Source organism: Podarcis liolepis (assembly GCF_965112155.1).
Source record: "Podarcis liolepis genome assembly, chromosome: 7".
In the NCBI taxonomy this organism is placed as follows: domain Eukaryota; kingdom Metazoa; phylum Chordata; class Lepidosauria; order Squamata; family Lacertidae; genus Podarcis; species Podarcis liolepis.
In genome coordinates, this window is record NC_139561.1 from 24,136,703 (window position 1) to 24,377,304 (window position 240,602).

The following is a 240,602-nucleotide window of genomic DNA, read 5'->3' on the forward strand; positions in this document are numbered from 1 at the left end:
ATCCACGAAGAAGTTGCTTTGTACCAGCCTGTGTCATTACTTAACAAAGACTGTAGGCTCTTCACGTTGGTCCTGGCCTGTAGATTAAACTCCTTAATTTCTATTGATTTGGACTAGGTGGAATAGGTACGTATTAGGTGCCATCCATCACCTGTTAAGTGTAATCAAAAGCAGTCAGGATACGAACCAGTCACCAGGATTCTTTGTCATGCCTTCAGGGTGCTGGCTGCCTGGAATAGTTTTTTTTTTTTTAATTACAAAAGTTGGGAAATTATCAGTTTAGCTCATTATTTTATCCAGTTTTAACTAAATTGTACTATCCATCACAAGCTGTTATTACAACCCAACAGCTGCAATTCCCTTCACATCACAATTACTTGGTGTCTCCATTTCCCTTGCCTTTCATCATGTTGCTAGGGCATAGGTACAGAGCCTCAGAAGCAGCGTAGACCTGTTACAATCAGTGGATTTAGCATTATTTGGGTCCATTGATCTCAATGGATCTAATCTGAGTATGACTAACAGCTATCGCCCACTGTTGCCAAGGGTGTTGTTAAGATTCATGTTTGCAGTGGGGAGAGTAACAATTACAGAGAAGGCCCCCTCGAGACACACTTTTTTATTGCACATTCATGGTTATTTCTGTGTTCAGCGTCTGAATAGTGCCCAACAAGGGACAATGGGTTGCATCCAACATTAGTAGACCCACTGAAACTAATAGCCCTGTGTTGGTCATGTTCATTTACTTCAGTGAGTTTACTCTAAGTAGCACTATCATTCGCTACAACCCTATAATTTATCACCCAACAGAATACTAAAAACACAATAAAACATCAAGCAATAAAAACTTCCCTATACAGTGGTACCTCTGGTTAAGAACTTAATTCGTTCCGGAGGTCCGTTCTTAACCTGAAACTGTTCTTAACCTGAGGTACCACTTTAGCTAATGGGGCCTCCCGCTGCTGCTGCGCCACCACCACACAATTTCTGTTCTCATCCTGAAGTAAAGTTCTTAACTCAAGGTACGACTTCCGGGTTAGCGGAGTCTGTAACCCAAAGTGTTTGTAACCCGAAGCGTTTGTAACCCAACGTACCACTGTATGGTATTTGTCCAAGGTTCCACACCCTATTTTTTTTTTTAAATTAATACCTCCTCTTTTATGGACTGCTGATATTTTGTCCCAGCTGAAGAGAATGGCATTTCTCAGGCCTGTGTACTCCAGAAACAGTCAGGAAGGTGACAAGAAGTTATTATTATCTTCTGTGTATTTGCAATTGCTGATACCTCTGTATTACTGGTTTTTCCTTCATGTTTAATTCCTCTTGTATCTTCGTTTTCTGTTAGGATTGTAACACATAGATATAAAGTAAAGTTTTAAAAAGAGCAGAGCTGATACAAAAGTGGTACTTAATTTATTTGCTGATAGGTGCTATTTTGTCCATTGCACATAATGTATGATTGTGAAATAAGTTGTGTACAAGCCTACACACACAAACACAGCTCCGTTGTTGAACCCTCATGGTTAAGGTACAGAGCTTTCATTCCTGATATCTTTTCAGTCAGAACCAAGGAACCTTGAAATGAATTCCTCTGCTGCAGGTAGTGGTGACTTTCAACACAGTAGTCAGTCTTGAGAAATCTTGAGCAGCAGAAGGTGGAATATCTTGCTTAGCTGTCCCTATCTAAGGCTGAATAATGATTTCAGCCGGGCTCTACGACTAAATCCAAAGGCAGTGGATTATCTGAGTGCTTTGTTTCCCCCAGAGGATGGGCCAAAACCTGCAGTGCACCTAATCTGCACAAATCGACTATAGCTATGATGTGCATCTTTGCCGTAGGGGGGAAAAGCAGATCACTTGTGAAGATGTCTTAGTGACAGCAGTGGCTTATCTGTCAACTTACTCTTTGCTCTCCCCCTACCACGCTATTTGGTTATTATACTTTTTTTATCCAGGACTCAGGGCAGCTTTTCTCAGAGCTCCTTGAGTCAGTCACCCATTCAGGCACTGACCTGGCAGAGATCTGCATAGCTTTAATGATGTGGCAGCAGAACATATCCTCGGTGCATAGTAATTGTAGGGCGGGAATTGTCCAAACTCTGCTCCTAAGCCCAAGATAATATTTTCCAGACATGACAAAAATGCATCTATTCCTATGTTTTGAGGAGAGATAGAAGCCTGTGCAAGGCTTGTGCTGATTGCAATTTGATGCCAGGTTTTACACTTCAAGGTTCTTTTGATGCTCCCAATGAGAACTTTTTGGATAGCATGAGAACTTTGGGGGTAAATTGAGCCAAACACATTGGGTTGTATCCTACCCAAGAGCAGACCCATTGACGTTCATGGATATCACTAACTCAGGTTCATTAACTTCAGTGGGTCTGCTCTGATTAAAACTTAGCTGGATGCAACCCACTATCAACAGAAGTTTCCACCTACCCATTTTGACTCTCTGCATAACCTAGCAATTTTAAAATATAGACGTGCTTTTACTCTTGCAAGATGGAATGTATTGCCCTCGGCTGTACTTGAGGGACGATTCCAACAGATTCCACATGAAAAATGCTTATGTCCCTGTGGAGATGGCAGTACCGAATCGGTGGCGTGTGCCCTTTTGGCTTGCACTCTTTATAAAGACTTGAGGAATGAGATTATCACCCCTCTTTTATTGTCCATTCCCAGCCACTGCCACAGTGTCCTTTCTCTTGGCAGATCAAGATGAACAGGTGACAGCAAAGGTTTTTAGCTGGGGCAATTAGAATAAGATCCACTGTTTGACTATTGATTCAAAAGCTAAAATGTATTGACTTTTTATTTTTATTTTTTTTGTATATTGTATTGTGGCTGGTGCAAATAAAGATTCATTCATACCATATCAACAGAGGTCCGGATTGGGTGAAAATTGCCACAACTGCCTAGAGGTCATCCTGGTGGCTGGTACCTACTATTTCCCTTTTCAAAAAGTGCTCAGTAGTGATGTGATAATGTCGCAGCACCACCACCATGGACTTTTGCAAAAGTAAATGGGGATGACTACTTGCTTCTGGGATGAGCTACAGGCATAGGTGCTGAGCATGTGCATTGGGAGAAAATCCTCCATTGACACTAATTGGGGTATTTTCTCCCAATGCAAATACTTTCCTGAAAAGGGATGTTCCTGAGGATTGCAGCAGGGGAGGAAAGAGTTATGCTTCCCTCTAGTACCAGCTGAGACCCCAAGCATTTCATCTCCTGTGTCACAAAGATGCGAAGGCTTCAACTAGAAGTTGGGCATTTAGTGCCGCTAGTCCTGTACTTTGGGATGCTCTTCCAGTAGAGATTTGGCAGGCACTCTCACTTTTGACTTTCAAGTGTCTCTCGAATATCTTTTTTATGCTGGCAGATCTTTGCAGCTCTTTAAAAAAAAATAAAAATCTTCGATTAGCCAGTCTTCTTAATGATCATATGCATTTTTTTTTATTTTTTAAAAAGTCAAAGCTGTACACCATCCTGACAAATGGTGGTATAGAAATAAGTTTACAAATAAATAAATAAAAATAACTGTGATGTCTCCAGCAAATGCTATTTGCATTAAAAAACAAACTTGTCTGTAAACCCCAAAGACACAATTAAAGACACTGGTAGTTTGGCCCTACATGACTGAAGTTGAGTGTTCTTGGTTCACAGATTTCTCCTTGTTGTTAGGATACACATAGAGACAGTTTTCTCAAAGGCATGCACCAATTTTTGGTTCAACAAGACTGTTACACTGCTCTTGACATGCAAAGCTGCAATGTGATACAGTGGCGCCCCCTGAGAAAACTCCAAAAGGCCTGAGCATCATCGGCATGCCATGTGGGAACCCGTAGCACTGTGAATCAGTGTTCGCACACCCCCAGCTTAACCGTAAGCAGCATAAACTCTGGCTCAACATCTCTCTTGCCGTGTTGGAAACATTTCCAGTGATCTGTTTATCGTCTCAGTGCCATCGTTCAAGAGAGCCACCCGCCGCTTAAAGCAGCAGTAAGTGACAGGCAAATAGACTGCAGCAATGTTTTCTTCCTTTCCCTGCCTCCATTTACCCCATCAGAGGTACTGAGTGATGTTTACCTTGCTGGTATGTATTTACTTTGTCAGATGCTCCTGCAGAGCCAGGTCTGCGGGAGCTCATGGAGCTTTGTGAGAGGTCAGCTTGTTGAAGGGAGAAACTGTGTGTCCCTTGACTGCCACTGCTCTGCTTCTGCAAGGAGGGTAAGAAGTTGGGACAAGCACATCTGTCCAGTTTGGCTCCTCTCAGTATCTCATTCTTCCAACCTTATGTCCAGTTCTCCACATTTCTAGAATATATATTTTTTTAAAGTCCTCCTGTAAACACATCAGCGTTTTTGTGCAAATTCCTCCCCCACAGTGGCATAGCATGGGGGGTGCAGGGGGGGGCAGCCGCACCGGGCGCAACATCTGGGAGTTAGGGTTAGGGGGCGCAAATCCATGGGTTAGGGGGCGCAAATCCACGGGTTAGGGAGCACAAATTACTTGCCTTGCCCCGGGTGCTGACAACCCACGCTACGCCACTGCTCCCCCACAAAATATACAGAGGTACCTCAGGTTACATATGCTTCAGGTTACATGCGCTTCAGGCTACAGACTCCGCTAACCCAGAAATAGTGCTTCAGGTTAAGAACTTTGCTTCAGGATGAGATCAGAAATCGTGCTCTGGCGGCGCAGCGGCAGCAGGAGGCCCCATTAGCTAAAGTGGTGCTTCAGGTTAAGAACAGTTTCAGGTTAAGTACGGACCTCCAGAATGAATTAAGTACTTAACCTGAGGTACCACTGTATATGCATTTTTATTTTATTTTATTTTATTTTGCAATTCATTTTTGTGCAATAGAATGCGTTTTTCATTTGTCACTTTCATGAATATATGCATTCTATTGCACACTTTATATTCCAGTATATATATTTTTCCTACACATTGCCGGAGCAGAGAGCAGTATTGCAAAATTTGGAGAAGTGTGAATTTTGCAAGATGATTGTGATTCTGTTTGTATATTATTTTGGAAAGCTCATATTGGGTAGGTTCCACCTTTAAATCTGGACGGAATCAAATTTCTCCGCAATCACAAGGAACATTGTACTTTATAAAGGAATGTGACTGAGTATGGCAGCCATACTCAAATCCAGACCAGAAGTGTTCTCCAGCCATGGAGGTCATTGGCTGCAGGCTGGAGGTCTAGCATGCAGAAGGTACCACTTAGGACAGAGCTAAAATCGCCTCTGCAGATCCTCCACGTGACTTGTTGCCATTTTGCTGAATATACGGTATACTTTGGAGTGTGGAGTGAAATTCTCATGAAACTCTCTTCTGCGTAGGACCTTCTGCACAGTACACAGTCCTCAGGGACTCTTCTTAGGGCAACATATACTCCAGATATATGTTTTCTTGTTGAATAAACCTGCGTATAACTATTCAGTAAAAATATTGACTTTATCAGCCTCCTGTAGTTGACAGTTCTAGAGCTTAGAGTAGTCACTGGTCTTCTTAAGTCTCAATAGGAAATATTCTGCTCAGAACAAGGGAGCAGAGGAAAAATGCCCCCACAAGCAGACCATTGGCTGAGAAGAAGAAATCCATATTGTGACCAGCAATGTACATCAAGCAGATGACATGTTTGGATAGCCCCCCCAGACCATTGGGCCATCTGCTTTTGTATTGACTACATGTACTGCAAGGCTTTCAGGCAGGAGTCTTTCCTGGACGTACCTGGAAATACCTGGGGTTGAACCTAAGACCTTTCCCATGCAAACCATGTCCTCTGCCACTGAGCTATGCTGAAATCCTGAACCACTGCGGATTTTGCATATGGCTCCCTTGGCTTGGGCCCCGTAACCAGCTCAGCACGTGATAGGTGTCATTGGGAGCCTATAGCTGAAATTAACCCCTTGCAGCATGAGCCCCAGGACAAATTATGGGCTCCATAGGAGCCCTTCTGTGGCTGCTTCTCCTCCTTAGCACAGGATACCGGAGGCCTTTGATCACTGTGCGACTTCTCCAGCTCTCTCCTTTCCTCAGGTATCATTTTTTCACCTCCCTCTGTCTGTTCTTGTTAGGTTTTCTGAGGCAGCTGCCATCCTACTGAGCTCCTGCTGCCTTGCCATTAAGCCCCACGAAAGGTTAACTCCAGCTCCAGCTTTTCATTGTGGTTTTATCCCCCCCCCTTCCCGGTTCTGCCCCACCCCAGAGGAAACCAGCTGGGGTCAGGCCTGGTGGCAGAGCTTTGATCTCAGCCCCTGTAGCAACGGCACAAAGTTCAGCCCTTCGCAGATACTGGAGCCTTTGTTTATTCATATATTATTTAGGCTGAGACTTGAGTAGAAGGCGCAGGGTGGGAGAGGGAGGAACATTCATAATTCATTCCCGAGGAGGAAGCTCAGGGTTCTGTAACCAGCGAGGAAGGACGGAATTGGCTTGGGAAGTTGGATTTAGCCATTTTAGATTGGCTAGCTTTATTGGTAGACATGCAAGTCTACCACTGCTATAAGATTATCTTAGAAATAAGTAGGATTCACACTGATTTCTAATATTTTATATTTTCCCCTGCAGTGCTGTGGGACAGCCCTCAGCTAGGAGGGACAGCAAACGAGTTCTCATTTTTGACCAGAAAAAAGAGCATTATATTAACATAATGATTTGCAGAAAAATAATTAATTTAATTAATGCCAGAAAAAACCCTGAAACCTACTCAGTGTGAGGCGATAACTGTGGTGGCAGCTCAGGTGACAGGAAATCATGTTGATATTACAGTAGGAAGCAGCTGAGGCCACTTGGAGAGCCCATGATTATTAAACTTCTTGATTGATTGTGCGAATGTTAATTGATTGATTCTTTCTGCATACATTGAAATATGAATAGGATATGCATACACCTGGAGGCTGGAATATGTACTTGGGGAGTATACAAAACACAGTGTACAAAGCACATTCCCTGTTGGGGATTATGTGTATTGACCAGAAAACGTGCACATTTCCCTCTTCATGAAATAATTTTGTGTGCATTTTCCATGAGGCCTGCTGAATGTGCACAATGACCACTTGCTATGCACACTGACCCCCCCCATAGCCTCTGCAAGTGTCCCTATTTTCCAGGGACAGTCCCAGATTTACAGTAGCCGTACCAGTTTCTGATTTGATCCCGGAATATGACTGCTGTATTCTGGCTATGTCTGGGAAATTCTGAACATACGGCAACCCTAAATAACTCTGCAACCTTTAGAAGACACCTGAAAATAGCCCTGTATAGGGAAGTGTTTTTTAAAAAAATGTTTAATGTTTTATTATGCTTTTATATATGTTGGAAGCTGCCCAGAATGGCTGGGACAACCCAGTCAGATGGGTAGGGTACTACTACTACTGCTATGGAATAAGATGTCGCTATTTGCATCAGAGAAGTGTTGGAGGGTATGCCTTAATACAAACACTAATATAGTATTCATATACCACTAATACAGAATTCATATTCACAAAATGCCAATGGGGTGTACAGCTATATAGATTTAGAATTAAAAGCAGTACAGCACAATCATTGAAATGCTACTCTAGAAAATTCTAAACAACTGCATAGACCTCTCAGAATAAAAACTATTCATGAGATGCCTGAAAGTCACAAGCTATTCCTCTAGCATCTGCTGCTGAAATTGGCCTTGGCCTCATTTTTATCTTCACAAATCACCAAGTTTAAATTAAAATGAAAGCATAACTGTAATTACCGATAACTCTATAAATGTTAAGTTGACAAGTTTGATACTGCTTGGTTAATGCAGGCGATATCAGAAACTGGGGAGAAAAAATGCTGGCAGTGGTGTAGCCACAAACCTCTTCAGGTTCAAGTTAAATTATACAGTGGTACCTCAGGTTAAGTACTTAATTCGTTCCTGAGGTCCATACTTAACCTGAAACTGTTCTTAACCTGAAGCACCACTTTAGCTAATGGGGCCTCCCGCTGCTGTCGCACCACCAGAGCACAATTTCTGTTCTCATCCTGAAGCAAAATTCTTAACCCGAGGTAGTGGAGTCTGTAACCAGAAGCGTATGTAACCTGAAACGTATCTAACCCGAGGAACCACTGTACTTGATTTTGTCCTGTTGCTTTAAATCTCTCACAGTCCCATTTTGCATGAACGTTGGTGGGTGGCAGGTGAGTGTTAATATGCCTGTATGTATGTGAGAAACATGTTTTCTGATGGCGTGGAAAAGAGTTCTGTGTATGTCCCGGTACCACTGGGAAGAAACAGTTGCTATTGCAGTTTATTGCTTTTGACGTTTCCTGTGCTTCTAAGTTACGAAAATCCACCCAGATAGGTCAGGCTTTACGCAGCAAGTTTTCAAAACAAGTCTCCCAGAAGAAATGCAGATTAGCTGCTTCTCGAATTTCGCTCCGAAGCCGAAAAGGTAAACACAAACCTTTGAAAAAGGGATGCATTATTTCATTAGTGCTTTCTTATTGTTTATAAACAGTTTCCACGAGCTGGATCCTTTTGTCATTGTGGAGCGGGAGAAGAGGCAGGAAGGGGCAGCCAAAACAATTGCCTTATTTTAAATCAATTCCTCCTCCTTATCATCATCATCATCATCATCACCATCATTATCATCATCATCATTATTGCAAGCTTTGCATCTTACTTTGCTTTTGGTTGATTGGTTCTATTTAAATTCTACTTTAAGCCTCTATGGGCAGCTCATATGAGCTGGAAAAGCAGAATACAAATGTCTAAAATAAATTTGCAAACAACAGTGAGGGAGGCACAGTTTGAGGGGTGGGATAGGAAATGCAAAGGTTGCAGGTTGCCTAGGGCTGCTGAGGACTAGAACCAGGAACCTTTACCTCTGCATTCTGGTGCCCCATGGGGCCATTTAGCCAGGGGAGCATGTCAAGAAGTCCCCTTGTTGTGCTGTGCTGCCAAGCATTGCAAGGATTCCACCCACCAAGGCAGCCAATCAGCTTCTGAAAGGGCTATCCATATTTCCAGGTCAGGCTGGGTAACAAGCACTTGAATCTGAATTCATCTAGCCAAGATGCCCAGACTGCATTCTGCATATAATTGCGTATCCTACAAATTGTGTATGGTATTCTAGGAATCTGTGTGCCTGCCAATACCTCCTCCTGTGCCTATAAAAGCTCCCAGTAATTATTTCCTCCCAAATGCACAATGCCTGGGAGGCTGCTTGCTGTTCCTGTTCAGCTCCAGGTCACATCCCAACCACACATTTTAAAGCAGTATTATGCCACGTTAACAGCCATGGGTTCCTCCAAAGAACCCAGGGAACTGTAGCTTGTTCAGGTGCTGAGACTTGCTAGGAGACCCTTTACAGGGGTTACAGTTCCCAGCATCTTTAACAAACCATAGTTGTGAGGATTCTATGAGGGAGGCCATGGCTGCTGAAGTGGTTTAAGGCTGCTTTAAATATGTGGTGTCGATGGGACAGCCAATATGCACTGACTTGGCCTCTTCACATTATTGAACATGCCCCCTTAAAACATGCATATCCTCCAACATTTCTCGGATGGAAATATGAGAGCTGGACCATAAAGAAGGCTGATCACCGAAGAATTGATGCTTTTGAATTATGGTGCTGGAGGAGACTCTTGAGAGTCCCATGGACTGCAAGAAGATCAAACCTATCCATTCTTAAGGAAATCAGCTCTGAGTGCTCACTGGAAGGACAGATCCTGAAGCTGAGGCTCCAGTACTTTGGCCACCTCATGAGAAGAGAAGACTCCCTGGAAAAGACCCTGATGTTGGGAAAGATGGAGGGCAGAAGGAGAAGGGGACGACAGAGGATGAGATGGTTGACAGTGTTCTCGAAGCTACTAGCATAAGTTTGACCAGGAGGCAGTGGAAGACAGGAGTGCCTGGCGTGCTCTGGTCCATGGGGTCACGAAGAGTCGGACACAACTAAACGACAACAACAAAGGAAAGGTGGGGCATTCCGGGATCAAGTCAGAAACTGGGACTGCTTCTGTAAATCTGGGGCTGTCCCTGAAAAATTAGGGACACTTGGAGGGTCTGCACATGCCCACATTTAACTGGATGCCAGGATGGGATACCCACCCTCCCATCCCTTCTCAGCAGAAGAGAGGTGCAAAAGAGCTTTTGTCTAAGTGTGCATGGAGCTGGTTGAACAAGTGGCTGATGGAGAGGGGCACATCTGCACCACTTTGTGGTCCTGTTTCTTTTCCCGCTCTTTTTTTTAATACATGGTGACCCTTTTGTGTTATGTCATGCTCCCATTGGTAGGCTGATCTACTGCAGAATTTTTGTGACGGGTGCACATGGCGCATTCTCAAAATTTCAAATGTGTTCGCTGGCCAAAAAATGTGCACCACAGGCACAGCCCAAAGTTGGATTTGCCATTGGGCTCCAAGTAATTCAATGACTTTAAGGACTGTGTGCTCATTTCTTCAATCTTGCACTCTGTCTATTCTGGGCACACATTGCGTTGCTAACATCCTCTGACTGGTATGTTAAAAGGGAAACTTGTCTTGTCCCGGTTCTGAGAACCGCACTGGAGAATTTTGGCTTTCTTGACTTTATCTCCCCAGCAAGAGGACTCAATGCCTTCATCGGGTGCTTCAGTGTTCAATTTGCAGCCTGAGAGCCGTTTGCTAAATTAAAATTTTTAAAAATCGAAGAGACTGTGCAATTGCATTAGTACAAATCTTCCCCAAACAATGGCAGATAATAGCACCTGGGTTATCACACTTCAAAGCAGATTAGTATAATTTCTAAGCATTTCAGCTGAGCTGTTTTGCGCTGAACAATGCATAATCTCTTTTAATACCTGGAGGTATGCCTCAGTCTTTAATTGAAATAGTAATTTCCACTATCAGGTTTTATTATTAAAAAGAAACGATGCCGCCTTGTTTTTGTGAATAGGTGGGTACCAGGGTGTGCAGCTCAATTCCTGGAATGTTTCTCAGCTGAAAGCCGCACAGCTCCAGTGACTGTATTAAAGGGGACAACACAATTATAGGTTCATATTATAGTATTTAAACTGTACTCTGCAGTGCATAGAGAAAGAGAAGGAATGTGAGGGTTGTTGAGTTTTCTTTCATTGGAATTTCCTCGGAGTTGGCTTTGGAGCAGCCTAGCAATTGGTTTTAGGATGGAGTCAGCTTGTGATGGAACAGTACTGCCCGGCAAACAACAGCAACCTTGGTGTTTGGGTGAAGAGCAGAGGCTTGTTTCTTTGTTGGCATTTGTCACCATGGATGTGTGATGCCTGTAGCTGATGTGAGAAGACCGAGGAAATGGACACAGGCTTGAATCAGGCCACAACTTTCTTGACTACAGGTCAGAGTAGGACAGAGTTGCCCCTCCTAGACCCCTTTAACGGGGTACCCACATGACTAAGGATCTGGCCCAATGCCTTATCCACCAAAGTTATGTCACTTGCTATGAGTAGGCAAAAACCAATTTGCTTGCTTCCTGGCCCCGAATACGGCAACTGATTAACCATGACAAGGTCCTCATGCTAACTTGACCACTTCCCCACTAAACAGGCCCCTAACAGTCTGGGTGGGAGGGAGGTAAATCCTGCGTTGGTCAGCCAAGATGGCGGGTGGCTCCAAGTCGTCCTCCCAAATTACCCAGGGGTGGTCAGGCCCAGGCCCCAGGCCCATGTCCAGATAGGCTTGCTGTCAAGGCCTGCCCAAACAGAGGGTCCAGCAAGGCCAAGGGAGAGTAGCATCAAGCTGTCACCCTCTCCCTCAGCTATGCAGGACAAAGGTGACCATCTCTGGCTCTGGCCGTGACTGCACCATGCAGCAAATGACCCCCCTGTAGCCCCAGGTGAATGGATATTCTCCCACACTTTTCAGCCTTCAAAGTGCTTTACAGAAGTTTCCTTTCCTTTGAAGATCCACTTCTTGAGAGAAGCTACTGCTGTTCCTGTCTGACAGATATGCGTGTAAGTTTGAGACTGATTTACCACAGGCCATTCAGAACGGTTGTGGCTCTGCAGACTTTTGAATCCAGCTCTGTGGCATCAAAGCTCGCATGTCTCTCTTCATTAACTTATCAATGGGTTCTCTGTGGAAAAGGGTTCTCTGGACCATCAAATTCTGGCTGCTTTTCATCTTTTCGCCTTTAACCGCCTTGTCATTTCTACTTTGGATGTTGTTGCAGTTCAGATCTCCCTATTCAGCCATGAAGCTTATTGGGTGACCTTGGACCACTCACTGCTTCTCGGCAAAACCTACCTCGCAGGGTTGTTGTTGCAAAGGGTTAAATGAGGAACGGGTGAACCTTATGCACCACCTTGGGCTCCTTGGATGAAAAGGTGTGCTATACAGTGGTACCTCGGGTTACAGACGCTTCAGGTTACAGACGCTTCAGGTTACAGACTCCGCTAACCCAGAAATAGTACCTCGGGTTAAGAACTTTGCTTCAGGATGAGAACAGAAATCGTGCGGTGGCGGCGCAACGGCAGCAGCGGGAGGCCCCATTAGCTAAAGTGGTACCTCAGGTTAAGAACAATTTCAGGTTAGGAATGGACCTCCAGAACGAATTAAGTTCTTAACCCAAGGTACCACTGTACATGCAATAAATAACAAAAATAAAAGTGCAGTCCCAAGACTCACCTTTGCACATCACAAAGTGTCCTTGTACCTTTTAACAACAACAGTCCTTGAATCAGCTTTGTTACTCTCTTAGATTTATTGTGGCATAAATTTTTGAAGAACCCACTTTATTGAAAGTCTTAGAAATAGGTTCTGCTCCACGAAAGCTTATGCCATAATACGTTTGTTAGTCTTTAAGGTGTCATAAAATTCATTGTTCCTGCTACAGCGGTATCATACAGTTAGCCTTCTGGAATCTCTCTTTAGTGTCAGAATAGCCAATTTGGTGTGTGAGAAAGCAACTTTTGGAAAGAGATTCTGGAAGGGGGAAATGATGGCAGGAGGTGAGCTTCTCAAAGCTTTTGGGTGCAGTTGCTCCAATTCTAGATAAATCCACACATAAGAGCGTTAGTTTACTGCGTGTCAGAATCCAAGGTTATACCAGCAAGGAAGTGAAAATAACTGTGCATATTTATGACGAACAAAATATATTACTCATGTTATGCACATTATGGAAGCATAATTTGGTTGTTTTCCTGAATAAATCAACTATCTTTAATTTATTAGATGCAGGCTGTGTTCAAACATCAGTGAAAGTGCTAACAGCTTAATCAAAGTCAATGAGTTTTATTAATTGCCTTACCACAGACCATAGCAATGCCAACAGCCAAGCAGTAATAAATGGCACAAAAATTAATAGTGTAAGATAAATGCAATAATCCTACCCACTTAGAATATTTGCATGGAGGCAATTCTGCCTATGCTTAAAACGATGAAAAACCAAAAGCACCTTCCATTAATAATGCAAGAAGCATTTCATGCTTACGGCTGCAATCCCAACCCACTTATCTGAGAGTAAGCCCCTCTGAATTTAATTGCTTCTGAGTCGACATGGTTAGGACTGTGCTGTGAATTATATGTCTTTAGGGACTGTGACCTTCGTTTAGGTGTAGCTTGAACAAAGGAGGGTACCACAAACAGTTTGTACCTGGTGTTGGGCAAGTGGGAGAGATTGGGGAGGGGCCTTGGCTCAGTAACTGGAGCATCTGCTTTGCATGCAGAAGGTCCCGGGTTCAAACCCTGACACCTCCATGCAGGGTTGGGAGAGACCTTGGACTCAAACCCAGGAGAACTGCTGTCGGTCAGTGTAGACAATACAGACCTAGATGGACACAGTGGTTTGACTCAGTAAAAGGTGGCTTCCCATGTTCCTATTGAACCTTTTATTTATTAGTTTGTTTATTATTTTACTAGCAGTCTCGTATCTGGTGCAGCTTGGAAATTCTAAGAAGCAAAAAGAAAACTAGTGGTGTTTTGAAATCAATGATTAAAATCAGTGCTGTTTTGAAAGGGCCAGTCCACCTTGTTGATTCAAAATGGCATCCAGTTGTATGTAGGGCTGTGCGATTTATCACTATATCGTCCAAAATTGGTTTGAAGTCCATATCGTGATATTGGTTTCATAATTTGTGACCTGGCAGTATATCGTGAATTATGATGTGTATGTGTGCTATGCAGAAATCAATATGTGGAGGAAAATGTGAAGCCAAACAATGCTTCTCTCGATTCCTGCAACCCTTGCTAACATCTCCTGGCTCAGTTGTCTTTTGGCTCCTGTCATCACGAGAGCAGGCGCCAGCAAACATCACGATGCAGGAAAAACCATCAAGCCAGCCAATACCCCTACATAGCTCCATCCTTATTTTAGGCATAGTGATACATGGTGATATATTATGATGTTTAGCTGGTGATGTATTGCAGTGCTGAAAACCAGATATCACCCAGCTCCTAGCTGTATTCAAACAAGAACCTGCTCATTGATCTCAGGAACCACCGTGCAGAGTTTGCCAACAATATCTTAAGAGGTATCTGGATGCATGGCGGAGCACACAGCTTCCCAATTTTTTTTGATAGAGGAGTCACATTCACCATGTAAAATAATTTCTCTAGTCTAGGCAATATGCTGCACATCATTTAGGTTGGTGTACTAACCTTGCTAGGGACGCGGGTGGCGCTGTGGGTTAAACCACAGAGCCTAGGGTTTGCCGATCAGAAGGTTGGTGGTTCGAATCCCTGCGACGGGGTGAGCTCCTGTTGCTTGGTCCCTACTCCTGCCAACCTAGCAGTTTGAAAGCACATCAAAGTGCAAGTAGATAAATAGGTACCACTCCAGCGGGAAGGTAAACGGCGTTGCCGTGTACTGCTCTGGTTCGCCAGAAATGGCTTAGTCATGCTGGCCAAATGACCTGGAAGCTCCCTTGGCCAATAAAGCGAGATGTGTGCCGCAACCCCAGAGTCGTCCGCGACTGGACCTAATGGCCAGGGGTCCCTTTACCTTTACTAACCTTGCTGCTGACCTACAGATGGCCCAGCAACTGGTATTCAGAAGCATACAGACTCTGACACAGGAGATGAAAGATAGCCATGATATTTTGTAGCCACTGGTCCTCCAAGAATTTGCCTAAAGATCTGGAAAAGCGCCTTACAAATTAAATTATGAATGAATTTGTCTTAAGCTCTTTTGTAGCCACTCGAATTGGTGATCGCCTTTTCACCTTCTGACAGCAAATTCATAGTTGCACTGTGCGCTGTGCGAAGAAGTGCTTTGTTTTGTCTGTCCTTCCAGCTTCCAGCTTTGTTAGATGAAACCGGGTTCTAGTATTATGAGAGATGAAGAAAACCTCTCTCTCTCTCTCTCTCTCTCTCTCTCTCTTCTCCACACCATGCCTGATTTCACGTATCTCTGTCATGTTCCCGCCTTTTCCTCATCTCCCCCCCCCCCGTTATAGAGCCCTAGCTACCGTTATGCTTTCGTCACAGGAGAGTTGATCTGGCCCTGGGATCATTTATGGTTCTCCAGGTCTACAATATTCTTTCTGAAATGTGGCAAATAGTATCGTGCAGGAGATCCCAAGGGGGATCCCGTCATAGACATACTATAATGCCAGTATGATATGGGCGGTGTTATTTCCATTCCCTTTCCTAACGATCCCTAACATTGCATTAACTCTCCCCACTCCCCGGGCCAACATTTTCATTGAGTTTTCTGCTGCACAAACCCAACATCTCTTTCTGGTCAGTCTCTATTTTCTAGCTTTAACGATTTCCATATCAAAACCTGCTCTGGAAAAAAAAATAATGAAGCTCTTGTGTGTTCCAACCAGGTCTGTCATCTGGAAAATTCAAGCTGTGCTGTCTCCAGCTTTTGTGTCTGCAGTTGGGGGAGGGCAGGAGGAAGATTGCCGGCAAAACTCTCTGTGCTTACCTCACTGCAAGCGCTTCTCCTCAAACAGTGAGAAGGCTACGCAGAGATTATTTTGAGAGACCAATGGGGCAGAATGGGGCTGCCCTAAGAGGGAAGGAAGGAGAATCAGAATATGTAGGATAAGACATTTCACTGATATTGTTTTTTAAAATTATTATCTAGGGTTTGACTTGCAAAAATAAATAAATAAATCTAGGGTTTGTCTTGCAAACATATATATAAAGGTAAAGGTAAAGGGACCCCTGACCATTAGGTCCAGTCGTGGCTGACTCTGGGGTTGCACTTTATTGACCGAGGGAGCCAGCGTACAGCTTCCTGGTCATGTGGCTAGCATGACTATGCCGCTTCTGGTGAACCAGAGCAGTGCATGGAAACACCATTTACCTTCCCGCCGGAGCGGTACCTATTTATCTACTTGCACTTTGACGTGCTTTCGAACTGCTAGGTTGGCAGGAGCAGGGACCAAGCAACGGGAGCTCACCCCATCACGGGGATTTGAACCGCCAACCTTCTCATCGGCAAGTCCTAGGCTCTGTGGTTTAACCCACAGCGCCACCCACGTAAAAAACAGGCTGCAATATTATTATGCATTTTGTTGTTTGTTTATTAAGTTGATTGCCTGCCTTTTAGAAAACTTCTCACCTAAGGCCAACTCCCTGCAATGCTGGAATCACAGCTAAAGAATTACTTACTTACATGTAAGATATGCATAGCATTATGCTAAGGGGCTTATGCTAAGAAGTACTGTTGGACCTGGTAGACAGAAAGGCGGGGAGACAAACAGTAGGTGGAGCCAGAGCCAACGACAGGCAACTCATTTTGGGCTGCATTCACATAGCAGTTTATCCTGTTTCCCCAGTGCACCTCTAACGGTTAACTTCTGCAGCATAGTTGAGCTTTCACTCGATGTAAAAACCACTTCCAGGAAACTAATGGAATGTAGCTAACGTTTAGTGATTATTTCCATGTTATCTTTTCCCAGAAAACTCTGTTTGCAAATAGACCCAGAAGTGAATGCTAGATGTGAGCTACATTCTGCAACGTTTCTGGAAGCGGCTTTCGTGTCAAGTGTAAGCCCAGATATAATGCAGAAATTCACAATTGGGGGGATGTTGGGGAAAGGGAATAAACCAACGTGTGAACGCAGCCCTAGTTTTTGTCTTCCCTAATGAGTTTTATTAGGGCAGCACTGAGGCTGCGGAAGAAGAAGAAGAAGCTGACCGTCAGGGGCATCTACCTGTACTGGTTGCAAGTGAGAAGGCAGACAAGTGGAGGCAGATTGAGGTTGGTGGAACAGTCCCCCATGCACTATAATGGATCAGCTTCCACAGTAGAACCACTATCTATTGTGCTAGAATACCATCTTTACTCTGGGTAATACTGGCTTCGTAGTAGTTAGATGACATGAGAGGCCAGTGGGGTTTCCTGTGGCCCTACAAAACCTTGGACTCTGGCCTTGCTCCTTGATCTGAGCAGTATACGTAGGAGTACTAGTTTACCCCTGGTCTATTTGGTTGACTCATTTGCTGCAGTGGCCTTGATGGCTTCAGTCAGCCAAACAGTCAGCCAAGTTTATTCGGAAGACGAGATGGAGACTGAAATGGCATTCTGCTAGCTCTTTCCTGGTAGCTCTGCTGGTGAAAGGAGAATGCTGTGACGCTGGTGTTCAGTGAGAGAAGGAACATGCCTCGTTAGCTGCGTCGATCACATGAGACCTTCTCCTGCACATGGGGCCTGTTTGTTCCATCCATCCCACACTGATTGCCTGTCACATAGTGGTTCATTCCAGCCGCTTAATTTTCTTTCGGCCCAAGGAGCTGATGCGGAGGTGATGGAAAGTGCGACATGTCATTCTCATCCCTTGCCCACTGTTAAAAACACCTACAGACTCATTGCTACCTATTTCTAAAGGCCAGCAAGTCACTCCTGGGGCTAGACAGGTTGCAACAGTTCAGAGAAGGAGCTCACATTGCCCAAAAGGGAGATCTAGAAATGTGCATTTATTTGTTGAATTTTCCACCCCACCCTTTCTCTAAATTCTCCCCCTTCCCATTTTATCCTCAAAACAACCATATGAGATTGCTAAACCTGAGAGATAGTGACCAGACCAAGGTCACCCAGCTGAGTGGTTGTTTGAACCCAGTTTCCTCTGCTCCTTGTCTCCAACACTGTAACCACTATGCTGTGCTAGCTGTCATGTCACGAACTGCATAATTTGGAAATCCTAGACCACACAGTCTTCTTCTTCTTCTATTTTTTTGAAAGTGTGTGTGTGTTGGAGTTGCAATATTGGAACTGAAGGGGAGTTTTTCTCATACCACCTCCTTTCTCTTACACTGAGGATCCTAAGTGTATAAAATCTCAAGTGTGTTCAGAATGCCAGCGCCACTTATCTTTCAGGGTTCCTCTCATCACCACACCTTCCTGTTCCAGCTAAACGTCTAGCTGCCACATTCTGTAGTAGCTAGTTTCCCAAGCTGCCTTGAAATGCAGCCCCCCAAAAAAAAACATATTTCAGTAGTTTAACCTGGAGGTCACCAGAGCATAACAAGCAAGCAACACGAAGCAGGTGCAAATCAAAAGGCCAGTCAGTGTCCTGACCCTGACACCAGGCACTTCACAATCCAAAGGCAAGGTGTGTGACTCTAAGGAGGAGGCAGATTAGGGGAAGGCATTCCCCTCAGCATGAACATCCCCCTTCACCAGAAGATCCGGTATCAGGAGAGCCCCTGCAGTCAGTGTGCCACCGCCTTTATAGAGTGAGGAGGTCACTCAATCTTCTGGCAAGGCATCTGAGGGCTCTTTTTTGGAATGTTCAAAAGAACCAAGGTTATCCCTGTCAGGAGCTCGTCCTACACTCGAGTAGGACCCTGGCAGAGACACATGCCCGACTGGCATGTTCTCTCCCTTCTGGTCGATCGTTTGTGAGCTTCAAAAGCTTCCTTCAGCCCGAACATCACAGTGACTGATGCCAACAGACATCGGCACACTTGGGGATCCACAGAGTCTTCACAGCTTGCGTAACAGACCTCAGCAACTCAGCATTTTGGCTAATCTACTTTATTTACATATAAACACACATGGAGCACTGCAACATGGCTCCCTCTCTCTCTAGCATCAGACAGCAAAGAGAAAGAACAAAGGACAATAGTCCCACATTACGGAGCACAGTAACACAAATATCTGTCTCCATCACTTCCTACCCTGTGGAGTCAAAACATACACCGTCATGTGGTAGACAAAAATCCCATGACTGCAATCATGGAGCAGGAATTCTAACACTCCCAACACTGCTGGAGCCAACATCTTAAAATCAGGTGTGGCTCCTTTAAACCACAGAAGACTGTCTTGAGCAGCGGGGTGGGGAAAGGTGCCATGGAGCAAACTCCTGGCTGTGCAGCCATCTTTATAAACCTTCAACGAGCTCCAGAACTTTGTAAGTGCAACATATGAATCACTCTGCATAGATGCTCAGATCCACGTGGAATACCTGCCTAGCTCCACTTGGCTTGCTGCTTGCAAAAGTTTTTCTGCATGCTTGGTTCTTCTGGACACCCTCCCAGTGGGGATACCCCTTGACTTGCATTTCTGCTATTCTATGCAGAGTTTGTGGGCAGGACCAGAACTGAATAATCCTCTTGAAGGAAGCAATTTTCAAATGAAAATCTCATGAAGTTCCTCTTCCTCTTCTTCATCCTGCAGTAGCTCAGAGTGGACGGGATGACTGCAGTGTCCACTGACATTTATCTGCTGAATTTAATACTACTTTTCTCTCTTCATAATTGGGATATAATCTCTGAACCTACTCTGTAGATAATTACAATTTGCATATTTAATGGAACTTTTATAGTCTGCTGTGTGTTCATTAAACCAATTTTGAAAAGAAACAGGATTAAAACAAAGCCTCAGGCTGTTTTCCCAAGTGGAATTAAGATTGCCTTTTTGCAGTGCAACCACAAACGTGTTTACTCAGAAGTCAAACCCACTGAGCTCAATGAGTAAGTGGTGCATAGGATTGCTGCCCTGGTCTGCAAACACCTCTGAATGTTCTCCCAAAGTGAGTGCAATGGTGAGTGGGATTGCCAACCCCTTTTTCCTCGATGCCCACCCCCTTTTAATTTTTTTTTAATTGACCAATCTTGCAAAGCTGAATTCGCACAAGTTAAATGCCCATAAATTGTGATTTGATTGTATTAGTTTTATTGAAATTTTGTACTGAGTAAAATAACAATGAGACCTTTAATGCAGAATGGAGGGAGCAATATGTGCATACTGTCAATTCTACATAGTAGACAAACAACAGGGCATGTTGTAGGTGTGGGGAGTTACTGAACCACAGGGAAATCTTGCCTTCCCCTGGCCATATCCCACCCCCAACACTCTAATCTGTCAGTTAGCTGATTCAGAAGGTCGGCAGTTCAAATCCCTGTGATGGGGTGAGCTCCTGTTGCTCTGTCCCAGCTCCTGCCAACCTAGCAGTTCGAAAGCACGCCAGTGCAAGTAGATAAATAGGTACCGCTGCAGCAGGAAGGTAAACAGCGTTTCCATGTGCTCTGGCTTCCGTCACGGTGTCCCGTTGTGCCAGAAGCAGTTTAGTCATCTTGCCACATGACTCAGAAAGCTGTCTGTGGACAAATGCCGGCTCCCTCGGCCTGAAAGCGAGATGAGCACCGCAACCCCATAGTCGCCTTTGACTGGACTTAACCATCCAGGGATCATTTACCTTTTTACCTTATCACTGGGTGTAGTGAACCCTGGAAGCAGGCCCTTGCAAAGGACAGGATTGAACCCTCTGCTGTTGCATCTGTCTGTTTGCTGTGGGGAATGAGCTGCTGAAGAAGACCCTCTATCCCATTCCTGTGGTTCAACTTTAACAGGTAGGCGGGACTGCCCACCTGTCAATCATCTGACATCATCATTATGTCTTTTTACTGACATGTGGGTGGCTCTGCCCACCTAGCAAGGTTGGCCTTTCTGGCATGTGGGAAGACAAAGATCTGGTCTTCTGGGCCAAAAAGGTTTCCCATCCCTGATATAGAGGAACCACAAGCATGCAAATGTATATTGCCAAAATGATTGCTGAGAGATCAGGGAGTTGTATCGTCCCTCTTTTTTTGAGATATTGTAAGCCATTAAGCCATCCCCCCCCCCCCCGAATTTTGGCCCTTGACAACCATTGAGTTAGTTTTCCATCCAGGACTAATTGTTGCCAAATATTGGAGCAACACCTTTGAACAAAGAAACAGTCAGTCCCTTTCGATTCTGTGCAGCTTTTATATGTGCCACAACAATAGTTCATGGGTTAAGGGTGTCATCCAGTGCGAGTCTACTCAGAGTAGACTTAATGAATATAATGGAGCTTAGTTGGATACAACTTTAAATCCTTATGTAAAATAAAAATAAAAATAAACCTTCCACTAACCTGCAGAAATGGAGAGCAGGGCAAAGTCTGGGTCCAGTTGAACAGACTGTCACACTATTCCTCCAACTAGGGTGAAAATCACCACCCCAAAGTCCCACACCAAAGCACATTTCCATGCTAGGTGGATCAGTGGGCCATTTTCTTGATTCTCCAGCACACTGGAGATGTGTGTCAGTTGCAGCATAGCCTTCCTGATTTTTTGCTGATGAGGTTTTCAGGTGAGATTTGGCCCTCAACACTTTCACATTCACTCGCCTCAAACTGTGTGTCCAAAGCCAGTTTCTGAGGTTAATTTCAGACCTCCCCCGCCCCAAGCAAATTAAAAAGTCAGCATCAGGCCATACAACATAGATATTGCTCACTTTCCATAGATTTTCCAAAACAGGAAGAAATTGAGTGTCTTAGCGAAAGATCCTTCTGGCATTTTTGGGGGGAACTAATTTGCTTTTTAATAACTGGGGCTTCTCTCACTAGGAAAGATCTGGTACCCTATAAAGTCTCTTCTCTTCTTAATTTGCAAACTACCTATACTTTTTGCAGTCTCTGAACTTGGGATGATCTAAACATGGGAGCAGTGGAGATAGCTGGGTTGCCAACAATTTTACCCATATTTGGCATACTTTCGCTGTGTTGTCTGGAGGAAGAAGGAGCTATCCCATTTTCTCAGCCCTAAGGGTTTGGAAGTGGTGAGAAGGATTGAGTTCTGATTGACGGGTAGGTCAGAAGCAGCTCCATTGAGGCAGATTGGATTTCACTGTCATTCCTAATTTCACATTCATTTTTTTATTCAGCAGGCATCATAGAGCTTTAATTCTGGCAAACGAAAGCTTCGCTTATTACTGTTCTGATACAAGCTTGCCCTATTGAGACAGAGTCTTTCCCCCTCCTCCACTTAAGCTTTCAATCATTTTCTGTCATTTCTTTTTCTTTTAAAAGAAAATTAGGCTGGGATAGAAACAGGGAAGGTTTGGAATAAAAACATAATTTTCAGGGAATCATTGTGATCACTGCTGCATTTCTGACAAAACCAGGACAATATTAATAGTGCTCCAGCTGTATATTTCTTTCTTTAAAGCTTTTAACAGGAGAGTGACATTCCTCTGTCTCAGTTTCATTTAAGTCCTTTGTTATGGGGACACCAAAGTAACGAAAGCCAATGTCAAAATCTGAGATATCTTGCAGACATTTTCTTTTTTTTGTATTGGAGCTGGTATACAGAGACACAGAAGTTCTATCTTCACGTAATTAATTTCAAAACCAGCCACTTTACAAAAACTATCTAACTGATGTTTGAGTGTGGGAGCTGCTTGCAAAGCATTCACGGCACACTTGTCTACAAAAAAAATAATAAGCTGTACCCTACTATTTACAGTTGCACCTTGAATTTCTGAGTCTGCTCTGATTTTGACCACCGATGCCTCTTTTGATATTGCAAAGAGAACTGGGGGTGGGGTGGGGAGAATACAGCCTTGTTTGGTGCGCATATATATATATATAGTCTGATATATGATCCTAATAGTAGCATCAGAGCTCAGGGGCAGCTATTTGATGACATTCATAACATACAGTGCAAAGTTTAACTTGCCTAACTGGCAAATCGTGAGTGGGCATGGGCCACTAGGGGGCAGGCTGAGCTCACCCCCTCCTGTATGTATCAAAGGGTCATGACTTGCACTGCAGCCACTTCCCGTTGGATCTCCCTCCATTTATATATTGCTGTCGCATGTTGATCTGCTCAGTCTTGCTATGCCATAGTCCATTGCCGTATTCAAGGCCAGTTTGGAATTTTCCCAGTTGGCAAATTGGCTTCAGCCCTCTAGTTTTCGCCATCCTCACAGCAGTCGTCACAACTTTGGCGGCTTAGGCACTGGATAGGCATAGTCTTGGTCGGAGGGGAGACAGCAGCCTCCCCCTGGCCCCTCCAAAGTGGGATATCTTGTTAAAGAGATCCAGAGGTGCCTGTGCGAGGGTGAGGGGGCAACAGCACTCCCCCAGGTGCAATCCAGTGGGGGAGTTACCCCTTGATGTTGGCCAGGGACTCCCTCATTTCCGGTGCAAACCATGTCCCCTGCGGAGAACAAGTTTTAAAACCAATGAGTTGCAACAAGTGCAATTTTCCATTGTAAAGATACGGTACAGTCAATGCAAAAATAGAGTCCAGAGTGAAAACCCACCAATTGTCCCCTCCATATGAAAGTAAGAACTCAACTTTTCATGGGCAAACAGCATTTCTGATCAAGTATTGAGAATGACGGATGGCACCTAGAAAGATGGCCACTGAGAGGTTGGAACACCTGAGGTTGCACCTGAGGCAAGTTACTTATAACCAATTTTTAGTGTCTCTTTTAAATTTTTTTGTTTTACTGTGTTAAATTAAATTCTCTTAGTGCTCCGGTTAATTGTTTTAATTTATTGTTTTATGTCCTTGTATGTTGTTGCCCTCCCTTAAAATTGTGGGCTGCATGAAGTGGGGTTGGGCTAAGTACTAAACGCCAAACGCAAGATCGTTTATGAGCTACAAACTACAAACAATTCATTTCTCATAATCGCTAATCTCCTCTCACCAAACCGACCTTGCCTTCGATTGATGATAGTTGGATTACCTTGTTCTCTCTTGAATACTTGCCTTTGCTTTATCTTGTGCCTTTCCGAGTGTGTATTTTGTCCATTGCTGTTTTATTTACCACTCTTCCTCCTCTCCCCCTTTGATGTTGCTACAGATTTTGGTTTTATTATGTGTATTTTATTTTAAAACTTTTTCTTCTAAATTTTTTTTAAAAATGTTGCAGCCCATCAATAGCTGGAAGATTATGAATGCTAGTTTGGACACAGAGGAATTGAGAATTATCATCTGTTTTTTTCCAATTCATAAGAGAGTTCCAGTGCCTAGGTGATAAATCAAGCTAGCTCTTGCTGAAAAGCTGTTATTCTGAATCAGATTGAAGCAGTGGGATGCAAGAGCGTTAATAAGCGTCAGACGCAGAAGTTTTATTGAAACATTCTAATTATGCCCCGAAGCAGAGATCCAGTGCGGCCAAATTTTATCAAGATGAATTTCATAGTGCCTTGTAATGACATTTCTTGTGTGTGTGTTTGGAGTTCTAATTTGTGTGTGAAATGAAGACCCAGAAATTTTAGATCTTCAGTTCATACGTTGAGTAATTCCAAGGCCCACCATGGAAATGGCATTGCTGGGGGCCTTTAACACGGGAGAAAGGAACCTCTATCCAGTGAATGGAAAATTAGTCAGTGGCATAGAAGCTGCATCTGTGGCTGTCTGCGAGATTAATGTGCAGCAGAGGATGCTTAATGACTAATTATGGGCTAAGCAAAAAAATATTTGCCATTTCTCTCTCCTTCATCCCCGTCAGTTTTCCAGTTTCATCTGACTTGGTGAACGCTGCAGGTAATAGATTACTGTTTTTGATGCATATGATTGATCTTCGCTGTACGTTGTCATTTCTCTTTTCTACTCACTAACTTTGTCCCAGGGCTGACATCTACGTTGGCCTCACTGACTTCTCCCAAGCACCAGCTTTGGGAGATGGTGACCTATAGTGCATCAAACCATTGTATTCCTGCCACCTTCCCCAATGAAACTCTGACATATCTGTCAGCTAGTGTCATTGGTGACTGGTGCCCACCAGGACTGGTGGGGTGAAACCGTAGGTGAAGCCAGAGCCAGAGGAATACCTGATCTTCATGAGGTTCAAGTTTGAATTTTCTCTTTGTCTCCTTCTTAGGTGTGCCAGGAGTCTCATCCTTTTTGCTGCCTTCTTTCTCACCATCCTTCTTCTTTTCCTTCTCTTTCTCCTTCTTAGCTTTTTCTTCCTTTCCTCCATCTTATTTGCTCTTTTTCTCATCTTCTTTTCCACTTTCAATCTTTCCTTTCTCTTTTTCCTTTTCTTTCTTTGCATCCTTGTCTGGCTTCATCTTCATCACTTTTAGAGCTCGATGGAAAAACTGCTTCTTTAAAAGTCTGTTGCAAGCCAGAGCCAGAGGAATGGCAGAGTCAACTGACCCCCCCCCCCCGGTCTTTTAAGTGGCATGAGTAGGACTTGCCACTTTCAAAAATATTGTGAGTGAGCCTTTTAGTTTTTGGGTATTGCTGTTTTTATCTGGGAATCTGGTCTTTTAGTTTACTATGTAAATCACTTTGAGGCACATGTGTTCAAAAATGTGACAACAACAACAACAACAACATTGTCATCCCCCTCCCTGCTGAATGCTATAAGTGGAAGATTGAGACTAAAGAGGAGGAGGAAGCTGTCTGATTTTAAGTAAGAAGGCAGGAAGATGGGGGCTGTCTGAAGGCGGACTGAGTTTGATGGGACACTGCCCCATTAATCCTGATATCAGGGACTGGCTTGATGATGAGGAATGGTGGGAGGCTCCAGCCAGAACCCCCTAGGGAAGCCTCAGAAAAGGAAGTCAGGGGAGTGGTGGTGGGACACAGAAGACAGGTCAGAGGATGAATGGGGGGGCACAGAATGTTTGGATGCTGAGCAAGCAAAAGGCTTGAGTGGGAGAGAGGGAAAAAAGTCAGAAAGCATGGCAGATGCAGGACAGGCAGCTGAGGAGGAGGTGAGCATTGAGGCTGCTACGGATTCACAGGAGCCTGCCGGTCCTATTGTATTCAGCTCTCCTCCTCCCTTGTCTCCAAGGGCACAGAGAGCTTTGTGCCAAGAGTGCTGTGGGGGCCCTCACCAGTGGAGTTTAAGATGGTTGAGAAGACAAGCAGCCGGAAAGAAGACTTAGGTGGAAGTGGGAGGCACTGATAGTCCATTTTGGTAACTGCTTTATCAGGAGCCGGTCTTGCCAATAGGTTTGTCTGTTTGTATTCTGTTTTCTTGAATAAAGAATCAGCTTTACCACTCATCTCTGAGTCTCCGTGCTGACCTTCGACTGAACCAGCCCCGACACCTTGCAGACAAACCTTTACTGCTTGGACTGCGGACAAAACTGTGTCCCTTTCATTGGAGTGACAAGAATAGCTTTTTAACCTGAGTAGGTGGAAATGGCTCTCACTTGGTCTCCCATCCAGGCAGCTAGTAGGGCCAGTCCTGCTTAGCTTCAGCAGAGGGAGAGGGAGGACATCTGCTTTGAATACAGAGGGCCCAAGGTTCATTCCTCAGCATTGCCAGTTAAGAAAGTATCAAGTAGCAGCTGACGGGAAAGTCCTTTATCTGACTGTAAAGCATTGTCATGACCAGGGCTAGATATACAAACTGATGTTGTTTAAGGTGGCTTCCTACACTCCTGCAATGTGATCCTCACTGTCTATCCCTCTCCAGGATCACAGCTCAGTGGCACAGCACTTAGCAAGCAGAAAGTCCCAGGTTCCTGGTATCTGGTTCCTGGTATCTCCAGCTAAAAGGGTCAGGTGATAGGAAACACCTCTCTCCACCTGAAACCCTAGAGAGCAACATAAGAGTCAGAGTGCATAGTACTGTGTGGGCAGATAAATGTTCTGACTCAGTATAAGGCAGATTCTTATGTTCCATGATGATGAACCTCTGGGTCAGTCCATTCTGGGTCAATAAAGAGAGCTGTCCTGTAGTTGCGAATCCATCTGTAAGTGGTTTGATCTCCCTGATAGCTTTTTCTTCCCACTCTCATAGGCAGTAGGGGCTGAGTTGCTGCTAAAGCTGGGCTGAATATACTCTCCTCCCTCCCCATTCCGTAGGTCCATTTGTCTCCTCAAAAAGTTAGGGGAGGCAAATTGATTCAAAAAGCTAATTTTGCCAGTGGGCTTCTTCTTCAAAGACAAGGTGGCTGAGGCCTTCTCCTTTTTGTTTTTTGCACATGAAAACAGCTTTGCCACCTGTCAGAAACTCCTGAGTTCCATCATGGTCCCAATGGAGCTTTGTATTCCAAATTTCAGAGGAACCCTGCTGAGCTTCTGTGGACAGCTAAGCCGTGGCTTTAAGCAGTGGTACGGATGGGTGAATCTGTCAATTTTTCAGTTCCTCTCAGTTTCCCATTTTTCCAATCAAGTTCAGCTCTCCACATCACCTGCCACAGTTTGGGGTTTTTTTGGTCAATCCCTCCCCATGAAAAATTATCAGCATGGATGAAATATTCCTGTATTGCAGGGGATTGGACTAAATGATCCATGTGGCCCTTACAATTCTATAATTCTGTGATTCTTGGTGATTCTATGATTCTCCTCATATGCACACATATTTGTATGCAATTTGTATGCCTAATCTCCATATTAAGGCAAGTTTTTCCTAATTAAGTTTTCCCCTGATAGAATGCATCTTGTACATTCTTCTCACTAATAAAGGCATTTATATGCACATTTTACCCTATGCATTTTTGTATACATCTCTTGGCTGGAGAACTGCATTGCAAAATTCAGAGAAGTGTGAATTTCACAGGGGTGGCTGCTCTCCAGTTCTCATATTGTTTTGAAAAGTGTGAATCAGGTAGATTCACCGTTAAATGTGAAATGAATCACATTTCCTAGTCAGGGGCAATGCGGTTGTTGTTGCGGTAACAACAACAGCAACAGTGGGACAGACATTGAAGGCAAATCATCCCCACCACCTGAGAATTTTCAAATTTGCTCTCAGCCGCTGGAAGAGTAATCCAGTCTTCTCTGGGCCTGTTCGCTCTTCCACCTGAAACTGCTGAAAAAGTCCAGGCCAAACTGTTTAGACTGAATGCATGGAGGAAGGATCAGGATCAGGCCCAGTACCCTTTCCCCAGTCCCCTATGAACATAGGAGGCTACTTTATCACAACATTGGTCTATCTTCCTCTGTATTATCTACACTCACTGGCAGCATGTTTCCAGGGCTTCAGACAGGGGATAGATACTAGGGATTGAACCTGGGACCGTCTGCTTGCAAGGCAGATGCTCTACCACTCATCTCCAACCCCCCCAAAAGTAAGATCCTAGTCCTCATGATTCTAAATGAAGAAGAGTATGATGGGAACAAAGGAAGCTGCCCTGAAGTGAGCCAGACCATTGGTGCATTTAGATAAGTATTGACTGGCAGTGACTCAGACAGGGAAGAAGAAGAAGAAGAGTTTGGATTTGATATCCCGCCTTTCACTCCCCTTCAGGAGTCTCAAAGCAGCTAACATTCTCCTTTCCCTTCCTCCCCCACAACAAACACTCTGTGAGGTGAGTGGGGCTGAGAGACTTCAAAGAAGTGTGACTAGCCCAAGGTCACCCAGCAGCTGCATGTGGAGGAGCGGAGACGCGAACCCGGTTCCCCAGATTACGAGATTACCGCTCTTAACCACTACACCACACTGGCTCTCTCCCTGAGTCTTTCCCAGCCCTACCTGAAGATGCTGGGGATTGAACCAGAGAACGACTGTATGCAGGACAGTTGCTCTGCCCCTGAGCTACAGCCCTTGCAGAAAACTAGCACAGAACTGCTTGGCAGGATGAGACAGCCCTGCAGACAGATATCGGCCAGCAGATGAGTACTTGCAAACCCCAGTTTTTAGTCACATTGTAGTAGTGTGTGTCAGGTGTAGCTTTGCACGGTGTTCCTTTGCTCCTGGCAAAGCATCCCCTCCCAGGAGGCTGTGGCAGCTGCTGCCTTTTCAGCTGACTGCAGGTTTGTGTTCCAGGGGTGGTTACGTAAGAGCTGTTCTTCCCAGCATAACACCTGGGTGTCGGATCACAGAAGCCTGCACGTCTCAGACCACGCTGTGCCGCTGTAATCGGAAGTCCGTCACCCCAAATGATTGGTCTTGCATGGGGTCATTGGGCACACTTGTTAATTTTTACCGTTTGATACTTTGCAATTTAAGCTTTCTTTCCCTTATTCTGTGCTGAGCTGCTGCTTGGGGCAAGATTTCTCTCTGTTCTCTGAACCAGCTCATTTTATCCCCCTACTAACTATCTCTTTGCCATATCCTTGCTTTCTCTTCTCTCTGTGGGACTCATAAGGTAGCCCCCAGCATTTTAAACATTAGTTGGCCCAATAAATAGGATGCCTCATTTGCTTTCGGTTTTCCATCGCAGAAGAGTAGGGCCATGTATAAAAATATAATTGCCACACACTAGGAATGGAGGAAACTGTCAGTTTCGGTTTCCCTCAGTTTCCTCATTTTTCCATCCTTAAATCCACTTCTACACATTTCCACATAACTTTGCAATATTTTTAAAAGAAAAAGTGCTTATGAGACTTCATTAGTATTTCATCTACTGTATGCATTTTCTATGCAATTTTGCCTATTACATGAATTTCTGAGAACCAATTTTCCCTAATGCAATTTGTATGTTATTTTTACTAATATATTCATTTTAATGTATATTTTACCCTAGTGTACATGTATTTGTAGGCATTAAAGGTAACAGTAAAGGGGACCCTGACCATTAGGTCCAGTCGTGGCCGATTCTGGGGTTGCGGCGCTCATCTCGCTTTATTGGGAGCCGGCGTACAGCTTCTGGGTCATGTGGCCAGCATGACTAAGCTGCTTCTGGCAAACCAGAGCAGCGCACGGAAATTCTGTTTACCTTCCTGCCAGAGCACTACCTATTTATCTACTTGCACTTTGATGTGCTTTCGAACTGCTAGGTTGGCAGGAGTAGGGACCGAGAAATGGGAGCTCACCCCGTCGCAGGGATTCGAACTGCTGACCTTCTGATTGGCAAATCCTAGGCTCTGTGGTTTAACCCACAGTGCCACCCGCGTCCCTTTGTAGGCATTACCTGACTGGAAAACTGCATTGCAAAATTGGAAGGATGGCTGTGTTTTGGTTCACATATTGTTTTTTGAAAGTGTGGATTAGGTAGGATTGCCTTTAAAAGTGGAATGAATTAAATTTCTTCCCGATCCCTGCCAAACACCAAGGATCCATTTGGAGACACCATGCCTTCAAATGATTCCAGAGTTGGAGAGAGAGTCCAGCTGGGACATAATGAGTCTTCCAATTCCGGGGTATGATTCCAAGAGTACCTTCCATGTGGCCTGTCTCCTTCTGCTCCTGATTCATGTTGGGCTCAAGATGGACTTCTCTTCTAACAACAAAGTTTCATCCAATTCCAGCTCTGGGAGCTGTCAAATCCTTTGCAGAAGAAAGTGGCAAACACCATTTGGGAAGAAGTTAGCAACCGACCAGAGATTCACATCATAAAGCCTTTTTTTTTTTTTTTGGAAAGAGTTCTGTTTTTGGTGCCCGAAGGGATACAGTCTGGAGACTCTACTCTGCCATTATTCAATTCAAGACAAAGCTCCAGAAAATTTTTTTCTGCTGGCCTTTGCAGACTCCACAAGGCTTTGCAGTAGCTGAGGATGCTAATTTTAGAATCACGTGGCTGAGGGTTTGTGACAGTTCCCCCCCGCCATGCCTGCCCCATGTGCTGCTGTGTGTAGCCAGACAAATGGAATAAGGGGGGGGGGAGGATGCAAGAGCTTGCAAATGGAGAGCGGTACATTTGTTTACGCTCCGTCTCCTGAAGACCGAAAAAATAGAATCCTGTGCCCAAGTAGCCGTGTTGATGATTAAAAAACCAAGTTACAAAGACAATTCTATTCTCTCATTTTTTCTGAAAACTTACCATTCTCTGATTTGAATAATGTGTGCATAGATGCCTACTTACCCTGTATTTGGTTCTTTTGTATAACTTATGGTACTGGCCAGGAGGAATGCTAGACTTATAGAGAACCCTGTCCCCTAACTACTGTTGAATCTGCAGCTGACATCTTTGATTTCCACTGCCACTGCCTGTGTGTTTTTGAGTAGTGAGATCCAGAAACATATTTAGCTTCACAGATCTTGCACTAATAAGGGATATTAATTCACCAGCCGTCTTTGCTTTTATCTTGCTTTTCAGTGGCTGGGGCAACCCAGCCAGATGGGTGGAGTATCATCATCATCATCATCATCACCACCATCATTATAGCTCAAGGTGGGGCATAGAGTTCTCCCCAACTTCATTTTATCCTTGCAACAACATCAGATTAGGCTGCGAGATCATGGTGACTGGCCCCAGGTCACACAGTGAGTTTCATTGGCTGAGGGTGTCTTCCCACCCCCAATCCTTGCCTGACATTCTGAAAACTATACCAAGTGACCGGATTTTGAATGCCAGAGTAGAATTTTAGAAGGACTGTCTCTCAGCGATAGAGGACCAGCTTTGCACAAGGAGGGTCCCAGGTACAATGATTGGCACCTCCAGGTAAGGCTAAGAGAGACTCCCTGGAATGCTGCTGCTGGTCAGTGTAGACCAGTGTTTCCCAAACTTGGGTCTCCAGCTGGTTTTGGATTGCAGTTCCCATCATCCCTGACCACTGGTCTTGCTAGCTTGGGATGATGGGAGCTGTAGTCCAAAAACAGCTGGAGACCCAAGTTTGGGAAACACTGGTGTAGACAGATTGGAGGTAGATGGATCGATGGCTTAAGGCAGCTTATTATGTCCCTAAGCATCCTTAGATAAACAGGAGTGAGCCACGGAGGTGAGACTAGGAGACAGGAATATTTCTCTAGCCCTCCCTGTAAGAATTCTAGTGATGTTTCTTAGCTGAATACTCTGGGAGGTGAATGGCAGGGAGCACATGAAGGGCACAAGGCACAGAAACCCCTGTTCATCCCTGCCTGTTGGATATGCAGAGAATCAAACTCTGTATTTTGCTGAACACCAGGGACTTGCCACGGGACCGTCAGCACCAAGGTCAGCTCTCAGGTACAAAGGTGTGACTTCTAGGCTAGTTACAGATTCATGCTGGCATAAGCTGGCTCTTGAATTTAATTCTTTGCAATGCAGGAGAGAATATGAAACAGGCCAAATTTCCCCAGTACCGTCTCCCTTGGACAAGGTAGGAGAAAAGTTGTGGGATGCTACAGGGAGGCAAATGGTTGGGTGCCCAGGAGCTCCCCTCATTGTTTTTGCCTTAAAATAAAATGAATGACCCCCCCCTGCCCCCGCCACTGACTTTTATACATGATTATGACATAACTGGATTAAAAACAAAACAAAACAAAAAACCAGACAGGTTTGTCTTTGACTGTGTGGCATTTGAGAAGGTTTCATCTCCTCTCTGGCAGGAATTGTTATATAAAAGCTGTCTTTAAGAAACAGAACTCTGCCAGAAGAAACCCCTCATTATAGGCTAGCTGCCATCTGTGAGATGCGCACGTCTTTGATAAAAAAAACTGTTTCCTAGAGAACTGCATTTAAGAAAAAAATATTGCACAAACCTGATCAAGCTACTTCTAATCGTGAGTCCTCTTTGTACTGTTCTTTTTACACCCTACCACCTCTGTCATTTTGATAACTGCCCCTTGGGGACATTCACTTACGTTGAAAATACAGGATATAAATTATGTAAGCAAACAAATATATCTTTAAGCAAATTTTATTCCACCCTTCAGCACAAAGGCCCACGGGGTGGCAAACAAATCAAATAGCTCTTCTCCACTGCCTTTTATAATTGCAACAGACCTGTGACATAGGTTAGCTGAGAGACAGAGAGTGACTGGTCCATGCCCTTCATGACTGGGTTGGGATTTGAATCTGGACCCCCCCAAGCCTTAGGACTTATCCAGACTTACCTTTTGTCCTGCTCTTTCCAGGCACAGGTTTGCGCTGAAAAGCTTTGTATCCGAGCAGGGGTGTTTTTTTTTTTGGGGGGGGAGTGGGTCCATAGATTGCTGTTTGTTCCAAATATGCATTAAAGAACAGGGTTTTTTTTAAAAAAGGAAAGCTCCAGTTTGGGGGGGGGGGAGGCACTTGGGCATCATTGAGATACTTGGGAGTTACTGCATAAACCATTGGTCTATTTAGCTACATTGGGAAGTGTTGTAGCTCAGCGGCAGCGCATCTGCTTTGCATGCAGAAATTCCCAGGTTCATCATGTGGGAATTTGCAGTCAAAATAACAAATGCATGTTTGCCTAAATAAGGAGATGAAGGGGTTAAGACTCACAGAGTTTCTGATTGCTAGAGAGGGCAGTGTGTGATGTCACTTCCCTTGAGTTCTCTGGCAGGAAAAAGACAAAAGGATTTACCGGGAATGTAATCTATGCTATGTAATCTGCAATCTAGAAGTAGAATTTGCCTCTCTTGTTTTCATTACTGATACTGCTGGAATCAAGTGCAAGACTTTATGTAAGTAAAGACTATTTTTATTCTTAATCTACAGTCTGTTGCGTGATTCTCTTAATTAAGAAAGGAAAGGGCTAACAGACTGGATAAATTGCAATAAGTCTACACAGCCTAGTCCCAGAGCTTCCACTTCAATGCTTCAAGGGTTGGTGTTTTAAACTCTGCCAACTAATTGTTTTACTTTTAAATGTTCTGCTCACACATGTGAGTAACAGGGAGGATAAATGGTAATATATATCCCATCCTGCCTATAGAATCCACCCAACACGTTACCTGGTAGGGCTGGAAGAGAGCCACTTCCAGCCAGAGAATACTGAGCTACCTGGACCAATGGTCTGATTCAATAAAAGGTAGTTTCCCCCATCAGCTTAGCACTGTCTCTTCCTGCCGACATCTGTGTGGGTCTTTCTCAGCTCTGTTGTTGGAGAAAATGTGAAGAGGACCCAGGATTTTCTGCCTGCAATCCCCAGCTTTATTCCCCAGCATCTCCAGGGAAAGACCCCTGCCTGAGACCCCAGAGAGCTGGTGCCGGTCATTGTAAAGATAGATGGACCAAGGGTGTGACCTGGTATAAAGCAGATTCTTATGCAATTTAGATGTATTAGTTTCTGGAAACTTTGGTTCCCCAACACCCCAACTTTCAGCCCTGGAATGGGCCAACTAATCAGCATGATTTACCATGCTTGAATTCATGGAATCATTGAACTGCTGAATTGGAAGGGAGCCTGAGGGTGATCTGGTTCAACCCCTGCAACTCAGGAATCTCAACTAAGGTATCCTTGACAGAGGGCCATCTACCCTCTGCTTAAAAACCCCCAGTGAAGCGAGGAGTCCACTAGGGAGACACGTTTTATTCTAGAAATGGAAGTTAAGTGCTAGAAAACACCCCGGTCTGTACTTTTCACCTGGTAGGAAGAACATGAATGCAACCCGCCCCCCTTGGTTTTGCAGGGGGATTCTTAGATACTAGCAGGCTCCCCCACCCACATTTGTGCAATCTGAAGTGGCACTGGCAAACCCTCTCTGCTTCTCCTCAGCTTCAGCAAGCATGGCCCATGGCCAAGGATGATTGAGAGTTGTTGTGGTTCAGTAACATGCAGAAGGCCAAAGGTTCCCCATCCTGGTACAGTTGTACCTTGGGTTAAGAACTTAATTCATTCTGGTGGTCTGTTCTTAACCTGAAACTGTTCTTAACCTGAGGTACCACTTTAGCTAATGGGGCCTCCTGCTGCCGCTGTGCGATTTCTGTTCTCATCATGAAGCAAAGTTCTTAACCCAAGGTACTATTTCTGGGTTAGTGGAGTCTGTAACCTGAAGCATCTGTAACCTGAAGTACCACTGTACACAGAAACTCCAAAAATGCAAAAATGTTAATTGGGGTGTGTGTGTGTGTGTGTGTGTAAAAAGAAGACAAAATCTACCGGCACGGCATTTGAACACTTTGAGAAATGCAGTACATCTCTGGGGATCTGCTGACCTAGGACCTGATATTTTTTTTTTTTTGCTTAAATGGCCATCGGTGATGCACGCAGTGTACTCCTCCGTGTTACCTCTGCTGCTTAATGTGCTCCAGTTGGCAGTGGCTGGGGACATCCTGCAGTCGAAACTAATAGCTGGGGAAGAGGCTGTTGCTGCCTCAGCAGCCCATTGCAGGCAGAAACTTGGTTAGGAGTAAGAAAAATGCAATTGGATTGGACATTAGTGGTTGTGCGAGGCCTCCCTCAGGCCATAGAAGGAAAGGGAGAAGGTGTGTAAAGTAGCTTGAAAGGCTCAGCAGGACTTTGCAGAGAAGAGATGGATTTGCGGCAGTAAATGAGAACCGGTATGCATTAGGGATGAGTGGATTTATCAACCTAGGTTTCTCCTTTTCTCAGTCTTTTCAGCTCTCCACATTCCTGCATCAGTTTACAAAAGTATTAAATAAAATAAATTCAAAAGCGAATTTATCTTAATGCAACCATTTAGTATGCAATTTTGCCATATATATACATTTTAGTAAACCCATCCCAATATAACACATTTTTTGTATGTTACTTCCACCAGCATTCGCCACAATTTCCCCCTAGTAAATGCATTTTCCCTATGGCTTACTTGGCTAGAGCACTGCACTACAAAAGTGTGAATTTTGAAGGATGGCAGTGACCCAATTTCCACATTGTTTCAGGAAGTGCAAATTAAATAGGTTCATCTTTATTTTATTTTTTTGAACGGAACTGAACCTTTCCTCCCTTCCTAGTATAGATGGAGGTGATTGGATAAAGTGATAAAACAATACCAATAAACTAAAATGAAGATATATTTTAAACAACATGTAGGACCCCAAGATTGGCTAAGACACCAAGGGATAATCAGAGAAAAAAAGGGGAGGAATGCTTTTGCAGGCAAGGCTAACAGAGAAAATGAAAGAGGTGTAGCCCATTTCCCAGGAGCTAGAAATGGACTCCACCCTATTCTTGCTGGGGAGGGAGGGGCTAAGATGAGCTGGAAGATAATGTTTGGGGGAAAGGGAGGTAGATAGACAAAGTTGAGGTTAAGAGTGGAGAGGCTCAGCACCAAGTGGTGAACATCCAGTCTTTCTGTCATTCAATAATCATAATGAGCTGTGGCATTTTTCAGTGCAGTTGTGATCCCTTTTGCATTTAATTTTTAATCTGCTGTTGGACCCCATTGAGTCTGCCTGCCCCTCTTTAACACACTTCCAGGGCTTCTGCCTGCAGGAAGTGGTGGCATGGAGATTTCCGGTTTGGCTGCTTCATGGCTGATGCACCCTGTGCAACAAATCAGGAAAACAACCCCAGGGCTTCCTCTCAACTTTGGAGCTTGAGAGGGGCAGGGATGGCTGTGTACCTTCTGGGGTGATCCCTTCCCACCTCACTTGGGAGGAGGGCTGACCATGTATCACACTCACCCAAAATTGTATGTCATCACCACAACCACGCAAGAAAATAAGAAAGCCTGCTTATCCCGGTCTGCAAACTCTCGTTGCAAAGCTTTACTTAAGAAAGAAAGAAAAGCCAACTTTGAAATTAAAAAAGCACACCGCCAAAGGCTTAAATATAATCCTGTTAGATATGATGCCTATTGCGATCACAGTAGGCAATTTAGAAGGAAGATAATTTCAAAGAAATGTGCATTTGATGACTTTATTTTTTTTTAAAAAAACCTTCATTGGCCTGTGTGTTTGCCATCTTAATTTCCTTCTGTAGCTTTCTTCCTGGCAGGGTTTATTTTGTGACTGTTTCTGGATTCCAAGGCCAGTTCTGATCTGGAATAGAGAATAAATAATAGAGCAGGAATGATGAGGCTGCTTCTAATCTAGTTGACTTTGGAATTACTGACTTTGCTGTGGGATTGGCCCTCCAGGTGTTGATGTAATCCAACTTCCTGGATGTGAAGCAGAGGCCCCACCTGCACTATGCATTGAAAGCAGTATCATACCACTTTAAACAGTCATGGTTTCCCCCTCAGAGAATTCTGGAAGCTGTAGTTTGTTTTGGGTGCTGAGAGATGCTAGGAGATGGCTGTTCCCCTTCACAGAGCTACAATTCCCAGAGTTCCTTGGGAAGAGAGATTGACTGCTAAACCACTCTGAGAATTGTAGCTCCTTGAAGGGATTGGAGGTCTTCTAGCAGCTCTCAGCATCCTTAACAAACTACATTTCCCAGGATTCTTTGGGTGAAAGACATGACTTCTTAAAGTGGTATGATACTGCTTTACATGTATAGTGCTGATGGAGCCAGAGACAGCCATAGAAACAGGAGACATGTTGGGGTTGTTCGAGCTCCATATCACTTTCCATTGAGAAGGTGTGGTAGACTAAATCCCCTCTGCATCAATGATTCTTGGTTGCATACATATCTGTATTTATAGACTGCGCTGTAACAAAGCTCTTGTGTGGCTTAAAGTTTTCACACTGCAGGAAATAACGTTTAGGCAGCCTGACCCTCTGATACTTTCCTTCCTAGAAACTGGCAGCTGCTTTGAGAGTCTGTGGTTAGATCTGGTAGGCTGCCTTTGCTCTTGTTGCTTCTGGTACGGCACGGCAAACATACAACTCCTGGTTCTCTAGTGCATCTTCGCAGATGGTGATGCTCTAGGAAATACGTACACAGTGTGCATTAGAGCAAGAATTGGGCTCCCACCAACAGTACTCAAAACTGAGAATGTTGGTTGGGGGAATCTTTTGAGACTGCTAATCTCCAATTCTATGAAGACAACAACAGCTAGGCCAGACCTTCAGTCTGAGGCAGCTACTCCCAAGAAGCCTACCGGCAATTTAAATGAATACTCCACACATTCCCAAAGTATTCAGAGGTGTACTTGCAATGTTCTCTGCAAGTTTAAGTGTATCAGAATACGCCCACCCATACTAACAGTATATGGGAGAAAGATTTTTAAAAATAAAAAAAATGAAGATTAAATGTGGGAACAGAACACAAGTATGAATGGAAGCATAGGAAAATCACATTGACTTTTTCTGAAAATGGAGGTTCTGTTTAGGTTTCCTGGCCATTGATAGACTGTCAGTAATATTTTGGGTGAGATGAAGCATTCTCTCTCTCTCCCCCACCCCACCACAGAGACTTGGAACATATACTCCTACCAATATTTTATTAGCTCATCAGGAAAGTGCTTTTCCGTGTTTTCTGTCCAAGGTTTTTGTGAATCCAGCAGCGAGAATCCTACAAACAAGAAGCTTCCTTTTGCAAGCCCAGCAGCTTAATAGGCTTTGTAGAGGGTGCCTTCCTTCCATGTCTAATGACTTTAATATGGCAAAGTAGCATTTAACAGTAGTTTGATATCCATCACCAAAGCATTCACAGTTCAGCTCAGTCCTGTCTTGGCAGAGTTCCGTAAACAGCGTGAATGCCTCGACATCTTTCTTTTGTTTAATCTCCAGGGTTTCTTTGCAATTAGTTTCTGTATGGCATGGAAAGAAATTACTAAATTTTTAAATGCCCAGAATGTTTTGTAATCTGTATAATTTTGCTGTCTTTTTCAAAAAAAGATCCCTGCTGCTGTTTGATCCTTTCCAGGCTTCCTGCTGCCAAGGAATCCACAGCCCAGGGATGTTTAAAAACCTTCAGCATTATTTTCTCTAGAAAATTCTGACAAAGGACACCATGTATTTGGGATACCTATCTTTAAAAGTGGATCTGCATTTATTCAGGGTATTTATCTGAAAAAAGTTGTACTTTTCCTTTTCCTTTTGCTGTGGCATTGAGGATAGGCTTAGAGTTTCCAACTGGTTCACTCTCATGTTTACTTTGCACCTGTGCTGCCCCCAGGTTTTGGATCTTGCTTTGGGCACAATGCCATCAATGCCCCTCTTCTAGTGGGCTGATCTCTTCACTTCTGTTACTACCGGACATTTGCTTGTGATTTACTCTTCCAGGCCCTAATCCACAGCCTTTCTCAGAAGGTGAGGACAAGGCAAGTGGAGACCTCTGCTCCTTCTCCTTGATGACACCAGTTCTTGCATTTTGAAGAGGGCCAGTGAACTGGTAGCAACTGCAAGGAGGAAGAGAGAATGAAGGGACTCATGTGGGGGACAGCAAAGTTCCCTGCAGTTCTAACCTTTGATGCTTGCAGCCTGCTTTGCATTCCAGTGTTAAGTGCCTTTTCCAATGGTGTTTATTTACCAAAAATTATTTACTAAAAATATTGCACACCACCCACTTATATAAAATGTCAAGTCTGTGCATGGCAGTGGATACGATTAAATATATGCTACCATAAATGATATCAAAAAGGACCGGCTCACCTTCAAGAAAAAATTCAAAATGAATAGGCCAGTTGGCATGAAAAGTTATTTAAGAGACGTCTGAAGGTTATAGCACAAAGCATGCTGCCTGAATCTCTGCTAGAAGAGTATTTCACAGCATGGAACCGATGACACTAAACGTGCCCAGCTTCTAGTTGAAGCTAACTGGACTTTTTAAATGCAGGGTGCAGCTAACAGCACCGCACTGGGTGATCTAGACATGGGGTTGAGTAGAGATATAAGGACTCAGACAGTCCTTAAGGTATCCAGGGCCCAAATTGTTGAGGGCTTTGTTTATTTTCATGGCACACCTTATTCCTGTGACTGAGATTTGCTTTAACTTTTTATATACTGAATTTAAAATTGTTGTAACCTGCCCTGGGGCCTGTTGGTTGTCAGGGCAGTAACTAGGCACCCACCAAGACAAATAGCAAACTTGTGCAGCGCTCTACACTTAGGTCGCTATGAAGGTATTCTAGTACTCTCAGCATCTGAAGACCCAGTGAATGAATAGCACCTATGGAAGTGGACCCTCAATATCCCCCCCCATGCACAACCTGTTGTTTTTGCTTCTCTTTCCTTACCACTTTCTGCCTCCTCTTCCAACTAAACTACCGAACTGCTTGCAGTATTGCTTAGACGGTTTTTTTTATAAAAAAAATCCCCCACTGAGGCTGCATTTCAAGATGATTGATCTTTGAATGAAATGTTGGGATGGTTTCAAGGAACTCTCTTTTCATCCAAAATAAGAACTGGACAGATGGGCTCTGCATCCGTTTTCCAACGGCATCACCTCTGTGAATCTTGCTCTGCCTCCAGGCCTGCTCTTCTCATTGCTCTGGCTTGCACCTGGACCCTCTTCTACACCCCCCCCCCGCTTGAACATACAAGATTCCTCTGTGAAATGCAGCTCGCCTTTTCCTTTGCCAGCTCAGTGGTGGAAACTGCCAGCCGGCTGACAGCTCACCGCTTATTTACCATAAAGGCGCCTTCTCCCTTGTTGAAAGTGGTTGATGAGCTAAGATGTTACCAGCTGCCTAGGAGTCCACAGCAGCCAGCAAAAGCATCCTGCCATTTTGACGAGAGATTGAGCTTTAATTATGTTTGTTGTTGTTTCAAGAAAGCAGAACTACAATTATTTACATACATCAAACACAGACACTGCTAAGCAAACGAAACTTTGGACCAGGAAAAAATCCCAGCAACCACAATGGCATAATATGATTTGCCCAGGCATTTTAGATGTTGCTGACAAATGGTTTTTATCCTAGTGGCATTCTGCGGTTGATTGATTGAATGAACACATTCTAAATACCCACAAAATAATAAAATAAATGAAGAACTCCAGTGGCAACAGTAAATGTAGACTTAGCTTCCTATGCGCTATACATTTACCGTATTTTTCGCTCTATAAGACACACTTTCCCCCTCCTAAAAAGTAAGGGGAAATGTGTGTGCATCTTATGGAGTGAATGCAGGCTGTGCGGCTATCCCAGAAGCCAGAACAGCTAGAGGGAGCGCTGCACAACACTCCCTCTAGCTGTTATAGCTTCGCGCGAAGCCTCCGCAGGGCATGGGGAGCCTTCATCCCTGTGCCCTGCAAAGGCTTCGTGGAGCTATCCCTTGATTTTGCGGGAGGTGGGGAAGGGACAGAGTGCACAGCTCTGTCCCTTCCCCCACCTCCCAGAAAAGTCCCCAAGAGCCGCACTCCCTTTAAAGAACTGCGTGGAGTGTCCTCTTGGGGGTTTTTCCCCGAGGAGGGAGAAAGGCAGCCGTTCAGTGATGGGCTGCCCTTCTCCCTCCTTCGGGAAAAGCCTGCAAGTGCCGCACACACGCTCCTCGCGGATCGTGAAAGGGAGAGCTGAGCAGAGCTTGGGATGCATGCAGGCTCAGCGCTCCCTTTAAAGATTTCCCCCCCTTGCATTCCCCCTCTAAAAACTTGGTGTGTCTTATGGTCAGGTGCGTCTTATGGAGTGAAAAATACGGTAAACCGGTATCATACCAGTTTAAACAGCCACGGCTTCTCCCAAAGTATCATGGGAACTGTAACATGTTAAGAGTGCTGGGAGTCATTAGGAGACCCCCTGCCTGTCTTATGGAGCTACAATTCCCAGAGCTCCCCAGGAAGAGAAATTGACTGTTAAAGCATTCAGGGAATTGTAGCTCTGCTGAAGGGCACATAGATCTCCTAGCAGCTGTCATTGCCTTTAGCAAACTATGCTTTCCCATGATTCGTTGGGGGAAGCCAATATGGTTTAAAGTGGTACAATACTGCTTTGAATGTGTAGTGCAGATGCAGCTCTATAATCTGTGGTGCTATCATCAGTCATCATACAAAAGTAAGGGGCCTATACTGTAGTGCAGTTATACAAACTAGCATCCAAACTAATTATAAGGAAAAAGGGGGATTTAGAGTACACATTAAGAAGAACTTCCTGCGTGCATGTTTCCCACTTGCCTCTGGTTGGCCATTGTGAGAACAGCAAGTTGGATTACATGGGCCATTGGCCTGATCCAGCAGGGCTCATTTTATGTTCTTTTTTTTTTATTATAATTTTTTTTATTGCTTTTTTCCAGGGTAAAAAATACATCATCAATGGCACAACAAAAGCAGTTTTACAGAAAAGAAAAGAAATTATAGAAAGAAAAAAGAAGTTCACTTTTTCACATCAATTTTCATAATCAACCAGACTTCCCCACGTCCTCCATCCCCTGTTTTCTTTACAATAAAAATAAACAGCAAATTAATACCTTATTTCAAATGTTTTTGTGTTTTCATTTAGTTATATAGTCCACAATTTATACATTTCTAAATCTTAACTTAATTTCCAACGTTTACCAATTTCAATACTGAAGCATGTTTTTCCAGAACACTTAGCAAATTCTCAACATTCATATAACTTATAATGTTTTTGTAAATAGTCCTTAAATTTTTTCCAGTCCTCTTCCACTGCGTCTTCTCCCAGATCTCGGATTCTGCCTGTCATTTCAGCTAATTCCATGTAGTCGATCAGCTGCGAATGCCATTCTTCCAGCGTGGGTAGCTCCTGTGCCTTCCAGTATTTGGCTATAAGAATTCTTGCTGCTGTAGTTGCATATAGAAAGAAGGTTCTATCTTTTTTTAACACTCTCTGGCCCACAATGCCCAGGAGGAAGGCCTCTGGTTTCTTGTAAAAGGTGTATTTAAACACCTTTTTCAACTCGTTATAGATCATTTCCCAAAAAGCCTTCACCCTCGGGCATGTCCACCAGAGGTGAAAAAAAGTTCCTTCAGCCTCCTTACATTTCCAACATTTATTGTCAGACAAATGATATATCTTTGCAAGTTTGACTGGGGTCATGTACCACCTGTATACCATTTTCATAATGTTTTCCTTTAAGGCACTACATGCCGTGAATTTCATACCGGTGGTCCACAACCTTTCCCAGTCTTCAGACATAATGTTGTGCCCAATGTCTTGTGCCCATTTTATCATAGCTGATTTAACTATCTCATCTTGAGTGTTCCACTTAAGCAGCAAGTTATACATTCTTGAAAGCACTTTCGTCTTAGGTTCAAGTAATTCTGTCTCTAATTTTGATTTTTCCACCTGGAAACCAATTTTTTTGTCTTTTTTAAAAGTCTCTAAAATTTGGGCATAGTGAAACCAGTCTCGCACCTTTCCTTTCAGTTTTTCAAAACTCTGCAACCTCCAAGTATCACCATCTCTTTCAATTATCTCACAATATTTCAACCAGCCACTCTCCATATTACGTAATTTTATAGCCTTAGCCTCCACCGGTGATAACCACCTCGGGGTCTTACTTTCAAATAAGTCCTTGTATTTAGTCCAGACAATGAATAGAGCTTTCCTGACAATATGGTTTTTAAACAGTTTATGAGACTTTGCCTTGTCGTACCAAAGATATGCATGCCACCCAAAAGCATTACTATGCCCTTCCAGATCTAGGACATCAGTGTTTTCTAACAGAAACCAATCTTTCATCCAGCAGAGAGATGCAGCTTCATAATACAATCTTAGGTCCGGCAGGGCAAACCCCCCTCTTTCCTTTGCATCTGTTAATATTTTAAATTTTATTCGGGGCTTTTTGCCCTGCCAGACAAACTTCGCAATGTCCCTCTGCCACTTTCCAAAACATTCCACTCTGTCCACGATCTGAAGGGTTTGAAACAAAAACAACATTCTTGGCAATACATTCATCTTAACTGCTGCAATTCTACCCGACAAGGAAAGTTTCAATCTTGACCATGTTTCTCGGTCCTTTTTAATTTCCGACCAACATTTTTCATAATTGTCTTTAAACAAATTCAAATTTCTCCCAGTCAGATTAACCCCCAGGTATTTCACTTTTGTAACGACATTTAATTCTGTTTCCTTCTGAAACCCATCTATTTCTGAAGGTGTCAAATTTTTTGCCAAAACCTTGGTTTTTTGTTTGTTTAGCTTGAATCCCGCCACCCGACCAAACTCAGAAATTAGTTCTAAAGCTCTTTTTGTACTAACTTCTGGCTCCTGTAATGTCAAAACCAAATCGTCTGCAAAGGCCTTCAGTTTATATTGTTTTTCTCCGACCTGTATTCCTTCCACCCGCTGGTCCTTCCTAATCATGTTCAGCAACACCTCCAGGACAGAAATAAATAACAAGGGTGATAAGGGGCACCCCTGTCGTGTCCCTTTTTCAATTTTAAACTCCTCTGTCACCACATTGTTAACTATCAATTTAGCTTTTTGCTCTGAATAAATTGCTTCAATACCATTTTGAAACGCCCTTCCCACTCCCATCCCTTCCAAATTTTTCTTCATAAATTTCCAAGATATATTATCAAAGGCTTTCTCGGCGTCTATAAAGATCAAAGCTGCCTTCGTGTTCAAATTTGGCTGTAATAACTCCAAAACATCAATGATATTCCTAGTGTTGTCAGACAAGTGCCTGCCAGGGAGAAAGCCTGCTTGGTCTTTATGAATTACTTCATTTAAGACTTTTTTCAATCTGTTTGCCAAAATGTCAGCAAAAATTTTGTAATCCACATTTAGGAGTGAGATAGGGCGATAGTTCCTAAGTTGAGTCTTTTCAGATTCCAATTTTGGGATCAAGGTGATGAAAGCCTCTTTCCACGATTCGGGTGCCCCCTTCCCTTCCATAATTTGGTTACATACCTCCATTAATGGCTGGACCAGATATTCCTTCAATGTCTTATAGTATTTGGAGGTAAGTCCATCTGGGCCTGGAGATTTGCCTAATTGCATGTTCTGAATGGCACTTTCAATCTCCTGTTGTGTTATTTTGTAATTCAGGGCTGTTTGCTTGTCTTGTGTTAGTTTTTGCAGGCCATAGCTTCTTAGAAAATTATTTATCTCAGTCTCAACTTGGGGTCCTTGAGTAAACAGTTTTTTAAAATATCTCTGGAAACACTTTCTAATATCTTCTGGTTTCTGAATAAATTCTCCTTCAACCTCCAGATTGGTAACAAAGTTCAATTTTTGTCTCTTTTTCAACTGCCATGCCAGCAGCTTCCCACATTTATTTGCAGATTTGAATGATCTTTGTTTCATCTGTTTAATTTTCCATTCAACTTCTTGATTTATCAATTTCGCATATTGTGCTTGATGGAATTTTATTTCTCTTAAAACTTCTTTTGATTTTGGGTTTAATCTCAGCTTTTTCTCTCCGTCTCTTATCTTCTCCAAAATCTTGTCCTTTTTACCATTCCAGAGTTTTTTCTTAATAGAGTTCTGCTGTATCAGGAACCCTCTCATAACAGCTTTGCTTGCGTCCCAGATTGTTTTCTTTTCCACCAAAGTATTCAAATTTATTTCGAAATAATCTTTCAGCGTTTTTTGGGCCTTCTTCACAATCTCCTGATCTCTAAACAAATAGTCATTCATTCTCCATCTGAAGGATCCAGCTGGTGTAAGTCTTAAGTCTATTTTCAAGGCGTTGTGGTCGGAGCAGGTTTTAGGGCAAATCTCTACTTTTTTTGTCTTAGGTGCCAGTCCTCTAGATGTCCAAATTTGGTCGATTCTTGTCCACGAAAGATGGGCCTCAGAAAAGAATGTTCCTTCTTTACCTAGAGGGTTCTTTGTTCTCCAGATATCAATCAAATCCATATTGTCTGTAAGTTCAAAGAAAGTCTTTGGGAGTCTGCCATCTTTGGTCAAGTTCTGATTTTGTGACTTATCCATGTATGTGGAGACAACTCCATTCATATCACCCATCAAAATGATGTTAGTATAGTCAATGTGGTCCAACATTGTCTCATGCAGCTTCTTATAAAATTCCGATTTTCCATCGTTTGGTGCATAGATTCCTACAATCAAAAATTTCTCTCCTTGTGCTTGAATTTCAATCGCCAGAATTCTTCCTTGTTCATCTTTAAAAATCAATTTTGGTACTAGGGTCTCCTTTGCATAAATCACTACTCCTCTTTTTTTAACCTTATCTGATGAGATAAATTCTTGGCCTAGTCTCTTGTTGGTTAACACTCTCCTATGGAGCCTAGTCACATGTGTTTCTTGAAGGCAAATAATGTCTAATTGTTCTTTTCTCAAAATATGAAAAATCTTTTTCCTTTTTTCGGGAGAATTTGTGCCATTAATGTTCCAACTGAGAAGCTGTAGAGACATCTCGGACTAGTTATTGGCCTGCTGGGGTGTCTCCTTTGTCGTTTTTGTCTGGAGGTGGAACCGGATTCAATCCAAACGAAGGAGGTGGCCAGACGCCTGCTATTCCTTTCCGAAGGTCTTCCCCGTGGTCGTTTAGGAACTTTTCTTGCTCCTCTGCTGTTCTGATTCTTACCTTCACCCCTTTCAAAGTAAAAGATAGTCCTTGAGGGAATTCCCACCTGTATGGGATTGTGTTGTTTCTCAGTAAGCTTGCTAGGTCTTTATATGTGGCTCTTAAATCCAGAAGCTGTTTTGGTATATCTCTAAAGATTTCTGCCTTTTTTCCCTGAATCACCAATGAATTTTTAAAATGCAAGCCGAGTATATTTTCTTTTTCTTGCCTAGATCTCAAAATGATCAGGCAATCTCTTGGTTTATCCTTCTTAGCCACTCTTCCTAGTCTAAAAGCGGTGACAATTTTAAAGTCTTTCTCTTCTGCCAGACCCCAGAATTTGGATATTTCTGTTGTCAAAAATCCAATCAGGTCCTCTTTTTCTGATTCTGGGATGTTTCTAATTCTGAGGTTATTTTCCCTGTTTTTCAGTTCTGCAAGGGACAGGTACACTTGTTGTTCAGTAACCTGTCTACTCAGTGGTCTAACTTCGCCTCTTAATTCCTCTATCCTCTTTTTATTTTCGTCTGCTTTTGTGTTTACTTCCTGAACTAATTTTCGATTTTCTGTTGTAGTCTTTTCAATGTTACCTATCGCCTGTGTATTTTTAGTGACTTGGTCTGTCAATTTATTAATTGAGGCTGTTACCTGGTCAAATTTAGCAGCTTGTTCATCAAACCTGGCTGCTTGTTCATCAGCTTTCTTATTCAGTGCTGCCAACTGCTCCAATATTTCTTTAGAGACAGGGTCTATCCCTCCAGCAGCCATCTCTCCAAGAGCAGGCTGTATAGATTGTCCTTCCTGCAGACCTGTCAAAATTGGGACAGATGATCTGCGTAGCTGCACAGGCAGAGTTGATTGCAAAAGTTCAGTTTGTTTTGCTTTCTTTGCAGCCCTTGTTTTTGCTGTACCACTCATTCCACAGCTGTCCCAGTGTCAAGGTCAAATTGTAAATCCCATGGGAAAAGTAATTCCAAAAAAAGTAAACATCCAGACAGGAAAATTCCAAGACCAGTAGCAGTTCTCAGAGACTAATAATTCCACAATCCAGCAGGGGGAGCTCCCTGAAAATTAGGGAGAAGGATAGGAAATTTCCACCATTAAGTTCCCACAAACAAAAGATATTTTCCAAAGCAGGGGGGGAACCCCTCACCTTCAGTTTAAACTGCAGAGAATAAAAGTTCTTTGCCAAGGTGCTTGCAACAGTTCCTTTTTCCAACTTACAAAGTAGCCCAATGTAACTTATAACTTTGTCTACAGTTACCGCAGTCCGATGTTACTTGTATCCGGTCAGACCGAGAGCAGGGTTTCAAAACTTTGTAATCCACAGGGGAAAAGAAAGAGGGTCATAAACTTAGCTCACTTATAAAACTGTTATGTCCTTTCTTTAACTTTTAGTCAATCAAAGCCGGATTTGCAGAGTAAATTCCAACTCCTTTTAAGTCCTTTCAGCGCTTCAGCTTTAAAGGGACTTTGCTCAATACTTTAAACAGAGCCGGAAGACTGACTTCCTTTTTAGCGTCTCCCGCTTTCAGCCAAATTTCTCCAAATTTAGTTCATATAAAGCTTCAAATTTCTTACTCACGAGTAAGTTGTTTCAGTTCAGTTGTTGAAGGAAGAAAGGTCAGCGCTGATCAGCAGCAGCCGCGCGGCTTCACTTCCGCGGAAAGAGCGATGGATTCACAGCACCGCTACCCCCTCCACGTTCCGATACCCCTTACGGGGTCTCTTCTGCGTTTCCGAGGTCGCTTCTGGTGCCCGCCGAACCCCACGGCCACGGGCTCACTCTACTCGTGGTTTCTCTAACTGGGTCGTCGCTGTGCCGCAGCGCACGACCCTTTTCCGCGGAGCCCCTCTTCAGCAGCTGAAGAGGACCGCCATTGCTGAGCGCGCCGCCTCCGGAAGTCCTCATTTTATGTTCTTATGTGCCTGATAGTATGAGCTTTTGACAGTGGAATAGACTTCTTCAGGATGCTTGGAGACTGTCCATCAATATAGTTTTTTTAGGCAGAGGGTGTATGGTCACCTTTCAGGGGTGGCATGGCAATGTATTTCCTGTTATCAGCAGATTATTGAAGTTCCTTCCAGTGATGCTACAAGTGGTGCAAACTTAATGGTACTGGTCACGTTGTCCATTTCATTTGTTTTCAACCACATGCATAGAAATCTTTCTTTTTTGGTGGGGTGGCAGTATTGGTATATTTGCTGTATGAATGAATTGATGTCTCTAATAATATATGTTGGTCTCTGAGATTAGACCACTAGCACTGAGATACTATAAAATGCCCATGGGTAGGGAATTCACAGTTGGAGCTCAATGGTGTATGACTCCCAAAGAAGATAATGATCCATTTTAGAAGTGTGCCATATCACATAAATCACTCCCAGGCTGATTCTCACAGTGAAAGAGAGGTGGCACTTCAGTCTGAGATCGGTCAACCTCTTTACTAGGAATCATCAATGCTTCTTAAGCATCCTTTATTCCCTAGCAGGTGTGTGATTGTGATTTACTGTCTAAGCAGGTATGGCTATAACCTTGCTTTGGTCTGAGAGCCAACCTTCTTCTTAAAAGTAAGAGCTGTTTAACCATAGAGCAGGTTGCCTTGTGAAGTGGTAGGTTGCCCTTTCTTAGATAGAGAAATTTAATCAGAGGTTGGAGGGTTGATCCATCAGGGACTGATGTTGTTCCACCCTGCCATGGGACAGGGCATTGGATGATATGACCTTCAAAGTGAGATAAAGGAACATAGCTCTGTGGTAGAGAATCTGCTTTGTATGCAGAAGGTCCCATGTAGGGCTGGAAGAGATTCCTGCCTGAATCCTTGGAGAGCCATTGCCAGTTGGTAGAGAGCTCGAGGGGCCAATGGCCTGGCTTGATGTAAGACAGATTTAACAAAACTCATTCTATAAGCTGTGCTGGAGGTGGAATAACCAATTTCTCCCCTACAAACCGGACCATCTGACGAGATAAACATCTGGGGTCCTGTTTTGTGTCCCCCTTTCCCTTCAAACAGTGGGCAGCAGGCAAGGCCTTCATCATGGTGGCATCCTGATTGCAGAGTCCTATCCCCAGACACCATCATCCAATCACATTGCCACTACCTTTCAGGGGCCAGGTGAAATCCCCAGTCTCCCAGATCTCTGGTAGCAAATAATACGGGTCTACTCACCTCTGCTGCCTGACATCCTTTGGTGCTTAAGCAGTATTATTTTCAGCTTGTTTGCTGTGGCATTTTAGAAATTGTTTATAAATTGAGTTGTCAGCTGCCTCTAAGGCCCAGTGGTGTGGAACGCCAGGATGGACATTTTTAAAAACGCACAAATAAATAAATTAGAAATAAAGTTCACATCAGGGGAAGCCGCTATCTTTTTGCATTAGCAAGTTGCATTTCGCTTTTCTAGTTTTCTGGGGCTGCGATTCTAATAATACGTCTATGGAGTAAGTCTTAATTGAACTCTCTCTGGGACTTGCTTTTGAGTAAATGCACTTAGGATGACACTGTGAGTTCACAGCGAGTTTCTTTTCTTCTAACTTCTAGATGAGAATTTAGACTTCCTGCCCTCCCCATGAAAGTTTGTTTAATCGTCTTTAAAATCATCAGGCCCACAGATCTGTTAGGATTTGTTTAACCATGGGCCCCTCAGACATCCTTTTTAATGTGCATCCATGACAATGAGTGCTTATTGTGGTGTAGGGGCAGTTATGCATGATCTAGCTTTCAATACTGTTTGCACCTGCAAAAGTTTGAGACGGGCATCGTGTTTCATCTCCACTCAGTGCATGTCCTGTAACTTCCTGCAAAACTATCGCAACTTTTATACCAGTTGTTCTGGGTTTAGGTTTCTCTCTCTTGCTTTAATAGCACTGTAGCACAAGAGTGCCCCTCCAGAAGGCAATAATGTGCTAACTTTGGGGAAGGGTTGAAGAAAAACTAATAAAGCAAAATGTCATTTGGATGGTTTTGTATAAACCTAGCACTCATACACTATTATTGCATCAATTGCACCCAGTTCAAAGGAACCCTGTAAGGCTATAGATTACTGACAGTGTGATTTGTGTGCCATTCACTTGCACACTGGATATACAAGATATTACAGAATGAATCGGCACATATAAATACAGCTGGGAGATGATTGCATACACTCCAATATTTTCATCCCCAAAATCGGGACACCAGGAGGGGCATGCCTTCTGGACCGGTACTGTAGTGCGAATGTGCTAGAGTGCTAGACCAAGAAATGGGACATTCTGGGATGCAAACAGAAGCGAGGATTGGCTTCTGTGATTCCAGATGCCCCACTTAAAATGGGACATTTGGGGAAGTATGCGACTGAGTTGTGCCTTTCGATAGCTAAACTCTCGATGAGAGCAGCTGCAGGTAGGTTGTGCCGTTCTGAATTTGTGCTGGGTGATTTCCATTTTAATTTCCTAGAATTTTGCCTAGGGGCATTGTGGGAACATAAAAATGGCAGCTGCCAGATCCAGCTTAACGTACACATGTTTGTATGAAATCTTCCCTGTCATACTCATTTCTGCATGTTGTTTTCACCAATATATGCATTTTTGTACACATTATTTGGCTGGAGAACTGCACTGCAAAATTTGAAGAGGTGCAAATCTGGAAGGGTTGTTTCTGTTCACATATTGTTTCAGAAGGTGTGAATTAGGTAGGTTGGCCTTTCATTGTGAACCGAATCTAATTTCTCCCCCATCCCTGGGTGTGAGAATGTGCCAATTGCAGGAGATCACATTCCTACTACAGGTAGATTTCTCTGGAGCCTCAAGTGTAGCGTTGAGCCATCTCTGAGCCTGACAACCTGGAGGATTGGAAGCCTTTGAGTCTTGGGAGGTGTGCATCTCCCTGCTTATCTCTTCCAAACTAAACATTTCCCCCTCTTCTTGCTACCCCCGCTCACGTTGCTGACAGCACGAAGACAACCTGTCTTCATGTAATCAACAAACAGCAAATTACTTCTGGGTGCATTTGTCAGCCCCGTTGAGGCCACCCGTTTGCTTCAGTCTAAATTGTGAACGGCAGAAGAAGGGAAGCTTTCACTTAGCATTTACCACAAGCATGGCAACCCTATTACGCCTGAGTTAAAAGGAATCGGATCACTTGGGCTGCTTCTATTAGCACTTTGCACAAATGGCAGCCAGCCAGTGAGCCAGAGTGGCAGAGGAAGCTGTAGGAGTGATTGCAATCGTGGCGTTCTTTAGCTTCATGTCTTGGCAGTGGGAATAGGTTTCTAAATCTTGCTTTTAGTTTTGTTTCCGCCATTAAAAATGAAGTAAATGCAGTGGGCGGTATCAAACTAGTGACTGGGAATAGCCGCCAAGACCATATAACACCAGCCCTCAAAGACCTACATTGGGCTCTCAGTACGTTTCCGAGCACAATTCAAGTGTTGGTGCTGACCTTTAAAGCCCTAAACGGCCTCGGCCCAGTATACCTGAAGGAGCATCTCCACCCCCCATCATCGGGCACAGACACTGAGGTCCAGCTCTGAGGGCCTTCTGGCGGTTCCCTCATTGCAAGAAGCGAGGTTCTAGGGAACCAGGCAGAGGGCCTTCTCGGTGGCTGCACCCACCTTCCCATCAGATGTCAAGGAAATAAACAACTATCTGACTTTTAGAAGACATCTGAAGGCAGCCCTGTTTAGGGAAGTTTTTAAAGTTTAATGTTTTATTCTGTTGTTGGGAACCACCCAGATGGGTGGGGTATATATAATTTTATTATTATCATCGTCATCATCATCATCATCATCATCACCACCACCACCACCACCATCATCTTGCCAGTACTAGTTCAACAAGACTTTCCCTATTCTCTCATGTGCACAATCCCCATATTTGCTTCAGAGGTGTTGGGAGAACCCTGGAGCAGATTTAGAGGGTGTAAGGTGAGGAGGAAAGGGGGAAACGTCCCACAGCACTAGTGGTGATCCTTGTGCTAACAGAACCCGGACTTAGCACTTAGCTTTGAACAGAACACAGCATATTTTTTTCAAAGCCCCGAGTGGCTCTTGTGCCATTTTGTAATTGGCTTGGCTGATGGGTGGCTCAAGAAAATAAGACCATGATGGCCAGCTTACATCAGGGGTGGACAACATGAGTCCCTCCAGATGTCACTGTGCCAAAACCTACAGCAGGGGTATGGTTTGTGTGGCCTGCCAGATGTTTTTGGAACATGCCTGCCATCCATGAGCATTTTCCATGCTGGCTGAGACTGATTGGAATTGTAGTCCAAAACACCTGGAGAGCACCATGTTAACCACCCCTGGCTTACTTGGATCAGACCCAGGTCTATCCATCTGGTTTCTCTCTCTCTCTTTTTTCAATTTTAAGTTTAGGTTTCCGCATTTCCATGTCAATTTGTGAATATATATATATATTTAATATTCACAGTATCTTCTGAAAATTCTGCAACGTTTTTGTGCAATTTTCCTTAATATAGTTTCCTTAATATATTGCAATGCAGTTTCCCTGAACATAATGAATTTTTGCAAGTTATTTTCACAAATGTAGGCATTTTTTACGTACATTTTACCCAGTGTTCGATTTTTTGTACATGTACCTGGTAAAAACCAATACCTCAATCTGGGCTCAGAAGTAAATTGGCAGATCCAGGTCTCTCACAATCAGTGAAATATATTTCCATTTGGCTGGATGAGTTAAAATTCTGACAGCCACATTCTGCACCAATTGAAGCTTCTGGCTAATCTTCAAGGGCAGCCCCAAGTGCAAAACAATATTGTTACACGAAGGTACAGCAATCCAGTTCATCCCCACTCTCTTTAGATAGCCATGTGCATTAGTACATTCTTTTGAAAATGTGTTAAGCCAACCCTCCTGTGTTTGGGGACCCTCGTTCTCATTCTGCTGAGTGGGGCCCTGGACTTTTGCCCTGAAGTCCTGCTCTGAGAGCCCCTCTGGGTCTATATTTCATCCAAGATTCTGTGTCACCAGCTACCCAGATGCTGCCGATTGATCACGAGAAGTGGGGTGTGGTTTTACACGGAGGCTCTACTTACCTGTCACAGCTAATTGCCATTGGCAGATGTATCATCCATGGTTTTCTCTTTTTTTAGAATGCCATCTAAGCTAACAGCTGTCACTGCCGTGTGGGGCAATGAATTCTAAGATAATTATGTGCCGTGTGAAGTACTTCTTACCACCAATCACCTTGACTGAGGGGTCCTCTGTATTATGAGAGGAGGAAAAAAATTGCTTCCCCTCTTTCTCCTCTCTGTGCATCATTTTATAAAGTCCCTTTCACACCCTCCCTTTGCAATACTCTCCTCCTATCCTTAAGCTAAAAGGTCCTGATGCCTGGGCTCAGTGGCAGAGCATCCCTCTTTGCATGCAGAGGTCCCTTGCTTCAATCCCTGGCATCGTCAGGTAGGGCTGGGAATGAACTCTGTCTCAGCCCCCTGAAGAGCTGCTGTTCGTTGACCAGTGGTCTGACTCTGTGTAAAGTAGCTTCCTACGCTCCCTCAAAATACTGACAGTCTGGGAGCAAACCACAGTATCTTCTCCGAGAGCCAGTGTGGTGTAGTGGTTAAGAGCGATAGACTCATAATCTGGTGAACCGGGTTCGCGTCTCCGCTCCTCCACATGCAGCCCCTGGGTGACCTTGGGCTAGTCACACTTCTCTGAAGTCTCTCAGCCCCACTCACCTCACAGAGTGTTTGTTGTGGGGGAGGAAGGGAAAGGAGAATGTTAGCCGTTTTGAGACTCCTTCGGGTAGTGATAAAGTGGGATATCAAATCCAAGCTCTTCTTCTTCTTCCAGGAAGGGAGTACAATCTGTGACCATGGCCATGTGCAATTTCCAGCTGCCCCCTCAGGTCAATCTTGTGGGATACAGCCTTTGTGCTGCAACTCTTCACAAGCCTGTTGCTCCACCTCTGCCCACCCTCTTGGCTGTCGCCGAATGATCTAATAAAGAAAATGTCTGTGAAGGCTGATGGGGTCAGCTCTCTCTCTCTCTCTCTCTCTCTCTCTCTCTCTCTCTCTCTGACACAACCCTCCAGCTTCCTTGGGGTGAGAAGCACGGTGTTTGTTTTGAAACAAGGACCAGAGCAAGACAGCAAATCAGAGAGAGAGAGAGATATGTAGCAGGGATCAATCAACTCACAGTGGCAGTAGCAGCGGGTGCAAGATGTGCATCTGTCTTTTGGCATCCCATCTGTTTCTCTTGCTCTTCCACTGGGAGGCCAACGTTTTGACAGGCATCCCTTCTCCCTTCAGTTGTTTTCGTTTATCCAGCCTGCCAGCTGATGTGGAATTGTGTGTGCTTTTAAATGAATGAATGAACGACTTGGATCATTGCCCCCACCAACATTCACATAGCCCAGAAATCTCATACTTGTCAGAATGCACCTCCCCTGAGTCAAGGAAACAGTGGTGTGAGCCTCCCCAACTGGGGTAAAACACTCCTGGCAAGACTATTTCTCTAGGTCCCTTGGGAAAAGCCGTTGCTCAGCAGCAGAGCAAATGATCTGCATGCAGACCCCGCACTCCTGGTTCAGTTCCAATCACCTTCACTTTAGAAGCTATGATGCTTGCTTCAGATCCTAGGGAACTGCTACCAGTCTGAATAGATAATACTGGTCCAGGCAGATAGCCCGACATAGACAGAGGTTGCTTCCTATGTAGTAGTTATTTGTGTATGTGGTGGAATCGGTGTGCCTGACCTTATTACAAGAGGGCAGGTCCCTGTCTTGAAGGACTTACAATCTAAAAGTGGACACTGGGGAAACAGAGAAAATGGAGACAGTGGTAAATCATAGGAGGCAGGGAAGTGTTGTATACCAGTCAGATCTAGCCCAGTAAAGAGTATTCATTGACTGGCACTGGCACTGGAGAATTTCAGGCAGAGGTCTTTCAAAATATCTGCTCCCTGATCCTTTTAACTGGAGATACCTGGGGTGGAACCAGAGACCTCTTGCTGAGGATGGATCTGTCAAAATTAGGTTTCACACATGCCTGATACAAAGACCATTCTGCCTCATTCTCACTTGCAAAATACTTGCAAAAAAAGAGAGTGAATACTTTTGAGATGGACTTAAGGCTGTGTTCTAAATTATTTCTTTTCTTTCTTTTTTAAAAAGCAAAAGCTAACTTTCTGGAGCAGGTAGAAGGTGGCATTGCATGGGTTGGAATGTGTCCAGATAAAGCCCCTTCTGGTGGATGGAATGTGATGACACACTGTCACTCATGGTGACATTGCACGGAGAAAAATATCAGTGCTATGTTTGGCAGGAGTGCAGATTCTGGAGCTTGCCATGTTCCAATCTCATTCAGAAAGCTGCCGTCCAGGTGAGTTTGCTTTGAAATGGGGACATTTCACTGGCATTCCCCATGCAGACTTACCTTCTGCACATGAAGCATGTGCTCTGCCACTGAATTATCCTGCAAAGAATGCCAGTAATTAAGAATAGGAGACTATACCGTTTCAAAGTGTTCTGTATTTTGTCTCCCTTTCCTATATTGTGAGCAAGCGTTGCCCTTTTTATGATTCTTTTCTCTCTCTTCACAACCCAAGATTATGCCATTCTATTAAATGGGGCTTCATTAGACCTGTTCCACTTCCTGGCTTCCAAAGTCACCACAGCTGCTAAGAGATCCCAGCTCAATTCCAATAGTGCTTGATTTGACGTGTTACTTGAATGCCCTAATGAAACGCAAATAGGATTGTTAGGAATATGAATAGGAAGAATAAGTTAATCTCTTAGCACAGCTTCCAGAAGAGCTTTATTTTTGACAGTGCCACCATATATGAGCCAAATCAGCTTTATGATAACCACACATCCCAGAACCTACCTTTGGTATTCTTATAAGGTTTTGCTTCATTTGTGCAGGATTAAAGTAACAATAATAGATTTTTAAATTATTATTTCTCCTTAAAGTGATGCATGGATTTGTGGCAGGACCCTTTCTAGAAGACCTCCAGTCCTGTTTGTTGAATTACTGGGATTCCTGCACTCCATTAGTAGTCTCAAATACTCTTAACCCACTCTTAAATAACACCGCTATAATAAATTAAACCTAATAAATGCTGCAATGTCTTAGCCAAAAACCTCTTAGCACATTCTGGTGCTTTAAATTTCCTTTTCAAGTGGATTGAGTGGAGGTTTATAAATGAGATTCTTTAGCTGATGGAACTGTCCGTGGTCCTGTAAGTTTAATTCTGTCATCTCTTAACTGTCTGAAAACCTCTCAGCTGGGAAGACGGGAGAGGCTAGCTAGGAATGATTAGGAGTGAGCAATGGACAAATCAGTATATTTCAGTATATCTCAGTTCTGTCGCTTTCACATGTGTTCACTAATAAGAATGATTCATTTTATATGCCAACCCCTCCCCCCCCCCAATGAAGACAGAATTCAGGAAATGGGATAAAGGGTCACTTTACTATAACTTAGGCTCTGCAACATGCAAAGGAACAACTTAACATAATAGCAGCAAGTGTGGGCAGTCTTATCATAATAAGGCTTTTAAGGGCAAATCATCCCTGGCTCTTTGCAGTTGATCAATGAAGTCATTTTGTCTATTGAAGGAAGTGCTCACCTTCTGGCATGCAAAGACTTGCTGGCCCATCAATTCTTGAAGTTGCTGCAGAGTCCTGCTGGAAGGTGTCCTTTAACTGTGATATTGCCTGGGAGAGAGGGGTGTGTGGAGACCTCAGACTTTTCCATGGCTGGAATATAACCTGTTGTACAAAGGTAAGCTGTTGCTCTGCCCACGTGTGTGCATTGGGCCCCATCAAGCACCGGCATGCGGTCCTTGGATGGTTAGTCACCAAGGGGATGCAGCCCTCAAGAAGAAGAAAATGAAGTTCCACATGCAGGGTTTCCAACACTATTAAATCACTGCTGTGCTCAGGCTCCTTAGCAGAGCTGCACCTGATTATATACCAGGCCCTTTTGTCTTGACTATACAACAAGGAAACCAGGCAAAGCCATCCATTCCCTTCTCAGTGTCTCTACTGTTTCCTTAAAAGCCACGCTCCGCAAACATTGCTGGCATTTAGAAGAGCTGAATCAATGCAAGTATTGGAAAACTGCTTTGTCTCTTACAAACTAGCCCTTGTCCCAGGGGAGAGAAAAGCTACAAACAGCTGGACGAGACATGCATTGAGGAGGTGTCTCCATTGCCAGCCTTTTATTTCCGCCTACAGGATGTTAATAGGGATGATTTATGCCCTTGAGATCCTAACAGGTGAGAACTGTTTCCCTTGATCTAAAAGGGCAATTCGAAAGCTTTGAGTGCAATTTAGTGTTTGAGCATTCACCCAGAATAAGAAGTCCCCCTTTGCACCCCGCTCGGACAGAAATAACACCCATGCAGGAAAAATAATACCCTTGTGCACTATCACATCTCAATTAAGAGCTACCTCTATCCTGACTATTGGTCCGTCTAGCTCAGCACTCATTTCACAGCAGCTCTCCAGGTTTTCTGGCTTGTCTTTCGTTTGTTAACTGTCATCCAGGGGAGCCAAGATCCCCAATAACTCAGAGCTCATTTAAAAAATAATAATATTGCTTTAGAAGGGTCTTGCTATGTTATCCCTTTTCTATATATAGTATGGCATGTGGAAAATATAATACTTACAAATTTATGTAATGTGGTTTAGTTCCGTGAGGAATTACTGTATATTCTTTGTTGCTGCTGGTGGTGGTTGCTTTCGTCCAGTTGATTTATTACATTTGAGTTGGCAATTTTTGAAAAGTAATTAAAAAAAGAAAAGGACGCAGGTGTTACTCAGCCCTACCTGGAGATGCTGGAGATTGAGAGATTGAACTGAGGACCTTTTGCATGCAGAACATGTGCCTTCCACTGAGCTATGGCCCTTCTCACACAGGCACAACAGGGGACTTACTATGGGTGAATACACTCAGATGCTGTTTTTCACATTTAAATCAAGACAAAAATGGTTATCGGCTTCAGGATAGCCAAAGTTGTTTTGCTGGGGATATACATGGGTTAGAAAGCTGCCACAAACTCCTGCTTTCTGGTCTATGCTTAGTTTGTGCTTAAGTAAACAATGGTGCAGTACTCTGCAAGATTTCAGTTGCCCATTGGAAACAAAAACTTGCAGGTTGTTGTTATTGTTGTTGTTATTATTATTTGAGTTTATATACTGCCCCATACTCGGAGGTCTCAAAGCGGTTCACAGAAAAGATCACAACATATATAATCAGAATAAAAACAACAACCCAATAACACCCCCTCCAAAAAGAGCCACATTTTAAAAGGGCATTTTAATTCAAAATGCCCACAACGGTGTGCCGTTTTTGCCAATGACAAGCACTTATTGTTTGTTGAAAACAATTGAGCCAATAGCCCGGTTAACAAATAACAAAAGCCAAGTGAGCATGTGCAGAATGCTTTCTCCACCAGCACTGAGCACCCCTCTTCCTCACGCACTGTGGTTTTTCAAATTCAGAGGAGAGGGGAAAACAAATGTGGTTGCTTTCTGCAAGTTGGGAGGGGAGAGTAGCTTTTTCACTGGGACAAGGCTCTGGGGGAAAACAAACGAACAAACTTGCCTTTCCAGGCTGAAATGGGGACGTTGGATGGCAAGCTGCACATACTTGTTCATTTGTGCCTGTTCTCTGGACCTTGCTGTGTTGCAGCAGAGAAGAGGGCAACACTCCCTTGAAACCGAGAAGGTTGAAAAAAACAAACCCAAAAGCTCACAGCAGGTCTGTTGTGGGAGGGGCTTGTCCCGAGGAGGCGAGTAAGTTGCATTGCCTACAAGGTAGGAGAGAGAAGGATGAATGTGACCTACTTCTGCAAAGGCAGACTGAAGCATATGCCGGAGACAGGAAGGCACAGGAGGCTCGGTGCTTGGATGCGTCTGAGGTCAGCAGCATCCATAGGCGCTGTGGATAATAGCGCGCTAGAAACACTGGAAATGGGCAGCGGAAGCTGATCCCGGAACAGACACACGCGCCCCTCTCTGCTGAGAAAAGTGCTCAGGGGAGAGCTTTCAAAACAAGGGTTTGTTTTCTCCAGATAGATAATCTCTGCAGCGAAGGTCCAATTTGGCAGCAGGTGTTTGTTTTCTATTAAACTGACAACGGAGAGGAGAGGGAGAAGGACATTAAGTAACAGTCGGCGTCTCAAACAATAAGAAGAAAGGAGCGTAGCGCCGGGGATGAGACCATATCGAAGGTGGCTTCATCTATCTCAGAAGCCAGACCACTAATGCGTACAGACAGGCAGCTCTCACCCAGTTGTATGGGGAGAGCGCTCTGCGCAAGCCCCAAGGCACTTTTCACACATTTCCAAAGTGTTTCTCGAGGATATTTGTTCCCTGCCTCAAGTACATGCGTCTTAATTTTGGTGAAGTTAATTGCACAACGGAATAAACAGGATTTCCTTCAGAGAGAATATGTTTAGGATGGGAGCATTAGAGGTGAAATATACTGTTGGTTGTCTTTCAGTAACCTTACAGGTGCAGCAAATCTCTACCCTGTCTCTGCTGCCATAAATGTTTCTGGCACCACCACTGTGTATGTGAGAAGTGTGGATTTGAGAGGGAGAATAAAGGAGGACTAGATGGAATGAAGGAGGAATGGATAGAGAGAGGACACTGTGAAAATCCACAAACTGACAATTTACATGGCACTCAGCTTGTACGCAGGAACACAGAAAGCTGTCTGAGGCCTCATCTGCACTATACATTTAAAGCACATAATGTTTCTTTCACATTCACAAGAAATCGATCTTTTAGTGTGGCAGCACCTGCACTTTGGAGCTCCCTTCCTATTGACATCAGGCAGGCACCTTCACGGTACTCTTTTTTAGCACTGCTAAAAACATGATTTGTTTAGGCAACCCTATACAGATATGTAGAACATTGATGAGTGGGTTTTTTTTGTTTATTGCTGATCTTAATTTTTTTAAGTTTTAAATAGCTGGTTTTTTTAACCTACAATTTTATTTGTTTACCATTGAGAGGATTTAAAAAACAACAACAATCAAGCATTGTATAAATTTTAATGTATTAAATTATGAGGACCATGGGTTGCATGCAACAAAAGTTGTAGTCAGAGCAGACCCATTGAAACGAATAGACCTCTGTTAGTTTATTAACCTCAGTGGGTCTATTCAGCTACAACCCCCATATCTGCAAAGTCTATTGGCTACAACCCCCATATCTGCAAAGCTACCAATGATGCGGCTGACATTCAACAATGGAATTCTTTGCATATGCAATAAAGTCATGGCAAATGGCAGAGAAGCTGTGCATTTCTGGCTTAAGCAGCTGATGCAGTTCCTGTGGAACGTTCCTATTCTAAGTAATGTGCCCAGATATAAAACAGAAGAGGAACCCTTGAGAAAACGTTATAAAAGCAACACCCATCTTCTAGACCCCACATTCATACATATCCTACGCAGAACCCTGGAGGAGGGGAGGAGGGCACGCACACACAGAGGGGGAAAGAAAAAGCTTGACATCACATTAATTTTCTTTACAGGAACAATGGAGGGAACAATGCACATCAGCTCCTGACATTGCATTGCCTGTGGGAGCGTGTCTCCTTTCAGCATAAGATGTCACTACATTTTTACCTCCTCCTTGGCTGAAAAGAGCAAAGACACATGGGGGCTTGTGAACTGCTGCGGAAGGCACTTTCAAGGGACTGGTAATTTTTAGCTATTGTAGTTGTGGGTTTTTTGTGTGTCTCACATCTTTTGTGCCTTAGAGGGAAGGCAGAACTACGCCTCCCACCCTGTTGCCCCAACCCTCCGATGCCACCTCAATAATGCCTTGCTAGACCAAAGGACATAAAATGACATTTTATCCAAATAACTCAGCATTCAATAAAGTTACCATTAGAGTTCAGGGTAGGGCTGTAGGGCAAGGCTCCCAGAACCACACTCAGCAGAATCAGCAGGGTGCAGCAGGTCTTGAAGTAAGTGAAGTAGTACACATTTATTCACACATTTATTGTTGGATGTTGTGTGTAGACAGTTAGAGTTGGAGACCTCCAGATTCCCAGAATATCCCTGTAACTTTCTTTCCATGCTGACTTCTCTCTATCTCTGAAGTTAAGACTGATAAGTCTTAGATTGCATCCTGCTTACAATTCCCTGCTGCTCCTCATGCACTTTCTTGGGTCCTCTAGGTGAGAGGTCATCACGAATCTGTTTTCTGAGAACAAAGGGGCAAACATGGCTTCTTTGTTTCTCCAGCCAAAAGTTAGCTAGGTCTATAGAATTCTTTCCTATCAAGAATGTGTGCCCCCCCCGCCTAGAGTCTTCTCTTCAATACTCCAAATACGAACTAGATTCTGACATTCATTAATTTCTTGGGTTTAGGGGGTCTCCCCCTTTTTTTATACAACATCATAATATTTCTGTACAAGAGAGCTATACAAGGAGGGTGCTGTGAGGGGAGGGACTTCTACAATTCAGGGGCTGCCACAGAGAAATCCCTCCTCCAGGCTGCCATTCCCCCCCCCCCATCTGAAGGTTGCAGAACTACCAGGAGAGAGTTATTTGCTGATTTCAACCCTCAGGAAGGTTGGTAGAGCTGAAGATGTTCTTTCACAGCCATTTAAATTGATTCTTCACAATGAACATTAAGTCCTGAGGAGGCACACCTGCCGCCACTAAGACCATTAAGTTTAGAGCCTAACTACCACTCAGTGGTGCTGCTGGTTGCTGTTTCAAATGGAACAAGGAACAGTCAAACTAACCCAAAGACCCCAGTAACACATCTGATGGAGATATGTATTTATGTGTATGTGTACACACACACACACATTCTCATTCATTATTAGAGTACGGTTCAGTTTTTACAGTTTCTGCATTTTCCATTTTTTCATGTTTGCTGGCGTTACTTCTTTATATTGATCAAGAGAAGGATTGTTCTTTAATTGAAGTTATCCCCTTTGTATTGCCCTTCCTTGTTGTGAAGCTCACACATCTCAATGGCCTCAAAGGAAGCTCCATGGGCCTCATGGCAGACGTCTATCAAGAGATTAGAATTCCCAGGAGAGCAGGTGCCTCACTTGCAATTACAAGGAATCAGCATCTGGTTCTCTTCGTGATCATAGAAGTTTTGGTCCATTGGACACATCATTGACTCTCCAAGTTAGCAACCAAGAGCAATTAAAGGCAAACATGTTCACTTGCCATGTAATGAATTGAGTTATCTTTCCTGGCAAGATAAATATCTTCATTAGTCTTCATTTAAGGAAGTAAACAGAGTGATCATTTCTGAAAACGTACTTTTAGACATCATTTTCAGCACCCTCAAGTACAGCAACCAGTAATAGTTTCGTTGTTGATGATGATGATGATGGCAATAATGTTTGTTGCTATTAATTAGCATTATCACTTTTGTTTGAGACTCTGCCCTGCCATGTAATGCCCGAAATATTCCTGATGTAGTGCATATAGGAGGCATTGAGGCATAGCTCCTGGCAGGTGTAAATTGCCCGTGACTAACTCCCATTCGGGTGGCGCTGTAGTCTAAACCACAGAGCCTTGGGCTTGCCTATCAGGGTCGGTGGTTCGAATCCCCACGACGGGGTGAGCTCCCTTTGCACGGTTCCTGCTCCTGCCAACCTAGCAGTTCAAAAGCACATCAAAGTGCAAGTAGATAAATAGGTACCGCTCCGATGGGAAGGTAAATGGCATTTCCATGTGCTGCTCTGGTTCACCAGAAGTGGCTTAGTCATGCTGGCCACATGACCTGGAAGCTGTCTGCGGACAAACACCATCTCCATCGGCCTATAGAGCAAGATGAGTGCTGCAACCCCAGAGTCATCCGCGACTGGACCTAATGGTCAGGGGTCCCTTTACCTTTACTAATACCCATAAAGCAGCATGCTCAGAATGGAAGCCTGATAGAACTTGCTCTTGGTATTGGTCATTAGCATAATACCTTTTTGGAGAAGCATGGCATTGCCATAGCTGCCTTACTTATCCAGCTCAGCATCAGTGAAAAGATTGCTGGTTATGGTGGAGCCCAGCTAGACAATAATCGTCTTAACACCTCAGGCCGTGTGGTCAGCAATGCTGATGCATGGAGTGCTCGCAATGTCCTGACACAGGATGTTGGTCTTCGTCAGGCTGGTGGTAAGGGTGAACCCCATGCAGGCTTGAGCAAAACTGTTGATGAGTCTCTCTAGAGTTTTCTTGGAGCGTGCAGTCAAGGCTGCACCATCTGCAAACAATATCTGATAAGAGCCTGCCACACTTTTTTCTTGGGTGTGGAGACATGCCATGTTGAACAGACCTCTGTCACTCCTTGGCTGCAAGCACACACCGTCGAACTGAAGGCATAGGAGAGCAACAAGGAGAAGAATATGCCAAGCAGAGTTGGAGCAAGAACACAGCCTTGTTTCAAATGGCTCTTTATAGGGAAGGTGTCAGACGATGGATACTAGATGGTGCTGCACAATGTTCTCATGGAAGGACACGATTGTCATGTGATGCCTAGGTGGGCATCCTATTTTATTGAGTCATTTTCGGCTGGTGAGATCAAAGGCCTTTGCTAGGTCTATGAAGGCAACGCACAAGGAGCATTTCCTCTGCTCTCAACATTTTCCCCGCAGCTGGTGCAGTGAGAAAATCAGTAAGATTCACAGGGAGATTCCACTGTCGTCGTTACAATCATGGCGGTCACTTTTGTTCTTATAGAGGGTCACAATGCTAGGGTCGTGCATGTCTTGTGGCACGGATCCTTTCCCCCCGATGTTGCAAGAGAAGATGGTGTTTCCCCGCAGCTGGTGCAGTGAGAAAATCAGTAAGATTCACAGGGAGATTCCACTGTCGTCGTTACAATCATGGCGGTCACTTTTGTTCTTATAGAGGGTCACAATGCTAGGGTCATGCATGTCTTGTGGCACGGATCCTTTCCCCCCGATGTTGCAAGAGAAGATGGTGGAAGTGCATCATGAGGGAGGAAATTGCAAGCTGGCTTCCAGCACTTCTGTTGGGATTCTGTCCTGTCCTGAGGCTTTACCCCTGGCCTGAGAATTGGTGGCATTCTGTAGCTTGTCAGGGGAGGAAGGGACATCCAGCTCTTCCAAGACAGGCAGAGTCTGGGTGCTGTCAATTGCTGTGCCAGAGACCATGTTTTCCTGCGAATGCAGTTCTTCATAGTGCCCTGCCCATTGCTTCGTCTGCTTGCTGCGGTCTGTGATGATCTCTCCAGACAAGGTTTTCAGTTTTCCTGATTGTTGGTCCAAACACCAGCATAAATCAGTGGATTCTTCCCTCCTTACATGCTTCTCTTTCCTGCCCTGCTCCACCCTGACCCATCTTCTCCCTTTAATGTGCCTCAGGATTTTCTTGCTGTTTCTTCATTCCTCCTTCTTTTTTCTTTTCTTTTTCTTAAAAAATGGAATTCTTCACGAATTTGCGTGTCATCCTTGCGCAGGGGCCATGCTAATCTCCTCTGTATCGTTCCAATTTTAGTATATGTGCTGCCGAAGCGAGCACTTCTTCATTCCCCCTTTAGCACTTTTTGCATGTTAAAAGTGGTTCAGATATACTGTATTTTCCCATCTATAAAACGCCCCCATGTATAAGACACCCCCTATTTTTGGGGACTAAATTTTAAGAAGATGAGGGGGGGGTAGCCTAAATTTGTTGAGCTTCTCCCCCCATGCAGCTGCAGGCAGGAAACACTCCCTAGATCGTTCCCCACAGGCATCAGCATCGGGGGAAGTTGTGCTCCCGCCAGCCAGGAGCGCAACTTCCCCCGATGCCGCTATGTGCGGGAAACAATCTAGGGAGTGTTTCCCACTTGCTGTGGCATCAGGAGAAGTTGTGCTCCCACCAACTGGCTGGCTGGCTGGTGCACCGCTTCTCCCCCCGCCCCCATGCCACTATCCGTGTATTGGATGATGCCAGTTTTTTGACATGATTTTTTAGTCGAAAAACCTTGTCTAATACACAGAAAAATACGGTACTTCTTTTTTGGCAGTGTGGGGAGTTGTATTACCTTCTGCTCTCCACCTATTTTTTGCCCTCTGAGAACCTCAATTTTGTTTATTTGCACACATCAGTCCCCTTTTGCTTTCTGAGTGGCAAGGGCAGCTAAGTGTAAAGCTTCCCAAATCATAATTTTTGGTTGAGGCAGCCCAATCCTATTTTTAACCTTAGCGGATCATTGGGGATAGCTTTCTCCAGTGACTTAATGCAGGTCAGAGAATTTGTAGGAAAAGTTCCCAGCCCAGAATGTTTCACTGAAATCACACACGTAACAAAAAATTATCTCTTCAGTATTTTTGAATTCAGACTATCTCTAGGGTACAGACTTTACCTGGTTTAATACCTGTTCTGTCTTTCCAGAGAAACCGTGCATACATTATTCAGCAATGGAGGCTGCTCCCATTAGGGCAGATGGAGAAGTTAATTTCATTTTCATTTCACTTTAAATTTTCATGCCGCCTTTCTATATTACTATGCACAAGGTGGTTTACAAGCTGAAGAACAACAACAAAATACAGTGGTGCCTCGCAAGACGAAATTAATTCGTTCTGCAAGTTTTTTCTTCTTGCGAGTTTTTCGTTTTGCGAAGCACGGTTTCCCATAGGAATGCATTGAAAATCAATCAATGCGTTCCTATAGAGACCGTCCGGGGACAGAGGGGAAGCGCCGTGCGCCTTCCCCTCTGTCCCCGGACCTGTTTTAAAGCAAGGGAAGGGGCAGCGGGGAGAATCGCTTCTCCCCGTTGCCGCCCCTTGGTTCAAAAGGGGTCCGGGGAGAGAGGGGAAGGCGCACTGCGCTTCCCCGCTATCCCTGGAGCTTGCGGGGAAGCTTCGCTTTGCAAAGCAAGCCCATAGGGAAATGCGTCTTGTGAAGCGGCTAAGAAAACGAAAAACTCCTTCGTCTAGCGAGTTTTTTGTCTTCCGAGGCATTTGTCTTGTGGGGTACCACTGTAGGCAAAATAGACATGCATAATAACAGTCTGATCCCATACAAAAAGTCACAATAACTTTAAAATAAACAACTTATGTCAAATAAAGCAATATTCAGTAATCCATTAGAATAGTGAACAGTAAAATTAAATATCAGCAAATATAATTAGTTTAGGCCAGGCATAGGCAAACTCGGCCCACCAGATGTTTTGAGACTACAATTCCCATCATCCCTGACCACTGGCCCTGTTAGCTAGGGATGATGGGAGTTGTAGTCCCAAAACATCTGGAGGACCGAGTTTGCCTATGCCTGGTTTATACTTATCAATTACAATAAAGAATTACTACAATTGATAAAAGTAATGTCAAGCCACAATGCGTAAAATACCACAAAGCATACAAAACCATGCATGGCCCCTTCACCCTCAGCAACCCCCCATCTTCCTGCCATCTTCCTTATAAGCAGTTCAGGGAGTGGCACTGGCTATCAGCCTTTGCCTTTGCCCCGGTGGTGCCCCTTGAATAACTCAGCAGAAAGAAGGAAGGAGGCAAAATTAGAATTTCTCGACTCTGCCGACCATTGGCTCCAGCTCAGCCCATCATTGGCTGTGGATCCACATACTGTTCATCTCTCTGCCAGTCTCAGTGGGCACCAACTGCAATCCTTGCAAAGGGACTGAGTCTCAGAAGAGATGGGCTGTAGGCAGAGACTCAAAAGGCCTTACTCCACCAACAGCCTTAGTTGGAGCAGGTTGCTATGTGTGAATGTGGCCTTTCCCTGTAGGCTCCTTGAATGGACCATTGTTCTTGTTAGGCTGTAAGGTGGGAGGGGACCTTGCATTCTGCCTTGAACTCCTTGGAGGAATGGTGGGCTCTAAATGTAATCAAATAAAACCAATTACTCCTTGCCCTGAGCCAGGGGGATTTTTGGGTGGGCAAATCTGTGTGGGTTAAGAGCAGGGTGGTAGCAATGCTTGGAGGAGGGGACACCTTGACACCACTATTTAGCCTACATTCTTTGGATACAAGCTGTCATATCACAAACACAACTGTTTCTTTGTTGTGATGAATCAATATACCAGGCAGGGCCAGGCATGGACAATCTCTCCCCCCCCCCCCCCAGTTCTTCATTTTTCCACATTAGTTCACATTCAAAAACATTTTTATTACCTAATAGAATGCCTAGTTGATATATTTTTGTACACATTACTTGGTTGGAGAACTGCATTGTATAATTAAAAGAAGAGCAAATTTTGAAGGTTGGCTGTGTTTTGCTTTGCATATTGTCTAAAGGTAAAGGGACCCCTGACCATTAGGTCCAGTCATGGCCCACTCTGGGGTTGCAGTGCTCATCTCGCTTTATTGGCCGAGGGAGCCGGCATACAGCTTCCAGATCATGTGGCCAGCATGACTAAGCCGCTTCTGGCGAACCAGAGCAGTGCACGGAAACGCCATTTACCTTCCCGCCGGAGCTGTACTTATTTATCTACTTGCAATTTGATGTGCTTTCGAACTGCTAGGTTGGCAGGAGCAGGGACCGAGCAACGGGAGCTCACCCCGTCACAGGGATTCGAACCGCTGACCTTCTGATCGGCAAGTCCTAGCCTCTGTGGTTTAACCCACAGCGCCACCCGCGTCCATTTGCATATTGTTTGGGGAAGTGCAAATTCTGTAGGTTCGCCTTTAAAGGCAAAGTGAGTCAAATTTCTCCCCCATTCCCTTTGGTAGGATAGTCTGCCCACACATTGGTCCTGCTCTTTCTTCTGCACTGGAATCCTGGGAACTGTTGCCCTGGGAGAGAGACCTAGGGCTCACTAATTTGAATTTTGAGCATCCTTACTGAACTACAATTCCCAGAAGCCTTTGGGTGGGTGGGTAGGAAGCCGTGACACTTGAACAGGTATCAAACAGATGTAATGGTTGTAACTGCAGGTATACCAGTGGGGAATTTCACATACCCTGATGCAACATATCTAGCATACAGATGGAACTGCTAGAGCATCTCTTTGCATGCAGAACATCCCAGAGACAATTGCTGGCATCCCTTGGTAGTGCTGGGAAAGACTTCTTGCTGCGCTGGAGAGCTGCTGCCAGTCAGTGTAGAACTTGATAGAGAAATAGTATGACTTGGTGCAAAGCAGCTCCCTGTGTTCCAAATATTTGGCAAATCAAATTTGGCTAGGTGTCTTCCCTTCCATCCTATCTTTTGTGTTTAATCCCTGGAACCTCTTCCGCTATAAAACCAACCAAGTTCGTGTGTGTGTGTGTGTGTGTGTGTGTGTGTGTGTGTGTAGGCATAAATATAAATAATTATCCTTTTATTTCACATCAAAGCAAGTTGCACTAGTAACTATGGGAACGAAAAACTCCATTGGGGTGTGGGGGGAGACAGTTGTGAGTGTGACACCCACAGACAGCAAAAGGAGAGAATTTATAGATGGGCTTAAAACTGTACATTGTTGGTATGAGGGGGTGGAGTGCCAGAGAAAAAAGATGCTTGCTTGTGTTATTTATTTATTTATTTATTTATTTAGCAAAACCAACATGCGCAGGAGAACTTCCTTTGTGTGGAAAAGGCCTTAGCTATAGTCCTGCCGTGAACTTGTGCCTGCTTTTGCACAGTTCCCTTAGATTTCTTTGGGCAGGGGAACAGGGATATGGATTGGTCGAAGGCAGAATTGACATTGTTCTGAGCAAAACCGGACTCCCAAAAATTTGCCAAATGTTATTGAGGGGGCGGTGGAACTTTGCGTGGAACTCTAATGTATACATTGGGAAAAACGCACGTTAGCGGTTTTTTATGCCATCTCTATTTATTTTCTTATTAAAAACTAATACGAAAATAGGGGTGAGCTGAATTTGGGATTGGAAAACGAAAAACTGGCAGAAACCAAGGGGCAATTAAAACACTCTTTTAGACTGACAGCCCAATATTCAACAGTTTGGAGAAATTAAAATGCACGTGTCAGGGGAGTTATTATCAATTAATGTTGTTGACGGTGCCTCCAATCCTTGATGTTTGACAAATATGATAATGGTGATTACCTTCTGCATTAGATCCATAACAAGGGAGAATATTATGTTAGCTCAGCTGTCATTCAACGATAGCTACTGAGCCCTTTCTTTGGCCTGTGATTTTGTTTACTTAATGGTGTTGCTGTTGGTTTTATTTCCCCCCCTCTTTCAATTAAAACTCTAAATAAATAAATTAAGTAAACAAGTAAATTTTATCCTGGTTTCCCTTCCAACAGCCAACTGAAAGTTGCTGTACACTGCTAAGGTAAAGGTAAAGGCAAAGGTAAAGGGACCCCTGACCATTAGGTCCAGTCGTGGCCGACTCTGGGGTTGCGGCGCTCATCTCTATTGGCCGAGGGAGCCGGCATATAGCTTCCAGGTCATGGGGCCAGCATGACTAGTAATTAAGCAGCATATAAATTGTTGAAATAAATACCCAAAATACTATCTCTGTGTGCATCTATCTATCATCTATCTATCTATCTATCTATCTATCTATCTATCTATCTATCTATCATCTGTCTGTCTGTCTGTCTATCTATCTATCTATCTATTTATCTGGGTGCACACACACAATACCCACAAGATTCATATTGTGTCTGTGAAACAGTACTGGAGTGGGTGTCAGTGACCATATCCACACCATAGCATGTTTCTAGCAAAATAGGAGGGAAGAGTAATAGGAACCCAGAAATCTGCTTTAGTATAGATCAGTAGTCCATCTGCTGTCTACACAGACTGGCAGCAGCCCTCCTGAGTTTCACGCAGGAGACACCCCCAGTCCTACCTGCAGACATTGGATATGGAAAAGCAGGTGTTCTTCCCACTAACAGACCTGTCTTGCCACCCCTGAGTTCATGTGAAGAAGCGACCCTGCGCCAGGTTTCTTTTGCAAACAAATTCCAGCAATAATGAAATTCTCACCAGGAGACAGTCCTGGAATTGCAAAGTTTAGAATATTCTGTCCATCTGGAGCAAGTGGAAAATAATAATGTATATATTCAGGGTTTGTTTGGATTCTCCTCCTGCTGAGTTATAGTTTCCACAAGGGGGGTAAATACTACCCTTCTTTTTATATTATGTTTCACTTAAGATGACAATGGATAACATAGAAGCCTGAATGCCTCCCTGTAAATAACAGTTAAAATGTGAGAAACCCTCTCCTGGTGAAAATGATAATAATAATAATATATATCTAATATCAACCATGCGACAGGCAGGAGAGTAATGGAGAAAACACCAGGGGAGGCAGGACAAACCATGAAACGCACACTGCAGAACTAAAATGCGACAGATCTATATACCTGTTGTTGCAGGGGGGAGGGGGGGAGGAGAAGTGCCTTGTGAAAGCAGGTGAGGCAGGTGAACTGAATCCAAGGGAGGGGGAGAGAGAAAGTTCATCATATTATTATGGTCCTCTAATAGCCATCTGTTGCTTGGCAGTAAGGGCTTCAGATTTGCATTCATGCCTCCTCTCTCCATATTCTTCAGGTCACTTCTTGCAAAAAAGACAAATTTTTCACTTCTGGCTATAATGATGAACAGATCTCTCTCTCTCTCTCTCTCTCTCTCTCTCTCTCTCACACACACACACACACACACACACACAGAGAGAGAGAGAGAGCAGTAAAAAAATAAAACATAAAAAACCATGGCAGGCCTCCTGTATCATAGGTCATAGGTAAAAGGTAAAGGACACCTGGAAGTCCAGTCAAAGGTGACTATGGGGGTTGCGGCGCTCATCTCACTTTCAGGCCGAGGGAGCTGGTGTTTGTCTACAGACAGCTTTCCAGGTCATGTGGCCAGCATGACTATACCGCTTCTGGTGCAACGTGATGGAATCCAGAGCACATGGAAACGCTGTTTACCTTCCCGCCACAACACTACCTATTTATCTACTTGCACTGGCGTGCTTTCAAACAGCTAGGTTGGCAGGAGCTGGGACAGAGCAACGGGAGCTCACTCCGTTGCGGGGATTCAAACTGCCAACCTTCCGATCAGCAAGCCCAAGAGGCTCAGTGGTTTAGACCACAGCGCCACCCGCGTCCTCTGTCATACACCACAGTTGTCCATAGTTTTAAATGGAAATGGAAATGTACTAATAGGAATAGGTGGAAGTGTCTCATTTTTTGTGGGGGGGGGGAGGGAATGAATGGCTTTCCAACTGCTTTGTCAACCAAAACAAACTCCAAGATGGATTGACTAAGGCTAGGGAGGTGGGCTCCTAGCCATTGCACCAGACCACATAAGGCAGCTTCACTATGTTCTTAAGAAACCTCACCACGTGTTGAAATCTGGCACATCTGTTCAATGCCTCCCTGATCTGCTATCTCCTTGCCCTTCAGGTGCACCCCACCTCTCCTATACACACACTTTGGGAAAGTAATCAAACAAGCAACCTCCCCATCTCCCACCTTAATGGTAAGAACTGTTTGGTATGGGAAGAGACAGGCTGGTGGCAATGGTCACTGGCTGAGACTGCCTTTAAAAAGAGAGGTTAGATAGATTCATGGTGTGCAACAATTTGAGAATAATCCTGTTGGATCAAGCCAAAGACCCATCTAGTCCAGCGTCCTGTTCTCACAGTGGCCAACAAGATACCCATGGGAAGCCTGCAAGTCGGACCTGATGTTCACAAGCATACTGCCTCCAACATGGGATGTACCTGTAGAGGATGGTCATCATGGTTCATAACCTTTGATAGCCTTAGCATCCATAAATATGTCTAATCTTTTCTACAAGCCACCACCGTCTCTTGTGGGAGCAAATTCCAACTATGCATTTGTGTGAATAAGTACTTGCTTTTTTCCTGTCCTGAATCTTCCAACATACCAACTTTATTGGATGTCCACAAATTATGGGAGAGGGAGGGGGGTAATCACCTTCTCCCTGCCATGCATAATTTCACACACATCTATCACGTTTTCCCTTACATTTTCTCTAATCTAAAAAGCCCCAAATGCTGCAAGCTTTCTTCATAAGAGAGTTTCTCCATCCCCTTCATCAGTTTGGCTGTCCTTTTCTCAACTCTGTTTAAAGGTGAGATGACCAGGACTGTAAACACTATACTGAATATGGTAATATAGTAGATTTATAGAACAGTGTTGTGATAGCAGCAGTTACTTTTCAGTTCCTTTCTAATGGACCTCCACCCCCACTCCCCGCATGGATTTTACCGTGCTCATGGCTGCTACAAACTGGGTCAACATCTTCATTGAGCTACCCACTACAAGCCCTAAGTCTCATTTCTGGTCAGTTGCTGCCAATTCAGACCCCATGAGCATAGACTCATAGAATCATAGAGTTGGAAGGGACCAACACCCCCTTGGAATCTCAACATGCAGTCCCCCATCCAATTTGAACATCCTGGAGGCCTCTTGCTGGGGGGTGGGGAGAGAAAGGAAGAGTGATGGACTTGGTAGATCTTTGCTCTGAACTGGGAAAGCAGTTCAAATGGATACAGAAGAGCCACTGATGTACGTAGATGTCTTGGGTTTCTGAGCCCAGTGCCTGCAGCAGGGTCTCTCCTTCCTCTTGAAGACTCTCCAGGTCATTTATCACGGTCTCGGGAGCACCACAAAATTGAATGACGGGGCAATGGAAATTAAAAATCCTCAAGGGCCCGGTGGGTTATCATTCCAGCTGACATGGTTTATTTCCCCATCCATTTTGTAAACTGCTCAGTCATCAGGCAAGCCAAATGATGATTAATTGATGGCATTTCAGTGTCCAAAGACAGAGCTGTGCTTCTGTTTTGTTTTTTAAAATACCCTGGAAGAACATTTACGGGATGATAATTTTTAAAAAATGAATTAATAATATAATGTGGCATGCGATCCGCAGATGACATGCCATAATCACAAGGACTGGCGCAAAATGTCTAATCTCTCGCTCTCCATCTCTTTCCCCTCTGTTATTTCAGTTCAACATCTGCTTGGCAAGCCAGCAAATGAGGAATTATTTAGTCCAGCTCTGCAGATGCTGCTTTATTTATTTACTGTGCTTTTCATTTGGGGTGAGAAAAAACAAAACAAAAAAATCAGGAGCAGAATATGATTCAGGGAGCTGAAAGGGCTTGCCCTCATCTAAGGGCTGAACATCTCTGGAGTCTATCCTTCTGTCCCTCCCCACCATTACCTTCAGAAAATAAGCAATGAAAGGCCAGCTATTGGGAGGGAAGTGCTAGGGCTCTCTTACCAGAATGCCCTAACTGTGATCCAGGTGGGGCTTACTCCCAGGTAACCAGGTATAGGAGTGCAGCTTCAGGCACTGAGCCTGGTGCATCACGTTGTGTTTTGTAATATGAGGAACACCCAGAGTTCACAGTGCAGACTGCCTCCGATTCATATTTCCCATCCTTGCGGAAAACTAGGTCACTTAAGCATTGCCAAAAGGAGGAAATAAATTGGGGGGGGGGAGGAGAGGCAGAGGAGAACAAAAGATGACATAGATTTGCATACGCTAAGGCGCAACTTTAGAAATTACTATAATTTGAAAGAGAAATACAATGTGCCTCATTAGAGAAGGGAAGACTGTTAGCAAGTGACCTGCGCTCTCGCTTGTCTGCTCAAGTCTGCTGCCCAGATGCTAACTACGGATGGGCAACTTCAAAGCCTGTCCCTTCTTGAGGTTCTTTTTAATTTAAACCAGGTTTAGACCAGACAGCCCTGGGCTATCCTTTGTGAAGCAGAAGTCACAGGCCACCCTGCAGAAAACCGAATGTACCTTCACATGTGAAGTGCTTGTGTCACTTGGTAAAACGCCTTCTGACTTCATAACATGTTATTACAGCATGCAAAGATATTGTGCCTCACTCTAGGGTTTGCGAAGCCTAGGAGCCAATGGGAGGGTGAGCAACATTTATTTGCAGGCAATGAGCCCGAGAAAGAACTCTTGCCTTATTCTTCAAAGAGAATCACTGCAACCATTAGCCGCTGAAAGCAGTTTGCATTTTCTGGGAGACTAGTACAAGAGGATTGGATACTCCTACTCATGAGTAGACTCATTGAAGTCAATAGAGTATTAACTTGCTAATTTACACCCATAAATTTCAGTAGGCCTACTCTGGGTAGGACCTAGTTGGAAAAAAACTAGTGTTTAAACCAATTCTTTTCTGAGTGGTTGGAAATGCATGGTGTTTTCTAGCATCAGATGTTACAGGCTGTGGGATAAGCCCCTTTGGATCCTTTTGGGAGAGGACTCTATGGACGCAATCAAGGTCGGCCTGATATATTCTGTAGACATCACACATTACTGGAAGCTCAGCCGTGGTTTGCATGATGTGCATGTAGTGCCATTAAGATGCGTTAAAATAAGGACGAGGAAAATGATCTAATTATTTTTCGGCGGGACAATCACTTAGTAGGCTTCTGAAGGATCTTTGGGGGTCTTGCCCCAGCAGTTTCTTTATTGTGGCGTAGATCATTTATTCGTGTCAGGCTGCCTTGTTTCTGATTGCTTTTTCAATCTCTTTTTGCTTAGCTGTCTCCCAAGGTGGTTGTTTTGGCTTCTTGTACATCCCCGATTTAATTTCACATGCATTTCCTACTTTGCAAAAGCAATTGGGCTAGGTGGGGGGTGGGGGTGGGGTGGGGGAAACGACGACCCCAGGTTACTTTTGTAAGCATAAATGAAGAAGGTAAGTTAATGACTCGGTTTTGCTCTTGCTAGTGCCTTCGGCTAATTAATATGTCTTGGCCAATGTCTGGGGAAGGAGGAGAGAAGGGAAGGAAGGAAGGAAGGAAGGAAGGAAGGAAGGAAGGAAGGAAGGAAGGAATTCCAGAATTTAATTCACAGCCATCATCATCATCATCATCATTATCATCATTATCATCATTTATTATTTATACCCCGTCCATCTGGCTGGATTTCCCCAGCCACTCTGGGCAGCTCCCAACAGAATATTAAAAATAACGATAAAATATCAAACTTGAAAAACTTCCCTAAACAGGGCTGCCTTCAGATATCTTCTAAAAGCCAGATAGTTGTTTATTTCCTTGACATCTGATGGGAGGGCATTCCACAGGGCGGGCACCACTACCGAGAAGGCCCTCTGCCTGGTTCCCAGTAACCTCACTTCTCACTGCTAGGGAACCATCAGAAGGCCCTCGGAGCTGGACCTCAGTGTCCGGGCTGAACGACGGGGATGGAGGCACTGCTTCAGGTAGTTCTGTAGTTATCTGTATTGGAATGGAAGCTGGATGAGAAAATGAAGAAATGGTAAACTCAAACTTTCTGGGTGTCCTGAGATAGCAGGACACGTTGCGTAGCAAAGCCACCCTCATATCAATGGCATCACTTGTTGTTTACCTGGATGGGGCAGCACCACTGAGCATGTTATGTACTGAAGTTCTCACCCTAGGCCCGCAGGGGGATACCGTAGTTAGTTCAGGTCCACATATGCAAATAAGGGATTGAAAGTGACATTCAGTGATTGGATAGTTACAGAAAGTTGTTACAGTTACGTTGTACTGGAGCTCTATATAAGCAGGCTGGCTGAACCCTTCAGTTCAGTTCTGTCCTGGCCTGTGAATAAACAAGAGCTGTTTGAAGAATCGCTGTGTCGTCTGATATGTTCACCCACAACTTAACAGAGCACCTTTGCACCAACAAGAGTGCTGGATCCGTGTTCTTCTTCTGCCCCTCCTCCAGTCTTTCCACAATTGTTATTCGTGGTTTATGTTGCAGAGCCTGGCATAGCAGGTAAGGTGCATTAGGCCACTGGCAAATCCCTACCCTCAAAAGAACGCTGCAGAAAAGGCTCACCAAAGGCACACTAGCCAACCAAGCAAAGGCACTGTAAGTGTATGGCTGCATGAAAGTCCCAAAGGGATCTGGGGAATGAGCATTCCTCCCAGTGACGGGTTGCTGTGGAGATTGCGTTAATGATGCCACAGGGGGAGGGCTGTGGTTGATAGGACAAAAGTAAGCAGCCATAATGGTAGCTCTGCTTTCCACATGATCATTTAAGCCCCGATGTTCTCCTGCAGGTTCTACGGAATGATCTGCACTGAATATCTAGTCCCAACAGCTTGCCTGGCCACAGGTGCACTTGCAAAGAAGAGACCCGTATGAGCATATCTGTGCTGTAGCTTTAAAGAGGTTTAGAAGTCATTTCCTCTTCCTAGGGAATTAGAACCCTGGAGAAGGCGGGCATTTTTTGAATCCTCGCCAAACCAGGATTCTTCGGAGGAACCCAAAGCAGTCTCATTGGTATAAAGGCAGCATTTGTTTATGGTGTAGGTATACCCATGGTTGCGGTCTGTGCAGGTTGTATCTAATGGGTCTGCTCTGAGCAGTGTGGGATTTCACAGTTATACCATACAAATACAGGAATTGGAACTGGCTGTAGAATTTAGCATCCTGAGAAAAAGGATGAGAGTGGACCATTGCATTGGTTTGCATTTTCACCTGTCTGTTCTACTCTACTCAACCGGGTGGGTCCCATTTAAGAAGCAAGCTGAGCATATATGTGCTATCACACACACACACACACACACACACACACACATTTCTAAAGGATGATTAGATTTTCATTTTATTTAAAAATGTTCATACTAACATTATCGGTAACACAGAGAAAATGTGTTGCAGTGTCACTACTCTTAAGACACATCACACTATACATTTAAAGCAATGCCATACCACTTTAAACGGTCATAGTTTCTTCCAAAGAATTCTGGGAACTGTAGTTTGCTTAGGGTTCTGAGAGTTGTTAGGAGACCCACATTCCCCAGAGCTAAAATTCCCAGAGTTCCTTGGGAAGACCGATTGGTAGTTAAATCGTTTTGAGAACTGTAGCTCTGTGAAAGTAATGGGGGTCTCCAAATTCAAGGTAGTAGTACTAGTATACCTAAATGGCTTGGGACCCAAGTAGCTAACAGAGTACCTTCCCCACTTTCAACCATCTCAGACCCAATGATTGGCAGGTGAGCCTTGTTGGTGGTGCCCCCACTGGGGCTGCACAGTTGGCGTTGACCCACGACAGGGCCTTCTCAGTCGTGGCTCCTCATATGTGGAATGCCCTCTTTGGTAAGGTGTGCCTGTCCCCCTAATTTCAGGAGGAATTAAAAAACACCATTCCTGTTTAACCCAGGCATTTGATGGCTAAAAGATGCTGTCCCTGGCAACCCTGAAATCATTAGCTGTTATAATTTAATGATATTGATGTGTTTGCTGCCATGAGGTCCTTTTTAATCTAGTTTTTGGTTTCCTACTGGAAAGTCCTTTGGGCATCAGCTTTGGCAGCCCAAAACTCATGCCACATAGGCCCAAATTTCTTTTGCTACTGGACAGGCCTGAATCAAATGTTTGGCTATTTCTTTTTTGCATTATTTTGGTTTGCCACACAATTCTTTGGCCCTTCAGTCTTATGCAAGCTCACCTCACCTCTGGTAACCATGGTTTCACCCCCTTGAAGATTATATACTTGATGATAAAATTTCCATTGGATGCCCCACAATCTGTGTGCAATTCTATTATCTTTTAAATATTCTATTGGGTGACTCAGTTCTTTTATACACCTAGACAATCTTTTCCTTATTTGCATTCTGCCCCCCCCCCCCCGGTTTAAAACAATTAACTTCTACAATTTCTCTACAGAAATTTATGTTAATATTCCTTAATGATCTCCAACCATTCTGCATGAATTTGCCACTTCTTTAAATATCCATACACGTCTCTGAAATTGTCAGGTCCTGCTTGTGTGAACGTACTGCTGTCACCAGTGGAAAAGCTGAAATGATCCGCACAAAAAATGTTAAAACCACTTATTCTGCTTTTTTTGTAACAGGTTCTGATGGTGGATATACCACAGCCATGTTCACTGCTCCTGGCATGTGAGCTGCATTAACGTAAACTGCTTTTTGATACTCAATAAGGGTTGTATCCAACCAAAGTCATACTCGGAGCAAAACCTTTAATATCAATGGGACTGGTTGACTTAAGTTCATTGATTTCAACGGGTCTACCTAGATTATGACTTGAATAAAACCCTTCATTTCCATTTCTGAAAACATTATCTCCCCTCCACCACCCGCATCACAAATGTCAGGTTCTCCACTTTTTGTTTTTTAACTAGAAAAATATTGGATTGTATTAAGTGGTAGTCACATGTAGAGCAGACCCATTGAAATTAATGGGTATGAACGAGTGACTAACTCAGGCCCATTAATTCCAGTGGATCTTCTCTGAATAGAATTTACTTGGGTGTCTTCACTACTTCTTTATACATACTTTTTCACATAGCTTGTGAAAGAAGGTGGAAAACCCTTTTCATACTTGAATTTCCCGGAGGAAAGGGTGGTCTGTCCAGCATGCAGTGCTTTTGTTTGATCTAACTACAAGCCTTTCCTTGCATGTAGCAATCATTACCTTGACAGCACCGGTGTGTAACCTTGAGTACCCCCTGAAAAAAAGCACTTTGGCCATTTGCCCCCACCTTTTGTGGGGTGGGGTAGTGGGGATGAACTGAACATGGCGTCGAAGATGGTGAGATGGGAGAGAAATTTGGTATTTGGGTTTAACAATAAATTCCACTTCCTCAGGAGCTCTGGGAATTGTGAACGGGGGCGGGGCGGGGGGCTCCTCCTAACCATTCTGAGCTCCCTTAACCAACTCCACTTCCCAGACTTTTTTTGGCGAAGCCACAATTACCGTATTTTTTGCACCATAACACTCACTTTTTTCCTCCTAGAAAGTAAGGGGAAATGCCTGTGCGTGTTATGGAGGAAATGCCTATGGGTGGCATGCCTATGGATTTTCCTCCTCTAAAAACTATGTGCGTGTTATGGTCGGGTGCGTGTTATAGAGCAAAAAATATGGTATTTAAAGCTGTACAGCACTGCTTTAAATGTATAGCACAAGCTTACAAAGCTTACAAAGTTTGCAATGGATTGCTCCTGGTTCTCACATGGAGGCAGTGACGACTATGAAAGGCAACAGCTGTAGTGTAGCAACTGAGACCATATTTCCAATTTGCCAGGACCAGACCTCGCCTTTAGACACAATCTAAGAGATGATACATTTATTTGCATCCAATCCATATTCCATCCCCACCTGCCACTTCAAAACAAAAACCTCCTGAATATATCTAACATGTTTGTTTGTGCACGGGTGGCGCTGTGGTCTAAACCACTGAGCCTCTTGGGCTTGCTGATCAGAAGGTTGGTGGTTCAAATCCCCGTGATGGGTTGAGCTCCTGTTTCTCTGTCCTAGCTCCTGCCAACCTAGCAGTTTGAAAGCACGCCAGTGTGAGTAGATAAATAGGTACTACTGCGGAAGGTAAATGGCATTTCCATACGCTCTGGTTTCCATCACAGTGTTCCGTTGTGCCAGAAGCGGTTTAGTCATGCTGGCCACATGACCTGGAAAGCTGTCTGTGGACAAACGCCGGCTCCCTCGGCCTGAAAGCGAGATGAGCACCGCAACCCCCATAGTCACTTTTGACTGCACTTAACTGTCCAGGGGTCCTTTACCTTTTACCTTTTTGTGCACTAGAATTTTTAACCACAGGACTGGGAATTGCTTTGCCTGCTTGTTTTTTATTATTATTTCAAAATTGTATTAAACTAGCTTTGTTATGTTATTGCAGGGCACTTTTTGAAGGGTTTGTTGTTGTTGTTGTCTTGAAAGACAAGATTTAAATACCTAAATAAATAATACAAAGTCTTTTCCTGCCTTCCCCTGCTTTTCATCTCCCTCTGCTTCTGTTGTCCCTCCTCCCCTCCCATCTATTTTTGACTGCCAGCCCCTTTGGGCAACAATCTGTCATACCTCTTCTTCGTAAAGCTTCTCTTTGTAAAGCTTTCATACACAGATTATGCTATGTACATAATCTTAATAAATATGTAATAGACAGGGAACAGTGCTAAGTACACTCTTCATATTTGGAGCCTGCCCTCCCCTCAAACTTTAGCACAGAGAAGCCCTAAGGCTGAGTTTGGAAGCCATCCACCAACTTGGAAGTCCTTAAAGGGGGGTCAGAGAACTTCATGGAGGATAGAGCTACAAATGGCTGTTAGCCACTATGACTATGCCCAGTCTCCACTGTCAGAGGCAGTAATGCTTCTGGATACCACCCGCTGGAAACCGCAGGAGGGGAGAGTGCTCTTGTGCTTGAATCCTGCTTGTGGGTTTCTGGCTGGTCACATGCTGGACTAAATGGGCTTTTGGCTTGATCCAGTAGGCCCTTCTTCATGTTCCTACTGCTATTCAGGGCATGGAAAGCAAATAACATACTGGGGATTATCCAATGTTAGTCCTACTTTGGATAGAACTGTTGAAATCATTGGCTAACAGGTCTAATAATTTCAGTTGAGTCTATTCTGAGACAGGGATGGCTGCAAATGTACCCATTTTGCACTTTTTGCAAACCAATCATACTTCTTTTGCAAACTGTGGAAATGTGTAGAATTTAAGATAGGGAAAATGAGAAAACTAGGTAACCCAACCAGTTTGTTTGTCCATCCCTGCCCTGAGTAGGACTGCCATTAAATGCAGCCCTCTGAATCCACACAAACCTGGAAAAAAATAAGACTTCCACCTGTGCCTTTGGGAAAGCATCTCTGAAGGGAGCCAGCAGATGCTTTTGCCAGTGCCAACAACCATTTCTAACATTTTCTGGCCCCTTTCCCATTCTTCTTCCAGTTACTACATCCTGGCAAGCTCGCCTATGGGGAAAAAAAAACCCCGAGCCGGCTTGCCAGATAGATATTTCCACCCCACTCTTTGAAAACCATGTTATTGAGTCAATAGTCTGAAGAGAACAGCTTGCATTTGTCTACTGATGGCTTGCTTTTGAAAAGCTGAGGCAGGAGGGCAGGATTTATGGAGTGAGAACTCTGCCCCCTCCCCATGATAAGACTTTTTGCAAGGGGGGAGGCAGACTTTTTTTCTGCCATGGCTTGCATTCCCTTAGGGTAATGTGGGGTGTGAGACTCTCTGTTTTCCCCTCCTGTGACTTGCATAATATCAGACCAAAGGCTACTTGCAGCCCTTGAGTGGCTCATTGCCCACCCCGGGGCAAGTGTAGTTGAGATTGTATCCTTGGCAGGTGCAGAAGAGAAGGGACAAATTAGAGAGTCTGGGTGGCATCCAACAATAGACCCATTGACACTAATGGGCCTATGTTAGCCCTGCCCATTTATTTAAATGGGTGTTCTCTGGGTAGGATTAATGTTGTATACCTGGAAGCATGGAAGGGTTGCCCTGTGACCTTTTAAATCTGCTATTATTTAGCTATTTCTTAGATTCTTCATACTGGAACGCGGGTGGCACTGTGGGTTAAACTACAGAGCCTAGGACTTAGAATCATAGAGTTGGAATAGACCACAAGGGCCATCAAGTCCAACCCCCTGCCAAGCAGGAAACACCATCAGAGCACTCCTGACATATGGTTGTCAAGCCTCTGCTTAAAGACCTCCAAAGAAGGAGACCCCACCACACTCCTTGGCAGCAAATTCCACGGTCGAACAGCTCTTACTGTCAGGAAGTTCTTCCTAATGTTTAGGTGGAATCTTCTTTCTTGTAGTTTGGATCCATTGCTCCGTGTCCGCTTCTCTGGAGCAGCAGAAAACAACCTTTCTCCCTCCTCTATATGACATCCTTTTATATATTTGAACATGGCTATCATATCACCCCTTAACCTCCTCTTCTCCAGGCTAAACATGCCCAGCTCCTTTAGCCGTTCCTTATAAGGCATCGTTTCCAGGCCTTTGACCATTTTGGTTGCCCTCCTCTGGACACGTCCCAGTTTGTCAGTGTCCTTCTTGAACTGTGGTGCCCAGAACTGGACACAGTACTCCAGGTGAGGTCTGACCAGAGCAGAATACAGTGGCACTATTACTTCCCTTGATCTAGATGCTATACTCCTATTGATGCAGCCCAGGATTGCATTGGCTTTTTTAGCTGCCGCGTCACACTGTTGGCTCATGTCAAGTTTGTGGTCAACCAAGACTCCTAGATCCTTTTCACATGTACTGCTCTCAAGCCAGGTGTCACCCATCTTGTATTTGTGCCTCTCATTTTTTTTGTCCAAGTGCAATACTTTACATTTCTCCCTGTTAAAGTTCATCTTGTTTGTTTTGGCCCAGTTCTCTAATCTGTCAAGGTTGTTTTGAAGTGTGATCCTGTCCTCTGGGGTGTTAGCCACCCCTCCCAGTTTGGTGTCATCTGCAAATTTGATCAGGATGCCCTTGAGTCCATCATCCAAGTCATTGATAAAGATGTTGAATAAGACCGGGCCCAAGACAGAACCCTGTGGCACCCCACTAGTCACTCTTCTCCAGGATGAAGAGGAACCATTGATGAGCACCCTTTGGGTTCGGTCAGTCAGCCAGTTACAAATCCACTGAGTGGTAGCATAGTCAAGACCGCGTTTTACCAGTTTCTTTACAAGAATATCATGGGGCACCTTGTCGAATGCTTTGCTGAAATCAAGGTAGGCTACATCCACTGCGTTCCCTTCACCTACCAGGCTTGTAATTCTGTCAAAAAACGAGATCAGGTTAGTCTGACATGACTTATTTTTCAGAAATCCATACTGACTATTGGTGATCACAGCATTCCTTTCTAGGTGCTCACAGACTGTTTGCTTAATGATCTGCTCCAGAATCTTCCCTGGTATTGATGTCAGACTGACTGGGCGATAATTATTTGGGTCCTCTCTTTTCCCCTTTTTGAAAATAGGGACAACATTTGCCCTCCTCCAGTCTGCCGGGACTTCGCCTGTTCTCCAGGAATTCTCAAAGATGACTGCCAGTGGTTCTGAGATCACATCTGCCAGTTCTTTTAATACTCTTGGATGCAGTTCATCTGGCCCTGGAGACTTGAATACATCTAAACTAGCCAAGTATTCTTGTACTATCTCCTTAGTTATTCTGGGCTGTGTTTCCTCTGCTGAATCATTTGCTCCAAATTCTTCAGGTCGGGCATTGTTTTCTTTATCGGAGAAGACTGAGGCAAAGAAGGCATTGAGGAGTTCAGCCCTTTCTGTGTCCCCTGTTTGCATTTCACCATCTTCTCCTCTGAGTGACCCCACTGTTTCTTTGTTCTTCCTTTTGCTACGGACATACCCATAAAAGCCTTTTTTGTTGCTTTTAACCTCTCTAGCAAGCCTGAGTTCATTCTGTGCTTTAGCTTTTCTGATGTTGAGTCTACATGTGCTGGCTATTTGTTTGAATTCCTCTTTGGTGGTTTCCCCCCCTTTTCCATTTTTTGTACACATCCTTTTTTAATCTTAACTCAGTTAAAAGTTCTTTAGATAGCCACCCTGGCTTCTTTAGGCACCTTCCATGTTTCCATCTCATTGGTATTGCCTGATGTTGTGCTTTTACTATCTCGCTCTTAACAAACTCCCAGCCATCATGCACTCCCTTTCCTTTTAGTATTACTGTCCATGGGATCTCACCCAGCACTTCCCTAAGTTTTATGAAGTCGGCTTTCTTAAAGTCAAGAAATTGAGTCCTAGTATGCTTGGCTGCTCCTTTCCGCTGTATAGTAAACTTCAGCATGATCACTCACGCCTAAAGATCCTTCCAGTTCTACCCCACTAACCAGGTCATCAACATTGGTTAGGACCAGATCTAAAATGGCTGTTTCTCTTGTTGCTTCTCCCACTTTCTGGACAATGAAGTTGTCTGCAAGGCCAGTGAGGAATCTGTTTGACCTTATGCTCTTGGCTGAGTTTGACATCCAACAAATATCCGGGTAATTGAAGTCCCCCTTTACTACTATCTCCCTTCCTTTTGCATGCTTGGCCATCTGTTCCAGGAAGGCATCATCTATGTCCTCCGTTTGGCTTGGGGATCTATAGTAAACTCCCACAATGAGGTCTCTGTTATTCTTCTCTCCCTTAATTTTGACCCAAATTTTTTCTTCTCTCCCTTAATTTTGACCCAAAAGGACTTGCTGATCAGAAGGTCGGCGGTTCGAATCCCCGCGACGGGGTGAGCTCCCGTTGCTCTGTCCCTGCTCCTGCCAACCTAGTAGTTTGAAAGCATGTCAAGTGCAAGTAGATAAATAGGTACCGCTCCGGTGGGAAGGTAAACGGCATTTCCGTGCACTGCTCTGGTTCGCCAGAAGCGTCTTAGTCATGCTGGCCACATGACCCGGAAGCTGTACGCCAGCTCCCTTGGCCTATAGAGCAAGATGGGCGCCGCAACCCCAGAGTCGGTCACGACTGGACCTAATGGTCAGGGGTCCCTTTACCTTTACCTTTATATTCTTCATGAGGTCACAATGAAATACCATCTTAAAATCAGTGTAAAAGAAATTACATAGAGTGCCACCTGAAATATATTGACCTCTGACACCAGAGGCCAAGAATAAAGGGGTGCATCTTCAGCCTCCCATTGAAGCTATGCAATGACAGTGCTAGGTGCACCTTTGTGTGTGTGTGATAAATTATACAGTAAGTTTTGTCCAGACTGAGGGTCACAGTAGAGCTAGGAGATATAGCAGCCAGAGCCGCAGGATTGGCTGTCTCAGGTCACCTGGTTCCCTGGAGAATTGAGAGGAGGATTCTGTTCTCGAGTGTTTTGCTGTCCAGCTGTGAACTGTCTGCAGGCCCCTCTCCAACCAGCAGCCCCCTTGATGCTTGGAGTAGCGACCTAATGTTTGACCCCTCTGGTGCTTGTCCCAACCACTGACCTTGCAGGGCACAATTCTTCCCATTTTACAGGTGAGAAAGCTGAGGCTGAGAGAAGCCACCCCGCAAATTCATGACTGAAGATCACATCTCCTCGTTCCAAATCCAGTATTCCCTTTCTTCCCCCACCGCAGTAGCTGTTGGGCAGAAAATATACATAGGTGTGAAAGAACACAGCAGAGTTGTTTTCGAGCTGACGCGCCATGTGTGGCGAAGCAAAAATTGGTAACAAATGTTTCTAGCCGAGGGAATGTGTCCCTTGGGGTGGGGGAAAGGGGGGGGCATACATCACTTGGCTAGGCACCGGTTGTCACTTCTTTTGACACCCCTCCCTGCTCTGCTGCAAATAAATCACCCTGCGATCTTTCGGGGAGAGCAGGCACTGAAGAGTTAATAACAAATTATCCCAGGTGGCTGATCACAAAAGAAGCTGGCAAAATTCATTGAAGCTTCTGTGCTGGTTGCGTTTGTGTTCGTTCTCTCCCTCTCTCCCTCATTCTTTCTCTCTCTCTGCCTACCTGTCATACTGTACGTGGACCAGTATGAACCCAGGGAGGGGAGGCAGCGTCTTAAGAGAACTTTCTGCTTTTGCATTGAGGTGCATGTCTTTGCATGCTTGGCAGTCGCCCGTATTACCCCCCAAAATGCTCTCAGAGGCTCAATGATGCGTCTTGCTTCGGGGCTCTGTTACTTCCTCTCTTCCGCCTCCTTGACTCCCTTGCTGGAATATGGATGATCTGAACACCATTAGATGCCTCAGCCCAGATCAAGGTAAGGGAGGAATGTTTGTTTATCTCCCACCCCACTTTTTTTAATCACATTTTCCCGGGGTTTGTGTTGAGATCCAGTTGCACCTTGCAGGGAAACCTTAGCCCCAGCCAGCATTCCAAGGAGACAGGTATCTATTATTTAAGGTAGCTCAGACACGTTATTGGAACAGAGGCAGCTGTTTCCCAGCTGGGAAACTTGGCTTTCTACCTGACATTTCTAACTCAATTGCTTCCCCAAACAAGTGCACTCTCCCCGGAAAAGCAGAAGCAGCCTCTTGCCCTCTGATGAGCAGCAGCAAGGCAGAGGCAAAGTTGCACCAGCAACCTGGTGCTTTTTCTTTCTTTCTTGCAGTTCTTTGACAAGAAGAATTTTTTTTTGGGGGGGGATAGGAAACAAGAACAAAACAAGAACAAAACACAGACCTTTCCTAACCCGGCAGCTGAAGGGAAGACACCAAAGAAGTAAATAATATTCCCTCCCAGCCCTTGAGCCACAAGTCTGTTTTTGCAAAAAATATGCGTGTGATTTGGTTTCCCTTACCCCCCCCTCCTCCCCAAAATAGATACAGCTTCTTTCTGAAGGTTTTTGCTTTTGACAACAGAGATGCCCCCAAACCTTCCAGGGCACAATGTCAGACCAGAAATGCGTTTAAGCTGTGTTTAACACCCACCCACCCACTTTGGATAGTTTGCATTTGCCTTAATTGATTTTGCCAACAGCAGGAACTTACGGGAGAGGAAAGGTGTTGCCTTCTTGGTAGACACCTTGGGAAGTGTGTGTAATTTAAAATGAACTTGTATGGCTTAAGGCACTGGTGTGTGTGTGTGTGTGTGTTGTATAGAAGTGGAAACTCTTGCTGTTTCACCCTTGGCCCAAATCCCGCAGCAGTGACCCTTTGCTGCTGCAACATTAAGAACAGCAGTCAAATGGCTTTAAATAATTCATGGCACTGTATTTTCATGCCTCTTAGCCATGTGGTGTTATGATACTTTTTTACAGGAAGTAAAAGAGGTGTGACTTGGAGCTGACTCCTGTGGGGAGGGAGCAGGCGGGGCGGCGGTGGGGAGTGTGGCAGCGATCTGTCTTCACATTTTTAGCACCTTCCTGATAGTTCTCCACCTCCCATGCCCAATGTGTACATGCTGTGTCTAACACAGCTATCTATACATCTATCTGTGAAGTGAGAGCTGGCTTTGTTAATCGGTGGGGTAGCAAACCGAAACCCAGAATTTGCCAAAGAGTGGTTTTGTGCATTTCTTCCTCCTCCACTCATCATATAAAGAGAAGTGGACACCCAGAGGTAAACACAAGCTGGGGCTATTGGCTGAAAAAGCTTTGGAAACCAGCCCTTCCTGGCCATTGGCTTTGTTGATGCGGCGTTAGGGAATGTTTATGAACATTTCAACTGCTCGGAAGTTGTCGTTCTGTTAAAAAAGCTCCATATACCAGGGCCCAGCGTAAATGGGCAACTGTGCAGAAGGATAAACACAAACTGCATTGCACCCAAAAATACACATGCACAAATTGATGTCGTTCTCTTCCATTCTGCACCATGTCTTGGTAAATGGTTAGCAACCACCACAGTGGGAAATTCTGAATGACTTTCCTTAAGGTAGCTGAACAAAGGGGTAAACCAACAACTCCTTTAAAGAAAAGCTTTAAAGAAAAGCAGAGTTCATTTATCTGGAGCATTGTGTGATGAGTTTTTCACTCTGGCCCAGGAAAGGCTTCTGTAGGGCTCCCATCTAATCCAAAGAGTAGGGTTTTGGGAAGCAAGAGAAATTAACAGAAATACCAAGGTGGTTCGCAAAGCAATATAAGATGGAGCAAAAACAGTATTAAGACATCAGCATCATTTATAATAACCAGGAACATCAGGAGCTGGTATTAATGTAAACACCCAGATGTATATCTTTAACTACTGGCAGGAGCAGCCCCAGAGCTGGTACTAAGCTGATCTCCAAGGGGAGATCAATCTGCACCACCACAAATGAAGCCCTTGTCTGCACCTTTGGGCGATAGACATCTGCATACTGTGGTACATTCAACAGGGATTGCTCTGTAGATCACTGCAACACTGTAATGGAGAAAGCAGTTTCAGGTCTGGTAAGCCAAGTCTAAAACTGTAAACTTGGCTTAGTAAACTGGGATCTAGGACACCTCTTTCAGCCTAGTTGTGTCATGGGCACAGCAGGAAGCCCCACTTGGCACCTAGCTGCCCCATTCTGCACAAGCTGCAGCATCCAAACCAATCTGAATGGCAGCCCTACAATAAAGCAGATGACAGCAATCCATTCTTGAAGTCACCAGTGTGTGGATCACAGTAGCCAAGCTGTCTAGGAATGGTCATAGCCAACATCCCATCTGACGATATGTCTGTTCCTTAAAAGGGACTGCAACTAGTAAATTCTCCTATTCCCACACCTGTGAGTTGCTTGCCCATAAAACCTCTGTCTTATCAGGATTCCTTTTCAGTTTATTGGTACTCATCCAGCTCGTCACTGCACTCAAACACCAGTCTAGTCATGCACAGTTATTCCTGACTCAGATGTAACAAAGAAATAGAGACAAGAGTCATCTGCATATGGATAACACTTTGCTCCAAATCTCCAAATGACTACTCCCAACAGCTTCACATAGATGCTAAATAGTCCTGTTCCTTTCTTTTTCCTGATGAAGGTCACCCATCAGGATGACCAAGGCCAGTTATTTCCCAAAACAGCATCTGAACAGAGACTGGAATGGATCTAGATAATCAGGATCTCACAAGAGTCCCAAAGCTGAGTTGCCACCACCTTCAGGTTTACCTTACCCCCAAAGAAGGTACTTGTGGGCCCACCTGGCTAACCTGAAAAGGCCATGATGGAAAAGATCAAGAGAGCATGTGGTTGGTCGAACCAGTGTGAGTGTCTTGTCCACATTTGCATTCTTCAGCAATTGAAACCAGACATGATGGCATACTTGCATCCCTTGCTTGGATCTGTCTTAACAATGACATTCAGGTTGCTATGGAGGTGAGCGATTTTACACTCAAAAGTGCCTAGAAAAATTGTGGCAGTGGGCTTTCAAGGGTTCTAATGTACTCTCCACTGGGCCAGTCATTAACAAACCCCTTACCACTTGAAAAAAGGTTTGCTCAGAACACCTCAGGGCTGTCCAAGCTCTGCAGCAGGAGAGAGCAAGCATGAGTGATGGTGTCAACGGCCCCTTGCATTACTGTTCTACAGTGAGAGCAAGGCCTTACCATGGTCACCAGCTCTAGTTACTCCACTGCGACTGGAAGATTCAGAAATCCATCATATTCCATAATTCTCTGGGGATGGACCATATGGATAGGTAGGGATGTTGGGAACAGGAAGGGGATATGTGAGAGCCAGTGTGGTGTAGTGGTTAAGAGCGGTAGTCACGTAATCTGGGGAACCGGGTTTGCGTCTCCGCTCCTCCACATGCAGCTGCTGGGTGACCTTGGGCCAGTCACACTTCTTTGAAGTCTCTCAGCCCCACTCACCTCACAGAGTGTTTGTTGTGGGGGAGGAAGGGAAAGGAGATTGTTAGCCGCTTTGAGACTCCTGAAGGGGAGTGAAAGGCGGGATATCAAATCCAAACTCTTCTTCTTCTTCTTCTAATGACAATGTGAAATAATGGAAAAGCCTCTTCCTTGGACCTTTCATACTGCACTATCTGCCTTTTGACTGAGCAGTAACCCCAACATCAAATACCTGTGTATGGGGAAAGAGAGAGAAAGACATGGAAAAAAAGCAAGTTCAGAAGTCAAAAATGAAATGTTCCAACTTTCCATGGATTGCATCTGTGGGAGGTGCTCTGAGCCCCAGAAATGGTTATGATAATGTTGGGACTTTTGTTTTGCTTCTTTTGAGCTGTACATTCTTCTATCTTCTCTCCTCAAGCTCCTGCAAAATACTATCAAATTGCAAAGAGTTGCATAACTTTGATGTGATTTCTGTAGGATTCACCTTTTCTTGGTAGAAACATGCTTTGGATGCGGAAGGTCCCAAGTTTAATCTTTGGAATATTTGGTTTAAAGGTAGCGAATAATAACCAAGACCCTTCTCTGCCTGAGAGAGCCACCTGAACCACTGCCAGTTTATGGCAGAACAAATAATTTGACATGACATGGGACAGCCTCCCTGTGTTCCTTATGTCGCCACATTGAATTGCTGCTAAAGTCGCAAGAGCTGCATATACATCAGATGCTCTTGTGCGTGTTTGTTTGTTTTTCATTCAGAGGGAAGGATGGCTCAGTGGAAGAGCACCTGATTTGCACGGAGAAGCCCTCAGGTTCATTCCCTAGCACCTCCTGTGGTTGTACCCAACTAAGGCCTTTTAATCCCGCTGAAATTAATGGACCCAAGTTAGTCAGGTTCATTCATTTCATTGAGTCTGCTCCGTGGGATACAACCTTTGCTTTAAGGAAGGACCCAAGTCCCTGAAAAGCTCCTGCTGGTCAGAATAGTCAATACTGAATTAGATGGGCAGTTAGTGTGACACAGTATAAGGCAGACTCCTTTGTCCCTGGTCTCTGAGAGTGTGGTGCGGGGCAATCCTGATCCCTGGAACCTTTCATTTTAGGACTCACACACTCTGCACGATGCTTTCTTCTCCCAGATTATTCATGCATGGAGTAATGAGGGCAGGAGAGATTTATCAAATGTGAGCGGAGCGTGTCATCCACAGCATCTGAGCTGTTCCCATTAGTTAACCATTCTGCTGCATTCCCTGTCATTCATCTTGCCGCATTTAGTCCTGGCTGTCAGTTCTGCTGGTGTCAGGCAGGAAACCTACCTGTTTTGTGGGGCCAGTTGTCCTCCCTGATCAATCCATCTTGACTGAGAAGTAGCAAAGTGGCTGCTTCGAAAATGTGGTTCTGCCGTAATTGGGGTTCTTGTGCGTTGCTTATTAACTGCTCAGTCCTCCAAGTGCAGCATTTGCCTTGGGAAGGTGCATCAATTCCAAGCAACATTCAAGGGGTGTCATGCTAGACCTGCACATCCTAAGTGTGTGTATGCACATTTGAGAAATTTAACAGTGTGTAGGAATGGGCACATCAATGGCAAATGGTGCTGGTTTCCTTGAAATTCTATTGTAGCCTTTGGATTACAACTCCTATCAACCTTAGCCAGTGTGGCCAGTGATCAGGGATGGTGGTAGCTGTAGTCTAAGGCATCATGCTTGGGAAGGCTGGTCCCCTGGATTCCAAAATGTGCTTAAATATTTGTCCCCGAAATTACATGGGACGGTGGAGTTGTGCCTAGGGACGCGGGTGGCACTGTGGTCCAAACCACTGAGCCTCTCGGGCTTGCTGATCCAAAGGTTGGCAGTTCGAATCCCCACGACAGGGTGAGCTCCCGTTGCTCTGTCCCAGCTCTTGTCAACCTAGCAGTTCGAAAGCATGCCAATGCAAGTAGATAAATAGGTACCACTGCGGCAGGAAGGTAAATGACGTTTCCGTGCGCTCTGGCACTTGTCACGGTCCTCTGTGCACCAGAAGCGGTTTAGTCCTGCTGGCCACTGTTAGGATTCATTCCCAGTGTTGCAGTCATGGGATTGGTTTTGTCACATGACCATGTATGTTTTCATTCCACATTGTGGGAAGTGATGGAGACAGGATGTTTATATTACTGTGTTTCCATGATGTAGGATTATTGTCCTTCGTTCTTTCTCTTTGCTGTCTGATGCTGAAGAGGAAGGAGCTGAGTTACGATGCTCCAAGTGTGTATATGTAAATAAATGTAGTATAGCCAAAAGCTGCTCTACTGAGTCTGTGCGCTTACTGCCTATATTCTGCTGATCCTGAAGTGTGCTAGAAAGCTTTTAAACTCCCGAATGACCAACCAGGAGGGAGAGAACATGCCATGTGTCTCTGCTGGACTCTTACTCGTGTGTAGGACCTCCTGACAGCCACATGACCTGGAAAGATGTCTGTGGACAAACGTCGGCTCCCTTAGCCTGAAAGCGAGATGAGCGCCGCAACCCCATAGTCGCCTTTGACTGGACTTAACCGTCCAGGGGTCCTTTACCTTTTTACCTTTACACACTCCAGTATATTTTGTTAGGATTTCCCTGAAACTCTCCCAACAGGTAGTGCTTGGTTCCATCAGTTAGAAAAAAAATCCATCATTGGGATAGAAACTCAGACAGGTCAGGAAGCTGTTTTACTGTATACAAAGTCAGACCATTCACCCACCAGATCAGTATTGCTTACATTGACTCGCAGCAGCCAGGGTTCCAGAAATGAGTCTCTTGACCAGGCTGGGGATTGAAGCTGGGGCTTCTGCATGCTAAACATGTGCTCTGTTTAACACTGAGCCCTTCCCTTAAGACATAGGAGCATATGAAGCTGCCTTATACTGAGTTAGACCTTTGGTTCATCTAGCTAAGTCTTGTCCACCATGACTTGTAGCAGCTCTCCAGGGTTTAAAGGGGGGGGGGGAGCATTCCCAGATTAACCTGAAGATGCCAGGGATTGATCCTGGCACCTTCTGCATGCAAAACATTTGCTTCCCCAATGCATACCCTCTTGTGCCTTTAAAGAAAGGCAGGATACAAATGGGGCAGAAGATAAATCCTTGTTTTCCAGTATTCCCGTTCCCAATGTCCACCAACCCATTTCTTCCATTAAATCCTCCCACAGACTTCGTAGTCTTCAAACTGCACTTTCCCATCACCGATGCGTTCCCTGACATTCCCTGGCAAACTATTTGCTTTGGCTGATGCATTATTAAATTAGCAGAGTTGGCTTCATCAGGGCAGTAACTGCATAGATAACGTGTTCCAAGCTGGAGAGTTGGGAGTGAATAGGGGAGCTGATGCTTTTGGATATGGAACTAGACCCCTGCAGGACTGCAAATTTCACAGACTTAGGAAATCGCCTCTCGCAAATTGCAGGCTTTGGACTTCATTCGCACAGGAAGGCATCCAGATGTTGGGAAGCAGGCCATTTTCAGTTGCATTCTCACCTGATTTTACAAGGATTTTAAGTTTTGAAATAAGTTTTTATGAGCCCCGATGTAGGCTTCCCAGCCAGCTAATACTGGCGGTCTGACAGTAAAAAACAGCATTCCTTCTGATAATGGCCAGTGTTGGAAACTCCCTGGTTCTTGGTTTTCCTTTTCCCTTTCCTTTTGCTAAATCCATCTCAGCTCTGCCACATTCTGCCGCAGCTCTTCTCCACTGAACCCACCCACTAATAATAGGTAACTAAGCCCTGATCTGTAAAACATTTATTCCCAAGTAGGCTTACAGCAGCCAACAACATTGCTCTGTCAGAGGCCACAGTTTGTATGTATAGATATTGTTATAGCAAACCCTCCAACTAGTGCTAGAAACTGAGATATGAAAGCTAGGAGCTAAATGGCACCTTAAACATAAGTTATGGGTGCAACAAGGGAATGTCTAGGTGTGCTTTTTTATAACAAGAATACAAAGCTGAAAATGGATGAACTGAAGCTAAAATATTCTGTTCATTTTTCACATGGTCTAGTCCTTCCCCTGCCAACCCCAGTCTAAAACTAAATAAACCATTATAAAACTAAAACAAAATAAATGCTAAAAACATCAACATACCACAGGGGGCGCTGTGGGTTAAACCACAGAGCCTAGGGCTTGCTGATCAGAAGGTTGGCGGTTCGAATCCCTGCGACAGGGTGAGCTCCCGTTGCTCGGTCTCAGCTCCTGCCAACCTAGCAGTTTGAAAGCACGTCAAAGTGCAAGTAGATAAATAGGGTCCGCTCCAGCGGGAAGGTAAACGGCCTTTCCGTGTGCTGCTCTGGTTCACCAGAAGCGGCTTAGTCATGCTGGCCACATGACCTGGAAGCTGTACGCCGGCTCCCTCGGCCAATAAAACGAGATGAGCACCGCAACCCCAGAGTCAGTCACGACTGGACCTAATGGTCAGGGGTCCTTTTACCCTTTACCTTTTTAAGAAACAAAGAGAGAGAAAACCACCCTCACTTAAGGGATTGCAAAGGGACATTAATCCCCTTTACTTCTCCCAACAAACTCCCTTTGACCTAATAGTAATTGGCAGGCTTAATACATGTTTGGCCAAAAGGGGGAAATTATAGTCATTTTTAGATCCCCCATTATAGTGAATGGGCAAACAGAGAGCTTCATTTGATATGTAGTTGTTTGGAACCTGGAGCTCAGATTGAAGAGGAGAGAGAGCACAGAGTGGCCTGGAAGGAGACTGGAATTTTAAAAAATATACAGACATGAGGCTTGGGCATATAAGTAATCTGAGCCTGCCAGTCTTTTGCTGTTTCCCCAATTAATTAGAAACTTTTAGCCCTTGGCCAGGGTGTGGGGTGGGGAGGATAAGTAAATCACTTGCATAGATATTGTATGGTGGGGACATTTGTCTAGCTTGAATGTTATAAATTGGGCTTCCTTGGTGGAGGAATTTGATGGCATTTGGTGTAATTCAAGAGCACTCATTATCTCTAGGAAAGGCTGAGAGAGGTCTTAGCTGGAGCAGTAAATGCTCAGCTGTCCTTCAGGGAGCTTAAATTCTCTCGCAGGTTCTTTAAAATTGTCACTTAATTAATTGGATTAATGCAACTGGGCAGCTCTTTGCATTAAAAAGGATTCTTACAAAGCCCCATAGGATTTGAGACCCCATTAGACCATGTAAGGCCTCCACGCTTTTCAGCTTTTCTGAGCTGAAGGCAAAGGTGCAAATGATCTTGTAAAGGAAACTGCCATTGTCTGCCCATAGGGACAGGGGCAGGAATGACAGGGTGAAACAAGTGTTTGCAAGGATGTGAAGAACCGGCTCTTTCCCATGCAGATCTTGGCTTGCTTTAAAAATCATTTATGCACCGGTTTAGTTACTGCGGCTTTAGGCATTAACAAAGAACCACAATCAACCACATGTGTAAGCTGCTCTTCCCTTGGATTGTGTCATATCTTGGGATGTCTTCTGGATCTCTCACTTGGCAAACAACAACAACAACAACAACAACAACATCACCCAGGCCCCTCCCCCTGCACATTCTTAATTAGTCCAAAATGGATTACCGTATTTTTCGCTCCATAAGACACACTTTTTTCCTCCTAAAAAGTAAGGGGAAATGTGAGTGCGTCTTATGGAGCGAATGGCGCTACGCAGAGAGGGAGAGCTGCGCAGCGCCCCTTCAGTGAAGCACCTCTCCGGCGAAGCGGGAGGAGGAACAGAAGGGGCTCCTTCTGTTCCTCCTCCCACTTTGCTGAAGGGGCACTGAAGGGGCTGCGCAGCAATCCCTCTTGCTGTCCTGGCTTCAGGCTTAGCCACGGGAAACCTCTTGAGGGCAGGGGGAGCCTTCATCCTGCTGCCCTGAAGAGACTTCGCGCGGCCTTCCCAGAAGCCAGAACAGCAAGAGGCTATCCCAGAAGCCAGATCCCTCTTTCTGTTCTGGCTTCTGGGATTCAGAATATTTTTTTTTCTTGTTTTCCTCCTCCAAAAAATAGGTGCACCTTATGGTCTGGTGCGCCTTATAGAGCGAAAAATACGGTATTTAAGAAACCCACAAATTAATCGATGAATTTTTCAGATTAATTTAGGACCTCTGCTTTAGGTCTGAACTGCAAAGCGGTGTCAGGGAAGACACAGCCAGGCATGGGAAGTGCTGCAGGATGTATCAAGGCCTCTGTGCCCTGTCACATATCAAAGAAATCTTGGGTGCTCATAAAAAAAATATATGAAAAGACCTCTGTGTCTTTGGTCACATACATTTAAAGCACATGCCTCTCCACAAAATAATCTGGGAACTATAGTTTGTTAAGGGTGCTGGGAATTGTAGCTCTGTGAGGCAGTAGACTACAGTTCCCAGGGTTCTTTGGGGGAAGCAATTTGCTATATGAGTATGGTGTGGGTGCACCCTGTTATGTCCCTTCTGAGCCTAAAGTGAGCCCTCCCTGCTTTTTTGACAATTCACCGACTCTCCAGGGTAGACTAGATTCTCAATCCTTTTGGGGGATTGTTGGTTACCATCGAAGATCAAACTGTTCTCCGATGGAAGCTATTTGCCTCTGTAGCTGCTCCTGAGACAGCTGGTAGCCTGTTGTAGTGTCACAAGATATGGCCACAGGCTCAGGAGATCTCCTAAGGCTGGGCACCCATCTGTCAGAGAAGCTGCAGCTGCCAATATCCTGCACTGCAGATTCTGCAATGAGTATGCGGTTGGATCTTTGATGGGAGAGATCTGAACTGCAGGTGGGGCTGGCAGGTCCGCACTGGGATGCCTGCTCAAGCTACAACATCCCTGCTGAATGGAGGATGCAAGCTGATTTAAATAACTGCTGGCTGTTATTCTTTGTTTCTCTCAGGGATGAGAGAGAGAGAGAGAGTTGGCTTCAAGCAGCCATGTTCTTGGCTTAGGAACACTCAGGATAACAATGCCTGCGAAGCCCCTGTAATAAAGTGTGCCAATAGTTGGTGCTTTTTCCTTCCCAGACACCCCCTGGAGCTGTTTGCTCCCCAGACATTTTCTACTGGTAGCTCCTTGGTGCAACCTGGACTGGAGAAACGGTGTGCTGTAGTCTTGCACTGTAAATCACAGTGGGAATTGTTTTAGTCGGCCTTTATGGACCAAAACTATAGGAAATGGGTGCTGTGCTAGAGAAGAGTGGAAGGATCCATTTTAGGCAAAGCCTGGATTCTTTTAATGGCTTTTTCAGCATATCCCATTTCAGGAAGCATGGATGATCAGGTCTTTCTCGTAGTCAAACATATCCAATTTGCACTTTCTGAATCACAAACTGAAACACATCCTTCAAAATTTGTCCATGTATGAATTCTCTCCAGCCAAATAATGTGCACTAAAGATGCACAGAGCAGGGCAAAGGGCACATAAAAATGCATCTGTTATTGAAAATAAGATACAACATTCCTGTTATATTGGGGAAATGTATCTGCAAATATATGTACATTAGGCAAAATAATACAAAACTATGTATGCTAAGAGAAATTTTTTGATGAATTTTCACGTGGACTTAAAAAAACAGTAAACCGATGTTGAAATGTGGTGAACTGAATTTAAGATTGTAAAAATGAGAAACCGAGAAAGAGAGAGAAACAGAAATTGATTCACCCTTCCCTACTCTTAGCAGATCAGCTTATTCTTAGCAGAACAGCTTTACAGAAACCTGGAAAGTTTGGTGGTTGCTGTACATGATAATCACAGTTTAGCCCTAGTGGGTTGGAATATAAACCACCATGGAATGTAGCCTGGATTATGGCATTTTTTTTTTTTATTAGAGTGAGATTCAGAGAGATGGCTGGCAGAAAGAAAGGGGAAGGCGGTAACGGTGCTAATTTACTCTTGGCTGTGGAAAGTTTTCTGCTAATTAAACAATTACTGCTGCAAAATGAACTGCAAAATCAGGGGGAATTGTTTCTTAGTGGCCTTGCATAAACGACAATTGGAAAACACTAATTGTCCACACTAAATCATAAGGTTGCAGTGCTCCAGATCAATATCTTTTTGATTCTGCAAAGAGTTATTTGACTTTTGAACCAATTATCAGAGCTACTTTGTAGCCAGCCTGTTGGAAAGGATGTGGATTTCACGCTAGGAGGTTTCAAACGCTAGGACTGAAAATCTCTGGTTTTCTCCCCTATTTTGAAGCTTCCCAGAAAGATGCCAAACATCCAAGAATTGTATTTTGCACTTCGGTGATGACAACACCTAAGGTTACACCCAGTGCAAATGCTACTCAAACTAAACTCATTGCAATTAATCGGCATGTTGACTTCAGGGGGGTCTGTTCTGAGTAAAACTTTGTTGGAGATAATCTTCAACATTTATGTTAGCATGTGCGGGCATTTGAAGGCACTAGCACATGGGTAGGCAAACTAAGGTCCAGGGGCCAGATGCAGCCCAATCGCCTTTTAAATCCGGCCCACAGGCAGTCCAGGAATAAGCGTGTTTTAACATGAGTAGACTGTGTCCTTTTATTTAAAATGCATCTCTGGGTTATTTGTGGGGCATAGGAATTCATTCATTTCCCCCCTCCAAAATATAGTCTGGCCCCCCACAAGGTCTGAGGGTCAGTGGAACGGCCCCCTGCTGAAAAAGTTTGCTGACCCCTGCACTAGCAGAACAAAATGTAATTCTGAAAGATTTCAGTAACTAGGCAGAATATATCTATGACATTATTGTTGTACATTGTCTAAAATGTTTGCTTTCCTTCTGGGATTGTACCCCCAAGTGTGTTTTATAAGCTGGTCTCCAACTGTAATAAATTATCTATCTATCTATCTATCTATCTATCTATCTAGCTATCTATCTATCATCTATCTATCTATCTATCTATCTATCTATCTATCTATATGGCATTAACGGACCATCAGTGGACAATAGTATAGAAACTGGATCACCAGTGGAACTCCTCCCTTTCCTGTCTGTCCAGGGGTGTCGTTGTTACATGGAGCATGCAGATATATTTAAAGCCCCTTTGTCATTGGTTACTCAGCGCCTGACACCTGAATGAATGTTCAAAGGATGAAAATAGGGACATCCTAAGGAAAAGCAGGACATTCCAGGGTCAAATCAAGCGGGATAGCAGTGAAATAACATGAGGCATGAGAAACCTTTGGCTCTCCGCATGTTGTTGAACTGCAATTCCAATCATCCTTGATCATTGGCCGTGCTTTCTGGTGCTTGTAGTTCAGCAGATTGAACATCCATCAACTCAGTAGTTGGAAAGAACCACAGGTTTATTCTGAGAAGCCCCAGGTACTCAAATGCAGTCTTCACAACACCTCATATTATTTCCCTCTATCTGATATTAGTAAAACATGCAGCCCTAGACATGTTTTCTCATTAAGTACAAGTAAATCTCATTAAATACAAGAGGGCTTGCTCCAAAATGAAGTGTGTGTCTGGGGGAATGCAGCTTTAGAGAAGAAAACCGGATTATTATAACGTTGAGTGGCAGCAGAAAAAAGGAGAAGCTTCAGCCATTATTTAAAAGGAGGAATAATCTTAACTTGAAACCTAAGTGTCAGTAAGACTGGTTCTAAAGATGTATCCTTAGGAAGGATCTTCCACACCTCAAGGTGCTACCTTTATTTCAAGACATGATGAGCTAGGGAGGAAAATTTTGCTTAGTCAACTTTTTTCCTAGTGAAGTGACCCAATTTGTTCATCCCAGACTAAAACATGGATTGTTACATAATTATCCTTCAGAGCTCCAAATTTTGCAACTTGGTTCTTGACTCAAAAAAAGTACTAACATTTATAAGAAATTGTGTGTTTTAAGAGAAAATGTGTACAATGAGATGAAATATGTAGTTGAATACTTGTTTAATTACACTTTTGCATTTCTACCTAACTACAGTATATCTATATCTATCATCTATATCATCTATCATCTATATCTATCTATCTATCTATCTATCTATCTATCATCTATCTATCTATCTACCGTATTTTTCGCTCTATAAGACGCACCAGACCACAAGACGCACCTAGTTTTTGGAGGAGGAAAACAAGAAAAAAAATATTCTGAATCCCAGAAGCCAGAACAGCAAGAGGGATCGCTGCGCAGAGAAAACAGCAATTCCTCTTGCTGTTCTGGCTTCTGGGATAGCTGTGCAGCCTGCACTCGCTCCAGAAGACGCACACACATTTCCCCTTACTTTTTAGGAGGGAAAAAGTGAGTCTTATAGAGCAAAAAATACGGTATCTATCTATCTATCTATCTATCTATCTATCTATCTATCTATCTATCTATATCTATCATCTGTATCAACTCTCTCTCTCTATCAATCATCTATATCATCTATCTGTTTGGTATGGAAACAGGACAGAGCTGGCTTAGGGCTGAACACATGTGAAAATTACATGGATGTGGAAATAGACTTATATCCTTATCATGAGCCCTCCTAGAACTACAGGTGGCAATAACAGTCCCCCAAGCCATGCTAGGAAAAGAACTTTTCAGAAAAGGATCATTTTTTATATGTGCAATTAATTGCTTTGTATACTTTTAAAATTGTATTGCAAAATCACTCTAAGGCACTTAATAGGAAATGATTCATAACTGTAATAATAATAATTATTGATAACATCTCGGAGGAAAGGTGAGCATTGCAAGCTCTGAATTCTTCTTTGGATGGTATCAATATGCAATCTGGAGAATGATGGCTTTCCTCCCACCTCAGTTTTATCTTGTTAAATAAAATGACGCAAAGTCACACCACTGCAATCAATATAGGAGAACTGAAATGCGGGGCAGGGGGAGTTGGGGAACCCATTCCCCACAGATGACTCGAGGGATGGTGGGCTCCCCACCTTAATTTCCCTCTATGGAATGTTGTGACTCCATGACATTCAGTGGACACGAATTATGCAGGGGAGGTAAATCTGTTCCATTAGATTGCATAGGGATGGAGACACAGATGCTGTAAGGGGGAAATATAAGGGTGTCCAGTGCCCATTCCCATGTGGAACCCCTGGGGAGGGTTGGTCACTACCCTCGCTCTTGGCTCTTGTCCCTGCATCCTCTTTCTGCCATACCGACTAATTCAGCAACTTCTCTCCATTTGTTTTTGAAAGGGCCAGGTGGGAAGGGGCTTCAATGGGTGGGTGAGTTGGAAACGTGCTCTTTCGGAAAAGTTACCAGAACTCCAGCACCTTCTGCCTTAACCCAAGGCGAGCTTCAGAGGACTCACCCACATTTGCTTGCTGCAAGCTTCTGGGATTGCGCTCCTTTGTAATTCTGAGCCTGTCTTGTTCTTCTGTTTGTCAGAATCCTTGGCAGGGCATTAATTCCACCCCCACCCCCACCAAACACACACACACAATCCTGCAGATAGAGATTATCCGATTACTGCTTCATCCTATTATATTCAGTGTCAGGAACAGCAGCCTATTATAGCTTGAAAGGAGAAAAGTGAAGCCTGGCATTGGACTAGTCTCAGCACCTTTGCCATCATTACTGATAGTACTTTAACTAGCACTGAAGCATAGTTAACATACATATGAGCTGGGGTTCTTCTCTCTGCCCACTCCCTGCTTCACTGTAAGTCCAGCGTTTTATCAGAGGATGCATGTATTATTAGGGAATGTGGAGGAGGAAGTTTGCTACTCTAAGGAAATGCTCCCATTAACGGATGAGGCCCACAGAAGAGCCTACATGACCCAGCAAGGAGAATAGGAGAGGAAGGGTGATGAGAATGATCAGAGAGGCAAAAGCGGTGAGCTCATGAGACCAGTCGAGAAAGGAAGCGATCAGGACCATGGACAGAGCACAGTGAAGTGGATGGAGGCAAGCCTAAGGTCCACAACCCTGTCTCCTATACTACTGGTCCACTGAAAAAGCGTTCTTCTCCCGATCCGAATTTCGCCCTGGCTTCAGGGTTCTAATATCTTAGTCTTGTGTACAAAGCGGGACATGCAGTAGGAATTCTCAATGGTTCCAAGTTTTTCAAAATAATTTCTGTATTGCATAGAGCAGGGGTGGGGGTGGGCATGGCTCCCCGCCTCCCACCGAGAGCCACATTCCCTCAGGGGCAATCTGCTGCAGGCCACGTGCCCCTGGTGGGCAAGGCTGAAAATGATTGGTGGGTGGTGATAGGGCCAAATGTGGGCAGGGCCATCTCTTTTTCACTGTGTGCAACCTCTTTCTTTCTGACCCCCACTTCTCTCTTCCTTTTTCCTCCGAGATAGAGGGGGGACAGATCATTCTTGAACTAATTGCTTGCTGAGGCCTTTTGAAATCAGGCCTGCAACCATAGGTGTACAGAATAGCGTGCACCCACAGATCAGCCTTTAGCATCTTCATTTATTATGAGTGCATTTGAGGGGGTGAGGAGATTCAACATGAATATGCATATAAGTGCATCAAGATTATTTTCGTGCAGTGCTGCACCAATGTGTGGGACCACACAAACAGAATTTTGATGCAATCTCACATATGCTGTCATATTAATCTGTTACATGTGTATTTATCCATATTGATAAAACACTAAAGAGAGAGAGAACTCGTGATATGAATGTATATGATGTTCTTTTCTCATTGCTTTTGGTTTTTTGCCACCACACAAACAAAATGGGGAGCATGTGTGCATGAATAACATCTTGAACACTTAGAATACTGTTGCAATTATGCATATTATATATATTGGGATTGAGTTTCCCTCCCTTTTTATTTAAATATTGTATGCTTAGCATAATAACTAGGAGCTTAAACTATGAATCAGGGAGCCCCCATTTAAAAACCTTGGTGTATGGGCTGATCTCAGTTGCTATCCTTAAGCAAGCTACTATCACAGAATCACAGAAACTGAGCTGGAAGGTACCTTGATGGTCATTTAGTTCAGACTTGCTGAGTTCTGGTAATCTTGTATCTCTATCATCGTTGGCAGGTAGTGATGGGACAATCTGTCAATTTTGGTTTTTCCTCATTTTTCCCACACCTAAGTTTTCCTAATTTCTCATGAAAATTTATTCAACGTTTTAGTTCAAAGTTTTCCTAATAGATACATTTTGTGTGTACAGATTTGCCTAAGATGCACATGGTTTTTTTCTCAAAACATTCCCCAATATAATGCATATTTGTATATGAATGAATTTCCTTTATTACGGTCAGAGACCAGCATAAGCAAAACATCTAAATAAATAGCAGAACAGTATCTCAAAGCGGATAACTATTAAATTAATTGGAATCAAGAAGCAAACGTAGATTAAAACATATACATAGAATATTTGATTAAACATAGAGAACGGATGAATAAAAACCGATAAGAAAAATTTAAAGGAGATCAGTTAAAAGAGAACAGCTGTATGGGGTGGGCTTCAGAAGTGCGGATCTAACAGTATGGGCCTTCTATTTAGGAATGATTTGTAGCATAGACCATCCTTCAATGAATATCTATCATGGCAGCGCAAAATCTGGCAACTAAATATGTGACTTCTGGGCATCCATCCTGTAGTAATAGGGAGATGTAGTGTTGTTCTGAACTTATACAGGATGGGCTGGATAAACCTAGCTCGAATGTCTATGCAATACTGGCAATGAAGAAGGGCATGCTCCGTTGTTTCCTGCTGCCCAGAGCCACAAAGACATTTCCTCTCCTCATATGGTATCTTCCTATAACGGCCTTCCTGTATTGCTGAAGGGAGGGCCTGACAACGGGTCAAGGTGAAAGCCCATATTTGTATATTATTTTCACAAATTTATTCATTCTGTAAAGTAAAGGTAAAGGGACCCCTGACCATTAGGTCCAGGCGTGGCCAACTCTGGGGTTGCGGCGCTCATCTTGCTTTACTGGCCAAGGGAGCCGGCGTACAGCTTCTGGGTCATGTGGGGAGCATGACTAAATCTGCTTCTGGTGAACCAGAGCAGTGCACGGAAACGCCGTTTACCTTCCCGCCGGAGCGGTACCTATTTATCTACTTGCACTTTGACGTGCTTTCGAACTGCTAGGTTGGCAGGAGCAGGGACCGAGCAACGGGAGCTCACCCCGTCACAGGGATTCGAACCGCGACCTTCTGATCGGCCAGTGCACGGAAACACCGTTTACCTTCCCGCCGGAGCGGTACCTATTTATCTACTTGCACTTTGACGTGCTTTCGAACTGCTAGGCTGGCAGGAGCATGGACCGAGCAACGGGAGCTCACCCCGTCACTGGGATTCGAACCGCGACCTTCTGATCGGCAAGTCCTAGGCTCTGTGGTTTAACCCACAGCGCCACCCGCACCCCTTAGCATTCTGTACTGCACTGCAAAAATTCAGAGCACGAGTTTTGAGGGATGGCTGTGTTTCAGTTCCTATAATGTTTCAGAAAGTGTGAATTAGGCAAGTTTGCCTTCGAATGAGAACCCTACTGACAAGTGTTCTTCTCACCTCTGCATATACATTCAATTACCTTCTCTAATGATAGAGAACCTGCCACCTCCTGAGTCAGTCTGTTCCACTGTCAAGAAGATCTTCACATCAGAAAGTTCCTCTTAATGTTTAGCCAAAATCTACTTCCCTGCCATTTCCACACATTGATTCTAGACCTGCTCTTTTGAGAAATGGAGAACAATCCTTCTCCATCTTCCTCTTGAGAGCTTTTCAGATAATTTGAAGACCACTATCATGTCTCTCCTTAATCTTTTCTTTTTCAGCCTGAAAAAAAATTCTTAAAAAAAACAAAAACTCATTTAAAATACGGTGCCCAGAAACTGATTCAGTGCTCCAGTGTGGTACAGTGTGGTCTGCCCTGCTGTAGTTTTGACAAAACATAGACTTCTCTTTAGAAAATAACTTGTGATGTTGTATGCATTATCTATTATTGTTCCTCCTATTAAAACACACACACCTCCTCTTTTCACTAAATAGAACTTGAAAAAAGAGAGCTTTTCTTAACCAGACATCTTTGGAATTCTTAGTTTGGTTCATGCATATATTTTGAGATGCTTGGAGGTGGAATGGCTTATATAGTCTGCAAAGCTGATATTGATGTATATATTATTTTTAAAAAGGGAAACAGCTTACAACAACAACCAGGGGCTGAAGTGAATGCAAAATACTCAGAATGTTCCCCCACCCCCAGTTTCTTTATTTTAATAGCTTGAGGACATATTGAATAAAGACGCTGGTGCTTAATTGCTGAGGATTATTAGCATATGTTTGTATTTTAAAAGCAACCATCCCGGAGGCCCAGAACAAAGGAAGGGTTTTTTAAGAAGTGTGTGCATATTGGGGATGGACTAAATGTTTTCTTAATTGGATAAGTGAATGTAAAATCTACAGATGAACTATTTTAGGAGTCTCTTGGAAAGAAAGCCACCTGGGAATATAAAATGGGAAGCAATGCTTTTTATCAGTCCTCAGACTGCAGACCCCAGGTGGCTGGATGTGAATTTAGTTGGCTGGGCACTTCTCAGGAAGTATGGGCATGTTGGCTGCATTCCAACGTTGTGTCAAACCATGGTTGTGATGCCACCTCTGGACTCCCCAAAGGGCCTCAGATGATGATTACAAGGACTGGGCCAGTTCATATGGGGAGAGAGGGTCCTTGAGGTATTGGTGTCCTGAGCCCCATAAAATGCATATGAGAACAGCAAAAGAGATACGTATTTATGAATATTTAGAGAAACCCAGGGATGTATCCAATGCTAGTCCCACTCAGAGCAGATTCATTGATGTTAATGGTCACATCTACCTTGGGTTTGTCAATTTCAGTGGGTCTACTTTGAGTAAAACCTGGCTGAATATCTCTCTCTCTCTCTCTCTCTCTCTCTCTCTCTCTCTCTCTCACACACACACACACAGAGAGAGAGAGAGAGAGGGAGAGGGAGAGTTTAAGACCAATGTGATGTAACACAGGAACTGCTGCAGACCTGGGGTTTTGTTTTGCTTTTCCATTAGAAAACCCAACCTAGCAGGTTGTTTTGAATTATTCCTGTGACCTCAGCCCGGTAACTCTATAGGTCTTCTCTTGTTCAACAATGGGCTTCCTCTGCCCCAGTAAAGGACGGCGGCTTCGTTACCTGACCTACTTGGTCGCCAGCAATGTAGGCTAATTCTCTCTAATCCTGAGCAATTAAGTGGGCAGCAGGAATGCTTGGGTAGCGTGCAAGGAGAGGTTGGTAAGGCAAAAAGAATCAATGTGTCTTCGGAATGGAAAGGCTTCCCTATAGGGAACTTCACTGTTCTATCAGATCTCTGTTAGCTTCCTTACATGAAAGCCTGTGATGCCCAGTGATTAGAGCAGGGGTGGCTAACATATTTTCAGGCCAAACTCTGATGGCAACATGCCAGAGGTGGGTGTTGCCGCTGTGTGTTCACTTGCCTGCACTCACACAATACTTACAGCACACATCTAGAGACCACATACATAAACACAGGCAAGCAGCCATGCACAAACAAACACACACACACACACACACACAAACAAACACACAAACACATAGCCGTGCTGGGGGCTGGGGAAACCAGACATACAGACTGGTAGGCAGGCGCAGCTGAAGCAGGTCCAGGATTTTTGGTCTCCATTACAGTGCAGGAGAAGGAGGTCCTTCTACTTGTCCAGCATGGTAACAGGGAGGAAGAAGAAAGCTATCCAAAGTCCTTCTTGCCTGTTTCTCTTTCTGGTGCAGTGCTGTTGTGGGAAGATTTTATTCCTCTGGAAACGGGAAGGAGAGCACTTTCCTGTTTCCTGAGATCTTGCAATGGTGCCACACAAGAGGGGCAAGAGGAGTCTTTGCCATGTTAATGAAGGCAAAGACACAGGGTTTTAAGAGGGCTGATGTTGCCTCTATAACACTGTAGTAGGAACACTAAACCCCAGTAAAATAGGGTGTATGTGTACTGTATATCTCCCAGATGTACTACAAGCCCAGGAAAACCCCTCACCTCCAGCACGACCACCAGATCTGTTGCTGTCCTGCAACAGCACGGGTGTCATTACACAACAGATGAAACATGTACGAACGGTTTTTCAAACTTCTCTTCTTTCTTTATGCTTCCAACGCCCACTTATTGTGATTCAACACCCCCTCACTTGCAGCAGAGGCTACTATCACCCTCCTGGATCATTCCAACGCCCTCCAGGGGGCAATATCACCCACTTTGGGAAACACTACTTTCCCAAAGTAAAGGGACGCAGGTGGCACTGTGGTCTAAACCACAGAGCCCAGGGCTTGCCAGTCGGAAGGTTGGCAGTTCGAATCCCCGCTACGGGGTGAGCTCCTGTTGCTCGGTCCCTGCTCCTGTCAACCTAGCAGTTTGAAAGCACGTCAAAGTGCAAGTAGATAAATAGGTACCACTCTGGCGGGAAGGTAAACGGCATTTCCGTGCTCTGCTCTGGTTTCACCAGAAGCGGCTTAGTCATGCTGACCACATGACCCAGAAGCTGTACGCCGGCTCCCTCGGCCAATAAAGCGAGATGAGCGCCACAACCCCAGAGTCGTTCACAACTGGACCTAAGGTCAGGGGTCCTTTTACCTTTACTTTAGACAATATTCCAAGGGTAAGGATGCATTTTTAGCTTATCTTCAGATTCCCTGGTCTCTTGCATAAATCTTGCTCACGGTTTTCTCTGCAGCACTCAAATATACTTTGGAACTTGGTGAAGTCAACAGTTCATAAAAAAGAAAGTACTGTAAGAGCCATTTCTGTTCAGCTCTGCTTTAGTGTTTCTGGGTTCACAGATACTTTGGAAACTGCACAAGCTTTGCTTGAATGCAAGGTCCTCCAACTCTAAGGTTGTGAAAGAAGCAGAATCTTCTGAAAAGCTGTGCCATATGGATGGTGCACTAAGCTCCCTAATAAATCCATGCTCAAGGTTTAAGTTGCTCGTCTTCCCAGTGACAGGTGGGGGTATGTGTGCCTTGTTTACTCCCCTTCTCTGTGTTTGCCTGCATTCACCCTTGTACTAGAGGCTGATGACTTCTAACTGTGTCCGATTGACATAGTTTATGCCACATGTAGAGTGCCTCCTCTGATTGACCAATGAAGTTGAAGAAAAGGCCAGTTATATTGAGGGGAGAGAGCTGCATCATGGTTGTAGAACAATGTTTCCCAAACTTGGGTCTCCAGCTGTTTTTGGACTACAACTCCCATCAACCCTAGCTAGCAACACCAGTGGTCAGGGGTGATGGGAATTGTAGTCCCAAAGCAGCTGGACACCCAAGTTTGGGAAACACTGTTGTTAGAGGATATATGTTGCAAACAAAAGTCCCCCGAGTTGGTCTCTGTCATCTCCTTTTAAAAGAGTCTGAGGGGAAAACTTTTTATTTATTTCATTAAATATATATACATACTGTTGGAAGTGCAGCAGCAGGGCTCATTCATTTTTTAACTCAGGGGTTAATTCTGTTCTCACTGTTAGTCAGCTACCCAAGATAGGGTGAAGGTGTTGCTTAGCAACCAGTCTGTGTGGCCTGATCCTTAGTGAGGTAGAGCATGTCTGTGTAGATCTGAGGGAGTTTTTCCACAGTGGACTTAGTCAAATGTCTCCCTGCTATATACAAGACCGGAAGCAAGGAAGTAAAAAACAAATAAACGTTGTTGTTCCTTTCTACCCAAAATATTTATTTGCTCTCTGGACTCCATCTGCACTATTTCAATGACTTTGCTAACATACACCATCCACTCGTATGAAATATCAAGGCAATACACAACAATAATATACAACTACAATAAAACATACAATACCAATACAGTGCACAATAATCACAAAATGGCTGGCTCATCTTTTTCACAATGATTTATTACATAAAAAAATATTTACGTGAGATCTGATAGTTAGCTGTGAGGATCCTGGAAGAAGTCAAGAAGGGGGTGTTGTCATCTGGACAGCTCAGGACCTCCATACACACTGCCCAGGCTCTTGTGCCATGGAGAGGTCACTTCAGTGCTGCTAGCACAGAGAAAACAACATGGGAGGCAGCAGTTATGAGTTCCTGGTCTCTGCAGCCACAGCAGGTGCTGTGATTCTCAATTTCTCATTTTATCACTGCTAAGTTCCGTTGCCCACATTTCTTTTAAAGCCCTCATGAAAATTCACTTATGAAAAGTGCAATTTTCTCCAGATAATACACATTTTGCTTGCTGTACATGTGCTTGCAACAAGTCGTCTTGACACAAGCCTTTTTTTATATTTTGTTTTCACTAACATGCACCTTTTTAAAAATGCACTTTCCCGTAATGGATACATTTTCCTACACATTGTTTCGTTGGAGAACTGCATCGTGCAATCCTGAGAAGTGTGAATTTTAAAGGATCGCTGTCCTGTTTCGAGAAGCAAGCATTAAAAACAGAACCCAGTGTCTCCTCCCTTTCCTATTAACTACCCAATGTGTCTTTCCTAGTAAATATGGCAACAGTGTGGTCATGCACACCAAAGATTAATGCAGCACACTGATGAGGTGCTAGAAGTCTGATCCCTTGAGAGGTCAATTAGAGAACAGTGGGCCTATCATATTTTATAGCCACGGGCAGCCATGTAGCCCTACTCATTAAGGCTTCAGGAAGTCAATATAGCAAGCGCGTGTCCCTTGCATCATCTCTTCATGGATACAGCTGCATTTGGCATTTAGTTGGATGGCTTGAATTTCAAATCAGCCTCATAGAGAGGGTCACTTTGAGAAGTGATGGGGAGAGCTGCTTCTGGATCGTCCTGAAGCAGAGTTCTAATTCTTTCTGAGGGTGCAGTGCTTCAGACTGCAGCAAGAACTTTAATAACCCCCCCTCCCAGTTTCACCCAGAAAGGAATTAAATGCAATGAACAAAACAGAGGATATTTTACAATATTAAAAAGCAAGTTATCATGCCCACCTTTACTAACAGCAACAATGGTGAACCCCACTTTTTTTTAAATAAACAACCCCAATGACAATGACAGTTTCTTGGACAAGCAGGTCAAAATGGGGACAGCATTAAAGAAATATCAGCTAGAAAAAGTAAGATTCAGTTGGTTTACGTGCTTGATCCCTCTCTCTTTTTTGTTTTGATTTGCAGCAGACCGAAAGCTAGCACACCAGGTACTATGGCTTCACTCTAGCCTTTCTCCTTGACATTCGATTTTGGTCTTTGGATATTGTGGGTGTGTCTAACTATAAGACCTACTCAGAGTAGTTTCACTGAGATTAATGGGCCTTTGGTAGTGATGGCCATTAAATTCAGTTGCCCTACTCTGAGTAGGAATAGCATTGGATACAACTCCAAGGAAGATGTACCATATTTTTCTGTGTATAAGACAAGTTTTTTAAAAAATAAAAAATAGGCTAAAAATTGGGGATCGTCTTATACAGGGATAGTGCATAGGGGGGACGTAGGATTGGTTGCTACTACGAGCCAGAGATTGTCAGTGGCTATTAGGCGTGTTATTGGTGGCTGCGGCAAGGGCTTGCGTTGATTTGCTGTCGCTGCGGCAGTAGGGCATGTGATTGGCGGCGTGGGGGCAGATGATTGGTGGCTTTTCTGATGCATCCGAGTGGTAGTGTAGGTCAGGCGGGTGAACAATTTTCAGCAATTCCCCCCCCCCCTGAAAAGCTCAACAACTATGGGCAATCCTCCATTTTCTTTGTTTGGTGTCCCCCAAAATAGGGTGCGTCTTATACACGGAAAAATACGGTATTTCATCAGGCAAGGCTTCATCTGCAGACATCTCAGTTTGAAGTGAACCCAGGGCTTTCCACACAAAACCTGGGCATTGAAGAAGAAGAAGAAGAAGAAGAAGAAGAAGAAGAAGAAGAAGAAGAAGAAGAAGAAAGTGTTTTGGAGAAACTATTACTTATTATTAAATTTATATCCTGCTACTCCTCCAAAGGAGCCCAGGTGGTAAACATGTCAATACAGTTATAACTCCTAAGAGCAGTTTTTTTTTATTAAAAAAAGTAGTGACATTTTGTGTATTTGTAAAGTTAAGAAGCCATATAGGTACGTACATGCTGTTTCTGCATGTTGGCCAGAAACTCAAGGAGCATAAGCAAAGGACTCACTCAAGCCTCCATTCCCCCCCCCAAAAAAAAAAACCTGGACTGCATTGCAGGGTTGAACTAGATGAACCTAGGAGTCCCTTCCAACTCTACAATTCTATGACAAGGAGGGAGATGTACCATAGGTTTGTACCAGCCCCAGATAAAGGATGCAGCAGAATTGCATCCGCTGTGGCATTGTGTTGCATGCCTCCAGACTGAAGATGAATGGCACTTTTGCATATTTGTACTAAGGTAAAAGGTAAAGGTACCCCTGCCCGTACGGGCCAGTTTAGACAGACTCTAGGGTTGTGCGCTCATCTCAGGGAGCCAGCGCTGTCCGCAGACACTTCCGGGTCACGTGGCCAGTGTGACGAAGCTGCTCTGGCGAACCGGCACCAGAGCAGCACACGGAAATGCCGTTTACCTTCCCGCTATAAAGCAGTACCTATTTATCTACTTGCACTTAAGGGTGCTTTCAAACTGCTAGGTGGGCAAGAGCTGGGACTGAACGACGGGAGCTAACCCCGCCGTGGGGATTTGAACCGCCGACCATGCGATTGGCAAGTCCTAGGTGCTGAGGTTTTACTCACAGCACCACCCGCGTCCCTTTATGTCTGTACTAGTTCCACATTAAACCTGTGGGTTTTTAAAAGTCCTCTCAAAATACATATTTAAAAGTGTGCGCCACTGCTGTTTAGATGCATATTTTGATATGTTTAACCTGCCAAGCAATGGCGCATTGTCTCTCAGAACGTGGAGAAGTGCAGTGTTTGGTTGATCACTAAGTTAGTCCAAGAGGTACAGGTCTGGTCACTGGTTGTAGGAGCATGCAGAGATCAAATTATTCAAAGCTTCTTTACTCCATGCACCATTGCTTCTCAAATTAGGAGGCTCTCAATGGAATGTCTACATGCAGGGGCAGTTCATTGCGTTTCACCTTTTTAGTCAAACTGGGAAGTTCTGTCCTGCCATGCTGCTACCGCTGATCCCACCATCGCCATACCTGCCACTGGTGTGTACCCATCGGGCGGGGGTTGTTTGCCAGCTCAAGGGCTTCTGCTGCCTGCGGCAGTGGCCTTATCCTGACAAATGGCTGGGCTGGCCCTGTCTATGTGTGTGTGGCTGTTGTGCTTGCCTGAGGATGCTGTCAAAAGAGGCAAGAATAGTAACCTCTTGTAATAAGCTTGGGTCCCACTAAGTACTTCAGCTCTTCTCCAGGGAAGAGATCAAAGACGAATTACGCCACGTCTTATCATTGCTCAGCTCACCCCGTTTTTCTTCCTGGCACAATTGCCTACTGCCCTGGCTTCAGCCCCCTTAGGATGAACCCAATGTTAAGATGTATTTGCAGGCGCTGGTAACATGCCAAAGTAATCTTAAGTGTTTCATTCCTAACTACAGTATGCATAAAAGCCAATCACTTGCAGAGTATTGTCTGGTGCAACACTGTTTTCATAGGGCTTACTGAACATATGCTGCTTTTGATTTTGGAGTAGAAACTCAGAATTCTGGCAGAGTTCTGCTCCCCTCCGTCCCCCCTAAATTTGATGCAAAATTACCGTATTTTTTTGCTCTATAAGACTCACTTTTTCCCTCCTAAAAAGTAAGGGGAAATTTGTGTGCGTCTTATGGAGCGAATGCAGGCTGCGCAGCTATTCCAGAAGCCAGAACAGCAAGAGGGATTGCTGCTTTCACTGCGCAGCTATCCCTCTTGCTGTTCTGGCTTCTGAGATTCAAAATATTTTTTTTCTTGTTTTCCTCCTCCAAAAACTAGGTGCACTTTGTGGTCTGGTGCGTCTTATAGAGTGAAAAATACGGTAGTTCAAAAACCCACCTATTCTTATACTATTCAACAGGAATATTTTGCCTTGCTTTTTATCTCTTGACACCATTCATACATGGATACGTGCTTGTTGCTTCCTCTCCTCCTGAATTTGTCACGAATCCTGCCCTCCCACCTCAATCAGGGATCACACTAAAATGCTGGCATGTTTATGTCACTTCATCAGCATGAGTTAGGCTTGGCTCATAATGTCGATGTCTCTGAAGGCAACAAAGAATGAATAAGTGAATGTTTTACAAGTAGTTTGAGCTCATTTCAACTCTTTTGCAGAATGTACCTTGAACACTGAGGTTGTTTTATTAATCCCTTTTAAGGATATATACAGTGGTGCCCCGCAAGACGAATGCCTCGCAAGACGGAAAACTCGCTAGAAGAAAGAGTTTTCCGTTTTGGAGGTGCTTCGCAAAACAAATCTCCTATGGGTTTGCTTCGCAAGATGAAAATGTCTTGCGAGTTCCTGCGGGTTCCCCCCCTTCCCCCCTTTTTCTAAGCCGCTAAGCCGCTTATCAGCTGATCCGATAAGCAGATAAGCTGCTAAAAGCCGCTAAAAGCCACTAATAGTGCTAATCCGCTAATCTGTCAATGGGCTTGCTTCGCAAGACGAAAAAACCGCTAGACGAAGAGAATCACAGAACGGATTCTTTTCATCTTGCGAGGCACCACTGTATATGTGTGAATTGCAGAGTGTGGGGAGCCTTAAGGAGACAGAGCAAAGTGTTATACAAGTTCCACATACTGAAATGCCCTTCATTTGTGCAACCATGGTTTTTTTTTCCTGGACCACCTTCTACAAGCGTTCCTCTAGACCAGGGGTCAGCAAACTTTTTCAGCAGGGGGCGGGTCCACTGTCCCTCAGACCTTGTGGGGGGCCAGACTATATTTTGAAAAAATAAATAAAAATGAACGAATTCCTATGCCCCACAAATAACCCAGAGGTGCATTTTAAATAAAAGCACACATTCTGCTCATGTAAAAACACCAGGCAGGCCCCACAAATAACCCAGAGATGCATTTTAAATAAAAGGACACGTTCTACTCATGTAAAAACACACTGATTCCCAGACCGTCCCTGGGCCGGATTGAGAAGGCAATTTGGCCGGATCCGGCCCCCGGGCCTTAGTTTGCCTACCCATACTCTGGACAGTACCACACATTACATGCCAAACCTCCCTTCCCCTCTCCCCTGACAGAATTTGGTGAGTTTTAGCCAAACTCTCTTCATGTCCCTTGAAAATTCTTGCATATTTTGCCCAAGCGACAGCATCTACATTTGCCTCCAAATTTCACTTTCGGCGAAACGCGGGATGGCAAAACATGAGATGTCATCCTATTATGCCTGGGATATCCATCCAGGTCAGATGGGCACATGCAGTCTGAGAGAGACTGGCAGAGAAATCAAAAACAGAGCTTCTTTTCTTCTCTCTGGTCTCATTTTCCTGTGGCCACACTGCCTGCGCATGCACACACACACACACACACACACACTTTAAATCCCTTGAATGGATAGGGCAGAAGCTACGGCTTTGGGATTAGTGTATATGCAGGATTTAGCATTTCAAGCAAACATGTGTTGCTCGAGCTGGATTGCGGATTGCTTTTTCTCTTCCTCCTCTTGCTGGATTGAAAATGTTCCTCTAAAGATGCTGATTAAGCAGTTCAGACTCGAGTGAGAAGGCAAGAAGATGGTTTAAAAAGGATACCTTTTGATTTGATACGTATAGCCATCGTCGTCTTCTTCTTTTTAAAGTATACAACAGTATAGCAATAGAGGACGAGACTCTCAGCTGCCTAGATGGATTTGAAGTGGCATTCAGAGCCCTCTGTGGCCCTGGCACGGAGCAGAAAGAACCTCTCGTCGGAAGTGCAAAAGCAGGCATAGGAAATTCATTAGGATTTCAAGTGCCCTCTCGGTGCAGGATGCCTGCAGGGTTGGACTCTGAGCGGTCAAAAGGGGAAGCAGGATGCAGAAGAGGCAGCTGTGGCTTGAAGTAACAGCACCCAGAGCTCGCCATCAACCAGTGACGATGGGAGGAAATCTAACGCCATGAATCAGAGGCCTTCCTTTTCCATCACCCCAACTGCCGCGTTGCCTCTCAGGGGACAAATAATAATGGAGGCATCTCACCTTCCACCCCAACAACGTCTTAAATGAGATCTTAATTTTTTTATTTTTTATTTTTTTGAGCGCCTCAAAGTGCTAATGACTTAGATTAGCAAGAAAACAATCTGGGAGTTTGTCTTCCAGCCTTGCGGAAGGACGGAAGGAGGCCGGAGACTGAAGCTGAGAAATTGGCTGTGACTGAAAATAGCCTAGAACGACGTCTGACTTTTAATTCACAAGTAGAATTTAGCAGTCTGAGGGTTGGGTTTTCTTTTCTTTTTTTATGCTTTATATTTTTGTACATGCCCTTCCACCGGGACCTTGTAGTTGCCTGATCTGAGCCTCCTGGATGTGAGGCAGAAAAAACAACAACCCTTGCGCTGAACACAGAAGCGGCCTTGTCCTCCAAAATGGAACTCTCCAGAAGTCCTTTGTTCCAGAACAAGTTTTCGGTTGCCCGCCTGGCAGAGGAGTTTTTCTGGATCGGAGGCAGCATAGTAGCCACTCCCAAATGGAAAATGGGCCAGATGGGTAAGACTGCGAACCTGCACACATCCCTCTTCTGCTCAAGACAATAACGTCTTAAAGGCTTTGGGGCTTAAGTGGTATTTAATGACAGCTTTGTCTATTTGTAGTTGTGGGAGGGGGTTGTACAAAGTGAGATGTATCCTCAGGCAATCATACGCTATAGTCGTTCTGCTTCTTCAGTGATGTGGTGTAGTGGTTAGAGTGTTGGACCTAGACTTGTGAGGACAGGATTCAAATCCCCACTCAGCCAAGAAGCTCACTGGGTGATTGTGGGCCAGTCGCTGCCTCTCAGCCCAACCTACATCGCAGGAGTGTTGTGTGGTTTAAATGAGGAGGGAAGAGACTCATGCTATCCATCTTGAGCTCCTTGGAGAAAAAGTTGGTATACGTGCAGTAAAATAAAAATGAAATAAAATTGTCCGTTGTTAGAGAAGATGTTTCAAGAACATTTTGGCTTAGAACATTTGACCTACAGTTCAGCTAGTTTGGCATCTATACCATAGATACAGATCTTGCCAAACATTGTCCAGCTTTCCTGGTTAATTTCCAGTGTGCATTTCCACAAGTGCTCACTCTCCAACCTCAGTTTGCAGAATGTTAACTGCACCTCTGGTACAAAAGCTATTTTGCTTTTTGTTGTATAGTCCCAGACCAAAGTAAAGTATTATACAAACTTCATTGCAATGTGATTTTTTAAATACATGATTTAGAGATAGATGTGAACAGGAGCCCCCCCCCCATGACCAATTGCATCATGATGAAGAGGGGAGGGAAATTTTTGTTGGGATCATAGCTATGGAGGAGGGAGCAAGACCTCCTCTTCCCATCTACTGTGGTCCCAAAGAAAAGGTCCTCTCCTGCCATGCTTAGTGTTTAGATTAAAATAAACCAGGTGCGGTTGCTAATCACCCATTTAGAGTAATGCTGGGGTGGAGAATCTGTGGCCCTTCAGATGTTGTTGAGTTCCAGCTTCCATCAGCCCCAGCTAGCATGACTAGTAGTCAGGGTGAAGAGAGCCATTGTCCAGCAACAGCTGGAGGATCACATATTCCCCATCCCTGTGGAAATGTCTACTTTGGCCCTGAATGAAGTTGGGTTAGCCATAGCAGTGTCACCACACATACAGTGGAGTGGGGGGGGGGGCAGGGAGGAATCATACTACTTAAATAAAAATGCCAAGCCCTAGTCTATGCAGGAAATTTTACATTGGAGGGTTTTTTTTGCCAATGACCCCCACCCACCCATTTTTCCAGTTCTACATCTCCCAGGTGGGTCCGGGAGAGACTCCTACCTGAAATCTTGAAGAGCTGCACACATTAGATTTGTTTGTTGTTTAGTCGTTTAGACACATTAGATTAGATTAATTTAATTTCTATACCTCTTAACAAAAATATCTCTAAGTGGCATACGGAAAACAGAAGCAGCAACAGGCAACTTAAAATGTTACAAAGATATCATTACGTATACAAATGTTACATTAATACAAAGCTACTGATATACAGACCACGACCAATTTACATGTGTCTGATATGTGCGTGGCGACTCAAGCGTGCATCCCAGCAACCCGGAAGTGGCCTGAAAAGGGGGCAGAATGGGGTGGGGCATCACACACAATTACCCAGAATGCAACTCCCCTGCAAATCAGGGGGTTCCTGTACAGTGGTACCTCGGAAGTCGAACGGAATCCGTCTGGAAGTCCGTTCAACTTCCAAAACATTCAGAAACCAAGGCATGGCTTCCGATTGGCTGCAGGAAGCTTCCTCAGCCAATCAGAACCTGCAGAAGCAGCATTGGATGTTCAGGTTCCAAAGAAAGTTCGCAAACCGGAACAATCACTTCCAGGTTTGTGGCATTTGGAAGCCAAAACGTTCAACTCGCAAGGTGTTCGGGATCCAAGGTACGACTGTATACGAATCACTATCAATTCATTTTCCTCCTGACAAACGCTCCCTCTCAGCCTCTGGATTCTCACCCAGGACCCACACAAACTGTCAGCTCACCCACAAAAGTTCCACAACAAGAAAGGTTCCTGGAAGTTCTCCTGCTCTGGTCTTGCTTTTTTATGGGCAGGTCCAAGGTGGATGGTACTTCCTCAGGCTGCCCACAGCTGTGTCCCATTCTGCACTCTCCACACCCAATTCCAGGTGCAGCAGGTTTGTTGAGTTTCCCAGGGGGGTGGGTCCAGAGGATGGGAAAATGGTCTCCCTCCACTCAGCTCTTTCTTCACCCTCTGTCCTCTCCTTAATCTCCAGCTGCAAAGGATGCAGCTCAGAATTCCCTGCAGGATGGGTCTTTAGCTAGGATGGTATCTGGCCTCTTCATCAGCCTCGGCCTTGTAGCTGGAGTCAGCCAGGGCCCCGCCCTCAGAGGTCAGGTGGAAAAAGCCCTGCTAGTCAGGAAGCAGGTCTATCCAGGACTCACAGCCAAGTTGAGCTTGAGGGACCAACGTCTGCCTTGGTAGAAGGAAACTTGCGACATTTCTATCCTTGCTGTGGAGAGTATTCCAAAATTTTATCACTGGATAAGGGAGTCTGTGTTACTGGACTGTGGATCTCCAGCAGCTGCAACCTACAAGCAAAGTGACCATGTAAAGACAGGGTTCTTATGCTTTTTTAATTGTCAAAAGTCCTTGCAGTAGTTTAATGTTTAGTGTTGAACTGGGTCGTGGGAATCACGGTTTCAGATCCCAGCCCAGACTTGATGCAAACTGGCTCATCTGGGCATATTGTGCTGCTCATACTGTGCCGGGCTTTTGAGAGGCTTACAGTCTTGCCAGGTGCAGAGGCTTCAGATCCTGGCTCAAATTTTCACTGCGAGCTCCGTGGAGGAACATTGGGAATATAATACACGGCTCGTAAGTGCTAAATAAATCATTGCACGAGAGCGGTGATTTCTGTAAGTGCAAGGAAACCTTTCCTTCGTAGGGGCTGGTTCCTGTTATGCTTAGGCTTCCAATGACTCTGTTCCTCCATTTGATGCTGAATATGTCCGTTTCCCTTTATTAAAAATAAGTGTGCTTGGGAATCGCTGCCACAGGTTTAGGTGGCTTTTGAAGACCTGTTAATGGAGAAGGAGTCATCTTTCAATGGCTTTATGGAACCTGCCCACTGAATACCAGTTGCAGGAGAATGCCAAGAGAATTCTGCAGTGTCTTGTGGGCTTCTTGGGGGTGCTGGGTTAGCCACAGTGGAAACAGGGCTTTGTTCTGGTCCAGCTCATATGATGCTGCAGTCATTTGCAGGTGGGACAGTCCCCCACTCATCTCAGCCTGCCCTCAGCCAGCCCCCACCTGCCTACCTTCTTGCAACCGCTTGAGGCGGCAGCATTGCCTATCAGCTTCCTCCCTCTTAGTGTTGGCCATTGTAGAACTCGGCAGGGAGAAGGCAGATGGGGCAAAACTAGAATGTTGGCTCTGCCTACCACTGGCTCTGGCACCACCTCTTGTTGGTCTCCTTTGCCTTCTGCCCCGGTGGGCGGGGAAAAGGCGTCACTGTTGCATGGCGATCCTGCATGCCTAAAACAGTTCACTGTGGCAAAGAGAGGAGAAAACGTGATATGCAGGCTTGGGGGCTATGCAGAGTCTGCCTCCTTCCTTCTGGTATAGGGGTTGCTCCAAGGGAAAATGCAGTTTTTGTAAACAGCAACGATGCAGCAATGATAACACTATGTGTGTGTATGTGTTTTACCTCTCGTCTTGGCCAAGGACGGATGTTGGGTGGACAGTACCAGGCACTGACAGGCAGTCCCTTCTGCAATGCATGCCTTATTCTTCCAGTGAAAAGCAACCAGTTGCTCAGTGCTGTTTAAGCTCCCAGTATTCAGCAACAAAGCCAACTCAGCTGCATTCTAGTCATCACCAGGGGCGGGGGCAGGAGAGGAATTTGACCCAAGCTGGTCAGCTTAATATCTGTGAATATATTTCCCCTTCCATTAACTGTTTTATCAAATTTAACAATGTAAATTAGAAACAATGTGACATATTAGTGGCTAATAAATGAAATATTTCAATGTTCTCTTGTAACAGCTAAAATAATGCTAACAAAACAAAGGTCAGGATTTGGTGTAAAGATAAATCAGTACTTTATGATGTTTTTATTATTTAATTTACAATAGAGTCACAGGCAGGGATGTTGGAGAAACGGAAACAGAAATGGGAGCAGAAATTGCTGATGTTCACTTACCCACCTCATGTTCAGAATGGAAATCAGTCCTGCAAATACAACCAGTATTTGCTGTTGCTTTGATCCAGCAAACAACATTATCCTATTGCTGTTGATTGTAACATTTTAAGAACTTCCTCTCTCTCTCTATCTTTCTTTTGAAGAGTAGAGGTACAAAAAAAACCCCCACTGTAAACAATTTTCCCTAGGAAAAAATATGATTTAGCCTCCAGTTGAGCTGATTTCAGCGAATGTACAAGGCAGTGAAATGAATTAGTACCTTCACAATAGCACGCATGGCATAGCTCTATGTTCTGATAACCTCATCAGAGCAGCTGATACATAGCTCTTGCTTCAGGAGCCAAAACTGTGGATCTTTGTAGCATCTCTGATTTGCTCTCTGATGGATGCTGGGGTGAGCTGTTGGTCCAGTGGGTTAGCAAGTTCTATCAATAAGATGTTTCTGAAGACTGTTGCTTTAACAGTGCATCATTTTTTGTTCCAGGACACAAGTAGCTAATAAACCTTTAATAATAACCTGTACACCTTGGATGAATGCTCCTGTAATGCTTTCTGTGAATACCACCAGCATGGCTGCATTTTGCTATTCTTCTGGCCTGCCTTTGCTTTCATTCTTCTCTGTTCTTGCACCGTGAGGCTGATGGAGATGCAAGGAGGCCAAGCTAAGGATCAATAGCAAAAGAGTTCTTTATTGACCACAGGTGGCTTTTATCCTTGCCAAGCCTCATCTGGAGCACTGGCATGTTAGAAGCATATCATGTCCTTTTTAATGGGCCAATTCACTTTCATTTTAAAATGTGGCATTGACTAAAAGCGTAATATGAGCTGGGGCCAAGTAGTGCTGGGCTGTGGGCAGCTGTCCGAGGTGAACCAGGAACCAGTGAGCCACAGCCCTTCCATAAAGAGGCAGGGTTGATACACAAACCCGAAGCCATTGGGCCCTTCTGGAGAGGAAGGCCTATAAAATACAACCTGTTCAGGTAGGGACCTGGCTCATCCAGAAGATCTCTTTGGCTCAAGTGTGCTTCTAACCTGTTTGGGAAAGGTCTTGTCAAAGAGTGGGCCGGCAGTAAATCACACCGTTCAAAGTTGGATTTAACTCTTTATTAGCAAAAATATGATCTTCACAGACTTGGCTGAGTGGCAAGGTTAATGAGCACAGCATCTCAGCGGCGTAGCGTGAGTTGTCAGCACCCGGGGCAACGCAAGTAATTTGCGCCCCCTAACCCGGGGCAAGGCAAGTAATTTGCGCCCCCCCCAACCCCTAACCTGCGAGTTGCCGCGCAAACAACGCTGCTTGCCCGGAGGAGGATGGAGGCAGAAGCAGCCGCCGCCTGTGGCTGGGCCGAGGGGATGGCGGCGTCGGCAGGGTGCAGAGGCTGCCCGTGCCCGGCCAGGCGTCGGTGGCGGCGTCGGCGCTGCTGCGGCGGCTGCTCCTCCTGCGAGCAGTGAGCGGAGCACAGCCACAGCGACGGCGGGGGGCGCGCGCGCTAGGGCGCAAGGCTGGCGGTGGCGGCGGGGAGCCCGGCGGAGGAAGGAACTTGTCCCTTCCCTCTGGACTCGCGCCCCCCCAGATGTTGCGCCCGGTGCGGTCGGCACCCCTGGCACCCCCCACGCTACGCCACTGCAGCATCTCATCCCTGGTAGGGCTTATCCAAATACTGAAAGTCCCTTCCTTCCCAGGGCTTTTCCCAAGAAATCGGAGACTGTGCCTGTGTGCTGCCTGCTGTTGCTCCACCCTTTCAGCTCTCTTCTGGTTCTGGGAGACAAGCGGGGAGGAGAGCTTGCCGTAGCAGGGTGGGAAGACACCTGTGACTCTTCGCCAGCCTGACTCATCTCTGCCTGTTGGCCTCCCTTCTCTGCTTCAGCTTCTACCTCTGATTCTCGACTTATCCTGGCCACCGACTCCCCCAGCTCACTAAGCCCCATTACCTCTTCAACTTCTGACAACTCTTCCCAGTCTTCTCCCTCTTCTTTCTCTGCCCACTCATTGCCATCCCACTACCACTCCTTGGGCTCAGCCTTCTTCCTTTAGGGGTTCCCCAGCTGGTTCCTCCTACCATCCCTCTGCATCCAACCAGTCCACGGCAGGTCTGCAGCTCAATGGCAGGTCATCTGCTTTGCATGCAGAAAGCCCTAGGTTCTATTCCTAGCCCTAGGTAGGGCTGAGAAGACCCACTGCCTGAAACCCTGCAGAGCTGTTGCAAGTTGGTGCAGATATTAACTGAGCTGGATGAATCAGTGTTCTGACTCTGTACAGGGCTGCTTCCTGTGTTCTTTAGACTCCCTGGATTAACTCCCACCTTACCTCTGACAGCTGCCTGCATCTCAGCCCCGACATCTGGGAATCTTGGCTGTTGTGTGATGATGCCAGTAATAAGAAAGGAAAGTGGAGGAACTTCTAATGGGGGGCTTACAGTGTGAGCAAATTACCAAAAAGCAGTAATGGCTACTTTGGAATGAGTGACTAGTGGCATTGCTCAATCGTGCTGAACAAAGCAATTTGGAAAGTGTTGTTAAGGTATCTTTGCCCTCTTGATCCACTTGTCCTGCCACCTTTTTCTGCTTTTTATTCCGTGTGCAAAGCATTAATAGCAGTGGGAAAGTGTTATCTGAATCAATGCCCACCTTATAACAATGACTCCTGACAGTGAGAAGCAGAGTTCAGACCTTCGGGGAGGAGGGAAACCTCAATTGCATAGTTTTCTATCGTACTGTCAGTCATGTATTCAGGCAGTTTAGCCATGAATGCCAAGCCCCAAATCTCAAATCTGGAGAATTAGAGCTGGACCCGTTCTTTGCAGTTGATGTCTTTGCAGCTAATTCTGTAGTAACTGATAATGCCCCCGAGGAACAGAAGCCTGACTTGGGCACTAAAAGGCTTGTGTGATGTGGGAAGAGCATGATTGTGGTCCCACTACCCTCTATGTGTTGGAGGCAGTGGAAATGGTGCACTGCCCCATTGATCTCAGCCTGGCCTGTCAGCTCCCTTCTTCATAGTCTCAGTGTTGACCATGGAAGGAGGACTTAAGTAGAAAACTCTGCCCCCTGCCTGTTTCTTTATTTGTGCTGGTGGCCAGAGAATTATAAGCTAAATTTGTGTCTTGGCTCTGAAGGTTCTTTCTGCATTACTGCGGCTTATAATGAAAAAAATAAAATTACTACCTACCTACTACATTAATTCACATTTGACAAATGATATATGCAATGGAGGAGGAGCTATAGCTCAGCTATAGAGCTTGCATGCAGAAGGTTTCATGATCTAAAGTGGTGTTTCCCAAACTTAGGTCTCCAGATGTTTTGGACTACAATTCCCATAATCCCTGACCACTGGTCCTGCTAGCTAGGGATGATGGGAGTTGTAGTCCAAAACAGCTGGAGACCCAAGTTTGGGAAACCCTGGTCTTAAACCCTGGAGAGCTGCCACCAACCAGTATAAGCAGGGCAGAGCAAGATGGAACAGTGGTCTGAATGGTTATAAGGCAGTTTCCTATCTATCTTCCAGTAAGTGAATGTGAATGTCATGCAAATCCAAGCATGCAAATTGTTACCATCTTATTGGACAAGAAAAAATAATGAATGCAGATGGTGCATCAAAGGTATGGAACAGGCTATAAGTACAATGAAAGTGAGGTATGTTGAAAGTTGAACAAATTAGTGGTGGGGCACTCCTTGTTGGGGGCACTGTGCAGTCTAGGGGCACTATGCAGCCCTCTCACAATTTTATTTGCTGTATTTGAATAGGCTGCTCAATTGCATTCTTAATGGATCATAAGACAAGCTATAGACTAATGCACCGGTAAATCACCAAATTGCTTTTCTTCCCAAGAGTAGGATACATTTCCACCAAACATGGATAAAACCACTTTTGGGTGGTTGATGCTTCTAGTGTTTATCTTTTGTGCATCTGCCAGTCTTTGTCCTACCACATTTAAAGCCATAGGCAGAACTAGTTTTGAGTGTTTCTTGTTCCAGCGCTTAATATGCAGTTCTTGCCCAGAATCTGCATAAGTCTTCCATCTTCCTAGTCTGGAATTCTTTTCAGCAGCTGGCTGTCTCACACTGAGATGCAGTCAGGATCCAGTGTGCTATGGAACCATGTTGCTGTTAATTTTTAATGCTTTCCCTTCTGTACTAAAAAAGAAAAGTTCTAAAGCAATTTGCCCTGGTGTGTCTTTCTCAGTTTCTATATGGTTACCAGAATGCTTACAATAATTCATGTGGCCCATGGGGTGATTCATACGACCAGACTTCTACACTTTTTTTTTTTTTTGCAGCTACTTCCTCCTTCTTCCCTTAACCATGATCACACATAAACATTGTATTGCCTTCAATGCATTTTGGCAATGCGTTCTTTTTAAAACAACAACAGCAACAACTGGATGGCTGGGTTGTTGTAGTTTAAGTGTTATCTTATGCATTTTTGGTGTGGTTTTTATACTGTAAATTGTCCTGTGATCCTGGGAATATAAATTCAATTCAATTAATTAATTATCATTTCTTTCTCTCTCATTTTCTCTCTTTGTATAGTGGAAAAATGTATGAGTTCCATGCAAGCTGGTACTCAGATGATCAAACTCCGAGGCAGTTCCAAAGGTCTTGTTCGCTTCTACTACCTGGACGAGCACAAGTCATGCATCCGCTGGAGGCCCTCGCGAAAGAACGAGAAAGCCAAAAGTAAGTGTGCGGTGCACTATGGAGGGGGCTGCCACTCCACTCACATTTCTGTGAAAGCACTTTGTTATAGGAATTCTACTGTCTTATATATATATCAAATAAACATTCATAAGTGTACAAGGCAAACACATACATAAGTATATAAACCAAGTGCCTGAAATAGTACAGGAGAACAATCCTGAAGCCATTTTGACTCTCCCAAATTGACCTCAAATATTTCTCTGCAAGGAGGAAGGAAATGGGGAAAGCTTTTCAGTTGTCTTTGGACTGTAGGGGCTTACACCTTCCTGTAAATACAGTCTGGCAAGTACCTGTTAAGCTGAGCACACTATCAATATCCATAAGAGATTCAGGAAGTATTTACCATCTCAAAGGAATGGCCAGGCTACCCAGAAAAGGCAATCAGATAAGGCATGATCAGGTATCCTGGCAAACAGGAGAGAAGCAACATGCTCAAATTTCTGCTGGGGACCACCTCTTTCTGTGGTGTATGTGTGATGTTTTTTTTGGGGGGGGGTGGTCTTGAGCTACAGGGTATGCAATTTCAAGTGTCTATAGAAGTCTATGTTCTGGGCTCCTCTCCTCCATCCCTGCATGGGGTGAGTGGGGGAGCCTGTTGCAACAGTTTAATGAAGATCAGGCTTACTAGCTGCTTTGCTTCTCAATATTCTCTGGCCTCTGTTATTTTCTCCTACCGATAGAGAACCTACATAAGGACTATACGGGCTCTTAGTCCAGGGCTCGGCAGAGCCCGAAATATTATGATTTTCTTTTTCTTTTTATGATTTTTTGTATAATTTGGGGAAGGGAAATAATAAATTATGTAAATATGTACTTATATGTATACTGATATGTTTAGCGGTATGTTTATTTGTATATTTTCTTTGTGTAATTTGAATAAAAATGTACTGGGGGGAAAAAAGGACTATACGGGCTCTTGAATACCCCATAAGGGAAAGGGGAGCATCTTTTTCTTACAACAATTTTAATTATACAAGGACTATTTCAAGATGTCCCTGAAACGAGCATTCCAGAGCACAGTGATGTTTCTCTCTGGGCATTCACCAAGCAGGATTGCACATCCAGTCTGGATTCCCTGCTGCAGGGGGCGCATCCACACGCTCAGCTGTGCGCATAAAACAACTTAACATGGGTCTTGCAAAATGCAAGGTGGTTCTTTTAAAATGAGATTCAGAAGTAATACAAAACGCAAGTGAGTGAGAAGATTAAAGATTTTTATTCTAAACAGCAAGCAATATATACATACGCAGCAAGCACTTCGATCTGCCACTTGGAAGCCCCCAATAAGTGGTGAAGTGACTCCCCCAGGTAGACTTTAGTTTGCACGACCCCACGGCCAATCAGCCCGTGCATGAGCTTCTTCCAAAAATTCTGTCCACAACCAACTGATTTATAGCTAGCCAGCCCGTGTGGCTTGCCTGACTGGCTACTTGCAGATCATTCATTACTGGCTACATGCAGATTATTCATTACCCCCCCCCCCCATGCCTCACTTTCTCAAAACAATGTCCAACATCCAAGGGGTACTCATCACTATCTCTTCTTCCTAACTGATTAGGACATTATAGGCTGTTCTCATGCCATCAAAGAACTTAAGAGACAAGGAGAAGGGGAAGGAACAGAGGCAGGAAGAGGGCAACCATGTCAGATCACTAACTCCTCAATCTACAATTTATCTTCTGGATAGATTGCCCATACAACATGTAATCTGGGGCAGGGGCCCTGAGTAACACAATCCTTGGGTTTCCAAATGATAATTGAATGCTCAGCAGCCTTGCAGTCATGTACCACAGTCTGCCAAATGGCCCCAAATCAGGTTGGGGGGAGATAAAAATCAAACTCACACTAGGTATCAAATGTGGGATGGAAATAGTTTCTTTATTCAAGAGTGAGTCTTTATTCCAACCTTTTGCATGATTGCCCAGCCCACCCCCTCACCTCCTTGCCTTACTTTATTTTTTCCCAGTCTCTATCGATTCGATCCAGGAGGTCTGTGAAGGAAAACAGTCGGAGATCTTCCAGCGCTATGCGGATGGCAGCTTTGACCCCAACTGCTGCTTCAGTATCTACTATGGAGATCACATGGAGTCTCTTGACTTGGTGTCATCCAGCGCAGGGGAAGCTCGGACGTGGATCACTGGCCTGAAGTACTTGATGGCTGGGATTAGCGATGAAGACAGCCTGTCAAAGCGTCAGAGGACTAGAGACCAGTATCCTTCAGTGGAGGGCAGGAGAGTGATGCACTGTTGGCCATACAGTTTTGATGGGCACCTTGAACACGGGTTCTTCAGTAGTCGCCTCCTTCATCCTCACTTCTGTTTCCCCTACCCATTTGCCTAACCCACACCATCACCCAGAGGAGAAAAGGGCAAAGTAAGGGAAAGATGTTGCTTCCTTTCCACATTCCTATCACTGCCAACGGTGTAGGTGAGCAGAGAGTGACATTAAATCACTGGCAACTAAGTCCTGGTCACAGTAGACCCATTGACACAAATGGACCTAAGTTAGCCATTTCTGTTAATTTCGAAGAGTCTACTCTGAGTGGGACTAACATTGGTCACAGCTCATTGTATTGCTGGAGGAGCATTTTAGGAATTCTGTATTGCACACGCTGCTTCTTCATTTGGTTTTATCTGCCTGTATTTTATAATGGGATTAAGGAATGTCATCATCATCATCATCATCATAAACAGCAGCAGCAGCAACCTCAGGGCACAGACAAGAGCAGAAGGGCGCAGGGTTGTGGTTTTTTGCAGTGGGCCCCTGGTTGGGGCCTTGGCCTTGGCAGACGTCCAACAATGCCAAACCCTGACACTGACCTTGTGGGGTGTCTAACGCGGGCAGTCAAGCATGTTCTTCCTTTGAACCCCTCCCCTCAAAAAAAAAGTTTTTATATTTTATGTCCACCAAAGCCCACAATATGTTGCATTAGTGAAGAAGGACCATTACTTCGTGGCAGTAGAAGTACTGCCATATACTGCTACTTTAGAAAGTCCCAAATCCTAACACTATCGGGTAAATCTTTTCTCAGGTAGCTAAGCTAGGAAGGACCTCCCTCTGTCCAAGGTCTTGGGGAGCCTCCCCAAGCAGCACGAGGCAAAATGGAGCAGTGGTCAAACAGCAACAGTTTGCTTGTCATGCCCACTGAATGGATGGTCCCATCTTGTGGCAGAAAGCTTGATCAGATGGCCTTCCATGATTTTGTTTCTTCCTGATTTAAGTGCTCTGTGGCTTTTGAATCCCTTTATTTCTGTAGTCCCCGGGAAGCAGCCTTCATTCCCTTCTCCTCTTTGCTTGCCGTGGCAGAGTTGTCTCCTCTCTTTTCCTTGACTCCTGCTAAATGTGGTTGAAGCAAACCTTCGACGAAGCGGACAAAAATGGCGATGGCAGCCTGAGCATCAACGAGGTGCTCCAGCTGATGCATAAGCTGAACGTCAACCTACCCCGGCAGAAAGTCAAGCAGATGTTCAAGGTAAGGGCACTCCATTCGCAGTCGCATCTCTACAAGGCAGACTGCAGGCACTCGGGGGCGATAAACTGCAATATAAACACTGAACAGACAGCTCCTTTTCCTGTTGGGCTCTTTTTATGGCTGCAGCCCTGGCAGACTTGTTTTTCTTCATCATTTCTACCACCAGATGTCCTCACTTTCATGTTTATTGTATGTTACTGGCATGCGAGTCACAAAGTGGCCACAGAAGGTGCGACCTTTATTCTCTAGGCTTAACAGTGCCCCCCTGGGAGGTGGTTAGTTTCTAGAATTACCATCAATTTTTTGCATAGCACCAAGTGTCAAGATGAGGTTTGCAGGTTCCTGATTTGTCAGAACTTGGAGAACTGTTGAGGGAATGAACCATGCTAACAATGATTGGGCTTTCCACCTCTGAAAAGCAGGAGCGCTCTCCCCTCCTGTGGGCTCCAGCAACTGGGATGCTTGTAACATCCAGAATCACAAGGGGAAGGATCTCCTCCACTCCTGGGTGCCTGCCTTCCAGCCTGCTTCTGCTCCTCATCCTCCTTTCTCCTGCTCTGGCATCTAGGGCAGCAAAGTCATGCAAGATCTTAAGGGAGGTCCCATGTCATGGAGAGACAGAAGCTGTCAGAGAGGCTTCAGAATTCAGAGCAGGAAGGGGAAATGTGGTGCAGAGAAGGCCTGACTGGTGTTCCACCTGAGCCAAAGCCCAGCGGGACAAAGGTGCTGGGAAGGTGCTCAAGGATCCAGCTGGCCACAAGGTGAACAGTGAGCCCTCAGACTGTTCCCAACTGGGGCACCCAAAAGGAATTGCCAGGCTGCATTTAGTGGGGGAATCGTGTGCAACACAACACCCTGCCAGCTGAACGATCCAGTGGTTGTGGCTATTTGTGCTCAGGGTAAAAAGGGCTCAGGGACCTGGAGACCTGGCCTTTTGATGCACCTCTGTCCCTAGGAGCCCAACGCTTGTTATGGTGGCCTTGCATCCATCATCAGAACTGCTGCATATTTCCTATTTGTTACGAGGGCGTCCGGAACACAAGGACCATCTGTTCCTCTGAAGTGTAGCTGCTGTGCTTAGCCTGTACCAATTTGTGCTCTTAGGATGATAGGCTCTGCATCTGGTGGGGTGCGGGGGGTGGGTGGGTAGGAAATCTGCCACCAGGCATACAAGGGCTGCCTCTGAAACCTGTCTCTGCATTTTGGCCCTGACCTATTTTATAATTGAATGGGGGAAGATTAAAGCAACGCTGGCAACGTGCAGCGCTATTCAAACGTCTTGTTGCGTACTTCACAACGCTGCTGGGAATTCGGACTTTTGTGGTAGGTGAATGTGTGTGTGTGTGTGGCTTCTGAAGTGCGCAGATTGCCTCAAAACAAGCCAATTCCCTGGCGTCAGCAGAATCTAAAAGTGTTGCTGGCACCAACAGAGATGCTGAGGGTTTGGGGCGGGGGAGGCAAGGAATAATTTTTCCCTCCTCAGATGCCCAAATCTGCCATTGTTTGTCCAGGTAAAGATGCTGCGCTCTGGAAGGAAAATGTGTATGTGTGTGCTGAGACTTAAAGGAGAAGGATTTCTCTTAAACAGCAGTTTTCACTTCCCCCGCAAAGCTGCTTTTGTTGATCCTTTTCAATTGATTTTCTTATATATAAAGCGGAGCTTCAGCAGCTCTGCCTGACATATCTGTTTTCCTTTGGTCTCATTGCTAGAGCTTATTGCAGATGGAAGTTCTTTAAGTCTGTAAAGACGGCCTTGCTGGATTTGATCCTCTAGCCCAGGGCTGAAGAATCTCAGACTGAACGCAACCCCCCACCACACACCTCCAGTCCTCTCTACCTGATCCCCAAGACTTTGCACCCTCTTCTAGGGATTTTGCCTTGCTGTAATGTGTTGTTGAATGGTGATGCTTCCTTGCTTGGAGGGTTGTGACTGGAGTGTCCTTGGCCACACCTGCCATTGGTTTGCAACTCCAGAAGCAATGTGACCCTCAAGCTGAAGAAGGTTCCCTGCTCAGTATGAGAAACCTGTGGCCCCAGCCTCATTTTATGTGGCCCCTGACACCTTCCAAAGTGGTTCATTCATTTCTCCCTTGCTTCAGTTCCTTGCCTCTCTGGCTCCTGTTTGTGTGTACACCAAAGTAAGAAATGGTTTTTAACTGCTTTCCAAGACAGCAGCTGTGCTGGTCTATTGCATTTCTTTTTAATCCCCAGCATACCTATTTGTGAAATGAGACATACTACTGGGTAGACCTGCAAAGGATTGAGACTAGTAATATAACAACAACAACAACAACAACAACAACAACAACAACAACAACAACAACAACAACAACAACAACTAATAAATTGTTTATACCTCGCCCATCTGGCTGGGTTTCCCCAGCCACTCTGGACAGCTCCCAACTGAATATTAAGAACACAATACAGCATTAAACATTAAAAACTTCCCTAAACAGGGCTGCCTTCAGATGTCTTTTAAAAGTAAGATAGTTGCTTATTTCCTTGACATCTGATGGGAGCAGGCGCCACTACCGAGAAGGCCCTCTGCCTGGTTCCTTGTAACCTCACTTCTCGCAGTGAAGGAACTGCCAGAAGGCCCTCGGCACTGGACTAGTAATCTGGACGTGGCTAAAGTTAAAACTGAAGCAGGGCAATCTTTTTCTGTCTTAGTTAATCTACAGCGCTTTTCTCCTCATCTGCTGTTGGCTCTGCAGTCTCCAACAGATTGTCCTAGGGAGCAGTGAAAGCTAGTCCATGAGTGTACCAAACAGGGCACTGCTTCACCAACCTCAAGTCTGCCCTCAACCGGACTCATGGGCTGGAAGTGACCGACCAAGCCCTTCCTGATCTGAACAGGAAATATGCAATATTCTCTTTCTCATCTCCCTGATGTTGCCTGTAGTTGCTCTTGCTTCTGTCTCCCTGTTTGTGTGAGCTCCCAAAGCTTGCTCCTTACATCTTATTACTCTGAAATAGGGATGTTTTGGAAATTATGTCAGAAGTGGGAGCATATAATGCTGCAATTTGCAGGCCTGTCTGAGGTCAGGAATGGAAATCACACAAGCAAATTTGAGCAGTATTCAACTATTGCCATGCTTGTTTTTAGTCTGCAAACATTATACTGTATAAATAATTGTGTTGTTTTCCCCCCTGCCTTGTTTTCGATGCTCCCCTTCCTTTGAAATGCATGGAGAATAATCGAGTTAGTTTCAGTCATAGCAGATAGCAAGATGAATAATGTGGGTTTTAGTGGAAGTCAATCTGTGGAGGAAAAGAAACAAGACTGAACAGGATGGGCACCTCTGCCTCTTTCCATCCCTTCTCTGAAACAACCGAAGCCTTGAACCTCTCACACGTAATAGTTCTTTCACAATCTCTTCCTTGATTTCCCTTCCTTTATGCACAGACCCAACGGCCTCTTTAAAAATTACCGCTGATGTGTAACACGACAGTGTTGTCTATTAAATTGTACAGAGCTTCAGAGGCTCCCGTAGCATACGGACATTATTAGCCTCCCCACACCATTAAGTTTCCTTCCAGCATACCCTGTTCGTTTAATCATAGGGCCTGAACAGTATTGAGGCCACTAGAATCCAAAGGGGGAACTTGGAACATAGGAAGTTACCTTATCCAACCATCTAGTTATATGCTGACTGACAATGGTTCTCCAGAATTACAGACATGGGTCTTTCCTTGCCTAACCTGGAGATGCCAGATATTGAACCTGGGACCTTCTGCATGCAAAGCAAATGCTCTACTGCTGAGCTACAAGTCTTCCTAACTCAAACTGCACCTCTGCTGTGAGCAGATCATGTTTAATAAACTGTCTTTTTTCACACACACTCCGTTTATGCTGTTCTAGCAAATACCGACCCTGCAGAGGTAGCAGCATGGAAAACTAAATATAAAACCCATTACAATCTGAGGATTAAGAAATGAAATGCTCGCATCTGTAAAAAGAAATAGCGAGGGTGGAGGGTAACAAGAATTAAAACGGAGAAACCAGAGGAATGGATATATGGATTATCACTAAGTGCCCATTAGAGCCTTTCAAATTAGCTCCATCGGTTCTCCAAAAGTGACTTTTTAGATTCATGGGAAAGCAGAATGTATGTTTTCCCTATAAAAATGCACTTGTGAAAAATCCATGACAGTTTATATTAGAGCAGAATACAAACTGGTGTTTTGCTCAGGCTTTTGTATGTATCTATTTAGGAAGGCAAAGCCAGGTACTGATTGTGGGGAAGAATGGTTTTTCCAATTTATCCCCCTCCCACTTACTGGGATCCAGCTTCAGTTTATTGGTTCTCATTCAGTCCATCACCAACCCCAAACACTGATCCAGGACTTTCATAGCACCACCTGATTCAGATGGTCACACTCTACCAGCCCTCTACCAGGTAGTCCAGCAGGACAACCAAGGCCGGTTTGATCCCAAAACCAGACCTGAAGCCAAAAATGGATGAGATAATTGGTATCTGTGCTTTCCCATTTCTGCATTAATCTGCTTTAAAAATAATAATAATCCACATTTAAATCAGTATTTAAAATGTATTTTCTTTAACACTTTTCTTCTAAATGTATTTCCTCTCCAAATATGCACATTTAACATTTTTTTTTATTGTTCTATGAGCCCAAGACCAGGTCTCAACGTTCTGAGAATAACATTAATTGAGTGGATAGTTATATACAAATCTGCACATTCGTCTGGGAGGGGAAGATTAGAACAGTTCATCCCAGAATTCATGAAGACCAAATTCCACAGGCATCTCTGCTTGTATAGACACTGGCCTAACTATCTTTTTTTGTGGTGCCATTCTTACATCAATCCTAAGAAACCACATGAAAGGATGAAATGAATGAGGGTTCAGTTTTAGAGCCAGGCACCCTTAGAAACGTAGATCCTTTCATTCAGCTGAATGGTTGCTATTAATTGAAGTCAGCTCAGTGTCTGGCTTTCAGCCCTGGCTCTACCTGGATTGGGGGTGGGGCGTTGAATGCTCTGCATGGTTCTTTATTTTCTTTCATTAATTCTCTGTCTGGCTTGACGAACATGAGAGACAGTTCACTTTTTAGTTCATTATTAGAAAACTTTCCGCATATGATATTAGGGTGGTTTGGGTTCATCCCCTCCCCTTTCTCTAGCTTGCCTGGTCTCCTTTAGCTATTAACCTCGTTGGAACTAAAATCGCAGTGGGTGAAAATGAGACAAGGCACCATTGTGCAGTGGAGGCCCATGGAAAGCGAAAAGGGTATTGAAGTGGCTAGATATCTGTTAACTGGGGAAAGTGCCATAGCTCAGCGACACTTCAGTTGGAAGGGATCTTAAGGTAAAGGACCCCTGACAGTTAAGTCCAGGCGCGAACAACTCTGGAGTTGCGGCGCTCATCTCACTTTACTGGCCGAGGGAGATGACTAAGCTGCTTCTGGTGAAACCAGAGCAGTGCACGGAAACACCATTTACCTTCCCGCCGGAGTGGTACCTATTTATCTACTTGCACTTTGATGTGCTTTTGAACTGCTAGGTTGGTAGGAGCAGGGACCGAGCAATGGGAGCTCACTGTGTTGTGGGGATTTGAACTGCCGACCTTCCGATCGGCAAGCCCTAGACTCAGTGGTTTAGACCACAGCGCCACCCACTTCCAGTTGGAAGGGATCTTAGAAGCCATCTAGTCCAATCCTCCTTTCTCAAGACAGGCTGTGCAATTCAGGGTACAACCAGAGCATCCCTGACAGATAGCTATCTAGCATCTGCTTAGATACCTCCAGTAAAGGAGTGCCCATCACCTTCTGATGCAGTCTTACTTTCCCACTGCCCAGCAACTCTTCCCATTAGGATGTTGCTCCTAAAGGTTTGGCAAAAAAACCTTCAATTTCCAGCAGTTTGACTTCGCCCCCAAAAGTGCATTTCTCCATTGTCTCCCAAGACAGATGGATGCCAACTAACCACATTCTAGTCCTACCTGCTGAGGCAACAGAGGCAAAATTAGTTCCATCCTGTATGCGGCAGCCATTCAGATATTTGAAGGCTACTCTAAAGCCTCCTGCTATTGTCTCATCTCAGTGCTAAACATGCTTGGCTCTTTCAACATTGTTCATAGGACTTGGCTTCCAGACCCCTCACTCTCCTCTGGGCATGCTCCCGTTGGCATTCAAACCTGGGCACTTTGTTCCAGATGTGGCCTGAACATCACAGACATTTTGCATGCAGAAGGTACCAGACTGAGTCCCTCACACCTCCAGCGAAAAGTATCTCAGGTGATGGCAGTAGTAGATGGTGTGGTGGGCAGAGGTGCCTATCTGACCTCCTGGCAGGTGATTCACTGCTGCTTACTGGGAGGGAGGAGGGGAGTGCAAATTCACCTAGGTGAGTCAACCCAGCAACCCTCCCTGCTTCTCCTTTTCCTGGTAAGCAGCAGCGACGTGGCTGCTGGGAAGCCAGGTATGTGCCCTTACCCCACCATCTTCTACTGGGGGATGGGAAGGGCCTCTGCCTGAGAACATTGCTTTTTGGTGCATCATACTGAGGCCTTGTTTGTGCATGCCTATTCATCACTTGATGCCTGCAGCCTCAAGCGATGACTTGCTTGTGTGAAAGGTCCGTCACAGATGCAATGGCTCAGGTAGAGTATTTAATGACTCCTTTTCACAGCACTCCCAGTATCTGAAAATAGATTCCTCCTGAGGTGGAATTTTGCTCCAATTTTTTTTTTTTAGGAGCTCCATTGAAAGCCTTTGAGGGTGCTGGGTTGGTGATCTCTGTCGTAGAATGAAGTCTGCATCTGTTGAGAGCTGCTGTCCGTGGTGCTGATTCCATATCTTCACCCGAGAAGTCAACAGAAATCTTAAAAAAAAAAAAAAGACAGCTTTTATGACAGCAGGCTGAAATGGGGGAATGGGAGCAGTATTTGGCATTGTAGACGCCCAAGGTATGAGTGAATGAGGAGGAGCTACAGCCATAGATTACATTTTCTTTCTCCCTAACAACCCCACAAGGTTAGACAGCGACAGCAAATGACTGAATTTCAGCTAGTAATCCTCATGGCTGAGTACAGGATTCGAACTTGTGTCTCCTGGGAACAAGTTCAGCTCTCCAGCAACCACCACACTGGCTCTCCAACTGTTGGATTGTAATGGGAGAAGATCCAGCTTCATCTAAAGGGGGAAAACAGCTCGTCTCTTTCGGAATATCTGTCAAATGGGGAAAAGGATAATTAACACTGACATGCGAAGGTTGCAGAGGATGACAGGATGGATGGGTGATAGGGCTGTTGTACCACCAGTATGTCCAACTCCCAGTCTTCCTACCTGGCATCATCTGTGCAAGTGACCCTTCAACTGAGCCGTCAGCTCCCCAATACCTCGTTACATTGCCCAAAGACAACTTGACCATGTTTCACCCAATAAAGTGTCTGAAGTGTCAAGTCCTGAAGGCGGGCACTTAATTTTCTGTGCTTTGTCACATGACCCTTTCCTTTATCTCTTGGCAGCCACTTGGTTTTAATTGAAACTTCAGCAAGGCAAAGCTGCAGACTGAAGCTCTGCAGCCATGATCAGAACTGCACCCTCTGTTTGGGAGCTGACGATGCTCTGTCTGTTCTGGATGAATGGCTTATTTCTCTCTCCCCCCCCCCATTATGCCCTCGAGCCCCCTTGCTCCACGTTTATTGACTCTGTTTGGTCTTCTCTGGTGGAACATGATGTAGATTTGCTCTCTTAGTGGAGCGAGCTTTGCGTATATCTGGCTTTGTTCTTTTTATTTCTTTTTTCATGTACCGAGGGCTTCTTTAGATGGGAGGAAATGGATCGGTTTTGACGTTTAAAAAAGTGGGCCTCTTTTGTTGGTGTTTTTTTCCCCTCCCCCTTTTCTGCAGCATCCTTGATAATATATTTGCAATATGCAAGGTTGAGCATATCCCTCTGAGCTTCTTAATGTAGTTACTTATTTATTGTTGAGTTGGTGGAGGCTTTTTGGGATGTAAGGATGGTGTGGGTGTTATGTGAGTTATCCCTTATGTATAGTGATTGTGCTGTGAAAAAGAAGTGTGTGTGTGTGTGTGTGTGTGTGTGTGTGTGTGTGTGTGTTTGTGTGTTGAAACTTGCTGTATTTGGAAAACTAGTGCCTCATGGTAAGGACTAGCCTGGCATAAGAGCTGTGAGTGGCTGCTGGGATGAGGGCAGGATTGATGCATTGCCCACTGCCCCTCAACACAGGAACATAAGAGGAGCCTGCTGGATCAGACAGTGGTCCATCGGGTCCATTATTCCATTTTCATAGCATCCTGTCCTCAACCTTCCTTCCAAGTCCTCAGAAAGGAGCAGGTTCTGCTGTCCCTGGTGGCTAGAAATGGGAGAGAGATTAGGTCACATTAGCATTTACAGGTGAACCTATCAAGTTCACACTTTTCCAAAGCAATGCATGAGCAGAAATACACCCACCTTCAAAGTTCAAACTTCTCCAAAATTTGCAGTGCTGTTGTCCAGCCAAGTAATGTGTACAAAAATGCATATGCTAATGATAAGTGTCCATTAAACTATAAGGAGCGTCTCCACCCCCGTAGTTCAACCTGGACACTGAGGTACAGCACCGAGGGCCTTCTGGCGGTTCCCTCACTGTGAGAAGCTAAGTTATAGGGAACCAGGCAGAGGGCCTTCTTGGTAGTGGCGCCCGCCCTGTGGAACACCCTCCCATCAGAGGTCAAAGAAATAAACAACTATCTGATGTTTAGAAGACATCTGAAGGCAGCCCTGTTTAGGGAAGTTTTTAATGACTGATGTTTTAATGTATTTTTAATATTTTGTTGGAAGCTGCCCAGAGTGGCTGGGGAAACCCAGCCACATGGGAGGGGTATAAATATTACTACTACTACTACTACTACTACTACAGTATATGTTAGTGAAAATAGCATACAAAATGCTTTACATTAGAGGAAATTGCTTTGTAAAAAAATTGTGTATTTGGAGAAATGTGTATATTAGGGCTGATGTGCATACTGATGTGGAAGTGTGGAGAACTGAGCGTGACCTTGGAAAAATGAGAAAACAGTTTTGACGAATTTGCCCATGCCTGGCCTGCACAGAGCCCTCCTCCACCACCGTGTGCCCAGTTCTCCAATGATCCACCTCAATAACCTTACTCCTGGACATCTTAATCTATGCATGTCCACTGAGGTCTCCCTGTCTGTAGCATGAGACATCTTCCTTGGTAGATGGAGTATCTCCTTGAACAGTGCAACATCACTTTCCTAATCTTGAGTCAGATCATTAGCCAACTGGCTAACCAAGAACAGTGTGTGTGTGTGTGTGTAAGTAATCTGGTCAAAGTGCCATCTGATGAGACCCCTCCTGTATCAGGGAGTAGCAGTGAACAATACCAACACTCCAAGGCTGGCTTGGTGACACCCTTTTAATTTCCCACAGAGCCCTTGAGTGCCTGATATAGCAAGCGCCGGGGCAAGTGACCCAGCTGGCTGTCTTGGGGACTACAGGGCAAGTGTTAGCATTTGTGGATCTTGCTTGGGTCTTGGCAAGTGCCTGGGGATACTATGTGCTGGTTTTGAGAACATGGGAGCATAAGAAGCTGCCTTATATTGAGTCAAACCATTGGTCCATCTAGCATTGGTCATTGGTGGTGACTGGCAGCAGCAGCTCTATGGGGTTTCAGAAAGGGCTTTCTCCTACCTGGAGATGCCAGGGATTGAACCTGGCACATTCTGCATGCAAAGCAGATGCTCTGCCACTGAGCTATAAACCAGAGCCTGCTGGCCACACTGGTGTGAGACTGGAGGGTAGGCTTCCTTGCAGCTTCCTGGGCCACCCCAGTGGATGGATACATCAGCCAGTCTGATATCTGCTTCAGGAGAAAAACCCAAGCCCTGGTTTCCCATGGGCTGGTTGCTTTTATTACTGGGCCACCACATTTTAAGGAGGACATCTTAGGCTAGATGGCCTAAAAAGGTTCTTTTCAACTCTTTGATTCTATACTAATCAACAAAGCTCCAAGTTGCTTTAATTTATTGTAGAAGAAAGAGAAGGGGCATTAGGAACCTTTTGTGTTTAATGATGCTTATTTGTTACATAAGTGAGAGAGAGCTCTTGTATATTCTGGGGCACATCAAAAGCTTCAGTGTGTTGGAGTTGCTTGCTATTAAATGCCAGCAGATGCTAATGGAGTGTGAAGCTTTGCATAATGACAGCACTGAAAACAGAATCAGATGTTTTGCAGTCAAAGAAGGTGAATCAATGATCAGTAGGATGAGGGGGAAATGCCTAGCAGAAGCAACAAACGCAGTTAAAAGCTGCAATGAGAAATCCGTTAATGCCCATTGATTTACATTTGTGAATTGCACAGACAAAAGTGAATTCCAGCCTGCTTGGAGATGGCAGCAGAGCTTGATTAAGAAGTGACCATCTTGGCAGCCCTGCAGATCTGCCAGAAATCTGTTTTTCCCCACAATAACACCCATCCCAGTTGAGACATCAAAAGCGGTGATTAGGAAATGCCGTAATTGGGGAGAAGTTCCCTCTTTGATGAAGAGGGCTAACTTAGATCTCCACTCAATATACAAGCATCTTTTTATAATTAGTGCGGTGACAAAACAGAACTAGGATAAAAGCATTTTTAAAGTTTGTGTACTCGCATTATAATCCAGGAATATCTTTCCCAACCTGGTGCCCTCCAGTTGTTGTTAGGCAACTACTCCTATAAAGTGAGTTGTAGTCAAATATCTGGAGGGCATCAACATCTGGAGGGTAACATCTGGGGGAGGCTGGACTAGGGTGGGCTCATCAGAATATGGGTTCACCAGGAGGAACTTCAGAACCCATGTGCAAGGCCATGATTGAGGCCTGTCAAGTAATAATAAAGAAGAGGATGACTCTGAGCACGTACAGAATTATATTCCCTCACTACTTAATAACCACAACTATTCCAAATATATGTAAGATTGGAGTGGAGATTTCAAGATCAATGGATGCAGTTTCTATCCTGGGTTTATCCTAACTGGGGCCAAACCACTGAATACATTTGAGGAGAGAAGGACCAGGCTGCTATTTCAACAGTTTTTGGGGGGTGGGGGAGTCTGTGGAAAGTCCACAGTAGATGCCCACAGTTCTGCAGAAAGAAATGGCATCCTTACTGTCCGCTGCCAGTTTTTACCAAGAATACCCTGGGAACACACCACATTCTAAAAGATGGGAACAACAGCCATTAGGAGGACCACTGAAAATGGTCAGCACTCCTGGGAGGAAAATCTGTTCCTCCCTCACCCTGGTGGGGTGCAAAAATCTGCCCCAGATTCACTACCTGCAAACTGTGGGGAGTGGGTGGGTAATTTTTGGAGCCATTTTCAGTCCCACTCTCCCCCCAGCACAACCCGTTTTGGAAGTTAAATACTGGAATTCGGTCTTGGGCTATATAGGAACTGGGTTCGTTTTACTCTCCACGTAGCTTAGCATTCTAAACTTCTGCTGTAGTTGTTGGTCTGCTCACCGTGTTGCTTCTCAGGGGACAAGATGGAAGCCTGCTAATTGCAAATGTCCCTCTGTGCCACCAGGAGGCAGACACAGATGACAACCAAGGAACTTTGGACTTTGAAGAGTTCTGCGCCTTCTATAAGATGATGTCGACCCGCCGGGACCTGTATCTTCTCATGCTCACCTACAGCAACCACAAGGACTATTTGGATGTGGATGACCTCAAACGCTTCCTTGACACTGAGCAAAAGGTAAGCATTGGGGGTTCACTCCTCAATCCTTTCTAAGGGTGTGAGAAGGCATTGTTATGCCTCGCATTCGCTGCGTTACAGACCTGATTCCATTCCGCTGCAGTTGGAATGCCAACCAATGCAGAAACAGGGTGAACTGAATTTAAGCATGGGAAAATAAGAAACTGAAATCGACAGGTTTGTCAGTGCCTAGGCATGATCCTGCCCAAACTTATGTATTGTCGCTTCCCAACTTCTCCCCTGGCAGGAAGGCTGGGATTTGGGTGGGAAGCTTGTGCAATGGAAGCAAGTAGCATCATGGCTTCCTTTAACCTTAAGAAAAGGGACAGGCTGGTCACCACCCTTCCGAAAGAGATTTCACATTTTCTGCTACAAAGTGAGCTTTGCAATGTCTGCTCTATTATTCTCAGTGTGATTTTTTAAATTTTATTTTTTGCCTCCATTAAAATACATATTGAACACCAAAGTCACCTATGAAGAGAAGGTCACCCCTGAAGATCTGGGAACTTGTCCAAGCATTTGCAGACAAACATATAAATCATCTTGAGGCGTTTCTTTGGGGGGGGGAACCCTCCACAAACAAATCCTTCCAAATATTGATAGTCCCCAATAATGGCATGGATATTTGAGGGAGGAATAAGGAATAACTTGGTTTCTTCTGGACCATGTAGCTTGTTCGTTGAAACAAGAATAAAGCATACAAACTGTAGTCCTCTTCTCTTGCAAATAAGACATATACCACTGTCCTACTCTCACCATGAATCCATGCCCACAAATTCCTGATGATGAAATACTTGTCTTTGGATGGCCTTCTGTTCAGCTTGGTGTGGGCAGGCTAACACTGGGGCAAATGGAGGACCGACCCACAACCTCAGTGCTGACTTTGGAATATAAAGCTTTTTACAACTAGGGACCAGGATACCTGAAAGATCATCTCGCCCCTTATATAAATCTATCACTACTCTCTGCAGAGGAGGGCCTTCTGCAGATGCCTTCTCACCAGGGAATACAGGAGAATATAGAATTCAGAATTTTACTGCTGTGGTACCTACTCTTTGTAATTGCTCCCATTTAATATTAGACAGGTTCCATCTTTATTTGTCTTTTTAGCACTTGCTGAAGACCTTCCTTTCCCAACAAGTCTTCTAAGTAGAGGTCTTACCGCATCAACATTGGAATTGTTTTAAAGATGTTCTATGGTTGGTTTGGTTTTTTTCAATGGCTTGTGTGTTTGCTGCCCTGTGCTCCTTTGAGAAGAAGGCAGGATAGAAATTTAATAACTAAATACAATCATTATAGCTTACTTTTTGTGGGCTGCAGTCCACTTCATCAGTTAGTTACATGTCTACATTTATACCATATGGCATGGATTGTAAACAGTGAAATCAGAGGAAGTTTTGTGGTTACCCAAATTCTGGGTATTTGCCCTCAAAGACCAAAAAAATTAAAAATAATAATAAAAAAAGAGTTCAGATTTTTAGTTTGGGCAGACTTCACCACACTCAGCAGTCTTCTCCAGAAGAGCTTTCATTCTGGACTGGAACCTAATGGCAAGTATGCTTCTTCTTAATGCTCTCATAAAAACCCAAATACATTTGCCAGCTTTTAATCCTGGCATTTAAAGGCACTTTTTGATAATAAAACACTGAGTACCACCTAGCAGATCTGGCTTGCAGTTATTTATGCATTGCCAATTAAATGGCAGTCAACTAACATCACAGCTCTCTGTTGTAACGTTTGCACCGCACTATCAAATTTACAATTTTGTTTTCTGCATTACAAGAACTAAAAAACTAAAAAAAAAAAAAAGCAAGGTCTTACACTTTCCTGCATTGCCGCATTTATATCTAGGCATGGCTGGATACTGATGAAAGGTGCCAGATCTTGTTTTCTAATGTTTGTGCAAAGCTCTCATAAAAAGCAAATAAACCTGCTGCTGTTTATGCCTCTGGCAAAAATTAAGTGGCATATTCCCCTACACAAAACCTCCCCTAGGCTTCTTGTGCCAGGTAAGTGCATAAATATGATTTCAATAGAAAGAATGTTGGGTCTTTTGCTGCTTTATTGTAACATTTAGATTGGAGGCTGCGAATTCATTAACTTTGCATTGGTCTAAAAGCCAGGGGGTTTCCCCTCTCTAAACATGCACAGAACAATTCCAGCAAATTAACCATCTGAATTTAATAGTGGTGCCAGAAAATACTTCTTCTGCCCTACCTGCTGTAATTAATCTGAACGACTTGCTTAACCCCAAGATTTACATTTAAATGCCTGGAAACTGTGAAGCAATTATAGGCTTTCTCCAGCTAAGTTCTGTGCAGAGTAGGTCCGTTGAAATGAATGAACCTTATTCATGCATATCGATTAACTTCAAAGGATCTTCTCTGAAAAGGACTGGAGCTGGATTCAACTGTTTGATATCAGTGCCTCTGAGCATGTCTAGAAATCCTTTCTCTCACCACTGAATATACAGAGCTGAACCTGCCTTCAAAAGTCGAGCAGTGGAATCCCCCCCCCCCCCATAATCCAGGTTTTCTGCCATTCCTCTGTGGTACATTAGTGCCCTGCATTGGGCAGTGGGGACACCTTGCTGTGAGTTTTCTTCTCCACTCTCTTCCTAAAGAACTCTCCATCTGCTTTTTCATGGTCTGTTGGAGATTCTAAATGTGTCCTTTGCTCAGATGATAATCTTGTATTTGTGACTGCTGCCCTTCTAAACAAGTTAGCATTGGTTTCCGTGTCACTGGGCTATTGATCCTCCTAATGCTGAGAAGGGAGGGGGAATCGAATCTCGCTGCATGTTTGGGTCTGTGTAGATAATCATCAGGAGATACACCAGGTGCTTTTACTTCCTGCTTGCCACCTTTCTGAGGGACGGTCCCACTGAGTTTCTGCAGTCATGTGTGAACTAGTACAAAATGTCTCCCAGCCCTCTTTCCTTCCTTTAACCCCCCCATTTGGGTCCGATGAGTTATTGACTTTGTTCTGCTCACCCCACTCTTCCTCACCCCCTCTTCTCTTTCTTGCCCCCCCCTTCTCAGCCTCACCACTGTGCTTCTTCCCCCACACCACATATTTTCACATCTAAAGGCTACAGAAATGCATAGGCAAATATATAAATGGTAGGGCTGGCCTAATGCATTTTGGGAGCTGAGGCGAACCACAAAATAGCAGCCCCCCTTCCCCATCAGGGAAGAAGGGATAAGTGAAGCAACAACATTAGCAATAATGGCTGGTGTCCATTGTGACTAGTAGGGCAGGAGGCAAGAAGGCTAACTGTGGGCGGAGCCAGAGCCAATGGCTGGTGGAACCAACTAACTCTTGCTCTGTGCCCATCCTCCTTCCTGCTAAGTTCTGCAAAAGCAACACTGGCAGTCAGTGAGGAGGAGGTTGGCATCTGGTGCCATCACCTGGACTGGCTGTAAGGAGAAAGGCAGGTGGAGGCTGGCTGAGAACCAAGTGAGTTTGGTGGAGCAGAGACACACCTGTCCTAATGGACCTGTGTCTCCACAAGGTAAATGTGTCCCTAGGCTGTACCACATCAGACTGCAGCTGGTGTTGTACATTACTGAGTATTCTTCCAATCTGCCAAAATACAGGTGGGTGCCTGTTCCTTCGTTTGAATCGGTATCAGAGGACCCAGGCATACAGAATCGCAAATTGTCTATCCTTGATGCAGGGGGTGCTTGCTCCTACACAATCCATTCCCCCACAATAATATTTTTAAAAGCACTTTCAGTGCACAGTTTCCTAAGGACGTCTTACCCTACCGCCTAACAGACTCTGCCTGGGTTATTTTTTCTGGAGATTCCCAACTCTTCCTCTTGCTTTGTGTCCAGGAACATCTGCCACATGGACTAAATTTATTGACAAGCCAAAACTGGTCTGTGTCATCTTGCCATAGGAGCTGTCTATCACCAGGATGGGGCAATCAGCATTGTGTTACTTTCTGCCCCTGGGCACTAAGGCGCCACTTGGGATGGAAGTGGCCTAGAAAACCATGCTTTGCGTTCTGTGGAGGACAGCCTGGCAATCATTGATGGGATCGTAGCTTTCACCCTATCAAAGCTGACATTGATTGGCAGAAATGGGAATCTCACTGGCCGGTTGGAAAAGAGGCAATGGGGGGGGGGGAGATGTCACACACAGCTAGAAAACCACCCAGTTGCATAACTACTCAGAGAAAAGGAGAGTTGTTAAATGGAAGGATTTGTTGGCAATCTCTTATTTTGTGCAAAACAGCAGCAGCAAAAAACAACAACCTTCCTTTTTTGTTCTTAGATGATTAATGTGACCAAGGATCATTGCCTGGAGATTATCAATCAATTTGAACCATGTCCAGAGAACAAGGAACAAGGAGCTCTTGGAATTGACGGTAAGATTTCAGTTGCTTTTATAGGGAGAACTGAGCAATGTTACTGAATAAATGCCTTAACTGGATCCTGGCCGGGGTCATTTCCCACAAAGAATGGACGTTCCCTCCCCCCCCCCCTTGTACCTGCTGCATTTTGCCTTCCTGTTAGTACTTTCAGGGTGATGCTGTTGTCATTCATTTCTCATCTGCCCTTTCCGTAATGTACAAACCCAAGGTGGGACCAAGATCCTAGCAATGTTAGGAATAATTAGCTAACTAAAGAAGAAATCTTGTAAATGAAAAGCACTGCGTGGTTTGAAAGCATAAGGGCACCTGAAACGCTTCTCCTGCCAAACACAAAAATTTTCAACTTCTTTTGGAAGGTCTCAAAAATTAAAGTGAGCTGAATGAAGCTCTTGAGGGGCTTCAACAGGAAAAGGGGTCTGATATTTGTAGCAACAGACTAATCTCTGAGGGTGGGGACACTTGACGACAGCTGTAAAAGCATTGGTCGTTTTTGACAAAGGTCTGTTGTTTTATTTCTGTATTGCATTTATACCCTATCTTCTGCTCACTATATTATCCTCACAAGAGCCCTACAAGATAGGTTAGGCTGAGAGATAGTGGCTGACACTACCAGTGAGCTTCATGACTGAGTGGGGTCTGCACCCTGGTCTCCCAGGTCTTTTCCCAACACACACTCCTTGCTAAACCACACTTGACTAGATGAACAAAGGATTCAGCTGTTATACTCACAAGTAGGTAGAGCATGTGCATAGGGATGAATGTGCTAGCTCTGGCCCCAATTCCCACCCCCATTGTTCTCCCTGCAGAGTTGGGGTATCCTCCACCCCCAAATTGCTAACATATTAATAGCAATTCTGTTAGATTAGAATAATATCCCAGTTTGGGGACATTGAATTTCCCTGCAGTATGGAAATATGGGAAATTGTGTAGCCCCAAAGAATAGACTTATTCCCAGTATTCTGGATTCTGGTCCTAATCAAAAACAGACATTTAAAAAGCTAAAACAAAATACATTATGGATGAGTTGACTATGAGTTGGCAGGAAGAGCAGAAGGTATCTGAATCCTATTTCAAGCTGATCAGGAAAGGGGGCGGGAATGGGCACCCAGTCCAAAGTCCTCAAATTCAGACTCCACCCCACTGCGGCATCAGACAGTTATCTGAATGGGAAGCCTCAGCACAAATCTTCCTGTGTGTTTGCCTTTGAACTCAACCACTCTGCCTGCTCTCTCTGCCTCCAGCTCAGTCCACGCAGCATGTGTGTGGGAAGTTTTTCTTCCTAGGAAGTACGCTAAGATGCTATCACTTAGCTTCTCTCAAAGCAAGGTTGCAAACTCTAGCTTCCTTAGGCTAGTAGAACCCATCAAAGTTATTTTTGAGCTGGTGAGGAGTCGTCAATACTTGCGAATTGGGTCACTTTTTGACTAGTAGTAATTATAACAACATCTTTCTATGGCACAAAAAAACACACACCTCTGAATGGCACAGAATAATTTGTTCCTGGAATGTCCCATTAATAGAACAGAGCTCTTCCCTCCCAGAATGAGGAATGGGTTGATTCTGCCCTCCCTAGTTCTCTGTTACTGTAGCACAGAGGTTTTCAACCTTTTTGAGTCCATGGCTCCCTTGACCAGCTACATTCTTTCTGCGGCACCCCTGTAGGGCTCAGGAGCCCAGTTATGTAACCCCTTGCCTGCACAATGGACAGCCCCATACCCCTTTTCGAACAACCTCCCTTGTGGAGTGTTCCCTCAGCCTTCTTTCTTTTCCCCTCTCCTTGGGAGTCCTCTGGGCAGCCACTGCTGCCTCCCCTGGTCTCCGAGCTGCCCCCTCCTGCCCCAAAGTGAGTTGCCTCCTCACACTGCCCCACAGGGGCCTGGGAAGCACCCCCTGGTCAGCCTCAGAGGCACCATTCACTTGTAGCTGCAGGGCCGCTGCAACAAACAGCTGTGCAAGCCTTTGGGAGGCAGAGACATGAGAGGGCATCAGAAGAAAGAAGGAAAAAGTGACAGAGGCCAGTGTTGCCCGCTGTACCCCTGACCATCATTCAGGGCGTCCCTAGGTGCCATGGCACACTGGTTGAAAACCACTGTTGTAGCAAGATCAAAACTGATCTTGTTCGGCTAACCTGTATTTGCTCAAACGGGACTTTCTGTTTGCTGCAAGATGTATTTGTAATTTGTGAGCCAATTCCTTTGCCTGCTGTCTCAGTGCTGTAGCGTCAATATTATTAGCTTTGGGAATAATGGTCATTAATGGATTTATTTGAACATCTTGTCAAACTCAAAGCAAATAATTCTGCTGGATAGCCAGCTAGTGTGGTGAGCGCCGACAGACTTGGGGCTCCAGCTGGCTTCCTTGAGAAACCAAGAGAGGAAGGTATCAGAACCCACCCTAAGGTTTTCTGAAATACAAATATATATTTTTAAAGAAAGGGTAAGGGGCAGGTTCCCCCCCCCCAGCTGGAACTAAGTTCTGGCACTTCTCATGTGGGTGCCATTGCCATTCTAAGAGAACAAGGGAGGCGCTCATGTTGAGTTCCAGCATCTCTTTTTCTAGAAAAATAGCACTAGTGAGGGATAAGGGTGGGAGAAAACAGCTAAGTGAATATTGAGTGTGCTGCACATCATTTGGGAAAGAGACCAGGCCCAGACAAAGAGAGGGGGGCATATGGACCACTTGGCCCGGGCCTCCGATTCCAAAGGGGGCCTCGGTCAGCATATTCACAATATTCACAAATATATACTTACTTTTTTACAAGACTTCAGTTATCCCCAGGGTAAAAAAAGGGGGGCACATTATCTACCTGCCCCGGGCCTCTGCCTGGCTCTGCAAGGCCCTGAAAGAGACACACAAGATGAAGGGAAGCCAGATGGAAAGGATTAGCTTGAAGTAAAGTGGCAGTTGTCTGAATGAGCCCTCCTGCTAGGATGGGGAAGGAGAAGCTCAGGTCCAGGGGCCAGTTGTGCCCCCCCGCCCCTTGGGACTCTCCCTAGGCCACAACCCTTCTCCTTGGGTCACACTCCTCACCAGTCTTGCTCTGCACCTTCCTAGAGTGTTTTTGCCTGATTGGTATGTGTCCTTGAACTCTAATCATGCCCATTGCTTGCTTGGATGGAGAGGAGGGGTGTGCATGAGTTTGTGTCGTAATCAGCCTGGTGCACAATAGCCGCATACATTGTTCCAGCCACTTCTGTCTCTGTCCTTGTCCACCGCTGGCAAGTGACCCCCGGGAAACCTGTCCAAAAGGTATGTGCCCCCCCATCTCTGTGCTAGGAGGTGAGGATACAACTGTGTGTTTTGTTGCCATTCTCATTTGTTTGCTCTGTTAGGCGTTTAACCACTGAAGTTTCTCCATCAGTTTGGAACTGAAGTGGGACTACTTAACAATGAAGTGGAACTTTCTGCATAGTTTTCCAAATATGTGATACTAGATAAATTGGCAAATTTAAAAGAAAGAAAAGGGCGTGGATCCAGATGGTGCTGGACTCCAGTTCCCATCAGCCCCATGCATCCTGACCCATGGTCAGAGATGATGGGCGTTGTAGTCCAATGAAAGAAACTAGGAATTGGAGAGGCTGTGTCAGTCTGCCAACTAAATTTATGACTGAGAACAGCCAAGAAGTTGAATGTTAAGAGGTCATTTTTGCAGGGGGCAGGGAGCACTAGACGACAAGAAGTATCTGGAAGTGGTGCCTGTATGTGTTATGTTTAAATGTGTGCTGTGAGGTTGAATAAGCAAATTTCCCCCTTCACTTTACAGGAAAGGATAAAGAATTTTGTGCTGCCTCCAACCCCATTCTATAAAATGCCGAGGTTTAGATATGGAAACCTCTGCTTAATTATCTATTTTGTTACTTTATTTTATTCCACTTGCTTATCTAAAGCATTTTATCCCACTCTTCAGCCCAAAGAGGCTTCCAGGGCAGGCTGACATATGGTAGCAAGACTTAGAGTTGCAAAGGCATGGCACAAAAGGAAAAAGGAATGGAGAGGGAGGAGGAAAAACAAACAAAACCAGACACTGGTTTTTAAAGTTCCGTAGTAGCATGGTTATTGTTCGTGTGGAAGAGGAAATGGAGGAGGAAGAACACTTCTACTGTAAATGAGCAGTCTGACCAATGCAGATTTAAGGCTTATGCATGGAAAATGCCGATTGCCATAAATAATCAAAGTAAAGCTGTCACTTTAACAAGCAGACATAAAATATTGATGGGGTGGGGGAGCAAATATTACTGCTGCGCCATCAGATGTGCGTTCCTCGACCTTTTATTTTATGATATGTGTTCTGACATGTGAGCAATATCTCCCCACGTTGTCACCAACTCCTGCAAACATCCAGCTTTTTCTGAGGAACTGCCACATTCTTTAAAGTATTGATTTCATGCAACTGGATTAAGTCAGAGTCAGACTTGAAAAATGATCGTTCCTTGTTTATACAGAGAAGAAGTCAGAGAAGGGAGTGATAAATGAAAGCTCTGGGTCCAAAGCTGGCCAATCCCTTCCTGCCCCTCCACACCCAGCCTGGACGCCAAGGGAACTTGAATTGGCCCAACAATCCCCCCCTTCTTCCTTCTGGGGGTTTCTGATAATGTTGCCACACCGATAGATATACAGGGAGTGTGCCCACCATCCATTTAGAGTGAGTTTAAAAATCACATGACTTTGCCCAAAGGATCAGGGGAACTGTAGTGTATTAAGGGTGCTGTGAATTGAGGGGTGAACTACAGTCCCCAGGATTCCTTGAGGGAAATCGTGCATTTTAAATGGATGGTGTGCACGCAGCCACAAAGTGAGATCTGCAACAAAATATTGCAGCGTAACTTCCTCCCTAGCTGGAATCCCGCACTTCAGGATTTCAGCTAGTCATGCTCTCTTCCAGGACACTATAAACTGTAAGGGGCTGAAGCAGAATATCCCTCTTCCCATCCCTGCACCCCACCCCGGTTTTCAATTTATTTTGAGTGGGAAAGCTGAGAAGCGGAGCTCCCTCCATTGGCCAGACCCATTGGACGTCCTCTGCTTCCACAGTCATCTGGGGGGGCAGCCATTCCATTGGGCTGTCTCAGTGGGAGAGATAGGAAGGTTCATTCCATCATCTTGGTGCCAAAGTTTTGGTTTTCTTCTTCACTCCTCATTCCTTTTGTGTTTGTGTGTGAGTGTATGTGTGTTGTTAATAATAATAATAATAATAATAATAATAATAATAATAATACATTTTATTTATATCCCGCCCTCCCCAGCCGGAGCCGGGCTCAGGGCGGCTAACAACACTAAAATAGTGCAACATTATAAAAACATCATAAGAATTAATTAAAATCAAAATTGATGGCAACCATAAACTAAAGTATTGTAAAGATTGCCAAAGGAGGGAGTCAGGCTGCACCCTGACCAAAGGCCTGGTGGAACAGCTCTGTCTTGCTGTAAGACAGAGATTGTAAGCCTGCAGGTTTGTTCTGATTGTATGTAAGCTTGCTCTGGGAGCATTTTCAGCTGAAGAGTGGATTACAAATGCTCAAAATATGTAAAATAAACACTTTCCCCTCCCAATGCTGAACATTCCACAGCTACTGAGCATGCACAAGGGTCCTTATTAGGTTGCTATTATTTATTTTCCTGGTGTGTGTGCCCTCTTACAGGTTTTCGTTTTAATATATATTTTTTTGTACATCTACAATCCTCATGGTTTCTTGCCTAGCGTGACAATACCTCATTCTGGTTCCTCTGGGTCCCTACCTTGACCTGAGTTTAATATTGGAGCAAGTGAAGTTACAACTTTTATAAGCTTAGCAAGGTTGTGTTAATCTGCCCAGAGCCAATTGATTATTTACCGTAGTTTAATATTATAATTATTTTTTGAGGGGGGTTGTAAGGTGCCAGTGCATCCTACTTTGCAGAGGAAAATCCTCTGTTTGAAGGGCTGGCCAGTCCATGAACCCTAAGAAGGAAGAGCAGGAGAGGGTGTTAAGTGACCCATCCACAATTAAATACCTCGGACAGCAACTGATCAGGCACCCAGGTCAGCTGGTTGTTGTCTTCTGCACCACAGTGAGATGCATTGCATTTATATTTAAAATACAGTGATTATATCTAAATTTGAACCTCTCTATAAAAATTACCAGGTGCACATTTCATAAAAAGTGCCATTTTCTTTTGCTGTTTTGAGTGTTGATGTGTAAGTGGCTATCTTAATCATTGTTGGCCATTCTGATTATGGCAAGGGTGTATAACAAGGCACTGGTTTCCATTCTGACCTGCGTTTACGAAACTGAACATAACCTACATTCTTTTTGATGTAAAGGAAAAATCAAAACAATGCAAAAAGTAAAGGTCATTTATTAGCTATCGTTTGCAGACTGAAACAGCAACCATGGTGTGAACAAATGCCGACTGTGTGTGATTGACTGATTTCTATTCGTGATCAGAGATGAACATGTGAACTGTGGCGATTTTGGCTTCCTTTTTCCATTTTTATTGGATACCTCCAACATCCCTAGCTAAGGGTGGAGCAAGAGAAGGGAAAGCCTTGCCTTGAGGAATGGGTGACAGAAAGCATCCTGCAAGGCATTGTCTTGCCTGCATATGATGCACACAGCACCAATTCCTGCCAGGAATCTTGATCTATAAACCGTATGGTCCCTGGCTAGGAAAAGACAGTCTGTATGAGTCAAGGAATCATTTGAGTCAAGGAAACACATGGAAACGTTCATCTGCATGAGGAGCTGTTTGCTGCTTGTTGCCCCCTTCCTTTTTCAACCAAGGAAAGGACTGTCCGGGAGAAGAGAGGAGCACCAATAAATTTGATTTTCCTAGTGTTTTAGTATTCGGTGTCTGTTTTAAGCATTTGATTTGACTGTTAAAAAACAAAACATCTTGAATTTCAGGATGAGATTAAGTGAGACTCATATATCCTTAATGATAACAGAAACCATGAAACCTAAAGCTCAGCTGCTAAATAAGCTCAATGTACTGGTATTGGTGACATGCCTGAAGACAGGCACGCACACACACACACACACACACACACACACACACACACAAACTTCAGACATCCAAGTTGAATAGCTTTGCTCTTCAAGCTTGGTTGCTAGGAAGTCTATAGCAACAAAAATTGACAAAGCTGTCACACAGCCCAAGAGCAGACACAAAGTCAAAACAGCAAAATGCTGTTGGGGGAGATTAGAAAATATATAAACCAGGTAGAGCGGGTGAGACACAGAAGGTGCAGATCACCCAGCTGAAAGAGAAAAGCCAACAGCAAATCGTTAGGAGGACCCAATGGAAGGTTTTTAAAATCTTAAGCCTGGTTTTCCCATGGGTCCGAGAAACCACATTGGGGGGTGGGGAGCTTTCAACGTGTGTAACTGGTCTGGAGAGGATTTGCCCGATCGAAATCTGCATCTGTCGCCTCAGGTGGGACTGTTTGTTTGAAAGGTTGCTGAATGAGCCGAGGGAAAGTTTCAGTTGCTAAAAGCAGACTTGAGTTACTTTCCTCCATCTCATAAGTAGCCTTTCTTATCCCAGCTCAGTTCTCGAGGCAGGCTTTCACAGCTTAATTAATTCTCCATGGACCTGGCTAGCTCAAATGTCAGGGAATGTGCAGAAGGTGTGTTTGATCATACAGATTATTTTTCTAAACAGAATGCTTGATCTTCCCTTAATATAGAGCATTTTGGTTACTTTGCCTGTGACGCACCTGGCCCTAGCAGAATAACCTCAGTGTGTGGGATAGAGCCCAGGTCTAAACTCCTGTGGGAAAATCTAGGTGCCCTTTGGACAAAGGATTGATTCCCCACCCCCAGTTCCCTGCTGATTGAAGAAAGGAACTTGCAGGGTCTTAAAACTGCAGTGAAACAGGAAAATGAAAATGCAGTGGTTAGTGCAATGGATTTTGGGGGGTGTTATCACCCTAGGAAGCAGGCTCATGCTGTCAGAGGAGGTATCTGAAGATAAAGGACAGGGAACCACTTGTGGGCCAACAATGCATTCACCTGCATGACCTGTGGCACTAGCCCTCCCAACTTGCAATACTGAAGATGCCTCCTTGGAACTATTGACAGCTCAAGGGGCACCACTTTCCTATCCCTTCACATCTAGATTGAGCAAGAGACTTCCAGCCCCAGCCAGCCAGGACTTGAGGAATATGGCACGGGCCCTTTAAAAGTCCCAAGAGTCTTCCTCAGAGGGGGGTGGAGCCAGAAACACCAACCTACTTCAGCCCTCATGGGTCTCTAGACCAGGTATCCCTGACCTGCGGTCCTCCAGGGAACCCCCCCCCCCAAAAAAAAATTATCTCCAAATTAATCTATTCAGCATAGGTGCCAACTCCCTGGGTGCCCAAGCACCCACAAAATTTCCCATGAAGGAGCTGGGCACCCACAAATTTCAACCCATGGTTGTGGGGCCAAGGTAGCACTCCTGCTGCTCAGATTAATTTATGGGTGCCCTGTGGATGTCACCTTAATTAATTTTGGCTATTCCCCCGCCAAATAAGAATCAGATTGGGGTGCATTTGTGCAAAATTAGTTTAAAGTACCTTGTAAGGAATGCGTTGATCCTAAATGTCTACGATCCCCTCCCCAAAGCAAGCAGTTTTCTAGAGAAATTATCTCTGAGATTGCCTGCTAATTTTCAGACAGAGTTGCTCAGAGAAAAAATAATTTTATTGTTTTTAAAAAACAATATCATCTAATCATAGAATAATAAGAATAATCTAGTCTATAATTTTAATTGTGTTTTATTGATCGATGTTTGTAAACCATCCTGGGATCTATTTTGACAAAGGTCAGTTTAAAGGTAAAGGTAAAGGGACCCTGACCATTAGGTCCAATCGTGGCCGACTCTGGGGTTGCAGTGCACATCTCGCTTTGTTGGCCAAGGGAGCCGGCGTACAGCTTCCGGGTCATGTGGCCAGCATGACTAAGCCGCTTCTGGCGAACCAGAGCAGCGCATGGAAACGCCGTTTACCTTCCCGCTGGAGCGGTACCTATTTATCTACTTGCACTTCGATGTGCTCACCCCGTCGTGGGGATTCGAACCACCGACCTTCTGATCAGCAAGCTCCCCACCCCATGGTGGTGTTATTGACGATGGGACTTACTTGCAGTGCTGCTGCCCCTAAAATGCAACTGATTATTAAAATACATTTCTTCAGCATGACTGTGGGCAAACCAGAGAAAGGGTTAGGAATGCTGATTTATTTTCCTGCATGGAACACTACAGGCATAGTGAGTGGGGATTTAGACCCAGGCCTGCCTAGGCCTTAGCCAACCCTCTAACAATTATCCCCCACTGGCAGGTTAATTGCATCATTAATCCAGCCCATGTGACCTTCCTTCCATAGGGTTCACCAACTACATGCGCAGCCCTGCTGGGGATATCTTCAACCCAGAGCACTACCAAGTCAACCAGGACATGACATGCCCTTTGAGTCACTACTTCATCACTTCCTCTCATAACACCTACCTCATGGGGGACCAGCTGATGTCTCAGTCCAGAGTTGACATGTACTCTTGGGTTCTGCAGTCTGGATGTCGTTGCGTTGAAGGTAAGGACCAAAAGCACACACACCATTGCCCATCTCCTTTTGTTAAAACAACAACAACAACTCAACTGTGGAATCATTTATGTGTTCAATAGATTCTTTTTCTACCCATCATCATCCTTACAAGAGGAGATGTTCGTCCACCATAGCAGGTCTTTTGCTTTGTTTTAAATATGCTATTGGCCTGTATAGCTCAGTATTACCTTCACTGATGGCAGCAGCTCTCCAGAGTTTCAGAGAGAAATCTGTCAAATATTTAATACGGCCAAGCAACCATGAAAGAAAGTACAAAATATTAAAAAATGGAAAATCACAGCCTCAGAAGAACAAAGGTGACCAGTTAGGACAGGCATAGGCAAACTCTGGCCCTCCAGATATTTGGGACTACAATTCCCATCATCCCTAGCCAACAGGACCAATGGGCAGGGATGATGGGAATTGTAGTCCCAAACATCTGGAGGGCCAGAGTTTGCCTATGCCTGAGTTAGGAGCTTACCATCATAGCTGGTCTAAGAGATATTACAACATTCAGATATTACAACATTCACCGTGCTAATGGATTTATTACAACCCCCCTCCTTAAATCTAAACCTTCTGTTTTTGTTCTTCCCCTTTGCAGTTGACTGCTGGGATGGGCCAGACGGTGAGCCTATCGTCCACCATGGCTACACCCTCACCTCCAAGATTCTTTTTAAAGATGTGATTGAGACCATAAACAAATATGCCTTCGTCAAGAGCGAGTAGGTATCCGTGTGGGTGCTATATTTTAAGAATTGGGTGTACCAAGGGGAAGGTCAACCATCATCATTGTACACTGGAATGATTCATCTATTTTTTATTTGTATCTTGTTGTGATGAGGGGGAGTTCTGGGAGAGGACAGATTACCGTGTTGGGAGATGCAGGTGTATGGAAATTTGGTTTGGAGTTTCTAAGTTTTATTAAGAGCCAAGCCCACTGTCTACCCAACCACCCCAGGTCTTCATATTAAAGTCTGGCCCCATATTGTCTCTCTCTCCTCCCCCTAATCTAACTTTCTTTGCTCACCCCCCCCACATCCTCTAGTAGACTTATCCCTGCGAATTAAGGAACCAGTGGTGGAAGAGGGTTAGTTGGGCAGCACTAGATTCCTGTAGGCATTATCTTTACAGCCTGTATGCATAGCCATTATCCTTAAAGCCCATGGGGTGCATGACAATTGTAGTTACCTAAGCTTCTGAGTTAAATAAATCAAGTTGGGAGACACCAGAAATTACTGTTCGCATGGATACCAGCAGCAATGGATCTGAGCCATAACGGTGAGGCCTAAAAGGCCTTTGTTGTCATCAGCCAGCCCTCCCCTGAAGGGCAAATTGGCATACAAAAGAGGATGTCGTACGGGTTATTGGCATCTCCCCAGGCTTCCTCTTCCCAAGCTTAAATTTGCATGCAAAAAGGGAAGGGGCCTTCTAGTGTGGAATCTACATACATATTTAAAAACACACACGCTGTGAAGATGCTTTATTTTAAAACGTTTTGAAAAATACATTGGATTTTGCATAGCTCACTGTCTCCATCTAGTGTCACATTTGTATATTGCACTTTACAACACATTTGAACCGTTTTATTTGCAGCTATGTAGCTGAGTCCTAGGTTTGGTCTTCCCAAGCTTTCTTAGCTAACTCTCGGAAGGACCCCAAGAAGCACAGGGGGAGCCAATTTCAAGACCAGCCTATCAGTGTTCCCCTTGCTCTTTTTCCAAAGTCTCAGGAAAGCTTGGCCTAATGTGATCGTGGGGATGGGGGACATGTAGCACCCCAGATTCTGCTGGAGTACAATTCCCATCAGTCTTAGCCAGCAAATCTAATGGTCAGGGTTGATGGGAGTTTTAGTTCAGCTCCCTCTGTTTGTAAGTAAGAAGGCAGGTCAGGGGGATATTGGTGGAGCATTGTCTTGTTTGACATTATGGACCAGAGACAGGCAACACGACTGCTTATTAGCAGGTAGCTGACAACCCAGCTGCTTGGCCTCCAAACTACAGGGTATTTTGTCAGGCAGGAGACAGAAAGTCCAAAAGTGCCATTATCCAGATGGCGGAAATGCATCCTGCTCAGATGGGATGAGATTTGCTGCTTCTGAATCTAGAGTCACTCAGATAATCAGAGAGAGAAAGTGGGGCAGGGATGCCTTCCAGATTTTTTATTTTTATTTTAACTTGTCCTGTTTGTCTGAGAATAATGGGTCTCTGTGTCAAGGTAAGTTCCTGCAGCCAGTGCTTTTGCAGTGGCTTCCAAGAGTGTGTGGAGAAGCTCTTTTATGTGACTTTCCTCTTTCTGTGCTTTGATTCTGCAAACTTAAAGCTGTGACAGCAGTTCCATCTCCTCTCACTGTGCAAGCCAGAAGGGCTCAGGATATCTTAGCAATATTTGTAGTACCCTCACCGGACTACAATGCACAGAATTAAAGGGCTATTTTTCTAGAAAAAGTGGAGCCAGAACTCACCATGAATGCCTCCCTTGTTCTTTTAGAATGGCAATGGTTCCCACCTGACAGGTGCTGGAACTGAGCTCTGGTGAGATCCAGCTGGAAAAAAAAGCCTTGAGAATTAGGAACACAAGAAAATCTGTCTGTAACCCTATCCACAGTGTCTGTTGAGACTCCTAGGATGTAAGGCAGGAGGCCAACAGTAGGTGGAGCCACTTCCAATGACAGCCATTCTAGATTTGCCACCATCTTCCTCCTTGCTGAGTTTTAAAACACTGAGACTGAGGAGGAGGAAGCAGACAAGCAGTGCCACGCTCTGGGGCTGGGTGAGGACACTAAGGTTGATGGGGCAGTGCCCCAGCTGCCCTGCTGGGCCAGATGCTACTCCCTATCTAGTTAAGCGTCCTGTTCCCCACAGTGGTTAACCCAATAAGGAGCCTGTAAGCAGACTGTTCAGAACTTTTGAACCTTCCTGCTGTCCCGCTCCAAATCAACTGGTATTCAGAGGTGGACTGCATCCGAACCTGGAGATTCTGTGTTGTGACTAGTTGCAACTGAGAGCCTTATCCCCCATGAATTTGCTGTTTCAAACTATCTAAAGTATATACTGTTTTTAACAATGTGCTGTGCGAATTCTTTGGGAGACAGGGAGCTGTGGCAGTCAGAACTGTTACAAAACAAGTCTAAATTTCATAGTGAAGGCATACTGTCAGTGCAATCCTGAATGCATATGACTCAGAAGTAAGTCGTGGTTGCGTTCAGTGATAAGGATGAGGCTGTAGCTGGAAGGAGCAAGGAAGAGGAGTGTAGGGTAATCCAAAATTATTAGCACTATTACTAATTTCCATAGCACAAACATATATAAAACATACCTATGCATTGCACAGAATTTCAGTTTAAACCAAAAGAGCATAAAAAGAGGTACGTAGTTGCAGACAGCTGTTTGTTGAGCATCCATTTTGATTTATTTGCAGGGAGACTAGATAACATTGGCTATTTAGTGAGCATTTGCCCTGATTTGTTTGTGGGGAGGTTATGTGATGTTGCATCAACACAAGTGCTTTCTCACACTTTCCAGAGCATTTCCCATCACATTCCCCCATGCAAAAAGTCTGATCTTTTGGGGGAAGTGGCTTTGTTGCGCTGTCCCAATTGTCTAATAATAGTGGGCCCCTGAATATGCTTGCATGCGATTGGTATCCCAACTCAACCATAGCAACAGTCTGGAAGCAAGAAAATTCAAGCAGAATACATTAAACAAACAGAAACGTTAAAAACGGTTGATCTGCCACGAAGGCTATAAAAACTATAAATCATTTTCTGAAGAAGGCTTGGTGAAATGACAAGTCTTTAGTTGATGCCTGAAGCTCTGTGGATTATACCAACTTGATTTCACTAGGGAGAGAGTTCAATAACTCTGGTACCGTTGCCGCCACACTAAATGCACAATTTCTTGCTGAGGGCGCCCTGACGCTGCCAGATATCAGTGGAAAATTGCAAAGATAGCATACACAGCTCGGTTCCTCCCACTGTATCTTCTCGGTGGATGTCCGAACAGGCATCTGTCTCACTTACCCTGTGTACACACTCCTGTTAATTCTGCACCCAGCGCTCACCCATCTCTGGTTTTGAAAGTGATGCATATATGGCGTTAGCTGCAACCCATATCTATCCTATTGTTTTCTTATGAAATGCTGCATTTTGCTGCATTCCCCCACCCCCAAACCAGCTTCAATCCAAATTGAGAAAAATGAATGACCTAGCTGTGTTCCAAGCTACTAATGGGCACAGCCTCAGGCCACGTTCCCTGTGAAGAGGTGTTGACAGTTAAACCATTCTGAGAATTGTAGCTCCATGAAGGAAATTGGAGGTCTCCGGACATCACTCAGCACCTTTAACAAACAACAGCTCCCAGAATTCTTTAAATTTTTTTTTTTGGGGGGGAAGCCATGACTGTTTAAAGTGGCATCTTCTTAGTGCTTTACATGCATCATGATGTGATTGTGGCCTGAGATTCAGCGAAGAGGGTAAACTGAGCTGCGGCAGGTACTGAGCCCCATGCCTTTTGGCTAAAAACCCCCACCTCTATTTATTTTTGTTACCTTGTGCATAGCACGCAGTGTGGGTGTAGCAGGCTTAGTCGGGCATGGCCGATTTAGTGGAGATAACAGTAATGGCCTGCGCTGGGCAACTGGTGTGGAATTGCCTTTCCATCATTCCATCGTCTCACCTTGAATCCACTTTTCCTCTCAAAGCCGTATGATGAGCTCCAAGCCATATGGAGCGCTTTCTGTGCCTAAGCTCAGAGAATCCAAAAATAGATACTGAAACCCCAAAGAGAGCCAGGAGATTGATTGATTGGCTTGTAAAGTCTGTCCTTTACAGTGTGGTGCCAGTGCTGTTAGACCCGGTTAATGAATCTTCCCCGGAGGGAGACTGTGGCTTTCTCTCTGTGTGTTTGTGGCTTATATTTCTAAATATAAACACCAGCAGAATTCTCAGGTTGAACAGTCAACCCCCTGTCCCCCAACCCTGGGTTGTAGCCATTGCTTAGTCCTACTCAGAGCAGACCCTTTGGAATTAATGGAGATGACTAACCCAGGTCCGTTAATGTCCGTGAATCTATTCCGAGTAGAACTTAGTTGTATACAACCCATTCTTTCTTGGAAGTTCTCAAACTATGATCTGTGGGCTAGGGACAGGCAAATCTGTCAATTTTCTTTTCTGAAAATGCCCTTGGCACATTGTGTGGTAGCATAAACTGGTGGAATCTAAGAACCCAAGTACAATTTGCTGAGTTCAGGGAGCAGGGCTTCTCTCCATAACTGGTGAAACCAGACTCAATTATGCAAAAGAAAAGCACTTCCGAAATTTCTCTCACTTTGCATAATTTATACCTAATGTGAAGTTCAGGGTATTCCTTGGCTTGGAAATGCGAAAATGTTTAGCACATACACAGTACCCACTAGGGTCAAGCTCAAAGTCTGAAGGTTTTTTACTTCTGGCTGAAATCTGCAGGAGGTGAAAGAAATTATCTTAAAAGTTCAGAATGCTGGCGGTGGAGATAATTTTTTGCCCGCCCCTCTTTTTGGTTGCTGCTGCCTGTTTAGCAACAGTGGTAGTCAGAGGCTAACCACTGCTATCTGCCCCCCCCCCCCCGAATGCTGAGGTCAGTGTTTTTCCAGGGCACTCTGGGGAGCTGCCTGCACTGGGAGCGGCCATTTTGTCCTCACAATGAGTTGTATCCAGCACTAGTTCTAATCAAAGTTAATGAACATGACTAATGAACATTGAATTTAATGAACTAGGCTAATTATCTGGCCCATTGAGACTTGGTTGGACACAACCCTATGTCTGTGGGCAGTCTGGGAAAACAAAATGGCATCTGCTAGCTGATGTGATAAACTTTGCCAGCACCAGGGATAGAGCTGCCCTTCCTACTGGCCATGCGGCTAGAATCCCATTTTGTCACCTTTGAATGCAAACCCTCGAAGTGTCTCTATTTTCCAGGGACGTTCCTGATTTAGAGAAGCCGTCCAAGTTTCTGATTTGATCCCGGAATGTCCTGCTTTTCCTTAGAATGTCCCTATTTTCACTGGAGAAATGTTGGAGGGTATGGAGTTATCTGACCCTTGAGCCATCTCAAGGCAATCCTGTACAGTGGTACCTCGGATTACATACGCTTCAGGTTACATACGCTTCAGGTTACAGACTCCGCTAACTCAGAAATAGTGCTTCAGGTTAAGAACTTTGCTTCAGGATGAGAACAGAAATTGTGCTCCGACGGCGCAGCAGCAGCAGGAGGCCCCATTAGCTAAAGTGGTGCTTCAGGTTAAGAACAGTTTCAGGTTAAGTACAGACCTCCGGAATGAATTAAGTACTTAACCCGAGGTACTGCTGTATAGGGAAGTTTTTTTTTTTTAATGTTTAATGTTTAATGGTGTTTTTATATATGTTGGAAGCTGCCCAGAGTGGCTGGGGCCACCCAATAAGATGTGTGAGGCATAAATAGTAAAATTATCATTACGGAATGGGACGTCCCTATTTCCATCGGAGAAATGTTGCGGGGAGGGTATGTGAATGGGACAGTGAAATAGCAAGGGGTAGGGAAGAGGACATTTTCACTTGGCCCTTACCACTGCCTGCAGCCCTAATAGACAATTCTCAGGGCAGTAGTGCAAATAACAATGCATTCAGCTCAAGTGAGCAAAACGACCCAAATGCACATTTATGAAGATAGTGGTGAGAAGAAAACAGCCACAGAGTGTGCTAAATTCAAGCAGGTCCTTCTGTTCCTTTCCTGTTTAAGTAGCCTGGTGGCTGATCATAAGCAGCCTGGATGCTTGTGCAGGGAATAAATTGGGCAGTATTTTCAGCTCTTTCCCCAGCCACAGTCTTATTTATGAGATGCTATCTCAGGTTTTTATCGCCTCTGAATACTCTGAGAGTCCTTTATTTGCAAGAGCATTTTTTGACTTTTTTTTTTTTACATTTAAGCAAAACAGGAGAGCGGAGGAGGACAAGCCACAAGGCTTGCCGCTATCATAAATGTGATAATTAAGGGATATTCAGGGTGGTCTCAGAGCCTGCCAACAAGCTGCATACAATAAACTGGCTCAGGTTTGGAGATAATGATGGGCACTGGAAGTAAAAGGAACTTGTGGCTTGCTTTGTTTATGTGATCCATTATCCAGTAGTGCCGACTCTTTTAACTCATAGGAGGTAAGATGGGTACTCAGGGAGATGGAGATGACTGCTAGGGTGCACTGCACAGAGGAGGCTTCCATTGGCCCTTTATCCAGCTTGGCCATTCGGACTGGTAGGTTGGAATGCAAGGAGCCCATCAGTAGGTGGCGCCACAGTCAATTCTTCCTCCGTGCTGAGTTCCATAAGAAGCAACACCGAGACTGTGGAGGAGGAAGTCGACAGGCAGTGCCACCCCCTGGACTGCTTCTAAGTATGGAGGCAGACAGGTTGGTGGAGCAATGCCCCATTCTCCCTAACGTACCAGCCTCTACTGGTTGGGACCCAGTTTTGGGTAGAGGCAGTATGCGTGTCTTTGTTCTGTGCCCAGGCACACTGCCTTCTCTCAATCATAATGGATTTTACTCTACATCCATGTCTCCTCCATTAAAAGCAGGAAATGACCAAACAACACAAAAAAAATCCTGTTAAATCTTACCAATGGCACCATCTGCTCCAGCATCCTGTTCCCACAGTGGACAACCAATAGGCATTTGAAACCTTGTCATTGAACAGAAGCTTGGAAGTGGCTTTTGTATAAAAGAAAACATGAATTTCTGACCTACTAAGCCAGGGATAGTCAACATGGTGCTCTCTCTGTTTGACTTCCAACTCTCATCATCCCTGACCACTGGCTATTGTGGGATGGATGGGAGCTGTAACCCAACAACATCTAGAGTGTATCACATTAGCTTTCCCTGGACTTAGTGACCACCATTGTTGGTATCTTCATGGGTGCAAACCAAGAACTCCCTTGTGTTTGGCATTTTGGGGCTGGAACCAGAAATGTGGCTGTGCATCTGCAGAACAGCAAGTGATTACGGGGGGGAAAATCCTCGGATGTGCAGCTGAACCATTTTCTCCTTGTGTGGGTTTGCTCTCCTCCTCCAAAGGTACCCTGTCATTTTGTCAATCGAGAACCACTGCAGCGTGGGGCAGCAGAAGAAGATGGCCCAGTATCTTATTGAAATCCTGGGGGACAAACTGGACCTGTCTTCCGTGAGCAGTGAAGATCCCACAAAGCTGCCTTCTCCAGAAAGTCTGAAAGGGAAAATATTGGTCAAGGTAAGATGTCTACTATATATTTTGGGAAGCTATTGGTTTGTCTGTCAGCTATACACTATATTAAGATAAAATAACCACATTTTGCATTATGGTTCCTGGGACCGAGGAGCAGGTTTGAATACAATTACAAGCCGTTTTGAATCAAGGTGGTGGGTTGAACCTTTCAAAACTGCACTGATTTTTTTGGTTTCTTAGAATTCTTAAGCAACACTGGCTATGTGACTATTACTATATGTATATACACAGAGACACACTTTTGCTTAGATTTCTTCCAATGTCTGTGTGTGAATGGAAGCCTCAGTATCAGGCCATCTTCCAGCCCGAGACTACTCCAAATTTTAAGATTCACAGTGTGTGCCTCGGCCGCTCCTCTTTGCTGTGGCTGCAGCCAGTGTAGACCCAGCAAAGGTTTGTGCATGTCTAAATGAATAACCATGGTTGACTGTGCCTGAACTGCCAGTGTCTCTCCGGAATCCTCCTAACATCAATCAAACTCTAATGGCATGTAGCATGAAGCTTGTGAAGTTAGCCTCAGGAGAGCCAGTCGAAGTGCTGCCGTTGTCGCTTCCCCTCTCGTTACTCTCCTACGTGCCGGCCAAGCAATCCTCATTGCCTCCATCCTTTTGTTATGGCTAGCTGGTGAAGTTGTTGAATGGAATATCCCCTGGAGTGGTGGCAAAGGTTGTTGGTGTTATTGTTTAACTCTCTTTGCAAGCTGCCTGACATTTTGATAGATATTTGAGGGCAGCAAGTGAAGTACCCTCTGGATTTTTGGGGGGTGGTGGTGGTGGTGGGGTTTAGGAGGCAGTGTGTTAATATATCAAATGGAAAAAGCTTTGCCTATTGGCCAGGCTAAATGTTGGCTCAAATGTTCCCAGTGCCTGAGAATGGGGGTCAATTTGGTTTTGCAGCTATGTTCACTTTGTCCATTAATAATAATAATAATAATAAATAAATAATAACAATAATAATTTATACCCTGCCCTCCCCAGCCAAGACTGGGCTCAGGGCAGCTAACACCAGGTATAAAAACAATTGATTAAAATACAACTTAAAAACAAGATTAAAATACAACATTAAAATGCAGCCTCATTGCAGAGGTGAATTTGATTTGTGAAGCTTGAGGTAGTCTAGGCACTCCTGCAGCTCCTTACTATTTTGGGCAGAAGGGTGTCTCTGGCTGCTGTCCCCAACCTGGTGCCCCCCAGATTTCTTGGACTACAACTCCCACCAGAGCCAGCCAGCATCACCAATAGTTGGGGTGATGGGAATTGTAGTCCAAAACATTCCTGGTTTGGGGAACACTAGTCTACTGTAACTAGGACTCAGCTGGAATCTTCTCAACAGTAGCACCAATTTGGCCTTCCCATAAATCTCAGCTGATTCCCCACCCACTCTGCACCAAAGCTCATAGATATAATGATAAGTCTCATCATCTCTTCAGGCTTACTATAGTAAGTTTACAAGCTAAATTAAATTATAGTATCTGGGCAAGAGCTTGCAAATGAAGATGGCATTCAGTGTTAACCAAAGGTACTGGGGCTTTTTTTGGGGGGGGTGTATGACATCCTTGGGGACATGGGTGGTGCTGTGGGTTAAACCACAGAGCCTAGGACTTGCTGATCAGAAGGTTGGCGGTTCAAATCCCCACAACAGGGTGAGCTCCCGTTGCTCGGTCCCTGCTCCTGCCAACCTAGCAGTTTGAAAGCACCACAAAATGCAAGTAGATAAATACTTCCGGCGGGAAGGTAAACTGTGTTTCTGTGCACTGCTCTGGTTCGCCAGAAGCAGCTTAGTCATGCTGGCCACATGACCCGGAAGCTGTATGCTGGCTCCCTCGGCCAGTAAAGCGAGATGAGTGCCGCAACCCCAGAGTCAGCCACGACTGGATCTAATGGTCAGGGGTTCCTTTACCTTTATATGACATCCTAATAAGAAAGAGGTTGTTTAAAATTTTAGTTAGGGCTGCAGCCAGGTTGCTGACAAGGATGTCCCATAGCACCTCCATTGAGAGAGCTGCTGTAGCTAACACTATGCTGTTGGGTGCAGTTCAAGGGTTTTGCTTTTAGCATTTAAAGCCCTAAGCAACTTAAGTCGAGGTTACCTATGGGATCACCTCACCCCATATCTGTGTGTCTAGCAATTGTTTTCCTGAGCATACCACATGCCCCAGAGGTGCACTTAGCCTGTACTTGAAAGTGGGCTTTTAAGTCTCGTAGCTCCAGCCCTCTGGAATCAATTACAAGCTGAAATTTGGTGCCCAGCATCCTGATGTTTAGGCAATCACTGATCCCCACCACCCCATTTTGTGACCCAGTCATTTGTGAAATATTAATTGTGCATTCCTAGGAATTGTTTATAGTATGTAGGATTTTTTTTCCTCATTCTTTTGGGGGAGGTTGTAATATTTCTATTTCATCTCCTTGTACACCACGTTGGCTTTGAAGCCGTTTATAAATTTGTAAAACAAATAACCCATCACAAATGCCAAAGACATTTTTAGATGCAGAGCAGAAGCAAAACAAAAGATCTCTAAACTATCAAACACTATATGCTTTGCATCACTGTGGGAGGGCTGTTTGAGACGGATATGAGCTGTGATGTTACCTGGAAGAAGCTAGCCCTGAAATAGAAGGCTGTGGCCTTTAAGGTATGAAACAAAGACTCAAAGTACAGACGTAGGTCTTTTTCACATCTACTCTGCTGCCAACACAAGTTCTTATGCAGGTTCTAGCTGTTGTGACTCCTCCCTGCAAAATAAAATCTTGGGAACTGTACCTTAGCAGAGCCCTGGTTTGGAGAGTGTGGGTACGCACATGGAATTCATATTGTTGCCCCAAGATACATGCATAAGAGGCTAATAAGCCCTCTGACATTCTGAGAACATAGTGACACTGTCATGCTAACAGAGGAGAATTTCTCTTTTTTATATAGCCTTAACTATGCCCTGTTAGTCATGGTTATCCATTTTTTTCCAAAGTAAAAAATATATATGGAGCATTCAAATCAAAGTACTTGACAAACCTGAATATTTCACAGCACAGGTTAATTTTCAGGCAAAACCTTCTTTAACAGGCACTCAACTGCAAAATCAGCTGCTGGACAGACATTATAGAAGTTTCTCCCATTGAACCTCCCCACCCCCATATAAAAAAATTCGGCCAGCAACAGAGGGTCAGCATTGCTGGTTACAGCCCTGGAGTCTTTTAAAAAAAAGTCTTGGCCCCAAACCTGATGGATCTGTTTGTCTGCCATTTGTTGGGCTTTATCCACAGGTGGCGCTGTGGGTTAAAGCACAGAGCCTAGGGCTTGCCAATTAGAAGGTTGGTGGTTCGAATCCTGCAATGGGGTTAGCTCCTGTTGCTTGGTCCCTGCTCCTGCCAACCTAGCAGTTCAAAAACACTTCAAAGTGCAAGTAGATAAATAGGTACCACTCCGATGGGAAGGTAAACTGTGTTTCTGTGCGCTGCTCTGGTTCTCCAGAAGCAGCTTAGTCATGCTGGCCACATGACCCGGAAGCTGTACGTCGGCTCCCTCAGCCAATAAAGCAAGATGAGCGCTGCAACCCCAGAGTTGTCTGCGACTGGACCTAACGGTCAGGGCTCCCTTTACCTTTATCCACTGTGAGAGGCTATTATGACTTAAGATGTTATCTGACTGTGCCAAAAGGAATAATAGAATTATAGTGTTGGAAAGGGACCTCAAGGGTCATCCAGCTCAACCCTCTGCAATGCAGGAATCTCAGCTAAAGTATCCATGACCAATGGCCACCCACCCTCTGCTTAAAAGCCTCCAAGGAAGGAGGAAAGTCCATAACCTTGCAAGGAAGACTTTTCCACTGTTGAACAGCTCTTACTATCCGAAGTTTTTTCCTGATGTTTAGTCGGAATCTCCTTTCTTGTAACTCCAAGTCATTGGTTTGAATCCTACACTCCAGAGCAGGAGAAAACAAGCTTGCTTCAAACTTATAGCTGTTATAAGAAAACTTAGAGCTTTTTTTTTTTTTAAAGCAGCAGTAGTAATAACAACAACAATAATAATATAATAACCCCCTGTAATAACACCACCACCCCATAGTGAATGGGGAGGCACACAACTTAGTTTCTTTTAACTGAGATTTGGACCTGGATCAAATTGGTCAGCCTCCCAAGACAGAATCGGACTGTTTCCCATAGTGCCAAATTGAGGTCTAAAATGAATCTTGTGGTCAGTGCATACTCTTACTGGGAGGACATGGGTGGCGCTGTGGTCTAAACCACTGAGCCTCTTGGGCTTGCTGATCGGAAGGTTGGCTCCCATTGCTCTGTCCCAGCTCCTGCCAACCTAGCAGTTCGAAAGCACTGCAAGTAGATAAATAGGTATCACTCCGGCGGAAGGTAAATGGCATTTCTGTGCACTCTGGCTTCCGTCACGGTGTTCCATTTCACCAGAAGTGGTTTAGTCATGGTGGCCGCATGACACGGAAAGCTATCTGTGGACAAATGCTGGCCCCCTCAGCCTGAAAGTGAGATGAGCACCACAACCCCATAGTCACCTTCGACTGGACTTAACCACCCAGGGGTCCTTTACCTTTACCTTACTGGGAATGGATTTCCATCATAAGGACGTAAGAAGAGGCTGCTGGATCAGGCCAATGGCCCATCTAGTGCAGCATCTGTCCCTACAGTGGCCAGTCAGGTGCCTATAGGAGCTGAGTGCATCAGCACTCTCCCCTCTTGTGATTCCCAGGCACGGATATACTCAGAGGCTTGCTGCCTATGGCAGTGGAGGCAGAACACAGCCACTTTGGCTGGTAGGGACAGGACTGTGGGATATGTGGCCCACCAGATATTGCTGGACTGAAACATGTGTGTCAGCTCAGCCCACTTAGCATGCTGGTTGGGGCTGGTTGGGACATCAAGGACATCAAGATTCTGCACCTATGCTCTCTATTCTCCCTGTGTATACCACACAGAGCTTGACATTGTTCAGTTAACTTTCACCAAGCATTTTCATCCAGTCTGCTCCTGGCGGTGGCCATTTATAGACGATTGAATTTTCAAGTGCGAGAGATCAATGGCAGCTCTCTTGAAGAAATTCTCCCATCTTTGAAGCGATTCATTTAGATAGAGCTTCTGATAAGTACCTGGGATGATTCTTCACTCATAATGGATAACCCAGCACCTCAGGTCGTTCAGCCCTTTTTTAAAGGATTTGGTGGCTGTGAAGATTATCAGTCAATAAATATATATTACCCTGCCTGCTTTGGACTCCTCCATTTCGAGGCATTGGTATCAGAGCAACCTGGGCCTTGGTCGAAGTTTTGGCTCTTCAAAATGACACAAACATTATTAGAAGATGTTGCTTTTTTGGTGCCCAAATGGAGCAGCTATAAATTATGTTCTGCCCAAACAGTGGCATGCTTACTTGACAGGGTTGTGGTAAAGATGAAATAAGGGAGATGGACTTATCTGAGTGTACTACCCTGAGCTCCTTAAAAAAGGAGGTCCAGTCGTGACTGACTCTAGGGTTGCGCGTTCATCTCACTCAAGAGGCCGGGAGCCGGCGCTTGTCCGAAGACAGCTTCCAGGTCACGTGGCCAGCGTGACTAAGCCGCAGCTGGTGAGCCAGCACCAGCGCAGCACACGGAACGCCGTTTACCTTCCTGCTGGAGAGCGGTCCCTATTTATCTACTTGCACTTTGATGTGCTTTCGAACTGCTAGGTGGGCAGGAGCTGGGACTGAGCAACGGGAGCTCACCCCGTCGCGGGATTCGAACCGCGACCTTTCGATCAGCAAGTCCTAGGCTCTGTGGTTTAACCCACAGCGCCACCCGCGTCCTTTACCCTGAGCTCCTTAAATGGACCCTGAGCTCCTTAAATGGAATAAAAATGCAAGAAATGAATCTGTGCATGTATCTTTCTGTGATTATTTTTTTTTAAATGCTCACTTGGCTAAGATGCCATCAATACAGTGCTTTGTATTGATTCTTATTTCTAGTTTGTGCAGCTTAATTATGCTTTTGCCTCCCAGGGGAAGAAACTTCCAGCTAACATTAGCGAAGATGTAGAGGAAGGAGAAGTGTCTGATGAGGACAGCGCCGATGAGATGGAAGATGACTGTAAACTGATGAATGGAGACGTAAGTATTACAATGCAGAAGGGGGCCCTTAATGCAAAAGTTGGTGCAGAGTGGAGTTGGGACTGATCTAGTGAATAACATTTACCAGTGTTAAAGCTGAGTAAAGGTGTTTCTGCAGGAATTGGGGTGGGGTGCTTTGTTAGCTGTGAAGAACACCCTACCTTTTATGGTGGGGTGATCTTCATCCCCTAAAATCATAGAATTGTAGAGTTGGGTGGGACCATGAGGGCCATCTAGTCCAACCCCCTGCAATGTAGGGAAACTATTGCTCAAACCCATGACCCGGGGATCAAAAGTCTCATGCTCTACCAACTGAGCTATCCACAGGGATAAATGGCATGCCCTACTGAAACACCCCACACATCTTACCCCACAAGAACCCTCTTCACAGACACACCACTCCAGACTTAAACACACACACACACAAACAAACACACACACAAACCGCCTCCCCCTCCAGAAGATTTGCTAGGAGGAAAATGGTGTTCTCATGGTGATCCAAGGCTGTAGATCATGGTGAAAGAGATTTACTATGGCAGTATGTCCCTGTGAACCACATGCCACGTGCTTAGCCAGTCAAACACTCAAGCCACTAGCCCATACTACCTGCCCACTTTGCACTGTGCCACTGCTATGCTCTTATCCAAAGTAAAGAGGCAATGTGGTGTTGTGGTTTGATCATGGGCCTGGTAAAACATATAGCATGTGCTTGACAGGAATACACTGCGGCAGGCGGGGGAGTTTTTCTAGAGCAGAAAAGAGCCTGTATGTGTTAAGGCGTTATGATCTTAGCAGGAGGATCTAGCAATACGGTAAGCCTCTGATGCTTCAAAAAGCAGTACAGAACCAGGACAATTGTGGGGAATCTTTGGCAGTCCCAGGCTCCCCATCTTCCCCATATAGGAGGCATAGGCAAACTTAGCCCTCCAGATGTTTTGGGACTACAACTCCCACCATCCCTAGCTAACAGGACCAGTGGTCAGGGATGATGGGAGTTGTAGTCCCAAAACATTTGGAGTTTGCCTATGCTTACCATATAGATTTGGGCCTGAAAGACCAAGGAGAAAAGTGTGGGGAGGAGCATGGAGGTTAAGTTGTGAGCCAGCAGAATTGGTGGTGTTTCCCCAGCTTCCATTGCTGGTAACTGGGCAGGCCTGTTAAGCTTCCAATTTCCCTGTTTTGTGGAGCTTGAGCTAAACAGGCAGGTATTTGGTGTTTTGTTTTGTTTTTTTAAAAAAATCATCGAGTACCATTTTTTGAAGCAGGCGGCATTGGAGAAAATGATGGGGTTTTGGTAGTACTTTTACTCTTGTTTTTTTTCCTTCCAGATTTGCTATCTCTTATCCTCACTTTCTTATTGCTACATTCCTCTTGTTTTTACCTTTATCCATTCAGCAGAATAACAAAGAAAGGCATTTCCTGGACTGCTAAAGGTTGCAGGTTAAGGACTGCCTGTTTGAATGTTTGCATTTTTCAGAAGAAAAACAATACTTCACCACAGATATTTTAGAAAGGGTTCCGTTCTACTGTCTCCTTGACATGCTGTTTTTCCCTATGTGGTAGATTTCTTTGTTTTTTGTGTGGGGTGGCTATTCAAAGGTGCAGTGATAACAGTCCAGGAAAAGTTTTGCCTCTTGGTTCTCCTGAGTGTTTCCTTGGAGGACAAACTTTATAGACCTGCGCTGTACTGGAGGTGGGGGCTTCTTTTAGACCTTGTCAATCCAGCTATCAGTTCTTTTGTGATGTCTGACATTCCCTCTGATGACTTTTTGTCTCCTTTTCTTTCCTGACCCATTGCACCCTTTCAAAGTGGAAGGTATGGTAAAAGCAGATTGTCAGTCATAGAGTTATAGCCTGCTTAGCTTTGAAGCAGTGTAGAAAATTGCTGTGTTACCAAACCACAGTTGTGCTGAAACAGGGGTGGGGTGGGTGAGAGAGATACTGGGTGGTGGTGTTGTGGTCCTATCACATTGGAACATTAAAATGCTCAGCAAAACTATGAAACTCAAATTGTGCTAAATCCAAACAAAACACGCACCTGTTCCTGATCAGAGACCGGTTAAAACTCAGGCCATCGTTCTGTCTCACACAGGTGCACTTTGTTTAAATATTATTTATTCCAACCATTAATATACTGCTTAATAACAATGGTTGCTAAGTGGTGTACAAGCGGCTTTATAACAATGATAATAAAAATCAGTTTAAACTATAATATCAGAATTCAGTTTAAAGTGCCTGGTGGGATCAAAAGAAACATCTTCAATAGATGCCAGATGTTTGCTAGGGAGGGGGTTGCTGGCTGACCTATAGTGGAAGGAAGTTCCATAAAACTGGGGCCGCAAACTTGGACAAATGGCTGCTGGTGGATACGAGCCACACATCTGAGCAACGGGCCCACATCCTGTGCGAACTGATAACTGTTCTTGGCAGTACAAAGTGCTTGCAGGAGGCGTTCCAAGTCATACAAATCTGGAAGAAAGAAGCCTGGCCATAAACATGATCAGGACCATGAACGCTGGAAGGTTCAAGATGGATGAAAGGAAGTCCTTCTTCATGCAGTGCATAGTTAAATGGTGGGAGTCGCACAGACCAGGAAGCAGCAATAGCCGCCAACTTTTGGATGGCTTTAAAAGAGGACTGGACAAATTCATGGAGGGTAGAGGCTGCAACCTGTGATCCAGCAGGGTATTCCTATGTTGTTATGGTGCATGTGGAAGGGTGGGCATAGCCAGGCCAAGTACTTCAGCACCAGGGCAAGGGACCTGTGGCCATCTAAATGTTGCTGGACTAGAATCCCCATGATTCTTGACTATTGGCCATGCTGGGCTCATAAGAGCTGCTGTCTAGCAACATCTGGAGGAGCACAGCTTCTCCATCCTTGGCTTAAACTTCCAGTTATGGACTGGAAACTGGTGACTCAAGAGCCTCCAAGGCTCCTAACCTAGGAGCCTTCTGGAGAGCTTTCCCACTGCTTAGCATCAGGACCTCCTCCTTCTGGACAGCTCCCTTTGTCTGGCTTGCAAGGCTGCAAATGTGTGAGGAACCCCCTCCCAGGTTGCTCACTAGGCTAAAAATGCCAGCATGAGGTTCAAGCCCTAGAAGCAACGCAAGTAGAAAGTACGGTAATTTTGTCTGTTTTCTCAATAGCTTGCGCAAACACTATAGAAAATCAATACTTAACCCAATTGAATCTGTTGCCATTTGCCTGCTGCGAATCTTCCTGGGCTTCACTCAAGCACCAGCCTTTAGCGAGGAGAGGAGATGAAATTTCATTTTCCTTTCTGCCCTTCCCACCCCCCACAGAAAAAGAAAAGAAAAAGTCTTGGAGGAAAGTTGGGAAGACGAAACTAAGAGAGGAGAAATCTTCTTTCCTTCTGAAGGGGCCCATCTGTATTGTATTAATGTTTCCTTTTGATTTTGTTTAAATTATATTTTTTTAAAAAGCCGGAGCAGGGACCTTCACTTTGTGTTGCATCTTTGTCTTCATTAGCTTTCAATTTGTTTCATCTGCTTTAAAAGGAGAAAAAAAAACACAAACCAAAACTTTCTGCAAGCAACATCTGGGTTTCCAGATGCGTTTGACAGGCCCTGCTCTTGAACGGCACTTTGAAAGCACGGAAACTGACAGCTGGTATTTTGATACCATTAATCCCCATTCGGTGGCTAATTAAGAAAGCATAGGCTGTCTTCTTCTGAAGGTGCAAGTTGCTTGGAAGTTAGAGCCAACAGGTAGGAAAGATGCACACATATTCCTACTGTGCATCATATGCCATTTAACCCTCTTCCAAGGAAGCCGAAAACCAGGCAGTTTTATGAGGTCGTTTTCTACCCTGCACAACTTCCAGTGTAGTAGAAAATCAACACTGGGTAAAATGAAACTGATAAATACAGTTTATGGTATATTTTTTCTAGCCAAAGTCAATTCACACATGTTTCAGGATTGTAAAGTGTCCGAAAACAAAGCCATGTGTGTAGTGTCAGGAGAAGGGCACTAGAATTCCTTGCCTGGGTTGATTTGGGCTCAAAACACCACATCAGACTCTCTATTTTACCCCAGTAAGTTAACATTGCCTGTTTTCCTTCCTTGTTTCTTTTAAGCATATACTCCATTTGGAAGATTCACTTGGTTTTCTTGGCATTTTTGTCTGTGTGGTTTTGTTAAAAAAATATTATTTGCAGAGTGAAAACTGCAGTGACGTGCCTGAAATTTGGGGGCCTGGCTCACTGCCGGGCAGATATCAGTAAAGTAGGAGAATGACATTGTAGGTCTATTTCTGAATAAATTCTGCAGTGAAAAGTGATCCCAGGGTGGCTTCCAACCCTGTTTTTGTGGGGAAAGTTTTAACGCATAATCTACAAAGAAGCTCCAGAAATAGACCAGAATACTATGCTTTTAGAAGATACTTTTTTTCTGAGAGCTCAAAGCATTCCCTATATGATTCTGTCTCTCAGTCTCTCTTTTGTGGACAAAAATACAAGATTCTATTTATTACATGTGGGACCTGCTGCAAGAAAGTTGCTGTGTGGAGTGTTCCTGCTTGATATTGCAGCCAGCTGGCTCAGCCCATATCCAGGACACTCCATTCTGTTCCCCTGCCTGGTATCCCATTCTCCATCCCAGCAGACATTCATCATTCTGTGACCACAGAGCATTTACAGTTTTTATTGGCTGTTCCACCCCCACCCCCAAAAAAAGAGTTATTGTACTTTTGGAAAGTTTGGGGGTCCTTCAAGCATTCTGAGCATCTCTTTTGTTTCTCAATAACCCTGTTTGGGCTACACAGCCAGCATATCTCATAATTTGAGTTTGCTCTTAATACATCTAAGTGGAGTCTGTTTGCTTCAGATCCCACTTACATGTATTAAGAGAAAACTCAAATGCTGATGTGGAGTGCTGCTGTTCATTGAGCCAGCCATGTCATTTTAAAGATCCCATTCCATTCTCCTTCCCCATTTTCACCGCCCCATTTCTCAACATCATCTGACAATTGAACAACCTCATTCCTCACTGGACTGGGTTTGTTTTATAGTGGGGGAAGGGTGCTTATGTACATGTGTGTTCTCTTACATTATTTTTCTAAAGATTTTTGGTACTACTTCAAACCTTAAGGGTTCCCACAAGCCTTCTAATACCTCCTCCTCATAAATGGATAGAGCTGTTGTCTTTGCGTAAGGATCCTTAAGGTGGTGGTTAATATATTGGATGAGACATACTTGGGCCACTTTCCTGTCTAAAACAAATATTGTGCATGTGGAGTGTTTTGATCGCTCTGGAGATGCTATCTAAATACAGTGGTACCTTGGGTTAAGAACTTAATTCGTTCTGGAAGTCTGTTCTTAATCTGAAACTGTTCTTAACCTGAGGTACCACTTTAGCTAATGGGGCCTCCCGCTGTGCCACTGCCGCACAATTTCTGTTCTCATCCTGAAGCAAAGTTCTTAACCCGAGGTACTATTTCTGGGTTAGCGGAGTCTGTAACCTGAAGCGTCTGTAACCTGAGGTACCACTGTAATAAGAATAGCCGTGGTGCTCTGAGTTGGATCTGAATCACCAGTTCCATAATACCAATGGAGGACTAAGGATACCCTATGTTGGTCAATGAATGCAAAGATTCTGAGATGATTGACAGGAATTGGTGCTGAATTTCTGATTTGCCTCGCACCTAACTGTATATTAAAATGGTTAAAAAAATAGAGTCTGCAACTACGCTTTTTAGTGAGGAAGCCCCATTGAAGTAGGACTTACTTCTGGGTAAGCATACATGGGATTGCATTTTAAAGGGGTGGGAAACCCTAAGCCTTTCACTGTGTATATGTTCAGCATATTTCTCTTTTACACTGAATTATAACCTACCTACCATTGACTTATGATAGATTCCACATTGAGTACCCTTGGCCACCTCTATCTCAATCACAATTTTTCTCTCTATGGGTCCAGCTACCTTTAATGGCTAGTATTTGGCTCCCTTGCAAGTGATTTAAGCCTTGGAAAAACTGCACGACGATGAGTCTGTTAAGGTTTCCTTCTGTTCCGGGAAGAACGCTAGTGGCTTGGTAACAAAGCATGTCTCGTCAAAGTTGTTCTTGTTGCTAACAGTAGTTTCCTCCCTCCACCTTTTTTTTTTTTTTTGGTTCCTTTTCAGTTTTGCAAAGTATTCTTAAAAATATGTGCTTTTCGCTTTTCCTTTCAACAACATCACTCTGTTTGATCACAGACAACACATTTGAGGCACTTTTCCACCAAAGGAATTTGTCTTGTTGAGGGCACTTCAGAATACCTCTCCTGGGTATCAAGAAGAATTCTATCATTCTAGCAAAGAGGAATAGAATGATAACTTTGCTGCCCAGTGTAGAAATCATGGGGCTATATCCATGCTGCAGACTCAAACTGAGTTACCAGTCATTCCCTGGGAAGGAGGGCTGGGGATCTCAAACAGAGGGTGCTCAGCACCTTCAACCAAACAACATTTCCCAGGATTCCTTGGGGGAAGCAATGATTGTGTAAAACCAGCATCTGTTTGTAGTGTGGCTATGTCCCATGAGACTACCAATCCAGTCTTGGCATGTAGTTTATTTTGAGCAAATGTAGAGCTTGCCGTAGTCTGTTTCCTTTTCATTTAACGTTTCTGTAACGTTTTAGTAGGCTTTGGGCTAGAATCCAAGTGTCCAGCTCTCCTGTGTGTCTTAACCCCCAGCCTCCCCTTTCTTACCTGCAGGCCTCAACCAATCGGAAGCGAGTGGAGAACATTGCAAAGAAGAAGCTGGACTCTCTGATCAAGGAATCCAAAATCCGCGACTGCGAAGACCCAAATAATTTCACAGTGACCACCATGACGCCCTCTGGGAAACTTGGCAACAAGCATGATTTCAAGAAGGTAAAGAAATTGTGCTCTTGGGTTTGTTTGTTGCCTCATCTGCTTTGCCACAAAAGACAAGTGGAGAATCGCGTTCAGGACCATTTCAGTTTATCAAGGGAATTGGGGTTGCTTGTGTGTAAACCTCCAGCTGTTCCAAACTGCTTAGGGGTGGTTGCGTCTTTCCCTGACTGAGCAGCCCTTTGCGCTGCTGCTCAGTCGCTGGCAGAATCCGTGAGTGGGTGTCTCCTAAATTTCCTCCAGCATAAGAATTCCTTAACGGACAACCTTCGCCTCGCCTCTCTGCGCGGAAGCCTTCTGCACAGAGTGGGCGTGCCGAGTGGTGGTCCTCCCCCCTCCTCACTGACTTCACTGGAAGAGTCTCGGAGCCTCACCTCCGAAGTGCTCTCTGCCTCTCCCTTCTTCCTGGTGTCACCTGGACTTCTTTCCCCAGAGGACGTTCTCTCTCTTCCCTTACTAGTTCCCTCTCCTGCAGAATCTGGGAGCCTCGCCTCTCCACTCTGCTCTGATGTCAGTTCCCTGACACAGTTGTTTCACATTGCAAACACATTTGCAATGGCTGTTTCCCTGAGGAACAAAAAACAAACAATCAAACAAACAAACACATGAACAGACACCTTTAATCTCCTTGTTTGCAGATTCAAAGGCCCTGTTAGGCCGAGGTCTCCATCTCCTTATATAGCAAATTTATTCCATCTATACTTTATATGCTTCCTGCAGAAAATGCAATAAGTATGGGGCATAATTCCAGTACCCTTAAAGCTCTCAAAAGATCAATCTCTAATGTTGCATCTGTAGTGTTGTAGCTCCATTGTGGGCCCATGTTTATAATACTGTGTGCAAATCTGGTCTCTCTGTCTCAAAAATAAATATAATAATATCCAGAGAAACCGAAACAAAGGTCAACAGAACCTTCCTTAGGCAAGGCTGAAAAATTTTGGGAATGGCATGCATCTGGAAATAACTTTTTCTGCGGCTGTATAGACACCATATGTGTTTTAAGCATAAGGTAAAGGTAAAGGGACCCCTGATCATTAGGTCCAGTCATGACCAACTCTGGGGTTGCGGCACTCATCTCACTTTATTGGCTGAGGGAGCCGGCGTACAGCTTCCAGGTCATGTGGCCAGTATGACTAAGCCGCTTCTGGCGAACCAGAGCAGCGCACGGAAATGCCGTTTATCTTCCCGCCAGAGCAGTACCTATGTATCTACTTGCACTTTGACATGCTTTTGAATTGCTAGGTTGGCAGGAGCAGGGACCGAGCAACGGGAGCTCACCCTGTCGCAGGGATTTGAACCGCCGACCTTCTGATCAGCAAGCCCTAGGCTCTGTGGTTTAACCCACAGCGCCGCCTGCGTCCCGTTTTAAGCATAAGACATCCCTAAAGAATTCTAGGAATTGTAGTTTAAAGGTGCTGGGAATTTTAGCACTCTCTCTCTCTCTCTCTGTGTGTGTGTGTGTGTGTTAAACTATAGCTCAAAGAGAGAAACGAAGAGTGAGAGTGAGTGAGTGAGTGAGTGAGTGAGAGAGAGAGAGGTGCTTTAAATGTATGGTGCTATGCAGCCTTAGTCCCTTGAGCCCATTACAGATCAAAACCCTTCAGAGTTAAGGAACAATACAGAAAGGAGATGCATTTGCCACAAGTCTTTCCTCCTGCTCAGGGGCAGAGGAAGGGGGGTGCAGTGGGGGCGGGCTGCCCTGGGTGTCACCACTGAGTGGAGTGACAAAATGCCAGGCGGCACTCAATGCGGGGCCTGCAGCACGCCTGAGCCACGCATTTCTCCTGGGAGTGACACGGTGGCTTGGGCACCTGCAGGCTCTGTGCTGCCCCAAATCACTGGTGGTCCTCGTTGGGCTGATGGATAGGGTGGTGGTCTTGCTACCCTGCCTTTCCCCTTGACAAAGCCATCTGCAATCAGTACTCTCCTGGGAGGACTGTACCATCTGCTTTTTCTTTAAACAAAACAAACCTGCATTCAGTAGTACACTGCTTTCAGAGAGCAAGGGAATTATTACTCCTCTTATTAGCCCTTTTGCTGCCTCTCTGCCAAGGTACTCTGGGCCATTTTTCTGCACCGCTCCACTAATGTCAACATAAACGCCGTTGTGTTGCCTCAGCAGGGCTGACTCTTCCCATTAGCGTGAGTTGTTCTATTAGCAGTGTTAGTTGTGCTTGGATAAATCTGACTGTATTTTTAGAGTAGCAGCATCCTTTTGTTTGTAAACACAAACACCCACACAATTCTCTGCCGCCTTTTAAATAGCAGCTGAAGTCTGAGAAATCCATCTATTTTGGGATAGGTCTCTTTTTTGTGTCATTATTTGGTATTTCTATTCCTGAGTAGTTTTCTTTCTTTCTTTCTTTCTTTCTTTCTTTCTTTCTTTCTTTCTTTCTTTCTTTCTTTCTCAGTTTTGGCATGCTTAAATGTTCTCTTTGTTCTTGCTGGATAATTTCCTACTAAGGGGCCAACAGGTATTAAGGATTCTGCCTGTGGAGAACAGGATTTGCCATGGGGAAGGAACAGGAGGGGGTTTTTGGGGCAGGATGGGGAGGCTTAGGGATGGATGAATCTGTCAACTTCAGTTTCTCGTGTTTTCCAATCTTTAATTCCATTCTTCACATTTCTACATCAATTTCTTGTTGTTTTAAAAATCCTCAGGAAAAAATTGCCAGCATTTTAGTGAGAATTTATCCCAGAGATAACATGTTTGTATGCAGTTTTGATTCATATAAACATTTCTACAAGCAATTTTCTCCAATATAATGCATGTTTGGACATTCACTCAGGCATGCATTTTATGCATACATGCATTAGCTGCGATTCCTGCATTGCAGGGGGTTGGACTAGATGGCCCTTTGGGTCCCTTCCAACAATTTTACGATTCTGTGATCTGTGTACACATTGTGTGCTTGGGGAACTGCACCTACAAAATTTGGAGAACTGAGAATTTTGAAGGATGGCTGTGTTTCCACTTGCATGCTGATTCAAAAAGTGTGAACTGGATGGTTTCTCATTCAAATGCAAGCCGAGTTGAACTTCTTGCTTCAGCCTCCTGTAAGTCTATCCCCCTCCTGCAAAAAAAAGACAAAAGAGATGATACTTTCATCTAAAGGAAGTGGTGTCTGAAAAAGAAGTCAATTGATCATTCACATTACATGCTGGCTGTTCAAAGTTCTCTAGGGACCTTTAGCTGGAAGTGTCTGGGCTAAATCCTTTGGACTGAGACTGTACGCTCTGAGGTAGGGTTGCTGGATTGCAACCTGGAGACCTGCCCCATAAATGCCTCAGGAGGCGAGACACCGCCTGTCCCCATCTCCCCCAATATGTCACAAGCGGGACTGCCGTGTGCCGCATCAAGTGCAAATACAGAATCGTGTGGAAGCAAGCTGCCTAGTGGCTGATCCCTAATAACACAGTTAATCCTGACTGATCACCGCTCTGGCTTTTTCCTCCGCGAGGACAATTGAGCTTGAGCACTAATGGGTCAGTCATTGGCTTCTCTGTTAATCATGACAAATATTTATTGTCTGCCCAGGTTGCCCATCCCCTTGTATATGTTTGCATGTGCCTGCTCTCATACCACCAGTTGCGCGAAGGACACTGATGCAAAGAGAACTGGTGTTCTGTTGTTGTTGCTCTTCTTTTTTTATCCCCACTGTGCTAAACTATTTAATATCTGTTTGTTTCCGAGACAGCAACTGCTGCTGGCTTGATCAGAAGCTGTTGAGTGTGTTTGCCTGGGGGTAGGAGAGGGAAATGGGGAGAGCATTTCAAAGAGGCCACCATTATTAGCAATTTATGGCTGCCATCCACGCCTCGGGATTTTTTCTAAAATGAAAAGCAGATGCAACTGGGTTCCAAGAAGCCAAGTTCAGGGAGGAGGGCCATAGCTGGGTGGAAGAGGATCTGCTTTGCATACAAAAGACACCAGGTTCAGTCTGTAGCATCTCCAGGTGCTCTCTTGAACTCAGGAGAGCTGTCACCCATCAGCTTAAGCAATACTGAGCTAGATGCACCAGTGGTCTGATTCTGCGGAAGGCAACTTCCTATGTGTGCGAGAGAGTTCGCTGGCAAGGCTTTTGTGCCTTCTGAATCAAACCTGAGGAAGCATCGTGAGGAAGCAGCTGCCAGTAATGCTGGGGTAGCTAAGTCGGTAGAGCATGAGACCCTTCATCTCAAGGTCACGGGTTCAAGCCCCAGTGTTGGGCAAAACATTCATGTCTTGCAGCCGGTTGAACTAGAAGACCCTGGTGGTTCCTTCCAAGTCTACAGTTCTATTATTCTTCCTTGGAAGGAGAGCAGTCCCCAACAGATACAACACTTGGGCCCTGATTTTTTTTTTTTTTTGGAGGGGCGTGCCTTGGTGCTAATCCTTCCTCTGATTCTATTGAGGTCAAATGTCCACCATAGTCTATCCAGTTAGGACCGGCTGTAGGGCCAGGTTAGATGCTTGCACAGGAAGAGCGTGGTGTGAGCAGATGCTCTGGCTAATTGGGCTAAGTCCCTTCTGCCTTTTGTGCTGTTTCTCTCCTCTTCCTTTTGCTTCTAAGCTCACCTTTCATTCAGAGGGCATTTCTGGCTCTCTGCTCATGAATGAAAGGAGAAGGGGAATGAATTGCTGCCTCCCGTGTCTCAATCGGGATCTGCCTGTGAAAACAACATGTTTAATCTGATCTCAGATGATGTTGTTTTCTTGGTCCGTAGCTCCTGCAGGGGAAATGAAGAGCGATTTTTCATACACACCACCACTGTTCTCTGTTTTGGTTAACACTTAACTCTGGGCTGACCTTCTGATAATCTGCCCTTTAATTATCAGAAGGGCTTAAAAAACAAACAACAGTGAAATTGGCATGCAGTGCGAACGGAGCTCATTGCTTTTTATTATAGGCTGCCAGTGTATTTTTGTTAAGGTATCTGCATTTGCAAAAGATATATCACATAAGTAGGACGGCTTTTTCTAAGGCAACACAGGAACATTGGAAACGGCCTTATACTGAGCCAGACTCTTGGTCCACCTAGCTCAGTATTGTCTACACTGACTGGCAGCTGCTCTCCAGGATTTCACTCAAGAGTCCTTCTCAGACCCAACCAGAGATACTGGAGATTGAACCTTCTGCATGCAAAGCAGATGCTCTCTTTCTCTGAGCTTTAGTCCTTCCCCAGCCCCATTATGAACTTGCAGCTGAGGTGAGGATTTGAATCAGGGACTCACTGTCTTTGTCATCATGTTCAAGAGGTGAACCACAATTTCTATAAAGACCCCTCCGAGAATTTCTGACATTTTTCTTTTTCTCACTCTATAGAAAATGAAAACCACTTTGCAGAATTATCTTTGTATGTTCTCAAATGTTATTTTTGTTATAATGACTACCACCCCCCACCCTCAAATACCTAGAAAGGATATTGCGGAGAATGCAAAGCAGTGACCTGGCTACCAAGCCAGTTTGCCGCAGTAGCAGCAAATAAGAGGAGTGGGGGAGAGGGGGGGGAGAGAGAGAGAGAGAGAGATAAGAAATAGGAAGAGCCTGTGCTTCGCCCCTCAGAAATAGTTGGAGAATTTCTCCACCACCCTGAGAAATCCAGTGAAATGCTCCCCTCCCCATATCCATGCCCACAAACAAGGTGGATAATTCTGAGAGGGCTTTTTGAACACAAGGTGAGCCAGACCCAATATTTCTTTCTCTGCAAAGCAATCCACAGCAGCAGAAAAGTGCAGTGATCCTCCCAAATCCAAAAGGTAGGCTAGGCTAGGGTTACCAGATGTCCCTGTTTCCCGGGACAGTCCCCAGATTTGTGAATAAGTCCCCGGACAAATTCCATCCCCGGAATGTCCCCGGATTTCATCTAATGTCCCCAGGAAATGCAGCAGCGGCAGCCTCTCAGCAGCCCGGAGCAGTTGGCTCTGGCTGGCTTCAGGAACTCCCCATATGATGGTGGTGCAGAGGCTCTTAGGATGCAACTTCCAGGCTGCCTCCACCTTCCCTGACCCCAGCAAATAAGCTATGAAAGGAGGCTTCATGCTGCCTTTAAGAGCAACCTCCCAACTCCTACTTGTGTGCAAGCAGGAGCGGGGCGGGGATCTCTCAGCTGTGAAGGAAGGCTTCATGCTGCTTATCAGAGCTTGGCTGCCAGCAGGAGGGGGCAGGGATTTCTCAGTTAGGCAAAGGGAAGCCTCCCTTCCCAGCTGAGGGATCCCTGCCCCCTCCTGCTTGCACGCAAGTAGGAATGGGATTGGGGCAGTTCCGATGGGAAGGGAGGCATTGCGCTGCCTGAGAGATCCCTGCCCCCTCCTGCTTGCACACAAGTAGGAATTGGGGTGGGGCTGCTCCGAAAGGCGGTTAATTAATTAAAGTGTCCCTGGATTCATTGGAAAAAACCTGGTAACCTTAGGCTATGCAACCACCATGGCATCTCCCAGGTATGCCATATTACAGTTCCCATTATCCCTGACCATTAGCAATAGTGGCTGAGGTTTATGGGAACTGGAGTCAAACAACATCTGCAAGGCACCATGTTGGCTACCCTTGCCCTGAGGGGGACTGTAGGGGGCCCAGTACATTTTTTTCATTGTGTTTGTTTCTACACAGCCAGAACGGATGCTGAATCTATGCATGAGATCATTTGGATGGCTTAGAGGATTAGGAAAAAATCATAGAAGAGAAGGCTATGTTCCACTTTCACTGTCAAGAGGCAGTGTGCCCATGAATGCCAGGGGGGAGAGAGTGAAGTTGCACTCAAATCCTGCTTGCTTGCTGGGTTTCCCATGTGCATCTGGTTGGCCACTGTGAAAACAGGATGCTGGACTAGACGGGTCTCCTTCCAGCGACTCCTGCAGCCAAGCTGGTGCCAAACAGATTGTTCTGCTTTCCTTTTGACCACTGAGGCTGCGAGGCAGGTCTTGTCGTCTGGGCATCCCAGGACCTCCATACACACTGCCCAGGCTTGCATCCCAGAGAGCTCACTTTGGTGCGGCTAACGCTGCAGAAACAATGTGGGAGGCAGCAGTTATGAGTTACCTGTCTCTGCAGCCACAGCAGGTGCTGTGATTCTCCAGCGGTTTGACTTCACCCTGGATGCAAACTCTGCTGTCTCTCGAGACAGGCAGGTGCCAGCAGCAGCAGCAGCAACAACAAAGACACCGTCCTTCTCCCCCCTTCCTCCCCCCAAGCAAACTGGATGTCGACAGACAGCCCTGAATTTCTTAGCACTTGAAGAAGGGACAGTGCGTTCCCCTTTGCCAACAGAACCACTTCACTCACATTCCTGGATGCCGTTCTCCCTGTTGTGATGTTCCACTGGTAGAATATCAGCCCATTCTTGCACATGCTTACATCTTGCTGTCATTCTACCACTCGAGAAACAAAAGGGTGTGTGTGTGTGAATCAGGCTTTGTTCATTCATTACTTTTGCTTCGGTGCTCAAATTTAAGCCCCGGAATGTCACAGTGGATTACAGCTTCTGAATATTCTCTGCTGCTGCTCCCTTGATGGCCAGCCTACATTCCATATGCCTCTTGAGTTGAGTTGTATAACTCTCTGACGTCTCGGAGGCCTGCACAGGAGGGAGAGAAACATCCAGGCATATCCAAGTCCTTGCTTTTAATCTCTGCACCTGAGTGGCAAAGCATAAAGATCACCTGCCATTTGCTTGGATGTTAGTTAATAAGCTGTTGAGATGAGGTCTGGAGCCTTCCTGAGTCTGTTAAGAAGCTAATTCTGGATGAAAGGTGGGGGCTGGAGGAGATTGCTTCTAATCCCACAATCAAAATCCTTATAGGCTTGTTAAGATATGAGTTTACCAACAGCTGTTGCCTTGAGAGATCTTGAAAGGCTTGTCTATGTTCAGACACTCAGGTAGGGAAGGGGGATAGATTAGATTGATTTCACATTTAAAGGTGAGCCTCTATGATCTGCACTTTCCAAAACAATACGAGAACAAAAACACAGCCACCCCTAAAAAAATTGCAATGCTCAGAATTTTTCAGTACAGTTATCTGGCCCTGCAGTATGTTCAGAAATGCATATACTGGGGTAAAGTGTCCATACAAATGTGATTTGTATGCATTGCGTTAAGGGAAAGATCTTGCAGAAATGTTTATATACTGGGCAAAATTGCACACAGAAAAATGTGTATTAGGAGAAATTTGCACTAAAATGCCGATGAATTTCCCTGAGTATTTTTTAAAAATTGCACACTGAGGTGGTAATGCAAAGAACTGAAGATCAGAGAAATGAGAAACTGGGGGGAACCAAAAATGGGCAGACTCATCCATTCCCCCCCTCAGGCAATTACTGGGGGGCTCCAGCATTACTGGTCTGGACCCCAAGTTATGCCTCCCCTTTCATCAGTTTTCTGTACTCCAGTCAGTGGCAGGCAGGTAGTTCTAGAGGGAGCTGCTATTTGCATTTCCCACAATGCCTTGGAGCAGTGCAATACCTGGGGAGTTGTGGGAAATTAAAACAGCAGCTTCCAGATGCCCAGCCCACATTAGGATGCTATTGTTTGCAAGAAGCCCCACTAGGCCTCCTCTAGCAGACCGAAGGATGACTTTTATCACCCCTGGTGTGGATTAGGACTGGAGGACAGAGAGGTGATATGATAGCCATCTTCAAATATCAGAAGGGCTGTCAAAGGGAGGATGGCTCCAGCTTGTTTTCTGCTACTCCAGAGAGTAAGACCCAAACCAATGGATTCAAATGACAAGAAAGGAGATTGTGGTTAAGCATTAGAAAGAACTTCATGATGGTAAAAGCTGTTTGACAGTGGAACCGGCTCCCTTAGAAGGTGGTGGACTCTCCTTCAGTGGAAGTTTTAAAGCAGAAGTTGAATGGGCATCTGTCAGGGATGCTTCAGTGTTGATTTCTGCATTGCAAAGGGGTTGGACTAGATGTCCCTTGGGGTTCCTTCCAACTTCACAGTGCTATGATTATGAGTCATTTAAGAAGGAAGGGAGGGAGGGAGGGAGGGAGGGAGGGAGGGAGGGAGGGAAAGTGAAAGAAAGAAAAATGTATCTCCAATCTACTTTTTTAGGTAAGTGACAGGTTCAAGGAAACCTCAGCCATAGCCCCATATCGATTTTGGGCCATTTCCAGTTGTCCAGTCATTTCAACCAGACACCTGGAATAGACTCGAAAGAAGCTCCAGTCCCTGAAACTGGCAAACCTAATCTGTTCTCTCTACCCCTCCCACACTTGAGTTTTCACTCTCAGCTCTAAATTTCATGTATGAAGCATTGCAAATTGAACGGCACAGACAAACGCCATGCTTTTCAGCGGATTCACTTCACTCAATTCACCTGCAAGGCGTCATGTTCTAAGTAATCGAGTGACGACAAATCAAATGCAGTTTGTGCTTGTGTGAACAAACCGCTCTGGGAGAGCCCAGCAGTCTTGATGGATTTATTTCACAGAGAGCGAGGGAGAGAGGAAGGGTGAAGGATTGGCTGCCTTTGTCACTGGGGCTCGGCTGTCTCTGTGATGGAGTGCTGCCCTCTAGAGGAGTTATGATTCACGGGCCCCAAAGACTCTCATTCATTTAATTCTGCGTGGGGGTTTTTTCCATCAGTAGAGCTGATTCACAGCATTTGTTCATTTTTTATTTTTTATTTTAAAATGTATTGAAGTCAACATGAGTCTACGCCTTCTGTGTCCCAGTTCCCAGCCAGGTTGGCACCATGGGACCCATGACATTCAGTGACATGTTACAGGAACATGTTATTGTGAACAAGTCCTGTTCAGGGTGTGTGTGTGTGTGTGTGTGTGTGTGTGTGTGTGTGAGAGAGAGAGAGAGAGAGAGAGAGAGAATAATATATTCGATTACCTATTATAATTGCCTTTAGTTCATGTTTTTACATATTTATTTTGAAACAATGTACAATTCATATTTGTCATAGTGATACCCAAGTATTAAAGGTTTTTTTTTTCCAATTTGAAGCCCTGTTTTCTCCAGCAAAACCTTCTGGTTTTCTGTTGTCATATTCTTTGTTAAAATTTTCAATTTCTGGTGGTTCGTCTTAAAACCTGCTAATGTACCAAAGTCATTTAGTTTGTCCGTAAGAGTTCCTGCTCCCTGCAATGGCCTTTCCAGAGTTAACATTGTCATCAGCATATGCTCTTAGTTTCTTTTTTAATCTTTATTGCCACAATCCTCTCATCTTGCCTAATATCTCTAAGCAACACTTCTAGGACCAGAATGAAAAGTAGCAGAGATAACATCCTTGCCTTGTTCCCTTCTGTAAATCCAATTGGGGGAAGATAGCTCTCAGACCTCTTCTTCCACCACCCCAGCCTCCCATTATCCTCAGATTCCCCTGTAGCTACACAGCCACGCAAGGCCATGTGGCTGCAGAGTTGGCTATAGGCCCTTGTCAGACAGCATCTCTGGGGAACAGGGCTGGAGCCACTGGGAGGAAGGCCCTGTCAACCTTCTTAAGCTTTTCTGGGACAACAACTTCCCTTTCTCAGCCCTCAGGCCCCCCTGGGGTCTTGCTTTGTTTGGCTCTACTTAACCTGACCTGACCCTTGTTTCTTCTTTCCCTCTGAGCCCCAGGAGAACAAGATAATGCTTTCTCTTCAGAGCACGTTGTAAGATAAATTGCCTTTTGGCCTCACAACATCCCTGTGATGTAGGTTAGGCTCACGCTGCAGAGCTGGTGTGGTGCGGTGGGTGGAGTGCCGGACTAGGACTTGGGAGACCAGGGTTCATATCCCAACTCAGCTATGAAGCTCACTGGTTGACCTTGGGGCCAGTCACTGCCTCTCAGCCTAACCTACCTCACAGGGTTGTTGTGAGGATAATCTGGGGAAGAGGAGAACCTTGGAGAAAAAGGTGGGGTACAAAATGCAATAAATAAAAATAAACAAAATGCCAGGGGTCATCTGGTGAGCATTGTGGGAGCATGGACACTAATAATAATAATAATAATAATAATAATAATAATAATAATAATAATAATAACAATAATCTATTTTTTATACCCTGCCCATCTGGCTGGGTTTCTCCAGCCAATCTGGGCGGCTTCCAACAGAATATTAAAATACAATAACCTATGAAACATTAAAAGCTTCCCTAAACAGGGCTGCCTTCAGATGTCTTCTAAAAATCTGGTAGTGGTTTTTCTCTTTGACATCTGGTGGGAGGGCGTTCCAAAGGGTGAGTGCCACTACCAAGAAGGCCCTCTGCCTTGTTCCTTGTAACTTGGCTTCTCGCAGCGAGGGAACCGCCAGAAGGCCCTCGGCGCTGGACCTCAGTGTCCGGGCAGAATGATGGGGGTGGAGATGCTTCTTCAGATATACTGGACCGAGGCCGTTTAGGGCTTTAAAGGTCAGCACCTTAGCCTTCCCATCCCTAGTCTGCTCATGACACCAGGGATTGAGAGGCTTATATGAGCAACTTTTTGAAAACAAAACTAGAACCCCAAGATTCTAGGTTGAAATAGTGGCTCAGGTGCAAATTGATGGCTAAAGTAGAACAAAGAAAGCTGGCATTTACCAGGTCAGGCCATTGGTCCATCCAGCTAAGTATTGTCTACCCTGGTGGACAGCTGCTCTCCTCCATGGTTTCAGTTTGGGAACACTCCCAGCCTTACCAGAAGATGTTGGGGATGGAAGCTGAAGTCTTCCGCCTGAAGTGTTAAGAAACCTACCATTGTGTCATGCGCAGAATCAATTGCCTACCGCACACCAGGAGCCACACACTGGGGTGACCTGCATATGCAAAAAACAAATCTACATCAGAGTTGCAAAAGAACTGCATCTCTTAACACTACAACTGGCCAGCAGAGTTCCACACAGACTTGGTGAAAGGCAGCCAGGTCATAGTCACCTTTTGCATCCAAGGAATGCTAGGAGACAAATGTTTAGCAGAAAACCAATTTGGTTGTAGTGGAAAACGGCTTGTCAGGTTGCCAAAGGCTGTTCTACCGACTTATGCACAGCACCGCACTCGCACTCAGTATTCCAACCCCCTCCCAAAACATGCCCTTAATTTGCTGCCTTTAATTTACATGAGAAATTTCCTCTCCGTGATGAAAATTGTCCCCTTCCTATGAATCAACTAAAGCTCTGGTTGCTTAGTCTATCAATTATAACGATGGAAACTTGCTGTCCTTTTAAAGCAGGGCTACGAAAGCTGGTCCTCCAGGTGATGCTTTTGCTCCCATCAGTTTCAGCCAGCGGGGCTGATGCTCAAGGATGATGGTAGCCATTGCAGTCCAGCAAACATCTGGAGGGTCACTGGTTCCCTATTCCTGCTTTAGAGTGTCCCCTCTGCCCAATCACATGAACTTAATTGATGCAAATCTTCCGAAACATTTCCTAGGGATACTGAGTACTGTTTTTAAATGGCCTGGGCTCCCAAGCAACTGGGTGTAAGGTTGCAAGTTGGGGTACCGGTGTGTAGTAGCTAGATCAGAGACCCAATAAAGCTGGCACATCTCATTAGTTGGATCCAAAGCGTTAGTGTTTAAGCTCTCTTTCCCCCTGCAGAAAGAGAGAGGTGGAATCTCTTAGGGTCATGGGCCACATTCAAGAGAAGAGGATACCTTCTCCTTGCCTTGGAAAGCCTAGTTGTTAGAGTGTCTGGCTAGGACTGGGGAGACCCAGGTCCCAATCTCCACTCAGACATGATACTTAGGACAGTCACTGTTTCTCTGCCTGACTAGGATAAGAATAGGGGAGGAGAGAGACTATGTATGCTGCCCTGGACTTCTTGGAAGGAAAGCTGAGAAATAAATGTCATAAATAAATAACTGGCCTCCAGTTAATTTCCACTCTGAGAGACAGGGAGGGATGAGTAGCTATTCTGGCCCTGAAGGCTAAAGCATATGGGCTACCATTCTTAAGAGGGTGGCTATTTGCATAGCAGATTTCTTCTTTTTTCTTTTTAAGTTACGCTGTGTAGTCCTTGCGTGTAGGCTTTCCTTCCGCTAGGCCTCCTAGGAATGGGCCCTGCCTGCTCCCTGGGTCAATCTGAAGCAGGCTTGCTAGTATTATTCCCTGACCTGATTCTTGGTGGCTATTGTTAAGAAGGCAGAACAGCTGAGTAATGCCTCATCTCGTACTGATTTCCTCTTAGCTCTTTTCATTGTTTATGAAGATGCAGGAACACATTTCTTCCCACTGATGTCCATTTAGGGTAGAGCTCTTTCTCTCTCTGTATCTTCAATAATGATGTTTTGATTAGCACCAGGTTGTTTATCTCCCTCCCCACTTTAATGGCACCCATTCCATCCAGGGGATAATCTGTCACCCGAAATGAATAATGCAACGTGGCAAGCTTTAGAAATGGAAATGGGGAGGGCTGAGAACGCAGTCTTTAGTAGCTTACTTTGTTGGATTTTTATTAGCTTTCTTTCCAAATTGTTTATTAATGACTCTGGCTTCCATAGCCGAATGCGCACAGTTAATGAGGAGGCCAGGTGAGTGAGATTTCTGAGAGGCGCGGAGCTTCCATTGGTTGCTGGCATGAGGTGACTAGAGCATAAAAGGCACAGAGGTGATTTCTGCCTCCCTTACACAGTGCCAGCGATCTTGTTTTCCATAATAAAATGAAGTACTTTTTAATAACCAGGAGGTTTCATATGAAAATATCTCTCCTTTTTTAATTCCACACCCCCTGTCCCCTGGACTCGTGTATGTGTAAATTTCATAATGTGTTGTTTCTAAAGATGTACTAAGCCTTCCACACTCAGAACAGCTCAACTCATAAGTGCTCCTGGTCTCTTTCCCAGAGCTTTTAACCAGCCGCCGGGGGCTTCAGGAAAGCTGTTGTATGCAAAATGCATTGCAGAGGTTTTGCTGACATATATTTAAAACAGGACTTACGGGAACCTGTGGCCCTCTGGAAACTTTTGCTGGACTCCAACTCCCATCACTACCACCAGCAAACATAGCCAAATAGTTGGGGACTGAAGGGATTGTAGTCCAGAAATTTCTGGAACATCATGGGTTCCTCGTGAATTCCTATTTCTTGGCAGATCACAACAACACTGTTACAAGCAAGGATCTTTGCATTAGCAACTCAAAAAAACCCACCAGAGTTTTCTACAGATGTCAGCAAAGACAACAGTATTTAGACTCTGTTGTTAATCTCGGTTTGTACTGATCATTATTAGTGATTTATATATTATTAGTGATGTTATTAGTGTTAAAATTTGTCTCTGCTTCTTTTGTGCTTGTCCTAGCAAGTATCCAGATTTGCTACTGATTTGTGCTTGTACCAATTTCTGGTGTTTGCTAGGCGCTGTAGCTTTTGCCCAGTTGATGCCATACAGGGTTGTTGTGAGGATAAAAAGCTGGTATAAACTGCCCTGAGCTTCCTAAAGGAAAGGTAGAATAAAAAAGCATTCTACTTTTTTCCCCCCAAAAAAGAAAAAATATATGTTAAAAGATGACTAGGGAGGTATTCTTTCTGTAGGAGACATGCTACTTAATGAAATGGCACTTTCGTACTCTGGTACCAGGAAGCATCGGAAAGTCTGAAATGCTATGCAAGGATGTTTAAAACAGTGTATTCTGTGTACATCTGTCAGGCTGTCCACCTGCCTTCCTGTCAGTCCGTCTTGTCATTGACAGTCTTGCATGTTGTCCTTCTTTGCTATTGTAGAACAAACATGAGGAGGATGTGGAATCCGGGGAGGATGCTGTCATCAACAAACGCCACAACCGATCGCTGATGGGGAGTTTTTCCAAGCGCAAGGTTATTCATTTATTCATAGGAATAGACACAAATTATCCTGCTTTCCCTGAAAAAGTCCAAACATCCAAGCCATTTAAAAATTTAGAACAGAAAGGGGCAACCAGTAAGGGATCACATAGTGAATATGACGTCACAGTGCTATGCAGCCTGTCATGGTTGTCAAGGCTGCACCCTTCATTTTCTCTTAAGCACCCTTTCTTTAGATTGAAACTGACATGAGACTGATGCACATTCTAAAGTAACACCAATGTGGACCTCAAAAGCTACATTTAAGAGCAGGGCTGTGCTGAGTGTTCCCCCCTCCATGTTTATTTTTGCCCGGAGGGGAGAGAGATAAAGTTCTGAGAACCGCTTACATTTTTATGGGAAAGGTTTTGAGGCGCAAATGTTGCCATTTTTTTTGGTGCTGCTGTGGTGCCATTTTTTCCCCTTCCCAGAGTGCCCCCAGGCAATCAGGGATCACATAAGAAACATGATGGGCTCCCTGTTTGTCCCTTTTGAAATTTGCCCCACATGAAAGCAGGGGAGCTTGGGGGGCAGCTGCATGGAAACATCCAAAGGGGTTGTACAAACTAGTACAAACTATGACCCTACCGGCAGTGTAGTACCCTATCACTTTAAGCAGCCATATTTTCCCCCAAATAATCCTGGGAACTGTAGTTTGTTGAAGGCGCTGAGAGTTGAGACACCTATCCTCCCCTACAGTTACTAGTAGGGCTGGCCCACTCACAGGGCAAGGTGAGGCAACTGCGTCAGGCAGCAAGATCCACAAGACACCACAGCCTGATGCAGAGCTTTCTTCCCACCTTGTTCCTGATGTAGATATTACCTCAGCTCTTCTTCCCTGGTGGTGGGAATCCACTTCAGGTGCCGAAATGTCTTGGGCTGGCTCTGATTCCTACAGTAATAATAATAATAATAATAATAATAATAATAATTTATTACGGCCATAGGCCCATACAGATTCCTACAGTTTCCTGGGAGGATTAAACCACTCTTGGAGGAGAATAGGGTGCTCCTAACGACTCTCAGCAACATTAGCAAACCACAGTTGCCAGGAATCTTTGGAAGCAGTCAGTTAGAGTGTGCTGCCAATAACACCAATGCTGCAGATTCACTTCCTGTAAGGGACAGCTGCATATTCCTGCATCGCAAGGGGGTTTGCACTAGATGATCCTCAGGACTCTTCCAACTCCATGATTCAAGACTGATCTATGATTCTATGAAATGCAAATAGGGCCAATGTTAGGGTAATTGTCTCCACAAATACTGTTATTGTTAATGTTATCTGTTGCTCGTTGTTACAGCAGTTTCAGTGTGCGCTGTGTTTTAGAGTGTTTCATAAGAAGAAAATACACATCTCTGCCCTAGCCTTTTTCTTTTTCTTTTCTCCAACACAATTTTATATACCAGAACAAAATAGCTCTAAATAGCTTGCACTAAACCATTCAGTTAAAATACCAATAAAGTAAATTACATGACAACATTTATATTATAAACTAATTATTATTCTTATTTTTAAAAAATAAAAAATAGACGCACTAAAATCAGATGTCAAAAATCCACACTAAAATTACATGCCTGAATAGGCTCGCTGGAAGAAAAAAAAGGTTTTTATCAGGCTCTGAAAACAATACAGTGCCTTATATCAATGGGCAAAGAGTTTCAACACACCAAAAGATCGATTCTTTGCAAGTTCAAGTTGAACCACAATGTTGCCAGTGCTAGTTTGAACTTGCTATCAGAATGCAAGGACCCTGTTCTTTCATTCTAATCGAATGCCTTTTACACCTCGCTCCAGTTGGTGACTCATGTTGGCCTAGTAAAACAGAAAGTAGATACCGCAAGCATGAAGTGTGCCTCTTCCCTGGGTGTACACTAGGAGGAAATCGTGCCTTCATCATGCTGCCTTCCAGCTCTCTTACTAATAACCAGTGGAACCTACCACAAAATGTTGCAGTGAGGGAGTGCTGCTGTACAGGGTTTGGGACATGCCCATTTCCAGGATACTCCATTCCAACCCCCTCCCTACAACAGCCAGTTGGCATTCCAGGCCCACTGAGCATGCTCAGTCCTCATTGGGTGGCTTTGAGGGTGGGGTGGAGATCTTCCTCTCAGGGCGCTCTTCCTCCTGAATATTTTTGTACTTCTTCAAACTTGGGGCCCCCTCAAGCTTTCCAATGCCTCTCTCTTATATATGGTGGTTGCCATATGGCCGTGTAGGCAAACGGCACTCGCACTGGAAGGATTCTCTCCCCGAAGCACAGTCTCTCTGAGGAGTTACCTATGCCTTGTGGTATGTTTCCATTTGATAAGATGGGCCTCTGTATCCACACCTGGGCCTGCATGGATATATGCAAATGTCACCTGTGACTTGCTTTAACTCTGGATGTGTCTCCCCAATTGGTGCAGAAAAAAGGAAGCAAACTGAAAAGGGCATCAAGTCTGGAAGAGGGTGAGGATGACCTTGACTGTCAAGGGAACTTAGCCAGAGGCTCGGTACATTACAGCAAGTAAGTGGCAATGCCCTTTCTTTGAACAGATACATGTGCAGAACGACTTTGCCTAAATGGACTGGTTTCTTGATCAAGTCTAACCGGATGGGACAGAGACAGTGAAATGGAATGGGTTTAGGGCGGGATGTGTGTGTGTGTGTGAGAGAGAGAGATGTTTGTAGGCCTTGTGACTGCAGATAATTTTTAAAACATACAGACCTAGGGGGGGAAAGCTCAGGATTTTCTGAGACAGAGCTCAAGTCTGGAGCATCGAGAGTAAAACATGACTTTCCACATGAGCAAAGAGCATTTAACTCACTACCAGCTAAGCACATCCTCCTGCCATACCTGAAGGGTGGAGGATGGTCTGGAGCAGGCATAGGCAAACTCAACCCTCCAGATGTTTTGGGACTACAACTCCCATCATCCCTAGCTGATAGGACCAGTGGTCAGGGATGATGGGAATTATAGTCCCAAAACTTCTGGAGGGCCGAGTTTGCCTATGCCTGGTCTGGTCTGGAGGAAAATCTGAAGAGGCCTTAAACTGAGTAAGACCATTGGTTCATCTAACTCAGCATTATCCACACTGACTGGCAGGGTTTAAGAAAAGGGTGCTTCCCAGCTCCACCTGGAGATGCTGGACCTGGACTTGGAACCTTCTGCATACACAACCAATGTTCCACCACAGAGCTCCAGAATGCTGCCTTATCCCCAGTCAGACCATTGGTCCATCTAGGTCTCTATTGCTTACACTAGCCTTTCCCAAACTTGGATCTCCAGTTGTTTTCGGACTACAATTCCCATCACCCCTGACCATTGGTCTTGCTAGCTAGGGATGGTGGGAGTTGTAGTCCAGAAACAGCTGGAGACCCAAGTTCAGGAAACCCTGGTTTACACCGTCAGTGGCTTTCCAGTGTTCAGGCAGAGGTCTTTCCCACTCCTAGCCTTACCTGAAGATGCTAGGGGGGAGGCGGGCGGGGTTTGAACCTGGGACTTTCTGTATGCAAAGTTGGTGTTTTTGTCGCTTGAGCTGCAACCAGATGAAGTATCTGGGCAAGATGGAGTTCCACCATGCTTTTCTTTATTCCAATCTGTGATTAAATCTCCGGAGTCCAGATAATCCACCTACCTACTCACTCAGGGCTGATCCAAGATGTTTTGCTGCCTCTGGTGAAAGACAACATGGGGCCACCTCACCCTGTTCCTCATCCAGAAGCTGACCAGATTGATAGTTGACACTTACTTCAGCCTTGGTGATGGGACATGGACTTCTACCATCCCGCAGAGCATCAGGCTAATTTAGGCATACACAGCTCTATCTTGCGACACCTCGCCACCATTCCCTTCCCCCAGAATCTGCCAACTACCTCATGCAAGGGCCGGCCCTGCATGTGCTTCATAGCTAGAGATGTGAGAAGGTATCCTTTCTCCTTCTGCCCTGCATTTCTCACACAGAGCACAGTTTCCCTTTCACTGCACTTCATCTCCCACTCAGAACTACATCATTTCTCGTGCTATCTGCTGTGGAGGAATTATATGAGTGGTTATGCAAGTTACATTGACTGGGATTCAACTTGTGAGTCCCAAGAGTGGAAGCCATGTGCACCCCAAAATTGGCTTGGGGTGTCAAATGGGAGAACTCCTGGAACAGGAAGAGGGGGGAATCGATCCATCTAGCAAACTGCAAATGCTAGCCATGACAGAACAATTGCTTTGTGACGTTAAATTTCCTCCCGTCGCCATTATTTTGCTCCACTCCATTAATTTCAGTGCAAAGGAAACACAACGCAAATGGAGGGCAGGGGGACATAATCAATTACATATCGTTTGCAGATTGAAAGCCACAGCAGCAGCAAATACTGATTGTATTTGCGGGATTGATTTCCATTCTGGACCTAGGGCGAAGGAACGAATATTGGCAATTTCCATTCCTGTTTCTCCAACATCCCTATCCATGATTGAAGTGGACTGGTTTGTGCAAATGCACACCAACTGCCTCATCTGCAAAACTCCAGACACAGAGTATACCTGCTTGTGGTCATTCCCAGTCAGAGTAGACCGTACTGAGCCAGATGAACTGAATTGGTGCATAGTAGCTCTTCAAACACCCATTATGAGCACCTGTAGCTGAGCGATAGAGCACATGATTTTGTGTGCGGAAAGTCTCAGGTGCTGTTTGGTGCTAAAGTTTAATCAGAACAGCTTAGAGTTGATTTGACAATGACAGCATTTTGTGTTCTATTTCCATGGGTACCTATTGTTTCATCAACTGCTACACACGTTGCCTTCTCCTCCAGTCCTTTGTTTGCTTGTTTCTTGTCGCTGCTGAGGATCTCTGTTCTCTTAATTCCCCAACCCCCCTGGATCGGAACTGACGAGCGCAATGTGCTTTGTTCCCATAGAACAAACCGACAGAAGAAAACCATGAAATTATCCCGAGCGCTCTCCGACCTGGTGAAATACACTAAATCCGTTGGGATCCATGACGTAGAATCTGAAGGTAGGTGGTCTGCTATAAAGACGAAATAAGAAGAGAAACTGGGGGTAACCTTGCAGGTATACACTGCAGTCCCGTGCACCTTTGCCTAGAAGCAGGGACGGGGAAGAAGGCCTCAGTTTCTGTTCCACTCTGTATTCATCACACACAGCCCTGCTTCTGTTCTGCTGCAGCTCATCTTCCACCCAAAATTATGTTATTCATCACTGTCTGCTGTGGCAGAATTATGTAACAAGTATAATTTACATTGTTGTTATGTTATTCCACCGCATTCATTTTAGTGTAAAGGAAATGCAATGCAAATATGTAGTCCCTTGTGATCCGAAGACAGAAACATCAGTGGATGCCGGTCGTATTTGTTAAATAACTAAAAAAGGCAATGCACTCTCCCCGCCTTTGTTCCAGTCTCTTCCAGTTGGCAAGTCTCCTCTTTCAGCGAAACGAAAGCTCACCAGATCCTCCAGCAAAAGCCGGCCCAGTATCTGCGCTTCAACCAACACCAGCTATCGCGAATCTACCCTTCCTCCTATCGCGTGGACTCCAGTAATTACAACCCTCAGCCCTTCTGGAATGCTGGGTGCCAACTGGGTAAGGAGGAGCCAGAGGCAAAGCTTTGAAGAACGAGGAAGGTAGATGGGAAAGCTGTCAATTGGATGCTGTTTTGCCTACAAAGTCTGCTGTGTTTAAAACAAAGCGGAAACTTGCTTTGAAGAAGCTTATTTTTCCACGGAACCTTCATCCAATTTGTGGGGCCAAAACGTTTCCCCGCACACTTTTCATTGTGCGAGTAACGCATAAGTAGACCCACATGGTAGCCTTTCTAGGACATGGTCACAAATGGCCACCTGTGCTATGTCCCCAAATTTCAGCCAGTTGCCACGCACAGTATTTCTTCTGGAAACAAAAACAAAATCGCCTGCAGCATAAAATGACCCTGGAATGCATTTAATTCTGCCTTTGGGGTGCATTTGCTACCACAGCCCCATGTTAGCAGATTGGGGTAGTAAAAACACCCTACAGGCTTTTCATAGACAAATGGTCAGGGAAAAGTTGAGAAATTGGCAAGTCACCTTTGACCAAAAAGATGTTACCTGTTCTGGATGGAGTTGCACTCCTCTGAAGGAGCAAGTGTGTAGCTTGTGGGTCCTCCTGGATATATCTTTGTTGCTGGAGGCCCAAGTGGGCTAGTGTGTGCCTTTTGCCAGCTTTGTCTAGTTCACCAACTGCAGACATTCCTGAATAGGAACAGCATGCAGTCCATGTATTTGTAACCTCAAGGCTGGATTACTGTACCGCTCTACATGCAGGGCAGCCCTTGGGTCTGGTGCAGAATTCCCCCAGATCATAGCCTTCTGCAGGAAAATAGGTCTTAGCATAAAATTACAACATTTCCGCTAAAAATAGGAACCCGTTAAAACCTACTTGAACTTGCTTTCATGGGAGGTAATTTTTTCCTTGGCAATATTGAATTAAGTACTTTCTGAGTTTATTTCTATATTCGCTTGCAATGCTTGCTCTCAGATAAGATGTTAATTTTACCCATTGCAGCCAAAACTTTATTAATTGGGCAGCCTATCACTCCTTTGCAAATTTGCATGCTTTAGCATATTCGGTCTCCTCTGCTTTCTTCTGCCCTTTTCCGTGCAGCGTGCTGATTCAGCTCCATCTCTCAAAAGTGAGAAAAGTAGCGGAACACCACAACTCTTCACATCAGGGATATTGCACAAAATAATATATATGTATATCTAGATATATTTACTCGCTCTCAGTTTTCTTTCTTCTGCCTGGATCCGTGGCATCAAGAAGTCTATCCAGTCGCTTTCGCCTTCAAACGTGGCTCTATGTCATTTTGCTCTGACAGCTTTGCTTTCAGAAATGTGTTCAGCAATTTATCACCCCTCTCTCTCTCTCTCTCTCTCTCTCTCTCTCTCTCTCTCTCTCTCTCTCTCCACCCTTCCAAATATTGTAGTTGCTCTAAACTACCAGTCAGAGGGGAGAATGCTTCAGTTGAACCGAGCCAAGTTCAGTGCCAATGGAAACTGTGGCTACGTCCTCAAACCCAAGTGTATGTGTCAAGGTAAGGGGAATTCAGATCTCAGCTTTAACTAATGATGGTACCGTTATTACAAGCGTGCGCTGCAGCAAAATGTTGCAGTGCATTTTCACCTTTTAAACAGGAGTGTGCCTGTTCAGGGTTGTAGCTAGTCAACCACGCTGTCCCCAAGGACCCCCCCCCCCATTTCCTTCCCTACCCCCAGAGTTTCAACTGACATTTAGCATTCTGTGGTCAAAAAAATTAAAGAACAGAATCCCCATGCCGATCCACAGACCGTCCACGGGCTGGATCCCGAGGGCAATTGGGCCGGATCCGGCCCGCAGACCATAGTTTGCCGACCCCTGTTACATTATATATTAATATTGCTTATTTATTATGATTATTTTCGGAAGGTAAAATTAAAAATTAGTTTTCCAAAAGCAGTTTATGTGCTTCTTCATCAAACGTAGGTTTACCAAGCTTCAGTGTTGTCCAGATTTGATTCCTCACATCAAGGAACATATTTTAAAGACCCCTCACTGAAGAAATTTGCAAAAAACAAAATAAAAATGGAGTCAAAGGCGAGAAGTCAATGTTTAAAGAGAAATGTATAACAAATTTGGAATCTAGAATATATATGTAAAGATTTTAAAGTTTAATTTTATTAAAAAACTGATTCCGAAAAGAAATTGGCAAACATAAAGTTTCACTGTCTGAGATGGCACATCCTAATAAGATAGGAAGATAGGAATCTGCCTTCTACAGAGTCAGACCATTGATCCATCTCCCTTAGTACTGTCTGCACTGACTGGCAGAGGCTCTTCCGGGTCTCAGACCGGGGCCAATTCCCAGCTCTAGCTGGAGATTCCAGGTTCTGAACTTGAGACCTCCTGCATGCAATGCAGAAGCTCTAACACTGAGCTGCAGCCCTTTCACAAAGATAAGGAAGGATAAATGTGAGCAGATGCCCATGTTCCTAAAGCTAACTAATGGAGTCAGACCATTGGCTCATCTATACCTGTGCAGTTTCCCCTGGCCAGCAACAGATCTCCAAGGTTTTGGACATGGGACATCCCCCAATCTAGCTGGGTATGCTAGGAACTGAACCCAGGGGCTTCTGCATGCAAAGCAGATGCTCTACCCTGCAGGCTTTCAAAACCCCTTCAATCCAGATTGTACTCTGTTCCTCGTTCACACTGAGCCTTTCCTTGCTTATTGGCTCACCTGTGATGGATCTGTGTCTTTCTTCACCTACTTAAGACCCGTTATCTGCTCTCCTGCACATGGCAGCCGAAGCAGGCATTTTGAACAGGGCTGAGCCATTGGCATTGCCTTCACACTGTGCTTCATTGTCTTGGTTGTCTGCAAACCACTGGGCTCTGATTAAATTAATGAAATCTTGCTGTCTTGGCTCTGCTGACAAGCCTCTTGTCCTCTCTGCTGCTGCCTGTGTTTCTACAAAACGAGAGATGTGCACTTCTTGTTATCCCTGTATCTCATCACAGGCTTGGAAGAATTAGTCTGTGTCATTAACTTCGAATTTACTGCCTAACAAGGCAGCTTCTTTCTCGCCTTTTGCTGGCCTGTAAACGGCATTTTGTGTTTGTCTGGTTGTAATTTAGTAGCCAATCTGTGATCGCAATAATAAAGACTGATTGATTGACTTTTTCTTTCTCTCCGCTGCCCACTCCCCAGAAGAAGGAATCGTATCTGTTTGATTTTCACATTCTAGACTAACAAGCCTCATTTGCAGCAGCACTGCTTGGGGATTCCAGCAAAACCCAAACGGATCAATGCCGTTTCAAAATGAGCGCAGTTGGGAGAGTTTCCGTTTGCAGAGTAGACAACAGTCTGGCTCAGTATTAAGGGAGCTTCCTGTGTCAATGGAACAGCGTGTCTGGAAGTTGATGCACGTATTGCACATTTTGCAAACAACTTAGCTCTGCCTTAAATCTCTGCGTATGTTCTGCGAACCTTTCTCAGGGATCTTCAACCCAAATTCTGAAGACCCACTGCTTGGCCAGATGAAGAAGCAGCTCGTGTTGCGAATCATCAGCGGGCAGCAGCTTCCCAAGCCCAAGGACTCCATGCTGGGAGACAGAGGAGAGGTATGGACCTGTTGAGAGAGGTGCAGAGAGATCTGGGGAGAGCACAGCGACATCTGCTTGCAACACAGCCACTGTGTGCTGAGAGCCCTCTGGCAGCAGCTGTCAGAACAAATTGCTGTAGGCAGAATCTTAGTGCCAGTGACTGCCACAGCTCCACTCGCTTTTACAACTTGCCTTTACTTAAGCCTAGCCTCCAGTACTGCTAAGTTAAGTGGAATTGTTAAGTGGGAAAAGACAATCACAGGTGACAATGAGCAAGAATTTCAATTCGATTCTCACTTAATAATAATAATAATAATAATAATAATAATAATAAATTTTATTTATACCCCACCCTCCCTGGCCAGAGCTGGGCTCTAACACCAGTAAAATTATGATAAAAACATAATGGGGGGGGGGGAAACAACAACAAAATGATTTAAAATACAGGTTAAAATGCAATTTAAAATGCAGCCTCATTTTAAAAGTAGCCCATGGATCGAAACCGTAAGGGGAGGGGAAACATAAGGGTCAGACGGAGTCCAAACCAAAGGCCAGGTGGAACAGCTCTGTCTTGCAGGCCCTGAGGAAAGATGTCAAGTCCCGCAGGGCCCTAGTCTCTTGTGACAGAGCGTTCCACCAAGTCGGGGCCAGTACTGAAAAGGCCCTGGCCCTAGTTGAGACTTAAAGGCAAGCTTACATAAATGGCACTTTCTGAAACACGGGGGAGAACTTTCTGGTGGTATGAGCTGTTTAACAGTGGGATGGACTGCTTTGGAAAGTGGCGGGCTCTCTTTCATTGGAGGTTTCTAAACAGAGGTAGGATGGCCACTTGTGAGGAATGCTTTAGTTGAGATCCCTGCGTTGCAGAGGGTCGGGCCAGATGACCTTTAGAGTCCCTTCCACCTCTACAGTTCTATGATTCTATGAAACAATGCTCAGACTGAAACACAACCATCCTTCGGAGTTTTCCCTTCTGCTAATTTTGCTACGCAGTTCTCCAGCCAAGTAAAATGTGCAAACGCACATAAGAGTAGAGTGTGCATATAAATGCATGTATTAGTGGAAATGATAAACAAAAAATGCATTTTATTAGGGGAAATTGCTTTGAAAAGAATGTGTGTATTATGAGAAATTCACACTAAAACACTGATGGTTTTTTTTGCGAGAACATGTATGTATGTATACTCTTTATGCATACGCATGTGTGTAATGAACTGTTTGCAGAGTTCTTAAAATGGGCTTTTATCTTTGCAGTCCTTTCTGATTACGGGTTTGGACTGGGGTGGAGTGGGGGGTGGATACTTCCTGCGGCCTCCTTTTTTTTGGTTTTTGGGGACAAATTATGCAACACGTTTCTTCCTCCCTGAGACTAGCAGGTGCTCAGCCTTTTCTCTTTGTGCAAAGAGGGACCGACTTTGCTTTCTTGTCCACAGAGTGCCTTTGGGGAGATGGCTGAGCGCTGCCAAGATGCTCAATCAATGTGGCAGGAGCCCTATTCATGCCACTTCACAGGGAAGAAAAGGGGTTGGGGGGGACGGGTTGGGAAACACCTCCAAAGGAGAGCCAAGTTTAAACCCAGAAACTCACTGTAAATATTTATAAAGCTGCTGGGTTTGTCAGCCAAGATGGATGGGGCTTCATTAGTGCACCTCTTGGTATCTGTTTGCATAGTGTCAAACCCCCAGTACAGGGTTTTTTTTTGGGGGGACAGTATTGGCCTTTACACTTTTTCACTGGGTGCAAAGGGGGGAAGGGGAAGTCAACTATGTGGGTCGTCTCCTCTCCCTCATCTCTCCAGTTGTTAGTTGGTTTCTCAATCGAAAAGCAACTTCAAGTATCCATTCTGAGAGGGTTGGATGCTTTTGACTTGACACTGGGTGCAGGATGCTTGAGTACAAAATACAGGCTCAATGCTGTATTTTCTGAATTTTGATTCCTTCGTGATGTCCACTTCCTTGTATTTGATATTTCAGCTGCACTTAATTCACATTTAGATCTTGAATGAGGCATGTGTGTGTTTTGCACTCAGGGTAGGCCTTTCCCCGTTCCCAGGGCACCACCACAGCTGTGGAACAGGTTTCACAGGGAAGCCTTTATCTGAATTTAGGCTGAAATTGGAACTAAGGCCCATAGCTGTCAACGTTTCCCTTTTTTTTTAAAAAAAAATCATATTTATTAAAGTTTCCAAAGTACAAAAAATAAAAATACCAAGAAAAAATAAAAATAAAATACATTTGAAACCTTACTTTCATTACCAACTTTCTGGGACTCCCCCATCCCCCTCCCTACCGTATTCCCCTTTCATTAATTTAGTTCTACAAGCGCTCACTCCCAATTTAAAACTTAGTTTGTTTAACCCACTATTCAAATTAAAATTATACAATCATTCCACCATCCCTCATCATTAACAGAAAGCAAAAAAGATTTTTTCCCCGAGGTCCGCCCCAGTTTCCTTCCACAAATTCCCTTTTTTTTAATAAACACGTCCAATCAAAATAAGATGATATACAAAAAGCTATATAAAGATAGAAAAGATAAAAAATATATAAGGATTCAAAAAGTAGTTACACAGCCTTTGGATTCTAAATCTCCCCCCCCCTTCCCCGGTTTGAATTCCCCATGTCCATCAGTCTGTCTGTTGTCAGCCTGGAAATCTTAGATCCATAATCAGATTTTTCCCCAGTTCCACCTTGCCAGTTTTTTTAAAATTTATTTATTTTTATGATCTTTAACTTCAAACATCCAATCTAAAAACGGCCCCAAAGGGCCTTTAACTTCCTTGGTCTTTAAGGCTCCCCCCATTGTTCTTTCCATGTCGTAGTCAGTCCTTTGTTCTTTTTTTCTCACTTTCTCAAGTTTCTTGTCCTGTTTCGCTGCTAAAACGTTCTAATTCAGAAATTTGGTACCTCTACAGGGGTTATTGTTGTTCAGGAACAAAAACTTACGTCCAGTCCCTTCCTTTCTTCAATAGAAAATTCTATTGTCTCCTTTAATATAAACACTCCTGTAGACGAAATACTGTTTCAGTTTTGCAGCTTTCCCAGGAGATAACAAGTCCTGTACGATTCCAAGAGTATTTTTCCACTTACGACCGTTCTTGTAATGTCCCGAAACCCCTCTAGGGGGATTGTGATAACTTTGTTTCCTCTGATCCAAAAGTCCGATTGTTGTTCCTTATTTTCGACAGTTTATATCCAAATTGTAGCAAATTGTAACAAAATTAACTAGCAAAGTCCTCATGGCAAAGTCCTCTTTAAATTCTCCAACTTTGACAGCTACTTTGACAGCTGTCAAAGTCTCCGTCTCTCTTCACCAGGCTCTCTCGCAAATCGCCCCGGTTCCCAGGGGGGGTTACATTTTCCTTCTCACCCTCCACTCTTCTCCTCCAGCACAGTTCTTGTAATTTCCCATCGTGGAATTATTAATTTTTGTCAGAAATACGCTTCTCTCTCAACCTTGGTTACCCAGTCCTTGTTTTAGAATGTTTATGATGGGGGGGGGGGGGGACTGACTTCCTTTTTGGATCTCCCCCGCTCGTGCCAAATCCGAAAAAAATTATTTTTTTCTCCCTTTAAACCCGGTTTCCGAATTACTCACGGGTTGTTGTTGATAGTCCGAATTTTCAATAGAAGAAGTCAGCGCTCTCCGTCGAATGGCATGCGGCTTCGCTCGGCAGGGAAAGCAGAGGACTCACAGCACCACGCTACTCCCCAGCACCCGATCTGTAGCCTTTAAAAAGGCTCCTTCACGAGTCGGGAGGGCGCTAACGGTGCCAGCCGAGTCACCCATGTCCACGGGCTCTGTGCCCTTGGTTTTTAAGGGTCCCTGCGTCGCCGGCGCGGTAGGACCCAGCCCCTGCCGAGCAGACTCCCTCCGGAGCTCGGAGGGAGTCCGCCATTAGGCGATGGCGCCAACCCGGAAGTCCCAACGTTTCCCTTTTTTAAAGGGAAATTCCCTTATTCTGAATAGGATTATACACAAGAAAAGGGGAAAGTTGACAGCTATGCTAAGGCCCCATCTGCATAAATACATCTAAAGCAGTATCATAAACTGTCATGCCCCCCCAATCTTGGGAACTGTAGTTTGTTAAGGGTGCAGAGAGTTGTTAGGAGTCCCCCTCACAGAGTTACAGTTCCCAGAGTGTTTTAGCAATCAATTCCTCTACCCAGGGAACTTTTAAGAATTGTATCTCTGTGGGGACATTATTATTATTTATTCACCCTTCACGCTGAGGGTGAAGGTCTGAGTTTGGATCGCAACAAATTAAAATTCAGCATTGAAAACTGTACTTTCTGTGATGTTGTTTTTAATCACAATAAAATAAGGGAGGTCCTCCTTATAATGTTTAGCACCCTTAATGAATGGCAATTTCCAGAATTCTGCGTGAGGAAACCATGGCGGTTTAAAGTAGTATGGTGCTCCTTTAAATATATGATGCAGCTGGGACCATAGGCTGCAATCGTGACTATGTCTACTCTGAAGTAAGTCTCCTGAATTCAGGGAAGGACCATAGCATAGTAGCGCAGAACACTGGATCTCCAATGTCTAGATTGAAACAAGGATTCCAGAGTAGAACATTGCAGTCAAGCTTTTCAGAGTGGCTTGCTTTGTTTTATCCCAGCATTATGATGGTAATTGCCTACTCTTCTTCCCCTTTTCCCAGATAATAGATCCATTTGTGGAAGTGGAAGTAATCGGATTGCCTGTGGACTGCTGTAAAGAGCAGACAAGAGTCGTGGATGACAATGGTACGGCTTCCTTCTCCTGGCTTTTTTCTCTCCCCTCTGCATGATCCACGGTCTCTGATATATTCTCAGCACATGAGAGCAAAGTTACGCTGAAGTTGCTTGCACCCACGAGGGTGACTGGAAACAAGAATTACTTGTGTGTGTGGTGTGAAGTCAGCGTTGTGGGATGAGTTTTAATAGGTAGGAGAGGATATGTTGATTGCAGTTTATCTCTTTAGGCGCCCACTTATGGGTTGGACGGTTTTAAAATCCATCCCTTGCCCACAAAAAAATTGAAAACATAGGAATTAGGCTGCAAGCCTTCTTTTGAGCAAGTCCAGCTATGAAGTAAACTGGCTTCCCCCTTCTTACCCATTTAATGAAGAACCAGGCAACAGCTTGCAAAGTAAGTTTAAAAATAAGATTGACTTAGTGTATAATCATGCATTGGTTCACAATGGTAGATGCAAAAACTATAGAGGCAGAATATTTATATTTCCAGTATAGCTAGTCTTAGGCATGTGTCTGGGACTGGAGAAAGCATAGGGCTCATCTGCCCTCATGGCAGAAGGGAGAGGAACAGGAAGCACTATATGCTCAGGGGAGAGGAAATAACATCACACAGAGCCCTCTCTACCAATTGTATTTCTATGGCCGGAGTATCTGCCTGTCAGCAATACAGCTCTGTGGACACATAGACCCTTCTCGTGCTAACTAGCAAGAATATGCAATTACTAGGTTTGGCTGCTAATCTCCCACCATATTTCATATACCATATTTCTCTGAAACATCAGTTCAGCCCTGTAGCCTTAAGCCTAGGAAAAAATCTCCCAGTAAAGGCCACTTCCTTCCAACACCACTTCCTGTTATCTTCTCCTTATTGTCAAAAGTGAGATTGTAAGCTCCTTGCAGCAGGGACCAGACTGTTATGCTTTTAGAAACACATCCTTTTAGAGTTGAAAGAGACCTTAGTAAATGGAAGGATCTTAGACTGGTCCACAAAGGGCCGTAAATCATGGGTGAACTCACAGCATGCACAGGAAAACTATTTCATCCATAGGCCACTGTGAACCAGCTCTCCTCTAGGATTCAGCCATAATGAAACTCTCTTCCTGTCCCCCCACCTCTTTATTTCCCTTTGCAGGTTTCAATCCAATGTGGGAAGAAACTCTGGTGTTCCCTATTTGCATGCCAGAAATCGCCCTGATTCGGTTCTTAGTGTGGGATCATGACCCAATCGGGAGGGATTTCATCGGACAGAGGACAATATCGTTTACAAGCATGATGCCAGGTTACTTGTTTATTTATTTCGTCTATATACCACCTTTTCTTCCAAGGAACAGAGATTGTGACTGGCCCTAGGTCACTTCATGGCTGAGTGGGGATTTGAACCCTGGCCTCCCAGGTGCTAGTCCAATACTCTAACCCCTACGCCACACTGGCTCTCCACAGAAGGTGGCAGCTCTTTTCTTCAAGAGAACTGACGAGCCATTTAGTAGATGCTGGTCTATTAGGGCAAGCAGTGTGTTGCCTTGCTAACTTCAGCCTGCCCCCACCTGCCTTTTTGCAATAATTCCAGAGGGTGGTCCTGGCTGTCAGATGCCTCCTCCTTGGTCTCAGTCTTGTATACTCAGCTGGGAGGAAAAGGAAGGGGACCAAAGCAGAAATGGTTGGCTCTGGCTCCACCTACTGTTGGCATCCCTGCCTTCTACCCCATCAGTCTCAATTAGCACCAGCAGTCACCGGAGCAATCGATAGCTGAGGCTCCTCTTTATCCCAGTGGTGCTTATGTGTGTTGCCCAATCCATTCCTCTTCTACAAAGAGTAACCCATCTGAAGGGTTATTCAGAGTCATGTCTTCCATCCCAAACTCATTGTATCAGTAGATGCTCCGAAGAAGGTTGGCATCTTCAATGCCTCCATGTGAAATCCAGATCCCAGGGGTTGTATGCAATTGTTAGCCCTAGTCAGCGTCAAATGGACATGACTAACTTGGCTCCACTCATTTCAGTGGGGTTTATTCTGGGCAGGACTTGAGACACAAGCCTGAGAATTTGGCTACTGTGAGGTCGCATAGGTGGCAAGTGATGGAAATAGGAACATTATTGGTCCACAGCAGGTCCCATTAAAGTTTGTAGGACATTGGGCAAGTTTGCTGGGTCAAGCAGGGGTAGGGAACCTCAGGTTTGGGAAGCCAAATGCCATCATCCAGGGCTCTCTGTCTGTTCCTCGGGACTATCTCCAAGACCATGCCTACTGTCCTGGGCACATTCCTTACTGGCCTTGAATGGTAATAGTGCCTGATGCTTGCTGGTGTGTGTGTGTGTGTGTGTGTGTGTGTGTGTGTACCTGTGCACATGTGTAGGCACTACAGATTTTTGTGCATTCTTAGAATACAGTGGTACCTCAGGTTACATACGCTTCAGGTTACATACACTTCAGGTTACACACTCGGCTAACCCAGAAATGGTGCTTCAGGTTAAGAACTTTGCTTCAGGATAAGAACAGAAATCGGGCTCCAGCGGCGCGGCGGCAGCAGGAGGCCCCATTAGCTAAAGTGGTGCTTCAGGTTAAGAACAGCTTCAGGTTAAGAACAGACCTCTGGAACGAATTAAGTACTTAACCTGAGGTACCACTGTATAGCCTACTGTACAAAGGTAGAAAGGCAGATCTGTTGCCTCGTCCACTTTTCCCCTTGGCCACACCCAGCACTGGCATTTGGCCTTCAGAAGGCTAGCCACAAGGGGAATGTGGCCCTTGGGCTGAGAAAAATTCCTCCCCTCTGGGGTAAAGAGAAAAGAAAGAGAGAAAGAGAGAGAGAGAGAGAGAGAGAGAGAGAGAGAGAGAGAGAGAGAGAGAAAATCAGCTCCTTTTGATAAACTGGAATAATCTGGGACAGAGTTAGCTCCAGTACACACCTTCACTTGCCGTATACCTGAATAGCTCCCAGCCTTTTCTTTGAGAGAGGAGGAATTAAAGCATGGTACTGGAAGATACTGGGAGGGGACTGGCTTCTTTTGAGCCCCCCACCCCAATTATGTGTTTGTGTAATTGTCTGGTTCCTCTCCCTGCCTTCCCTCCCACCCACCACTAATCAGAACGATGGGCACTTTGTGACTTGGTGGTTATATCTGCCAGCTCCTAATTTGTACAACTCCAGCTTGATAGGAGGGATTTCTTAGTCAATGGGGTAAACTTCAAAGCCTTTCTTGAAAGAAACCAGGGTCTCTTTCTCTGCTCTCATTTTTGTTGGCCGAGCACCAGTGGCTGCAATTACCGACTATAATGTTAAAGCAGCCTGATGGCTGAGTATCTGCAAAATTCAGAGGCTTTTAACACATTCCCCCCTTCCTTCAAACCCTCACCCATTTCTCCCTCCCTCCTCTCCTTTCTTCTGCCTTCCCAATTCAGATAAAAGCACCCTGTGTTGTTGTTCTGATTCCCCCCCCCTTCTTGTTCTCCATCTTCTTCAAAGCAGAGGAAACTTGGCAAGGGAAAAGTTTTTTTGAGAGAGAGAGAGGAGGAAGGAATCCATCTGGCTTTTAAAAAGGAGAAAAATAAAAGATAGAATGAATGAGAGACATTTCTGATTATTACATTAATAACTGTTCACAGCGGAGAAGGGAATCAATTAGGAATTCCAAGATTGACAGCTGCAATAATAAAAGAAGAATAGTGTTATTTGATGACCGGGGTAGGGTGGGGGTTGGGGTATGCTCCGAACTCCTGCAAATGGGCCTCTTCCCAGGCAAGCTGTAGGTGGTAGCAAGTTTTTTTAAGAGCTGAAATAAACATTTGGGTGAGTAGAAGTAGGGCGGAGCTAAAACAGCCTCTCTAAATACTCTGTGCAATTTATGGGCAGTGACATGGAAGGACTTTGCTGAAAATACGTGAGGCCAGAAGTGAAATTCTCCCAACAGTTTTCTCAGAAAACTCTCTCTGCTTGTTTCAGCAGCTGGTTGCACTGGGATCACTCTTGGAGAAATTTGCAGTCCACCAGTGTCCCTAGTAGGGACACTGCATTCTATGTTCCTGATTGTAGGATGGCCAGGAGTAATGTTGGAGAATAGTGTGGAGACTTGGACCTTCTGGGTGCAAGGCTACCCATGAAGCAGCCCCTCCTTTGGCAGACCCAAACTGTTTTGCCAACTTATTTCCTTCCTCCTCACTCCCCATTGGCACCTGACCCTGTGAGGTGTGTGTGTGTGTGTGTGTGTAGCTTATGGGCCCTTCTTGGTTTTCCATTGTTCGCCTCTTCATATTCCTCATCAAACCCTCACTTAGAAATAGCAGGGGTGGTGTTCTGAGCTGGCTCGAACCCAAAATTTGGAGCAAGGGCTCTTAAAAAAACAACCTTGCTTCAGGTAGGACACAAGCTTTTAATGCCTTCATATTCTTCTCTGGCTCAGATCCAGATCTGAACCAGAGAAGAATTCCAAGCCCACTCCCTTGATCATTTCATTCTTCTCTGTCCCCCAAAGCCATCACCACTAGAGCTCCCAGCATGTTTCCTCTTTCCTTAGGTTGCAGAGAGAGAAGCAGAGAAGAGAGTTTTATTTCTCCTTTTCTGCATTCACTCTGGGAAACAGCACACCTGGGGAGACCATAGGAGGTGGAGGGGGGCTAAACTTCTTTTAGCATGCTGTTATCCACTACATCCTGCCAGCTCATCCCTGCTGTTGCTCCCACAGCTGCTGCAGCTTGAAGGCAGGAAAAAGGAAATGAGGATTATATTGTTGGGGAGTTGGGGGCTGATGAGAATGGCTTTTAGGGAAGAGGAGGAAGAGTGAGGATGGGCAGCAGTAATTTTGCTGAGCCTCTTAGGAGGAAAAAAATATTGAGGGTTGGGGGGAGTTTTCATAATTTCTGTTGCTGCCTCTCAGTAGCCTCTTAACATGCTCCACCCAGGATTTCCCTGACCCCATTACATTATTACAGATTTTCTCTATCTTTCACCTACCACTTCATTGTATTAAAAGGCTATTTTTAATATTACATGGTTTATAAAGGCTTTAAAGTGAATTAATAAATATTTATGGGCAGAGAAATGCCAGCAGGGGACGGGCAGGCCCTATTTTACTGATTTTTTCTATGGCAGGATAAATTCTCCAACTGTTTCTTGGGTTGGGAGCTCACTCGCAACATATTTTTATTTTTTGCTCCCGCTGCAAGTACCAACGCCAGCAAACTGCATATTGACGTTACATTCTGCATCCTCCACAATGATCCCAGACATGGCGTTGTTCTGGGGCATTTTGACCAAGGACAGCAGCCACCACCCCACCCCAAAAGGTGGAAAAGATTCAGAGAAGATTCTTCAAAGAGGCCTTTCTCTAGGTGTGGGGTGAGGGTGAGAAAGAGAGAGAGAGCCCAGAAACTTTCTTGGGGGGAAAAATGTCTTCTGAGAAATTTTGGCTCACCTATAGTAATTTCCACGTAAATCCATGGTGAGTTCCAGAGATCTTTTCCACGGAATCCTCTTCCTACCTCCATTGCTTCCATTGCGTATTTTCCTTCATATTTCTTGAATGGTTTCCCCTGTTTTTCTGGGGTGTGTATGAGGAGAGGGGATTCTGATCTCATCTCCCAGTTCTCTGGACTTCTGAGACTTCATAAAATCATAGAGTTGGAAGAGACCCTGGTGGTCATCTAGTCCAACAATGCAGGAATGTGCAACTGTCCCATGTGGGAATTGAACCTGCAAACTTGCCATTACCAGCACCACGCTCTAACTAACTGTGCTATCCAGGCCCCGGAGGAACTAGCTGGGATGTGTGCTTTACCTACTTCCCTTGCTTTTCAGGCTATCGGCATGTCTACCTGGAAGGCATGGAGGAGGCGTCCATCTTTGTTCACGTAGCTATCAATGAGATATGTGGTAAGGTGAGTAATCACGGGCCTTGAGACGGGGAAATTTGCCCCTTTCCATTGAGGAACATTTGGTAAGATTCTAATTTGGTGACTTGAGAACTCTTTAAAACCACATTGCTCTACCGCTTTTTTTGTGGGACGGGCAGAGCAATGGCAGAAAGGAAAATTTCACCTGTTTTGCTAAAACCAGACTTCTCTAAATTGGGGTTGCGTCTTAAACCTCATGGGGAATGCTCTCTGCTAGGAACCACACCACTGAATTAGGGTGAGAGGTCTCTCGCCTGTCTACACACGTGTGCTCTTGCACATGCTCGCTCTTGTGGTCGTAGGGCCACCTACCCGCAGATCAAACCATATGCAAGGGTGCAGAATTTGCTTTGGAAAACCATGTAATAGGTCAATAGTTATTGTTAAGACTGCAATGTCTTATATGCAGTCTGGAGTAATTAAGTCATGGGTTGTATCCAACTAAGTTTTATTCAGAGCAGACCCATGGAAACTAAGGGACCTAAGGGAACCAAGTTTACTATATGACCCCCTTATTACAGCAGCTCCACTTGCTACCGGTCTGTTTCCGGGCACAATTCAAAGTGTTGGTTATGGCCTATAAAGCCCAATTCAGCTTGGGCCCAGGCTATGCAGTGGGAAAGATCATATCTCAGGAGATGCCCTTCTCTCAGTCCTGCTCCCCTCACAGGCATGCTTGGTGGGGACTTGTGGCAGGGCCTTCTCGGTGGCTGCTCTCAGACTCTGGAACTCCCTTCCTAGAGAAGCCAGACTGGCTCCCTCCTTTTTCTTCTTCTGCAGGCAGATGAAGACTCTTTTATTCCAACAGGCCTTTAGGAACTGGCTTGTTTGTTTTTTAAGGAAACGGCTTTTAATAGTACTATGCTGTTTTTGTTGTCTGTGTTTTAAGAGGTTTTTAAAAATTGCTTTAATTCTATTCGAGTTTGATTACTTTTTAACAATTACCTTTTAGTTTTTATTTTATCTGCGTTGTTTTCATTTGCAAAAGCTGCCTTGGGTCCCGCTTGGCGAAAGAATAGCAGTATATACTACTGATAAGAATAAATAATAATGTTTGTTAATTTTGATGGGTCTGCTCTGAGTAGGACTAACGTTGGAGACAACCCTAGATTTTCAAGGGGGTAGATGAAAAGAAGAGATAACTAGTTTTCTAGGTAAAGGCAGCGAGCAAGGCAGAATCTTACTCTTGAGCCTTCCCTTTTGCCCTGTGCCTGATGCTGTCAATAATTAAGCCTTTTCAGCCGCTATGTACCGCTGGTATAGCAGATAGAAAACCAGACACATGAGTGAGTGGGCAGTGTTTATAAGCTGAGTTTTTCCACATGTCATCTTATGAGCTGGAGGAACCTTCCTCTCCCTCCCCTAAGGGAAGAAGCCTGGGGATTGGTGGTGGGATGGCGATGAGTGGTCAGAGGAAGAAGACTGGGAGGAGGTGGTGTCAGAAGCTGAAAAGGTAACAGGGCTTAGTGAGCTGGGAGAGCCTGTGGCAGATAGGAGTCCAGAAGCAGAAGCAGGAGAGGAGGGAGGCCAAGATGCAGAGATGAGTCAGGCTGGAGAGGAAGCCAGGTTGTCTGCCCCGCTTCTGCTGCAACAAGCTTCCCTCGCCACTGGTGTCCCAGGCCCAGGAGAGGCATGAAGATGGAGGAACAGAGATATGCATGAAGGCACAGTCTCAGATTGCTTGAAAACAATCCAGGGAAGGAGGAGACTTAGGCAGCTGTGAGAAGGCAATGGCCTTTAGTCTCCATAGCTGCCTCATAGGGGGCAAGACCTACTGAGAAGAGTTCCTGTGCTCATTAGGCCTGACACTCCTTGTTTCTTCCACTATGGAGATACCTTAACTTGCTCTGTGTGATTTATTGCTGACCCGCTCCTGTCACCATATCCTAGTAGAACATCTTGATTGGGAGTGCTCATCCCAGCATCCTCAGCAAGAAAAGGGCACATCACCCCCTGTTTTCCTTCATGCTCCTTCTGCTTCGTGTTTTATTGTACACTTTTAATTTTGCGTGGAGACCCCCCAAAATTGATTTCATCCTTGTCAATCGCTTAGAAGCCATTTTGGCAAGCGAGCGGTATGTAAATGAGCAGATGATGATTCCCTTTGAGGAGAAGGTCCCAGGGCTGCAAACAAGGCTGGGGATTCAGTCCAAGCTTCCTCACAAGCATTGGATTCCTACAGCCAGAACAGGTGAGGGGCAGCCACCAGATTCATCACCAGAAAACAAAACAAAGGGGTGTCCCAGTAAAGTTTTACTGCTCCTCTGTGCATGTGACCATTATCTGAAGGGCTGTCACATGGAAGATATGGAACTAGCTTGTTTGCTGCTGCTGCAGAGGGTAGCCAATGGATTCCAATTGCAAGAAAGCAGATTCAGACTAAAGGTTAGGAAGAACTTTTGGACAGAAAAAGCTGTTCAAAATGGAACAGGCTCCCTCAGAAGGAGGCGAACTCTGCTTTCTTGGAGGTATTTAAACAGAGATTAGGTGCTCACCTGTCAGGGAATCTTCGGCTGTGATTCCTGCATTGCAGAGGGTTGGGCTATATGACCTGCATCTAGAAGACTAATTGCAGTTCTGTCTGTCCTTGCATGGTAGCTAGATTTCCCCCCTCTCCTCTCCTCTCCCACATACAACACTAGAATTCACTTGGACCATAACTTATGGAATATGCTTCCATAAGATATGGTGATAGTGGACAACCAGCGAGCCCTCCAGATGTTGTTGGACTCCCAATTCCCTTTAAATTTTGGATTCCTCCCCCTACATCCCTCTTCATTAAAATCTCTCAAGGCGACATGCTATGAAAAGAATGCCAGCCAACGCCCCACCACCACTGCAACAGCAAATGTATAAAACCCTACAAAATCAAAACAGCAGAAGCAGGAATTAAATGGAACTTCCATGTGCGTGGGCAAGATACCAGATGTTGGAAAGAGAGAAACAACTGGGGAATGCCCTTCAGGTTCCACTTGTGAGCTTCCCAGAGGCATCCTACTGGCCACTTTTGAAAACAGGATACTTGAGAAGATAGGTCTTTTTTGTCTACCTCGACAAGGCTCTTCATATGTTTATACATCAGTATGTTGTATTGTGGGCTGGGGTTCTATATCTTATTGAAACAAGGGACTTATCCACACTAAGAGCCTGATTCAACTCATTGCCACCCCTGCTTGCCCTGGATATTTTTGAAAGAAAAACCGTGCACTGTGTAATTAATGTAATGTGTAGTTCGGCCCTGTCTTAGCTGTCCCTCTGCCCATCTCTTTGACGCATTCGGCCTCGCTTGGAAAAGCATCTCAGACTTTGAAACTAATTAATAAAAGACTGGGAGGTAGATAGAGGGGACAGGAATGAGATGGTGGGAGGGGGGAGAGAAAAATATACCTCCTCTCCAAAATGCAGCTCCTCAACCGTGCTGCTGTTGTTGCATAGCCCTAATTAAAGGCAGGGAGAATGTGACAGGAGACGGTAATTAGGGCAAGGAAAATGTACTGAAAAGAACAAGCAAGCCTCTGTCTGGGTTCAAGGAGCTCAGGAGGAGCCAGAGAGAATCCAATTCCAGATTCTCCGGAACCTGAGGGGAAGAAGGAAGAGTCCGAGTGTTGCTTGGCAACGTGTGCAAAGGACGGTCAGGCAGAGAGAGAGAGACAGAGAGTGGCGGGGGGGGGGGGGAGGGTCCACCGCTACCAATCTTAAAAGAAGGGAAGCCAGGAGGATAAAAGTTAAGACTTGAAAGCAACTTGAGTCTCTCTCTCTCTCTTTATAGAGCTCTGTGGGTCTTTCATCCAGTTCCAAAGTTAAAAACAACATTCAGCTGGTTTCTGCTACCTACAAGCTGTGCAGCAGGCCGGGGACTTTTATCTGTTTGTGTCAAGGCTGGGGATAGATGAATCTAGTTTCTCGTTTCCCCAGTTTTACATTGATTTCTGCACATTTCTACATCAGTTTGTGATTTACTGTATTTTTCGCTCTATAAGACACACCAGACCACAAGACGCACCTAGTTTTTGGAGGAGGAAAACAAGAACAAAAATATTCTGAATCTCAGAAGCCAGAACAGCAAGAGGGATCGCTGCGCAGTGAAAGCAGCAATCCCTCTTGCTGTTCTGGCTTCTGGGATAGCTGTGCAGCCTGCATTCGCTCCATAAGACGCACACACATTTCCCCTTACTTTTTAGGAGGGAAAAACTGAGTCTTATAGAGCAAAAAATACGGTATTTATTTTTAAAGTCCTCGTGGGAATTCATTGGCATTTAATTGGGATCTTCTAACGGTCACCGTTTTCTATGTAATTACCTCTAACGTCCACAATTTCCTAAGCAATTTCCCCGCATATAACACAATTTTGTGTGTTGCTTTCATGCTAAAGTATGCACTGTATGCATTTTTAGCCTTGTACATGCATTTTTGTACACATCCACACTTTCTGAAACAATACACAAAACACAGCAATCCTTCAAAATTTACCTCTCTCTTTTTTCAAATTTTGCAACATAGTTCTCTGGCCAAGCAATGTGTACAAAAATGTATATAATGGGCAAAGTGCACATAAATATATGTATATGAAAAAAAATGTGTATCTCAGACAAAATTGCCCACAAGCATGTATATATTAGGAGAAATTATGAAGACTTTTTTATATTTAAAAAATTGCAAACTGATACGGAAATGTAGAGAGCTAAATTTAAATGGGAAATGGAGAGAAACTAGAATTGGCAGGTTTGCCTAACCCTAAGTGCAGCTAGTCCCTGCCAAAAGCAGAGTTGACCAGTGCTGGTTCCTGGTGGAACCAGCAGCACTTGGGAGTTGCCTGAACAGGATCTCCCAAGCACAGCTGATCCCTGCTGAAAGCAAGGCTTGCAGTAGGTGCTGATCGGCCGACTGAATCCAAGCCCCACTTTCTTTTTTTAAAAAAAACACACACGTTTTTTGCTTTTTTTTTTGTTTGTTATATAAATTTTTATTGATTTTACAAAGTTTTTTTAAAACACAATACAAACATATAAAAAGACATACAAACACACATAACTTCATAACCTTATTCTCCTAAACCTTGTTTCTCGGACTCCCCCATACCTCCCCTTTCTGCATCCCAATGTCCAAATTTTTTTCCAGCAACTTCTAATGATTCTGTCAGAAATATGTCTTACTAATCTTTCCTCCAATCTATTCTTATATCGCTGAAACCCTTTCATTCTCAAAGCCTTGACATTTTAACATTCATCAAGTTTATAATAGTCCTTAAGATAAATTTTAAATTTCTTCCAATCTTCTTCCGTCGTCTCCTTCCCCTGGTCCAAGCCCCACTTTCAACTAAGATCTTCGTTTGCAGCCCAGATGAAGCTCAAGCTGTGCTGCAAAGGAACATTTTTCCTTGGGAGAGATGACTTGAACTCAAACTGGCTTTGCAAAAGCTGCAACGAAAGAACCAGGGGAGCACTCGGAGTGATCCTCAAATTCTTTATTTGCTTCCTTTATTGTCTCGTTGCGTTCCTGTTGCCAAAATCCGTGTTCTCTTCATTTGGACAAGGCTTCTGTTTTCTGAAGGGAGCCTTCCTGCCTTTAATAGCTTCCTTGACTCTGCTTGTTAGACCACGCTGGCATCTTCTTGGCCCTGTCGCCGCCTTCACTGATCTGTGGTGTGCGTTCATTGCAGATGAGCTTCTATTATTGGGGCGTCCTACAATCCATAAGTGTTCTGGAATAAATTGATCCTCTTGCATTTTCCTTTCGACTTCCTTTTTTACCATTCCCTTCATCTTTTTATTTTTTGGAAGTTCCGTCTTTTGAAATCAAATATGACTGCGTTGGACTTCCCTAACAATTGTCCACTTACATAGAGATTGGTTTTGATAGCCCTGTGATCACTTTGGCTCCCACTTAGCTCAACAACAACTTATACCAGGGCAGGCTGTGCTCAATGAGCTATGTTCTATGCGCTATGCAGCAGGAGGTTACAGGCCCAGTCCTGGCATCTCCATAATGGGCTGGGAATGTCGCTTGTCTGAAGAAGAAGAAGAAGAGTAGTTTGGATTTGATATCCCGCTTTATCACTACCCGAAGGAATCTCAAAGTGGCTAACATTCTCCTTTCCCTTCCTCCCCCACAACAAACACTCTGTGAGGTGAGTGGGGCTGAGAGACTTCAAAGAAGTGTGACTGGCCCAAGGTCACCCAGCAGCTGCATGTGGAGGACCAGGGATGCAAACCTGGTTCACTAGATTACGAGTCCACTGCTCTTAACCACTACACCACACAGGCTCTCAAATCCATATAAACACCCATATTCTGCCTCTCTCCCCAAATGTCTTTGGCGCGTATGTGGCATGTCAGATGTGTCTCTTATAAGCAGTAACAGAAAACACCTCATTCACTGAAAGCATAATAGAATGGTGTCTTAACCTGGCCACCTAAAAGTCAATCATAATATTGACGCTGCATAAGTATATTGGGTGTTTGTGGCACACCAGGAAAGGCAATAATTGAGAAAGGCTATAGCTAAGGTGCAAATTAGGTCCCAACTTCAAGAAACCCCAGTCACAGATGGTGAAGACAATGCTAAGCAATGTCCTGATGCAACAAGCTAGCTTCCTTATACAGAAAACAAATTACGGAACAATTCACACTTCTGTGGTAGCTGTAGGGGAGGTTTCCATGGAGGAAAGTTGGACAAGTTGATGCAGGAACAGCTGGTATTCATATACGCAGGTTTCAAACCATGTATATATTTATAGGTGAAAAGCAGTGCTATAAATTGTGCCTAGTCTGGAAATCGTTGAGGTTCTTCAAACACCATGGAGGGGTGTTCTAGCTGGTGGGTCCTACTGCTGTATTTTGAGCTAGCAGAAGCTTCTGATTACTCTCCAGTTGCAACCCCACGTGCAATGCACTGTAGGAATTTAACCTACATACTACCAGGGCAAGATGCCTGCTGGATCAGTCCAGTGGCCCATCTATGTAGTCCAGCATCCTGTTCTCGCAGTTGATGTCTCGGAGACGCCTGTGGGAAATGCCCAAGCAAGACCTGAGCACAAGAGCACTCTCCCCTCTTGTGGTTTTCAGTAGTTGGTGTTCAGCAGCATTCCTGCTCTGACCATGAAGGCAGAGCATGGTCATCACAGCTGTTTGTTGTCGATAGCCTTATCCTCCATGAGTTTTGTCCAGTCCTCTTTTAAAAACATCCAAGTTGGCTGTAAGCAGTATAGCCAAGTTAACTATGTAGGTCAACAAAAGAGGTTTAAAGACTCTCTCAAGGCAAATCTAAAACAACATAGTATTAACACCGACAACTGGGAAACACTGAGAGCACTCCAGTTGGAGAACAGCCTTTACCAAAGGTGTCATGGACTTAGAAGATGCTTGACTTCAGGACGAAAGGGAGAAATGTGCTAAGAGCCAGTGTGGTGTAGTGGTTAAGAGCAGTAGACTTATAATCTGGTGAACCGGGTTCGCGTCTCCGCTCCTCCACATGCAGCTGCTGGGTGACCTTGGGCTAGTCAGACTTCTTTGAAGTCTCTCAGCCCCACTCACCTCACAGTGTGTTTGTTGTGGGGGAGGAAGGGAAAGGAGAATGTTAGCCGCTTTGAGACTCCTTCGGGTAGTGATAAAGCGGGATATCAAATCCAAACGCTTCTTCTTCTTCTTCTAAGAGGAAGGCACACTTGGCAAACCCTCACCGTGATCAACTCCTGCCTGGAAACCTATGTCCCCACTGTGGAAGGGCGTGTGGATCCAGAATTGGCCTCCACAGTCACTTACGGACTCACTGTTAAAACGGTGTTTATGGAAGACAATGTTACTCGGCTACGAGTGATCGCCAACGAAGAAGAGAGAAAGATAGCTAGGACATTTCATAATGGCACAGTCCATACTTAATTTCTTTGAAGCTTGAGCAACTTGGACACCCTTTAAGCTTTGCATGTTCGTGCGCGCACACACCATTTTACCTTAGGCTTCCCCACCTCTTGACTGAAGGCAATTTTCAGCCTGTTTAACCTCCTTTGATCAGTGCCACATAATTCTGACCCTCTTTGATTTCTCGCTTTCTGCCCGGGTGGCTTCTTGATGGATGGTTTTAATTTACAGCTGACTGACACTTCTTTTTTTAAGCCCTGGCAGCAATTTGAGGCCTTGCTGGATTCCCATCCGAACCCTGTCCACCGAGTGTCGCTCTCTTTTAAGAGCATCAAAAGACCCCCGTTGTATCTTGCAGACTCATCCTGGCGCCTCTCCCCACCTTTCCAATTTCTTCCAATTTCCAAAGCTGATTGCTTTATTTCTCGTCTCAGTGTTCTCAAATCTATTACCTGCCCCTTGTTGCTTCTCATTACTATTTCTGTCTGCTTCAGTTTTTATTGAAGCGAAGTCAATATGTTAATTCATAGCTGTAATCTTGCTAAGGAACAAACCTTTTTTGGGGGGGGGGGCTTAATGAGACCATAAATCCATCCCACTGAATATTAAACCAAACTTGATGTTCAAGCAGTGATGGCTGATGCCTATGGGGGCTAGTTGGGTGGAAGGCAGAGAGGCTCACAGTAGGTGGACCCAACTAATTCTGGTTTTTGTTCCCATCTTCCTCCCTGCTGTGTTCCATCAAAGTTAAAGAAGAGGATGTGTCATCCCTTTTTTCTGGATATAAGTATGAAGTAGGGCTCTGTACAGCCTACTGATCCCACCTGGTGACCTCTATCAAGCCACCCCACCCTGGGACAACTGGAGACCAACCCAGGGCAGGGATGATTTTTTATTAGGGTGATTTTTAAAAAAGTAGAAGTTGTGAGGAGGCAGAAGGTTCTGTGGCTCATGTCATAAGCTGATTCAGTTCCCCCTGGGAAATTGCTTTGTGCTTCCAAACCCAGCATAAAGTGTGATTGAACTCCATGCCCATCAACTGAGGAATTAATTCCTTCTTGGACACCACCTTCTCCCTTACACACACTGTGGGCCAATGTTGACCTGTTGGCAGTGTTGGGAAATAACTGGGGAATACCAGTTAATCCTTAAGTCTCATGTGTGTGGGGAACTACAAAGAAAAAACAGCTGACTGCCTAAATTGAAAAAGTGTGGGGGGCCTTGACCCACTCTTTAGCCAAAACAGCCCTCAGCTTAGTTTAAAACACAGATCTATGCAGTGTTTGCAAAATATGAGAAATATACATTGTTAGACCTTTAAATGTCCCAGTATTAAGCAGTTGCAATTGAGCTTCCCTGTCTCTACGCTTCTCAGACGGAATAGATCACATACTTTAGTAAGTTTAAATGCTTTACTTACAGTAGTCACAGTTCTCTCTCACACATTATTCAGTGCTACAGCAAAAATAACACAGGCAAGGTATTCTTGGTTGAGGAATACTGGAAGTATCTTCAAACATGGAGACTGGGCTGGGGAGCTCCAGTCTCATGTGTGTGGTCAGCTTGCATGGTTCAAAAAAGAAAAGAGAGGAACAGGAAACAAAACAATACTTTCTCCCTCCTCAAAGATGAGTAGTGGTGTGACCAGGCCACGTCCTCTCTAGAAATTTACAGCTCTGTGGCCCTTAACCCTTTCACTCACTAACTAGCATAGATATGCATTGTTATGTTTGACTGCAAAAATTCTCACAGGCGGAACCACCCTTCTGTTAACTCCCTGATGTAATTATGACATCAGATCATTGACAGATGGGGGGCCCATTCATCTGTCAAAGTTGGCCCATTGGCTGTGGGGAGATAAAGATCTGGCCCAGCTGGTTCCCTGCCCCGGCTTCTAGAGTTTGAAAACTGCTCAACAGACTGGTGCAAAGGTGGGCAGTATAGGAGAAGCAAGTCTGAAGGCAGTCCATGCCAAATTTGGGGGAGAAAATATGTGTGCTTTTACCCAAGAGTTGTGTAGCTTTCGTTAAAAAGGCACTTCTCTGGCCAATGTTAGTCAATGGATTTCCTTATTCTGCTGTTGCTAGGTAATGGTTTCTACCCGATTTTAGGAGCCTGAAAATATAGAAGCTTGTTGCTATGCAAGATTCTCACAGATTAGGCCTCAGTCTTGAAGAGTTTACAGTTCAGGTAGGCTGAGGTTAGAAGTTAAGTGTGAAAGGAGGCAGGGAGGAGAAGTTTGTGGAGTTACGTCTGGGATATACAGCTACTGGATTTCTGATAAGCAGCTTTTGAAGGTATAGAAGAGGGGAGGGGGCTTTAAGGGGCAGCTGTTTCACTGTGCATGCTTTATCTGCTGAATTTCCTCTTTTCCCATTGCTAACTTTGAAGGCTAGACTTGCCAGTTGACCTAAAACAACAACAGCCAAGTCGGCTCCTTCACTTTTAGCAGCTATACAATGTGCAGAAATCAGCCATGAAGCATATTCAGGCAGCTGCTGGAGCCCAAGCGCCCTGGGATAGCCCACCTCTGACACTTAACCCTCAACTCCTTTTTTTTGAAGAAGACAAAAAAGCATTACCTGTTTTCCTCTGGCACTCAGTGACTCTCGGGTGCCATTTTGGACTGGTTCCTGAATGGCCCTGTAAATTGAACCATTCTGGAGCATTGTGTATACTTGGGAGAGGGGGACACACAAAGGGGAAGATGGCTGCCACCAAAAGCCATGGTGGTCACCATCTCTCTCTCATTTTATTTTTATTTTTTAATGGCTCTCCAGTGGAAGAGGGGCCTACTAATAAGGGAAACACACCATAGGTGGGAACTTTGCCATGGGCTCTCTCAACCCAGCTGAGGTTTTCATGGCCTGCTTCTCAACTCTGTAGCCATCTCGGGCAATCTCTGGGGTTTGCAATCTCATTTTTGCCACTAAGTTCAGCTGGGTCATGGGAAGCAGAATATGTATGGTTTGAGCTGGCTGGGTCCAGTGTTGCATAAGGCCCTGCCCTCTTTGTGAAGTAGCTCCAGGGCACAACCTGGGCTGTTCTGGCTTGATTGTGCCAGAGGGCATTTGCAGTACCTACAGCTAGTGAGCCTGCTCCCAGAATCCTCCATGTGACGTAGCAGCAGGTCCAGATCCTCTTCGAATTTGTGTGATCCTTGCCAGTTGCAAGGCTGTTCCTCCAGCCTAATGCAGTTATACTTTATGGAAGACATAAGAATATACAAAATAGCACATACTAAATCCAACCAGTTCATGGTGCATGAATATATTCATTTAATATATATTGCACACAGCTGAATTGTGGGTCCACTTCAGAACCCACAGTCTTGCAGACTCCTTTGCGGGGCAGTCCAAAGAGATTTCTGCCCTTTAACATGATAAAGATGGTTAATCCAGGCACACACAGGCCATAGTCGGAGCTACTTCTGGGCACATGCTTCAAATGAAAGAGAGCAAATGCCTGCTGAGGGGAGCAGAACTTGATGTGTAGGCAGCCCCGGGGTATTTTGTGTGTGTGAACAGTTCTCCCAGAGAGTTTAAAGGCCAGAAATCTTTTAGAAGAACAGAGGCAGTACAGCAGCCCCCAGCCCATCTCGTAAGTACTTCTATTATTATTATTTATTTACCTTGCTGTTTCTGTGCAGACTTTTAAGGTCTTCCTCTTGAAAATCCACACAGAAACAGGACAGATGCGGTCCTGCCCCTGTGCATAACTGCGAGTAGCCGAACTTTGATGGCTCCATCCATCCCTAGTTGTAATTCGCTTTTTTAAAAATGTGCTTTAAAAAAATAAAAGGAAAGCTATGGGTTGCATCCAAAGTCTGTCTTACTCAGAGTAGCCCCATTCAAATTAATGGGCATGACTTACTTGTGTCCATTAATTTCGGTGGGTTTGCTCTGAGTAGAATTCAATGGGAGACAACCCTGTGGTCCTCAGAAAGCTGACTGCTCCTTGGTCCACCATTATAACTTTCTGTACTCCAAGGGAATCACAGGGCCCTCCTACTCTGCCTTTGAAGCTTTGCATATGTTCACCTCCAAATGACTACCTCCTATTGCTTCTCTCCTCTCTCTCTCTCTCTCTCTCTCTCTCTCTCTCTCTCTCTCTCTCGTAGCTTATCTGTGTTGCTCGTCAAATTTCTCATGTGTGGCTTCTCTCCAGCCCCCTTTCACTGCCACCGCCCTCCTGATGTTGCCTTTATCTCTTTGCGTAGCCTCCTCAGCTTGTTCGGTGTCTCACTTTCTGCCTTTTACTTCTGTCTGTTTGTGATTTCAGTGGACTTCTCTGTGTCAAAAAAAGTCTCCTTTTAGAAGCAGAGCAAATTTAGACGCCTTGAAGGTACCCCCCTCCTCCTCCCAACACAGGAAGGTGTAGTGCGCTCCTAGCGACATGTTCTGCATGCTTCTCTAACCGATAACATCATTAACATTCGGTGGTTTTCTTCTCCCTTCCCCCCCTTATTTAGCTCTCTTTTTTATTATTTCTTCCACTTCCTGAAAATAAATAAATTAAATCTTCCACTCATTACATGGATTGCAACATTTCCTGGAACGTTTGCCGGGCCATTGAACAGCCAGAGTGCTCTACATTTATGAAGCAGATCCAGGATAAAATATATCCTTTATAGGGAAACACCCCCCCCCCTCCATTGCCCTCTCCCTGTCCATCACTTACCCTCATCCATCACTTACCCTCATTTGTGGACTAGACACCATCTACTAATTTCAAAGGGGGAAATGAAGTTCCGGTTGAGCAAATTCTACCTTCCCCCACCCAGATACCTCCTATCTTTTGAGGAAATCCCCCTTCAGATATAAGTGGGAATCTGTTGCTCTTTCCCTCTGTGTTTGGAGAACCCAGTTCCCCCACTGTTACTTTTTTTTCAAATATGCTGGATCTTCTTCTTAAATGACTTTTCTTTTCTTCCAACCAAATTTGCACTGGATTTGGGGCCTTGAATCGCTTGTTTTGATTCAAGCGTCACTAGCTAGCCTCACTGGGACGCATCAAATGGTCTAGATGGATTGAACTGGGGGAGCCGTCACTGCACACTTCACCTCATTACATCAATGGGATACTTTTCTTTCTTTGCGGGGCGGGTGGGAGACTTCACATTATTTATGTATATGTGTACAGAGATTTCCCCGCCTTCCCTTGAAGTTTGTGCCCCAAGGGGTTTAAAATTATTTGCAAAGTATGATTACTGTTTGGATGGTCATTCTATGCACTTGCCAATTTGACTCAGTATTTTGAATTTTTGCTTCTTTGGGCTGCTCCGTTAGCAGCTAGCTTTTCGGTCTGAAGTTTGGTAGCTTCCGTTCTGTTGAATCCCTACAGAGCAGGAGAAAAAAAGATAGGTAGCAAAAAGCCCCAGTGATAAAATGTTGGAGTAACCAACCTGTCTTTTGAGTTCTATAGGTTGCGTTCAATGTTAGCCCTACTCAGAGTATCCCCATTAAAATGAATGCACATGACTCTCATAGGTCCATGGATTTCAGTGGGTCTACTTTAAGTAGAGCTTAGTTTGATCAACCCTTTAATGCTATTTGCCATTTCCTTTCAAGCCCAACTACAGTCACATAGATAACTAATCAATATACAGTCTCAAGGAATTAATTATTCCCACCTTCCTCCAAAAATACCCATCTTCCAAAGGCAGCAATGGGGGAGAAATTTGACTCAGTTCTCATTTAAAGCCAAACCTTCCTAATCTACACTTTCGTAAACAATATCAGAACCAAAATACTGCCATCATTCAAAATTTGTTTATTGTATTTTAGTGTTTAGTTGGAAGCCGCCCAGAGTGGCTGGGGAAACCCAGCCAGATGGGCGGGGTATAAATAATAATAATAATAATAATAATAATAATAATAATAATAATAATAATAATTATTATTATTATTATTATTATTATTATTATTATTATTATATTTATTAAATTCAACCTACTTCATATTTTTGCAGTGCAGATCTCCAGCCAAGCAGGGTGTATGTACCGAGGCAAAGTGTGCATAAAAATGCAAATATGACTGAAAATGACATGCCAAAATGCATTTGCCAACTGGTTTTTGCCAATATGTGTATATTAGGCAGTATTGCATGCAAATGTGCATATTAGGTGAAATTCACACTCAAGTGCTGCCGAAGTTTCATGTGAACTTTTAGAAAAAGGCCAACTGATGTAGAAATGTGGAGGATCGAACTTAACACTGGAAAACGTTAAATTTGAGAGAAGATGAAATTGAAAAATTCACCCATCCCTACTCAACAATGAAGCTGTAGTAGCTTAGAATTAGCTCCGTTCTGTTCCAATCAGTCGCTCAACGTCCTACACTTGAAGCAGACTCCTTTTTTTGGTGTGTGTGGAAAGCTTCAAGTGAAACTGCCACTCACCAGCAAATTGGCAAGTGTCCATGGAATGACTGTAGCGGTGTTGAACACTGTGTTCAGAAGGTTGGAGGTGTTTCTTTTAGACACTTGGAGGCCGTTGGGTATTGCCACAGTTGCTCACGTTGCACGTATTATAATGTTTTGCCTCCTGCTTCACTTTGACTCCTGGTCAGGAAGGTGCTGTAGATTTCTGAAGCAACACAAATATTCAGCAACGTACCAATTGACCGGAGACCACTGTAGGACGAGTGGAGAAGAGGTGAAAAATTAATACCTGAACCATGCAGTGACCTTGGCTTTCTCAAATCAGCATCAAGTGTCTGAAAAGTTATGACATGCCCACCTTCAGTGTTACCAAATTCTAAATCTTGAACGGGGTGGAACAGATGGGGAGCTCACCTCCACGAATTCCTTGCCATTCAGGGGTAAAGGGCACTAGACTGTGTAAATGAAGACTTTGCTTGTTTACTGTGTATACACTAACTTATGAACATGCCCAGCAATAGCCATGCATCACCAGTGCCTAAAGGTTGTATGGTGTGTCTAAAAAGACTTTCATCACATGAGAGTTAATTACATGCTTCGTTCTCTTCCTTACCAATCCACTGGAGAGGGTACCCCCCCCCCCCGTGCGAACCTATGCATGTCTGCTCAGAAGTAATCCTCATTGAGTTCGGGGGGGCTTACTCCCAGGTAAGCATGCATAGAATGGCAGGCTTAGCCCTTTTCAGCTACCTCTGAACAAAATGGCAGCTTGCAGTGCCATTTCAAGGAAACCATTTTTGGAGAAGGCAAACCCTGGTAATTAAAAGATGTAAGCATAAGCACATGGACAAGACTGACTGCGAGAAGCCCAAGGGTCAGGACCTCCCCTCCAGGAGGCAAAAGACATGGTTCGTGAGAGTGAGAGTGAGAGTGATAGCTATGGCTAAGGCAGAAGATCCCTTTGGAAAACGGTGGGTGGGCCACCACTCCCTGTCCCCCCTCAATAAGTTGCCCAGTCCAAAGGTACTTGGAATTAAGCAACACTGATGCCAACAGGGCTTCATTTCTCAGTGAGCATGCATGTAAGCTGTATGAGTAAACACGCAAGTGTCATTAGTGAACCAGAATGAAGTGGCTGGTGGGTCGATTGGGGAGGGGGACTAGCAGGACGACAGAAGTGTGAAACCAAAAACTTGCAACGCATACCTTCCTCCTCATTCTGTCTTCCAGCCCAACCTGGATAGGTGATGCTACCCATGAGGTTAATAACACCACGTTGCACATCACTAACCTTTTGTTTCTTTGCGCACTGGGGGAGAGAAATGCACATCTTCTGTTACGGGTGTTTTTTTTTTCTTTCCCTCTTATTCTCTTTTCCAGGCCAAGCAAGCTCTGGGCTTAAAAGGCCTGTTTCTCAGAAATCCAAAGCAGGCCTCTCTAGACAGTCATGCTGCTGGCCAACTCAACCGCAAACACTCCTTTAGCAGCCACATTTTACGGCGGACTGCCAGCGCGCCCACCAAGACCCAGAAGAAAACCAAAAAGGGCTTCCCCGAGATTGCAATCGACACCAAAGACCCCGGCTCCCAAGGGGACGGCGAGGACCGTGAACTGGAGGATGACTCCTCCCTCCCTCGTTTCGACCAAGAGCCCGAATGCGGGTCCCCGGCACCCTCTCTCAGAGATGGTGTCCACAGGGAGGCTCAAGGCAAAGGGTTGAAAGGTAAGGCTCAGAGTTTCGGCAAGGGCGAAAGCCGCGCGCAAAGGGACGCGACCTTCAGCGAGCCGGTCCGGAGGTCCAACCGGGTCCGCCTGCAGGAGCCTCCTAGCGAGAAGCAGGGCGTCTTTGCCCGCTGCGCCATCAATGGATCGGGTAGGATCGGCATGGCCACCAACTGCATGAAGTGCATGATAGGCCTGAACGAGAGCCCCGATTTAGAGTGCAAGTGGGGCGACCACAGCGACGCTCGGCCCGCCCCCAACGACGCTTCGCACTGTAATGAGTACAGCAGCCTGGCAGGAGGCGAGGAGAGGTTAGAGCTTAAAAGCTGGGGGGTCCAGGAGCAGCAGCCCAGGCCACAGCAGCCAGACCTGCACCTGTGCAGGGCTGGCGCCGATAACCTGCCCAGGACCTGCCAGCCCTTTGCGACCTCAGGGAAGAAAAATGGGGACTCCAAATGTCACGGGTCGAAAGGCCATTCCCGGCAGAGGTGGCAGGCCCAGCCTGGTGGCAAATATGGAAGCACGGTCAACCTGGTCACCACCAGCAATGGCTCCATGTCCTCCAGCTCCAGCAGCTTAGAGAGCCTCGGAAGCCCCGACTTCCCCAAACGTTTGTCCGAGACCTCCAGAAAACAGGCGGGCACCCTTCAGAGGGAAATGAATGCCTTGTTTGCTGAGAAACTGGAGGAAATTCGAAGTAAATCCCCTATATTCTTTACTGGTAAGACCAGATCTTCTTCACCCCATCAATCCGCTTTAGATGGTGTCGTCATTTCAGTTTCCCCTTAGAAGTCCCTGCGCTTTGTTTTAATTTTGCTGTGGTAGCTCTCCGTTTAGTGTGGGCAAGGGGAGCACACACACACACACACACACACAGCCATCAGTTCTTTCTAGATGTGCTCAGTTTTAGATGCGCATTGGTTTCTGTGACGTGCAAAATCATTGCTGGTGTAGCAAATCCTTCTGTAGATTTTTGTGGTTTGTCTTCGCATCTCTGTCTCTTTGTTTTAATCATGTAATGCATAAGTATGATTCTGAGATTTGTTTTCCAGTCCAACCAGAGGATAATAAGGAACAAGAGAACTAATTCTCTATCAGTATTGCCAGCAATTACATGCTAGGATCCTGGTATAAATGTTGAATATGGGTATGAATATCCCCTTTGGTTGGGAGTCTAATTTATTTCATTTGATTAATTTTGTTTTGTTTTGTTTCAATGTGATACTTTTGCAGGTGTCGCTGCACAAATCGGCATGTAGAGTAATCCTATATGTATCTACATAGAGAAGTAAGTCCCATTAAGTTCAGTGGGACCAGCTGCTCCAGTGCCAGTGTGTATAGCCTTTGGCTGCAGTTAGCTGGGATTAAGTTCCATTGAACTCAATGGGTCCTGCTTCTGAGTAGAGAAGGCACAACGTTGCACCGTAAATCGGGGATCATCAGCTTGTGGATTCCTATGGCCTAGCCTGTTGGCCTGACACAGCAGTGGATTTTGGGAGCCAGGTGTGGATTTTGCTGCAAAAAATGGGCCACCTCTTGTAGCCCCAACTGGCTGGGCAATTGAGTTATTTTGTTATGGGTTTGACGCCCAACATTCCCAGACTCATCCTTCTGTTGGGATCTCTCTTCCTTACAACTTAAAATCATCCACCCTTCTTATTCTTGTTTTTAGAATGGTGGGCAAATGTTTTACCACCCTTGATTAATGATTTGGCCTGGACACCTCTGGTTGGTCAAAAAAAAAGAATTCTCAGGATCCTACCAGAAGCTTATCCAAATGGATTTTATTCCCCCTTGCTTCTCCCTACTAATTTATTCCTTCTCCTGTGTTCACCCTTTCCTGAACTAACTGTGGTTTTTTCTCTCCTGTGTTCTGTCCTATTATTCCACATGCAATCTCTTGTCTCTGTAGTTAAGAACTGAAAGGATGAGCAAATTACAGGTAACTGTTGAGCATCGCTGGTTTAAGTGCAGTATTGCTTGATTTCCCCCCTCCTTCCATTATCTTTCTGTGCTTCCCTTTTCCAACTTCTGCATGATTTCTTGAAAAAATGCCATGCATGGATTTGATTCAGCCCCTCACCCTTTCTCACCTCCCCCTTTTTTTAATCCTATGTTATTCTGATTACATAAGAAATATATTACTGGCACTGGGCGGTATCCAACTGACACATCCTGTCAACACAAGAATGTTACCCTTGCACAAAGGAACTTCACCTTTCTCCTCTGCTCATGCGCACCCTGTACCCACCCCCCACCCCCCACCCCCGCAAAAAAACCTACTCTACATTTAGTGGGTGTACAGGGCAGGAGAAGAGAGAAAGTTCCATTGGGCAAACTTAATTCCTTGCACTGCCAAGATGTGTTGGTTTGGATGCCACCCTTATCACTGTTTCCCCAAAGCATGTGTGAGTGTGTGCGTGTCTTCAGCTGATGTGAGATTTCTTGGAGGGTGGTGGAAGCAACCTTTGATAGCCAATGTGGAGTTTTGGCAACCAGAGTTATGGAATCGCCACCTTAACCTGTAAGGAATTACACATACGGAAGGAAACTTGGTCACCCGTGCCTTGCACTTGGGAAGTGATCCCTCCAGCATTCTCTTCATCCTAATGTTATTAGCCTGGATTTTGGAATTCTGAATTCCATGCCTTTGCTTAAGAACATCAGAAGATCCCGGCTGCATCAGGCCAATGGCCTATCTAGTTCAGCATTCTGTTCTCAGAGTGGCCAACCAGGTGCCTCTGCCAAGCCTACAAGCTTCCACAGTTCATTAGGAACCCTCAATTCCACATTATTATTATTATTATTATTATTATTATTATTATTATTATTATTATTATTATTTATTAATTTTTCAGAGCACTGCAGATGAAAAGTTTGCCACAACCTTCAGTTCATTCATGGTTTCCCTTACCCTCTCCCACCCCCTTCTCCCCAGTATCCCCAATATGTGCATTGGTAAAACACTGCAAGAAGACAATTTGATGTAATCGTATACACAATTGCATCAGTAATTATTTTTTGTGGGGAGTTTTGCCAGTGTGTCGGAGTTCATGCACTAGTCAGTAAAACACAGCACAGAAAGAATCTTGATACAATCATGCATCAAAAATTACCTTCCTGTAGTGTTGTGGTTTTTAATTTGGTGCGCACAAGTGCATCGAGAACTAAAGGAGTTGCAAGCTATGGCAAGCTGTGCGTGCTCAAATTCCTGCACTAATTTTAGAAGTCATCCTTGTTCAAAATTCCGGAGCACTGGAAGTCAGAGCAGACCAAACCCACACAGGACAATAAAGGAATGAGATAGGGGAAATCCTACCCTCTTGTGCTTTCCTATAGCATGCACGCTTACCAGAGAAGCCAGGTCAAGCAAGAGGTGGTAGGAGTGTTATGTCTCTGTATGCAATGTGCAAACAGAGATGCACCGCCTACCTCCTCTGGTAGGGCACTACGCTGCAAGAGGAGCCGGGAATGGAGGGAGACACCTTCCTTTTTTTCTAATGCACTCAATTTCGCAAAGCAATTTCCCTTAACACATTACTTGCCTGGAAAACTGCACCACGAAATTTGGAGTGGAGGGCTGGGTTCAGTTTGTGTATTTTGTCAGAAAGTATGAATTATGTAAGTTTGCCTTTAAATGCAAAATGAACAGAAATTATCCCCCATCCCTAATAGGTATGTGCCCCAGGCAGAGTAGGGAGGAGTCACAGCTTTTACTACCCTCCATTCTCTGAGACAGTTTGGAATGAGGGAGAGGCAAGTATCATCCAGAATGACCTGATATTCTTCCAATGAACAAGCTGTTTTGAATCTATTCTCTGTGGATTATGGGTTGAATCCAATGCTAGCCCAACCTATTGAAGTTAATGGACACGACTAACTTAGGTTCCTTAATTTCCATGGGTCTACTTGAGGTATAATTTAGTTGGATACAACCTTATATGTATTGTGTCTGATGCATTAGAGTTGTAGCTGCAAAAGAATTCATTTGGTAATGGATCAATCTCATTCACTGCTTTCCTTCTTCCTACAGATGTCCGCCAATTCTCAATGCAGAGGTCAGTCACTTCATTATGTAGCCTGGAGACCATCAATGAAGAGCCCTTTGTTGCCAACGAGGACCAGCCTGCTCCTTTTTGCCTTTCTCTGCCCACTGTTCCTGCTAGCGATCCCAATGAAGGGTCTGTGCCTGATAATTCCCATGACCCGTCAGATCAGCTTCAGAGAGTTCCTCTTCTGCAGCGCATGGTGGTGGTTTCAGAGGACAGAAGGTTCCTTGCTCCCAGCACAACCATCACAAGTATTCTGGGACCAAAAAATGTTAGGAGAAATGAGAAACAAGGAGGCAGTGGAGGTCAAGCTGGTTCACAAACTCAGGATGATGAAGCGCTGGCCAACCTTGGGCCTCATTCTACCCATAGTTGCCAGAAGACAAGAGATGGCATGGCTGAAGAACTGATAGATGTTGAGAGAGTGGACGAGAAGGCCAGCAATGCAGCTAGGCAGCCGCAACAATGCAACGTGGAGAGCACCACGCTAGCTTCACCTCAAGATTCTCCCCAAGTAACTCAAGGTGCCGCAGTCCCCCACGCATCTTGTGTGATAGTGAGGAGGTCGAAAAGCGAAGGGCAGAACCTTTGTGACTGCTCAGTTCCAATGAGGTCTCCTGGTGGCTTCTCACCAGCAGCTGCAGTGTACTCTGATGCCACAGTGAATGACCGTATCTGGAGCAAGCTGGACTCCAGCAGTCACAGGGACAGCATGTCTTCCTCTTCTAGCATGTCCTCCAACGATACGGTCATAGACCTCTCTATGCCCAACCTCACCCGCAAAAGCCTCCCAGACCTTGGAATCCAGCACGAGAACTTCCAAGTCATCCCCGAGAGGAGAGGTGCACGCCCGTGGTCCGCGAGTGCCGCTTCCGGGCGTGAAATGCCCATGGTGACCAAGAGCAAATCCAATCCCAACTTGAGGTCAGGCCAAGCCACAGAGGATGAGCTGCGCCCTAGACCGCTAGCCAAGGGTCTCGAGCTAGGGTTGCCATCTCTACCCAGAAGGCACACCTGGAGCCGGTTGTATATGGAGAGCCTCAAGCAGTCCTGCCTGAAGCCGAAAGGCCAGGAGAGCGACCAGGCCAAGTCGAAAAGCCTTGGTGACCTGACCTCGGATGACATCACGTCCGTCTTCGAGGGCAAGTACCGCAGCATCAGCCGGAGCTTCATCACCCGGTCGATGAGGGAGCAGCGGCACTGTGCGGCGGCCAGGTCCTCGGCAAAGCCCCTGGACCCTCTCACGGAGCGCCTGAAGAAGCTAACCACCTTCCAGCAGGAGAACGACATCACTTCCCCTACCAGCCTTGAGCCAATTGAGTCCGAGGAGGAAGAGGAAGGGGTGGGCCTTCTCCGGAGGTCTTCATCCAGGAGCCAGAGCAGAGTGAGGTATATCGCCAACCGGGCCAAGCAGGCACAGGAGAGGCAGAGGCTGAAGAGCCTGGCGCTGAACAAGGGGAGCCCCATTGAGGAGCGAGGGAACCCCGAAGGGGCCTGCTGCTTCACCAAAGGGGCCTGTATGGACACGGCCTCCGCCGGCCTGTTTACATCCCCACTCAAGAACCAAGCTGACTTGAACCGTGACACCGAAGTCGTCTTTATTTTCAAACTCTAACGCTGGGAAGGGCTGAACAAGCTTGATGTTTACATTCCTGTAAGAGCAAAACCAACAAAACAAACAAACCATACACACATATATATATATTTTTAATAAAACGCACAGGACGCAAAGAGCCCTCATCCAAGGATAGCACTTCTCCCCCTCCCGCTCCCAGCCTCCAAAGGACAATTTATGTGTGTGGAAAATTATACTAATACTAATACTAATAATGCAAATTTGTAGCATGCAATATGGGCAATGGGCAACCAGAATGTTCCTGGGGGAAGGGAATAGATCCTGCAAAGATGTCCCCCCCCCATCTTCCCTGGGAAACATGTCTGTGGATCTGCATGACCATTCTCTCTTCCTGTCTGAGTTCCCCCTTTTTCTTTTCTTGGTAAGGCGAGTCTTCAATATGCGTTGGACTTAAAGCTGATGCCAGTTGCTGCCTTAATCTTCCCACTGAAGCTACTACAACAGGGTTGGGGGAACTCTATTCAACCCAAGGGCCACATTCCCTTCTGGGCAACCTTTTGAGGGCCACGTTCTTGTGGTGGGCGGAGCAAAAGGCAAAAGTGGGTGGAGCTAGATTCTACACACACACACACACACACACACACACACACACACACACACACACACTAACCTCAGTCTCTCCATCCAAGCAAGAAGCATAAGTTAAAGGGCACATTCCAGCCAGGCAAAAATATTTGGGTTGCAAAGCAGAGCAAAGTGAGGGATGTGATCTGAGTAAAGGCTGTGTGGCCTGGGGCAAATTCTGAGGTCCAGAGAGAGATGCCTGCGGTTCCCCACCATTGTGCTACAGCCTGACTTCAGTTGCGGAAGCCAAAGCAGCATTTGGAACATGCAAAAGCTCCGGCACTTGTTCTGCACTTGTTTTTCTGTATAGCTGAGAGTGGTGTGAAAGACTTGCTTAATTGATTGATTGATTGATTGATTGATTGATTGTTTTTCTGGGGCAGAGCTGGGGGAAATGCACTCACCCTGGGCAGCCATGTCTTTAGCATGTTACCTTTAACACTTTTTCATTGTATGTGAAATGTGTATGGCCTGTCTCCAGCCTTTGGGACATATTCCCCAGCCATTTTGGCCTTCCTCGCTTCCTGTTCCCTGCACTGCTTGCCTGTGGGAATCTTCTGCCTCTTCTCCAGTGGAGGCTGGCCCATCACGGCAAACGGGGCACTGCCCCATCAACCTTAGTCTGCCTCTCAGCCAGCTCTCGCCTGCATTGCCTTCTTACATCCACCCAGTCCAGCTGTCAGCTTCCTCCTCTTCAGTGATGCCCCTGGTAGATCTCAGCAGGAAGAAGGAAGAGAGGAGCAAAAATAGTATGAGTTGGTTTAGCTTGTCATTGGCTCTGACCCTACCTCCCATTGCCCTGGCGGGTGGTTCAAATCCCCAGGGCTGTCTGTAAGTAGGAAGGCAGAAAGACAAGTTCTGCCTGAGTGCAGACAGAGGTTAGTGGTTCAGTGCCTAATTGCCCGAACGCGCCAGCCTCCTCTGGAGTAGAGATGGGTGGCTCCACCTAACTTCCAGCCTCTCTCACTTTTGCATGTGTCCACTCACACATTTTTTAAATCAGCATGGAAAGTTTGCATTCAATTTGTTTTCTAAACAGCATGCTTTTTTTGGAGATAAGTTTTTTTGAGCCTCTCGAAGCATCTATGAAGTTCAAAAGCCAGTAGTTCAGTGAACTTCTATCTGCACATTAGTCCGGTAGGTGCAGGTAAGGTCTCCTTTCTGTGTTGGAAGTTGCGAAGACCTGACAGCTCCAGCTTCCCTGTCGTGGAACTTTTGATGCTATAGGAGCTGTAGCTCAGTGGCTTTGCATGCAGGAAGGCTCCAGGATCAATCCCCAGCATCTGTGGTTAGAGCTGGGGCAAGACCAGAGACCTTCTGAAATGCTGGAGGACCACTGCCAATCAGCAGTAGGCAATGGGTGGACCGGTGGTTTGACTCAGTATATAGCAGATCCTGCGTCTTCAGGGAAGGGCCGTAGCTCAGTGGCAGAGCATCTGCCTGGCATGCAGAAGCCCCAGGTTCAATCCCAAGCATCTCCAAAGAAGTCTGGAGGGAGGACACACTGCCTGAGACCCTGACCGGTCAGCATGGACGACTGAGCGAAGTGCACCAGTGGTCTGTCTCAGTATAAAGCGACTTCCGATTCTGTTCTCAGTGGTGAGGACTTCACAACCCCTTGGGAAAAGCTGCCCCTTACCCCTGAAAGCCACGGGACAAGCAGGAAATGGCTCAAGCTCATGCTTTTTCAGAACAGGACAAGCGGAAGCGTGAACCCTCAGGGAAGTCCAAGTAATTCTCTTTCTTTCCCATTTTAACTACTCATTTAGGAAAAGGGGTTCAGGAATCTAATCGTAGAACAGGCAGGAAAATGTTTTTCATTGCCTTTGCTTAGCTCCATAATAACTCGGGGGGGGGGCAGGGGGAGAGTTGTCATTTCCCCCAGAAATGCCAGCTAAAAATAATAATTTTGTGATGCTTCAAATGTCAGCTGTACATAGCACCTGTGGAATGGCCGCTTCCTATTGCTTTCCACCCCCTTTGTTTGTTTGTTTGCCTGTATGTTTTTGCACTGCCATGCAAAATACTTTAAAAAAATATTTTAAACAAAATTAGAGAACATTAACTCTGTTCAGAGTTAAACAGAAAAAGCCCACCTTTTTAAAGTTCTTGCTTTTTAAAGTTCTTGCACACACACACACACACACACACACACACACACACACACACACTATCATTTATTACAATGGATGTACATTTTATCGGGGAAGAAAACAAGGGAAGAATTTATCAAGACACCTTTTTTATTTAAAAAAAGAGAACATATTTTAATTTCCAGCCCTTATTATACAGGGCTAAAGGGGGGGGGGGAGTTTTTTGTCAAGGGTTGTTTTTTGTTGTTGTTGTTGTCGGTTTGTTTGTAATATTTCTTATATATACATAAAAATATATATAAATATATATATATTGCAAATAATTTAAAATCTATTTGTAAAACCAACTGACACAACTCAAAATAAAGATTATTTAACCTATTTGTTTCCGAGGGGTTCATCTGCCACTAAAGAAGTTTCGAGGCTGAACGGGGATTTGAACCCAGGTCTCCTGGGTCCTAGGATGGGCAGCGAGCAGCTAACTTTGCAAGGTTTGGTGGAAGGTGTAGGATTCCCTATTCTCTCCTCATTGCCAATGGCAGATCCAGGTTCTGGAGATCTCTTGGTGCAGAATGTGCTTTCAAAGTATCCACCTCCTGCTCACGGCTATGGATACTACTCAGTGCCTCTCCCACTGGACCCAATCCTCACTACCTTCCAGAGCAAAGGTAGCTAACCTTCTTCAGGCTGACAGTCTCATTGGCCCTTAGCTTACCTTCCAGGGGGAGCATGTCAAAATGTTTTTTTAAAAAGTAGATGTGGCTGTTTTATTGTGATTTTAACAAATGAAATTGGGGAGGGGGTGGTTAGGGTCCAGAAAACATTTCACAATGGGGCACCTATGGGAGCATTCAGTGGGGTGGGGAGCAGTGCCTGTCCCTTGGCACAGATCCAGGATAGTGGTTATCCCCAAACCAGGGAAAGACAAAGCTATTAGGGTCCCATAAACCAACTTGTTGAATAAGGATGCTGAGCTGAATGGGACCCCTGTTAGCCCCACTTTTAGTCCTACTCAGAATAAACCCATTGAAGTCAATGTTAATTTGCGCACAAGTTTCATCTGGTCTGCTCTAAGCAGGATTTAGCTGGAGACAACCTAAGTTGTCCATATTACTGATTTCCAACCAATGGTGCCCTGTACTGAATCGCTAACTATATGGATTGGTGTTTCAGCAATCCGTTCCTAATGCGGAAGGAGCCCACAGTGGTGGTGGGTGGGCTCGAATTTGCAGCTAAACTTTTGACACGTCCCCACTTTGATTGATTGCTATTTCTGGCAATTACGGAATGGACAAAACGTATGCAACTGTGTTCAGCAGGCAGTCCCATTTTACTTCTGAAGCCTAGAAACCTTAACAAAACAACATTGAACAACTTGTTTTCTGAAGCCATCGGTACAGAACACTCTCCCCAGCTTTTGTCACCTATAATTCTGATTACGATGCGCCAGGGATTTCAGATTTCCAGGACAGGCTTCGGCCTGAAGGAAGGAGAGGTGGCAGAAATGTACAGACTCCAGGATTTCCCGGGGGGGGGGGGGAGATGTCCTGTGACAGGTGACAAACCCCAAGATGAGCTGCTTAATCTGGGAAGGTCTTGGTTCAAATATAATCTTGGCTTATTTTCCACTGGGACGTGGGTGGCGCTGTGGGTTAAACCACAGAGCCTAGGAATTGCCGATCAGAAGGTTGGCGGTTCGAATCCCTGCGACGGGGTGAGCTCCCGTTGCTCGGTCCCTGCTCCTGCCAACCTAGCAGTTCAAAAGCACGTCAAAGTGCAAGTAGATAAATAGGTACCGCTCCGGCAGGAAGGTAAACGGCGTTTCCGTGCGCTGCTCTGGTATGCCAGAAGCGGCTTAGTCATGCTGGCCACATGACCTGGAAGCTGAACGCCAGCTCCCTCGGCCAATAAAGCGAGATGAACGCCGCAACCCCACAGTCGGTCACGACTGGACCTAATGGTCAGGGGTCCCTTTACCTTTACTTTCCACTGCCGAGGGATCTTAACACCTTTTGTTCATTTAGTAAATATTTCCTACCAGACCATTAAAGGATTAATGGGTGGGTGATGGAGGCAGTTGTCCTCCTGAGTGAATCACAGTTGCAAGTTCCCCACCTTTCTTAGTTTCTTCCGTGTTAAAAAAGAGAGTAGCATTTGTACTACTAGGTTTCTAGCATTTGTAGAACCTGGGATATACGGCAAAATGGCTGAGGGTCGGACTACATGGACTTTTGAGTCTCTCCCAACTTTACGGGCTCTATTCTTTTCATGCTGTGTTTGTGGGATTCTAGCGTGGTCCCCCTTTTAGTGCTTAAATTTGCCTGCTCTATCTCCCCCCCCCCCGCAACATTAAAAAATCCTATGGATACCCATTAAAGGGCTAGTCTCTGTATAAGATACAAATTAAAAAAGATGGTTAAAGGCACACACAGAAGTGTGGTGAATTGCACTGGTGTGTGAAATTGGGATGGAATATGGGCTTTAAAAATCATAGCTAACGTGAGAGAAAATGCTCCGAACAGTTGGCAAATCACAACTCTGGAATTATGGTGTATACTGCAGGTTCCCACATGGGATGTGTGGATTATGGTTCTTACTTCCACATGTGGTGGGCATGTCCCATCATTAGGGATAGATGAATCTGTTAATTCACTTTCTCTCCATTGTTCATTGTTCAGGTCTAAAATCCAGTGCTGTCTGCAGAAATGTCTGATTTATTTATTTTTATCCTCAGCAAAATTTGTCGGCGATTTAATGCAAATTTCTCCCAAGATAACATTTTCATGTCATTTGGGGTAAGCAAAAATGGCTGCTAAACACCGCAGAATGGCGGGAGTTCCAGGGCACTGCATTGTAGGGAAACAAAGGTGATGATCAGGGCCCACTGGGTAGCTGTTTGCTGAAACCAATAGAAACTGGTCCGTTTGGGCAAATGGGACACTGCCCCACCAACCCCCAGTCTGGCCTCAAACAGCCTCTGCCTGCCTGCCTGCCTGCCTTCTCACAACCAGCCCAGAGGGTGGCACTTGCTCTGGCAGCTTCCATGTTGCCTTAGCAAAACACAGCTGGGAAGGGGATAGGGACAATTACCACCTGCCTTTCATCAGCTCTGGCGCCACCTACTGTTGGCCTCCCTGCCTTTCACCCTACCAGTCACCAATAGGCACCATCCATGGCTAGCTGAAAGTCGACTCAGTGGGCTAAACTTTCTCTTGCCCCATAACAGTCATGGGAAGAGGAGCAGAAATACTACAACTGACAGTGGAATGGACTCCCAAGAGAGGTGGTGGACTCTCTTTTACTAGCTGAGATGCCTTTTCCCCAGTTTACTTCCAAAGCTATGATATTAGCGGGAAAGGCAACAATAGCTTTAGGTTGGAAAGATAGAGAAAAATGGACAGTAGAGGCATGGGATAGTTATTTGTTTGAACTTATTCAGTTGGACATTGTCGCAGTAACGTCACAGGAAACAATGTGGAAGGTCAAGTCCACCATGATAAGGAACAGATGGAACTCCTATCTTTAATGGATAGAAACTACTGGAACAAAAGACGTTAGGTGGAAACAAAAGACGCTATGCCCATGGCTGAGGATAATTGTTTGAACCCTTCCAATGGATTGGGGGGGGGACAGAGGGGAAGGAAAAATTGTACGGGAAATTTAAAAATTGGAAAGAGATAATATAATGTGTGTAAAAATCCAATAATAATAATAATAATAATAATAATAAAAATAATAATAATAATAATTTTTAGAAAAGATTAGCTGAGATGCCTGCTAGGTTTTCAAGCAAGGGTTGGATGGCCAGCTGTCATGGATGCTTGAGTTGAGATTTCTACATTGCAGGGCTTTGGAGCAGATGACCCCCAGGGTCTGTTCCAACTCTCTGATTCTATGAAACTCAAGGCATCGCTGACAACAAGCTGGTTGTGTGGGCCACCTTTTCTCTGGGTGGTTCTATCTTTGGGGAGAGGTTTGCAAAATATCAAACTTAATAATAATTTATTATTTATACACCATCCATCTGGCTGGGTTTCCCCAGCCACTCTGGGTGGCTCACAAAGGAATATTAAAAATACAATCAAACATTAAAAATATCCCTAAACAGGGCTGCCTTCAGATGTCTTCTAAAAGTCAGATAGTTGTTTATTTCCTTGACATCTGGTGGTAGGATGTTCCACAGGGCAGGTGCCACTACCAAGAAGGCCCTCTGCCTGGTTCCCTGAAACCTCACTTCTCGCAGGGAGGGAACTGCCAGAAGGCCCTCAGTGCTGGACCTCAGTGTCCAGGCAGAACAATGGGGGTGGAGACTCTCTTTTGGGTATACTGGGCTGAGGCCGTTTAGGGCTTTAAAGGTCAGCACCAACACTTTGAATTGTGCCTGGAAACGTACTGGGAGCCAATGTAGGTATTTCAGGACCGGTGTTATATGGTCTCGGCGGCCACTTCCAGTCACCAGTCTAGCTAGCTGCCGCATTCTTAAGGCCTCCAGCTCTTTGCCATCTGAGTTCTGGGGAGCCGGTGGAGATGCAGAACTTCTCCCTCACTAGTGAGCAACAGCTTGAATATTGCCTCGGAATTAGAATATTTCTTCAGTTCAGTTGTTTTCCAGATATATTTCCCAGTACTCGAAGAAGAAGAAGAAGAAGAAGAAGAAGAAGAAGAAGAAGAAGAAGAAGAAGAAGAAGAAGAAGAAAGGGTTTCATTTTCTGGACTCAGGGATTTGCGGTAACTTTTGCTCTGACCCTAAATGTCCCTCGAGTCTTGGAATCCTCTTGCTATGGGCAAAACTGAATGTATGATGTGCCGGAACTTGTCCTGTATTGTCAGTGGAATAAAGCAGCTCTAATTAATATTCGCGAGGCACCAGCTCAGAGTCTACTGCAATTTAGCATTAGCCTGAATGCTAAATTAGCTTTGGATGGTGATGGCTGGTGCGGGAGGTTGTTGTAATAAGACACAGATGTTATTAGCACAGGAGCGTTAGTGATCTTCTACCAGTGTACATAGATACTCTTAAATATCTCCTATTCTTCTGACAATCTCCTGGGGATTCCTCAAAACTGTTTCAGCAGCTGGATGTGTTTTTGGACCAGCTCCCATCACCCATGCTTAGTGGGACTAGAGATGAGGGAGAAATTCAATTTTGTTTGCATTTTCATAGCATTGTAGAATTGCAGGTACCCTAAGCAACGTAGGAAATCAACCCCCTGCAACGTCGGAAATCAAACTTATTCACATTTTCTCAAACCAAGATGCAAACTGCAACGCACACCTATTCTTTGACATTTGAAATTTTTCCAAATTTTGCTATGCAGTTCTCTAACCAAGCACTGAATTGTACTCAACTCAATGCTATTCGGGGTAGACCCAATTGCAATTCCAGAACCAAGTCAGTCACACTCATTAATTTCAATGATTCAGATCTGAGTAGGACTAAAATACCATACAGCAATGCATTATATAGGAGAAATTGCATATGTCTAAATGTCATCGTGTAAGGGACACGGGTGGCACTGTGGGTTAAACCACAGAGCCTAGGACTTGCCAATCAGAAGGTCGGCGGTTCGAATCCCCGTGACGGGGTGAGCTCCTGTTGCTTGGTCCCTGCTCCTGCCAACCTAGCAGTTCGAAAGCACGTCAAAGTGCAAGTAGATAAGGGAAGGTAAATGGCGTTTCCGTGCACTGCTCTGGTTCGCCAGAAGCGGCTTAGTCATGCTGGCCACATGACCCGGAAGCTGTATGCCGGCTCCCTTGGCAGTAAAGCGAGATGAGTGTGCAACCCCCGAGTCGGTCACGACTGGACCTAATGGTCAGGGGTCCCTTTACGTTTACCATTAAATGTCGTCGTACCCCACCCCCCAAAACCGTGTTTATTCGGAGAAATTCACATTAAGATATTATGAATTTTTGTGAGGATTTTTTTTTTTTAAGTTTACAAGTAGCTTCAGAAATTTGGACAGATGAATCCATGTTTGGACAAAAAAGGAGAAGAGGAAGTGAAATTGAGATATTAGCTGGGACACATTGGAAGTGAACCCTAGCAACTTCTAGATGGTGACAGATTAGCAGAGGTGGGCAGAAATTCAAGTGGTGTCTGCTGGCATATCTTTGGGTGACTGGTGGGTCACAGTAGGCGTGTGTGTGTTTCAGGATCCTTCCCTATAATTCAACAATAGTGACAATGAAGAAAGCCTGCCGCTACCTAAACGTAGGCTATTAAAACCCTCTAATACGTAGATTTGTGCTGAAAAATGCAGGACATCCCAGTATACAACTTGTGGTGTGCAATAAGTAATGGAGTAGCTATTTATCACTTAGTGTTCCTTATTAGACCATCTGGGATTTCTCTCATGCCCTCATATTCTGGCTAGTAATAACAGAAAATTAAAAAGGAGATTTGAGTTGGATGAAATACCCATTGCTGATATTTTAGCCATTTAAAAACCCCCAAAACATTTCCACAGATGTAAACAAACAAGATGAGACGATAATTATCGCCAGTATCTTTTAAAATGGCTTTAGTGTTGCCTAATCTCCATTAACCTTTTCCCAGATTTTCCACACTGAGCATATGGTCCCCATCCCAATTTAATATTTTATGTCTCCTGACATATTCTTGGGCAAGGATTTGAGCCAATTTTGTCCTAAGAGAGCCTCTGATTGAAGTTGCTATGGAATAATATTATGTCCTTAGTCTAATCATGTTTTGAAGATGCTGTGATCCAGCTTCAGATGTGACAGGAGTCTGGTTTGAGTAAATATAATACCACCATTGCCGCCCCCCACCGCCCCCTATCCAGATGTGCATGGAAGGTAGAGGGGATCATGCCAGGTTCACATTAATTACACCTCAAACACGGCATTCTGCCTCTGGATATTTTCAAATGTTTAAAAAGTTTCACTTTGGTGTATAATGTGACATTTCTCGGCTGCCTTTTTCAGTTTGTTGATACATGCTATTCAGTAAAATCATTGACCTTGATATCTTTTATTATGTAGCAATGGTACTGGAAGTAATGTTTGTAGGGCACTTAAAATGATGTTTCATTAAAATTCAGGAGCTGCTCAGCCTGGCAAAAGGGTTCACATATGTGGCAGTAGTTCAGAAACAATCGCAGCAAGCAGAAGATGGAGCAGGCAAAGAAGAAAAGTTAAAACATATTTTTAAAAAACCAGAACTGGTACCTGGAAACTCGACAGCTGGTTAGAATAAATCCATTCTTAATCTCAGAACTTTCTGCTTGCTTTGCTCTCAGCCAGTACAGTGGTACCTTGGGTTACAGATGCTTCAGGTTACAGACGCTTCAGGTTACAGACTCCACTAACCCAGAAATAGTACCTCGGGTTAAGAACTTAGCTTCAGGATGAGAAGAGAAATCGTGCTCCGGTGGCGCAGCGGCAGCGGGAGGCCCCATTAGCTAAAGTGGTGCTTCAGGTTAAGAACAGACCTCCAGAACAAATTAAGTTCTTAACCCGAGGTACCACTGTAACCAAAGATCCAAAACATGCGGGAGGATGTGCTTTAAGGGTTCAGGAAATTCTTGTTCAGAAGATTATTGAAGTATGGGCTGCTTCAGTCATTGATTGTCTCTCAGCCATGGCAAGGTCCTGACCCACTGCTTGGACAAATCATAATCCACAGGTTCTGAGTCTCATTTACACTTGATGAATTTGGAGGTTCAATGATACGGTTTAGATTTATGGTTACTGCTCTTGTGTGGCTTGAACCCAAAGCAATATATTCATTACCAGGGCCGGATTTAGGTTTGATGAGGCCCTAAGCTACTGAAGGTAATGGGGCCCTTTATATGTCCAGCTGTCCTTTGTCAACAACAAATTGTCGCGGTTTTTTGTGTTGAATATATGCTATATGGTAATTTATGGACCTAATTTAGGCACCCTATATATAGAAATGAGCAAACCAGTGATATTTTAGGGAGCAGGCTACCTGGCGGGGCCCATTACTTACATCATAGGAGCCTACACAACACAAAACACACTTGCTGTAGGTAGGTTTTATTTTATTTGTTTTTATCATATTTTGGAAATGTACATCCAGTTTTTTCCCTTTAATTTTTTTTGGGGGGCCCAAAAAGAGTGGGGCACTAAGCTATAGCTTGTTTAGCTTATACGTAAACCCAGCACTGTTCATTACCAAACTAGGAATGCTTAAAAGGTTTGTCATTATGGCCAGCCATAATGTAAAAAGCTGACTGTCTCTGAGCTCATAAGAAATCAGAGCTCTTAACTGTGTCCTTCAGCCCCCTGACATTAAAAGTAAGAATATTAAGGTCATTAGCTACCATGCGTAAACATAGATATTACCACTCTTCATCAGAGAAAGCTTTGGCCGTTCAGTTTGATAATCCATTTACATAAACAAGAGGAACTATATTTTGTGGATGTTGCATAGTTCATTTGCAGAATCTGAGATATGAAACGAAACGTTACAGGCCCATTTTTTTGCTGAGAAATTT

At 44.8% G+C, this 240,602-nt stretch overlaps 1 protein-coding gene across 1 annotated transcript; it reads left to right on the forward strand.

Moving 5' to 3' along the window:
* The first annotated feature begins 113,518 nt into the window (after positions 1–113,518).
* PLCH2 (phospholipase C eta 2) lies at positions 113,519–232,503 on the forward strand. Its single transcript, XM_083513372.1, has 22 exons — positions 113,519–114,116; positions 122,825–122,971; positions 124,959–125,212; positions 126,345–126,464; positions 138,020–138,190; positions 142,472–142,565; positions 151,915–152,118; positions 152,735–152,855; positions 160,213–160,384; positions 166,397–166,504; positions 173,221–173,379; positions 187,987–188,079; positions 190,492–190,592; positions 192,977–193,074; positions 193,477–193,659; positions 195,041–195,148; positions 197,090–197,214; positions 201,860–201,944; positions 203,068–203,214; positions 207,727–207,806; positions 223,439–223,781; positions 227,814–232,503. Exons 1-22 carry the CDS (start codon positions 113,996–113,998, stop codon positions 229,442–229,444), a joined length of 4,665 nt encoding a protein of 1,554 aa, XP_083369498.1. The 5' UTR covers positions 113,519–113,995; the 3' UTR covers positions 229,445–232,503.
* Positions 232,504–240,602: the final 8,099 nt, after the last annotated feature.

What these genes read in the sequence shown, in the direction of transcription:
- PLCH2 (XM_083513372.1), top strand. Translation starts at nt 113,996, where the DNA reads ATGGAACTCTCCAGAAGTCCTTTGTTCCAGAACAAGTTTTCGGTTGCC. An exon ending in GTAAACTGATGAATGGAGAC is followed by an intron (nt 166,505 to 173,220) that starts GTAAGTATTACA and finishes TCTTACCTGCAG; the next exon opens with GCCTCAACCAATCGGAAGCG. An exon ending in TCAAGGCAAAGGGTTGAAAG is followed by an intron (nt 223,782 to 227,813) that starts GTAAGGCTCAGA and finishes TTCTTCCTACAG; the next exon opens with ATGTCCGCCAATTCTCAATG.